Source organism: Labeo rohita, chromosome 3, assembly GCF_022985175.1.
Source record: "Labeo rohita strain BAU-BD-2019 chromosome 3, IGBB_LRoh.1.0, whole genome shotgun sequence".
NCBI lineage: Eukaryota > Metazoa > Chordata > Actinopteri > Cypriniformes > Cyprinidae > Labeo > Labeo rohita.
In genome coordinates, this window is record NC_066871.1 from 25199978 (window position 1) to 25488335 (window position 288358).

General features: G+C 36.3%; 21 protein-coding genes across 31 annotated transcripts in view; 14 read left to right on the plus strand and 7 right to left on the minus strand.

The window, feature by feature from the left end:
• The window catches only part of LOC127163232 (proline-rich transmembrane protein 2), an 11567-nt gene extending 11449 nt beyond the window's left edge, over positions 1 to 118 (plus strand). The window contains exon 5 of the mRNA XM_051106377.1: positions 1 to 118. This exon is cut by the window's left edge and continues 3703 nt beyond it. The gene's annotated coding sequence lies outside the window, so the exon portion shown is untranslated.
• A 7325-nt stretch (positions 119 to 7443) lies between these two features.
• zgc:66443 (uncharacterized protein LOC406856 homolog) lies at positions 7444 to 11428 on the plus strand. The gene is made up of 2 exons (XM_051106676.1): positions 7444 to 7715; positions 9921 to 11428. Exons 1-2 carry the CDS (start codon positions 7526 to 7528, stop codon positions 10748 to 10750), a joined length of 1020 nt encoding a protein of 339 aa, XP_050962633.1. The 5' UTR covers positions 7444 to 7525; the 3' UTR covers positions 10751 to 11428.
• Positions 11429 to 16522: 5094 nt separating this feature from the next.
• Positions 16523 to 33622, plus strand: LOC127162905 (uncharacterized). Of its 4 annotated transcripts, none has more exons than XM_051105824.1 (15): positions 16523 to 16830; positions 17321 to 17835; positions 19491 to 19850; positions 23935 to 24102; positions 24184 to 24375; positions 24491 to 25186; positions 27050 to 27277; positions 27409 to 28713; positions 28874 to 30604; positions 31015 to 31941; positions 32529 to 32658; positions 32791 to 32874; positions 32973 to 33070; positions 33159 to 33237; positions 33355 to 33622. In XM_051105824.1, exons 1-15 carry the CDS (start codon positions 16641 to 16643, stop codon positions 33426 to 33428), a joined length of 6777 nt encoding a protein of 2258 aa, XP_050961781.1. In that variant the 5' UTR covers positions 16523 to 16640; the 3' UTR covers positions 33429 to 33622. The 4 variants fall into 4 exon arrangements, with proteins under 4 accessions (XP_050961781.1, XP_050961779.1, XP_050961780.1 ...); XM_051105822.1 differs by having other exon boundaries at positions 16524 to 16830; positions 23932 to 24102; XM_051105823.1 differs by having other exon boundaries at positions 16524 to 16830; positions 23932 to 24102; positions 27053 to 27277.
• Positions 33623 to 34535: 913 nt separating this feature from the next.
• On the plus strand, positions 34536 to 38793 carry si:dkey-93n13.2 (uncharacterized). The gene is made up of 3 exons (XM_051098140.1): positions 34536 to 34859; positions 37175 to 37906; positions 38052 to 38793. Exons 1-3 carry the CDS (start codon positions 34670 to 34672, stop codon positions 38117 to 38119), a joined length of 990 nt encoding a protein of 329 aa, XP_050954097.1. The 5' UTR covers positions 34536 to 34669; the 3' UTR covers positions 38120 to 38793.
• A 1022-nt stretch (positions 38794 to 39815) lies between these two features.
• LOC127156399 (zinc finger and SCAN domain-containing protein 21) lies at positions 39816 to 44281 on the plus strand. The gene is made up of 2 exons (XM_051099238.1): positions 39816 to 40144; positions 42946 to 44281. The coding sequence occupies exons 1-2, from the start codon at positions 39961 to 39963 to the stop codon at positions 43902 to 43904; spliced, it is 1143 nt and encodes a 380-aa protein (XP_050955195.1). The 5' UTR covers positions 39816 to 39960; the 3' UTR covers positions 43905 to 44281.
• Positions 44282 to 48373: 4092 nt separating this feature from the next.
• On the minus strand, positions 48374 to 94712 carry doc2a (double C2-like domains, alpha). Of its 2 annotated transcripts, XM_051106538.1 has the most exons (12): positions 94371 to 94712; positions 89067 to 89181; positions 84121 to 84440; positions 81109 to 81188; positions 80848 to 80922; positions 78324 to 78433; positions 77341 to 77467; positions 72508 to 72567; positions 54605 to 54789; positions 53776 to 53857; positions 52564 to 52660; positions 48374 to 49196 (listed from the first exon to the last, which is right to left on the minus strand). In XM_051106538.1, exons 3-12 carry the CDS (start codon positions 84434 to 84436, stop codon positions 49060 to 49062), a joined length of 1269 nt encoding a protein of 422 aa, XP_050962495.1. In that variant the 5' UTR covers positions 84437 to 84440; positions 89067 to 89181; positions 94371 to 94712; the 3' UTR covers positions 48374 to 49059. The 2 variants fall into 2 exon arrangements, with proteins under 2 accessions (XP_050962495.1, XP_050962494.1); XM_051106537.1 differs by lacking the exon at positions 89067 to 89181 and having other exon boundaries at positions 94371 to 94711.
• A 15856-nt stretch (positions 94713 to 110568) lies between these two features.
• On the minus strand, positions 110569 to 111553 carry nupr1b (nuclear protein 1b). Its single transcript, XM_051097511.1, has 3 exons — positions 111317 to 111553; positions 110967 to 111104; positions 110569 to 110889 (listed from the first exon to the last, which is right to left on the minus strand). Exons 1-2 carry the CDS (start codon positions 111414 to 111416, stop codon positions 110977 to 110979), a joined length of 228 nt encoding a protein of 75 aa, XP_050953468.1. The 5' UTR covers positions 111417 to 111553; the 3' UTR covers positions 110569 to 110889; positions 110967 to 110976.
• Positions 111554 to 116377: 4824 nt separating this feature from the next.
• Positions 116378 to 121014, plus strand: sgf29 (SAGA complex associated factor 29). Its single transcript, XM_051097719.1, has 10 exons — positions 116378 to 116570; positions 116845 to 116924; positions 117018 to 117093; positions 117223 to 117295; positions 118360 to 118424; positions 118513 to 118642; positions 118744 to 118890; positions 119004 to 119039; positions 120282 to 120444; positions 120683 to 121014. The coding sequence occupies exons 2-10, from the start codon at positions 116850 to 116852 to the stop codon at positions 120797 to 120799; spliced, it is 882 nt and encodes a 293-aa protein (XP_050953676.1). The 5' UTR covers positions 116378 to 116570; positions 116845 to 116849; the 3' UTR covers positions 120800 to 121014.
• A 1252-nt stretch (positions 121015 to 122266) lies between these two features.
• Positions 122267 to 126238, plus strand: nfatc2ip (nuclear factor of activated T cells 2 interacting protein). The gene is made up of 9 exons (XM_051106108.1): positions 122267 to 122330; positions 122970 to 123083; positions 123222 to 123276; positions 123796 to 123907; positions 124121 to 124204; positions 124428 to 124683; positions 125227 to 125371; positions 125534 to 125643; positions 125739 to 126238. The coding sequence occupies exons 1-9, from the start codon at positions 122298 to 122300 to the stop codon at positions 125898 to 125900; spliced, it is 1071 nt and encodes a 356-aa protein (XP_050962065.1). The 5' UTR covers positions 122267 to 122297; the 3' UTR covers positions 125901 to 126238.
• A 1953-nt stretch (positions 126239 to 128191) lies between these two features.
• Positions 128192 to 144051, plus strand: spns1 (SPNS lysolipid transporter 1, lysophospholipid). The gene is given in 14 exon segments (XM_051106107.1): positions 128192 to 128419; positions 129998 to 130210; positions 131431 to 131496; positions 131593 to 131729; positions 132152 to 132303; positions 134141 to 134207; positions 134395 to 134537; positions 136048 to 136200; positions 136323 to 136410; positions 136412 to 136513; positions 136668 to 136733; positions 140493 to 140591; positions 140688 to 140856; positions 143685 to 144051. Coding segments are annotated over 13 exon segments (1521 nt in total). The 5' UTR covers positions 128192 to 128419; positions 129998 to 130002; the 3' UTR covers positions 143756 to 144051.
• A 3646-nt stretch (positions 144052 to 147697) lies between these two features.
• On the plus strand, positions 147698 to 160591 carry lat (linker for activation of T cells). 2 transcript variants are annotated; one of them, XM_051106109.1, is made up of 13 exons: positions 147698 to 148125; positions 151282 to 151386; positions 152493 to 152535; positions 154202 to 154236; positions 154337 to 154385; positions 154468 to 154520; positions 154882 to 154950; positions 155106 to 155148; positions 155257 to 155330; positions 156879 to 156971; positions 157058 to 157114; positions 159910 to 159991; positions 160117 to 160591. In XM_051106109.1, exons 2-12 carry the CDS (start codon positions 151284 to 151286, stop codon positions 159984 to 159986), a joined length of 696 nt encoding a protein of 231 aa, XP_050962066.1. In that variant the 5' UTR covers positions 147698 to 148125; positions 151282 to 151283; the 3' UTR covers positions 159987 to 159991; positions 160117 to 160591. The 2 variants fall into 2 exon arrangements, with proteins under 2 accessions (XP_050962066.1, XP_050962067.1); XM_051106110.1 differs by having other exon boundaries at positions 154882 to 154914.
• atxn2l (ataxin 2-like) lies at positions 160587 to 175159 on the minus strand. Of its 2 annotated transcripts, XM_051106101.1 has the most exons (24): positions 174841 to 175159; positions 174509 to 174606; positions 173431 to 173470; positions 173236 to 173292; positions 172744 to 172815; positions 170622 to 170799; positions 170416 to 170534; positions 170201 to 170292; positions 168674 to 168907; positions 168239 to 168594; positions 168061 to 168147; positions 167699 to 167830; positions 167544 to 167612; positions 167379 to 167443; positions 166164 to 166501; positions 166006 to 166075; positions 165739 to 165888; positions 165510 to 165573; positions 164221 to 164381; positions 163964 to 164093; positions 163767 to 163876; positions 163421 to 163603; positions 161315 to 161480; positions 160587 to 161043 (listed from the first exon to the last, which is right to left on the minus strand). In XM_051106101.1, exons 1-24 carry the CDS (start codon positions 174859 to 174861, stop codon positions 160994 to 160996), a joined length of 3042 nt encoding a protein of 1013 aa, XP_050962058.1. In that variant the 5' UTR covers positions 174862 to 175159; the 3' UTR covers positions 160587 to 160993. The 2 variants fall into 2 exon arrangements, with proteins under 2 accessions (XP_050962058.1, XP_050962059.1); XM_051106102.1 differs by lacking the exons at positions 174509 to 174606; positions 174841 to 175159 and adding an exon at positions 174058 to 174194.
• A 1891-nt stretch (positions 175160 to 177050) lies between these two features.
• sh2b1 (SH2B adaptor protein 1) lies at positions 177051 to 196056 on the minus strand. Of its 2 annotated transcripts, XM_051106104.1 has the most exons (11): positions 195690 to 196056; positions 195383 to 195423; positions 192134 to 194183; positions 190437 to 190538; positions 189871 to 189962; positions 189644 to 189729; positions 189241 to 189393; positions 185608 to 185819; positions 184112 to 184286; positions 181686 to 181776; positions 178383 to 178597 (listed from the first exon to the last, which is right to left on the minus strand). In XM_051106104.1, exons 3-11 carry the CDS (start codon positions 193805 to 193807, stop codon positions 178576 to 178578), a joined length of 2607 nt encoding a protein of 868 aa, XP_050962061.1. In that variant the 5' UTR covers positions 193808 to 194183; positions 195383 to 195423; positions 195690 to 196056; the 3' UTR covers positions 178383 to 178575. The 2 variants fall into 2 exon arrangements, with proteins under 2 accessions (XP_050962060.1, XP_050962061.1); XM_051106103.1 differs by lacking the exon at positions 181686 to 181776 and having other exon boundaries at positions 177051 to 178597.
• A 2654-nt stretch (positions 196057 to 198710) lies between these two features.
• LOC127163081 (heat shock 70 kDa protein-like) lies at positions 198711 to 201679 on the plus strand. The gene is made up of 2 exons (XM_051106105.1): positions 198711 to 198867; positions 199232 to 201679. Exon 2 carries the CDS (start codon positions 199258 to 199260, stop codon positions 201187 to 201189), a length of 1932 nt encoding a protein of 643 aa, XP_050962062.1. The 5' UTR covers positions 198711 to 198867; positions 199232 to 199257; the 3' UTR covers positions 201190 to 201679.
• Positions 201680 to 202984: 1305 nt separating this feature from the next.
• pitpnbl (phosphatidylinositol transfer protein, beta, like) lies at positions 202985 to 211502 on the plus strand. Its single transcript, XM_051106113.1, has 11 exons — positions 202985 to 203150; positions 203580 to 203610; positions 203831 to 203976; positions 205583 to 205674; positions 205878 to 205885; positions 206048 to 206122; positions 206593 to 206676; positions 206906 to 206983; positions 207680 to 207787; positions 209935 to 210057; positions 210423 to 211502. The coding sequence occupies exons 1-11, from the start codon at positions 203062 to 203064 to the stop codon at positions 210468 to 210470; spliced, it is 882 nt and encodes a 293-aa protein (XP_050962070.1). The 5' UTR covers positions 202985 to 203061; the 3' UTR covers positions 210471 to 211502.
• Positions 211503 to 217339: 5837 nt separating this feature from the next.
• On the minus strand, positions 217340 to 225134 carry cabp5b (calcium binding protein 5b). Of its 2 annotated transcripts, none has more exons than XM_051106111.1 (8): positions 225056 to 225134; positions 223252 to 223410; positions 221472 to 221544; positions 220973 to 221003; positions 220088 to 220231; positions 219837 to 219946; positions 219613 to 219760; positions 217340 to 217641 (listed from the first exon to the last, which is right to left on the minus strand). In XM_051106111.1, the coding sequence occupies exons 3-8, from the start codon at positions 221517 to 221519 to the stop codon at positions 217613 to 217615; spliced, it is 510 nt and encodes a 169-aa protein (XP_050962068.1). In that variant the 5' UTR covers positions 221520 to 221544; positions 223252 to 223410; positions 225056 to 225134; the 3' UTR covers positions 217340 to 217612. The 2 variants fall into 2 exon arrangements, with proteins under 2 accessions (XP_050962068.1, XP_050962069.1); XM_051106112.1 differs by lacking the exon at positions 225056 to 225134 and adding an exon at positions 223739 to 223767.
• A 2424-nt stretch (positions 225135 to 227558) lies between these two features.
• asphd1 (aspartate beta-hydroxylase domain containing 1) lies at positions 227559 to 234957 on the minus strand. 2 transcript variants are annotated; one of them, XM_051098833.1, is made up of 7 exons: positions 234748 to 234957; positions 234575 to 234650; positions 233679 to 234121; positions 233361 to 233567; positions 231013 to 231220; positions 230680 to 230793; positions 227559 to 228319 (listed from the first exon to the last, which is right to left on the minus strand). In XM_051098833.1, the coding sequence occupies exons 3-7, from the start codon at positions 234102 to 234104 to the stop codon at positions 228210 to 228212; spliced, it is 1065 nt and encodes a 354-aa protein (XP_050954790.1). In that variant the 5' UTR covers positions 234105 to 234121; positions 234575 to 234650; positions 234748 to 234957; the 3' UTR covers positions 227559 to 228209. The 2 variants fall into 2 exon arrangements, with proteins under 2 accessions (XP_050954790.1, XP_050954782.1); XM_051098825.1 differs by lacking the exons at positions 234575 to 234650; positions 234748 to 234957 and adding an exon at positions 234428 to 234557.
• Positions 234958 to 236838: 1881 nt separating this feature from the next.
• Positions 236839 to 256290, plus strand: sez6l2 (seizure related 6 homolog (mouse)-like 2). Of its 2 annotated transcripts, none has more exons than XM_051106099.1 (19): positions 236839 to 237260; positions 239786 to 239859; positions 239996 to 240088; positions 240224 to 240445; positions 242044 to 242180; positions 242397 to 242589; positions 244343 to 244528; positions 244646 to 244829; positions 245819 to 245982; positions 246291 to 246485; positions 248516 to 248654; positions 248737 to 248933; positions 249016 to 249210; positions 249355 to 249549; positions 251149 to 251340; positions 251428 to 251466; positions 251567 to 251684; positions 252089 to 252200; positions 255040 to 256290. In XM_051106099.1, the coding sequence occupies exons 2-19, from the start codon at positions 239802 to 239804 to the stop codon at positions 255067 to 255069; spliced, it is 2649 nt and encodes an 882-aa protein (XP_050962056.1). In that variant the 5' UTR covers positions 236839 to 237260; positions 239786 to 239801; the 3' UTR covers positions 255070 to 256290. The 2 variants fall into 2 exon arrangements, with proteins under 2 accessions (XP_050962056.1, XP_050962055.1); XM_051106098.1 differs by having other exon boundaries at positions 236840 to 237260; positions 239996 to 240124.
• Positions 256291 to 262632: 6342 nt separating this feature from the next.
• On the plus strand, positions 262633 to 270282 carry kctd13 (potassium channel tetramerization domain containing 13). Its single transcript, XM_051106541.1, is given in 8 exon segments — positions 262633 to 262815; positions 264440 to 264613; positions 264615 to 264717; positions 266189 to 266358; positions 266479 to 266565; positions 268364 to 268416; positions 268784 to 268979; positions 269060 to 270282. Coding segments are annotated over 7 exon segments (999 nt in total). The 5' UTR covers positions 262633 to 262815; positions 264440 to 264475; the 3' UTR covers positions 269312 to 270282.
• Positions 270283 to 271821: 1539 nt separating this feature from the next.
• hirip3 (HIRA interacting protein 3) lies at positions 271822 to 280696 on the plus strand. Its single transcript, XM_051106703.1, has 8 exons — positions 271822 to 271975; positions 272537 to 272657; positions 273308 to 273470; positions 273544 to 274170; positions 275000 to 275163; positions 278983 to 279133; positions 280012 to 280110; positions 280214 to 280696. Exons 1-8 carry the CDS (start codon positions 271908 to 271910, stop codon positions 280405 to 280407), a joined length of 1587 nt encoding a protein of 528 aa, XP_050962660.1. The 5' UTR covers positions 271822 to 271907; the 3' UTR covers positions 280408 to 280696.
• Positions 280697 to 281731: 1035 nt separating this feature from the next.
• Positions 281732 to 286548, minus strand: LOC127163259 (serine protease 27-like). Its single transcript, XM_051106413.1, has 6 exons — positions 286494 to 286548; positions 283130 to 283150; positions 282868 to 283015; positions 282483 to 282799; positions 282239 to 282381; positions 281732 to 282059 (listed from the first exon to the last, which is right to left on the minus strand). The coding sequence occupies exons 1-6, from the start codon at positions 286546 to 286548 to the stop codon at positions 281769 to 281771; spliced, it is 975 nt and encodes a 324-aa protein (XP_050962370.1). The 3' UTR covers positions 281732 to 281768.
• Between the last annotated feature and the right edge of the window lie 1810 nt (positions 286549 to 288358).

A 288358-nucleotide genomic window follows, 5' to 3' on the forward strand; every position in this document is an offset into this window, starting at 1 on the left:
CACTGTATCTGAACCGAAGCGTTTAATAGATCTTGCAGTATTGATCCTTCTTCTGCTCTGTACCGACACTGATTATGCATCATTGAGTCCAGTGAATAAACTGTCGCTCATTATGCCACTCCTTTGTGTGTGTTTTCTGTCATTATAAACACATCTGTGGCTTTGTGTGCTAGTCGTTGTGTTTCAGATAAGGGCTTTTCACATTGTAACCCTGGGTTATCGTCGTTCTAAATCCTGCTTTTAACCCAGGTAAAGGTACAGTTTACACTTGTAATTTATTTTTTTTTTAACTTTAAAAGTTACATTTTTGGCTGGTTTGCCACAGCGGTCTAACAGAGCTTGTCATTGTCAAAATGATTGTCAAAGTAGGCGGGGTTTATTGTTCACAGAAGTGCAATTCCAGTCTCAAACTTACGTTTTAAAGGGATAGTTCACTCAAAAATTAAAATTACTCCATGATTCACTCACCCTCAAGCCTTCCTAGGTGTGTATGACTTTCTTCTTTTAGATGAATACAATTTAAGTTATATTAAAAAAATGTCCTGGCTCTTTCAAGCTTTATAATGGCAGTGAATGGGTGTTGAGATTTTTATAGTCCAATAAAGTGCATCCATCCATCATAAAAAGGCCTTAAAGGCCTTCTGAAGTGAATCGATGTGTTTGTGTAAGAAAAATCTCCATATTTAAAACTTTAGAAACAGTGATCTCTAGCTTTCTGCCAACTGTCTTGGCTTACAGTTTTATGTGAAAGTTTGGGAACCCCTTGCTGAATGTGTGAAAATGTGAACAACATAAGCGAGATCATACAAAATGCATGTTAGTGTTTATTTAGTACTGTCCTGAGTAAGATATTTTACGTAAAAGATGTTTACATATAGTCCACAAGACCAAAAATAGGTAGAATTATTAAAATAACCCCACATTCACTGATGCTCCAGAAGGAAACACGTTGCATTAAGAGCCGGGGGTGAAAACTTTTGAAGATGTCCACATTTTTCTTATCTTGTTGAAATACCTTTTTTTTTTTTCCATTTAGTAATGCCGTTTGGAACCAACAGAAGATATTTGCATGTTTCCTGGAACAGTACAATTTACCTTGACCCCTCCAGCTATTAATGCTTCGTATTTCCTTCTGGAGCATCAGTGAATGTTTGAAACTTTTTTAAAAGTTGTGTTTGAGTCCCTCAATTGTCCTCAGTGTGAAAAGATGGATCTCAAAACCATAGAGTCACTGCTAGAAAGGGTTCAAATATGCAAAAGATGCTGGAAAACTGAAGAATTTGCAGGACCTGGAGGATTTTTCTAAAGAACAGTGCTCAGTTTAACTGTTCAGAACAAACAAGGGACTCATGAACAATCATCACAAAACAAAACAAAACAAAACAAAACAAAAAAAAAAAAACAACAGCCGTAGATCATCCAGGTAACCAGTATTAAGAAACAAGGGTTCCCAAACTTTTGAAGAGGGTTATTTGAATAATTTCAGCTATTTTTTTGTCTTGTGGACTATATGTAAACATATTCTATGTAAAATATCTTACTCAGGACAGTACTAAATAAAATATAACATGCATTTTGTATGATCTCTCTTATTTTGTTAAAATTATTCACATTTTCACACATTCTGCAAGGGGTTTTCAAATTTTAGCATTACACTGTATATCGAAATCCTCCAACATTTTTCTTTACAAATTCTCGTTTTGTACTTCTAATTCGTGACCGGTGTTTTGTTTTGCACTCTCCACTGCTCTTCTGTATTCGTCACTTCTAACCAGAGTTTACACTACGCCAACATCCTACGTCATCCGCTGGAAATCCACTCTCTCGTGAATGCGAGTATAACAGTGGAAGCTAGAGATTTATGGTTTATAAAATTTTCGTTCTTACAAAACTTTCTTACAAAAACAGAAGGCCTTTATTAACCTCCTGGAGCCATTTTGAGCACTTTTTATGATTGATGGACGCACTTTTTTGGGCTTCAAAATCTTAACAGCCATTCTCTACCATTATTAAACTTGGAAGAGCCAGGATTTTTTTTAATATAACTCAGATTGTATTCGTCTGAAAGAAGCAAGTCATATACACCTAGGATGGCTTACATCATAAAGTAATTTTCATTTTTCAACTATCCCTTTAAAGCTGAAAGAGAGTGAGGTCAGATGAAAGTAGCAAAACATTTAATATTTGCCAGCTGTTTTACAATAGAAATGTTAAACAACCGACAAAATATCAAATGGTACAAACTACTCAACTTTTTACTCAAATTTTGGCTGTTTTTAATGTAAACTATGGTATCATTTATGTGATTCATGTAATTCCTAACAGAATGTGATGAAACATAAGAAGGTTTTTTTTTTTGTTTTCAACTAGGGCTGTCAAATGATTAATCGTGATTAATCACATACAAAATAAAAGTTTAAGTTTGCCTAATATGTGTGTGTGTATTGTGTATAATTATTAAATACACAAATTAAAGTATATATTTAAGAGAAATAAGTTATTTATATACAAAATATTTTTATTTATATACAATATAAATTATATAAAAATTATAATAAATACATATACTTGCAAATATTCTTAAATATATACATGAATGTGTTCATATTTATATATACATGAAAATTACACAAAGTACACACATACATTAGGCAAACTTAAACTTTTATTTTGTATGCGATTAATTGTTTGACAGCCCTATTTTCAACACATTAGGCATACAAATAAAAGTGAATGTGTGCACATTTTAAAATATAATTAACTAGTAATTCTAAACTGTTACTTTCCAACTAGAATGAGACCGAGAATTTCCTTCACTATTCTATTTTTTTTAAACCGCCTATAGGGCAAAAGTGTCACTTGCTTACAGAAAATGAATTAATTGCATTTATTCACCATTTACTCAATTTAATCACCTTTATAGTCCGAAAAGCCCAATCAGGAAAAACTTGATAGTACAGCTGAGTTTTAATACAAGGATTCACAAAGCTAGAGTCATTATGTAAACAGGTCACGCACTGCATGAGTCCAGTCGATGACACTGATGCTGCAAATATACGATATTAACCCGGGTTTTGGGAATTTACTGTGTAAAATGTCAGTTTGTGAGTATACAGGATTAATTGTTAACCCTGTGTATATTATCAAGCAAGATAACCAAGGGTTAGCTATTTCAAAAACCCTTATATATTGTTAATTTGTTGCTTACAGGACACACTCTTTCCCTCTCCACTGCTTCCCCGCTCCCTCAATACTGCACATGTCTCCAGGACGTTACTGTTTCCAGGGCAACGGTTGGTAGGCGAGGAGGACAGTGAGGGACCGGGGTGCAGCAGGATAGGGAAAACGAGACCGTGCGCTCAGACTTCACTGGTGTGTTTAAAAAATCTATCTCATTTGAATTTTATAGCAGCATGCATTATTAAAAGACTCTGGAGGAGTGGAGACGGCGAGAGAAAGTGTGAGCGAGTCAGGTTAATGGGAGCCGCAGAGACAGACTGGTTTAAAGTTGAGGCTTGGAAATGGAGACAGTGAAAATGGGATATTTTTGTGCAACAGACGGGAAGAGGAGGGGCCGATCGAAAAGAGAAAAAAGAAACGGCACAGACACTAAAAATGTACAAGGACATGTTGTTTTAGCACGTTTGGCATATGATTACATAATGATGTTTTGTATAATATAGTGAGCGTAATCAGGTAATATATTGAAAAGTGAATGATAATGCCACCAGACAGGAAGGGAGGGTGGGCCAAGGTGGCAAAAAGGAAGCTATCACATCAGACATGACAGAGAGAAAGATTTCTGACTGCAGAATTTTTTTTTTTTAAAGATGGATCCTTCAGATTTTATTTTGGGGACAAAGAAGGGTTTATTAGGTATCCTAAATGCATCATAAATGGATGAAGTAGCAGTAATAGGGTAACTTTATTCAATCTACTACCTGTTTTTATGTGTGGGTCTGATTCACATATTACAGACAGGCTTGTACAACAGCTATGTATTAAACAGAATATGTCTAATATGTATTAAATTGCATAAACTACACTACCATAAAAATGTTTGGGGTTCAAAAGATTTTTGGGGGGTGAAAAATAATACTTTTATTTAGCAAGGATACAATAAATTGATCAAAAGTGGCATTAAAGACATTTACTAAAGACATTTGTTTCAAAAATATTAAACTGTTTTCAACATACAGTAATTTTCGCCTACACAAAAACATATTTGCTAAATGGATCCCTGCTGCTAATGAACAAGCAATTAGGCTTAAATGATCACTTCTTTTGAATTTAGCCAGTGCACAGTTCCTAACTTTCAAATGTGTTCTCACAGATGCTCTGAACAGTCTGAGAGAAACCGGTAAAGGTTAAATGTCACTAAGAAGACAGACCAGAAGTAGTGGAGACGACAAGACGGAGTGCACACTTAACCTTGTGGGATTTAATTACACAATCTAATCAAATAACATGATTGCTAAAGCTGATCTAAGTGGAAGAGGTTGTATCTCTGTCTGCTTGGCAAGCTTTAGGCTCTTGTTAGACTGTGATGGTAATGGCAGTTGAGAACTCGGTAAAGGTTGGGAGTAATACACAGACATCGAGCTCACATTAAACCTTCTGATGCATGTTCATTATAGTAGACAGCTCTTTAAAAGCTATTTTTAACTGTGGTTGCATGCAAACAACCTCTTTGACGTTTATTGGTGTATTATTTAACATTAAACTGAACTTGGATGACAAACCAAGAATCTTTTGCTATGGTTAGAAATAGAAATTTTATGAAAATTATATACTGCATATATACAATGAAATTATTTGCCTCTAAACCACTAGATGGCAGAAAAACATTTCCAAAACATCTGCTTTTCAAGATACACATGCAAATTTGTCTGATTCTTGACACGACTGTGGGCAGCAGCGCAAAGTCGATTCTGTGCTTACTTGATCTAATATTCGATTTTTTTTTTAAATGCTGTAGATTTAAGTAGCAAACGATTGCTAAAATTTTTGAATATATCTTGAGCAAAGGTCTTCTTAAAGATTTTCTGTTTTAAGATAATTAAAACAGCAGTTTTTAAATAACAAAAGAATATGTAAAAGTATGGTATTTGGGGTAAAAAGTGCCCCTGCTGTTGGGAATAAAAAGGCACAATAATTACCATGGTAATTAATAGATGTCTGACTTTTCCATTTGTTGACATGACATTGTTAAAATCAGATGGTAAATATCATATTATGTTGGGTGTCCATCTTAGAGATAATAACCATGTTTAGTATGAAACCATCATATTTAAAAACATGCTATTGATTATATCATATAATAAAATAGAATTAGTTGTTACTACTGTAAATCTATTTTAAATTACTATGGGATCTCCTCCAATGATTTCAGAATCTTTACATTTTAAAATTATTTTGCTTCTGTATTTTAAAACAGATGTTTTATATTAACATTTTTTTTTTTTTTTTTATGATACGACAGTGGAGAGCAGACAGGAAAAGAAGTGGGAAAGAGAGAGGGGGGCGGGATCGGGAAAGGTCCTTGAGCTGGGATTCGAACTCGGGACGCCGTAATGCAACGTCACTCTTGCCCACTAGGCTATCGGCACCGACATATTAAAATATTTTAATGACAGCATATTTATAGAACAAAAATTAATTCTTTTATTTATCAAACTAAGCATAAAATACAAACTTTCTTAAAGTGATTGTTTTGAACAACTATTAACACATTATTTAAAAAACGTTATTTTAGCTAAAGCATTAGTATCAATACTGCGTGCCTTTTATCCCATGTTTTGAGCTTTTTCCCCCGTGTGTGGGGTAAAAGGCCCCCCTTGCCACCTCATACATTTCTAAGATTTTTTTAACAAAATAAATATTATTATTATAATAAAATTATAAAATTATTATTTTCACACAAAATCTTCTGCTCTATAAATGTTCAATACAGACATATATATTTTTCTGCAATCATACATTTTGGGCACAGTAAAAAGCATATTTTTTCTTAGGGTGTGCCTTTACAACCTGTGATTTAATGTTCATTATTTGCCACCCTTTTTGTTTTTCTTAAACTGTTTCTATTACTGAGTGTGGTTCCATGAGGCCCGACGCCTGTTTTGGGCCTCTAGAATTAATACAAAAAGGACAATGACTTCTCTCTGCCGTTTTGTGCCAGTCTGCATAACTCTTTCACTGGCTGACAGTGGTAGACATGTTTTAGATAAGGGCAACTGTGCTCAGAACTTAATTAATACCTGAGATGGAACGATATGCAGTACAATCAGCCATCTTACGATTAAAGACTAAGCCATTTAATAGACAGAAAGCTCAGTTCCTCGGAGACAGATGAAGGCTGCCTGTAATAGGACTTAAGCTAATGCATTTATTAAAGGTTTAACTAAGTAAGAAATATTGCAGGCTCATGAAAGTTTAGAGTGTAAACTGCCCAGACATAATTGTATCTAAATTCTTAATTAAGTTTTGTAACCTTGAAAGTATATATTTTTTTATTTTCCCCCAGTCAAACATTTAACACAAAATTAAATATGCATAGTTAAGAGCAATTTCATAAGATTGAATAGGACTGCATTGGGTGATATCACAAAACAGCGCCTTCCTATGGTTGTCTTCAAAACATTAAAGTTACTTGAGACTCAATTTGTTTGCACTAATTCGACAAAAAGCAATATTTACACTTTTCTCTGAGCAATGTGTAATGGAAATACAAACATTTACATAATTACGAACATTTAAGTTTTATTATTTAAACGGCTATTGTTAAAAATTGTTGTTATTCCGGTTTCTGACTATAAAATTGCGGACTAGTGTCACAGAAATGATTAACGAATTAGACTTGATTTGAGTCTCAAACGTACAACGTAAAAAGCTACTAAAATAATTTCTCCGAATATTGCTACTTGTTCATAGGTATTGTCTAGTTGTAAACATCAATGAAAAAAAGCAGAAATAAGCGATTAGAACCCCTTGGTAGTGCAAAAATGTAACGTTACATAGCTCTGATTAATACAGAATCAGAACTAGCATTAAATATATTGGCTAATCTAATTTACAAACACAAACTCACCCAGAAATGTTAGTCAGCCGTGGAAATAGTACATGGTTAGCTAAGAATATGGTTAATGTTGTTGCTAGGTAACGGTATATGGATAGACATGACCTAATGATATCCAGTCATCTGAATGAAATCGACGTCACTGCCAGTCACTGAACCTACAAATATGCTAAAAATAACCAAGTTAATAAGTACATTGATAATATTCACTCATAAATTTTCAATAAAAATCATTAAAATATAAAAAATATAATAATAGATTAGCCTGGTGGAAACTGTTTTGTATATTTGATATCATACGTCTGCGCGTACAGTACAGTAGATGGCAGTAATGTGCATCTAGAGTCTGTGAACAGCCATTCAAACAAGAGGAGAAGTAGCAAGTGTAGTGAGTTGCTTTTATTCGCGTGTTTCATCGGATTTGTTTTCGTTTTATACTTCGGTAAAATGTCAAGACTAGATAAGTTACATTCTAACCTGATGAAGCGAATGTCAATTGTCATTCGTGATATCTGGGTGGAGGTGGAAGCGACGGTGAAGGACTATCAAAAGGAAGCAGCCCAAACACGATCAGAAAACGCGAGGCTGAAACAACAGCTCAGGGATGTGCTAAGCAGGAATCAGGCACAATTAAACGGTAAATTCACACTTAAACGCACACAGAGATTGTTTGGTATATTTGGGTGAGTTGAAAGTTGATTGGAGTCTCGGTAAACTCCAATTTAGTAGTAGAACTAACGTTAAATGTCACAGAAGCGTAGATGGCATTTTTCCCACATTAAGTTTCTGTCTCACATCACTGATCTGGTCCTTTTCCGTCGTATGGAGCGAGTACAGTCAAACAGTAATATCGTCATTTTAAAATAGCTTGTTGAATGGATATTTGAGTTGTTGTAAAAGTATAATAACACTCTTACATTCAGAAAGAGAGAAGGACGGAGTAGAGAGGACCGCTGTAGGGCCACAAGAGAAGGAGAGGTGTTATGAAAACTTGACCAATTCACCATAGTTGTTAACTGGTCGTTTATTTATACATGTTTGTAACGTTAGTTTATAAAGTTAAGTAATGTCCCTTTCGACGGAGTTTTGTTAACGCAAGTAAAAATTCAAAACAAAAGACTTTTGCAATCCTGTTTGTGACCCTGGACCACAAAACCAGTCTTATATATTTGTAGTAATAGGCAAAAACACATTGTATGGGTCAAAATGATTCATTTTTCTTTTATGCCAAAAATCATTAGGATATTAAGTAAATATCATGATCCATTAAGATATTTTGTAAATTTCCTACTGTAAATATATCAAAACTTAATTTTTGATTAGTAATATGCATTGATAAGAACTTCATTTGGACAACCTTATAGGTGAATTTCTCAGTATTTCAATTTTTTACACCCTCAGTTTCCATATTTTCAAAAAGTAGGACATATTGTCCTATCCTAACAAACAATGCATTAATAGAAATCTTATTTATTCAGCTTTTTGAAGCTCAATTTCAAAACACTGAGCCTTCTGACTGGTTTTGTGGTCCAGGGTCACATTTAGGATTTCAGCAATATGTAATAAAGATATTGTTGAAATTTAACTGTGATTAGTTTTTTTTTTTTTTTTTTTTAAATCATACATTAAGGAAGGTTGCATTAATTGAACAAAAGTGACAGCAGACATTTATAATGTTCCAAAAAATTTCTATTTAAAAAAAAATTCTGTTCTTTTCAACTTTATGCATCAAATAATCTCGAAAAAACTGCAGCATGGTTTCTACAAAAATATTAAGCAAGTCTACCATTGATGATAATAAGGAATATTATCTGAGCACCAAGTCATTTTATTAGAATTTGTGAAAGATCATGTTACACTAAAGAGCGGAGTCATACTATTTGTAAATAGTAATAATACTTCGCAGCATTACTTTTTTTTACTGTATTTTGATCAAATAATGGTAGCCTTAGTGAACCTAAAAAATGTTTAAAAATCCTAACGATCTGAAACATTAGGCCACACTTCTTTTCTTATCTTTGACCTCCACACTATCTGACCTAATCAAGGGAATTTGTAACTATAATCAAATGCAATTGGAGTCTACTAAACTAAATTTTGTTCAATTAAAAGAAAAAAACAGTAATAATTTGGATAAGTGTTCATAAAAATTGGAAACAATGGAGAAAAGTTTTGCTCTTAAATGGTTAAATTGATCATTTTTTCATGCAAATAATGAAAATATGATGACACAAAAGTGATTGTTGTCTTGATGAAAGGAACAATGTATTGTTTAAATGGCTGCTGTGAGTAATGCATGTAATGTGAAATGTAATTCCTCAATAGCGCACTTAACAATGACATCAGACAGTCTGTGTCAAACAGGTTTCAGTGAGAAACATTCAGCCATTACAAATGCTTTGTCGCACGCCCAAAAAAGGTCATACTGTATTACCCTGTTACTTAAAGGGATAGTTCACCCAAAAATGAAAATTCTGTCATTAATTACTCACCCTCATCCAAAAGATTTCTGACACGTTAAAGGCCCAGAAAGGTAGTAAGGACGTTGTTAAAATAGCCCATGTGACATCATCTGGGCCTTGAACGTGTCAGTTGTGTTGCTGTCTATGAGGGTCAGAAAGCTCTTGAATTTCATCAAAATATCTTAATTTGTGTTCTGAAGATGAACAAAGGTCTTACAGTTTTGGAACCACAGGAGTAATCAATGACATAATTTTTATTTTTGGGTGAACTATCCCTTTAAAATTGTCATACTTACATTTGTATGCACTTGATGAATAAAATAATCAATACTGCTACTAACGATGATAATAAGTAAATAAATGCCCTTTTCAAAATACAGGAGTCCACTATGTCCCCCCTGATGAAGTCTCACCCACAGAATTACCAGCATGTGGATATGGCTCCCCAGTTGAACCAGAAGACCCAGATGATCAGCAAACAGAGGACAATGCCCAGAGTCAAGATTCACCTATTGAACCGAAGCCACGCATACTAGATGTTGTTTCAATCTGTAAGACAGAGGTAGAGGATAGAGAGCTAGCGCATCTAAAAGATGCCTCATCTGGAGGCGAACAACGGCTCTTCTCTCAGTTCGACAGCTCGAGTACGGATGAGGTGTGGAACAGGAACGTGCCTACTGTGGCAACACCAAGAATCAAGACTGAGCCCGAGGACACCATCATCACTATAAGATCTTCAGTTACTACCACCCCTGCCCGTGCCGGTCCGTGTCAAGACTCCGAGCCCGCTCACCAGATGAGAACAGCCAGTGATGCTTCATCCATGTTGAGGAGACCGCAGCGTAAGGAACTCCGTCGCACACGATACACCAAACCTAGAAGAGCATCGGTGAAAGATCACGAAGATGAAGGGCCGTATAAGTGTAACAAATGTGGAAGGCAGTTAAAGGACTTGGCAAAGCTGCAGTTGCACAAGAAATTGCATGAAAGATCCTTCATCTGTCACTGGTGCGGCAGAGACTTCTCTAAGTTCGACTATCTTCGGATGCATATGCGCACACACACCGGAGAACGGCCTTACCGCTGCAACTGGTGCTCAAAGACCTTCAGCCAGAGTGGGAACATGAGGAGACATGAGCGCACGTGCCGAAGTTTCAATGAAGAACCGGCATCGCACGCACTGGAAGATCAACACCTGCCCGCCGAGTGACCGGTCATCACTGTTGCCAGATCGCGTCTGCAACCGGCAACCTGTTGTTGTGATATAGAGATGAAATTCGATTGTCATTACGTATAATAGGATATTTGTTGTTTTATCAAGTATATTAGAAGCTTCCATGTTACAGAAGACAGAAGGCCGGTATGCTGTTTGACCAACATTTCAATGACCTTTTTCAGGCAGTGTGTGTGCACAAATGTTGTCAGGAAGCCGAGAAACATTATGGGAATGAACGTTTGCCCCTTTGAGGAAGATGACTTTGTGTTCCATACTAAGTACCATGACTTGCTATACTTCCAGACTGATGTTTTAATATTATAAATACTCCACAGAAAGCAGTTTCTAGCCAATGAAATATTTTTAGGCAGTGTGTAACTATAAATTCGTTATAGGAAGGAATGACTTTCATTACTTATTTTATTCATTTTGCTTATATTTTCAGCCCTACACATTACAATTTAAAAATTACAGGTTTTTGGTGGAATTACAGAGAGGACAACTTAAATCTTAACCAGTACATTAGGATATGAATCGGTGTTGGTAGACTGGAAGGCAAAATTGACTTAAACTGCAAAATCATGTAATTTGAAAAGATTTATCTTATGACTGTAAAATGAGGAACTTTGTCGTATGTAATAACAAGCATTTGAATAAACTAGATTCAGTTTATTGTCTGCATCTGAGGAAAATGTCTATATGGACATTGTGAACTTACTGTATGCGTGTGTGGGGGTCATTCTGTAATTGTGGGTACATCTTATGTCTGTAAAGTATATTTTCAATATATTTTCATCAACATAAAGCCCAGATGCTTAATTTTCTAGTACACAAATATATTTTTCCCCATGTTGAAAAAGCCATATCTTTTGTTCCAAAATAACGTTCATATCACATACAACCCTGGTATTGATCTGTTTTTGTAAAGTTGCTCATTCTACTCTGCATTTAAGCATGAAAATGGCCTCAAATATAAATTAATTTTTATGCTTCAAATATAATAAGGTGTTATTTTGATATAACTTGTTTTATTTGTGTCTGAAAAACCACTGTCAACTAAGTTACCCACTAGAAAACCCCCCTCAGAAAGGAATGGTTTGTCCCATTCTCACATAATTTGCACAGTATGACGATATTTCCTCTAAAGCACATGGATGAAACGCTAGCAGTTATGTTCTCTCTCTTTCCCCAAACCTGTCGAGTGGATTAATTGTGTCAACAGTGTTACACAAGTATTATTGCTGCAAATTTGAACAAGACAATTTAACTAAAACTTATGTTTTGTTTATGAAAATATATTTCTAAACATACCAAATGTTCAGTAGTTCTAGTCTTCCATGTTGAGTATAGGCCCAAAACACTACAAATGTCAACTGTGTTACCCAGTAGCAAACATAGATGGTATTTTATGCAAATATGCACATATTCCTACAGATCTTTACATCTTTATTTATACAACACTGTATACAATGTATAGACTGTTTCAAAGCAGCTATGTAAGGTCATGTTTGGGTTTTTGGGAAAAAGGAAAACTTTTTCTTCACATTGTCAAATTCTAAATGTACCCCTAATTATAGAATGACCCAAGTAATATATCCATAGGTATACTCAATTTTGCCTTATCTTGGAAATATTTTACAACCTAGCTATTTCTTGAACTTTAGTTCAACCACTGAAACTCCAGTTACTACCACTGTTAATGCATTTATATTGATTCTGTTACTAACACTGATAATTATGCCATAGTTATCATGTAATCATGTTATAAATGTTCTATAATCTACTAGCTATTTATTTGTCACCTATACAGCATTTAACATTCTTTCTTTGTATGTGATGTTTTTATATTGTTATTCTGTTAGTGGTTTATTCAATTCAACATTTCCATTTTAATTTTCTTGTCTGTCTGTTCCTGTGTAGTAAACACTAGATTTTTTTCCAGGTTCAGTGGAGCCACAGGTGAAAAGTGCACTTCTATAATGTACTTAAAGTGCTCTATTTTCATGCACTAATTTTGTACTTAATATACTAAAGATTATTCTTTAGTACTTCTTAAGATAATCTTAGTAACATCCAAGTATACTCAGATGAGCTATTTTGGGACACCATGAACATGAATTAAATGTGCTTTTAACATACTATCTCTGTATTAAAAATGTATTTAGTTACCATTTGCAGTACACTTGAACCCACTAGTGTATGAAAGAGTTAATGCATACTACAAGTGGTAACTAAATACATTTTAAAAAATCTTTTTTCTTAGAAGTTCTTAAGATTATCTCAAGTAGTATTAAAGATTAAGTTTTAGTATATTAAGTACAAAATTAGTGTGTGAAAATAGAGTACTTTTTTCCCACCTGGGGTTCTATCATATCTTTCATAATTTTTCACAACTAATTTATGCAAATGGTCCAATGATGTACATTTCATGCAAAACAATTAACCATAATCTAGAGTAACTGTTACTAGTGTAAACCTGTATTAAATTCATGTTTTTCAAACAGCATAAGAAGCTTTCAGAATTTTTTTTAATGGCTCTGATAAATAATACCAAGTTACCACAGTTTAAATTAGTAAAGACAGCTCCAGTTACTACATTCTTTTGGTGGATAGTATAGTTATCATAATGGAACATTTACACCAATCAGGCCAGTTACACACCCAGGTAAGCAGCGCACACGCACCCGAAAACGTGATTCATCAGACCAGGTCACCTTCTTCCATTGCTCCGTGGTCCGGTTCTGATGCTCACATGCCCACTGTTGACGCTTTCGGCAGTGGACGATGGTCAGCATTGGCACCTTGACTTGTCTGCATCTGTGCAGCCCCATAGGCAACAAACTGCGACGCACTGTGTATTCTGACACCTTTCCATCAGCATTAACTTCTTGAGCAATTTGAGCTACAGTAGCTTGTCTGCTGCATCAGACTAAACCGGCCAGCCTTTGCTCCCCACATGCAATAGTGAGCCTTGGCTGCACATGATCCTGCCGCTGGTTCACCACTGCTTTCTTGGACCACTTATAATAAATACTGACCACTGCAGACCGGGAACACCCCACAAGAGCTGCAGTTTTGGAGATGCTCTGACCTAGTCGTCTAGCCATCACAGTTTGGCCCTTGTCAAATTCACTCAAATCCTTGAGCTTGCCTATTTTCCTTGCTTCTAACACATCCACTTTAAGGACAAAATGTTCACTTGCTGCCTAATATGTCCCACCCACTAACAGGTGCTGTGATGAAGAGATAATCAGTGTTATTCACTTCACCTGTCAGTGCTCATAATGTTACACCTGATCAATGTATAGTTTCTGTCAAAAGTTTACGTACACCTTGCAGAATCTGCAAAATGTTAACTGTTTTATCAAAATAGGAAGAATCATGCAAAATGCATGTTATTTTTTATTTAGTACTTAGATATTTCACATAAAAGATGTATAGTCTACAAGAGAAAATAATAGTTGAATTTATAAAAATGACCCAGTTCAAAAGTTTACATACGCTTGATTCTTAAAGGAGAAATTCACTTCCAGAACCAAAATTTACAGATAATGTACTCACCCCCATGTCATCCAAGATGTTCATGTCTTTCTTTCTTCAGTTGTAAAGAAATTATGTTTTTTGAGGAAAACATTCCAGGATTTTTGTCCATATAATGGGCTGATATGGTGCCCCAAGTTTGAACTTCCAAAATCCAGTTTAAATGTGGCAAAATCCATCCCAAATGTCATCGTAATTATAAATAATACAATTTATATACTTTTTAATGTCAAAAGCTTGTCTGGTCTTTCTCTGCCTGAACTCTCTGTATTCTGATTCAAGACAGTTAGGGTATGTCGTATTTTCTCCCTCAACTTCAAAAATCATTTCAAAGTCATCCTACAAGTTGAGGGAGAACATGGGATGGGAGTTTTTCCGACATTCCGACATTCAACTGTCATGAACTGGAAAAAAAAAGTTCAGACAGACTAAGCAAGACGAGCGTTTGACATTAAAAAGTATATAAATTGTATTATTTTTATGAAAATAGCCAATAGTTTCGCTAGATAAGACCCTTCTTCCTCAGCTGGGATCGTTTGAAGCCGCATTTAAACTGCAATTTGGAAGTTCAAACTCCGACCACCATAGAGGTCCATTATATGGAGAGAAATCCTAAAATGTTTTCCTCAAAAAACATAATTTCTTTATGACCGAAGAAAGAAAGACATGAACATCTTAGATGACAAGGGGTGAGTACATTATCTGTAAATTCTTGTTCTGGAAGTGGACTTCTCCTTTAATACTGTGTTGTAACTTGAATGATCTATACCTGTGTTTTTTTTTATTTTTTATTTAGTGATAGTTGCTCATGAGTCCCTTGTTTGTCCTGAACAGTTAAACTGCCCCACTGTTCTTCAGAAAACCCTTTTCAACAATGACTATGATTTTGAGATGCACCTTTTCACACTGAGGACAACTGAGGGACTCATATGCAACTATTACAGAAGGTTCAAATGCTCACTGATGCTTCAGAAGGAAAAACAATGCATTAAGAGCTGGGGGGTGAAAACTTTTTGAATTTGAAGATCAGGGTAAATTTAACGTGTTTTGTCTTCTGGGAAACATGTAAATATCTTCTGTAGCTTCTGAAAGGCAGTGCTAAATGAAAAAAAAAAAAGATATTTAGGCAAAATAAGAAAAATGTACACATCTTCATTCTGTTCAAAAGTTTTTACCCCTGGCTCTTAATGCATCGTTTTTTTCTTCTGGAGCATCAGTGCGCGTTTGAACCTTCTGTAATAGTTGCACATGAGTCCCTCAGTTGTCCTCAGTGTGAAAAGATGGATCTCAAAATCACAGTCATTGTTGAAAAGGGTTCAAATTCACAAAAATGCTAAAAAAAAAAAAAAAAAAAAAAAAAAATATGTGGGACGTGAAGGCTTTTTCTGAAGAACAGCAGACAGTTTAACTGTTCAGGACAAACAAGGGACTCATGAACAACTATCACTAAACAAAAAAACGCTGTGGATCATTCAGGTAACAACACAGTATTAAGAATCAAGCGCATGTAAACTTTTGAACGGTCATTTATATAAATTCAACTATTATTTTCTCTTATGGACTATATGTAAATGTCTTTTATGTGGAATATCTTATACAGGTCAGTACTACACAATAAATAACATGCATTTTGTATGATTTCTACTATTTTGGTAAAATAATTTACATTTTGCAGATTCTGTAAAGTGTATGTAAACATTTGACCTCAACCGGTCCTGTAAAGAGTCCCCACAAGACTTTCAACTGTATTCCTTACTTAATTTAGCAGGAGTTTTGCATATTTGTAAGGAATATTCTCAAAAGAATATGAATTTTGTCTTTTAGAAGGGTTTTAAATGTTTGCTAAATTATCAATTGTAAAGGTAATCTGCAGAGTTCCACACAGCTACAGCTAGCTAAAATACTTCAAAACAAAACTGAAGTGTTTTTGTGACATGTAAATGTATCTAAACAACAGAGAGAGGAAAAGAAAAAAGAAAAATACGTGATGATAGTACTTGTTCCCAACCGAAAAGCATACTGTTGTTGTGATTATCTGACCTCCCAAAGTCACTTGTTCTAATCTAATTTTTCTCAATACGTAAACACGTTGAGAACCGTGTTTATTTTGCGTATAAAGGAACACTTTTACTACCATTTTGTTTTGACTTCCATCGTTTCCATCATGGCTTTCGCGCTGCAGCAGAACGGTGGTGTTTCTCCAGGGCGGTAGGTGGCAGTGAGCAGTTTCCAGCTGCCTTCGAAATTTGAAGGAGAAAAACAAACTGTTAATGCAAAGGGGAAAGCTAGCTCTTTGAGTTGTTTGTCTTTGCTGTTGTATTGCAGCGATAAAAAAAAATACAAAATGACCAAACTGCAGCTTCTGCACCGCGCTCTGAACGAGCGTCTGATGGCGGCGGTGGAGCAGATCATGGAGATGGTCGGCGGTACGGTGCTGGAGTATGAAGAAGAGACGATCCGGGCACGGAAAGAAAACGAGGTTCTGAGACGGAGGCTACGGTGGATGGAGGGGGCAAATCGAGCGGACTGGCCAGGTAACACGACAGACCGAGAATAGTGTAGTTTTTAATGCAAAATACAGCGCAGGACAGGTAGTACGACTAGATGATAGCCTTAACGGGAGTTTTTGCTTGGTTGTTACATAGGTTTGTTTTCTACATCTTATGCACGGCCGTGGACTTTGTTTTGGTGAGATCATCCGCGTGCATTCAGCCTTTGCTCTTTCTTATACAGGAACTTATACATATTTGCTATCAGAACTATACTTACAACTGCATTAGGCCGATGAAAACATTGATCTATGGATTGTCTGCCCGATGATTTCTCTCCAAAACGTTCAGGGGGGCCGCAAACAGAGCTGCCCCCTCTAGAGTCCACAGGAAGAAATTTTCAGTCGCATAAACACACTTCCTTCTGGTTTAAATCAGCCCATTTTACCTACAGATAGCCAGTTTCGTCGTTTGAAAACAGAATTCGCACTTTGTTTAATCAAATTGATGCTCTTTGCTTTCTTTAAAATCTTAGGCCCATCAGAACCCGTTACGCTTTCCACCACAGACGAGACCAATTCATCTCGGCAAGATGAGTGTGCTGTCAACTTTGGAATCGGGCAGGAATCAGAAGGTTTTGTAATCAAAACAGAGTCGACCGAACTCCCCCTGTGCGTTAGACCCGAAAGCAGCATCACCACGTTACCTCAAAGCATTGATCAGGGATCTGACAATGCCGGCACAGCCGTTGGTATTGCCTATGGCCTGGCAGATAGTATGCCTTGGGACTCTCCCCAAAGTTACATGGCCCCTCTGGACTTTGATCCGACGGGATCGGGTCCCAATAGGGTCCGGCACTGGAGAGGACGGAACAGGAGGCAGAGGATGTCCTTTGCCTGTCCGGACTGTGGTAAAGTGTTTGGAACGGAGCAGAGGCTGATGGTTCATATGCGGATTCATTCCACCGAGAGGCCTTATGCGTACCGTCGGCGCAAGGCTTGCTTCTACGGTGACAGTAAGAAAAAGAGGAAACTGCACAGGCTCTCTCAGGTAAACATTATTAAAGTCAACATGACAATTAATATTTTTTAACTATTTGAAGGGTTAGTTCACCCAAAAATTTAAATTAGCCCATGATTTACTCACCCTCAAAATGTCCTAGGTGTATATGATTTTCTTATCTAAGTCGAATCCAGTTGAAGTTATATTAAAAATTGTCCTAACTCTTCCAAGCTTTATAATGGCGGTGGGTGGTTCTGTTCAAAAGTCCTATAAAGTGCATCCATCCATAATAAAAAGTGCTCCACATGGCTCCAGAGGTTGAATAAAAGCCTCCGTATTTATATAGTATCAATATTTAAAACAATCACTTTTCTCTAGCTTGCGCCAACTGTCATACGTGTTAGCCGTTCCGGGTGGATGTCGTAGGATGCATGCATTGCACATGTGCTGCTGTTCTCGTGAAAACCAACGTTTGTTTACAGGAGCAAAGGAAGCAAAGTTTCCAAAGGAAAACCAGTCTCGTCTTGGCTTATATCGAAATCCTCCAACATTTTTCTTTTCAAATTCTCCATTTGTACCTTTTGTGACTGGTGTTTGGTTTTGCTCTCTCCTCTCCGCTTCCGCGTTCATCACTTCTCTGCAGCGCATACGTCCTACGTCATCCACCTGGAACGGCTTCTGTGTACGACAGTTAGCGCAAGCTAGAAAAAAGTGATTATTATGTTTTAAATATGGGTATTTAAATTCAAATTCACTAGGGCACATTATAATGGTACCACATCGGTTATTGTCTGATATTAGACATTTTTTAATTCATTCATATTGGCCGATATTGGATATGTAATAAAGATGCATTTATTTCCCCTATTTTTACCATTTTACCACTTTTAAAAATGATAATTAATTGACGACGTTAAATGTAATTTTAGCTAATAAGTAATGTTGAGATGCCTAAATTTAGTTCCTTCTAGTGTTTTATTTTAAATTTGCTTAGACAAAATAGTATAGAATTTGATTATCATATTTTACTTAATGTGTAATTGTAATATATCTTAAAGGGATAGCTCGCCCAAAAAATTACAATTCTGTCATTAATTACTTCAACATTAGTTACGTTTCAAACCCTTAAGATTTTCGTTCATCTGTGAAACACAAATTAAGATATTTTTGATGAAATCCAGGAGATTTCTGACCCTACATGGCAACGCAGCTGACATGTTCAAGACCTAAAAATGTAGTAAGGACGTCATTAAAATAGTCCATGTGACATCAGTGGTTCTGCCGTAATTTTACGAAACTACGATAATACTTTATGTGCAAACAAAACAAAAATAAATACTTTATTCAACTAATAAAGAGCATTCAGGTTCTATCTCAGAACGCTGGCTCCTGCATCTTGAACACGTGCCAAAGACTGGCATGGAAAAAAAATTAATTGTTTCTTTTTCTTTGCACACAAAGTATTCTCGTAGCTTCATAACATTGCGGTTGAACCACTGATGTCACATGGGCTATTTTAACAATGTCCTTACTACCTTTCTGGGCCTTGAACGTGTCAGTTACATTGCTGTCTGTGCAATATACAGGAACTAATAATGAACTTTTATAAATGTAAAATGAGGAAGTATTAATATGTTAGATAGTCATAGATCATACTTTTTAACAAACAATATTATAATAGCATGTTTTTCTCTCACACGCAGCTATCAAGAGAAATTGTGGATGATCTGTCAGATGGCTCTGAACAGACAAACAGGAGTAGTGCGTCACCTGAACAGCTAGAAACTACTGCACCAGGCCGAGAAGAGCCTGAGAGTGACGACAATAGCAGTGATAAAGAACCAGAAAAGAGAATTACCAGCCCTGTGCGGAATCAGCGTGACAAAAAGAGAGTAGTGAACCAGATGTGTTATTGCCCTCAATGCCCTAAACGGGCGTTCGCTCGGCCCTGTCAGTTAGCCATGCACATGAAGACCCACACGGTCACAGATCTTGTCAACCTGCCCACCCAAGCACAGTCAGGAACTGAGGCGATAGTGGATGTGAAGAGGAAGTTACCCAAGGTACTGCACGTTCTCTAATGTCATAAATAGTGTGTGTAGATATGCATACATAACGACTTTCTTTCCTTCACACTTAAAATTTCTTAAAGATGTAAAAAGATAGTAAGGGGAGAAAATGAACCAGTCATAAAAGCTATATAAATCAACCTATTCTGAATATTTGGTGTGATGTGCATCAACACACAATGTAAATCTCACAAGCAAAGAAAGATATTGCACAGTGCACATTCTGAAGAAGGGGTTGACCATTATGGGGTTTTTCAACGGCTGGTGCTGATATATAGAAAGCAGGGTGGCTGATATTCAATTATAGCCAATGTATACAAACGTTCTGAAATGAAAAGAAATACACACAAAAAAAGAAAACTGAAGCTACTATTTACTGACAAAGTGGCGAGTAGAATTTGTGGGGAGATCAACACATGTAATCAAAATATGCAAATGCTGGCTGATTCATTGGTCTTGCCACCAAAGTGTATGAATAATGAACTCTTCATAGTAGTTCAGTGAATCCTAAGATAGTAAGCATGTATCTTAGGATGAACTACATGCACTCATACATCTACAGCCAATCTACGAAGAGAACAAGAAAGCAACTACTGAAGCGGATGCAGTTTCAACGGTGAGTCTGAGGCCAAAAATGACAGTTATGAAAACGAGAGCTGATATGTGGCTTGAAACACATGTTGTTCATTCAGACAAACTTCTGCATCTTCTATGTTACCCGAGATGTTATTTGATGTGGGGTTGCACCACCAGTTAAAAAAAAAATATAGGTAAAAGCAGCCTTTAAGTTTTTTTTTTTTTTGGTCAGATAATGTGTTTTATGTAACTAGCTAGATGAATAGGAAATAGATTTGTCTAAAGCTGAATTGAAGAACAAAGATAATGTACTGCAACCGCAGCATTTTATCAACTGCTGCTACTTCATTGCTAGTAGTCCACTGCATGAACGCAAAAGCCTCGTTCAGACTGTCAGCCCAAATCCGATTTTTGTGCAGATCCGTTCACATTTCGATAGTCTGAACAGCAACAAACTACATCTGATTTTTGCAAACCTGTTTCAAACTGCATTCACATGTGGTTTGGAATCCTTTTCAAATCACATTCCTGGAACTGTTTCAAGTCTGACTGGTCAGTCATTGCCGATAACCGTGTTGACATATACAGTGCTACTGCACTCACAGCGACCCGAGTTCGATTTCCATCTCCAGGTCCGATCCCGCTCCCTTCTTTCTACCTAATACTTTCCTGTCATCTCTCCACTGTCTCTGAATAATAAAGTAACAAAAGCCCAAAATAAATAAATAAATAAATAAAGTCTGACTTGTCATATCACATTTAGTGTCGCTTTTTCATTTTCTCACGCCACCTAATACGTAAACGCGTCAGGAGTTTTTGTGGAAAGCGTGCTGAACGTCTTTGCAGAAATAAGCTTGTGTTGCTGCAAAGTGCTAGTCCAGAGGAAATATACTGCTAGTTTATGCACTATTCTTTGAGTTTTGAAACCAGCGGAGATGGCAGCAAGGAATAAAGTCGCAAATACCAGCTTCCTGCGTTTTTTCTTGTGCCTCGTAAGATAAAATACAACAGCAACATTTCATCATGTCGTAAGACAACATGTTTATTGCAAATTCTATTGCTGTTATTGTTGTTTTAAGTGTAGGCATAACAACGCAACGGCATTGCTATAGAAATCAATGCAGATATGCAGTAAAACGCTACGGGACACACAAAATCGAATTTGAACAGGTGCGATATACAGTTTGGACAGTCAATCCTTGCTTAGACTGTCAGCACAAATCCGATTTTTGTGCAAATCTGTTTGAAATCCAGTCATATTTAAATAGTCTGAATGGCAACAAACTACATGGAATCCATTTTTTCTTTTCTCCCCCAAATCCATTTCGAGCTACATTCATTTGTGGTTTTGAATCCTATTCAAATCACATTCCTGGAAATCTGTTTCAGTCTGAACAGACAGATCGGATTTAGCGTAGCTTTTTCACATTCTCACGCCATGTAAAACGTAAACGCATCTTATGTTTTTGTAGAAAATCATGAGGAATGTCGCTTTTTATACTGTTAGTATACACACATCTTTGAGTTTTGAAACCAGCGGAGATGGCAGCATGGAATAAAGTTGTACATTCCAGCTTCCTGAGTTTCTGCCGATGCCTCATAAAACAAAATACAATGGCAACATTCTGTCATGTTGTAAGAACATCTGTATTGCAAATTGTATTGCTGTTGTTGATTTTTAACGTAGGCATAAGGCAATGGTATTGCCATAGAAATCAATGCAGATATTCAGTAAAACAAAAGAGTGCTACGGGACACAAATTAGATTTGAATAGTTGCGATACACAGTGTGGACAGTCAGTCATCTAGATCGGATTACAAAAGGATGTGCACAAAATTCAGATTTGGGCTGACCGTATGAACAAGGCTAAAGAAACCTGAGGGATTTAAAAAATATATATATTTAACTGAAATTGAAATTATCAGTACATGCTATCATGTGTTTTCAGTCTAGTAACTAACAGGTAGAAAAAGTAGATCAATTATTAAATTCATCTGAACACTCTGACTAAATTTAGAGTCTTCTAAATTTATCTGAAGACTCTTGATCCATCTCCATCTGATCTGGAGATGGATCAAGCACTATTTATTATAGTTGCAATATATCAGTTTATTCAACTGGTGATTGTTTTTCATTGACCAATTTATAGATTATTTTTTCATACCTTTATGGACCCAAAGATCCCCAGCCAGACTCTCAGCCAACCCAAACCTCTAGTATATAAAAAAAGCAAGATTTGTGTGATACAGTAACTTTTATTTATTATATCACATGACATTATTACATTATGCAATTTGTTAGTAAATAGTTAAGAAATGTCAAAGAATATTGAATGTTTTTCAATGGAGTATCCTCTGGAATGAGCGATAGAAAGCCCTGCATTTAAAATACTAAAAGACCAGTATCACCAGTGAGCTAAAGAAAATATTGTTGCATTTGACTATTAAAATTTTTGTTTGTATTAAGTCAGTTATTTGCATAGTTGAAGTTCATTTTCTAGGTCTGCTTTCACTACTGCATTTAAGTCAAAGCTATGCTTTCAATGCATCCATAATCTGAATACATTCAGTGTTTTATAATATTTTATAATATCTTTAATGCAAATAAGTATCACTAAAGTGTAACACGAATCTTATGCATGTGTTTTTCTTATTGCTTTACAGGTGGAATATCTTTCAAAACGCTGTTTTAGCAAAGTTTGGGACTACTTTTCAAAAGATGCATATGGAGAAGTCTTCTGCCTTGCATGTTCAGCCAGAGTTAGCCAGGGGTCCAACAAGGCTGCTCAGAAGAACACCTCTAATTTATGGTCTCATCTTAGAATAAAGCATCGACGTGCCTTTTTGGAGGCAAAAGGTTTCAGCCGACCAGTCAATATGCTGATCAACACTTTGGACTCAACTCCGATTAAATTAGAGCAGTTTGAGCCAGAAGAACGCGTTGTAGAGGGAGAAGGTGAAATAAAGAACGTTTTGATACCAGAAGAACCATCCAATGGAACTTTGTAAATATGTAAACTATTTGGACACAGTGTTTCTATAGTGTATGTATATACAAAATAGAAAATCATAACGTTTTGGATTTGTTTTTGTTTTCATAAATAAACCATTTGTGTGTATATACAGTGCAACTGCAGTTGTTTTAATAAAATTAGTTTGAAATGAATTCATGAATTTCAGTCTTTCCTGTGGGTAATTTGGTGGTTTACATCCATATAGTAATACATTTTTAATTTTTGTAATGGGAAATCTTGGGGGGGAAAAATGTACTGTAGATTTGAAATGCCACTCATTGTCCTAAAGTATCAGTGCATTGAATTTGCCGCTTTCAGGTTCAATGTTGGAGTCTGTGTTTAAATATGCTGTTTACCTGGAATGACTTCTATTCAAAAATACAGACATTATTCACTTTCATATCCAGGTTGTAATACATTTGGAGCTCATTGCTTATGTCTTTCCATGCTCCTCTCATTGTCAAATGGGCTTGCATTTCTTTCAGAAGCAAAGAAAAAAAGATGTGAAGAAGAAGGCCAAAGTTGGTGGCATAGGTGAATACCGTTGTCCAGAGTGTGACAGAGTCTTCTCTCTGGCAAGCCGGTTGCATTTCCACATGAAGACCCATACGTCCAAAAGGGCTTTATTGTGCAAAGCTCAACAAATCAAGACGGAGGTACCTGCTCACACAAAGCATACATTTGATCTGGATGTATGAATGTGTTGTTTTAAGTTTGGATATTTGTATTCCTCGTAGCTGGAGGCAGTGGCTAAAACTACAGACATACATAGACCATATGCCTGCCCGCATTGCGATAAATTGTTTGCTCGTGAAGGATGGCTGGCGCCGCACATTCGCACTCAACATGGGGAAATAAAGAGCAGGAGCAATTACTTTAAGATCATGTACGGCAGTGGCCGTACAAGGTCACAACAGACTTTCACCAAGGTTAGTTTTTAGATTTGTCATTGAATATGCAGATGTTAATATATACTTGCAGAGACACTGATCTTGTATTTCTGTATAATAACCCACATTCCTTTTTTTTTTATTGATCGATAAGCGAATTATTAAGCGCACTGAGAGACAGAATGTCACTGAGAAGCCGAGACCGAGGAAACGGAAAAGTAAAAAATCAAGAAGGGTCGAGGCTAAACAACCTCAAACAAGTGAGGTGTCCATCCAGGTTGTTCGTTTAGCCACAGTCGCAAAAGATGAGGATGAACAAAGTGAAGATATTCCTATAACAGACACAGATGAGGATGAACAAAGTGAAGACCTTCCTATAATGGGTACAGATGAGGCTGAACTAAGTGTGGATCTTTCTAAAATGGGCACAGATGAGGCACAACAAAGTGAAGATCTTCCTGAAACGGGCACAGATGAGGCACAGCAAAGTGCAGATCTTCCTGAAACGGGCACAGATGAGACACAACAAAGTGCGGATCTTCCTATAACGGGCACAGATGAACCAGAGAGCATTTCTGAGCAATCAAAGGACACCTCAGGCCAGAAGGAGGAAGAGAGGAGGAAGAAGGGGTTTCCATGCAAAACATGTGGCAAAAGTTTTGTTCTGGAGAAGAAGCTGAAGAAGCACTCAAGGAAACATGTAGGAAAAAAGATTCATGATGTGAGGAAACGGAAAAGAGAGCAAGCTTTAATGGAAACGAAGCTTAGGGAACAAGAACAAAGGAGACGGGAGGAAAGTGAGAGGCTTGAGGCTAAGATGTCCACAAGTAATCGCAACTCAAATACTACGGTATGTGTTCTTTTCAAAAACCTGAAGAATGATGACTTCACATTTCATAGTTTTAAATCATGAAAGCAAATCAGATAAGCATGATTTGCTTAATGAGGAGAATTTAAAGCAATCTGTGGAACCAGGGACATAGAAAACAAGGAAAAATCAACTTATATGGAATAAAAGCAAAAATGACCATGTGACGTGGGTTAGTCTAATGAGTGCCCTTTGTTTTGCACATTAAAATGTAAATTATAACCTTAACAATGAATAACTAATACCAAATTACTAGATATAACAGCCAATTGTTTTATCTTGTAACTTTATTGTATGTTTTGTTTGAATAATGTGTATTTGTTAGGGATGTAACGATATCAAAATCTTACAATATGATAATATCTCAATGTGAAGTCCACGATACAATATTTATTGCGATATTTAAAAAAAAAAAAGACAAATGAAGACTTGAAGAAAAAAGAGAACAATTAAAGAAATTAAATTCTTCTAAATCTAATGCTCTTTGAGAGTTCAAAATGAAAAGCTCCAGCCCATGTTTTTAGCTAAGAAAGGTTAGAGAAAAAGTGAGTGAACTGACTTGTACCTGAACTTTAAAGTAGGGCTGCACGATTAATCGAATGCGTTTATGAGGCGTGCTTAGTCAGTAAAGCCGGTACTTTGATTAGTAGTAAAGCTCCATCAGGTGCGTTCAGCTGGAGCGGCAATTAATACACAGAGCCGTAAATCACTGACAAGCTACGCCAAATCGCGCTCATAATCGCATTCGATTCGATTAATTGTGCAGCCCTACTTTAAAGGGGACACAACCCTCTTTTTAGTTGTGGTATAATGTCTGTCTAAATTACATTCACACTGGTGTTTTAGAAGCCAAACAAATTAGAAATATAATAATAATAATAACAATTTTATATTATTGTTATTCCTATGACAGTAATAGCCATATATTGTAAAACAATTGCACTGTAAAATAAATGGAAATGAATATTTTAATGATCGTAAGTATATTATTTTTCCTTTACAACACAGTAGGGAAATTACAATACTTAGTTCCTAATTTCTACACTTGAAAAAAAGAGATATTTTGAATTTGGACTGCAGTAACGTGACCTATTTAAACCACTTGCTACCAGCAATTTTATTTTGATGGAAATGTCAGTAGAAGTTTTATTTTGACAGAAAACTACTGCTTCAGTGAAAACAGGCTTACAAAAATGCGAAAAACACTACAAATCTAGTGAAATGCTGTATCATCTGCTGCAAAAATAAAGCCTAATTGGTGGTTGTGGTTGTCCATTGCATTTACTGTGAACAGAGCCTCTCTGGGGCGTGGAAAAAGACCAGATCACAAGCTGATTGCCTGATAGAGGTTTGCAGCGAAAACAGATTTGATGAAGGGATTAAGCCATATTGTGCTTTCAGATTTAGTTAATTTGACAGATACTGTGCCAAAGCATAATGGCCCACAACACAACTTTAAAGACCTTTTATATTAAAATAAGAAGTTTAAATATATTTTTAAAAAACTCCACTTTTTGCCTAGAAGACCTATTGTTTCATATCGTCATGTGACCACGATAATATCAAGACAGTTTTGCTATTGCGATACCATGATACTGATAATATCGTTACATCCCTAGTATTTGTACATTGGTATTGTAAATTCTAATACAGGAACCTGCAAGTCTAGTAATGCCTTTCATTATGTTCCAACTTGTATTATATAACTTTAGCTTAAGATAATACATTGCAAGTCATTGAATTTAACACCTAAAATGTTAAATGACCATTTTTGTTGAAGGCCCTCATTTTATAGATTATCTCATGCACAAATATGTATTCAAATTATTTTTCGTACCCCTTCAGCAGACACCTCAAGGATCCACAAACAAAGATTCATTACAGAAAAGCAGAACCAGAGGTCAAGGACCACTACCCTGCCCGTTTTGCGGCAAAGTTTTTGCTTGGGAAATGCGGCTGTTGATGCATATGCAGATTCACTGTGGCGAGAAACCCTACGCCTATCGGCAGCGTAAGAAACATTTTTATGGTGACCTGAAAAGGGGCCAACTCCCGGAAACCCATAATGAGGAGGTAGGAAAGACTGTGTGATTAATCATTTTGACTGCTAGTTTCATCCAGTTTCATTTCTTCAAGACTAAATGCTAAAGACTGTTGTTTAAGTCATTATAAGAATGGTTGATTGTTGCTTTCCCCCAATGCAGCCTTCGGGGGACAAAAGTGATGAGTCTGAAGAATCTGTGAGTGAAGAGATGGCGAATAAGGACGGATCTGCACATCTGAGCAGCAGTGCAACTCATACAGTGTCTGGATCTCCTGCAAGCAGTACTGAGACCATTGCAGCAGCAAACCATACTGGCAGCCCCGGGCTTTTACCTCAGACAGCTATCGAGCAGCCTACCACCTCTTACAAGAGAAATGAAAGAACCAAACCCGAGATGGTCAGCAACATCATGAGCCACTTCAATATGCAGCCCAGGATAGTTCTACAACCAATTAGGACTGAACGCAAGTACTGGGGATCAATGCCTGGGGTAGCTGATTTAAAATCAAGTTGCTCTGAAAAAAGTAGTGGCTTATACTCAGTAGTGGTTGATGATGAAATGGCAGATGCTGTGCAAGATAAAATTGTGGATTCCAATCTTTGCACATTGCCAGTGGAATTCTCTGGTCATGGCAGCCAGAACACTGTTGATCCAGAGACAGAAATAGTTTCTGTGGAGGTTGGATCTTCACAGCGTGATTCGGATGTAGAGCTTGAAAACACTGGGGGTCCGCTGCCCATTGAATCCTCTGAGGGAAATAAAGCAGAGGGTCAACAAAAAGACAACCACAACCTTAATCTTCCTGGTGTTTCTGAAAAAACAGCCAGAAACCAGGTATCACTTATAGTCATAGATGACAAACTAGAGCAGTCATATGCAAGAACTGCTAAGGAAAATGCTCTGTCTGAATGTGGAAGATCGAAGTGTGATTGGAAGTGTGATTGTAAAAACATTTCTGGTATGAAATTGACGGTCATGCCGCAGAGTAGCGTTCTAGAATCTTTGTTCAAGGAAACTAGTTCTGACACCATGCAGAAGAACATTGACTCAAAAGTAGTTTGTGTTGTCCTCTCAGATATTGAAGACAATGTTGATGAAGACGTGTTGGGTCCCTCCAAAGGTTTAGATAAAAAGAAAAGAGCCTCTGTTACTAGCATTCAAAATGAACAATTAGATGTGGGGAGCAAACCTGGCAACAATCCCTCCAGCAACTCAAACTTTCCAGCTCCAGGTGCAGCTGAATCCACCAAATCTATTGATGGTGCCTCGCAACATGCCGACGATCAGAGTATATCAAATGACCCACCCAGAGACCAAATGACTGCCATCAGACAAACAGAGGACAGGCCCATGATTTCAAAGGAGAGAACATCATGTGAAACATCTGATATGGAAGTTAACGCTGACATGGAGATTGTCAGTGGCGGTGAAAGACAAAATAAGAAACTGGGTCAGAACAACCAGGTATGCAACACTAGCAGATTAAAAAGCACAATACGGACTCCAAAGTAAATCTGTTCTTAATCAATCTGTGGAAATGTACAGAGATATGTAAATACACGAAGAGAGAATTCTCAGTTTATATTTAATTACACTGTTTTCTTTTGAATTTTCTTAATGTCAGATGTCAGAATCTGTTCTGGATGATTCATCTGACAACTCTGAAATCTCAGGGATGAATGAACCTACTGTACAAAATGTGAAAACCAATGAGTTATTTGTGAAAAGTTCTGAAGAATTCAAAATGCCCTCACACTTTTTCACAACCAGTCAAACCTCTGATGGTAGATGCTGCAGTGGAGAACAAAAAACAGTAAAGCAAACACCAAATTGTCGGTTGTGTGGGAAGGCATGTAGAAAGATAGAGCTGCACCTAAGGTGTGATCACACAGGAGAACCTGAAGTGGTAAAAGCTTTAAGTCTTGACAAAGACTGTAAAGAAAGAAAACTGTCGTTGAGCAGTTTTGCTATTAAAAAGAACGTCAAGCAACCTAGCGATTCTAGAATGGATTGTGATGAAGATATTGTTCACTGCATTTTTTGCCGGGTGTCTTATCGATGGAACGCATTTCGGGAGCATGCTCTTATATGTACGCACAACAAGAACCCAGCTGCATCCAGCAAAACTCAGGAAACTTTTGATGCAGAATTGGGAAATCTTGCTCCAGACACTATCAGCCCTATCAATGAAGCTTTAGAGCCAACTAATGCTCCTTCATCAGATCTTCCAGATTTAGGTGATCGTCCTGTTCTAGAAAGTAGGATATGTGAGGCGAAGAAGAACCACACTTTAGTGTCAGATGGTCCCCAAATTCTATACACTAATGACAGCACAGAACAGAAGATCTGTGATCTGAAACCCTCAAGTCCTCCTAATCTTGACTCTTGCCAGAGTGTTGCTCCAAAAACCTCTTATCCAGAAGTGGAGGAGGAGCCTACTGTTTCTCACATTGTCAGCAGCATAGCTCAAATTGAGCTTAATGCACAATTATTAAAGCCATCTGTTCTAGATTCTCACAAGTGTTCTGCAATAAATCCTTCTGATTTGGAATTTTCATTTAGTGGATCACGGAACACTGATGTGGAGATGCTGCAACCACCAATTCTAGATTCCCGCCAAACAACCCTAGTTGTAGAATCTAGAGTTCCAGCCCTTTATATTTCAAACACTGGTTGTAATGTTCTTCAGCAGTCCACTATAAAACAAACAGATCATCTCCGACTTGTGAACCAACTATTTTCTTCAGATCCAGAAGTGTCTTGTGATCCAGAACCTGATGGTTATTCTCGTGATGCTGAAAACCTTCAGATCTCTTCAGAACCAAAGGTTCCTTCAAGTTCTGCATCCTTAAACTCTTCTTCAGAATGCAGTTCAGAATCAAACAGTACTCCCAATCTAGCTGTGTTTGGTGAGGCATATTTGGGTACTAATGAGACAGAGCAAACCCAAGATTCAGATGTAGAAAGAAACATCTTTATGATCTCAGGCAGCTCTGATGTGCATCTAGAACCTGAGAGTCATCATTCTCCAGATCCTAATAGCTATAACATTGAACAAACGCAGTGTCAGCAGCCTGAAACTATTGAAAATCCAGATGCTAGCAGAAGTGGTAATCAGCCAACAGCTGATCTACAATCTAGAACCGTAGGACACATGTCTTACGTGAAATTGCAAGAGTGTGATCTTCAAGAGGACCCTGAGGAGATCACTGATGAGAATGACAATGCTTGTGCTGTTGAAGTTCAACATGAGTCGAGCATATCAGTGACAAGTGAGCAAAAGAGAAAAAGAGTCCACCAGAGCAGCTGTCTGAAAAAGGAGTCAAAGAAAAGTTGTCCAAGTTCTTATTCTCAGGTTATTTTTTGGTTATTTGGTTTGTTTTTTGCAATGCAAGGTTTTAGTGCAGGGGTGGGGAACCTTGATCTTGGAGGGCCGGTGTCCATGCAGAGTTTAGCTCCTACCTGAAAAAAAAAAAAAAAAAAAAAAAATACCAACCTGTGTCCTGAAGACCTTGTTCAGGTGTGTTTGATTAGAGTTGGAGCTAAACTCTGCAGGGGACACTGGCCCTAGAGGATCAATGTTCCCCACCCCGCTTCAGTGCTTTGTTTTTTGATAGAATTCTGCTGTAGCATTGTACATATAATGAAAAGCACCGATCTGAGTGCTAATATGCAAAAACTGACCATACAAAGAATTTTGAATTGTGTTTTTTTAAAATGTGGATGAATTTACTATTTATTTTTATTGCTTCGTTGCAAAAACAGGGTTCTGAATGCCAAACCAGTTCCACTGATGACAACTCCAGTGTGTTACATCACTGCCTTTACTGCAAGCAACAACACTACAGAATGATGGATCATCTTCAGTCAGTTCATCATAATGAACCAGAGGTGGCAAAAGCTCTTACCTTTGACAAGAGCTCACAAGAAAGGAAACAAATTTTGAACCTTCTACAAACCAGGGGAAATGTTGTACGCAACACAAACGTGGTTCAAAGTAGTAAACAAGATTTAAAACCACTTAGGAAGTTTGCATCATATTGCTCGTTTGAGGATAGTGTTTATTGCATCTACTGTTTAGGGTTATTCAACAAGAAGTCTTTTGCTTCGCATTTAGTGCAGTGCAAGGGCAAATCTACTCAAAGTGCTGAGGCTAGCTGTGGTGAAATGCTCCCTAATGCTGGGCCCGTTCCTCCAACTCCTGCACTTATTTCCCCCACTTGTCCAGAAGAGACTAACGCCAATATGGAACCATCAGGTCTTCATACCATCTATGAAAATGAAAAAGGACGTTCTTCCCTTCCAGAGCTCAACTGCAATGTAGAGCAACCAGACATCTCAAGTTCAAATGAGGAGGTTGGAAGTAATAGACAGGTAGAGGGTGCTATTTTACAATTCACACATTGTGAATTGAAGTCAGGTAATTCTCCAAATCCAAGCACTGGTCAAGAATCAACAGACTGGAAGAATGAAGGAGTAAGTCTCTTAAAGTGCAATGTTGATCAAGAAAGGGCAGTGACACCAACTTCAGGCACCAGCTCCATCGGTGCTCATCCAGAATATAATGTACTCAGAAATCCATCTGATGATTTCAGTCCACCTCAAAATGCCCAAACTCTGTCTAATGACACATACAAGAGTGGTGTGAAACCCCAAACTTATGAAACAGGGAAGAGGAGGAGGAAGAGTCGGGTAAATATCATTGTTAAATGACACATTCTGAACTTTGTTCTTCAGGACTCTCTATTAGTAGATTCTTCACATTCAAGGATTAGTTCACTGTTTTCAGTCGAAATGACATTTTTTGAGGAAAACATTCCAGGATTTTTCCCCATATGGACTCCAGGACTTCAGTGGGGATCAACAAGTTGAATGTCCAAATGGCAGTTTCAGTGCAGCTTCAAAGGGCTCTATATGATCCCAGCCAAGGAATAATAGTCTTATCTAGCGAAACGGTCAGTCATTTCATATATATATATTTTATAAACCACAAATCTACAACTCGGCTGGGATCGTGTAAAGCCCTTTGAAGCCACACTGAAACTGCAATTTGGACCTTCAACCTGTTGATCCCCATTGAAGTCCACTATATGGAGAAAAATGCTGGAATGTTTTCCTCAAAAACTTAATTTCATTGCGACTAAAGAAAGAAAGACATGAGCATCTTGGATAACATGGAGTAAATTATACGCAGAACTGTAAAGTTCCAGTACATAGACAGCATTTTTAATGAACAAAAGAATAAGCAGTGGTGTTGTTTTCTCCTTTCATTTATATAGTCAGTGATCATGGGTGATGACTTGCTGCGTGCAGGAGAGATGTCCAACTCCAGACTACATGTCTGCCAGCACTGCAAGGCAGCTTTCGGCAGTTCATACACTCTGCGCAGACATGAATACACTCACACGGGTCAGTGTGTGCAAAACCCATTTTTAATACACACATGAACACATATTGCAACTCAAAGCAAAGTAATCACAATGGAAAGAGCCAGGATCCTTATTTACGCTAATTCATGTTTTTTTTTTCATATCCACACAGGTGAGAGGCCATTCTGGTGCAATCAGTGCAATATGGGCTTCATCCAGAAGTATCGACTTTTAAAGCACACATTTGCATGCCATGGTGAGTTAATTCCACTTCAGTTTTTCAGATTACTTTTATGTAATTTATCAAAATCAGAGCTTTGTATGAATTGTTAAAGTGTTTTTGTTGTCTTCAAGGGGACACAACATCTAATGCAGACCAGGAAAAACTGAAAAGGGCAACGAGAACAATTCAAGATGGCGAGACGTCATTGAATAATGAAGCTTGTATACAGGTAAAACGTTTTTTTTTTGTTTTTTTTTTTTACTTCAGAAATGCTTTGTTCTTATAAGAGAATGGAATGAACATTGTTTTATTGACAGCCATCAACAAAGACTCCTGAGGATTTACCAAATACTGTTACAGATGACACAGGGGAAAAAGTTGCAGATACAAAGCAAGGTAAAGCTACTGCTTGTCATGCAACCCTAAAAAGCATCAAAAGACACTAAGTATTTCTTGTATGTCTTTTAAAGCTTGTCACTTTCTTTTTTCTGACTGGAGATGCTTTTGTTTCAGACACTGAGGCGAGAGGGTTCAACTGGGAGGAAGCAGGACAAAGTCATGTCAAAGACTATGACACAAGTTGCTAGAAGTTATTGTTTACATCTTAGTGTTATGTTTTTTTAAAGTCGAAACATTTTGTAAATATGTCTCATAATGTTTTACAATGTTGTCTCATTCTGATGGGCTCAATACTTTTACGGAATGATTAATTTCAGCCTGCTGTACTGTGCAGATAATAGCATATGTTTATTAAATAATTAAAGATTGAGAATAAAAAAACTTGAGGGTCGTTTTTTTGGTATTTTTTGGCATTACTTCAGTCTTCATTGTCACATGATCCTTTAGAAATCATTCTAAGTTGCTGAGTCTGTGTTCAAGAAACATTTTATCTGTGTTGAAAACAGCTGTGCTGATTAATATTTTGGTGTAAATCATGATACGGTTCTTTAAAGATTCTTTAATGAATGGAAAGTTTCAAAAAAGCAGTGTTTAAAATTAAAATATTTTATAAATATTTTAGATTTTAAAAATCTACAAACATTACAAATGTCTTCGCTGTCACTTTTGATCATTTAGTATAAACAACTATAAAATCGGCAACTAAATGTGATATTTTAATTGCTGGCAACAAGTTTCAGGATACTGGTTTAAAAAAAACAGGTTTAATGGGCTTCGTGAGTTAAAAAACTCTGTCATGATTTCATTTATTTTATTTATTTTATTTTTTTACTTTTAAATATTAAAGCACATTTAAATGTAACATTTTTACTACACAAATATGCTTTAGGCTATATTTTGCTCAGTATCCATAGTTTAGCTTTAAAAGCTAAATTATTTAACTACCATTTTTACACTGCTGATGGTGTTTCGTTCAACTAGTTGCAGTTCGACTAGACGTAGAACTGGTTTTCTTGTTTCCAGGTTTTGTTTTTGTTTTTATTCCAGGTACCAAGAGATAAGAGTGTTCTTGAAAAATGAAATGTCTGGCTCCAGTTGCATTGTGAGCAGCTACGAAAACTCGTAAAAGTATGTTTATTAGATTCTCTGTTTATCATTACAAATGCTGAGAGTGCTATGAGAGTGAAGCAATGACTGAATATAGCTCTCATGAATACATTTATTTGGTCAAAGTCTTTATTGTAAAAGCTGTCCTGTCTCCTCCTGACCTGTGAAGGGTGCTAGAGTCACTTCAGTTAGCACAGCAACCCAATGTGCTGGAGGTTTGATTTTAAAGGGGGAACTTTCACGCGCTCGTCTCTGGTGTTATCGGTACCTGTATCGTCTGTATTTATCGTTTGAAAACAGCGACCTGAAATAAAGCAGTACAATGACTAAACTGGATCGTCTGAACACTTTCATGACCGAGCGCTTGATGGCTGCTGTGAAGGAGATCATCATCACAGTCGGCAGAACGGTTCGGGAGTATGAGGAGGAAACAGAGCGAATCCGGAGCGAAAACAAGCGACTCAAAGAAATGTTGAGAGACTCCGGCTGCTTCAATGAACAAACAAATGCTGGTAAGACGATTCAATGATTAAACTCTATAAAATATCATGTTTAGAATAGGGAATAACATTTTGACTAGATCTAGAATTATGTATTTTTTTCATCAGTTTTGTTTTCATTTGTCCGCGTGTTTTGGTTGTAATCATGATTCCTTGTTTGATTCATGACCACGAGGTAATAAATGTATCTATTCTTGATTAGTTGGTGTACTGGAGGATGTGTGACTCAACACTGACCTTTTGAAGTATATTACACGAGTTAAGCAATGCAGGAAATAAAAACGATGTTTTGAGTTTTGTGACTTTTAATCCAGTGTAATATCTAGTTTGCTATTAAAGCTTGTCAAAACTGTATTAAATATACACATTTTATATTAGTCTCTTTGCGGAAAACGGACCAGAAATATTAATGACTCATCATGCACTCGTTGGCGTGTCCAATTTTTGTAGAATCAAATGCTTTCCAGAACATACATTTCACAAGAATACTAGTAGCAAATGATTCACTGCTGTGACACGAGTTAAAATTTACATTAAATGAAAATCCTTATAATTTGTTTGTATGTAAATGATCATCTTATGAGCTATTCATCCATGCATTTTTACTTTTTTTTTAACCCTATTTATTAAAAATATCAGGTTTTCTGGAGACTTGTGTCTTATTAATAATTTAGTCCACTTAAACTACACCACCGCAAGCTAGCACTCACTTGCTTGCAATCAAAATTCAATCAACAACTAATAGAATTTAGTCCCCACCTTAGAATTTTTCTTTTTTATTAATTCGTTTCACTCAAATGTATGTCACAATATGGAAGAAAAGATCTGTCACTACCTTTCTATATTTAAAAAAAGTGATTAGGAGTCCTTATATGTGACCCTGGACCACAAAACCAGTCATAAGTAGCATGGGTATGTTTGTAGCAATGGCCAACAATACATTATATGGGTTAAAATTTTTATTTTATGCCAAAATCATTATGATATTAAGTAAAGATCATGTTCCATAAAGATATTTTGTAAATTTCCTACTGTAAATATATCAACACTTAATTTTTGATTAGTGATATGCATTGCTAAGGACTTCATTTGGACAACTTTAAAGGTGATTTTTCTCAATATTTAGATTTTTTTTTTTTTTTTTTTGCATCCTCAGACTCCAGATTATTCAATAGTTTTATTGCCAACTATTGTCCTGTCCTAATAAACCATACATCAAAGGAAAGCTTATTTATTCAGCTTTCAGGTGATGTATGAATTTAAATTTCACAAAATTGACCCTTATGACTGGTTCTGTGGTCCATTCTATTTCAGCTTTCAGCTTTATTAATAAGCAAATCAACAGAGGAACAAAATCTGTTCCATCTTTAAAGGAATAGTTCACAAAAAATTAAAATTCTCTTATTAATCACTCACCCTCATGTTGTTCCAAACCTGTAAGACCTTCGTTCATCTTCAGAACACTTAAGATGTTTTTGATGAAATCTGAGAGCTTTCTGACGCTGCGTAGACAGCAACACAACTGACACGTTCAAGGCCCAGAAAGGTAGTAAGGACATTGTTAAAATAGTCCATGTAGAAACATGTGACTTGTTGCTAAGAGACACTTGACAAATGAAAACAATATGCATTCTAAAATCAGCTGAAAATATCAAAAATGTTTGATATCCCCTGACTGGATGGAATCAAAGTCCGAAGGTAAAAAATCAAGTCTGTGACCAACATACACTACATGATTTTCTATGGAATCTGTCAGTTCATATCTGCAGACTGGCTCTGACTTTCGGCAACTAGCATCAACTTATTCAGACTGTAAATCAGCTAAAAATTGGGGCAAAAACCAATCTGTGTATGAACGCTGCCTCCTGCATCAGCAACACCACACGCATGTGTCGCATTTCACTCGTGAACGTGCATCGAAGACCAACATAGAAGAGAAAAATTGTTGACTAAAGTTGTTATTTTTGTTTTCTTTGTGCACAGAAATTATTCTCATAGCTTCAAAATGTTACGTCTGAACCACTGATGTCACATGGAGTATTTTAACAAAGTCCTTACGACCTTTCTGGGTCTTAAACGTGTCAGTTGCATTGCTGTCTATGCAGGGTCAGAAAACTCTCAGATTTCATCAAAAATCTCCTAATTTGTGTTACGGGTTTGGAACGACATAGAGGTGCATAATTAATGACAGAATTTTCATTTTTGGAATGGAATGTTCAATAAAATATCCATAGCTGTAGGGCACATAACAGATTCACGTGGATCTTTTTATCTGTATAGAGTAAATGTTATGATGTTGTTTTTTTTTTTGTTTTTTTTTTTTTCAGCTCCGGTGCAGTCTTATCAGCCTGCCTCCCCTGGGCAGCCCGGATGGATCTGCATCCAGAATGAGGAGCCAGAACCCTTTGAAGAGATCCAGCAGGACCAAAGCCAGAGGCTTGGCGAACAACATCCCTTCATAAAACCGGAAAAGCCTGAGTACTCTGTCGATGCTTACAGGGAATCTGTAGCTTTGCCATCAAAAGCCAACAACAATGACGGCTCACACGTGTGCACCGATCACTCAGACACAAATCCTATTGAGGATGAAATGACAAACTGTCATTTCCCATCTAAAATCAAAGTCGAATTCATGAACTCCAGTTTGTGTTCAGGCGATGCGATTGGAAGCACTGAAGATGCGTACCAGAGCTGGTCGCCACACAGTCCAGATTTGCCTTTAGGGACATCAGACATCTACAGAGCACAACACCCAAACCAGCCAACATACACTAACAGTGAAGCACCCGCCACAGTATCTCAGCATAGCAGTTCATCTCATGACGCCAGTCATGTTTCATATCACAACATATTATGTACAAATAGGGCCTACTGTAGCAGTAAATGCTGTGAAATGCAAAAGAGGACTATAGCCAAATCAAGCCCCGTATGGAAGTATTTCTCTCTAAAAGAGGGAGACTGTAGCAAAGCAGTGTGCCTTATGTGTAGGGCCGTCATATCGCGGGGTCGCAAAGAATACACAACGTCGGCCCTTCTAAAGCACCTTCGGATGAAACATGGTAAATGTTGACGTTATCATTTGCTCTCTGATTTTATATATACGTATGTGATGTACAGTATTTTCTGTTCAACTGCTTTTACGGTGCTTGAATAATAGGATACATATGAGGAAAGCCAGACATTATCTTTGTGTTATTCCTGCAGGAAATGCGCTAATCTTTGGCTGCGCTCAGAAGAGACGAATGAAAGAAATTACGAGAAAGACTGTGTGAAAACCACTCTCAGCCAGTATGGACACTGGCTATTGTGCATCATGGCCAACCTCTGAGTGTTTTCAAACCAATCGTTTCAGCAAAATCTACATCAGCTTGAGATAGGGCACTCAGAAATTTAGGCATACAATAAGTCATCCAAGCCTTCTGGTTATGGTTACACACAAAGAGTAAAATCCTTCAAAAAACCGTCAAAATCTTTAGTCCATCTACCTTTTTCTGAATGCAGAAATCTCGCCCGACTGGAGCGGTGCTTTACATTTCCGGTCTCTAGTGTTTCTAGTCAAAATAACATATTTTTCAAGCTGATAATATAACGTTAAACCTGCATACATTTTCATATTTAGTTATACTGAAAAAGTTTCCGGAGACCGGAACACGGAAGCACTCAAACGGAAGTTAGAATCCTTCATGGCGCCGCTCATAGGTTACTCAGGAAAAAGGTGGATAAGTTACTGATAAATTAATTTCATCGTGTTGTCTAAAAAAAATAACCGGATGTACATACTAGCTAGGGCATGATTAATATGAAAGAAAACTGTAATAAAACAAAAGAGATTTAATAATTTTACAGACATTTACAGAATATTTTACCACCCACTGAAATGTAAGATGGTTGAGGCTTTGATCCTGATTTGTCTTTTATACTCATTTTTGCAATAAATGAATCCTGGTTTAACAGTGTGTTGAGATTTTTGTTTGTTTCAGTGTGAGCCACCTATATATATATATATTTATAAAGTTTAATTTACAAATGTTGTATTTATAGACATAGGAACATTAATAAAGGAAGTTTGTGTATGTGTAAACAAAGCTCAAGTATTTTTGCCTTTCTGTTCAGGAGTTGAGTTAAAAATTTCTGTAAGTCATCATGAGAAACATTTTCGTCATAATGACGTAGTTTCTTACGAGATGTAAAGTCATTATGAGAAATGATCTCATTATGAGATTATACTAAGCCATGATTATTAGTTTTTCTAAATCTTACAGCATTAACTCAATTATGAGAAAGGCATCATAATTCATAATTATACTAAGCCATTATTATGATATGCTAAATCATTATAATGAGAATTTCTGTCAATATGAAATGCTAAGTCATAATTATAAGAAAGTCTCTCATTATAGTGACTAACAAAATGGCATTGTTTTCACACAACAGCAGAAACAGGCAAAAATAATAGTTTCTCATAATAATGACTCATAGTAATGAGAAGCCACCTCATATTTCTCCTTATGACTTTCAGAAGAAAACTTTTTAATCGTGTGTAAGGGAGTTTTTGTACGTTTTCTGTAGGTTCGAACACATGTTGGGTACAAGGAACTGAAAAAGCAGACAAAATGGCTAAGGAAGCAGTTAATTTGGATAATGTAAACTTAACAGTCAATTTAAAAGTGTAGAAGGAAATTGATTTAACAAGCAAGCTGTAATAAATGGCAGGCCGGTAGAACATTAATGACACGTGCCAAATATGAGCAGGAAGACAAGAATTACAAGCTTCTGGAATTATAGAATTCACTTTGTGCAGTATTTTAAATATTGCACTAGAAAATCGATCAATAATGGCGATAATGACTGTGGGTGGTGTTATGCACCTGACTAGTTGGTTTGCAACCCGCCTGAAGAAGGAGGAGGTGGAGCAGAAGAAGAAGAAGAAGAAGCGTGAACAGTTCTTTCTGTAGCTTCTACTCCTTTCCATTGGTAGGCGCTGAATCGGTTTATTTCTGTGGTTAAAGAGGAACATATACATGGTCATATGACCACAGGGATGAGTGTTTACATTCTGTCTTACTGTACGCTGAAAACAATATAACTGCCTATACTACGAGCTGACAGCAAAATGACAAAGCTGCAGGTCATCAACACGTTTCTGACGGAGCGCTTAATGGCGACGCTCAATGAAATCATGGACATGATCGGCGGGACTGTCCTGCAGTATGAAAAAGAGCTGGACAGCGTGCAGAAGGACAACGAGTATTTGAGACGAAGACTGAAGGAGATTGAGAAACTCGTCGAGTCAAACGGTACATTGACCCTTCTTAGAAAATAACGTCTTCTGCCGAAATCAGCCGTTGTTTACTTTCTTTACGCAAATTACCATAGAAACAGTGCTTTCCGCCAAAATACCTTAGTTAAAACAGTAATTAATTAATAATAATAATAATAATAATAAAACTAAAATAAATAAAGACATCAACACAGCCGCCCTTGTCATCCAAAAAAAAAAAAAAAAAAAAAAAAAAAAAAAGAAAAGTTAAACACAATTGCAGCCGAAACTATGGTTACAATGTTGTGGTTAGTCAGGGCAGTTAGTGATGTTGCTAAACAATAACTCAAAAACATCAAATTTATCGCGTACATCAGTTTAATACACTGTTTAAATGATCAGTTTAGGCACCTTAACATCCTTTTTACTATTTTCTTTATAAAAAAAAACCCCTCCTCAAATCTATGAAGTGACACAAAGGAAAGTATGATAATTATTATTTGGTTATTAAAATGAGACAAACCAAAACATACCTTCCAAAACAATTTTAGTTGAACAGTATTGAGCTCCCGTGCATGTCGTTCACTTGTTGACTGTTTTCTGGACTATATGTGACCCTGGACCACAAAACCAGTCATAAGGGTCAATTTGTCCAAATTGAGATTTATAAATGTCAAATGAAGTTCTTAGCAATGTATATTACTAATCAAAAATGAAGTTTTTATATATTTACAGTAGGAATTTTTTTGGCTATTTCTACAAATATACCCGAGCGACTTAAGACTGGTTTTGTGGTCCAGGGTCACATATGGTCCAACTTACCCTTTAAAAATGCTAGTGTTTGTAATATTTAAAATATTCTTTACATATAGACCTATGTCCAAAGCACCTTTCAGTATTATCCTGGGTAGCCAGTATTGTCAAAGGAGAGACAAATATTGAATAATTACTAAAGTATCGTCCTTTAAAACAAAAATATTGCACTATAGCCCCCCCCAAAAAAAGTAATTTTTAGGCCATTATCTACTGTTTGAGCTACAGAAATAAGAATTTTATCGGAATGAACTGTAGAACTGGACACTTAATACGTCTAACAAATTGTGAACCTGGACCACAAAACCAGTCGTAAGGGTCAATTTTAAAATTATACAGTACTGTGCAAAAGTCTTAGGCCGCTAGTATTTTCATCAGCTAAAAAATGGTTTAAAGTCAGTTAAAGTCAGTCTTTTGCTGTAGTGTGTCAGTAGGAAATATCAGTTTACATTTCTAAACATTCATTTTGCCATTAATTATAGTAATCCAGTGAGATTTTTGAATGGAGCACAGGCTGTTGTCAGACTCCTTGTGCAAACAGAGATGTGATCTCTCCATCATTCAATCCAGTCTGTCTTAAGAAACAGAAAAAAACGGAGACAGACTAAATCCAGAAGAACTGTGGCAACATCTCCAAGATGCTTTAAGAGACCTACACCTACAAAGCTACAGTACTGTTAATATTTTTAGGCAGTTAGGCACATAAAATGAGGATGCTGTCAAAAACAATGTCATAAATAGATTTTCTTTATCAATGAACTTCTATTAACTAAAATAAATCAGCATTTGATGTGACCATCCTTTGCGTTTAAAGCAGCTTTTGCCCAATGTGCACTTGTGCAGAGTTTTTCAGGTAGCTTTGCAGGTAGGTTACTTGAAACATCTTGGAGATGTTGCCACAGTTCTTCTGGATTTAGTCTGTTTCAGTTATTCTGTTTCTTCATGTCATTCCAGAGACAGACTGGATGATGATGAGATCAGATGTCTGTGTGGAGCACTGGCTGTTGTCAGACTGCCTGTGCAAACAAAAATCTCACTAGATTATTACAATTAATGGCAAACAGAATGTTTGGAAATGTAAACTGATGTTTCCTACTGACACACTACAGCAAAAGATAGAAATAACTTACTTTAAACCATTTTTTAGCTCATGAAAATACTAGTGGCCTAAAACTTTTGACATATGGTCTGGATAGGATAGGACAATATTTGGCCGAGATACAACTATTTTAGAAAATAGAATCTGAGGGTGCATATTACTAATCAAAAATGTTTTGATATATATTTATGGTAGGAAATTTACAAAATATCTTCATGGAACATGATCTTTACTTAATAACCTAATGATTTTTGACATATAAAAAAATCTGTAATTTTGACACATACAATGTATTGTTGGCTATTGCTATAAATTTATCTGTGCTACTTACGAATGGTTTGTGGTCCAGGGTCACAATTAAAATCCTTATTTTTTTTAGGTATATTTGAGGCCACAAAACCATGCTTGTCTAGAAACATTTTACTCAAATTATGAAAATATTTGAATGCAAAACCACTGGCACTCGAATTATTATTAATGTGAAAATGTTAAAATCTGTAAAACTTATTAAGGTTTTTAAATCAAAGATCTTTATAAAAACATACATGTAAATTTCTGACTGAAACTGTATATTTAATTGCAACTTGCAGCTGCCATGAAAAGCTATGTTTGAATCTGGAATTGTATTAGTTAAGTATAAACTATTGCTTTTAATTAATTAGATACTTACTTAGAAACTTGTGCCTTGTTGATAAGAGACTCGTGACAAATGACAACAATGTGCTCTAAAACAAGCCAAAAATACTTGTTTGATATTGTCTGTCTAGATAGTCAGAGTCTGTCAACATCATACACTACACAATATTCTATAAAATCTGACTTTCAGCAACAAAAAAGTCATGGGAAAACTTGTGTAATATATTCTAGTTTTAAGTATGCGTAAAGTAAGTGTCTTCGATCTCGTCACACCTTTTTGTCTTTTACAGGTCCAGCTATCTCAAACCCTGCATCATCATCTTCGCCATCACATCTAAAATGGACTTCTAGCATTGAAACGGAAACAATAGCTACAGAGATCTATCAGAATCAGAACCAGGTACAAAATGAACAGCTCGCCAGCACAAAAGTAGAAGAGTTCTCCGACCATGCTCTTCTGGTGGACGAATCAGACATTATACATGGTCCCCAGTTACCAAACACACTGCCTCACACAGATGACTTTGAAACATCCCCTTTAAACGAATTTCCTTGTGGTGTAAAAACAGAGCCTTTTGAAAGTCCTGATTCACAGTCCACCAATGCCAACACATCCGTCTACAGCCCAATACCTCAGTGCACTGCTCAGTTACAAGCTACTAACAATATTAACCACAAGTCGGATCCTAAAGCGTTCAGTGTATCGAATTCCACTGATCTAGAATTAGCTAAACGTATAAAGCTAAAGCCTAAAACCATGCATGTATCCCTTAGTAAAATAAGCCAAAATGGGTTAAAAAACAGTTGTCCTGAATCAAGCATAGCTCATGTTAACTACAATATGGCTCATCAAAACACAGATTCAAGATCAGTCAGGAACGACGCCATTAGCAGTATAACTAACGTTGTGGTCAACCCCCTACGTCACGTGACGTTCAGCAGAGATGTCAGACAGGGTAGGGGAAGAGGACGGGGACGAGGAAGAGTCAAAGGTCCTGGGACGCACATATGTCCACAATGTGGAAAACTATTCCCCCATCATTCCCGGCTAAAGGTGCACATGCTCATTCATACAGGGGAGAAGCCGTACGTTTGCACCCAGTGCGGGAAGCGTTTCAACAACGACGGGACTCTGAGGAACCACAGCCGCGTACATCTGCAGCTCCGTCTGTTTGACTGTCCAGTGTGTGCACGTAGCTTTAAGGATGCCTACACCTGTCGAAATCACATGCGCGTGCATAATAGGTGAGGCAATGGTGTTTCTGCCTCAGCAGCCAAATTAAACAGAACTCAAGCTACAGGAAATTCTCATGGAAAGGTTTCCCTGGTGGTCGTGACATGTGCAGTCACAGTTTTACTGCTCCTGATCGCTTCTGAAATGTGCCATGCTGGGGGACCCCTGTGGGCAGAATTGAGAGGCGCTGAACAACATAAGTCGTCACATGATTGTCTTCATGTCCTCAGAAAACCTTTGGAGTATAATGTTTGATGGTGTTGTTGAAATTCATTTTCCTGTCATGTAGCCTGCTATCACGCCAGTAGGATGCAACAAACAAGTGCCAGTATTGCCAGCTGTTTTCTGCTGCTTTTAATATGCTAAATTAAATTGTTTGGTTAGAGATTTATTTAGAGTGTTTACTCTTTTGGGTTTCTCTATTATCAGCAGATGAAGATCTGAAGGACCTTCAAATATTGTTAAAAGTCCAACCTTCAAAAAAAAAAAAAAAAGTTTTTCAAAAACTGTTTTTTTCCCCGACTCTAGTCCACCATAGAATGAAAATGTGACCCTGGACCACAAAACCAGTCTTAAGTAGCACAGGTATATTTGTAGAAATAGCCAAAAATACATTGCACGAGTCAAAATGATCCATTTTTCTTTTATGCCAAAAATCATTAGGATATTAAGTAAAGATCATGTTCCATATAGATGTTTTGTAAGTTTCCTATTGTAAATAAATCAAATCTTAATTTTTGATTAGTAATATGCATTGCTAAGAACTTCATTTGGACAACTTTAAAGGCGATTTCCTCAAAATTTAGATTTTTTTTTGCATCCTCAGATTCCAGATTTTCAAATATTGCTGCCTTCAGATGATGTATCAAATTCAATAAAAAAAAAAGACTTATGACGGTTTTTGTGGTCCAGGGTCACAAATTTTATTTGTCGGTGGGCTGACAGTTTAAAATCTGAATGAGTGGATCAAGATCTTCAGGTTCACATGACATTTCAGGCAGTGTTTAACTGAACTTTATAGGAAGATGCTCAGTATATATGCTTAAGGCTTATATAACGTCTTAAATTTTAAGTTCAAAGTTGTTTGGGGAAAAAAAGGAATGTTTCCATTTGTTCCCACTAGGTGGCGATGTTGAGTATTTTTTTGAAGAAGACAAACCATTTCAAGTTACTTCCTAACTATGTTTTTGTGCCATCTGATTCATTGAACGAAGCTGGGGACATATGTTCACCCTTGCAGGATTTTTTATTTTTTGCCGAAACTTTCTTCATGGCATGTAGGAGATGAGAAACGGTTCTTTATCAGCCATAGCAGAGTTGATGAACATGGATGCCTGTCAAGTAAGATTTCAAGTTAATAATTTTAGTGAAAGTGCAGACTGTTCTTCACTTAAAGCTATCATATGACACCAAAGGGCTTACAATATAGTTAATGAGATCTATAGAATACATTTATGTTGCTCGTTTGTCTGTTTTGGAGTCCCTGATTCCCATCCACTTTTATTGTATGGATCAAAGCAACTTGGATATTTTGCTGAATATCTGAACATAAGAAAGAACATCAAACAGGGTTGGAATGACATGTGGGTGAGTAAATGATTAAAGGGGTAGTTCACCCAAAAATAAAATTACCCCATGATTTACTCACCCTCAAGCCATCTTAGATGACTTTCTTCTTTCAGACGAATACAATCAGAGTTATATTAAAAAAATGTTCCGGCTCTTCCAAGCTTTATAATGGCAGTGAATGGCTGTTGAGATTCAATAGAAGTCCAATACAGTGCATCCATTCATCATAAAAAAGTGCTCCGCGTGGCCCGAGGGATCTTCAGGCCTCCTGAAGTAAATTGATGCATTTGTTTAAGAAAAAAATATCTATATAAAATTTATAAACCCTAATCTCTAGCTTCCACTAACTAACATGCACGCATACATGAGAGAGTGGTGTTTCCACAGAAGATGTAGGACGTAGGTGTAGTGTAAAATCCAGAGAGAATATGCTCAGGTTTTGTTTGCAGGAGCAAAGGAAGCAAAGTTTCCTTGTTTAGCAGTGATGACATTTTTTTTTGTGGGCAGAGCTTATCTGGTTGCAGAAAATGACAGTTTTTAAGTAGCAGTCTATGGAGCCACGGAATAAAAGGATTTAAAAAAGGTAAATTTCGAGTTTATGTTTAAAAAATTATGACTTTATTCTCGCAATTCCGAGATTAAATCTCACAATTCTGTTAAGAAGAAACAACTCATCATTCTCTCTTTTCCCCTCGGCTTTGGCTTTTTCCCCTAAGACTTGACAAACTCACTATTGTTAAGTTAAATCAAGTTATAAAGTCCAAACTAGGAGCTATGAATGTGAATTTGCGAGAAAAAATCATAATTGTGAGATAAAATAAATGCTATGTAAAATGTTAATAGTAATAGGTTTAAATATTATGTCATGTTGTAACTGTAGGGCTAATACAATGCGCCCCCTATGAACAGCATATGTAAATATTATGTAGACATATTGTTTAAATCAAATTTAAGCTTTAAAAGTAATCATAGCAGTTTTCATCCATAGTCTGTCCATTTAAGCATCTGCGTTTAACTTCAAATGGCGTCTTTGACAACAGTATTCTATAAAAATTATTTGCATTCCGATTCTGGCATCAAAAGGCACAATTTTTCTTTTTCTCTTATTCTATGGATTTTTACCCATTTCCCTCCACTTATTACCAGTTATCTTCTGCCACCAATATATTATATTATATTCCAGCTGTGTGGAATACTTTTTATGATGAATTGGATGCACTTTATTAAACGTCTGTTGGACTACTGAATATTAACACCCATTCCGTGCCATTATAAAGCTTGGAAGAGCCAGGACATTTTTTTAATATAACTCTGAATGTATTCATCTGAAAGAAGAAATTCATATACACCTAGGATGTCTCGAGGCTGAGTAAATCATGGGGTAATTTTCGTTTTTGGATGAACTATCCCTTTAAGGAATGCCTTTTATGTAAACTAACCATTTGCATGTAAAAAAAGTCATCTATTATCTTTTTACAATGAATGTGACTTAAATGATAATCTTAATTTATTAAGTAAAGTACCAATAACAATAGCTTTAAGGCTCAGTGTTCAGGTATCAACAAAGGAACACTAGGGGACCGGAGGAAACTTTCAAGGAGGTCTCAGCAACATGAAAGGATTTAAAACGAGACAAAACAAGCATTAAAATAAGACAAATTAACTAAAAATCAAGCTATTTCTTATTTTAATTCACCACCTCAACACCTAAATATGAGGTATCCTAATTTTAAAACTAATTCTCAGACATGAAAGAGAAAAAAACCTTAGAACTCAATGTTTTTTTTTTTTTTTTAATAAATAACTAAGCTAATACTTTATCATGTGACCCTGGACCAGTCATAAATAGCACAGATATATTTGTAGCAATAGCCAACAATACATTGTATGGGTCAAATTTTATGCCAAAAATCATTAGGATATTAAGTGAAGATCGTGATCCATTAAGATATTTAGTAAATTTCCTACCATAAATATATCAAAACTTAATTTTTGATTAGTAATATGCATTGCTAAGAACTTCATTTGACCAACTTTAAAGGTGATTTTCTTAATATTTGGATTTTTTTGCACCCTCAGATTCCAGATTTTCAAATAGCTGTATCTTGACCAAATATTGTTGTATCCTAACAAACCATACATCAATGGAAAGCTTATCAAAAATTTGACTTATGACTGGTTTTGTGGTCCAGGGTCACACATAGAAATTTTGCGTAAAAAACACCTGATTCAACTCATCTCCAAGATCTGAAATGGTTATGTCAGATAACCATCCAAACATCCAAAATCTTTTACCTCACTGTGGTGTGCTGTTAAGTGTCTGTCTAATTACCATTTACTCATTGAACACATAATCAACCAGATGCATCTTGAAGATCCACAGTGGTTTTTCACAGTAGGAAAGGCTGGTATTATCTTGGTTTGGAATCCCATTTAGAGAGTATCTTGCTTATTGGTTATCGGTGTAAAGATACCCAAATCCACAGTAGCTAGAACAACGCCACAATCGCTCCCAGAATGAAGCCTTTGTGAATGAGATCATTCAGATGAAGTGTGCTTACATGTTGGTGGTGTGCCCTGATAGATGTTCTCTGCTTGCCGGAGCGATTACGAATTGTAATTCTTAAGAGGTTTCTAAGCTCGCTTCAAGAGGATGCAGGGAAATGACGCACATCTTAAAGAGCAATGCATTTCAAATGTATTTTGTACGCAAGCACTTCATATAAATGTAAACCACAAACCCTCAAGAATACAGCACTTTTTTTGGTACAAAACAACCAGACGACACACACGCATACGCATGCAGACGCACTCCAGATAGTCCTAGTATATGGCACATACAAACATCGGATTCCAAAAATATATCAAGTAATTAACGTATGCAATATCAAATTGTAGCATGTCCATAAAATCCCTTTTTAAAGAAAAAGTAACACCTGGAAATTGAAAACCGCCAAATTTGAGACCTTGGAAAACACAGTCGGTGCAAAGTAAAAAAATGTAAACATTGCATCATGCTACAAAAAGGATAGTCTATTGGTTAGCAGTACACATAAACCTGCTCCTGATGAAGTTGTATTTGTTTCAAACATGATTGACAACATTGAGAGGACAAGCCCTTAAGGACCACCCCATGCTGTCAAGAGTATATCATTTTGATGCATTTATGGCAGGCAGTTTACATGCACCCCCTTGTTTTGTTAAAGATGCGCCGTCCGCAAGCATTACGAAAGCACTGAACATTGAAATACATTGTAATCGGTTAATCAAAAAAGAGAATTGTGCTACACAAGATTTCATAAGAGTAAAATACACTTCAACGTTACAAAATGTGTAGAAAACGTGCAGCAATGAGCGCGAGAGAAAGAGAGAGAGAGAGAAGTGGGTGAAAGGGGCGGGGACTCGCTTTGAGTGACACCAAGCCAGACGACGACTGGTGGCCCATCCTCCACTCTCCTTTTTAAACAGCACAGAGTGTGTAATTTACTTCCAACATCTTGGCCCCTAGTTAGCTCAGATAATTATCTCCATGTCCACCTCATATCAATCAAATCCATTAACCTATCATGACTGATTTTCTCATTCCTGGCAGGGTCCTTCCTCAATCGTGGCAGGTGGTCTGAGGCAGCTCGTTGGTCAGAATGTGCCAGCGCTCCAGCTTTTGACCCTTGTTCCTCAAGCAGTCCATCCAGTGGCGAAGAGCATCTCCTTGGACGTGACAGCTCAGGCACACGCCACCTGCCATTTAAGAGTATATTTTGAGTTAAGTCTTAATATCAAGGAAAAACTATTGCTTACTGACTACTGCATAGTATATACACTGAATACTTCCTCCAGTGTGAAACAGAACATTATGCAGTCATTAACATTTATTCATTTGGCAGATGCTTTTATCCAAAGCGACATACAGTTGAGGAAAACAACAAGAAGTGATTCATCATAAGATGGCAATAAACACAAGAAGTGCCGTATACAAGTTTTCAGTCATCGTTCAAAACAATAAAAGCTAGGAAAGTAAGATACTAGGGGAAAATAAGAGAATAGAAGTCAAAGAAATAGATTTTTTTAGGTAGCTGAATGCTCACAGAAGAGATGACATTAACATTTCAAACAGTTGTGCATGTTTAAATCAGCTAATGCATGCAGTGATTGTCTTAAAAATACTGCACATTATGGGATGAAATGATCGGATTTTTTAATTTATTAAATATAATATTAAATATAAATCAGCCTTTCATTTTCATACTGTAGATTATAATGTGCAATTTAAGTAATTTATTACACTATAATAGTATAAACTGTATTGATTTCCATTTAGCATAAAATTCTTAAGCCATAATGGAGATGAAAATAAATGTAATTTGAATTAGTATTGGCCAACATTTTAGCATTGTTGCATCCCTGCTGATTTTTTGTAAAAAGGTCTTTAATACTGGCAATGTGAATCAAGAACAAGATGTTAAAAATGACAGAAAATTTTAGGTCTGCTCTATTCATTACATCTAGTGTATAGCACTGTGGGATATAGTGTTTCACACAGAGTGCTCCCTTTTATAATGCATATTTTAGCAACTGCAGTAGGTCAGCTTGGTATTCTCTCTATACAGAAAATCAGCATGCTGTGCACAGTATATAGACTATATAGAGACTTCAGAAATAGCGTGATATGATATGTATGTTTTATTCTTCAAAAGCTCATAAAATAAAGATAATACATTTAATTTAGCAGGGTAATTAATTAGATTCTAGAAATACGCCAATGAAGAACTCTTATCAGGCCTGATTTTTAAGCAAGTTTAATTTATTATCAACAATAGGACATTTATATTATTAGAAAACTCTCTGGAATACTTGATTCTAATTAGTCAAACCCACCAAATACTTTCTAATATCCATTGTTCTCCATGGTAGTGCTGTGTCCCAGACTGCTACTTAAAGATTAGTTCACTCCACAATTAAAATTTCCTGATAATTTACTCACCCCTATGTCACCCAAGATGTTCATGTCTTTCTTTCTTCGGTCCAAAAGAAATTAAGGTTTCTGAGGAAAACATTCCAGGATTTTTCTCCATATAGTGGACTTCAATGGGGATCAACATGTTTGAGGTCCAAATTGCAGTTTCAAAGAGCTCTACATGATCCTACCCGAGGAATAAGGGTCTTATCTAGCGAAATGTTATTTTCAAAAAAAAAAATGTATATACTTTTTTTTTTTTTTTAACCAAAGATAACTTGTCTTAGTCTGCATCCACAACTTCATGCATTATGTAATCAAGTTGGAAAGGTCACGCGTGATGTAGGTGGAAGTACCGACCCAGTGTTTACAAAGCAAATGTGCAAAAAAAGTGTAAAAAATGTAAAACCACAATGTTGGACGATTTTGAAGTTGGAGGGGAAAGTTTTTTTGCCCTAACCTACCTTGTTGAACTGGAGTAGTCATAGATGCGCATTGCAGAGTTAGTGCAAGATGAGCATTTGTGGTTAAAAAATCGATTTATTTCTTTCTTTAGAAAATGACAGATCGTTTTGCTAGGTAAGACCCTTATTCCTCGGCTGGGATGGTGTAGAGCCCTTCGAAGCTGCACTGAAGCTGCAATTTAGACCCTCAACCTGTTGATCCTGAAACATGTTGATCCCCATTAAAGTCCACTATATGGAGAAAAGTCCTGGAATGTTTTCCTCAAAAAACTTAAATTTCTTTTGACTGATGAAAGAAAGACATGAAAATCTTGGATGACATGGTGGTGAGTAAATGATCAGGAAATCTTAATTAAGGAGTGAGCTAATCCTTTAAAATTGGCGTTCATGTTTTCTTACTTTCATGTCGCTTATATCACTCAGTCATTCAGTTTCAGTATTACTTTAATATTGTTGAAGTGTTTCATTTGGTTGCTAGACTGATCAATTTGTAGATTGTATTGGATTGCTTTGTTCCATTCAGAAGGTTTAAGATAAGACACGGGTGAAATAATTTCAGTTTGTATCAGTAATGTATGTCCACATACTTTTTTAACATAATTATTTGGTAAATATCTCACGTCTGTTTCGTCATCTGTTGGAGTGCTGTAATATGCTGAAAAAGACCTGAGTGCGGCGCTCACAGGTGCCTCATTTTTAAAGGGGTGATGAACTAAAAAAAACAAAATTGGCTTTATCTTTTGACATATAAGAGGTCATTGTACTATAAAAACATCCTGTAAGTTTCGTAACTCAAAACGTTGTTGTTAGTCTAAAAACAGCTTATATTAAAGGCAGTCTGTCAAAACGACAGGTTTTGGAATGTTCTACTCTATGATGTAATAGTGTAGATAAGCACCGCCTCCGCAGAAGAAGATCAACAAGGCTGTCTGTTTAGCCCCGCCCACAGATTCGCTCATGTTTACCAGTGAGGCGAACGTGCAGGTCTAAGCAGAAACTAAATGATAAAGATGGCTCTGAAAACAACAGGATGCTGTGCAGTGCCAAAACAGTCTTTGCATTGCCTTCCTTTTGATCCCAACATTAGGAAACAGTGGATGAACTTCCAGACCACACCAGTAAGAGCTCGTCCCTTTGTTAACTTCATTTTATCGCTGATTAGTTTACAATTACCCATAGCGTCAGGAACGCAATGCTCATTCCCTTATCTCAGGGAATCGAGGTTACAACAGGAGTGACACAATTTGATGTGGGATTTTCAAAATTGAAACTAAAAGACGATGATGTGCCGCCTATATTGGGTCCGACAATCATGTTGCTCAAAAGTGTGAGTAACTGTTTTCATTACGTAGTCACTATTGCTTTGTCTCTTCTTACAGATTGTTTGATATGTACTGAGTTGTGTTTTAAACCTAAATCACAGCGGCATCCATCTATGAGAAATGATAGCATCATAGAATCATAGTAGTGGGCATTTACTTCGAGTCTACATTATGTTAAATTATGTTTTTTGATGTAAAAATCTTCATAACATCATAAGTGGGCCTCAAAAAACAATACAAAATAAAAAAACAAAGGCAGTTCAAGACCACTTTAAAGATGAATAATGGAAACGCAGTGCAGTGGAACACAAAAACATGTTCATTACATTAACTCATTACAACACGTAATAACAGCATACTCTCACCTATGAAATCGTTGGATCTTCCCAGATCATAGTCCCATACTGTGACCTCCAGTGTCTTATGGACCAGTTCAGATAGAGAGATCTCATAGAAAAACTCCTGTGGGTGGTAAAATATGACGCATATTATCACAGCAGTTCAATAGTTTCAGTACCTTATCAGAAGAATAGTTTGTTCTCATTTGATCAACCCTTTGGCCAAAGCCCAAAATGTTTTTTTTTATTCATTGTCACTTTTGATTTCCCCTAATTCATTTCAAAGGACATTTTTAAACACAGAAAGATCTCATATGCATCATCCTGACAGCTCCGAAGCCACCTGGGGAATGATCAAAATATTAAACCCCATGAAAAGTTGCTTCAAAAACAAATGACATTCGGTAGTTCAGCCAAACAGATGTTCTCGTCTGCGGCTTTCACACCCACTGACTGAAACCTGGCATGTGGCTGAATGAAGGGGAAAAAGAACATTTATGCAATAGAAAGCAATACATTTTAAATGGAGGCTGCTTTCTGGGGTATTCGAATTAAATCATGCTGGGATCACAGGGATCAAACCACAAGACCTTCCTCTTCTGACCTCTACCCATCCCTCCCCCCTGAGCCAAAGGCATGTTCAAACAGTTCATAAAAAAGAAACTGGAGCATTTTCTAAATATAATATGCGCTGTTGTTCCCGCCTCTTATTCCTCCCAGGAATTTTCAGCACCCTCATGAACAGTTTTGATGTGATATGATATCATGGTTTTGCTGAGTGGGGGTCCTGTGGAGCAGGGGGCAGACCTGCTTTTAAGCAGATAGTGGCGTGTGAGATTGGAGTGAGCAGCCTTCAGTCTGAGCCAGCGAGTAATTATGCGGCCAATCTGGGTGTGTGTTACTTCTGAGTGAATGGAAACAAAACACTTAGCCTTACTGGTGATCGCCCGCCGCCCACATGATAGAGCGCGCGTGAGACAGACGGGAAGGAGGAGAGGGAGAAACAGAGAAACGGAGGACATGACTGAAATGAGAAACGTACGACATGGTCATGAAAGACAAGAGTGCGTTTAGGTGGAGGTCTTCTGGGAATGTGAGCAAGAACGCAGCGCAAAGAAATATTAGACCAGACATTTCATTAACACTCAAAACGCTTGTGAGGCGCACGACACACACGCGCGCACGTGTAATGAAATGAGCGTGCCGTGCTCCCCGGCAGTTCGTCAAACACATCCATACCTCATTGAATTCGGGGTTAAGGGTCTTTTTAATCACTGCCGTTTTGTGTTTGGATTTCTTCTTAACATCTGGCTTCAGGTATCTGGAAAGAGAAAGGCAGATGGAAGAACAAAGTGAGGGCCGTAGGAAGAGCAGGACAGTGGGAGAGCGGGAGATTAAAACAAGCGGCACCGCTGGCGCAAGCATACGAAACGGACTCCGGACACATTCGTACCAAGCTGTTTGCTTTTCAGCTTTTGCCGTGACGTCCCACAGGCTTCCATAAAAATTTGATTTGCTTTATGTACTGCTGGTAACTCTCACCCACCATCCCCCAAGACACACAGTTAGAATATAGCTTTGATCCTGAGGAAAAGAGAGAATGTGTATGTGTGTGTTTGTGAAAGGAATGGGAGAGAGAGAGAGAGAGAGTGACTGGAAGGGACGTGAGCGTGGGTGGGGGTCCTGTCTGTTCTTATGCCATTTTGCCTAGGGAGGAAGAACTGTTTGGGAGCGTTTATTTTAATACATGATGTGAGAAAAATAATGAGAGATTAGAGAGGAGCACAAATGAGAGAGTGAGAAGCAGAGACACATCAGAGGAAAGACGTAGGACGTACAGAGATTTTTTTTTTAGCCTTATTATACTGTCTCCTTTTCTCTCTCTGTCGTTTTACGGTTTCTCCTACTCGCTCTCCACCTCTGAGAGCTGTTTGTGGCACCTCCCTTCACAACCGGAGTTCTTTATCCTTTGCCCTTTTTATTTTTGCACTTTTTTTCGTGTTTCTCATGAAGCTTTCGGGATCCAAAGCAAGTGTCTTTTCGCTCAGTGTTGTTGCATAAATCTCACGTTTTCACATAGGGATCTGAGAAGCCGTTGACATCCATGGCTGCCAGATGGGCACAGCGTAGCACTCCGACGTACAAGCCTCCACGTCGGCCCTCTGCTTCGCCCTCTGCAGGTGGGGGTAGGAACTGCAGTGAGAGCAACAGACGGCCCCTCTCTTCCAAACTGGTCATTTGTTCATTCTCCCACTGCAAGAAAGAACAAGTGAACGTTAGGTCCAAAAATGTATCTAGATTAGGCAATTCCTAAAGGAAATATCAGTGGTTGCATGGAATCATGTTGAGGTTTTAGGTAGGCTTAGGTTTAAGGCTTAAATGATGCGCATATCAAATGTCGAATCGTGCCTTGTTCACAGTCGGTTACGTGGGAATCAACACAGTCACTGTGTGGAGGAAAAGCAGCTATATATGGATACATATACAAATAGAGATGCAAAATGTTCTAAAATCCATCTCGGTTAAAAATGAGATAATGATACTGAGTGAATGCTCTCGACACAGTATACGTCCATCAAATACTTTTACTTCAAACTCGCTAAAACCCAGCCTCAGCCCAATCAGAAGTACTTATGTATAGGGTACCTATACATAGGAGCCTGATAAAAATGCTTATTTTAAAGACAAACGTCAGATGGACTGAACTCTTCAAATGGAAGTCAAGGTTTTGTATGCAAATAGTTGTAAGAAAGAAGATTAATCACATCTCAGTATGCAAATATTTTGATGACACCATCACTGTTGGTTTCATTCTATCAGTGTAAGTCGACGGAAGATTTTTTCTTGAGCTGTGTCTTGAGCTCATTATGAATCAAAATATCAAAAACACAAATTTGGACACTAGCAAGAGCCTTGATCTATTAAACATTAAAGGGATAGTTCACCCAAAAATGAAAATTCTGTCATTAATTACTCAACCTCATGTCATTGCAAACCTGTAAGACCTTTGTTTATTTTCAGAACACTTATTAAGATATATTTAATGAAATCTGAGAGTTTTCTGACCCTGCATAGACAGAAACACAACTACCACGTTCAAGGCCCAGAGAGGTAGTAAGGATATTGATAAAATAGTCCATGTGACATCAGTGGTTTGTGTACAAAAAAAACTGTAGGGGAATGTACAGTTAAAACCCAAGGACTAGATGAACAAAGACCAGGAGTCAGAGATGCAACCAATTGAAGAATAATTTACTGAAGAAAATAGTTTGCAGTTTTATCAGCAGAATTCAGCTTCAACACTCTCGATGAAGTTCGTAGGCTGCTTTGCATACACTCTCATTACAACAGTAGTTATACTCTAACAGAGGTCACTAACTACGTCATTACTTAGGTAAAATTATTCTGGTTGGTCAAAGCATAGATAAACAGACAATCTCCACACATGGACGTAAGCATATCTTCAGTGATTATTTAGGTGTCAAGCAATCAGAGGTCAGACGCAATAGGTCTCTCCAGAGATGTATATCTATCACTCTGGACATCAGGGTGATGGCACATGACGTTTCCTCTTAGGGCTTTCTCTGCATCTAGCTGCAAAGACAGACATTCACACATATTCGCAGAGAACACTTATCTGTACTTCAAGGTTGCTTGGCTCTGCCCTGGATCTTATCAAATATGGTTAACTACACACACAATGAGAGCCGTTTCTTAGCGAGTGAAAAGACAGACCAAATCCATATTCAACTTCTTTTATAACATGCATAAATGTTCTAATCACGTGTTGGTTGCATAGATGGCATGTCCTGATGACCCCTTGTGTCATGGCACTATGACCATTCTTACCATAGTCTATCACTACTAATATTTGTTTTACCTGCTAACTTTATTAAATCATCAAACAGTCTAGGAGGTTAATAATAACACAAGAAATAATAATTCATATTATTATGAAGTCCAAGTTTGATCCAGAATTCCACTCCATCAAAAGAAAATAAGAACTTTATTCAAAGAAGTCTTCTTTTCTGTGTCAGTCTTCGACGCAAGTTCATGAGAGCGTCATGACTCATGTAGAACGTCCATCTCTGTAAGTTCATTGTCTGTATATTCTGGTTCAAATAAGTAAGGCTTGGCAAAAAATTGCAGGTCATCCTCTCTGTCAAAATCTTCAGTGTTTATGAACACTGTTTTATGTACAGTGTGTGTCATCTTCTGCTTGTAAACAAGGCACAGTGCATCCAGGTTCTATGTCAGAACGCCGGCTCCTGTGTTGTTGTACTCTTGTGATCACATGTTGAAGACTGACACAGAAAGAAAAAATTGTTGAATAAAGTCATTACTTTTGTTGTTGTTTTTTGTGCAAAAAAATATTCTTGTAGCTTCATAACATTATGGATGAACCACTGATATCACATGGACTATTTTAACAATGTCCTTACTGCCTTTCTGTGTCTTGAACGTTTCAGTTGTGTTGCTGTCTATGCAGAGTCAAAAAACTCTGGGATTTAATCAAAAATATCTTAATTTGTGTTCTGAAGATGAACGAAGGTCTTACAGGTTTTGGTACAACATGAGGGTCAGTATTTAATGACAGAATTTTCACTTCTGGCTGAACTTTCCCTTTAAGGACAGCAAAACTGTATTCATTCTTCTATATCCTTCTGGTATGATTTGTTTTGCGACATCCATTTTGTAGAAATTTTTGTGTGTTTTGGTGACTTGGAGCTATTTTAACAGTGGGACAGCCATAAAAATGTCAGACTCCCTGGGGTAGTGCACTTACTACTGGACTAGGGAGCAGATTGAGACACACTCTTAATTTCCTAAAATATGTGTTTTATAGAAGGAAATAACAGTTGTTTGAAGGTATCCAAAGAATAATGTTGAGGTTTTAGGTAGGCTTAGGTTTAAGGCTCAAATGATGCACGTATAATATGCCGTATCACGCCTTGTTTATGATCGGTTACACAAGAATCAGCACAGTCACTGTGTGGTGGAAGTGCAGCTATATATGGCTGGAAGTCAAGACCAGTCAGAATTTCGTAGGCATTTTAAACATTCCATAAATGAAAGAATTTAAATAATTAATCTTGAGCTGTGTCAATATGTTCACTTTTGAATCAGAATAGCATGAACAAATTTGGGCACTAGAAAGTGCCTTGATCTACTAAATATTCAGGCATGTTTACAGGCAAGGGATAGTTCACCCAAAAATGAAAATTCTGTCATTAATAACTCACCCTCATGTCATTCCAAACCCGTAAGACCTTCGTTCATCTTCAAAACACTAATTAAGATATTTTTGATGAAATCTGACAACTTTCTGACCCTGCATAGACAGCAACACAACTGACACGTCCTTACTACCTTTATGGGCCTGGAAGCATTTCAGTTACACTGCTGTCTATGCAGCATCAGAAAGCTCTCAGATTTCATCAAATATATTTTATTTTTTTGTGTTTCAAAGATGAACGAAGGTCTTACGGGTTCAGAATCACATGAGGGTGAGTACTTAATGACAGAATTTTCATTTTTGGATTAACTACCCCTTTAATGTTTAATAGATCAAGGCCCATGCTAGTGGCCAAATTTGTGTCTTCGATATTCTGATTCATAATGAGCATAATGAGACACAGCTCAAGAATAAAGTTTAAAAATCTTCCATCGACTTAAATTGATGAAATGTTGAAATGTAATCAACAGTGATGGTGTCATCAAAATATTTGCATCCTGAGATGTGATTTCAGTACAAATTTGGGCACTAGAAAGGGCCCTGATCTACTATACATTGGGGCATGTTTACATGGTTTCAAATGGTAAAGATATTTATGGACAACAACTGTGTACATTAAGACATGACTGATATACTTTTGGTATGCATGTTTGGTAAACAATTTATTTTGGTGGAATTTTGGTGCTTTGGAACTATTTTGACTGCCATATGGGACAAAACGGACAGCCCTAATCTCCTTGGGGTAGCGCACTTACTACTGGACTAGGGAGCTGATTGAGACACACCCTTAATTTTTTTAAGTGAAAGCAGAACTAAAATAATAAATAGCTCACCTAAGATTGTAGTAGATCTACAAAGCAATGTTTGAAGGGATTCTGGACTAAGCGTTCATGCTAAATTACGTTTAAAACATAAAGTTAGAGGTTTAAAACAAACCCTAACCAGGAATATCATTTCCATGCTGTCTTGCAAGCATTGTAATAAATCATCCATATTAAAAGTGACTGTGTAGGAGACTCAGTACACAGCATACAACTAAACCAATGACAAGGACTCCCTCTGGGTAAAATCTGATAATCTTCACATGTAGAATAATTATAAGCAGCTGGTTATGTATGTAATGTTGTTAGTGTAATGTGACATCTATGCACTAGGCTCATTTTTCAATTATGGCAGTCTGTTGTTTTTTTTAATCACATCCTGTGCAAAATTTCCTTAAATGAAAAACTAATATTGATTCTAATATAAGAGAAGGATAAATCTGTCTTAAAATGGAAAATCTCTATTTAAGCTCTTGTAGTCCTCTGCAAATGCTCTATGATGACTTGCTTGATTCAGACTCATCTTCTACCACACACAGACAGTCATTTATCATTTTCTCTTCCCGGTCTGTTTAGGCTTACAGCTCAGCTTCAGTGGCTTTTAAAGCGGAGAGCGGAAAGATCTAAGCACAGCCTCTTCAGGATTTTGTGAGATATGGAGACTTAATGAGACATAATTGTCTGATTTGGTGCTATGCTTACACACACACACACCACACATTAGTAAGGCTTGAGAGTCTCTTATTTGAATGCACATTAATAATGCATGCAGAGAATGCTCAAGTGTGACTCTGAATATTCAGTGCTTACACCGCAAGAGCAACAATATTTACATGAAATATTCGATAATCCATCTGTATGGATTATAAACGTTCATTTTATTAGTGATCTCGGTCAGGAGGGATAAAAGAGTGTAATGGGGAAGATTAGAAGTTTAGACTGATGCAGAGAGGAAGCACAATAAAGAGCACAGCTACGTGTGTCATTTCTGTTATAAAGTAGTTTCATGCCTGCAAGTCTAAATGTATTAGATAAAATATTAAACTCAAAATTTTTTTTTTAGATGTAAATCATATTAGTTCCATTTTTATCTTCTCATAATATCAAAATTAATTGAACACACAGGTACATTTTAAACAATTTCACTTTGATTTGAACGATGCTGCTATTTTTGCCAGGTCCCAGTGCGGTCTGCACTAATAAAAGAAAAACTGGCAGTTTATTAAGAAAGATTTCAAGTGTTCCTTAATTTTTCTCTCTCTAATTAAAATCATTTTAAGAAACACATTGGATTTTTTTGTATCCGAAGTTTAACTTGCTTCCCTATTAATTTTATCTCTTATCCCTTACAGATAAACACCACATCTTTAATGACATTTAATGAAAACAAATGCACAAATGTAAGTCAATACTAACAATGATTATGATTTGATGATTTCTGTATTGTTTTGTGGTAAGGTTTGTCTCACCTGAAAACAATCCATATTGTCCAATAAAATGGCAGTAACCAGCAAGATATACAGTCATGTTAAAAAGTTAGGACACCCTATTGAATTCCATGGTTTCCGTATCAGGACATCATTAAAAAAATTGGTCCTTGGCAGGTCTTAAAATTTCAAAAATAAAACCTCAGATGAACAACAACACATGACAAATTGCACCGTGTCGTTATTTGCTGAACAAAAACAAAGCCAGAATGGAAAAGCCATGTGTGACAAAGTTAGGACGCCCTTACTGTTAACATTGGAATTAAGAGGGTAAATAACAGTCAAGCACTGCTAAACAAATACCTTTGATTAACTGATCATCAGCAAGTCTGAGCGCCTCTATAAAAGCATAAGCTTTGGCAGTTTGCTGGTCTTGAGCCTTCAGGTGTGTGTTAACACAATGCCAAGGAGGTAAGACATCAGCAATCATCTTAGAGAAGCAATTGTTGCTGCCATCAATCTGAGAAGAGTAATACGGCCAATTCCAAACTATTTGATGTTATTCACAAGTGGAAGACATTTAAAACAGACATCTCTCCTTCACTGTAAACCCTAATGCTGTCTTTACTTATACAATCAAGTAATGTTGACTAAACATTACTTAAAATTTTGCATTTTGGACCTATTACTTAAAAATATGAGTTCATTTAACTTATTTACTATCAAAATGCATAAACTTAAGATTTCAAGTGTTGTGAGCTCAAAATCATGATTAATCATTTGAAAAAAAAATCATTTTAAAAAGTCATCTTGAATGTTGAATTTTCAATACAACTGAAATATTTGAGAGAACATCACATAAGCTGACTTCATAAATTAATGTTGATTTTCCTGAAAAGGTTTTTTTTTTTTTTTTTTTTTTTAAATACTCACCATTATAGTGAATAGTGTTACTTTTGGTTGGGCACTTGGAACTTTGTTTATATTACTATAGTTTTCTTTCTGTTGTTGCAACAATGCGGCATGAAATCAGAGTTCTTTGATTTCAAAGAAAGAAAAGTAATAAATAGATTGCTTTTAGAAGGTGATCTATATTCTAATTAAATCATTAGGTTTTTTAAGATAATTAGGTAATTAAATCATGAGTGTTTTTCATGCTGATTAATGATTTTACAATTTTACTGATTTTCTTTTTTTTTATAAACACTATAAGAAGCTTTTAACTGCATTTATATAATCTTTTAATATTTGGGGTAATGTGCGTGAGTCACACACAGACTTCAACATTCAGCATGTGAATCACAACAATGGTAACAACTCAATTTTATTTATTTTTATTAACTATCAATAACCATTTTATGAGCTTTTTTTGTTGTGCTACTACTGACATGACTTGCAGTCAACTATAAGAACATTGTTTAACAGTTTTAAGTTACATTTTCATGTTGAGTTAACTTAAATATATAAGTACACTTAAAAAAATGAATACCAAGTGAACACAATCGTTTAAGTACATTAAATAAGTGCTAAGTTTGTTGAACTGAATGATTTAAGTACAGTCTACAAAACCGCCAAGTTAAATAAACTTAAATATGCAAGTTTTGGAAGATTCCATTACTCAATTAAATTGAGGCAACGAGTTTACTCAATCAATTTAGTCCAATTAACTTATTAGGGTTTTCAGTGTTCCAGTAGTGGTCGTCCCAGAAAATTCACCCCAAGATCAGACGGTGTAAAGCTCAGAGAAATGGCAGACAACCCAAGAACTACACCTCAGACTCTACAGGCCTCAGTTAACATGTTAAATGATAAAGTTCATGACAATACCATTAAAATATGGGACAAAAATGGCATGTTTGGAAGGCTTGGCAGAAGAAAGCCTCTTCTATCTAAAAAAAACATTGCAGCACAGTTTAGGTCTGCAAAGTTGCATCTGAACAAAACACATGTCTTCTAGAATAATGTCCTTTGAACAGACGAGACCGAAGTGGAGATGTTTGGCCATAATGTACAGCGCCAAGTTTGGTGAAAACCTAAAGAGCATATCAGCACAAACACCTCATACCAAAAGACAAGTATGCTGGAGGAGGGCTGATCATTTTGGGCTTGTTTTGTAGCCACAGGACCTGGGCACCTCACAGTCATTGAGTTGACCATGAACTCCTCTGTATATCAAAGTATTCTAGAGTCAAATGCAAGAGCATCTGTCTGACATCTAAAGTTGGGACAAAACTGGGTCATGCAACAGGACGATGTTCCCAAGCACACCAGCAAATCTACAACAGAATCGCTGAAAAGAATCAAGGTGTTGCAACAGCCCAGTCAAAGTCCAGAGCTCAAATGCTTAAGCAAATGCCCACAAACCTCAATAAACTGGAGCAACGTTGAAAAGAAGAGTGGTCCAAATTCCTCCAGAATGATGTGAGAGACTGATAAAGTCACACAGAAAATGAATGCTTCAAGTTACTGCTGCTAAAAGTGGATCTACAGGCAGTTGACTCACAGGATGTCCTAACTTTGTCACACATGGCCTTTCCCTCTTGGCTGTATTTTTCTTAAATAAATAATGACACAGTGTGATATGTCATGTGATGAAGTTTATCTGAGGATTTATTTTCCAAATTTTAAGACCTGCCAAGGAACAGATATTTTTTTTATTATGTCCTGATACAGAAAACCATGGAATTCAATAGGGTGTCCTAACTTTTTCACATGACTGTATCTTCAAAATGGTGAAATTCCCAACACTGTAACTCTCAATCCCTTGCTAATAAAGAAATAGCACCTTATCTATTTCTGCATGTCCATCCTGTTAGCAGTACAGGGAAAATTCTTTAAAAATGTAACAGGTTACAAATTACAAATGACCCTATTTAAAATAGTGTAACTATGTCAATTCCTTTATTCAAGCAATGTAACTGATTACATTTAATTACTTTTAAAATTTAAATTTATTTTAGTTCTTCCTTTCTATTTTTTTCTAAACTGTTACTCATTTTCAAACATTTAAAGCAGGCAGGGTTAATCTTACAGTAGTACTCTCCACTGATTACTGTCAGACTTTCAAAACCCTTCATCACTTGAATTAAGATATAATAATTTAATTTTGAAGCACAGCCTTCACAAAATTAAAATTTAGCACCTTCGAGATTGTTCTAAGGTGAAATACAGGTTTAAAAGCACGATATATCAGGATATGGAATGAACAGGATATAGTTTAATAGATATGATACTGTTTTTGATATTAAATTTTTCGCATAGCTATGACCGAAAACACTGGCATCTAACAAAAAACAGTTAATTTAAAAAATAAAGCATACAGACAAACCCAAATAGGAAATTAAACAGTTATCAAATAAGCATGTGTCCTATTCTGTGTCCTAAACTCCTGAAACTTTCTTGTATTTTAGAGCAGTCAATGTTGGAACAAAATCAATCAAATCTGTATGTGTGTGAAAATATTTAGATGTAACCCCCCTTTAATTACACATTTTTCTCAGTAACTATAACAGATTACAGTTACATTTATTTTGTAATTAAATTACGTAACTATGTTACATAACTAGTAACTCCCCAAAACTGCCTGTCAGGTTCCATCGTATTGTTTTTCATGCTGCTGTGCAGGTAATCAACGTATAATTATAAAATTTAAGGGAGTTTCTGTCAGTCTGTTATACCCTTTCACAGAAATACTATAATCTATCAGAATTTAAACATTTTCAGTGACATAATAACATTGGAAATTATTTCTCTGGCTTTTATGAGGGAAGTGTAATATCTTTGCATATGAAAATTCACAAAGAAAGCAGTAAGCTGTATATCTGTCTTTCATACTATATTCCTGCCTTCCTTTGTTTTATGCCATCGCTCTCTCTCCATCTCTCTCCCAGCTGCACCCTCGGTAACCAGCAAAAGGACAGGATCAATAGGGTAATCATCACAGTGTCTCACTCCCTCTGTTTGTTTTTCTAAAATGAGCCTTGTTATTTCTAGTTCTTTACCTTGCACTTTGAAATTCCCCTTACCTGCCACATTGTGTGTGTGTGTGTGTGTGTGTGTGTGTGATTGTGCTGGGGTTGCGGGTGTGTTTGCCCATTAGTGAGAAGCATGCCAAGCCAAACCTGATGCTGGCAAGTGTGATGTTTCATTAATATAATTGTGTGGGGACAGATACAGATAGTGTGTGTGTGTATATGAGCGAGACAGAGCTGGAGTGAGTAAAAGTTGCATTGCCAGACCTTCATTAATTTAACAGTGAAGAGACACACACAGATAGTGGGCAGACAGAGGGGCGACCCCTGCGTTATAAACAGACAACTCATAATGCAAACAGCGAGGAGAGCAGCCCAGCTGTCTAATGCTCAGGAGACAGACAAAATAGCCGCACATATAATTCCCTGCCGCATGAGGTCAACTACACTAAGAACCGCCACTTACGGTCTGCTGCAATTGTTGCCGTTTCCCACTCGTGGATTTGTACGCTTGCACGAGGGCATATAAATATGCGATGTTGAGATAAAAATGCATACCTCAGGGGGAAGAATAGATTTTGTTTCCAGTATTTGCATAAATATGAAATGTTAGGTATGATAAAAATGTTTCAGTATAATCGAGGGCACAGGTTTGATTTTGACATCGTTGGGGACATAAAAGCAGCCCTCTGCCTGTTTGTGCTTTTATGGTTGACTTTTGACCACAATTTCATGTCATGTAAAGCATTTATTTATGGTAGCCGACACACTCGTAACTCATAAAGACAGCTTTTATGTCAGTATGTTCAATAGACATTACATTTTGATTAATAGAAAACGTTTACAAATTATCCTGGCAGTTTAACAGAGACCGCATAATAACACTTAATAACAGGGGGATTTTTAATTATGCTGTACCTCATTATTGTAATATCATAAATAAATTAGACCAATGATTATTTTGAAAGAAAACAAGCCCTGGGACACTCTTATTTCAATGTTGTCTTCAGCAACAGATTGCTTTGGACATTCAGGTTAACAACGTTAAAGGAATAGTTCACTCCAAATTTAAAACTTCCTGATAATTTACAAGAAATTAGGGTTTTTGAGGAAAACCTTCCAGGATTTTTCTCCATATGGTGGAATTCAATAGGGATCAATGGGTTGAAGGTCCAAGTTGCAGTTTCATTGCAGCTTCAAAGGGCTCTACACGATACCAGCCAAGGAATAAGGGTCTTATCTTATCAAACAATCAGTCATTTTATAACAAAAAAATTAAAATGAATATACTTTTTAAGCACAAATGCTTGTCTTAAACTAGCTCGGCTTCACGCATTACGTAGTCACAATGAAAAGGTCAAGCTTGACGTAGGCAGAAGTACTGACACAGTGTTTTCAAAGCAAACGTGCAAAAAAAAGTCAAACACCCTTTACATATAAAGGTAAAACAATGATGGCAAATGAGATTAAGTTTTTCACCCTACCCTACCTTTTTCTGAACCGAAGTACACAGATGAATAACTAACAGCGTGTGACCTTTCTAACGTGATTACGTAATGCGTGAAGTCATAGACGTGCATGGCAGAGCTAGTGCAAGATGAGCATTTGCGGTTAAAAAGTGTATCAATTTAAAATTTTTATTATTGTTTTTTTTATTTAAATGACAGATGGTTTTGCTAGATTCCTCGCCTGGGATTGTGCAGAGCCCTTTAAAGCTGCATTGAAACTGCAATTTGGACCTTCAACCCGTTGATCCCCATTGAAGTCCACTATATGGAGAAAAGTTCTGCAATGTTTTCCTCAAAAACTTAATCCAAATTATCAGAAAATGTTTATTCTGGAAGTGAACTAATGTTGTATGTTAAAGAAGGAAACTGAACTGCATGTATGTTTTAAACAATTAAGTTCTCAAGTAATGTCAATGGTTTGACCCACTTCAGCTGTTGCCAAAATTACAACTGTGCTTACATATAACTATATTTTAATTATTTGATCAAACTAATTTCTAGGAACAATCATAGATGTTGGTATGGAGAGGTCTCTAGCATCTTTACTGAATTCTATGCACTACACTCAGTACAATCAGATCTGTTGTAGCTCAATAACTCCAAATAAAATGCAAACATCATATAATAAGATCAGAAGTTTTTGCTAGAAAATCTTTGTGGAACAAGAAGCAGATGGTGGCATAGCAGTGGCTTTCCTCTGACAGTGCAAGTTTCAGCGACTAATTAAAATGCCAATGGCATTTCTGAATAGGATAAATTAATTTAGCGCGTTTTGAATGTTGTAGCTCGAAATGCTCAGGCTTTTGGCTGCTGTGCTCCGTGAGGTTTCAGTCTAATGACCCCCATCATGCAGATTCACTAATGATAATGAGAGGGTGTATCCAGCAGGTAAACAGGTGCGCAGAGAGGCTGGGTACACGCACACACATACCCGCACTAGCACAGCTTTCATATTCAGATTTGCGTGATTAGCAGGCAGATGGCATGGCACCAGTCATCAGCCTCCACCAGAATCTGTATGTATGCCAGTCATGACACCAAATCAGGAGCTTTAAATAAACATAGTGACTGTTGCGCCATAAACTCCGTCTGTGACTTTATAATCCTTCCTTTGCCTCTGGGGCATGTTCTCCGTTTTCTTCCTCCACCATTTACTTTTATTACATTTGCAATGCTCAGTTGTATTCAGCACTTCTTCTTCTTCTTCTTCTTCTTTTTTTTTTTTTTAAATAGTTTTCTAAAAATGAAAAGACTACTTTTCTTCATGACTTTCCAAACCTGTATGATGTCTTTTTTTTTTTTTTTAGAGAACAAGAGGAAACTATTTAGCTGAATGTCCAAGCTGCTCTTTTTAATAATATTGTATTGAATCTTTTAAAAAGTGCGCTTTGTAATAGTGTCAAATTACAAGTTTTACTTTAAAGTAGGGCTGTCACGTTTCTTCATTTCAATTAAAATATTTGGTTTTAAAAAATCCACGATTGCATTTTATCTGCGTTGAGTGACCAACAAAGCACCGGAAGTGGCACATTCCAAGGACAAGAATCCATAAAACGCATTACTAGACTGTTTTCCAAAGCTGCATGATATATTAAACTTATTTAAAAATCATAATAAAGCATAACGCTATTGTGAATTCATAAATGTTGTAATGTCCACTTATTCAAGAAATTACAGTGGCTGTAGCATTTCTTTCATAAAGAAATGGCCAAATATTAAAGATTATGTGGACATTTGAATTAAATGTTGTTTAGTCAATTTTAAACAAGTATCAGAACGCGCTGTAAAGTGTAAAAACAATTGTCAGGCCTTTGGCGCCTTCTGCAGGCATTTGTTATAATGCAAAATGTACATTAGTTCTATTGTTTATATTATATTATGTGTTTGTGACCCTGGACCACAAAACTAGTCACAAGTGTCAATTTTTCACAAGTGAAAATCTGGAATCTGAGGGTGCAAAAAAATCTAAATACTGAGAAAATCACCTTTAAAGTTGTCCAAATTAAGCTCTTAGCAATGCATATTACTAATCAAAAATTAAGTTTTGATATATTTATGGTAGGAAATTTACAAAAATATCTTTATGGAACATAATCTTTACTTCTAATATTCTAATGATTTTTGGCGTAAAATTAAAAAAAAAAAAAAAAAAAAAAAAAAAAAAAAAAAGATAATTTTTACCCATACAATGTCTTTTTGGCTACAAATACACCCATGCTACTTAAGACTGGTTTTATGGTCCAGGGTCACATTTTAAGTTTTGTTTAATAAAACCATATGATTACTTGTTTTTGATACTTTATTTTAACTAACTTATTGCTATATATATTTAAGTCATTGTAAAGGCTAATATTGGATAATAGGTCAAATTCATATTATCATTGTTAAATTTTAACTAAATATGGGTTTTTAAGTTGGGAAATATGATTTAAATTTGCAAATATTTTACTTGTGTACAAAATTTTGCATGATATGGCTCCATCTCCACTTAATGAATTTATTAGGCAAAATTATAATTTATCTACTAGAGCCACTACTAGAGGGGACTGTATAATACCACACAAAAGAAGTGCTTTTGGGCAGTTATTTTCTTATAGAGCAGTACATACCTGGAATACTATACGTATAGAACTAAGAAATATAACATCTTTTGCTTCCTTCTCTGAATCGATAAAAGGGTGGTTACTGGATAATCAAACATGTCTTCATAATTTGAAGTAGTGGTTTCTTGATTGCTTCTGGCTCTGTATGTGCAATTTTTTTTTTCTCCCTTTCTCCTCTTTGGTCTGTGACTATGTTTGCCAGAATATATGTTTTCTGTGTACTTGTGGACCATCAACCTGCCAGGGACTACAGATGAAAATTAGCCTGAATGGCTAAATCTGGCACATTTACATAGTAGACTTGTTTACTTATGTTAATTACTGTGCATTGTCCCTTTTGAAATAAAAATAAATAATAAAGGATAAAGAATGCTCCCTTAAATCTATTTTACCACCCAAAAAATTTAATTACTCAATTATTCGATTAATCGTCAGAATAATCGTTGATTACTTGATTACCAAAATAATCCTTAATGACAGCTAAATAAATAATTATGTTTTAATAATACTTTCACACTTTTAAGAAATACATTGTTAATTAACATACTAAATCAAATGTAAAGTACTTGATTATAATTTTAGCTGTTGTGTTGTTGTGATAACTGTTAAAAGTTACAATTACAGTAAATAAATTTAAAATGTTCTAAAAAGCAACTTACATATTTGGGATTACAAATATATTTAAAATCATGACACACAAGTTTCAATAGAAGTTGCATTAAAGTATATTTTACACACCATACATTGTCAGTAGATTCAGCAGTGCACTTTAACCATATTCAAAGACAATAGTAGTTATTAGGTTTATAGAAGTAGTTATGAGATTTAATATACTTAAGGACCTACTCACATAAGCACTCTAAAGCTCATCTAATTGCTTTAATATACATTCAAACTATAGGGGAGAGTGGGGTAAGTTGAGCCAGTGGGTAAGTTGTATCTTGGCAACTGTACACTTTTTCTATCATGTGACCATCTATTTTGGAATCACACATAATTTCTGTCAGACTGTGAAAAAGAAAAAACACATGGGAGGGAGTGGAAAGCACCCATTTACTAAAAAGTAAAGTAAAGTTTTTGGCTTGTCAAAATAAAATGTTAGCATAATAGATGTAATGGCTGTAGGTGATTTAGCAACACATAAAACCATGTAAATCATTTAGCTAAATATTAGCCTGAATTGGTAAGCTAGCTATTTTTTTCCAAAATGCCAGCTATGGGGCAAAGTGAGCCAAATGCTGTGGGTTAATGTGATATTACACAACTGGTTTAGTTGATCATATATGTGACCCTGGACCACAAAAACAGTCAAAAGGGTCCATTTTTTATTTATATAATCTGAAAGCTGAATAAATAAGTTTTACATTGTTGTATGGTTTAGGACAGGACAATATTTGGTCGAGATACAACCATTTGAAAATCTGGAATCTGAGGGTGCAAAAAAATCTAAATATTGAGAAAATCACATTTAAAGTTGTCCAAATGAAGTTCTTAGCAATGCATATTACTAATCAAAACGTTTTGATATATTTACTGTAGGAAACTTACAAAATATCTTCATAGAACATGATCTTTATGGTATAAAAGAAAAATTGATGATTTTGACCCATACAATGTATTGTTGATTATTGCTACAAATACACTGTAAAAAATAAAAAACACAATTTGTTGAGTCAGCTTAAAATTATTTGTTACCCTACAATTTTTTTTATGTTGACTCAACAAATTGTTTTTTACAGTGTACACCTGTGCTACTTATGGCTGGTTTTGTGGTCCAGGGTCACATACACTGTAAAAAATAAAAAACACAATTTGTTGAGTCAGCTTAAAATAATTTGTTACCCTGCTGCCTTAAAATTTTAAGTTCAGTCAACTAAAATAAGTTTAGTCAACTTGAAATGTTAAGTTGTACTAAGTAACAACTTAGATATTTGTGTTTGCTAAACTTAACCGATGGGTAAGTAACCCAGCTGCCTTAAAATTTTAAGTTGATTCAACTCAAATATCTAAGTTGTCCCTTAGTATAATTTAACATTTCAAGTTGAATAAACTTTTTTGAGTTGACTGAACTTAAAATTTTAAGGCAGCCAGGTTACAAATTATTTTAAGTTGACTCAACAAATTGTTTTTTACAGTGTAGGGACAAGTGCACCAAATCCTTCTCTGAGAACCAGAAGATGCTTTTTGCCACATCATAATCAAATATATCTTTCCACCTGTAGTCCCTAATAGTCTGTTTGGCATTGCATTCGACAAACCTGTCATGCCAAGAATCTTTTATATTTTTATGTAACTTAAATGTTTATTAGTTTCAGTGACAGTTATTCCTTTATTCTAATTCAGTTTTTATTTAATTGTACTTAAACTCTCTGTTTAGTCTGTTTTTGGGGGGGTTAAAACTTTGGTGTTCAACATATTGTTTCAGAAATGCAAACACTTAAAGATTAAAAATTAAACTTTATTTGGTTTTATTTTAAGTTAGCTTTAAAAAACATGTCTGTTTGGAAAATGAAATTTGATGATTAAGTTAGTTTTTAAAAGAAGTAAATTATCTTTAAACATGGGTTTGAGTCAGATTCAGTCAGATGGTCAGTTTTTAGTCAGATGGTTCATCTTACCCACTGACTCGGGTCAACTTACCCCTAACCTGGGGCAAATTGAGCCACAGAAACACTTTTTTTATAAGAAGCCATAATTTTAGAACCATTTGTCATTGATACATTCTGATCAAATTACTTCAGATACTTTCAGTGGACTTCTACCTCATTTTCCCTCTATCTTGAGGACCACATAAGTAAGAAATGGCTCATCTCACCCCACCTAATACATTTTCATTTAATTGCAATTAACATGCAATTAAGTTCATATAAACATTACATTCAGTTCACCTTCAAGCATATTATTAATTCCACACTAAGGTCTCTTGATACAGTTATACTAAAGTGTATTACTTTTCACAAAAATCACACTGAAGATCTTCAAAAATAATGCTTTGTGTTTCAGTCTGTTCCTCAAAGCTCTTGGGTGGTTTCAGATGACCTTACCTACATTAAAATTTTGCCTTACATCCCCTTTTGTTCTCTACGAAAGACAGTAAGGCCGGTTTCTAATGGCATGAGACTAAGTAAATGATTTTATTTGCTATAAATTGATTTAATTTTGGGGTGAACTGTCCCTTTAACATAATTTCATTTCAAACCACCCCCTGAACCATCACTGTCTCTGTGATCCCTCTAAGCAGTTCAGCCGTTTTCCCCTGTCAGTTCTAGTTCTCTTCCTCCAGAGACCCGTGAGTGTGTTGTCTGTCACTCATCTGGCACCCTCTGTCCATTCATAACCCCGTAACCTCTCGCTCCTTTTTTCTTCATCTTCCCTATCTATGCTGTCTGAGGCTTTCTCCTGTCTTTTTTTCACCCACATAATCTCTTCACTTCCTTTGAAAATGTTATTATTCTGGTCTCCGGAAATCTCTGTTGCTTTCAGGTGGGCGGCAAAGTGTTCTGCCGCCTCTGTCCTTTCAAATTTACCATTTATCTGTTTATTAATGAAAGAAATGAGAAACAGACTGAGAGACGAATACGAAATGCGTGTTTTAAGCAATAATCAAACGAATGAACGCGCAATCACAGTCGGTAAGTGGAAATCCTAATGTGGCTAGTGTCCATTTACGCGCTTTTCAGTACTGTTATGTCAGCTAATTAATATTCATGAGCCATGCTGATAAGCTCTATAATGTGTCCCCCCTGTTTCCAGATTGTTTCTACGTCTCTGGTTAAATCAAAAGAAATGGATCTGAATTCTCTCTCTCTCTCTGGCTCGCTGTTCAGCAGCTTCTGTCATGAAATTATCAACACTGGGCATTGGCAACGTAAGTGCTGTACAACACCAAGTTAAATAGAACAAATTGTATCTCATTTCTCTGGAGGCCACAGTGCCGTTCAGCTAATCTTATCCGTCATTTATGGATGCCACATTCGTTCTTGTTGACAGACAAGAGCAGGGATTTGCTTTAAATGCGGAAATGCGCAAATAGTACATCCACGCGCCTGCCCTTTCCTTAGCCGACCCCATCCTCCGCTTGTAATCCTTCTTGTGTCCTTTTTACTTTCTGGTATTTCTCATCACGGGGCGCCTAGCATGTTGAGAACAATTTTGGATGGTAATGAAAATGCTAATCGATTTCTTCCGTCCCACTTATCATAATGTGCTCAATGTTCTTATTGAAATGCAAATGAGTTTAGATCTCAATGTGAAAACATTTGAGTGAGAGAGCATTAATCAGCAGGCAATTATCAGTTTGTAATATTTAAAGCGTCGTTGCTAACTTCCATCCGGAAATGTCAGTGCTTTGTTAATTGTCCTTTTTGCTGGGAGAGAGACAGAGAAAAAACAGGTGGTAGAGTACCTCTCGTAAGTAACAGGAAATCCCTCGCAGTGCTGCTCCCATGGCTGTAGGAGAGGGAAGCTGGCAGATACGAAGAGAAAGGAGACAGAGATGAAGTTAGTAGAGTCTCTATGTATTCGTCACTGGCTACATTCATACAATCAGTGTTCTGCGCTGATAACAGATGTGACTCTCAAATTACTAAGATCAATTACTTGATCTTAGTGCTGCGTTTGACACTATAGATCATGACATACTAATAGATCGACTACAAAATTATGCAGGTATCCAAGGGCAGGCTTTAAAATGGTTTAGATCCTACCTGTCTGATCGCTACCACTTTGTTTATTTAAATGGGGAGTCATCTCAGTTATCACCAGTAAAGTATGGAGTGCCACAAGGATCTGTTCTAGGTCCTCTACTATTTTCAATATACATGCTGCCCCTTGGTAATATTATTAGAAAACACGGGATTAGTTTCCATTGTTATGCTGATGATACTCAACTATATATCTCAACAAGACCAGATGAAACTTCTGAATTATCAAAGTTAACAGAGTGCGTTAAAAATGTAAAAGATTGGATGACCAACAATTTTCTGCTATTAAATTCAGATAAGACAGAGATATTACTTATTGGACCTAAAAACAATACACAGAATCTTTTGACTTACAATTTACAACTAGACGGATGTACTGTTACTTCCACTACAGTCAAAAGCCTGGGTGTTATATTAGACAGCAACTTGTCTTTTGAAAATCATATTTCTCATGTTACAAAAACAGCATTCTTCCATCTTAGAAACATTGCCAAGCTGCGAAACATGTTACCTGTTTCTGATGCAGAAAAGCTAGTTCACGCATTCATGACCTCTAGACTGGACTATTGTAATGCACTATTAGGTGGTTGTCCTGCATCTTCAATAAACAAGCTACAGATAGTCCAAAATGCAGCTGCTAGAGTCCTTACCAGGTCAAGAAAATATGTTCATATTACCCCAATTTTAAAGTCTCTGCACTGGCTACCTATTAGGTTCCGCATCAGCTACAAAATAGCACTTCTTACCTATAAGGCACTTAACGGTTTAGCTCCTGCGTACCTAACTAGTCTTCTACCACGCTACAATCCATCACGCTCCCTAAGGTCACAAAACTCTGGACTGTTGGTAGTACCTAGGATAGCAAAGTCCACTAAAGGAGGTAGAGCTTTTTCACATTTGGCACCCAAACTCTGGAACAGCCTTCCTGATAACGTTCGGGGTTCAGACACACTCTCTCTATTTAAATCTAGATTAAAGACACATCTTTTTAGCCAAGCATTCAAATAATGCATCTCATAAACTTTTTCTGCAGCTATATCTGATCAAATGTTCATTTTAATCTTTTAGCTCTGGTTTAACAAACCTTCCTTTTCTTAGTTTGAACAGCAGCTACGCTAATTATGTTCCTATTTGTTCTCTGTTTTTGCCATGGGATTGACATCCCATGGTAACTAGGAATTCACAAGCTCCAGTGTGGATCCAGAACACTTAAGAAAAGATGATGCCAACCCTTCAGAGGACTTCAGATGATGCCAACCCTGAAAACATACAGCACTACCAAATTCTGCTACAAATTTATAGTGTTCTTTGTCTGTTTGATTACGTCATTAATTGATCTTTACCAGACATCTCTACCATATGTACATCAAGCTACTACTACATATATAGTAAAAATGTCAATTTGGTGTAAAGCTGCTTTGCAACGATATGTATCGTGAAAAGTGCTATACAAATAAATTTAAAAAAAAAACAAAAAAAAAAAAAAAATTGCCTTGTTCATACAACAGTAGATAAGAGCTGATTGAATGTCTGTAAGATCCCTGCTGCTCTGAAATGAGGAGGCAAGTCCTCACTGTTTTTAAATTTAAATTCATGTTACATTACACTTAATATTGACACACTTTTTGTTCAGTTAAAATAAATATACATTACACTATCAAGAAAGCAACAACAAAAATCAGTACAATTCAATTTGGTATTTATACACTAGAAAAGTTATTAAAGTTTTATTTATTTGAAAAAAACATAGCCTATATTTGTGACCTTGGACCAAAACCAGTCATAAGGATCAGTTTTTTGAAATTTAGATTTAGAACAATATTTGGCTGAGATACAACTATTTGAAAATCTGGAATCTGAGGGTGCAAAAAAATCAAAATATTGAGAAAATCGCCTTGTCCAGATGAAGTTCTTAGCAATGCATATTACTAATCAAAAATTAAGTTAAGTTTTGATATATTTACAGTAGGAAATTTACAAAATATCTTCATGGAACACGATCTTTACTTAATATCCTAATGATTTTTGGCATAAATAAATTTTGACCTATACAATGTATTTTTGGCTATTGCTACAAATATTCCCGTGCTACCTAAAGCCGGGCTCACACTGTGAGATTTTTAATAGTCCTTTACAAATGTTGCTTTTCAGACTGTATGAACATGAGGATCACGTCACACAGTGGGATCACATTGTCATTAATATCAGACTGTATGACAGTCAAGACGCATTAAAAACAGGTCAAGAAAACCTGTCCAGAGTTTTACATTATCAACCCATGCACGTTCAGTCACTGTGAGCTGCATTACACATGGCACTGAAATGTTGGCTATCATTAAGTTTATGAATGGCAGCATATTTAAGAAGAATAGTGTACGAAGCACTACACATCCAAATGGAAACAGCAGCGCAACTGGTGTTTATCATAGCAAAGGCAGCATATCATATGATTTCCGTGCGTGGCGGACGGGAATGCCAGAGTTTATGCACTTAGAAGAAATCTCTAGCATTAATTCTGATCATGGCTTGTCTTGAAAAACGTAGACAGTTTGATGTTCGTCGTAGGAGAAGTCACTCTGCAGAAGTGTGCGCCAAATCTTCTGACACTGCCAGAATTTCGTCGGAGGTAAAATTTGATCGCAACAGCCTTTAATCGGCTTTTTTAAGATTTTAGCCTAGGATTATAGGAATCTTTCAGGATTTTCAAAATTTCTCTCAGATGGCCAAATTGTGGTCAAAATTGCAGTGTGAGCCCAGGTTGGTTTTGTGGTCCAGGGTCACATTTATCAACAAGTTGCTTTTTAAGCATTTTTACATTTATTTCAAAGTAACTATAAGAATAGTAACACATTTCATACTTTATGTACATTTTTTTAACTAATGTTCAGCTGTTCTTTTTTAAGTCAACTTATTTTTGGATCATCAGTCATCAATGCTTTAATGGCCACAGACACAAGAAGGTGTACCTTTAAAGAGGTCATGAACTGAGAAATCAAAATTCCCTTGATCTTTTGACATGTAAGAGGTCATTGTACTATAAAAACATCCTGTAAGTTTCAGAACTCAAAACTTTCTTGTTAGTGTAAAAACAGCTTATATTGAAGCCAATCTGCCAAAATGACAGGTTGTGGAATGTGCCACTTTACAATGTAATAGTGTGATTAAACACTGCCTCCGCAGAAGAAGATCAACGCCTGCTCCTACATCACTGCCTGTTTACCCCACCTACCAATTCATGCATGTAGTGTAAATAACGAGAGAGGCGAACGTAGGTCTACACAGAAACCAAACAATAAAGATGGCTCTGAATACAATAAGATGCTGTACAGTGCCATGTTGTGGAAAAACAGTCCACAGGTGCATTGCCTTCCTTCTGATTCTAACGTTAGGAAAAAAAAGGATGAACTTCATTTTATTATTATTTTTTTTAAGTTCCAGACCACATCAGTAAAAACTTGGTCCTTTGTTCACTTCATTTTACCACGGATTCGTTTACAAACTAGTCACAATTTGACGCACAATTTTCAGAAATACCGAAACTAAAAGATGATGCTGTGCGACTGTATTGGATCCAACAGTGATGTCGCTACACACAAGTGTGGGTAACTTTTTATAACATGGTCACTGTTGCTTTGTCTGTTTTTGATATGTATTGAGTATTTATGCTTTTTTTTAAACTCAGATACAGCAGCGTACATCTATGAGGGACAAACAAACACAACTGTTAGCTAATCATAGCACTTCTGAATCTACAATCCGCCACACCTATTCAAGAAAGTGTCAAAACAGGAAAAAAAAAATGCCTATTACTTTTAAATTAACAATTAAATTAATAAAAAAGGCAGCTCATGACCCCTTTAATTTCCCCAAGCTGATTGCTCTCAAAAAACCCTTACAGGTTGTGTCTTCAATATTTGCATTGTTTTACTTTTGTACTGTGGATTATTTTCTCATCCAATTTTTTTTAGAGGAGGCACTGCCTCCCTTGCTTCATCAGAGAAAATGTCCATAGTATGAGTGAATAGTCAAACTCAAGCTCCTTGTTTAATCTTACGATAGCTGTGACTTCCTATAACTGATTAAAGTAAACAATAAAGATGGCGGTGTTCATAACACAGGAAGGTCTTATCACAATTGACATGTTACTTAATAAACATGTCGAGTCGAAGTGCAAGTTCATCCATCAGTTCTAAATTAACCAACAGCAACAGGAATACATTTTATTTTTAGCTAAGTACAGCACAGCATTTAGGTCATGCCCATGCAAAATTTATAAAAGCAGCTCTGATGAAAGACACGTCTTGATGTATAAGGTAATTGTGCAATACATGCAACTTATGCTATCATATTTTGTCCATGCAACTTAGCTAGTTTTATCTGAAAAGAAAAAAATAATAATATCAGCAGCACTAACTGGTGAAGATTAGCTAGAATAAGCTTATATTAATGACAGTCGTTTATCACAATGATGTTGCATTAACGTCAGGCACTGTTCTCACAGACTCAAACAGATGATGTGTGTATGTTTGTCTTACAGGTGGTGGATGTTCTAAACAGGTGTAGAAACGTTTCGTCTGGTCTGGTTTCACACGTCGGAGGGCCACACGAGACTCTCCAATAAACTCATTGTGAGTCAATTTATCCTCATCGCACACCGATAACCTGAGAAAAACAACAACAACAACAGGATAAAAAAGAGTGTGAGAGAGTTATTCAATTATACTGCAAGGAGAGCACAGATAAACATGAAAGCTGTAAATACAGTATGGGCGAACGTGATAAAAAAGGCAATGAAAATACCTTCCGCAGAGCAGCGAGAGCTGGAAATGGCTCAGACAGAAATGTATATTTATGAATGGGATTAGGATGATATTTCTGGCTCTGACAGTTTGGTCAGAAGTAAGCGCCTGCTCTTTTTTTTTCCCAAAGGTTTGCTTGCGTGTTTGCGGAACCGACACCCTCCTCTGCTCCTGTACTCTCCCTTGGAGATAAACGGCTAAATGACTTTTCTCTGACTACTGTCACCCCGCCATTGAAAAAAAGGGCAAGTTTGAAAACACCAGCAGTCCCAGTCCCAGGTTGCCAGGGGATACTGTTCATTTATAACAGGAGCACACAGGTAATTTTCTGAGGATAATCGCAGGATAAACCCGAGTGCTACAGCAGTCACTCCAGCTCTTGCAAAGATCCTTGGAGATGATGGGGCAGAACAGCACCTTTCAGCATTGTAAAAATATTCAGCCTAAATATATGCCGACTTTCCAAGACGTGCACAACAGTGAATGTACCCAGAAACCTGATTGTTCCTGAAGGTTCATAAGCGACAGGAATGTCTGCTAAGCAGACGTACTCTCTGTCACACACCTACACACCTACTGTCGAAGCAAGATATGCAGGCTACTGTCAAATCTCTGCTCTCTGAGAGGAGAATTTTGAAGAGATATCCAGAATAGATTCACAGCCCACTTGGAGTCACCCATGAAGAGAGATTCAAGAATGCACAGATGTCTTCACTAACCTCAGAGTCTTCCTGTGCATGTCCTCCTCTGTGATGCCAATGTAAGTAAGAGTCTCATTCCAAACAGGATTTAGAGAATTACGTACAGTTTTGGTTTTCAGTTTGTTAGCCTGTGGGTATAAAACATTTTGAATAAATAAAGAGTGAAGATTGTATCTTAATACCTTAATCCACTAATACTACACACACACACACACTACCATTAAAATATGGGGCTAGCAGGATTTGGAATTTTTTATTCAGCAAGGATGGATTAAACTGACCAAAAGTAAAGAAATTAATAATGTTAGAAAAGATTTCAAATAAATGCTGTTCTTTCTTCTGGAAGCCTGTTTCCGCCGCTGAATTTTTTTTTTTTTTAAAAAGATGATTGCGACTTTTTATCTCACAAATCAGACTTTTTTCTCGCAATTGAGTTTGCATCTCGCAACTGTGACGTTTTTCACACAAATGCGAGTTTGTATCAATTCTGAATTTTTTCAAGCAATTCTGTCAGAATTGTGAGTTTATATCTCGCAATTCTGACTTTAGAACTCGCAATTGTGAGTTTATCTCACAATTCTGAGAAAAAAAGTCAGAATTATATAATTATATAGTTCATATCTTTACAGTTTTTCTCTCTATAATTATATAAATATATTTTTTTTTTTTCTCAGAATTGTGAGAGGTAAACTCACAATTGAAAAAAAGTCACAGTTGCGAGATACAAACTCAACTGTGAGAAAAAAGTCAGAATTTAATTAATTTAATTGAGATTTAAACCCACAATTCTGAGAACATATCAGTTTTTTTTCCCCACAAATTTGGACTTTATAACTCGCAATTTGCGAGTTTATATCTTATACACTCTTAAAAATAAAGGTGCTTCACAATGCCATAGAAGAACCTTTTTTGTCTAAATGGTTCCATAAAGAACCTTTAACATCTGAAGAAAGTTTCTGTTTCACAAAAGGTTCTTTGTGGCAAAAGAAGGTTCTTCAGATTATAAAAAGGTAAGAAAGAGACTGTTCTTTAAAGAACTTTTCACAGAATGGTTTTTCTATGGCATCGCTGTGAAGAACTTTTTAAAAGTGCAATTCTGAGCAAAAAAAGTCAGAATTTGTGAGATACAAACTCACATTTGTGAGACAAAAAGTCAGATTTGTGAGTTTTTCTTGCAATTCTGAGTTTATTTCTCGCAAAGCAAGTTTATATCATGCAATTCTGAGAAAAAAGTCAATTTAACTTAATTTCTTTGAATTGCTAGTTTATATATTGCAATTCTGACTATAACTTGCAATTGTGAGTTTATCTCACAATTCAGAGAAAAATGTCAGAATTGCAAGTTTGTATCATGCAATTCTGAGAAAAAAATAGCAATAACCTTTATTAATTTTTTATTCAGTGGTGGAAAGGGGCTTCTATATTTTCTATTAATCAAATCCTGAAAAAAATGTAGCAAAGTTCCACAAAAATATGAAGATGTTGCAACATTCATAATGAGAAATGTTTCCTGAGCAACAAATTATAATATTAGACTAATTTCTGAAGGGTAATGTGACACTAAAGACTGGAGTAATGATGCTGAAAATTCAGCTTTGCCATCACAAGAATGAATTAAATTTTAATTTATGTTAAAAAAAAAAAACAGTTATTTTAAATTGTAATAATAACGTTTACTGTTTTTACTGTATTTTAAATCAAATAAATGCAACTTTGTACAGCATAACAGACAACTTCAAAATAGTTAAAAATCTTACAGCCCCAAAGTTTTGAATAGTAGAATATATACAGTATAAATCCTATAAATCATTTTGAGTAGGAATTGTTTCTGAAGTAGATATTACAGAGGTACTTAGTGTCATCACTTTGACATATCTCATAATTTTGATTATATTTTCATAAATAAAAAAATAAACACAATAGCCAATATGTAAAACTCCCCTTCTAATTTATGTTTCATTATTTTAAATATATTATAAATAAAAAACACATAGCATGGCCAAAAATAAGTGAAAATCCCCTTCTAATTTATGTTTTTGGCTAGACTCCTTAATGCCACTGACGGCAATTTTTGGGACAGTTTGGGGAGCGTGCTTTTCTGTTCCAGCATGATAATACTGTGCACAATGCAAGATCTATAATGAAATGATGTAGAAAAACGTGACAGGCACAAAGCCCAGACCAGACTCTCAATGAACACTACCGGGATGAATTCAAACGCAGACTATCAGTCAGGCCCCATCACCCAACATCAATGCTTCTTTGATGCTCTTGTGTCTGAATGAAAGCAGATCCCAGCATCCCATCCTAAGATCATCAGCCTATTAATTCCCATAGTTCTGAGAGTAAATGTTCAACAAGCACATATGGGTTTAGTGTTCATGTGTTTGTGTGTATTTTTGGCCATATAGTGTATTAAAAAGGACACTCATGGTCATGGTTTGTTTGTTTTTTTCCTTATGGCTTCTAAAAATCTGTGCACGATAGTGCGCTTCATGCATCAAAGATTTAATTGCTCCAAACAGGATCTAAACTCACCCACCTTACATGCTCCTGGGAGAAGATGAAGTTTGACATAAGGGTCTGCCAGGCCATTAAAATCCATAGGTTTTAGACCCTAAACCAATAACAAACAGCTCATTAGACAAAATCTGCTGAATAAGAAATATAAAGAAACAACGGCATTGAGCCATGTTGAAGTAGAACAAACTGCTAAAGGGTAAATCACCTGCGGGCTTTGGAGTGTGAGTCATGAATAAGTGTGAGTGTGTAGTGAACTGCAGAGGTGTGAGACAGACGTTACCTTGGCTCTGATGATGGTACAGTGGAGTGAACTGGTTGCTCTCTCATACCTCAGTTCAAATTCTAATGTCCCCAGAGCAGCTACACAATAATAGGAATGATAGTATAAATGTTAATAACATCTATACCATAAAACCTGACAGAAAGCAGATGAAGCATTTCATTATGGAGTACAATTATGAGGCATGCATATCTGACAGATGGTAAGATGGATAGCAACATTGCAAATTGCAATATTAAGCCTGTGCAATTTATACTGCCAATGCAAAGTACAGGCTTAATATTGCACAATTATTAACATGATAATTCACATTTAATTTTAGCCAGGCACTCTAAGGAAAAGCCAACAACAGTTTAAATCAGGTAATATGACAAACATACTACCTTGCTATGTTTAATACCTTAGACTATGTATTCCTGCAAGGCATATACCAAGTATGTTGTTCAATTGTGGACTGACATTACCGTATGTATAATATATTTAAAACAACAAAATACCTAATTATATTCTATTCTATACATATAACTTCCAAATGTTAATGTGACCTGCTTCACCGCTGTTTTGTCCTAGAAGCACATTTTGAGTTAAGTAGCCTACTAAAAAAGGAAAGACTGCACTTTCTTTTCCAAACCAAACTTGGTTTTTGAGAAAATGGTCTGTTAAGATTCCTTTACCAGGCGTTTTTTGACAGGAGATTAATTTTTGACATTTTCTGACATTTGAAGTTGGAGATTTATTTAAACATAGGCTACACTATCCACCTTATTCTTCAAAGTGCATGTAAGCCTATGGGCGAGACTTCCGGTTCATTAGCCGCTATCCACAAGTTTCCTACGCCCCATGAGGCCTTGCGTCAAAAGTGGGAGCGTCTTCCTGTTCAAAGTAAACAAGCGGGACGTGACACTCATTTATTCAGCAGTTGACAGGAGTGACGGGCAAACGAAGCCTCGTGAAGCATCGAGACTTTCCTCTGTTTCAGGAAAAGAATCAAAGCTTCGAAAGTGTCGAAAACAGTGCGATCTGGTGGTTAGTAAAAAATTAAGCAGCCAAAAGACTAAAGCTCCGTCGGAAGAAGCGTTCGCCACAATTTCCATTAGAAGCCTGTGTGTTTGTTTGTTGAATTTCTGACTCTGATAAATTAATTTACCCATTGAACAGTGCCAGTAAATGCCAGTACGAATATCAATATAATGGAATAATGAACAGAAGAATAATGTACACATTATACATATTAATTGCATATGGCACATATTTAATTTTCCTAAAATAATTTGTATTCTTCATATTACTTGTTTGACTGGGTATTTAAAATGTAATTATTAAATAGGTCCCAAGAAAATGAGGCTTCTACGAAAGGGATTTATACGTTAACAAGCCACGAATCGAGGCTTCATCTGGCATGCCCTTTAACACAAGCTCATCAGCACATCAGTCTCGGTTTAAATGCCATTTCACTAGTTGACAGTCATTCAAGATTTAGCGGTCCAAACTTGCTAATGATGTGGGAACACAAATTCGAAAAGCATTTGTTGTCCATAAGAACGTAATGACATCTCTCATAACGGTGTGCATCTTTACAAAGTACACAATGGTGTAAATAACACTTAGCCTCTTCGCTAATTAGCACACAAAATACCATTGGTATACTACATCCTCCGCCTCACCGGAAGTTGTACCCACGTTCTTTTTTACAGTAGCGCCCCCGGAAACTTGTGGATAGAGAAATAAGGAGAAGATTAACAACGTACAGTACATCGTAAAGCTGTTTGAACTACAAACCAGTGTGTTCCACATAAAAATATTATCATAAAACATACCAATTTGCAATATCAAGCAGCAAAACCAGCTGTTTTGTACTGCTAAAATTAGCTACGTCTGTTCTTACGGGGACAATTAACATAAAATTATAATTTAACATATAGTTATATAGTTAATATAGTTATAAGGTATATTTACGTTTTGACTTTATCTAAATGTTTAACTAACAAGCAGCTACAGATATTTAATTTCGTTCCTGGGGTAAGTTACATGTACCGTCAGGTAACATTACTTAACTGGATTGTTTTGTTTGTCCTCTCCACGGTTGAAATTTGAAACAATGACTGGGCGATTAATTGAAAAAACATACACTAAAGAATATTTAATCGTATCTTTCAGCATACCTTCGGATGTTCAGTCATGGTTTTTATTGTGCTATTTAAATAATGGTGAAGACGACGAAAGGGCTGCCGTTTGTACTGAGACGAATATTTCAATATTGTGTATTCAGTACTGTATATTTGACTTTTTTATTAATAATTATTTGTTATATGTGACCATGGACCACAAAATAATAAGGCTCAGTTTTTTGAAATTGAGATTTATACATAATCATCTGACCGCTGAATAAATAAGCTTTCCATTGGTGTATGATTTGTTAGGACAGGACAATATTTGGCCAAAACAGAACAAAAATTTAAAATCTGGAATCTGAGGGTGCAAAAAAATCACATCACATAAATAAATAAATAAATAATAATAAAAATACTGAGAAAATATGTCCAAATGAAGTTCTTAGCAATGCATGATTAGCAGTACTAATCAAAAATTAAGTTTTGATATATGTATGGTAGGAAATGTACAAAAATATCTTCAAGGAACATGATCTTTATTTAATATCCTAATGATTTTTGGCATAAAAAAAAAATGTATCATTTTGACCCATACAATGTATTTTTGACTATTGCTACAAATATACCCATGATACTTAAGACTGGTTTTGTGATCCAGGGTTTTTCAGTGTGACTGCCAGTTCACTCGTCAGGCATTGCTAAAATGCATGGTCTCTCAAAACAACTGTTAGGCACTCACATGTGACTCACTAGCTAAGAGGGCACTGTACAACTTATGTAACCTGATTATACTTTCATGTACCTTACAGTTACAGTTTTGTATTGATGTGTGACTAAAGAGTTTCCCTTTGATGGTGTGTGTGATCCTGTAGGTAGTCAAGCACACATTGTCATAACTTACTACTGTCATCGCTGTCTGAACTGCAGATGTCAACCGACGTCTCAATGCTGCTTGCTGCTGACAGGGTCCCGCCCCCTCCTCTGGCCCCTGCCTGCAGAGGGGACAAGAGACCTCCGCTCGTTCCTCCAGAGGCCCCAACCCCCGGGCTGAGAGCCAATGGAGACGCAGGGTTAGGAGAGATAGGCTCAGCGGTCGGGGAGAGTCGAGGGAAATAGGCAGAGATCTGTCTAATTGGTCGTATGGGGCCGGGACAGACGTCTATGGCCATGTGTTCCTGGATGGAGATGGTGAGCTTTTTTCCCTTACGCACCGTCATAGAGCTAAAGCAGAGAAAAACAGTGTTATTTTGACACTTAAAAGCCAGCAGATAATCCAAAACGACTTCAAGTGCGCAGACAATTATACCAGAGCCATAATTTTTTCCATATTAACCAAGTAACCAAAGAACTACCGGTATGTAAAATATTTGAAGTGACTTCAATAAGTACACAATTTGTTGTTTTTAAACTGTTTACCAGCTGGTTGAGCTAGAAGACTTAAAGGGACAGTTCACCCAAAAATGCACATTCTGTCATTAATTACTCACCCTCATGTCATTCCAAACCTGTAAGACCTTCGTTCATCTTCAGAACACAAATTAAGATATTTTTGATGAAATCCATGAGTTTTCTGACCCTGCATAGACAACAACACAACTGACACATTCAAGGCCCAGAAAGGTAGTAAGGACATTGTTAAAGTAGTCCATGTGACATCAGTGGTTCAACCATAATTTCATGAAGCTACAAAAATCATTTTTGTGTGCAAAGAAAACAACAACAAAAAAAACTTTATTCAACGGTTTTTCTTTTCGATGAGTCTTTGCCATGCATTCACGAGATTAACACAATGCATGAGTGTGGTGCTGCTGATGCTGATTCATTGTGCCTTGTTTGCAATCAGAGGAATGCACACACATATGTTGTGGTGTACTCTCCTGAACGCACTCAGAAGAGAAGAAATTGTTAAATGAAATTGTTATTTATGTTTTTTTTGCACGCAAAAAGTATTCTCTTAGCTTCATAAAACTAAGGTTGAACCACTGATGTCACATGGACTATTTTAACAATGTCCTTACTACCTTTCTGGGCCTTGAACGTGGTTGCTGTCTATGCAGGGTCAGAAAGCTTTCAGATTTCATCAAAAATATCTTATTTTGTGTTCTGATGATAAACAGGTTTGGAACGACATTAGGGTGATAAATTAATGACAGAATTTTCATTTTTGGTTGAACTATCCCTTTAACATGTTAAACAAAAAAAAGCTAAACCTTGACAAAAAGTAGTCTTTGACCATGTAAATATATATCCAGATGCAAAACCTAATAAAAGTATAAAATTGTACATAGGGCTAAACAGGCATTTATTGGTGAAACTGTTTTATTGCATTTGATTTAATATATTTATTTCCACCAGATAGCGCTAATCTGCCTCAGTTTTTTAGATTTTAAATACCTTTGCTGAGTTTGCTCTATTTTTATCTTATACTCTGCATTAAAGGGGTCATATGATGCGATTTCATGTTTTCCTTTGTTTTTGGAGTGTTACAAGCTGTTTGTGCATATATAAGATCTGTAATGTTGCAAAGATTTCAAGTTCTCAAACCCAAAGAGATATTCTTTATAAAAGTTAAAGGGGTCCTATTATGCTATATTTCCTATATTTACATTATTACAATACCTTTCTCCCCAGCCTGGCACAAATAGCTCGATTAGTTCCGGGTTTAATGAAGGCCAGCCTTCTGAAAAAAGAAAATGTGTTATGATTGGTTAACTATCCCAGTGCGTTGCGAATGGCGAACAGCTTAGATGGTGTTTTAGTACTGCCACACCCCTTGTCAAAGCAGTTAGCGCAAGTTAGATTAATAATTAATCTTATGTTTTAAATATGGATATTTTTCGTACAAAAATGCATTGATTCGCTACAGGAGACCCCTGGGAGCTGTGTGAGGCACATTTTATTATGGATGGATGCGCTTTATTAGACTCCGATTGCATTCGTCTGAAAGAAGGAAGTCATATACACCTAGGATGCATGGAGGGTGAGTAAATAATACGCTACAGTAGTGTTGAGTCCCATCCTCTGCCTGTGAGATCGCCGATACATGATATTATCATGCTAATTTATTTATTTTACATACCTAGTTTCATTGCCCGAAACCAGCTCCAGCATAAGGCTAAAAGCAGCCTAACATTATCAAAGAACATCATCACTGATCAGCCTAGCCTATTCTAGTGCAAGTTTATGCATTTTAAAAAACACTCGTGTTATAAGTGAAGCTATCTACACTGTATGATTAAAACAGTACAACACAATGATCCAGAACAGCACAACACAAATATTCGAGTATGTGCAGCGCATTTTACGGAGGACTGTTTCCTGAACCTGGGAGAGTAGCCTACAATTCCAACTTTGCAAGGAGCGTCTGGTGCTTCTGACTCACAGCCTGTAAGTACATTTTCATATTTGAAGAATTTGCTACTGGCTATTCAAACGCGAGTTTTGAGAAGGGCAGAGTGGTGCTTGTTTGTCGTTTCTATGATCAACGCAACACTTAAAAGACAAAAGAAAGTATGAGTCATTATGATCAGTAATTATATCCTCACTGGATGCAACAAATGGCTCATTTATAATGGGTTTTATTGTTTTTGTCTTGTCGCCCCCGGAACACAGCATCACAACATGGTAAGGGACGTAACATTTCCATCACACACTTGAGATATTGGCCAGTCACAATGTTTTGTAAAAATCAGAAAGGCAGCTATGAATAAAAATAATGTGTTTTTTTTTTTTTTTTATCAAACCGCGTAAACACAATGCATTACACCAAATACACAATATAATATTGTTTTTAGCAACATCATATGACCCCTTTAATTAAAAAATGACGTAAATATGTTATATTTTCATTATTTTTACATAGAAATAAATGGTGCATAATTGAGGTTAATACTGAGGTTAAAAGAGGTTAATACTGTTTACAAAAGTTATGAAAACATGTGCACATTAGTTGCTGGTAGCAAATATTTTAATCACCATTAAAGCTTGCTAATTCATCATGAGTAATTGGCAGAGTTTAAAAAGAAATATGTAAAAATGATTTATCACTGTGTAACACAATTTGGATTACCACATGCCAATGCAACTTACACTACTTGACTTAATTTAATACAAAAGGAGTGAAGTGTTCTTAAATGCTTCTTTGAGCTCATTGTGACGTTTGTGACCAACTGTCATGGAAACGTCAGGCCAAGTACTGCATAAATTATCATTTCTCTTTGAATTTTAAATCTGAATTTACACATACACATTGCACCATGAAAAACTCTGTGAACACACTTACTTTTCATTTAAAGTGTGCATTCTATGCCTATAGTCTAAACACAGCTGAAGTGCCTTGCTCAAGTAAGCCTATGGACGAGACTTCCGGTTCATTAGCCGCTATAGGGAAATAACAAAAAGAATAACAACGTGCAGTAAACAGTAAAACTGTTTGCACTACAAACCAGTGTGTTCATAATTAAGATAATGCATTAAAATAATATGGTAAGACACACCAATTTGCAGTATCAAGCAGCAAAACAAGCTATTTTGTACAGCTAAAAATAGCTGGATGCGGAGGCCGGAAGCCACACCCATTCTAACAGGAAGAAAAAGGTGGATACCTTTTGTTTAATAGCGAAAATTCACAACCATCAAACTTCCCACACTTAAAATATACAGTTCAAAAGCAAATGCAAAGCAGCATGCAGAAACTCTTTAGGGCACTTGCATTCACAGAAATCTTACATTCTGCATTGTATGTTAAGCCCATTGAGTTTAAACTAAATAACTTTTCTAGGAAACGTAACAAAGGCGCTGGATTTTACCGGATCTAGAGACCTGTGCTAGAAACAAGAACCAAAGGTCTCTTTGTTGAGCTCTGCTTGAAAAGCTTTATACCTTAAACAGACACAAATAAACACGAGAATTACAACCTAGATGCAGAGTGGAACTGCAAAGTACAGCAGAAGAGCAATAGGCTAGAGGCTGTGAGCATGAGTAGGTACAAAGCAGTGAGGAAAGAGTGCGGCTGGAGGTTCAGGGTTGGAGGAGAGTGGGCGTTTAGATGCTGCGGCTTAAGAAGTTTGTGCTGAGCTCTAGCTTTAAGAACTCGCCATCTAAGCCCCGCTCTGATTTATTTAGAAGTCGTGAGCAAAAATCTATGCTTGAAGCCAGAAGCGGTCCTTGGCCGATTTCCTCTTCCCTGCAGGCTTTCTCCATCTTATTCAATGTAAATTGGAACTGCTGTTAAGCCTTTGTGTTTTCCTTTCTAAATTAAAGACCTTGTTCCAGAGACTTGTCCTCTGAACAGCCTTGTTTGTTACTGTTTGTTTTGACAGACTGTCAGCTATGCATTTGATCTGTAATACCTCCAGAGACAGAGATGAATTGACCTGGCTTGTCAAAACTGTTTCTGAGATGCCGGACCCACGTGCCACAGCACACTTTCTATTCCGACCTGCTCGTCTCGCCCCTCGACGTGAGCCAGGCTGCAAAACAGTGCGGCAGTTAAGGTTTGTCAACTTCGCTAAGCGCTTAGCTTAAAGCACCGCTGAGAACCGCAAATGGAGCAGCTTCACAGAGGAGACCACAAAATATGATTTTTAAGAGTTACTGAGTTAGAACGAGGAGAGGATGGGAAAAGAAAATGAGTGTGTAATTTGATAAGATACAGAGAGAATGCACTTTTGACTTATTCGTGGTTCTAGCCAAGACGTCTTGTTTCTGAGGGCACATTTCATATGCAAATAAAGCTCCCCTGAGAATGTTTCAGGGTGTTTGCAGCTAATCCTAGCAGAAATAATGAAGAATTTCAATCAGGGAGGATAATTTTGGACTGTGGTGGTACTGTGGAACAGTCTGTACCATTAACTATGAACCTCATCCCGGTCCCTGTGACAGGTCCCCAACTGAACGGGATTTCAAACATTTTGATGCCACGGTCCCCTATGTTTGATGGTCCCCTTGAGAGGAAACCCTTCTAAAGAAAAACAAGAGCAGATATACAGTTGAGGTCAAAAGTTTACATACACCTTGCAGAATCTGCAAAATGTCAATTATTTTACCGAAATAAGAGGGATCATGAAAAATGCATGTTATTTTTTATTTAGTACTGACCTGAATAAGATATTTCACATAAAAGATGTTTACATATAGTCCATAAGAGAAAATGACAGTTGAATTTATAAAAATGACCCTGTTCAAAAGTTTACAAACACTTGATTCTTAATACTGTGTTGTTACCTGAATGAACTGTTGAGTTTTTTTGTTTAGTGATAGTTGTTCATGAGTCCTTTGTTTGTCTTGAGCAGATAAACTGTCCGCTGTTCTTCAACCCATTTTATGTATTTCAACCCTTTCCAACAATGACTGTATGATTTTGAGATCCATCTTTTCACACTGAGGACAACTGAGGGACTCATATGCAACTATTACAGAAGATTCAAACACTCACTGATGCTTCAGAAGGAAACACTATGCATTAAGAGCTGAGGGGTGAAAACTTTTTGAATTTGATAATCAAGGTAAATTTAACTTATTTTGTCTTTTGTAAGTATCTTGTGTAGCTTCTGAAGGGTAGTACTAAAAGAAAAAAATATTTAAAAATATGAGATAAGAAAATAAGAAAAAATAAGAAAAATGTACACATCTTCATACTGTTCAAAAGTTTACACCCCCAGCTCTTAATGCATCGTTTTTCCTTCTGGAGCATCAGTGAGCGTTTAAACCTTCTGTAATAGTTGCATATGAGTCCCTCAGTTGTCCTCAGTGTGAAAAGATGGATCTCAAAATCATACAGTCATTGTTGGAAAGGGTTCAAATTCACAAAAATGCTGAAAAACCAAAGAATTTGTGGTACCTGAAAGATTTTTTCTGAAGAACAGCAGACAGTTTAACTGTTCAGGACAAACAAGGGACTCATGAACAACTATCACACACACAGCTGTGGATCTTTCAGGATCATTCATGTAACTTTTTAGGTAATTGTTATAACAAACTGTATGTAGTTAAGTGAACTAAGTTTACTTAATGCTCTAGATTGCTTAAATAAATTGACATAATATTTAATCCAAAGTTACGACAACAAAACAACATTAAGTAAAAAAAATATTCTTTAATTCTTAGACAAAAATATTAGTTGAAATAACAAAATCACTGTCGTTATAACAACTTAAATTCTTAGTTTCAATGAACTTAAAATGTTAAGGCAACCAGGTTACTTACTTTTTTAAGTTAAGCCAACAAAACATTTTTACAGTGCACAAAAATATGAATCAGCACAACTGTTTTCAACATTGATAATAATAAGAAATATTTCCTATATTAAAGTGTTTTCTAAAGAATCATGTGACACTGAAGACTGGAGTAATGGGTCCTAATGGGAGTAATTTCTAATTGTAATAATACTTCCCAATACTGCTGACTTGCTCGCCTCATTGAGCACAAGAGACTTTAAAAACATAGGAAAATATTATAGATCTCAAAGATTTGAATGGTTGTGTAAATAAAACGGGAATCTCTTATTAATATTTACAATTTTTACTTTCATTATTTATTGTCCAAAAAACATGGCACATTTAGACAGAGAGTGAGAGAGGATCAGAGAGACGTTCATAGCTGTAGTTTCAAGAGAGGAAAGAATGCAGGAATAGGACACATACTCATACATAGCTGACCTTTAAGGTAATTCTGGCCCATTTGGCCAAAAGCGCATCATTACATGCCATTGCAGTGATTTCTACTTGTCAATCCATCAGGGCGTCCGCTGTTTTGACAGGCATCATGGCTGTCGCCACGGTGGTGGCAGGTAAGTTGTCATAATGGCATTGGTGCAGCGCGGCTAATGAGATCATGACACATGGACGCTAACAAGATTAGCGATTAGCACAGTACCTCACGCCAAGCTGAATTTTTTTTCAGCCTTCAAATCAAATCTCTTCCCACCACCTGCTGTACATAATAATATGTGTCCATGATGGTTTATGAAGCTGCTTTGTTTCATTATTTATTTAAACATTTTCAATGATTTGCAATTCTCTGGTGAGGACTGAAATCTAAGAATTGTTTTTCAGCCCTCAGACTGAGGGAAATGTCAATTTGCATCTAAAATTGTTATATGGCGAAATAAGATTTTGGAAGAAATGATATGTGCGCACTAGAACAAATCTGAATAATAATGTAATTCTTATCAACTAAATGTGATTGTATCTTATATTATTTCATCTACAGAGAGTATTCCTTCAGAGGTAACTGTGTGGGCTCATTTCAATTCAAGAGGGATTTTATGTCTTTAGAAACTACCAAGCCAGCGGCGAATTAGAATGTGATCTAATTTACATAGACTTTATGTGGTGGGCATCTATAGACCTCATTCCTAGCACAATCTTTTGAGAAATCTATTCTTTAAGCAGTGGTTTAGTTAGTTAGTTAGTAAGCTATTATTTTTGCACTGTTGTTTTTATGCCATCAATAAAAAAAAAAAACACAAACTTGCAGCAAGTTGCATGCACAGCGCTATGTCGTGGCAGCACGCAGGCTCTCTTGCCTACTGCTTGCGTTATGAACTGTGCGCATTGCGCACTAGCCCGCTAACTCTGAGTGCAGTCACAAAATGAATGAATGTCAGCGCTTGAGATTGGATCACAGCAAGACATGAAGAGGCTGTTGAGAAGACGCCTCGGAGTTGGGGGGGGGGTGGGATGTGGGAGTGAGAGGAAGTAATGAAGAGAGATATTCCAGTACTGTAAATTACTGACATGTTTGGCAGTGTGTTGTCACAGTACATTATAACACTGTTGGCACTTAAAGCCAAACTCACATTATGAAACAATGGCTAGATTGGATTTGGACTGCTGTCAACATTCTCGCTAGCTGATTAAATTAACTAGCTGACTAAGCTGCACAATACTTTAATTGTGGAACTGACACATGTATCTGGTTACAGACCTGTTTTGCTCTCATTTACTATCTCTGTCTTTTGTCTCATTCAGCCTTTAAAATTCTTGTTCGATTCTCTGCTGCTTCTGCCTCGAGGCTAAATCTACGCATGCTGATCTCCCACCCCCCCTCTCTCTCTATCTGTCAGTCTGTCCGTCTGTATATATATATATATATATGTATATATACACTCTTAAAAATAAAGGTGCTTTAAAAGGAAAGCATTGAAGAACTATTTTTGGTTCCACAAAGAACCATTCAGTCAGAGGTTCTTTAAAAAAACATCTTGTTTTTACCTTTTTATAATCTGAAGAACCTTCTTTCACCACAAAGAACCTTTAGTGAAACAGAAAGATTCTTCAGATGTTAAAGGTTCTTTAAGGAACCAATTAGACAAAAAAGGTTCTTCTATGGCATCGTGAAGCACCTTTATTTTTAAGAATGTATATATATATATGAGGAGGCAGTGTCTCCTCAAAATATTAGATGAGAAACAACACCAATATTACAAAATATACCATTAAAAAGTATATAAATCATTTGTTTTTCTAAAGAAACCTTGTCCAACTGTGACACCTGCAGGTAAAGTTACAGCGGGAGTCTGCGTCTTTCACCTCTGGGTTGCTGGGTTATTTTTTTAATCCAAATGCTGGGTTCAACTCGTTGGGTCATTTTATTGAGTTATTTTTAATATTTTTTACCCAGGTGCTGGGTAGTTTTTTTGGAAATAAGTTGCTGGGTCATTTTTAATGCTGGGTTATTTTTTTCTACCCAACCATTGGGTTGAGCCTGTCTCTGAAGGTTCGTTTAAAGGTTTAAAGGTATAAAGGTTTGTATACATTTCATTTCATTTATAACGTCTTTACTGTGCTGTAAATTATATTATTTTATAAGGATGTCAGTCAGCTGTGTCAGCAGCGGTCATTATGCATGATGGAAACGCCTTTTGCCTTGCATAACATAAACTGATTTGATTTGTTATAATATTGAATTGTTTTTAATTTGATGTTAGAGGTTATTGAGTCCGTCACGGCATCTTTTAGATACGAGTGAAACGCGATGCAGTCCATCACCAGCTCAGATTTCACTGACACACCGGCACAAGAATTAGCACTAATTCAGTGAAATAATTATGAAAAAAAATATATATATATATATATTACATTTTTAATATTTTTTAAAGTCATTTTTCCAGTAAAAATATCTGTAAAACTAGATAAAAATTATAATAAGGATAATGATTTTAAATAATTTTAAAAAATGTATAGATACATCACAAGAATAAATCCTTTGGTGGATTATTTTTTTATTACGAAAGAAAATCTAAACAATATCTACCTTAAAATGATAATTCACTTGATCTTATAAATCAGAAAAAATGTCAAAAATCCTTTAAATCCTTAAAACAGAATAAATTTACTTTAGAGTTTATTTTATATTTCATCTCTATCTATCTATCTATCTATCTATCTATCTGTCTGTCTGTCTGTCTGTCTGTCTGTCTGTCTGTCTGTCTCTAAACTCTCACTTGTGTCTCATCAGAGGTATCATGTTCTCTTTTATTCACATGAGATCAGTGGTCCTGATGAGAAGCACATCACCGTTTCACAGTCAGTCACTGTGTCATTCAGACACTGATAGATTACCAGAGTGTGCGTGAGAGAGAGAACGGTTCGCATCACACGCTTTCCACAAGAGCTTCAAAAAAAGCAATGCATGCACAGTATCTCATATCACAGTGTCACCAAGTGTCAGATTATTCACATCTCTTCCTGCTCTGTGCCAGAACGAAGTATATTCTCCCTATCCAAAGTTAAGATTATGCAAAAACAAAACAGCAAATGAGAGTTGAGGGGTGGAGGAGAGGTGAGAGAGAAACAGGAAGAGAGTGAAAAGGTTAACGTGCATGCATACATGAGTATATTAATACTTAACGCACAATGAGTGCAGGTTGTGGAGACTCACGCACGCGGAGAAAAGAAGAGGTGAAGGGGACTGGCGATAGAGGGAACTTTATGCTAATTTCATTTCGAAATACTAGGACACATTAACACAGCAAGAAGGGGTTAACAATGAATTGACTAATTGCCGGAGAGACAGAAAGGGAGGGAGGGGTTTGCAAAGAGAGGGACAAACAAATAAGAGCAATAAACAAGGAAACGCCGGGAGATTAAATTACATAATAGGTACTAGGAAGTTACAGGCACAGATAAATAAGCAGAATTTTCTTACCTTTGATTGTGTGAGTGTGAAAGACTCCCTCATAAACAAGTGAATTCCAAAGCACAGGGGTCTGCACTAACAGGTGGTGCAAGAGAAAGAGATAGAGAAAGGGAAAGAGAGAGAGAGAGAAAGAGGAGGGGGAGGGAGAGACAGAGAGGAAGAGAGAGAGAGAGGAGGAGGAGGAGGAGAAGAGAGCCAGAGAGGAGTGTGTGTAGTGTGTAGCATAACATCAGAGAATCTATAGGATTACACATGCAGAAATGTTGAAGAAGAGGAGGAGGATGAAGGGTTTGGGAGAGGGGGGAGAAGGATGGATGGGAGGAGGAGAAATTTGTTAGAATGCGCCATGCAGGAGAAACCGTGGGATGGATGGAATGGGAAAGATGAAGTGTGTTTGGACTGAGCCACATGTGCTACAATTTCACTTGCACGATGGCTAATTCTGTTTCCTTTGGGCATGTTTTTTGTTTGTTGTTGTAGTCTCTCTCTCTCTCTCTCTCTTTCTCTCTCTCTCTTTCTCCCTCTGTCATACTGTGCTGTGTGTTTGCAATATTATTTTAGTCTACATGAATTAATCTCAGCTGTCAACATTAATAAGCAGGGCTTTTTATTAGTGGCTGTATGAGGGATTAGACTTATCTTAAAGGGATAGTTCACCTAAAAAATAAAAATGTCATCATTTCATCACCCTCATGATCTTTAAAACTTGGATGGCTTTGTGGAATAGATGTTTGTTGACCATATAATGAAAGCCAATTGAGTGAAAAACAACACTGCACTGGAAAAAAAGAACAAAAAAAAAAAAAGAAAAGATTTTTAGACTCATTACTTTTGTCTTGTATTCTTAAAGATACATTTACTTGAGAAGCAAAATAACATTTCTAAGATTTATAAGTCTTGTTTTTAAAGAAAGAAGAATTTCCAACAATTCATGGAATCAGAAAAATAAACCTTAGATTGGCCGTTTTTTTTCCTTGTTTTAAAGAAAACTTAATTTTGGTATGTTTACTTACGAATTTAAGTAATTTCTAAAATGTTAAATAAATTAGGCTTTCAGACTTAATTTCTTAAGTAAAGGCACTCTAAAAACGTTTTTACAGAAAAAAAGCACATCTGAGGTTACTGTAATTCTGTTTAAAATACGGTAATTTTACTGTATTTATAGATTAACCTTTAAAGTTTACCCTTTAAAGCTGTAACTCACAAAATAGACCACATATAAAAAAGCCACACTGATACTGTCAGTTTTGTACTTTTAACATATACAGAAAATGAAAACACTGACAATGATTATAATAACCACTATAATACGATAAAGTTCTTTTTTACTTACAAAAATCGGTACATTTAACAGTATTTTATTGTTATATATATCCACCTTTTTCCTGAGTAACCAATGAGCACCATCATAATGGATTCTCGTGTTCAGGTCTCCAAAGAAATCCATGTTAAAATTGGGTAAAAAAAGACTGACTAAATGAATTCAACTAAAACGTTTTCGATATAACTAAATATAAAAATGTGCCTGTAGTGCTTTAGTTAAAATACTGTGTATAAATGATAATGTTTTAAAATAATATATTCTTACTTCTTATCATTTTATGGGTCTGGCTTCCGCTTTCATCTGCGTCCAGTTATTTTTAGCTGGACAAAATAGCTTGTTTTGCTGCTTGATATTGCAAACTGGTTAGCACATTATTTTAATGTGTCATCTTAATTATGAACACACTGTCTTGTAGTGCAAACAGTTTTACCATTTACTGCACATTGCTATTCTTCTCGTTGTTTCCCTATAGTGGATAATGAACCGGAAGTCTCACCCATAGGCTTACTTCACGTTAAAGAAAAAGGTGGATATATGTGCCCTCATCTGTTTTCAGTGCAGTTAACCTTGTGTCGCTTCATGTCATCTACCCATTCATTAAACTATGACAGATGAGTTACTGCAAACAGACGTACATTGTGACACTGTAAAGTGATGAAACGATTGCTCCATGTGCTAAAACCATTTTCATAGGTTTAATGTTTCATAGGTTTTATGCTACCCAGTAGCCAGAGCTGTATCCCTTCTAGCCTTTACCGGGCAAGACTTCGGCGTTCAGGAAAAAGGTGGATAGTAAGGGAACTTAGCCTAAGCTAAATTGTTAACAGGTTTTTAGACAATTAGTTGTCCAGTCTGTTCCGTTCACACAGCGTCTGTTCCAACAATGCGGTTGTGAGTCCTGAAAATGTAGGGGTGTGACTTCAGTTATTGAATACGGTTGTCACACCCGCATATAACTGTACTGTGTGTGAACGCTACCGTATTAAGCACTCAAATACGGTATTGACAACCTTATTCTGCTGCTGTGTGAACGTGGCCTATGTAAATAATGATAAAATTTTCATTTTTAGGTGAACTATCACTAAATTCCCTATGAGGACTCTTAACTCCTTTATACAGTCTCTGAAAAAGAAGCCCTGCTTATTAATGTTGACTGAAATAATACTGCAAACACACTGCACAGTATGACAGAAAGAAAGCAAGCAAGAACTATCTCTTAATCCCTATTTATAAGCACAGTTTCTATACAGTATGAGTGATGTATTTTCTGCATGCGTGCTGGTCTTAGCTGCTGTCCGTGCAGCGTGCCGCAGTGGTGCAAGGGTTCTCACTACAGTTACATGTGCCAAGGGCAGCATCTGTCTCTCTCCTTCCATATAATTTGCTCTAATGATGCCTAATGATACATGCGTGAGAACACACACTCCTACACACACAATACAATATCAGAACACACACGCAGCACATTATCAGAACACGCATTGTAAAATCAGAACGCACACTTCCTCAAAAGATTCCATTTTTTGGACTTGCCGATCTTATTCCGTCTTAACTCTCTGTGTAAATCTCTCGCTCTAGTCTGGGGGGATTAAAGATGGTCTGTAGCATGAGCAGTCCATCATTTCTTTATTTTTTACTCATTAAAAATCTCTCCTGGCTTGATCCCCTTCTATTTTCTATGCATTCCATCCTTTTCTCTTCCCACTCACTCCCACTCCTCTGTCTCCCCCCTATTCTTTCCATCTCCTCCCAAAGGATTTTTCTTGTCTTTCTCTGGCATGCTTAAATATATGCATGTGTGCGACTGCGAATGAGAATATTTTTGTGTTGTGTTCAGTCTCTTTCTTTTATATCACCTTGGCTCATCCACCTCTTTGGCAGGTGTGTGGCATATTATATTGGCTGCTTGTGAAATCGCTCGTGTTGTGCCCCTCTCTTAATACAACTCTTTTTAGGATGCTATCACGCTGATCAGAGCGGCTCTGCGGCCCAGATGTAATGAAAGCCGAGCGGAGCGCCTGGCAGATAATACACAGTGAAGAAAGCCTCCTGCTTCTGCGCAGGCCCGCCGTCCCAATTAACCAGTCTCACGCTACCGTTCAGCCCTGCAGCCTCAGTACGTGATCTTTTTGTCAGAGAATGCACTGCCGTTAACATACTCAGATCAATGTCTAATTGAACCGCTCTAATTAGGTTCTATTCATTTATTGTAAGCTGTTAGAGGTCAAGTGGTAGTGTTGCGGCAGCACTCGATCTGAAAAGGCGTGGGGTAGATTCTCATTGTGAGCAACTGGAGTTGCTATTAAGAAGAATTAAACTAGTGGAGTTCAAAAGCCAGGGACGATGACTGCAAAGGTTTTGTTGCGGTGGTCATGATTCATATTTCATAACTTGCAGCAGGCGGATATTACATGATCGCTATCACTGGATAGACTTTATCTGTCAATGTCATCATTAAAAATGGCACAAAACATTAGGTAATATGTTGTTTCTTCTTCAAGAGCTGTTGTGGTTGAGTTTTGGTGGTGTTTCACATTTTGGATTTAAAATAAGGATGTGGTGTGTATTTTTGTAAATTGGCTCTGCACATTGAATCAAAAGAGGCATAGTCTTTTATAGGGCAGCCATCTTCCTTTGACACATCCATTGATTTTTGTTTTGCTTTTATTGGATTTTCCTTCTGGTTTTAAGACCTGGCACATATTAAAAAGGATATGTGCTTTTCAGAAATGCCAAATGTTTGTGGGTTTGAGTGTGACTTAAGAATTTTTTTTATTTTAAATTGAATGCAACAATGGAAACTTTTCTTGCACAGACCTTTGTTCATCTTCGGAACACAAATACAGATATTTCTGGTGAAATCTGAGAGGTTTCTGATCCTGCATAGACAGCAGCTGACACCATCAAAGCCCATAAAGGTAGTAAGGACATTGTTAAAATAGTCCATGTGACGTCAGTGGTTCAATTGTAATTTCATGAAGCTATGAGAATACTTTTTGTGCAAAAAGAAAACAAAAATAATGACTTTATTCAGCAACTTATTCTCTAATTTATTCAAACATATCTTTATTTGTGTACCAAATATGAAAGAAGGTCTTACAGGTTTTGAAACGACACAAGGGTGAGTAATTCATTACAGAATTTTTATTTTTGGGTGAACTAAACCTTTAATCCACATTTTCACCTTGTTGTTACGATTGATTAGTGTAAAAAAAAAAAAAACGTTCTATAAAATATCAATCTTTGCAAAGTTATTTTGTATTCCAAGTTGCCCCAAAGATGTCAAAATAGAAATTAGTTTTTAAAATATATAGATAAACTTTATATGAGGCTGGAAACATCCATTTATAGAATAACTAGTTTGACTGCCTCATGTTATGTAAAACTTGTGCCATTGTATAAGTAAGGAATAATTGATGACGGCCTGTTGAATTCTTAAAAAATAATGCACACCCGAGGTGGTGATGAGGCCACGATGCGAAGCACATTATTTTTAAAGAGTTCATGGACTGCAAGGCAAGACGAGCATTTGAGAATAAAAAGTATTTAAATTGTATTTATTTTTTATGTAAATACCCGGTCGTTTCGCTAGACAAGACCCTTCTTCCTCAGCTGGGATTGTTTACAACCGCATTTGGGATCGTTTGAAGGCTCATTTAAACTGCATTTTGGAAGTTCAAAATCGGGGCACCATATCAGTCCATTATATGGAGAAAAATGCTGGAATGTTTTTCTCAAAAAACATAACTTCTTTATGACTGAAGAAAGAAAGACATAAACATCGTGGAGACAAGGGGATGAGTAAATTATTTGTAAATTGTTGTTCTGGAAATGGACTTCTCCTTTGAAACGCTATTGTGAATAGGATTAATTTCTTACGCATCTCATCCAAGGCCTCTGGTGCTAATTCCAAAACGTCATTTTAACCTAGTAACGTAGGCTTGAGTGGTTGATTACAGACTAATAATGCAGTTAATAATGAAGTTATTAGACAGACGGACGGAGAGATACAGAGAGAGAGAGAGCTAAGTGTGTGTGAATTACCATTCTCTCTCAGAAGTGTTCCGCAGCAACGTCTCTACTAAGAGTATAACTGTAAGTTAAGTTAATTTTCTTCCGTAACAGCACCGTTGTTATCTTGCTTTTTGAGAAATGTCTAGTAGTTTTTAAGTTGTTAAACTATGTTACTGATAAAATTGTCAGAGCAGCGTTAACAACATTAGCACGTATGCTAACGTGTGTGTAAACTGTATCTCCTCCGCATCACCGTAGCGTCATTTTGGAAAGTATCCACTGGACGGAAACTGCGTATGCCATTCTGTGCCAGCTGTGTTATGCGGATACACTGTTTTCATTCAAATCAAAGCATAAAGAAACGTAGAGAACGTATCCGTGTGGTGCAGCTGACACAGAACGGCGTATGCAGTTTGCGCCCAGCGGATACTCTACAAAATATAAAGTCGTTATTTTTGTTTTCTTTCTGTTCATGTTTATGTATGTTTATAATAATTACGCATAACAATGATTTGCGAGAAATGTTGGCACACATAGCTAAAAGCAGAAAAAATTATTTATAGCACCTTGCCAACAAAAGTAATGATTCAAGCTATGTGTCTCTCAGACAAAATAATAATTTACAGTCACTGTTTATGGATGGTAAATTACTTATCTGGTATCAGCTGAATCAGCAGGTTCTCTGGTTTAATTTGATATATAACACATCAAGCATTTCATGTTTCAGTTTCGGTGTTTCAGTGTCACACTATCAGAAAAACAATTCTATTTTATATTTTTACATAAACAATGTAATCAATATTCTATTTATTAAAGCCAAGTATAAACCTCATACATTTTTAAACATTTTACAGTTGTACCAAAATAATAACTCTAGGCAGTAACAATTTAAACAATATATTTTATTTGTGAACTTACATTCCGCTATTCTTCTTAATAGTTAACTTTTAACTGTTTTTGATTTTTTTGGATCATCAGTCATCAAACCTCAGTAAAAACTGGTCACAGACAGAGAGATTTACTTTAAAATTCACCAAGCTGATTACTCACTAACTTTCACAGATCATGTTTTCATGCCATTTCAGGTCTTATTTTGATGTAACAAAGTGCTTATATCTAATTGTGTGAGTTGTTTACTTTTACTTTTATTAGCATTCCCAATTAACACCATTATATTGTTAATTCAGACTGACTGGTGAACGCAGAACGCGCACGAACACAAGAGGTGGGATTTATCGCATGAACCGATCACAGCCAAACATAACCAGTCATATCCAATCATATCGCGATGGAGGCATTGTCTCCTCTCACGTGACTTTCCCCCATTCATTCTCAATTACCCCCCACCAAACTCACTACATGCTTTAGGGTGTCTGTTAAAACTCAACGAGCTCAGGAGAGGCGAGAGAGACGTGGACACTGGTGTCACTGATGGACAGTTTTGCTTTAGGAAAACAAGTGATTTATACGTTATATTTTGTAACATTGGCGTTGTTTTATTTTTCTACTACAAATTTTTTTTCTCATCCAATTTTTTGAGCAGACCCTGCCTCGGAGGAAACACCCCTGCTAAGAAGACGGAGACAACGGAGCACTCTTTATACTTGATTTTATATTAGGTATAACTTTAGTTGACTTTAAGCAATATGGGAAAACATCAAAGCTTGAGATGTGTAGCACAAAAACACAGAGGGGGGGAGAGTTACAGACATTTAAACAGAATACACTGTTAAGATACTGTCTAGTCTCCCTGACTCTTGCAAAACCATGTTTCAGTTTGCGGAGACAAATGAACTGGAAATAAATTTACTGCACAAAGAATTTCTGTGATAATTTAGCACCTCATCCCTTTCGAATTCAAATGAGTTTTCTGTATGAGTTCTCAAGTGCAACTGATTCCATAACACATTATTTGTGTCTTTGTTTCAAAACAAAACAGGAGACTCACAGACACGCAACACATTAGGGTTGATTTTCTTTTGAATGAGAATGTGGCTGAATGAAATTAAAAGTGTGTTGTACAGAAGAAAACAAAGAAAGGGACAGAAGAGAGATATAGAGGAGAGCCGCTGTTTCTTTTGAGTGACAGTGACATTGACACTAACAGACATCAAAGCGATGATGTCATGTCCCCTAAACTCGACCTGGCTGTCACCATGGTAATGAGTTGCAGCACAACATTACCAATTGTTACTGAAGTGCACCAGAACACATGCCATCCACTTCACATGTTTCTCTTTTAGTCAAACGAAACTCAATTTGAGATTTAATTGGACTCTGTATCTGAATTCCTGTCTTGTCAGATAGCAAAGGAGAGAAAAGCAGCTTCAAACGGGGATGCGTTAGTACGCGAGAGGGTGGGAGTTGGTATTGATAGAGCGGGGAGAAGGAGAAGAAGAAGTCAGAAGGGTCTAAGAGCATTACACATTAATGTGTATGAAATTAAAACTGGATTGTTATCCTCTCAATTAATTAAAAGCCATTAGAGACTAATAGGGCTGAGTCTCATTATTTCAGCCTAGCACTGTTAACCAGCTGCTTACTGAGCAGGAAAAAAACAAGTTACAGGTGATGATGGAGAGAGAGAGCAATTGATGGATAATTGGTTTGGTGCACATAACGTGTGAGAAACAACACCAGGAGGAGAGAAGCAAGGTATGGGAAGACCAGAGCCAGAAGGTGAACAGAAAACAGCAAGCAGATTGGAATGACTAAGTGGCATTAAAGCACTAAAAAATAAACACATATTACTTGTGCGTGGTCTTTTTTCCAATATCAGGGTTGACTGTGAATACATTAGCATGAGCTACAGTCTATAACAGCATGTGCTGTTCAGTACATGTAAAGTTTATGTCTAAAAGCATTATAAAATCACTGTGGAATCAAAAGTTGGCATTGCATGTTTGTATAAGAATAAAATTGTGTGTGTGTGTGTATAAATATGAAAAAAAAAAAAAAAAAAAAAAAAAAAAACTTATACTACATACATATGAAATATTTAATATTAATATTAGGGCTGTCAGTTTAACACGCTAACTTAATTAGTTAATGCAGTTAACGCACAGGCCCCGCCCCCAGACCTGTACATCATCTTATATTTCATACAGTTGACTGTTGACAAATATGATGCAGGGCAACAACCCCATAAATGCAGTTATGTCCTAAAATTCAAGATATTGGTGCAAAAAAAAAAAAGCCCCTATATGTGTTTTGTCTCATATTTATATATATTGTATCACATACAACAGTTCAGTAAATAATAAGTTCATATTGTGTTATATTTTAAACACTAAATTATGTGTTTTTGCTCTATTTTGCAGAGAACATATTACCTTTGAAGCCACAGCAGAATTGTTCTGCATCTCCCAGCAACACAGCAGTGTTTTGTTTTTGAATGAATCCGCATTTTAAACAAATCATGTGAATCAATGATTTAAAGGCCCATTTACTACATTCCTGAATGAATCAGCCGTTTGAACAAATTGAATGACTCAAATACATTTACCGTCACCTGCTGGCAGATTTAGTTTCTTATTTCGAGTATCATTTCATTTAAAGGGGTCATCGGATGCCCATTTTCCACAAGTTGATATGATTCTTTTGGGTCTTAATGAAAAGTCTATAATATACTTTGGTTAAAGATTCTCAATGGTTGTGTAACAACACCGTTTTTACCTTGTCAAAATGAGCTCTGCAAAAATCATCCTGTTCTGAGGGGGTTGTACCTTTAAATGCAAATGAGCTCTGCTCGTCCCGGCCCTCTCTTCTCTCTGTGGAATGACCAGCTGCTCAGAGAGATTGTTTACTTTAGCTGCGAAACTTGCTAACTAGCAAGTTATTAGGAAAGGTGATTGCAGAGATTCATTTTAAAAAAACCTTATACTCACTTCTGCTGTAGGTGAACGACGAATGATTTGCGCGAACATAGATGCATTTATGTAGATCGGGAGGCGCATTCCCTTCACAAACAAATGTAATCCACTGCATCTTCAGCGCCTCAGATTAAAAAATTCATAATTTACTTACCCTCATATCATTTCAAACGTTTCTTTTGTGGAACATGAAAGTATTTCAAAAACTTTTGGTAACAAAGCTGTTTTGGTTACCAACGACTTTCATTATATGAACAAAAAATACTAAGATGTTTCTCAAATTATCTTCTTTTATGTTCCATAGTATACGGTCGTTGCAGCCTAAATGTTTATGTGTAATAAATTTTATGTTGACTTAAATAAAATATGTCTTTCTAAAGTTACAATTTGTAATGTTTACTTAATACTTTCTTAATTAAATCAAAAATAGCTTTTGTATTTTCACAGTCAAATTTGTTTTGCGATTAATTAGATTAATTAATCGACACATCCTGTAATTAATTAGATTAGAAATTGTAATCGACTGACAGCCCTAATAAATATACAGTGTATATATGTCTATAAATTAACTGTCAGGGGATTATTTTTTTTTAATCTAATTAATTACATGATGTGCCAATTAATTAATTGCAAATTCATCACACATCAATTTGGGATGAGAAATGACCCCCAAAAAGATCATTTAAAGTCATTGTTGTGTTAAATGAGAATAAAAAAAAAAGAAAAAGTAGCTTTAAATGGAAATATGTTGTTTCACTATTGAAATATTATTATAATTAATAATAATAATAATATTTGACACTCTATAGAGTTTGTATTTGTTTATAAGGAATCTTTATGAATCGGTCACTGAATCATTGGCTTCATTCAGAAAGGTGGTTTCATTCAGTAACCAAACACCGCTGTGCATTTGGAGACGCAAAAACAGACAACATTGTACCTAAAATGTAACCCAATATTTAAAGGTTACATAATTTAATAAAAACATTGTAAGTTGTTCCTATAACCATTTCCACGATTATTCAAATAGCAAATAAATTATACACAGAAAGCTGAAGTAGGCTAAAGAACATTATCACTAACTTCACAAGTTAGGCACTCTCAAAAAAAATCAATGAAGCTGTCTACACTGTGACATGAATCTCTTACCTACATTGTAGGAACATTACTGTTTATGATGAAAGTATTCAGTCATCAGCACGTCCTCTGAAAACAGTGTTTCAGCGATGACTTATCTGAACGCTTCTGACTGGCCATTGCATTCATAAACTCAACAGAATAATGTGTGGTTTGGTTATAGTGCGCAACGCTGTAAAAATGCGTAAAAAGAAATATGGAGCAAAATGAGCTGATCTTAATGTAATGTAATGCAATTTGTTTTCAATTTATTTTATTTGTGCAAGGGCATTTTTGTCCAGTTTGGTGGCATTTTTGCCCTAAGTCCCATTGGCCATGCTGACACACGCTCCCCGTAATGTAGAGGCTAATACAAAAACAGGGTGCTGAGACCCCTTGAGGAACGGACACACTCTTTCATATGTGAGACACACACACATAAAGGAAAACTACCAGGCATGACCATATAATGAGAAACATGGTGACAGGCACATTAGCACACTGACCGTGTGTGCAGTTAGGGAGAGATCATGTCAAAGTGTGCTACGAATGTCTAAACACGTACTCTCATACACACAAGTGCTGACCCGAGTGGTCTCATGCATGATTACATACACATACACAATCACACCAGTTGACACTTGCATGGTCTCCACCGCACATTCTTACTGCAACAGCAGGGGCCCGCCAGATGTTCAACCCGAAGACACATTCATACAAATGCACAAACAAGCACACGAACACACACTTGCGCACCTGCACGTCTGACATACGGAGCAGAGTTTGTGACACTACGCGCACTCTTTGCACCCATCCGTCTTCACTTACGCACACACACAGACACACAAACACACACATGCACCATGAGGAGAGGTAGACTATGGTCTCTGTGGTCTCTTTTGGAATTTCCAAAGGCTTGTTGCTAGGCAACAAGAGGAGCTTCTCTACCCGTAGCGATATGATGGAGGGAAATGGATTGAGAGATGAAGGGGGTGAACAACACAATACTTTAAACGTAATTTTAAAACTACTCCGCAAAGTTACTGATACTCTGTTACGTTTGCATCTATTTTTAATACGGTTCATCTATTTTTAATTCATTCATTTGCCATTTGGAAATGAAGTCCTGTGGCAAATGTATTAAAGTAATTGTTGATCCAAAAGTGAACATTTACTCACTTATTTATGCATTCATGATGTAGATGAGTTTAATTCTTCCTTAGAGCAGATTTGGAGAAATGCAGCATTACATCACTTGCTCTACCAATGGATCCTCTGCAGTGAATGGGTGCCGTCAGAATGAGAGTCCAAACAGCTGATAAAAAAAACATAACAAAAATCCACAAGTAATCCATACAACTCCAGTCCATCAATAAACATCTTGTGAAGTAAAAAGCTGCGTGTTTGTAAGAAATAAATCTAACATTACGGATGTTTTATCTTTAAACTCTTACTTTAAAGAAAAAAAAATCCATAATAAAACTTCCTCTAGCGAAAAAGTCCATCCCCTTCCAAATTTACCAACATATTTGTCTGATTTAGAAGAGATGACTTTTTCACTGGAGAAAGCAATATTATGGATAGAGGACTTATATTTTAGCTGTAAGCAATGGTTTAAATATTTTTTTTAATTTCTTAAAGGGGACATATCATGAAAATCTCACTTTTTCAGTGTTTAAGTGCTATAAACGCATCCCCGGTGCATCTACCAACCCAGAAAACATGAAAAAAAGGACAACCCAGTAATGTTGTTTTGGTAAGCCTTGCTCTGCAAGCATGTGAAAAAAGATGCCGCTCAGATTACGGTACCCGTGTGACCTAGTAAGGGGATCTTATTATAATATTACAGGCCTTTAATCGGCAGGTTTTCACCCCTGGTGCCGCCATTTTGTTTTCACAAATGACAACGGTGTATCAGTTCTAACGCCATGGCAAAAGTTCGAGCAAAGCATGCTGAATGGTCTGTCTTTGGCTGCATAGATGAGCATAGAACACTAATTTGAGTCCCAGCCTTAGAGGAGACAAGAAAGCAGTGGATTTATTGATTAATTTACTGTATATTACGCTGCTGCCACACAGATACAATATAAACATGCGATTTCTTTCCCAGCACTTTACCTTCACAGACATAACTGACTGTTCTTGTAACTGTGTTTTTAACATAAACTTGTGTGGATATAACAGTTTAAGCACAATAAGACATGAAAGAGAACCTAGTTCTTAGTACTCACATGATGTGTAACAGATGCTTTCTGTGCGTGTACTTCAGATGTGTGTGCTCAAAAAACTGCATATCAGAAGTTTAAACTGATATGGCTTTAAAAAGCATGATTTCAGTGCGATAGACATGATAATCAAAACCAAACAGATATTTTTTTTGGCAGAGTATCTGAGGAACAAGCAAAAAGGCACAGCCCTGTTCTGGAAAAGGGGGCGGGGAGCAGCAGCTCATTTGCATTTAAAGAGACATGCATGTAAACAGTGTGTTTCTGCTTCCAAATGATATAATAAATGATTTGTGGGGTATTTTGAGCTGAAACATCACAGACATATTCTGGGGACACCTGAGACTTATATTACATCTTGTAAAAAGGAGCATATATTAGGTCTCCTTTAATTATAAAGTTGTTAATTACAAACATGATTTTCGCTTAACATTACATTAGTTGATGGACTGGAGTCGTGTGGATTACTTGTGGATTATTGTCATGTTTTATTAGCTGTTTGGACTCTCATTCTGACGGCACCCATTCACTGCAGAGATCCGCTGGTGAACAAGTGATGTAATGCTAAATTTCTCCAAATCTGTTCTGATGAAGAAACAAACTCGTTTACATCTTGGATAGACTGAGAGTGAGTACATTTTTAGCAAATCTTGTTTTTTGGGTGAACTATTCCTTAAGGTAAAACTATAGATATGAGTACCTCACATGGTTTAATTCAACAATGGATCTTCTGTGAAACTTTCAAATATATGTGCATTCAAAGGGCAAGACATTTGTTGCATTAAAATGTCTAACCACACGTACTTGTTTGTTCTGGTGATTATGGAAAAGGAAGGAAAAGCGGATTGCGCTGCTGTGGTGTGTATGTGGGAGAACGACATAAATGGATTATCTTGTGTTTTGGTACAAGCAAAGTGCAAGGGGGAGGTGTAGAGGAAACAATTTCTGTCCTTCCAGTGTATACAGCACGATGAATATGAAGTTGTATAACTGCTCTTTAATGTGAGAATAATTTCCATCCCTCTCAAACTTTAATGGTTTTTATTTCTTGAGTGCTGCCATTTCAAATAGCTCATTTTGGCACATTTGACATGAGACATTCCAACATTTTGATATTCCTTATTTTGTTCAGTGTTTTTGTGTTTTTTTTTAGCAGGTTGTTTATATCCTACAGTAAACCTCTCTGGGCCTTTAGGCGGCAGATGACAGCTCCTTACTGTTGACCTTCACATGCTGATATCATTCAAAGCACGTTTGGAAAGAGAAAACGAGTTCAAATCTGATCAATCTACAGATTCCGTGGCCTACTGACTGATTAAATTTTAATCTAATGCTTTGGTTCTGTGTGCATATCTCTACGTGTTAAATTAGCCTAATATAGATCTTTCAACATTTATGGACTCCATTTAAAGGCGCCTACAAAACTCAGCAAAACTTTTCATTTTCATTTCACATTCCTTTGGATTCTTATTCAGTTCATGTTTATTGAACAGTTTCTTTGCTTAAGAAACTGACTGTGATTTAATGTTACGCAGCAACAATTGTGCATCCCATGAGTATGAGTTAATTTAATTAATCTTTTCATTGTCCAGATACTGAATACTTGACTTGATATGAAGAATATTGTTTATGAAATATGTTACAAAGTATGTTATATATACTCTGCATAAGGAGTTGTGTCGGTGTAGTGGTTGCATTTATTTATTCCACTTCTCACTCCTGTTGAAAAGGCTACTAATAAAGACAGTCAAATTTGCTTTGAACTGCTCCCTATAGTGAACATGCTTTTCAAAATCTCCTAAATGAGATACATGGTGCTTCTGGATAATCCTCTGTGGAAAATTCATTTCCACGTCTCATATTCAGCTCCACATCTCTTTACTGCTTCACTACTGCCCTCTTTCTGTCTCAAAATGAGATATTGCTCTGCCAGGATTTTATGTTGCTGTGACAGATCATTTTCACCTACACTGTGGCTTTAATGTCAAACACATGACAGACTAAACAGATTTAGCAGTATACTGGGTCATTTGGAGCACTTCATATAGCTTTGAAATGCACTTTGATGCGCTAAATTCTTTCAAAGGTATGAGGAATTAAAACACAAACATTTCATAAATCTTTCACTTAAATGTATTAGGTAGACATGTGAGGTTGTTGCACTTAAGTTATTGTGCATCAATCAGGAATTAGTTAAATGTGTAAATAGGTTTAATAGACCCATTAATTCCCACAGCATGGCACATATTAAAACTTTATGGTAATGTAAGAATGATTAAATTTTTTAAAGAAAACTTTTTAATCATTTGACAAATGTGGTTCATGTAATGTTTATAGATTGAAAATTGCTAAAAAAAAAAAAAAAAAAAAAAACAGATTTGTAATGTTTTTTTTTTTTAAGAAGTCTCTTCTGCTCACCAAGATTGCATTTATTTGATCCAAAATACAGCAAAAACAGTAATATTGTGAAATATGTTTTATTATTTGAAATAACTGCTTTCCATTTGATTATTTTTTAAAATTGTAATTTATTAGCTAACTTTTCAGCATCATTACTCCAGTCTTCAGTGTCACACGATCCTTCAGAAATTTAATATGCTGATTTGCTGTTCAAGAAACATTTATTATTAGTATTATTATCAGTATTTAAAACAGCTGAGTAATTTTTTTCAGGATTCTTTGATGAATAGAAAGATCCAAAGATCAGAATTGATCTGAAATAAAAGCTTCTGTAACAAACACTACACCATTCAAAAGCTTGGAGTCAGTATAATCTTTTTTCTATTTCAGATATGCTTCTTCATCTGTAAACTTTCTATCCATCAAAGAAACCTGAAAAAATTCTAATCAGCTGTTTTCAACATAATAATAAATGTTTTTTGACTAGATCAGAATATTAGAATGACTTCTGAAGGATCATGTGACTGGAGTAATGATGCTAAAAATTCAGCTTTGAAATCACAGGAATAAATTCTATTTTAAAACTGTTATTTTAAATAGTCAAAATATTTCAAAATTTCACTGTTTTTGCTGTACTTTGGATCAAATAAATGCAGACTTTGTGAGCAGAAGAGACTTCTTAATGAGAAAAAAAAAAAAAACCTCTTGCTGTTCAAAAACTTTTGACTGGTAGTGTACTGTTAAAGCATTACATCATTGTAATGTGATATGTCTTAGTCCCATTTAAAATTATATATGTGACCCTGGACCACAAAAATCATGGGTATATTTGTAACAATAGCCAAAAATACAATGTATGGGTCAAAATTATTGATTTTTTTTTTTTTATATATTAAGTAACAATCATGTTCCATGAAGATATTTTGTAAATATCCTACCATAAATATATCAAAACTAAATTTTTGATTAGTAATATGCATTGCTAAGAACTTCATTTGTGCAACTTTAGAGGCGATTTTCTCAATATTTAGATTTTTTTGCACCCTCAGATTCCACATTTTCAAATAGTTGTATCTCAGCTCAGTTGTATCCTATCCTAACAAACCATACATCAGTGGAAAGCATACTTATTCAGTTTTCAGATATAATAAATAGTATAAAAAGTATAAATCTTAAATTCAAAAAATGTACCCTTATGACTGGTTTTGTGTTCCAGGGTCACATATGTTGTACAAAGGGCATCCAGGAAATCGCAATTCAAATTTTAATGAAAAAAGTGGTCTTTATTAAAACTCTTAAAGTCATACCAAAACACCAAACATGGTCAAAGCTACCGTTTAAAACGTACATTCAACATCACACGCATATCGGTTCCTCTAAACAGGTGCTGGTTCTGCAGGGCCCACCACATACACGAGAGCGGTGTGCCTGACAAAACTCTCCACTCCACGAGTCACTGGAGCCCGCTCATCTCATCCCGAGGCGGAGGTTCATGAAGTCACTCCTGAAGCAGCTCAGCGCCCGTTTCCCGCAGAGACACCTGTGGTCGGTTGCCAGAAATAGCCGTCCGAATGAATCTAGAAGACATAATTGTTCACTTATTATGTTTTTGTCCTCTCAATGTTATTCTGTAAAGATAAGATGTTTCACACACCTCTTCTGCGTCACTCTTTGGATTTCTTCTCAGCATTCTGGAGCTTCTCCACGATTTTCCGCTCGTGTCCCGCAGGGTTGTGTCTGTTCGTGTTACAGCACGCCTCCTTCTTCGTCCTGCCCTTGCGACTAGCGCACTCTGTAGTCAACAAAGAAAACAAGTCAGCTAAAAGTACGAGTTCAAACTAATAACAGACATTACGAAGAACGTCGGTAATGAACGACAGCTCTTGTTATCAAATACGCAAAAAAAAAGTCATGCAAGTTACACAACTCTGAAAAGTACTTTAGTTTTTCTAAAGACTTCATAGAGTTGCATGATAATAATAATGAAGAGTTTTACATACTTACCGGTATAACGGTCTGTTAAGTTATAATATTCATATTCATCGTAGTAGCGGTCTTCAAAAGTGGTCGGTTCAATGTTTTTCACGTCAACGTGGCTGCTCATTTTGTCACCGAAACTTAGCGAAACTTCTACGGATAAACGAGCTATATTTTCGATGTTCAGTTATAGACGTGTGTCTAAATGTCTTCTTTCTTGTCTTCGTTTCAGGGTTGTTTACAAGCCTCTAAGCTGCCTTCTTTTAAAGGCGTCGCTCCGCCTTAAGTTCCTTCATCTCTCCGCCTCTGGCTGGGTCAACACGACCAGAAAGAAAGTTGCATCAGATGTGAGTTAATGTTTTATCAGCAGACCTCAAATACTGCCAGACAGGATGTCCTTCAGATCAGATGACACTGTTTTTGTTTTGACTTTACACTTTTGTTTTATATTTTCACTTATTTCAAAACTTATAGGCCTGTGCTCATGCTGTTCTTTTTTCAGGAAGACCAAATAACACATTTGAGCTTTTTTAATTAGTTTAGCATTTCTGTTTTCATTACCTCTTTTTCTCTTTCAGTCTGAGTGCGTTTGCTTATATCTGATAAAGATTAGAAAGATTAGATTTAGTTAATGTTTGTCTCTCTCTGTTATTTACACCTGACTTTGTGTTGAGACTTCTCACGTCCCTCTTTGGACTGTGACCCACTAACCTCCTCTATTGTAAAGAAAATATTATTGTACACATTAGTCTTTAAGGAGTGCGAGACTCATCTCGATAGCCTTTTGTGTGAATGTCTATTTTCAGACTAAAATGTTTGTTTATTCACTGTTGGAGATCTACTCTAAATGATTTGTTTGTCAAAACAAGGTACTGTGTAATATCATTTGACTATTATAGGAAATTGTTTTTGAATTGCACTTGCTGGGAGACAAAAAAGTGACTTTTAGAATATTCACAATGCCTTATTCTTTCTATTTCAGTTTATTCTGTGTCAGTCGTCGAATGTGTGTAACCAAGCATGGTAAAATGCACGATTCTGTCATCAGCATCGAGGATCGTTGGATGCAATCTGCCACAACTGGCAAGACCACTTCCTCCACTGGCAAAACGAAGCCCAATCCATCTTTCAAGATTCACTGCAGTCCTGTCACAAGCTGTTTTGTTTCTTGCTGTCGGGCAGTCGTTAGGCTATCGGCGTCGACAATAGATTACATTTTGACATATGTTCAAATTGGAGAAGAGTTACTTTAGACCGTAATAATATTTGACAATGACTGTAAAAAAAAATTCTTATTCGTTTTTTTTTTTTTTTTTTTTTTTTGCTGTTTCTTTGTAATTACAAAATACCAGCAAATTCTGAGTGAAAATTGTTTTAAATCCTACACCATTGTATTATACTTTTATTTAGTCAAAAGTTTTTGAACTGTAAGATTTAAAATGTTTTTTAAAGAAATCTCTTCTGCTTACCAAGCCTGCATTTATTTGATCCGAAGTACAGCAAAAACAGTAAAATTTTGAAATATTTTTACTATTTAAATGTAATTTATTTCTGTGATTTCAAAGCTGAATTTTCAGCATCATTACTCCAGTCACATGATCCTTCAGAAATCATTCTAATATGCTGATTTGCTGCTCAAAAAACATTATTATTATAATTATGTTGAAAACAGCTGAGTAGATTTTTTTTCAGATTTCTTTGATGAATAGAAAGTTCAGAAGAACAGCATTTATATGAAATAGAAATCTTTTGTAACATTATTAATGTCTTTATCATCAATTTAAAGCATCATTGCTAAATAAAAGTATTAATTTTTATATTTTACAAAAGAAAAAATCCTTTCAAATGGTATTGTATAATGTTACAAAGGCTTTTTATTTTAGATAAATGCTGATCTTTGGATCTTACTATTCATCAAAGAATCCTGAAAAAATGTACTCAACTGCTTTAAATATCAATAATAATAACAAAACGTTTCTTGAACAGCAAATCATTATATTAGAATGATTTCTGAAGGATCATGTGACATTGACGACTGGAGTAATGATGCTGAAAATGTAGCTTTGATCACAGGAATAAATTACATTTTAAAATATATTCAAATAGAAAGCAGTTAATTTTTAGAAGTACGAATATGGCAAAATATTACTGCTTTTGCTGTATTTTGGATCAAAAAAAAGAAGAGACTTTAAAAAAAAACATTACAAATCTTACTGTTCAAAAACTTTTGACTGGGAGTGTATATTTTTAGAATCACTATTAGTAAGCAGTTCTGATTTACTTTTTCCCCAGCATGGTCCCATTTTGCACTCCATTGTGTAAGCACATATGGCCTTAAAGTTCTCTACTCATTACAATGGAATTTGGCAGAGGTCTTTATGATGACTGCTGTGGATATTTTGGGGTGATGCAGTTTACAGTAAGAGTCCTGTGGTTCTGTGCTGCTGTAATGACAGAGTAAGAGCACAAGAGATTCAGTTTTTCTACTGAACTCAAATATTCCACAACACAGCGTTGTATATGTGAGCGCATGAGTTACGTGAGAAACGAGGAAGGCTAGAAATCTTCTTTCAGAGCCATAAACAATACTAAAGCAGCACACAGTACTACAGTGTGTTTTTCCAACCATAGCGCTCTATTTCTTAATCTGAGTTGATTCTTTTATCTCATAAAATAAAACCTTTCTTCTCCCTAATCGCTTTCATTTTATGCTCTGTTTTAGTACAAATTCTTCTCTCTTTTCCCCTCCCCTCGCTTGTCTTGACTGTTTGCCTTTGGCTCTCAAACTGACATCATGTGAGAGTGAGGTGTTCTGTACAGTAAATATTTACAAAGTTATTGGCTCAGCTAATATGCATTCAGCTATGAAAACATAACAAATCTCTCTGCTTCTTGCCCAGACCTGGAGTTCTTTGCTAGATAAACCACATCTTATCGCCGTCTGTCTGTTTTGTTTTTCACCATGCCAGTGTCTCTGTTGAAAATTAACTCCATATTTTATCTCATCATTCACTGCCTTTGGACACAGTAAAGGTCAGATATATGAGAGCGTATTGTGATCTACTGTTTCTTTCATTTCATCTTTGACTGCTGTTTTTTCCCCATATGGTCCTTGTATGTGCCATGCACTTAAATTTGGGCCCTTTTTCTTGTCAGTATTATACTTTGATTTACGTAATATAAACAACATCTCTCTCTCTCTCTCTCTCTCTCTCTCTATGAAGTTTATTTGAAAAACAGGTAACTCCATTTTTTTTAATTTTCAAAAATCGTGTTTTTTATTATGTTAAAAAACACTAACATAACATATTATGTTATGTTATATTATGTTAAATTATGTTTTTATTGTGTTTTAGCTGTATTTTTAGTTATTATTACTTTATATCAAAATAACCCAACTGCAGTTTGATTGAGATTAATTGGGAGTTATCTTTTTGCAAATAAACTCTTAAGATATATACAATTGCCTAGTTTTAATAGCCTCCTAGTCAGTGTTGGGGAGTAACTAGTTAAATGTAACGGAATTATAAAAATAAATGTAATTAGGTACAGTTACTAAGAAAAAATGTGTAATTAAATTACAGTTACTTTTGAAAATGTTAATGATTACAAAGGGGAATTGACTTTTTTTCATAAATTGCATTGACTGCTCTAAAATGAGACACCAATGTTTCAGGAGTTTAGGACACAGAATAGGACAAATGCTTATTTGATAACTGTTTTATTTCCTATTTGGGTTTATGCATATACTTAATTTTTTAAGACTAATTGTTAGATGCCAGTGTTTTGAGTCATAACTATGCAAACTTCTTAGTAAAAAAGAGGTGTTAAGTCTGAATTTGTGGTGTCTGTGCTTTCAATTAAATTATTACACGGCTCTATGGAATGCTTGATTCTGACCGGTCAGTCGTGACATTCCAAGGTATGTTATTCCCCGATAACAACTGGTAAAAGATAATAACACAGACTCATCCGGGCAACTTAAGTCGGCACTATACTCCTGATAGTTTTGCGTTTGGTTAGCTAATAAAATAATAATACTCAACATTATGTGTACAATTTCTTAATTCTGTCAACATGCCACTTGCTAGAAACTGGTTTCCTCACGGAAACTTCACGCGTTCAAATATTTCAAATCAGTGTTTCGTGTCTAATTATTTACTTTTGTGGCAAGCAGCTGTGTAGTAAGTGGGATAATGTTTTTTCCCTTACCTATTATAATCCTTCAAGTGATAAAGGATTTTAAAAGTCTGACAGTAATCAGTGTTGAGTGTACTGCCTGGTTTAAATGTTTCAAAATGATTAACAGTTGAAAAATATTTAGAAAAGTAATCAAAAAGTAATCAAATGTAACAAGTTACATTACTTTAATAAAGTAATTGAAAGGTTACACTACTTATTACATTTTAAATAGAGTAACTCGTAATCTGTAACCTATTACATTTCCAAAGTAACCTTCCCAACACTGCTCCTAGTGCTGGCCAATGATTAATAGTGATTAATCACATCCAAAATAAAAGATATGTATACATAACATGTGTGTACTGTGTACATTTATTATGTATATAATGCAATTATTACGTAAATGCACACACATGCATGTATATGTTATAAAAAATTAAATTATATGAAGATAAATATATACTTGTACATGTAAATATTTTCAAAATATATACTGTATGTGTGTTTTTATATATACATCATAAATATGCACAGCACAAACACATAGTATGTACACAAAAACTTTTATTTTGGATGAGATTAATCACTGCCCAGCACTAAAAGCAGCATTTGAAAATCAGAAACAACTTCAAAAACCACCCAATCAAAAACACAAAAATTCTGCACCTAACATTATGTAAACCTAACTAGCCAAATATGTAGGTTAATCTTGGTGATAAAGACAATTATGCTGAAGATAACTTAAGCTGATCCTATCTTATGTGGCACACATCGTTGTCTTTTGATTATATAAGGTGCCCTAAATGTCATTTCAAGTCTAATATAAAATGTGTTAGTGATTTATCTCTAAAAGACTGATGACAAAGTCCACAACAGTTCTTCCTCAATAAGGCGTTTTAAAAACAAGCCTTGAAGTTTGTCCCTTCAACGTGTCCGTACAAGGCCTAGCTAGAAAGCTACCCAATCAATGCAAAGGCAAAACAAATCCTAAAATTCGGCAAGGAAAGCGAAACCGTAATAACTAAATATTTTCGATCATAACTCGTGTACTGATGCATGAGGTGAATCGGGAGAGCATCGCTGAACTGTGTGTTTAAAGGTGAGATTCGCGCTTTTCTTGCTTATCTGTGCACGCGCGGAGGGTGTGATCTGAGCTCCATCTAGTTAGTTGCGCTTTATTATGAATGTGGATTTAAATTATATAAATAACAAACACATAAACCTAAATGCATTATTATTAGGATTTTTGCATTATGACAATATGACTTTATATATGTATAAAGTACACATATACGTGTTTTACATTTACATTTTAATTCGAGCCTTAATTCCGGTTAAAGCTAACCAAAATAACTGTTTTATATTTCTTGCAGGTACAATGGCTTTAGTGTCAACAGACACCAAAATCGCAGAGTTGCTGAATGAGTTGCATCAGCTCATAAAGCAAACTCAGGTGAGCACTGCTCTGATGTTTGACAATGACCTTTTTTGTATACTTTACCACCACCCAGTGTTTATATACTTTTTATATCTCTTAAATACCCAGGAAGAGCGATCAAGAAGTGAACACAACCTTCTTAACATCCAGAAAACCCATGAAAGGATGCAGACAGAAAATAAGAGTAAGACATGAATTCCTTTTGCATTGTTTGCAATGAGAATAAGTCACTTTAATAGTGAATAATGTAATCACATTAGGAGAATAAGTAATTAAATCTTATTCAAATTAAATCTGCTTGTATCTTCCTTAGCTTCTCCATATTATCGGACAAAACTGAGGGGTCTTTACACTACAGCTAAAGCTGATGCTGAGGCTGAATGTGGGTGAGTTAATGTAAAACCTGCTGCATTTGGCTTCTTACATCAATGCAAAAGATGCAGCGTCATGTTACGAAATACTTATTACACAAGATGTTTAACAATAAGATCTGTTCTTGACATATCCTTTTCAGTGTTGACTTTTTTGTTTTCATTTTAACTAGAAACATCTGGAAGATGTTGGTTGTATAGCCCCATCTTGTGGAACTTTTGCCCAAGGCTTTCAGATGTGTACTGACTGGAAAGACAGACTTGTTGAATATTATTAATCCTATAAAGCCTGCTGTATCATATTTGATACACACATTTCTAAACTTCTAATTTATTGAAAGGATCAAAACCTTCAGCAAGTAAAAGGTCTGTTATTATAATTCCAAAAATGTCTGCCTTCATGTCATAGTACATGTGTATTTTTGCTGTGAAGTGTTTCTAAAATTCTAAAATAAACGTAAGAATAACTTTTATATTGTTACTATATTTCAAAATGAACACTTATGGGACTAAAGCAGCTTAGGTTTACTTGATTACCCATACATCACATTATGAGAAAATCATGTTAAAATGAGTATCAAATATAATCAGGCTTTTGAAGGATTATTTGTACATATTCTAATCATTATTGTATGGCAATACCTTTTTGTCCTCCGCTTTAAAAACCGCAGATCTTGATAATAAAACTAAGCATTTAAATATCATCTTACAAAGACATATTATTGGGAGATATAGAGTTACAACTGATATTTATAGGTGTTTAGTCTGCTGCACGGTTATAAAAATCTCATTGATTTACATTACAACCTATCAGAATTTCATCTTTGGTTTTTTGGCATGAACGCTGTGCCTCTGAATAAAAAACAAAACAAAAAAAAAAACGTTTACTTGAGTATAAACTCCATATTCACCAATATTATACTAAATGAGCCATAAGCGCCTGATGTATCAAACATGATACTCAAAATGTGTTTTCCCCCAACAGTTCCATTTTAAGAAATTATATTTTTCTGACCATTATTTCATATGTCAGCCTTTACAGCATTAACTGATCAGATTTATATGCATTCCTCCCACAGTATACTTCGCCGGGCGCTTGACAAGATTGCAGAAATTAAATCCCTTTTGGAGGAGAGACGGATTGGTAAGTCTTGGATATTAGTTTGTAAATATGTGCTTCTGCATGTATTTGTACAAGTGTGGAATCTAATCCAATCCTTCCCTTTCTGCAGCTGCCAGGATGGCAGGAGTGTACAGTGACACTGACCCACCCAGAAAGACCATGCGCAGAGGTGTCCTGATGACCCTGTTACAACAGTCAGCCATGACACTTCCTCTCTGGATCGGCAAACCTGGCGAGAGGTAACGTCTGCTTTCTTCGTTTTAGAAATGCTCATTTAGTCAGTAAATAGGGAGTCAAAATGGCTGCATTTCACTAATTCATACCCGTCTTACTCCATCAGTCCACCACCACTGTGTGGCGCTATACCAGCAAGCAGTGACTATGTGGCTAAACAGGGTGACAAAGTGGCGGCACGTGTGAAGGCCGTGGATGGGGATGAGCAGTGGATTCTTGCGGAAGTTGTCAGCTACAATCACTCCACTAACAAGTAATCATCTGCCAGCTGAGCTCAGCAAATGGGCTATTTATTTTTTTCATTTTAGCTTTTAAACTCGATTGTGTGAAATGATCATGTAACATTACAGTATTATGTTTTATCAGGTATGAAGTGGATGACATTGATGAAGAGGGTAAAGAGTAAGTACAATTCCATTATTCAAGATTTACACCCACATATAAATTGATACGCTACTGTTCAAAAGAGTTTGGGGGTCTGTAATATTAAAAAATTAATAATTTAGCAAGGAAATTATGGAAGCCAATTTCTGCCACTGAATAAAAAAAGGAAAAAAGGAAAAAACTACTTTTAATCTCACAATTCTGAGTTTTTTTTCCTCCGAATTGCATGATATAAACTTGCAAATGCAAGTTACAAAGTCCAATTTTGAGGAAAAAAGGCTGATATGTGCTCAGAATTCTGAGTATATATCTCACAATTCTGACTTAATAACTTGCATTATAAAGGAAAAACAAAAACAAACAAAAGTGTCAAAACTGTGAGAGATTTGTGAGAAAAAAGTCAGATATGCGAATTTCAGATCTTACAATTCTGACTTGACTTTTTCACACAATTCTGGCTTAGTTATAAAGTCAGAATTGCAAGATATAAAGTCAGAATTGTGAATCTCAATTACCTTTTTCTATAAAAATACTAAGCAGCACAACTGTTTTCAGCATTGATAATAAAAAATAATGTTTTTGGATCACAAAATCAATATATTAGAATGATTTCTGAAAGATCACTTGACACTGAAGACTGGAGTAATGATGCTGAAAATTCAGCTTTTCCATTAAATGAATAAATTACATTTTAAGAATATATTAAAAGAGAAAACAGTTATTTTAAATTGTAGCAATATTTCACAATGATACTATTTGTGACCATGGATCATAAAACCAGTCATAAGGGTCAATTTATTGATTTATTATTTATACATACCATGAAAGCTGGATAAATATGCATTCCATTGATTTATGGTTTGATAGGATAGGATAGGATAGGATAGACAATATTTGAGATACAACTATTTGAAAATCTGGAATCTGAGGGTGCAAAAAAAAAATCAAAATACTGAGAAAATCACCTTTTAAACGTTGTCCAAATAAAGTTCTTAGCAAAAAAATATTATTTACAGTAGGATGTTTACAAAATATCTTAATGGAACATGATCTTTACTTAATATCCTAATGATTTTTGGCATAAAAGAAAAATGTATAATTTTGCCCCACACAATGTATTGTTGGCTATTGCTACAAATATACCTGTGCTACTTTTGACTGGTTTTGTGGTTCAGGGTCACATTTTACTTGATGACTCTGAACAGTAGTGTAATTCCTGGACTGCTGTACTCAATGAATCTTATTTTCTCTTTTATTCAGGAGACACACATTGAGTCGGAGAAGAATAATTCCACTTCCGCAGTGGAAAGCAAACCCAGAGACTGACCCAGAGGCCCTGTTCAGTAAGGATCAGCTGGTGCTGGCCCTCTATCCACAGACCACGTGCTTTTACAGAGCTCTGATCCACACGCCGCCACATCGGGTGAGCAAACAATAATGACTTAAAAGACTGATTTAGGTGTAGGATAAGAGACTTGAAGTGCTGAAGTTATCACTCTTCATGATGTTACAGGGAGATTTGTAGCAGTGCTTTTTAAAACCCTTGTTAGTATGTTACAATATTTCATTATTATGGGTTTTGTGATCACTAGATGAGGTATACAGTATATGAACAGAAGAATAATTTCCCTATAATTTGACACATCTTACTTCTTTTCCAGCCCCAGGATGACTACTCCGTTTTGTTTGAGGATACATCTTATGCTGATGGCTATTCTCCGCCTCTCAACGTCGCTCAGCGATATGTAGTGGCCTGCAAGGAGAACAAAAAGAAGTGACAGAAATATACAATATGGGACATTATTTGGAAAAACACCCTGCATGATTATTGTGAATGATTCTGTTTTTAGGTGCTTTTTTTCCCATTTCTGTTACCATGTACATAGTATTGGTATATTTTATACTGCATCTTTTGTATGATGTTTTTGTGGCCCTGGATGCAAGGACAACTGTAAGTGAATTGGGCTAATATAATAAACCCTTTACATGTGAATGAATGGTACATGGATCTATTGTCTGTACTTTATAAAGGCAAAATAGTGCATGTATTAAATGTTAAAAATGGATTTTGAAAAGGGCTTGTAACCACTACAGATATTCAGAAACATGTTCACCTAATACACCTTTTTTTTTAATGCCAGATTCTTTCAGGGTTTTTTTTTAATATGTGACCCTGGACCACAAAACCAGTCATAAGGGTCAGTTGTTTTAAATTTAGATTTATACATCATCAGGGAGCTGAATAAATAAGCTTTCCTTTAATGTATGGTCTGTTAGAATATGACAATATTTGGCCAAGATACAACTACACTCTTAAAAATAAAGGTAGTAAAAGGGTGTTTTTGCACTGATGCCATAGAAGAACCATTTTTGGTTCCCCAAAGAACCTTTCAGTGAAAAGTTCCAAAAAGAACTATAAAGAACCTTTTAAGCATTTAAAAGATTCCATGGATGTTTTAAGGTTCTTAAAAAACCATTGATGCCAATGAAGAACCTTTATTTTTAAGAGTGTATTTGAAAATCTGTAATCTGAGGGTGCAAAAAAAATCTAAATATTGAGAAATCGCCTTGTCCAAATGTTCTTAGCAATACATATTACTAACCACAAAATAAGTTTTGATATATTTACAGTAGGAAATTTACAAAATGTCTTCATGGAACATGATCTTAATATCCTAATGATATTTGGAATAAAAGAAAATCAATAATTTTGACCCATACAATGTATTTTTGGGTATTTCTACAAATATACCCATGCTATTATTTCATTACATCCTTGAGACTGAGATATATTACATTTCTAAAGATGAACATTACACCACTCCTTCAAGACCTTTGTCTAGTATTGTACTATAGAATAAAGCTGTTGTTACTTAGTACTTTATCTAATGTTTTCTGCTTAAAATAGTTATATGAATCATCTTGCCCTACTAAATGTTTACTCTTCCCTAAAACATTAGCCTCATGAAAATAAGAATTAATAGAATAAAGTTTTTTTTCATGTCACAAGAAAGAACATAGGAATAAAACAATGGCAGGGGTGAATACAACTGGAAATACAATGACAGGTTACAGTGAGACCGTTCTGAGGCCTGTAAAATTGCTGCATGTAAAGAAAGCGTCCAGGTAGGCTTTAAGTTTCTTACAGAAAACAGAAAAGTATGGCTTAGCACGTTGAAACGGATATTTGTGCAAAAAAACTGGGATTTGAAATGTTTCAGTGAGCGAGCCTTTGTTACGTGACGTCACGCTGACTCACCGAGAGCGCGCACGGGAATGAACGTGCGGAAACGAACCATGGCTGAAATGGTGAGATCTCGTTTGTAACAGTTATTCAGTGTTAAGTTTAAACAGTTATTGCTACTCAAATTCTGTGCGTTTTACATGGACACAATGTTTGAGTAGTTATCGTCAGAAAACAATCCTTAATATCTAACATCTATAACTGCACTGTTGTGTAATAGCACGCTGGCTAATCAGTTGTCATATTGATTAATGAACAACAACAACAACAACAACATAGTAAAAGTAAAGTACGTTAAGTGGTTTTGATCGAGTAAATGTGCAAGTAGTACCCTCAAGTTTGCTGTAACGTTAACGTTACTCACAGATCACCAGTTTAAATATGTAACGTTTTACGCGGTTTTGCACGCGTTTACATTGGTTAATACGCTTGTTAAAACACTTAAATTCATTTTACGCCTTCTCATTTTTAGTGTAGTGATTTAAACATTGTATTAGCCGTTTACCGAACAGATTCGGTTTTTGTTGTGATCTATTTGCGTTAGTGCAGCGACAGTCTGTAAACAAATCTATAACGTTATTTCTGCTGACGTTAGGATTGACAGGCTATTAGCTAAATTAATTGTGTTTTACAATTATAACTTATATATATCACGCAAAAATGAGATAATGAAAAACATGTGGCTTTTTTCCCCCTTATTCCAGGTATCGGACAGTGACGTGGGTGTTCCTGTATCAGATCCTCCAAAACAACCTCCGAAACGCCGACGCATCCTCGACGCTTCTTCCATCACAACAGTACCTGTTTACTCCAACAAGGTGGCTAGATCTTGCCTACTTCTTCTAAAGACTGGAAATAACATACTTGATTACCTTTGCCACAGGTTTGAAAATATGTGTCACAAGGTGCAAACACAGGCTAAAAGATGATTCAAATGTTACATTATTGTGTTTTAGGTTAACAGCTCCCTAAATCTGAAGCCAATAACCTTCAAACACACCAGTCTCACAGGTATTAAAATGGTTTGTTATATACTAACGTTTTATTTTAATGTTTTTATTTATCTGAGAAAATGTGTAACGGTTTCCACAAAAATGATTAAGCAGCACACTGATTTTTCTTTAACATTGATAATAATCAGAAATGTTTTTAGAGCAGCATATTAGAATGATTTTTAAAGGATCATGCGACACTGAAGGCTGGAGTATTGATGCCGAAAACGCAGCTGTGACATCAAGAAATATACCACATTTTAAAATGTTCAAATAGAAAAGAGTTTAAAATTGTAGTAATATTTTGCAGTGTTGTGTTTAACTGTATTTTGTGATCAAATAAATGCGTAATCTTTCATTTACATTTAAAAATGTTATGACTCCAAACTTTTAAACAATAACAGTGTATATCTGGCCTTTATGTTATACTTGTTTTCCAGTGAGCGAGGGTTTTGTATCACTCCTCATTATGGATATTTACCATTTTGTAAATGAGATCAATCTACGCCATTCTCTCTGTTTTTCTTTACTTTATCAGATGAGGAAAAGGGTGCTCCTCTGTGGTCTCCTTCCCCACCTCGTCCAGAGAAACGGCCGATCAGCATTGATCTGAGTGGCTCCGAGGAGGAGCCAGAACAGACTGAAGCTCAGTAAGTACACAGACTGACTTTGCTTCGCCATGGCATATAAAAAAGTACGTCATTATGCGCCCAAGATCAATGTTATTTGTTTTTGTGACGTCTGCCTTAAAAATAGCTCCTTGACGTTAAAATGAATCATAGTCTGGCCAATTAATCATCTGATGATTAATTAGCCTACCCTACGCTTCTTTTATCTAAACCATCATTTTGTCACGTCCTTAGGGAAATCCTTCGTTCCCCTTCTCCACCCCCTCCACCATGTAGCCCACCAGTGAAACGGAGCAGACGGGCAAACCAAAAAATACGGTGAGTGACATCACCAGCAAAGAAATAAGACATTTCATGATCTCTCTTTTAGATTGAACTTATTTCTCATGCAGTTTTTAGTGTTTCAATGCTCACGTGGCAATCAATATTAGCTTATTTCAAAGAGGATACAGTAAGTAATAAAGTAGTGAAATGAACTGTTATCAAAGCAGAAATAAATCTGACATTCTCTCATTCTCTCATTCTCTCATCCACGTCTTAGAGAAATCAACAAGAAATTGAATGAGATTGGTTCTCTGGTGTGTTTCTCGCCTGAGCCTCAGGAGCCTGTGGTTGAATACAGAAACTCTCCATCTCCTGTGAATGATGATGATGATGATGATGATGACATCATCATAATTTCTTCTGACAGCAAAAAGAAAACACGCTCCCGAAATGCTGAAGGCAGAGACTCTGGGCGAGAAATTTCACTCAAGTTTCGCTGTCGAACGGAGTTGCACAAAATCCCAATACTGTCTGTAAGTGGAATAAACACATTTGTTTGACGTATTGCTCGATATGTGGCATATTTGTGACCCTGGATGACAAAACCAGTCATAAGGGTCAATTTTTAAAGATTTTTTGAGAAAGCTGAATAAAAAGGCTTTCCATTGATGTATGGTTTGTTAGGATATGACAATATTATTTGAAAATCTGAAATCTGGGTGCAAAAAAATCTAAATATTGAGAAAATCACCTTTAAAGTTGTCCAAATTAAGTTCCTAGCAATACATATTACTAATCAAAAATTGAGTTTTGATATATTTACGGTAGGAAATTTCAAAAATATCTTCATGGAACATGATCTTTACTTTGGCATAAAAGAAATACTCATTATTTTGAGCCATACAATGTATTGTTGGCTATTGCTACAAATACACCCATGCTACTTACGACTGGTTTTGTGGTCCAGGGTCACATTTGTTTGGTAGAAAAAAGTATATGAATAGAGCGAACTTTTTATTTAAACTGGAAAATGAATGTTTGAATTTATTTCATATGTATGTGCCTTATAATTGCAGACGGCTCCTTTGAGTAAAGCTGTGGAAGAGCTGGCCATCAAACTCAATGTCCAACCCAGCCAAATTCTGTTATTAAACAAAGATATTGATCTCCCCATTCACTCGTCCATCAGCGAGCTGGGTCTCGGCATAGCTGACATTATAGGTAATAGAAAGCAGCAGCAGTTTCATATTCTCCACAGGGAAATTGATTTTTAATGCTAAAATTCTGACATTGTTAAATAATAAAATATGGAAATGTTCTATAAATGACACATACAAAATTCTACAGCCTTCATGCAACTCCTTTTTCTGCTGTCTTTTCCAGATTGTGTAGTGACAGAGAATAAACAAGAAGAGAGCGACAAAAGTAACGTCATCACTGTGCGACTGCAAGGCAAAGAGAAAGAATCTGTGCAGGAGTATTCCCTACAAAAGGTGTGTACTGTATGTCGTTTTGGGTGTTGTTCTTGTGTTTGTGAAATTGGTTTTATACTAAACTGTCATTGTTCATTTTTTTTTTTTTTTAAAAGAATGCTCCTTTAGGCTCCATCCTTTCTCAGTATGTCTCTGGTTTGAGTGCCACTGCTAGATGGAAAGCCAAATTTCTTTTTGATGGGTCAAGGGTCTCATACAGTCAGACTCCAGCTGAACTAGACATGGAGGATGGTGACGTCATTGAAGTCTGGGCCTAAACGCCTCCAACTATTGAAAGTTCTGTACTTTTTGTATGCAGTATTCTGTATGCAGTGTAACATGTAAATGGTATGGTTTCTGTGGTTTGCAAGGACGGAGAAAAAGATTTGTAGAGGAGGTCAGACTTCTGTTAATACTTCCTATCATTTAAAACAGATTTTTTTAAGGCTTTATGAACAATACACATTTGACTTGTGTTTGAGGTCATGCGAAAACAATATAAAATCAGTTTTACATTGTGTATATACACCTGATTTATTTAAGAGTTGTTGATTTTTTTTAATATAAAGAATTTGCTTAATTGTAAAGAATATAATAAAATGACAAATTTGTAAGATGTTTTTTTTTTTTTGTGTGTAGTACTTTTGTCAGTTTTCTAAGGAGTAATATTTGCTCCCTTATGTTGGTTTTCAAGGGAGTTTTTATCCTTCTGATTTATCCTTCTTTTTTTTTATTTTAGAAAACACAATATAACACCCATTTACACTACCACTCAAAATTTTTTTAATGTTTTTTAAAGACGTCTCTTCTGCACACCAAGCCTGCATTTATTTAATCCAAATTACAGCAAAAGCAGTAATATTGTAAAATATTTTTACTATAACTGCTTTCTGTTTGATTTTAATTTTTAAAAATGTGAAAAATTTTCACAAAAGAGCTAAATTTTCAGTATCATTATTTTACTCCAGTCTTCAGTCATATGATCCCTCAGAAATCACTGTAATATGCTAAATTGCTATTCAAGAAACATTTTTTATTATTATCAACATTTAAAACAGATGAGTACGTTTTTTGTTTTTTTTTTCAGGATTCTTTGATAAATAGAAAGACCTAATATCAGCATTTATCTGAAATATAAAAAAAAGCTTTTGTAACATTATACCACTATACCATTTAAAAGCTTGAAGTCAGTATTTTTATTTTAATTTGTAATATTTCAAAGTATTAGAAATTAATACTTTGATTTAGGATGCTTTAAATTGATCAAAAGTGATGACGAAGACATTTATAATATTAAAAACATAAATACTGTTCATCTGAACTTTATATTCATCAAGGAAACCTGAAAAAAAATCTAAGAAATGTTTTTGAGCAGCAAATTAGAATATTAGAATGATTTCTGAAGGATCATGTGACTGGAGTAATGATGCTAAAAATTCAGCTTTGAAATCACAGGAATAAATTAGATTTTAAAATATATTCAAATAGAAAAGAGTTACTTTAAATAGTAAAACTACTTCAGAACTGTAGTTTTTTACTGTACTTTGGATCAAATAAATGCAGGCTTGGTGAGCAAAAGAGGCTTCTTTAAAAAACATGTTACTGTTCAAAAACTTTTGACTGGTAGTGTAAATACGACTAAAATAACACTACATCAAACAACAATACATGAAAAACTAAATCAACTGGTATTTTTAGAATTCATGATGGGATTTAAAAGCCCTCTGATTCCAAAAGAACAATTCAGGCTAGCACAATCTGATATCTTGAACATAAATCACATTATCATGCTGTGTGTGGGTGTTCTTACTGTTTAAAAATTTTTGATTGGTAGTGCATATCAAGTAAATCAACTTAACCAAAATAAATTACCAACTGGAACAATTATAGCTGTTACCTATAAAAACATATCAACACCAGTTGCTAAAGTACCTGTAAATAGGCAACATTTGCCTCTCAGGATGTAAATACTGTGATGTCTACTTTGGCACCAAACCTGAGATAGGCCTAATATTTGATAAGGAAAATGAGAAGTGTGGTGCTTTGTCACTTTCAGAGGCCCAAGATGACTTCTGACCCAGCTGCAAGCTAAATTAAATGCAGCAAATGTTAACTTCACACTCATGTGAACTCATGTTATCTCAGGTTATTGATCGGATCAGCTCAGACTATTAATCACAGCTTTACAATTACTTTGTTATAAAGCACCAGCATTCATCACCACAAAACGTGAAGACAAATGAAGAGAGATTCACTAGTGATTCTGTTGGCATCTTTTGCCAGTAATTTGCATAGGGTCCTGAAGAATAAGTTAGACTATCCAAAGGAATTTCATAGAACTACCATACCATCGATTCACACAGTCACTCAATCAAAAGTATATAAAAAATGAATACAAATCAAAGTAAAAATACATGAATGCAATGCTAGTTAGATCCACAAATCAGAAAATCAATTTTACTCGTGGTTTTAAATAATGTTTATCTTTCAAAACAACGCAGTGAGGTGAAAATCACGTGTTGACTGCTGTTTGAGGAGGGGGGGGGCGTTCACATGACTGGGGAACGGAAGTACTGCGTCATTCCAATATGGCGTCGTGCTGAGCTTGTAGATCAGCAACAAAACTAAGTCGGTCGGCTGCACAGTTCGCTTTGAGACCCTCCACCGCAATTCAAAAATGTCCACACAGGAGGTAAGGTAAACATAGCACCCTGACACGTCTTGACAACTCAGGAGCCCAACAGCGTCCAGAAGAAGAGCTTTGAGGACGCGTCTGACGTCGCTTTGCGTTTTCCAGGTAAACAACAGTATTAGATACGAGGACTGTTATGAAGCGGTAAACAAAGTAGGTCGGACGGGAAACACTTCATATCGCTCCTTTCAATTGGTTTGGTGATTTACATGTCTCCGTAAACAATGTTAAATGAAGGCTGTATTATAGTGTTGTGATTTAATGTTTTGCTTTTCCAAGTGTTGAAGAAACAGACTGGGTGTGTTTTAAACAAATAAGTTACACCGCCTCGAGAGTTTTCCATGCCTTTTCCATAATAATCACATCTAAAAAAGGGAAATACCGTTTTGGTTTGTGTTTTTGTGGTTGCTAGCACTACTGTCAGTGGAATATGTTGCTTAACCAGCTACATGTCTCTACATAGACTAGTATTGGTCAACATCAAGCATCACATGTCATCAGTCAGCAAAAACCGGTTCTTTAGTTGGATTCAACTGACAGTCTGAGTTGGATATAGATTAAAGTAGATAAAGATAATTCTGACATTGTCCCACATAGTTGTTTAGGTTTGGCTGTTTAAATGCATTTACTTCTATGCATGAAATTCGTAATGACTGTTTGAATTAAACCTAAAAATTACATTAATATATTATTTATTAAAACTGTGTATGCATGCACAGTTTTCTGAGCCCATAGTGTCCTTTCTCTTTCAAATTTTCATCTGTATTCACATGACATTGTGGCAAGATTAATTTTTATCACGAGCATGTGCTGACTTCCCTCTCCATGTGTCTTCTTCAGCGTCTAAATTCTTGACAAACTAGGTTATAAATGTAATTCATTCATTCTGTCTCCGTAGAGTCTACTCCAGGAAAAATGGTCTCAATGTTTTAGAACAAAACCCCTTTTTTTACTTTCTATATTTTAAATGGATTATCTCACACAAAAATAAATCAAAGCTTTGATTCCATATTTAAAATCTGTGTTTTAAATGTAGTTTAAACCTAGAAATAAAAAGAAATCAATTAAATTTAAAATAAATAAATAATAAAAGAAAAACAAAGATTGATTTAAGACAATAAAAAATTCATGTGCTGCAAATTGTGGTTTTTAATGCCAGCAGCTTCTTATTAAAAACATAAAATAATATAATAATAATAATATAGTTTATGGAAAAGCTTTCTCATTTAAAAAAATTCAAATTAGAAGCATTTTGGCAGGTTTCTGAAGACTTTTGAACCACTGTGGATCCTCATGTAAGGATGAGATTGGTATTTGATCAATAGCCTGTGTGTAATCAGTGATAGACTTTGGTCTTTTTTTTTTTTTTTTATGATGCCTGAAACTGTGCGTCACTCTTTGGTTTTGCTTCCCATAAGGGATCTTTGAGTGTGGCAGACCAAATAATCCACGCTCTAGAGAAGTTTCATATCTGTATATTTGCAATATTCCATTCCCGAAGCAAAAAAAAACAAAAAAAAGTTTAGCGCTAGAAATACCAAGGTTTGAGTCTTCGAGAATGTGTGAACTGATAAAATTCAGTGTAAATGTAAATTGTAAGACTTTTTACTACTGTTGATTTGAACCTTTACACTGGCATTTTTTGTTATTTATCAACTTTTTTCACATTTTTTTTTATTGCAGCAGTGATGTCACGGACGGATGTTTCTGCGGATACTACACCCTTCTTCTCAGATGATACTGAGGGGGAGGGGCCTACTGACAACGGGGTGGGATCTCCTCAGTCTGAGGAGGAGGAGCCTGTCAGTGGAGTGTCTGATAGAAGAGCTAAAGTGACTGTGGCTGTGCTCTGCTACATCAACCTACTCAACTATATGGACCGATTCACTGTGGCAGGTAAAGGGCGCTATTAGATTTTAGCGCATCAGTGCTGCTATACAATGCTGGGTCCCAGTTGATCCAGATCCAATGCACAAGACAAAGATACACAGCAGTAACATCCACACACAGCATGATAATGTGATTTATGTTCAAGATATCAGATTATGCTAGCCTGAATTGTTCTTTTGGCATCAGAGGGCTTTTAAATCCCATCATGAATTCTAAAAATACCACTTGATATACTTTTTCATGTTTTGTTGTTTGATGCTGTGTTATTTTAGTATTATTTACACTACCAGTTAAAAGTTTTTGAACAGTAACATGTTTTATGTTTTTTTTTTTTTTTTTGAAGAATTCTCTTCTGCTCACCAAGCCTACATTTATTACAGCAAAACAGTAAACTTCTAAAATATTTTTACTATTTAAAATAACAATTTTCTATTTGAATATATTTTAAAATGTAATTTATTCCTGTGATTTCAAAGCTGAATTTTTAGCATCACAAAAGCTTTACATTTCAGATATATGCTGATCTTTGGATTTTTCTGTGTATCAAAGAATCCTGAAAAATGTACTCAACTGTTTTAAATATTGATAATAAATAATAATAATAATAATTAATGTTTCTTGAACAGCAAATCAGCATGTTAGAATGATTTCTGAAGGATCAAGTGACGCTGAAGACGGGAGTAATGATGCTGAAAATTCAGCTTTGAAATCACAGGAATAAATGACATTTGAAAATATATTCAAATAGAAAGCAGGTATTTTAAATAGTAAAAATATTTTAAAATATTTCTGCTGTACTTTGGATCAAATAAATGCAGGCTTGGTGAGCAGAAAAGAATTGTTTAATAAACATTAAAAATCTTACTGTTTTTGTTGTACTCTTTTTTTTTTTTTTTTTTTTTTTAGGTATAGTGTTTTGTTGTAATATTTCTATTTGGGTTCAATTTCAGTTTTGGTTTTAGTAATTTATTACTTAAGCTTTTTTAATTTAGTTCAGCTAACATTTGTAATTTATTATGTGCTTAATTTTTTATTTGTATTTATTTAATTAACTTGATTTCAATTAGAGAATTTTTTTAACAGTTCTAGTTAACAACACCAGTTTGATGTGATTATACTTCATACTTTTACTATTAGTAGTAAAAAACTTTTTTTTTATTTATTTTTAAGTTGGTCAGTAATAAAGTTGATAAAGTTGAGATAACTGTAAACTTCCTGTCTTGTAGGTGTACTTCCAGACATTGAGCATTTCTTCAACATTAGTGATGGAACATCAGGGCTACTTCAGACAGGTGAGTGCATTCATACCATCTGAAATCCATTTTTATTATTATTTTTTTTAATTATTTATTCATTTAAATTCACTTTTTCTTTTTGTTTCACTTCAGTCTTCATCTGCAGTTACATGTTCTTGGCTCCTCTGTTCGGATACCTGGGTGACAGGTATAACAGGAAGTTGATCATGTGTGTGGGAATTTTTTTCTGGTCCCTAGTGACATTAGCCAGCTCCTTCATTGAAAAAGACGTAAGTCCTACAATAAATCTTTTAGACTTTAAAAATGCATATAGGTTAAACCTTCCCTTTATATTTATACTTTCTTTATATTTCAAAGCAGCAGCTTTCAGTCTTTGACTCTGTGTCTTCTATACTGAAGTGTGTGTTTTGATGGTAACACACCACTTAATTCACAAAAAAAAAAAACGTAAGGGGGATGGGGTGAGCAGTAGCTCATTATCATTTAAAGAGACATGCACTGAAATGGGTCTGTTTTTGAAAAGGTAAAAAGGGCGTTGTTTTACACAACCATTGAGGAATTTAGGCAAAGTATGCTGCAGACATTTCATGAAGACCCTAAAGAATCATGCCAGCTTGTGGAAAATGTACATCCGATGTCCCATTTAAAGTATGATTTGGAGACTAAACTAATAGGATAAATCTTTTCTCAGCATTTCTGGGCGTTGTTGTTGACTCGAGGGCTGGTGGGTGTTGGGGAGGCCAGTTACTCCACAATTGCTCCCACCATCATCGCTGACTTGTTCATCAAGGAGACGAGGACCAACATGCTGTCCATTTTCTACTTTGCAATCCCAGTGGGCAGGTGAGACAACGCACACACAAACACACTCCAACACTGGGTGGAAATGCTGGTGTTTAGGTTATTCACACTTTAGCAGTATGCACATTCACACCATGGTGACATTCACACACTCTGCCACATGCAGTTACATTATCGGTTTGTTTTTCTTCACACCAAAAAAAGTTGAGCACTTCCGAAAAAGAACTAGTCACTGGATATTTAACATTTAACGAGAATAATTAGATTGATATATTGATTTTAATTAATTCATTTATTTTTTAGCCAGACATTTCCAGAATCTAGTCAGCCTTGTTAATAGATAGAGCATGTTTTAATTATTTTATTAATGTAAATGTTGTGTAAAAAATATGCTCAAATTCAGCAATTATTTGCAACATTCTATTTGCCTTTATTACATTATAGTTATGTTACTGTTCAGCTGTTTTGGGTTCGGTAATATTTTTGAATGTTTTTTTTATTTTTTATAAAGAAGTCTCTTAAGCTCATTAACATTGCTTTTATTTGATAAAAAAACAGTAACATGGTGAAATATTATTCCACTCTTTTCTGTTTTAATGTATTTTAATTTATTCCTGTCATTTGTGCAACAAAACAGTTGTGCTGCTTAAAGGATTGGTTCACTTTCAGAATAAAAAATTCCTGATTATTGACTCACCCCTGTGTCAGCCAAGATGTTCATGTCTTTCTTTCCTCAGTCAAAAGGAAATTAAGGTTTTTGAGGAAAACATTTCAGGATTTTTCTCTGTATAGTGGACTTCAATGGGGATAATGGGTTGAAAGGTCCAAATTGCAGTTTCAATGCAGCTTCAAAGGGCTCTACACGATCCCAGCTGAGGAACAAGGGTCTTACCTAGCAAAACAACTAGTCATTTGTCTTAAAAAAAATACAAATGTATATACTTTTTAACCACAAATGCACATCTTGCACTAGCTCAACTTCACACATTATGTAGTCAAGTTGGAAAGTTCATGCGTGATGTAGGCGTACCATTCCAGTGTTTGCAAAGCAAATGTGGAAATGATCAAACGCTATTTACAAAAAAAAGTAAATCGATGTTGGATGATTTTGAAGTTGGAGGAGAAAATGAGATGGAGTTTTTCGCCCTACCCTACCTTTTTGAACTGGCGTAAACAGACAAAGACCTAACTATGCGTGACCTTTCCAGTGTGATTACATAATGCATGAAGTTGCAGATGTGCATCACAGAGGAAGTGCAAGACAAGCATTTATGGTTAAAAATGAACTTTTTTTTTTTTTAAGAAAATGACTGATCATTTCACTAGATAAGATTCTTATTCCTTGACTGCGATTGTGCAGAGCCCTTTGAAGCTGCACTAAAACCTCGACCTTCAACCCATTGATCATCATTGAAGTCCACTATATGGAAAAAAATCTTGGAATGTTTTACTCAAAAACTTAATTTCTTTTTGACTAAAGAAAGAAAGACATGAGCATCTTGGATGACATGGCAGTGAGTAAACTGTCAAGACATTTTTATTTAGAAAATGAACTAATCCTTTAATATTTTTATACAAACCATCATATATATGTTTATTTAAACAGAATTTAATTAAAATAGAACGTTTTGTTCAGTTTTTTTTTATTAGTTTAATACATCCTTGCTAAATAAAGATAAAAAAAAAATAATAATAATAAAAAATAAATTTTGAACATGAGTTTGTGCCCCTGAAACCTCATGTTGAAGAGGTAAATGTATTTGATCACTTTATATGTCGATCAGATGGCCCTCTCTGTTTAAATGGACAGCATAAGCTGCAACATGGACCAGACATGATCCTGTTTCTCATTCAGATCTGCTGGCCTTTCTTTTCTCAGTGGTCTGGGTTATATCGTGGGCTCAAAGGTGGATGATGTGGCTGGTGATTGGCACTGGGCTCTTCGGGTACGTCTGCAGCACTAAACCTCACTGTTTATCTGTTTCTGGGTGGATTACATAATACGTGTTTATTGCTTTCCCCACAAAATGACACTGGGAGATGAAATATAATGAGAACACTTCTGTCATTTTCTCACTTTCATTCTCTCTCTGCCTTTTTTGTTTGCTCTTTTCATTTCTTTCTCTTTTATAGGTGACCCCTGGTCTGGGGCTGCTGGCTGTCATCCTTTTGTTTGTTGTAGTTCAGGAACCGAAGCGCGGTGCGATCGAAGCTCGTCCAGAGCACCCGCTGCAAAGAACCAGCTGGTTGGCGGACATAAAAGCACTCTGCAGGAAGTGAGTCGCTGAGAGCTTGTGTTGCCTTAAAAACATCATTTAGAAGTCAAGGTCTTTGTTTTAGATGTCACGCAGGGAATTTTTGAAATATCTCATAATGCTGCTTGATTAGCCTGGGGATTTTTCCTCAGTTATCAGGTAATTATTTCTGACTCCACTGCAGCCTCTAACTGAGATGATCAAGGAAATTATCAAATACATAATCACTTGCAATCAAGTGGTTTTCCTTTTATATAAGGGTAATAACTATTGCTCCTTATGGCTTCTGTTGTAATACATAAATTTTTGAAGAATGTTTTAGCCCATGCAAAAGTTTTGCCCATGCATTAGAAGTCAATAGAGTTAAAAACAACACTGAACCCCCACTGATGCATTTAGCACAGTCAAATTTAGCACCAGTCAGAAGTTTGAAATAATTAAAGTGTTTTAAATATTTTTAAAAGAGGTCGCTTATGCTCACCGAGGCTGTATTTAATTGATAAAAATACAGTAAAACAGTAATATTGTGAAATATCCTTACAATTTTGAGTGCCATTTTTCTACATTATTATATTTAAAAAAATGTAATTTATTCCTATAAAGCAAAGCTGAATTGTCAACATCATTACTCCAGTTTTCAATGTCACATGATCCTTTAGAAATCATTCTGATATGCTGTTTTGGTGCTCACTTATTATCAGTTATTATTGGTGGTCAATTATTAATAATGATTCTCATTGTCATTGTTAACAAAAATTAGGGATGCGCTGAAATAAAAACTCAAATAAAAACTGAATTCTGAATGCAAATCAAAAACCGACGGCAAAAGTGCTTTGTAATATATATATATATTTTTTTTTAAAATAATATAAAGTAATTTTGTAAGACTTTTAACTCAATAATTTTAATGATACTGAATTTTAAAAACCCAAGCAAATAAAATAACTTTTTTTTTTTTTTTTTTTGAAAGTAACAATAAAATTGGACAAAAAATGTACTAATATTAATTATTATTCAGTTCTAGGCAACAGAATCAGATATAACTGTTGCCATATATTTTCGGCTGTTTTTCCTCTTTAGTCGATAACCGAATTATCGGCTGATAGTTTTCGGTGGCTGAAATTTCAGTGCATCCTTAAAAAAATTAAACTGTCAGTTTTCACAAAATATTAAGCAGCATAGCTGTTTTCAACATAATAATAAGAAATGTTTTTTTGAGCAGCAAATCAGCATATTAGAATGATTTTTGAAGGATCATGTGACACTGAAGACTGGAGTAATGATGCTGAAAATTCAGGAATAAAAACATTTTAAAATATATTCAAATAGATCAGTTTTTTTAATTGTAATAACATTTTACAGTATTACTTTTTTATTGTATATTTGATCACGTAAATACAGACTATCATATAATATATGATATTTGGTATATGTTTCTTGAGCGATTTATTATGTGGTTATTTACAATGGCTGAGTGTTTCTTTTCTGAGCTAAATGTCTCTCTCTGTCTCTCTCTTCATTTCTGTTTCAGTCCAAGTTTTGTTCTGTCCACGTTTGGCTTCACGACTGTGGCCTTTGTGACAGGATCACTGGCCCTGTGGGCCCCTGCCTTTTTATTCAGAGCGGGCGTCTTCACTGGAGAGAAGCAGCCGTGTTTAAAAGCACCCTGTGACAACTCTGACAGGTATCAGCCCCTCATACACACCACCTCACTCTCTCAACATACACATCATGAATTGGGCCCACACTGTTCTTATGTTAAGAACATGCACTGATAATGTTCTTCTAATCTCCTCGGCCCTGCAGTCTGATTTTTGGCATCATCACAGTTGTGACGGGCATCTTGGGCGTAGCGAGTGGAGTGCAGGTCAGCAAGAAGCTGAGGATCAGAACTCCCCCGAGCTGATCCGCTAGTCTGTTCTGCAGGACTCCTCCTTGCTGCTCCCTTTCTCTATCTGTCCATCATGTTTGCTGAGGCTAGCACTGTGGCCACATATGTAAGTCACTCATTTGACTTCTCCTTTGACCTGGTTTTATCTAAAAGCTTTCTTTTTTTCAGTAAGTGTTTTCGGTGTTATATTGACCAGTGTTGACTGTAGGGCAGTTTTATGCTGACCATAATGATGGTTAACTATTTTGTGTTTCCATCAGGTCTTTATCTTCCTAGGTGAGACATTCCTGTCTATGAATTGGGCCATTGTTGCTGATATCCTACTGGTGAGTTTGCCTTCCTCCTAGTGTTGTCACGGTACCAAAATTTCAGTATTCGGTACCAATACCAGTGAAAATCCACGGTTCTCGGTACCAATTTCGGTACCAAATCAAAACACAAAAACATGAATTGAACAACACACTATTTTTATTTATAACAAACAAAAATAAAACAAAGTTTTGACTTGGAAGCTGGTATTTTGAGCTGAGGTGATGAAGCATTTGCTGGAATCCCCATTTTTCACTGTATAAACTGGCACTTAATCCATACATATGAATTCAGCAACAGCTCGGTTCAGTTTTCTGCCTTTTTGTCGTACTTCTGCTGCTCAAAAGCATCTGGAACCATTGTCTGCTTAGGAGTTTGGTTTGTGGTCTTCTTCAGCCTGCAGCTGTAAAAGGAAAATATAATGTACTTCAGTAAAACAATGGGCTGAGTCTGACTAAATGCAATATTAGATTGACACCAGCTAAACAGAACTTTATATATAACTTTTCAGTAAATAACAAACCTCAGCTTTTTATAACAAAGTTAGATAAGATTACTTATACTGAGTGTAAGATATCAATGTTACACAGACGGAAACTGTAGTATTAAAAACACTTTACAAAAAGATAACATTTAACATGACTTAATAAACAAGTGTTACATAGCAATTATTCTTCTTAATTTCAAAATGTATTCATAATTTATTTTAAATTAAAAGTTGTATCTGTTGACATTATTTCACGCACAATGAACAAACATGAACCATCAAATGTTTGTATAAAACAACATTCACACACATTAATTAATGTTCACTCACTGTAAATTTATGTTAGATAATATATTAAGTCATGTTAATGAATAGTATCTTTTACCAAACTATACAGGACTGTATTTGACTGTACTTTTATTTAATCAAACTGCGCAAACTATATTTCATAGCCTAGAACTGCTTTTCTGATGGACCGATTTTAAGGCATTAACCATACATTTGTACATTTGTTCTCTAACACACATATTTTAGCTACACGGGTCATTTAAAAGCCTCAGGTGTGTAAAAATAGTACACTATCATGTCCTGTTTTTTTTTTTTTTTTTTTTTTTTTTAATAAACGCTATAGGAGCATTAAACACTTAATAAAGAAGTTTATTCTAATTCTCGCGTTAGCATTAGCCGCGCTTATGCTAACGATTAACTAAGCAAATGGCGATGTTTATTTAACGTATAATTTTTATAACAGAAGCTCTAAATATAAAATTAAATTAAAACTTACCTGCTTGAACTTTCATTAAATCTGGGTGTCGGTCTTTGAGGTGTTTTATTAAGTTCGATGTATTTCCTCCTTTTGAGAGAGAACTTCGATAACACCGTTTGCAGATGGGTTTCTGATGATCTATGATGTTGCCCTTGTCATCAGTCGCAAATACAAAATATTTCCACACGAGGCTCCTTTCTCCTTTCTTTTCAACAAGCGGATTCAGAGCAGCCGCATCGGCAGCACCACCGGTCGCTGTGTCTTTGTGCTTTTATGAAGAAGACGCAACTGCGCACTTTTCGCATAGCGCAGCAAGAACCGGGTTGACCGGGTGCTCGGTACCACCGGTACTTAAGAAAACCTGGTACCGTAACATTTAATTTTTTTTAGTACCGACTTGGTACCGAAGTACCGGGTCTTTTGACAACACTACTTCCTCCTATTTTATCCACTACCAAGTCATAAGAATCATTACAAAAAAGATGATTTTATTTTCTTGCCAACTTGTAAGCTGCTGTTGTTGTTTTTTTTTTCCATCAAACACAAAAGTAGACTTGTTTGAAGACTTGTTTGTTCCATAGTTATTAACCAGGTTTCCATCCAAAGTTGCGAATTTACTTTGTGCGCAAAACTGGAATATTGCTTAAAACATTTGCCAATAAGCACTGTTTTCATCCAACAAATCAAATAGAACAAAATCGTCACTTCCTGATAAACTGACACTAAATATCACTAAGAAAAGTAGCCACTGAATATAATAATTGTGATTAAGAGAGAGCTGACAAAACAATACATGCGGTCATTGCTTTTGGATGTGGGTACCAGCTGTTTGGGAACGCAGTCTTGTAAGACAGTTCTTTGAGGCAATTATACGAACCCATAACGCAGTCACATGACTTTTGGTGCGTGTGAAGGAATTAATTTGCATTAATTTTCCGTCTCCTATTATTCACATCAGCCCTTTTGCACACAATTCAAAAACCACCTAAAGCGAGCATAAAAACTTTTTTGCGAATTTTAGGGATGTTTTCCCCCGAATTTTGGTGTTTCCATCACTCGTTTCTGATGCGATACTTCAAAATGCATAAAAAAGCAGGATGATGGAAACAGCTATTGTCATTTCTTTGACATTGTATTCAGTGTCCACAGATTGTCAAACTCTACAAAGGACAAGAAAGCACCAAAAAAAAGTAGGCATGTGTGATGTACATAGCCTTTGATAATATCGTAATTGTTGTTTAAAAGATATAGCATATATTACGTGATATAGGTTAGACTACTGCGCAAGCATATTTAAAGTTCACGCTTTTACTGCGTTATTTTGTCTATTAAAATACATTTAGAATTACCCCAAAATTCAAGATAATGGGGCAAAAATGCCCCCGTATGACTTTTACATATTTATATATTTATATCATGTGATATAGTCACCATCACATGAAGAATGACGTTTTTCTCCAAACATCAGCATGATTGCAAATGTATTGATTTGATGAACAGCTCAGTAAACAAGAAATTAATATTAACTGACTTACATTTTAGACACAACAGTTCTAGTTTTTGCTGTATTTCTTCAACAAAAATAGTTTCAAACAAAGTCGCAGCACAATTGTTTTGTGTCTCTGAGCAACACACGATGGTGTTTCTTTACTGAATCAATTAGCCATTTGAACGAATCAGTTGAATGAATGACTCATTGACTCACTCATGCAGTGATTTGCTGGCACCTACTGGCAATTTTAGGCAAATCATTTCAAATATCATTATCCAAAGTTTCAAAATGTAACAGAATCACAAAATGAATCATGTTTAAAGGAGAAGTCCACTTCCAAAACAAAAATTTACAGATAATGTAGTCACCCTCTTGTCATGCAAGATGTTCATGTCTTTCTTTCTTCAGTCGATAAGAAATTATGTTTCTTGAGGAAAACATTCCTGAATTTTTCTCCATATAGTGGACTTCAGTGGTGCCACTTTAAACTTCCAATATGCAGTTTAAATGCAGCTTCAAATGGCTCTAAACGATCCCAGCTGGGATCACCATTCACTCTCAGATGGGAGCACCACTGAAGTTCATTATATGGAGAAAAATTCGGGAGTGTTTTCCTCAAGAAACATAATTTCTTATCGACTGAAGAAAGAAAGACATTAACATCTTGAATGACAAGAGGATGAGTACATTATCTGTAAATTTTTGTTCTGGAAGTGAACTTTTTTCTTTAATAAACTGAATTTCAACATTCCCAATTTCTGTTAATAAAAAAGTTTAAAAACAAGTAGCTTTGTTGTAATTACAACAGAAATATCAGAGGAAATATCTTGGCTAATATTGTCTTCGAATATTGTGTTGGACAGTGGGGGCCCTAAAGGTCAAAAAGGTTAAGAAACCCAGCCATTTGATTTCTTTACAATGCTTTGAAATGTCGTCTTTTGTGTTCCAGTAAAATAACAACAGCATATGTGTTTGGAGCAACATGAGGTCTCTTTCCTAATGTTCTCATTTGTCTCTCTCTCTTCTCTCAGTATGTTGTGATCCCCACACGGCGCTCCACAGCGGAAGCTTTTCAGATTGTGCTCTCGCACTTGCTGGGCGACGCTATTAGCCCTTACCTCATAGGAGTGGTACGTCAGTCTCAACAATTGCATAGAAAATGTCTTTCACAGTTTTTTTTAAAAGACTCTTTAGGTTGCATGTTGTTTTTTTATTCCCCTTTTAAGGTGTCAGACTCTATAAAGAAGTCAGACTCATACATGTGGGAGTTTCGCTCGCTTCAGATGTCACTGCTGCTGTGCTCCTTTGTGGCCGTGGGGGGTGGAGCATTTTTTCTGGCCACAGCCATCTTCATCGAGAAAGACAGGGAGCTGGCTGAGAACTACGTGCCCTCTGGTGAGTGAAATCACTGATGACATCACAGTCTTGTCTTTTTAGATGCCATTCTAAAGAATTTGGTACTTTCAAGACATTCTTGGAAGTCTTATTTGTTTGTTTATTTTAGTATTTATATACTATTAGTGTTCATCCATTTGAATTGAATAAACTTATTTTGTATATTTTTATATTTAGTTTAGTTTTTAGTAGGGATGTAAAGGTATTATCAGTATTGTGATATCGCAATAACAAAACTGTCTCAATATTATCATGACATGATGATATGAAACGATAGGTCTTCCCAGGCAAAAAGATTTTAAAATATATTAAAAATCTTTAAAGTTGTATTTTATGTCCATTATACTTTGGCACAGCATCTGTCAAACAAACTAAAACCGAAAGCACAATATGGCTTAATCACTTCATCAAGTCAGCTCGTGATCTGGTGTTTTCACACCTCAGAACGTCTCAGTTCACAGTAAATGAATGCAGCGAACTTGTTTGTTGCATGTAACGTTACTGTGAGTTTAGCACACATTTGGGAACCCAATGGCCACCAGTTATTTTTTTTTTTGTGGTAGATTATTACAGCATTTCACTAGATTTGTAGTGAGACACTTTTTTTTTAAGCCTGTTTTCCCTGAAGCTGGAGTTTCCATCAAAATAAAAGCTTAAAAGTGCAGTATGAATTGCTGACAGCTAGCAGTTTAAATGGGTAACGTTACTGCAGTCCAAATTCAAAATATCTCTTTCAAGTGTAGAAATTAGGAGAGAAGTATTGTAATTTCCCTTCTGTAGTCTAGAGCAAAAGTAATATACCTATGAAATACTCATTTTCATTTATTTTACAGTGCAACTGTTTAACAATTTATGGCCATTACTGTTATTGTTGTTGTTACTGTTATTATTGTTATCATTATATTCTAAGTTGTTTGGCTTCTAAAACACCAGTGTGAATATAATTTAGAAAGACAGTATATTACAAATAAAAAGAGGGTTGAGTCTATAATATACTTTGGTTAAAAATTCTCAATGGTTGTGTAAAACAATACCTTTCTACCTTGTCAAAATCAGCTCTGCAAAAATCATCCTGTTCTGGACGAGGCTGCTTTAAATGCAAATGAGCTCTGTTCGCCCCGCCCCTCTCTTCTCTCTGTGGAGTGACGAGCCTGTTTACTTTAGCCGCATTTAGCCGCTAAACTTGCTAACTAGCACATTATTAGGAAAGGCGATCGCAAAGATTCATTAAAAAAACCCTTATACTCACTTCTGCTGTAAGTGAAGCTGGATCACGAATGATTCGCGCGAACGTAGACGGATATATGTAGATTGGGAGGTGCATTCCCTTCACAAACAAATGTAAACTACTGCATCTTCAGCGGCTCAGATGTCGGGAGTAAATGACGACCACTATATTATTACATCCAGCAACACAACACCTCAATCCCCCAATTCTTGTCTAACTTACATCCCTGCTCCGGCATCAAGACATGGAGGTTGGACTGTTACAAATTATCTTAGGTAAAACGCTCACGTCAATCAACTATTGTGGGAGCGGCCTCTGTGGGTGTGAGACAACAACGACAGGCATCTGAGAATGGCTCAATTTAAAAAAAGGGATATTATTTTTACAGGTTAATTAAAAACCACTGCATGGATTTTTATCATTATAGGGCAGATTTGTACATATACTGACAACACACATTTATGTTCAAACAACATGTAAAAGTGAACTCAGCATCCAATGACCCCTTTAAAGTTCAGGTACAACTCAGTTCACTCACTTTTTTTTGACTTAAGTGTTCTTATGGGAACATGGCTTGGAGCTCTTAATTTTGAACTCTCAAAGTGCATTAGATAGAAGAATTTAACTTTAAAATGTACAAAATGTTCAATTTTTTCTAATTCTTCGTTTGTCTTTTTTTTTTTTTTTTTTTTTTTTTTTTTTTAAAATAAATATTATATCATGGACTTCATATTGTGATATTATCATACCATGAAATTTTAATATTGTTACATCCCTAGTATTATTAATTATTAATTAAAATATTAATTTCTATTTAGCTTTAATTTTATTTTTTTTATATATTTTTTTATTTAACGTGCAATTTAATCCACTGTACTGTATTGTTATTATCTATATCTTAATTGTGTTTTAGTAATTGTACAGCACTTTGGTACACACTGTGTTTTATAAATACATTTTGATTTGATTTGATTTGATTTGAGTAATTTTTGTACTTCAACATATTTCATTTAGTTGTCCGTGCAACTTTTCTAAAACAGGGATTTTTTTTTTTTTAAAGTTTATCATGCAATGTTTATATTATATCGTCATTTTATTTTAATGTTCTTGTCTTCTTCAATCGATAAGAAATTAAGGTTTTTGAGGAAAACATTTCAGGATTTTTCTCAATATAGTGGACTTCAATAGAGATCAGTGGGTTGAAGGTCCAAGCTGCAGTTTCTTTGCAGCTTCAAAGGGCTCTAAACCAGGGGTGCTCAACCCTGTTCCTGGAGACCTACCTTCCTGCAGAGTTCAGCTCCAACCATGATCAAACACATGAACCAACTAATTAGGATCTGAAGAAGCACTTGATAATTACAAATAGGTGTGTTTGATCAAACACCCTTTACATAAAAAGTAAAACAACGATGTCAGACAATTTTGTAGTTGAAGGAGAAAATGGGACGGTGTAGAGCCCTTTGAAACTGCATTGAAACTGCAATTTGGACCTTCAACCTTCAAATTATGTATATGTAATTAACATATGTCATTTAATTTTTTAGGGTCATTACAGGTACTTCAGAAATCAAATTTACTGACATGTGTCTTTATTTTTCAGATGACGCACCAATTGTTGTTCCCAAGAGAGGGAGATCCACTAAAGTCTCAGTGTCAAGTGTTTTAATTTGAGATGACGCAAGGATTTGGATGGTTCTCAACACAGGGAACCTCACTCTGATTGGCCCTAGGCAGAGCCAGTGTCGTCAACAGCCAATCCTGGAGCAGGACTACCCCCATAATAGGGAGTTTTATAGTAATTTATTATGCTTATGTTTTTGTTTATATCCTTAACACTGATACTGATTTGGGAACATTCTGAACTAACAAAACTATCAGGAACATCTTACCAGGAAGTCCTGTGTGCCGTTGACAGTTCTGCCTTCCACCCGGATGAGTCCTGTGGGAGGAGGCCGAGGCGCACAGGGAACGCTTGAAAAATTAAAAGAGGTTACATGTTGAGGACATTTCTGTACCTTTAATTGAGCTTTTAGAAATTATGTAAATTATACTTTAGAAGTTTTTATTATAGGGGATTTTTTTTTTTTTTTTTTTTTTTTTTTTGGATTGCTAAAACCAAGGTACTTTCCAAACTGCTGTTGCATTTGTTTTCATCAAACATGGACTATGACTGCAAACTAGCAGAATCAGACTGAGCAGCACAACTTCAGTTTTTCCTCCCGTTTTAATGTTAAGGTTTTAAACATTTAAACTGACTTTTACACCAAGTAGTACACCAAAACAAACACTAATGCTACCATGAAATGATAAAATTCAGATATTAATTAGAATTTTTTTAATAACATTGTTACATATATTTGTTGCAAAGACCTAGTTTGTGGCATTTCTATGCCATTTTACCTATCTGAAACTGTATTTTTTTTTTTCTTTTTGTCTTAAATTAAGGCAGTTTCTTGTGCATTCCCTCGGCTGTAGTTGTTTTTCAAGCAATTCATTTGGGATAATTTGCTTGCTAATCTTTTGTAATTTTTTTTTAACATTAAATAAGAAATTTTAATCAAACTTGTGTCTTTTTGATCATTTTACTTGCTTTAAATCTGTCACCTTATTTGTTTACAGCATACACTATTAATTTAGTTGACAAACAATTTTCGTCAACGACATTTTTTCACAGACGATAACGAAACAAGAACTCGTTTTGAATGACAAAAACTATGATGAAAATCTATTGATATTAACGAATAAAAACGAGGCGAAAATTGTTAGGGAGGGATGATTTGGGAAGTGATTCATTCAGAACGAATCTGCTGCGTGGTTAATAGATTAGATGCCTACATTTGAACTGTATCATAGCTTATTGATCTATCCGGCAGGACATACACTAGCATATTTCCTGCACGTATTACAAAACGTTCGAAAATGTCAACATCTGGGAGTAAGAGAAGAGCAGACATATGGATAAACTTGACGACGCAAAAGAGAACTCAATTTGGTCCAGTTTTCGAATCGCGCACACCAAAGCACCGCCTCTCACACAACACATCAGTATTCTTTCACATCTCATGAACAGAGAAATATACATTCAAAATAATGTCGAAATGTCCATTTTGATGGGTAACTACATAAACACAGTGGATTACGTCTTAGCTGAAAGTAAACATTTGGGAGATTAACGGACATGAATTAGTAGCTACACTGCATCCATGCATTCGGATTTAAAGGGACAGCAGCCTTATTTAGTTGCTGTTGTCTGTGGCATTGATGTTAATCAAGCAAGACGGAAAATCACTGCTCTTGACCGAATCACTTTAGTAGCCCTAATAATGATTCATCTAAATTTATTTATATAATTAAATATATCTGTTTACAAGAATGCAGACTATGGTAAACAAGTTGTTATAAAGAATGCATAATTAGCCTATATAACCATTGGCATTTAATTGAAAAGAAGACAATGTACTTTTTTCTTTATGAGAAGTGGTTTCATTAAAGGAGAAGTCCACTTCCAGAACAAAATTTTACAGACAATGTACTCACCCCCTTGTCTTTCAAGATGTTCATGTCTTTTTTCTTCAGTCGTAAAGAAATTATGGTTTTTGAGGAAAACATTTCAGGATTTTTCTCCATATAATGGACTGATATGGTGCCCCGATTTTGAACTTCCAAAATGCAGTTTAAGTGCGGCTTCAAACGATCCCAGCCGAGAAGGAAGGGTCTTATCTAGCGAAACGATCAGATATTTTTATTAAAAAAATACAATTTAAATACTTTTTAATCTCAAACGCTCATGTTGTCTTGTTCTCTCTAAACGCTTCTACCTTAAGACAGTTAGGATATGTCGAAAAACTCAAATTGTATTTTCTCCCTCAACTTCAAAAATAATTTAAAAATTTAATTTCATCCTACATCACTGCAGAAGTACCGACTATTTTTGCAAAGTGAACATGGAAAGAAGATCAAACACCTTCAACATAAAAGGTAAAACTGCGATATAGGACGATTTTGAAGTTGAGGGAAAACATGAGATGGGAGTTTTTTGACATACCCTAACTGTCATGAACTGGAAAAAAGGCAGAGTAAGACAAGACGAGCATTTGACATTAAAAAGTATATAAAATGTATTATTTTTATGAAAATAACCAAACCGAGACCCTTCTTCCTCGGCTGGGATCGTTTGAACCGCATCTGGGATCGTTTGAAGCCGCATTTAAACTGCATTTTGGAAGTTCAAACTCGGGGCACCATATCAGTCCAGTATTTGGAGAAATTAAATGTTTTACTCAAAAAACATAATTTCTTTACGACTGAAGAAAGAAAGAAAGGCATGAACATCTTGGATGACAAGGGAGTGACTACATTATCTGTAAATTTTTGTTCTGGAAGTGAACTTCTCCTTTAAATTTTAATATAAAGGCATGGTGCATGTTACGGCAGTTAAATGGGCGTCTATCATGACAAAACCTTAATATCAAACCTATACAAACCTATGGTTATTTTAGAGAAATGCTTAATAAATGTATTACAGTGTAACTAAATCCATTAGATTTTACCTGACTAAATCTCTAGATTTAGTCGACTAAAACTAGACTAAAACTACAAGAAGTCAGATGACTAAAACTAAATGAAGTTTTAGTCAAAAGACTATGACTAAGACTAAATCAAAATTTGCTGTCAAAATGAACACTGACAGCATATTATAATGATGATGAGTATTTTTATTTCTGCTTTATATCCGTCTCTTGCGTGTTTGCATTCTCTCTCTCTGCAGTGGCAAGAACGATGATCATAAGGTTTTTCAGTTGCTGTGGTTTCCTGTTTGTAGGTGGGATATAGAGATGCAAGCCTGTTTGGTAAATTTGCTGTGAAAAATTAGTCTCGTGAATGAATTATGAAAACTGAAGCACCTGAACTGAAACATGCATCGCTTTAGCAGTGGAACATTCGGTGGACGATGTTGTGCTTGTGAGAATACAATGAACCAATATGTCATTCCTGTAATTTGTGTTTGTGTAGGTTACAAGAACACCACAAAATGCCACAAGAGTGGGAGGCAAGATTGAGAAATTATGACTCATTGTTCGCTTTAACAAACGCTTACACTTCGAATCAGGCGATGGTTTTAACATGTATATATTTTTTTAACCCCTTCTCATTAATTTCTCTGGAAAACACCGGTGTTCTGTGCCACTTTAGTGAGGAACATTATAAAGCATGAATTATAACTAATTGTTGGGTGTTGTTTTTTAAAAAAAGACCAATTATTATTATTTGACAGTTAATCTTGTAATGGAACACCACAAAAGTATGCTTTAGTTCTAATGTGGCCTAATTCTCACCCTAATGTAACTCAATGTCAAGTTAACATACAGTTTTACGGAAAATCCTGCCTTAATGACTTTATCTTCTGAGTCTAATGCCCGACAATGATAAAAAATGAGAAAAAAGAAAAATACGTGCTATCAAATCTGCATGGCGACAGAAAACCAAGCAAGAAACCCAACCTTCAGACACAACCTTCAGATGAGACAAGGAGGGAGGTGAAATGAGCAAGAGAGCAGCCAGTTACAGAGATGAAGAGAGGAAAAAAAGATGCTGACTGGTGCAAGTGACAGAACGATGCTTTCTACGAGCCTATGAGGAGCCAGAGAGCAAGTGCAGCGAGGAAAGAAACCTAAAAGTGAAGTTCTTTGCGGCAAAGGCCCTGTAGATCAGGACACACCTTAGCGGCTCATATGAAATAATACAACTTAAGGACTTAATTTTAGCAGATATGAGCGTATTAGGCAACTGACTACTGGGATTGCTTAAGTTTGGGTTGAGAAGTGCACTTAAGAGGATAAATTGAGGAACAAGGATTGAGCAGTGAGAGGGAAAGACTAAAAAATGGTGGCACCTTCAGTGTGAGCTGTAAGTTAGGTGTGATTTGTACAGTCTGCAGCGTGTGTGTGTGTGTGTCTGAACTGGTCGACAGTTTGGTTGCAGGCTTCTGCTGAGCAGAACGTGTGGTGTCTTGATTGACCTGATTGCTGCTACTGATACTGGTAAGCTTTTTACTTCATTTTCTCATCAAGTAAAACTTTACTTTTTTTCGTGGAGTATGTTTTCTGTGTTTTTTGCAAATCACCCTTTTAAATTCTACAAACGATAAAGAAATACAACAGTATGTGATATGTCGTTTTCAATCAGTGAAGATGACCTTGCAAATAAATGTCAACTTGGTTGACAAAACGTTTCAAGTTGCCATGAAAATTAATCTTAGTTGTTCATCTTCCTTAATTTTGGGTACTGACATCACATTGAGATGATAAATGTTTCGAAACACAAAATATGGTAGTAGTTTGATAAAGATCAGAGGGTCAAGAGGTCTTTAACCACATATGAAACCTCATTATCTCATTTACTGTCCTTCATCTAGCCATTCACATTAACATTCATGCTTTGATTTTTTCTTCTCAAGCTTTTAATTCTGACCAAAGTATCTTGTTGTAAAGCATGCAATGATTGTAATTACATACGTGAGTCATTTTATGCATATAAATGATTCTTGTTTTGTTAAATGTGACCCTGGACCACAAATCCAGTCTTAAGGTATATTTGTAGCAATAGCCAAAAATACATTGTATAGGTTAAAATGATCAATTTTTCTTTTATGCCATAAATCATTAGAATATTAAGTACAGATCATGTTCTATGAAGATATTTTGTAAATTACCGTAAATATATCAAAACTATGCATTGCTAAAAACTTCAATTGGACAACTTTAAAGGTGATTTTCTCAATATTTTGATTTTTTTTATCACCCTATCCTTTGTCCTATCCTAGCAAACCATACATCAACAGAAAGCTTTTTTAGCTTTCAGATGATGTACAAAATTGACCTTTATGACTGGTTTTGTGGTCCAGGGTCACAAATGATTAATAATAAAAGTACACGTTAAAGTGCACTATAATATTGAAGAGATTTTTCGAAGTAATGTTGGTTGCTCAAGGCATTTTTACTTGTACTTTGATTTAGAAAATGTAAGTAAGGCTGCCATTTACCCTGCTTTTTTTTTTTTTTAGGTTTCTGGGTAGTAGTTCTCTATAACTTGACAGCTAGGATTAAGAGAGGCCCAAATCTCTCATAATGTGTCGTTTTTTTCTCTCATCTAACTGCAAAATACAGGAAATCCGTTTCCTGGCACTGAATGCAACCACAGACAGCCACACGCTAACATATATAGTGGTGCGTAAAAATTTGCAAGGCAGGTGATGCCGAGTGAAATTTCGCAGATTGAGAATTGGTCTAGTTAGAACTGGCAATGTGTCATCTGAAAAGCGCTGACCCCTTGTATCCGTTAAAATGCACACAGCGATCCATGCTGAGGTACTCAGGAGTTTGTTTTATCTTGTAGTGTTACATAATACATAACAGTGTTAATTTAGCAGACGGCGTTTATCTAAAGCAAGTGAATAATGCATTGCAAAAATGACTATTACGATCTATCTATCTATCTATAGATATAGATAGATATAGTTTGTGATGTTTATACTAAAGTGAAAAAGCTGATAAAAAACTCTTAAGGGTGTTTCTTCAACTTTTTTTGTGCCAGAATTATAATAAAACTATAGAGAACTTTTTTCGCTTTATGTTAATTTTTTGTCGCATTAAATTTGTCATTATCTATGTTTTGTTTTGTCATATAAAAATCATTTAGTAATCATACTCTCAAAATTTATATTTGCTGCTTTTTAAATTCTTTTGCGTATCGATTTATTTTTTAACCATGTCCAAATCCAAACGTTAAGTATTAAAACATGAAATACAACGAAATTTGAGGATTACATATTTAAAACTATGATTCTATAAACAAAGTGTGTTTTTATTAGACGTGTGAATGTGTGGATGTGAAATCAAAGAGAAATCAGTCAATTTAAATATTTAAATTATGTGTCATTTCCAGTTAAGCGTTACATTTTTTTTTTATTTTGCAAGGTGTGAACATATTTTATCGTGCACACTTAGTATGCACAAAATGGAAGCTAAGAACCTTTTAGCATGGGGGTCCATCATTTTATTGCAAAAACTTTTAAAATTCCACTACAAAAAGCTATCAAACACAATATCGCATCATTTGGGATGTGATATAAATGACACTGAGACAATTTAACTATTTGACACTGTTAATTAAAATAGTGAGAGAGTTAATTTTCTGAAACAGAGACTGTATATATATTAGAAGTGCATTTATTTTGAAATTTACATTTTGAATTATAGCTGAAGAAACACCTTTATGTTTAAAATATGTAAAAAGTCCTCGCGTAAATGCGCCACTTCTCTGGCTTTTCGCTTAAATGCATCCTGTTTTATAGATGTTAGATGTTTTTACTGGAAAACAGGATGATACTGGTTAAGAATATGATTTTAAATGATGATTAGACACTAGTTATCAACATCAAGTTCTGCAAGACAACGATACAAAGTAACCGGAAAGATGCAAGCTAGTTTAGAGATCTAAATGTCCTATCTGCATTCTGAGCACTTTTGAGATATTGAGCTTCAAAGTTTTTGCGTTCCATAGACAAAATGTACACAGCTTACAAAAGAAAAATACATAATGTAAATAAGTTGTCACCAGATAAGTATATTTTAATAACTAGTTTTGACAAAAATGTCAGATAGAACCTTATAATTCCAAGGTGACGAAATAAAGGCTCCAAAGTTTGTTTTTGTGATTTTTTGTTTCCCCAAGAACCTTTTAGTAAAATAACAATTTTGAAGTAGATTTTAAAAATCTTAAAACCCTTTTTCCGCTATAAAGAACCTTTTCTGCATTTGAAAAGTTCCATGGATGTTCAAGGTTCTTCACGGAACCATTGATGCCAGTAAAGAACCTTTATTTTTAAGAGTGTGGATGGACGATCTGTGCTTTCATCCTTTTGTTAAAGAGTGTGAGAGTATTGGTACTTATTGCCAACATCAAGAAGCAAAAAAAGAGCATTTCAGTAACGCTCTTACTGTGGTTCCTTTGTATAGTTAAAACAGGTCAACTTCATAAAAAACAAACGAAATAAGTTCACTTGACTTTTCAGTGTATAAGAAACATTTCCCTGGTTTAGCCACACTAACCTAAAACCGCAGATTCAGAAGAATGATGTTGCTCTCCGCTATGGCCTAAATCTGTCATAAATCGATGTTCTCGTATTGTCTTCTCAGTTATGGACTCCACTGCACTGTTGTCTGTGGTAGGCGGGGCTTTCCTCCTGTCAATCATCCTTGTAGCCAGTCTTTGTACATACTGCTGGGGGCATAAACAACCAAGTAAGACCTGTTAACTCTTATCTGTGATAAAAATAGTTTTTGTCTCATCAAAGCTTTATGTTAAAAAGGAACTTTGTGGTATATTTTAATTCAATTAAACGTAAAAACTCAGTGTACAACATGGCTTTGCACAAATATAACAATAACCCTGAGAAAGAGTTGCATGATAGTGTTCAGGGTGAGTTCGTGTCATATCGTAATTACCTTAATTATGAGATACCAACTTATGAGATACGTAATTACAACTTGTGAAGCTTTCTGAGAGCTACGACTTGTAACCACCTGACCACCTCAGATTCATTAGGGCTGTTTGGGCAGTGGCAGTCAGTGTCCGAGTCCAACGGTGTGAACATCACGTGTTGTCATCTCAAAATTACGGTAATTACGATATGGCGTGAATGCAGCAACAGTCGCCATCTTTTTGTACAAGAATTCATGACACACTGTATAATACTTCATGGCTTAAATGCGCGTCTTGCATCGCCTGTGTATTAGGGAGCATGCGCAGAACGTCAAAGCCAGTAAATCAGATCGGCGTTCTGCGCATGTCTGGAAACTGCTAGTTTTGCTGCTTTATATTGTTAATTCGTGTGTCTTACCGTGTTATTTTAATGTTATCTTAATTATGAGCACACTGGCTTGTAGTGCAAACAGTGTACTGCGCGTTGGGAAGTCTCACCAATAGGCTTACTTCTGCGTTGAAGAAAAAGGTGGATAACGTTAGGCTAAATATATTTTTGCCCTTTTTTTGTATACTTTCGAAAATATATTTTTAAATAAATAAAAATGCACATTTTAAAAGTATTTAATTATTAATTAAGCATTAATCAATTTATTTTGGCCATATTTCAGTCCAAAAAAAAAAAAAATCATTCACACGTTATTATATGTAATTATTCAACATTAAATCATTAACAATCTAGTTTTGATCGCCAGACTGTAATGATTTAAATGTATTTCTTGCATTTTGAAATATATTTTGGTGTATGAAGGTTGAAACTAAATAAACTTGAAACTTCTGTTTACAGCATATATTTTGGCCAGAAAAATAATTTGTTTTATGGGATAATTTACTTTGTTTATTGGCAATATTTTATCTTTTATAGCATCCATCCATCAGAGGCCCAGCGACTCAGAATACCACCCAGCGTAAGAAATCAACTTCTGTCTTTGCCTACAGGATCTTATCAGTTACAATAATACAATCATAATTTTTATGCGCATTTACATTATATAAGGTAGACCGGATACAGTTGGTACACTTTTTGCTATTTCCATTACCACACCAAAACTAGGTACTGAAAAGGAGTGATTTTTCATATGACATTTCCTTTACTTGTCTACTAAAATATTACAAATTAATAACATCCATAAGTAGATCATATTTAACACAACTAGCTCATAAACACACAAGAAGCTTTTTTTGTTCTAACTGTACCCATGTTGGGTACAGTTGGAACGGTACCCGAGTACAGCTGAGACACCCATCCGTAATGCTGTAAAGTATGGAAGCATATGGATGGCAAAAATCATTTTGAAAGGTAATATGTAAAATGGCAATGTATTTCTGTATTTTTTAATTTTTACGTTTGCCCATACACATGTGCAACATTTAGTGCAAAATGAAAATTCAATTATGTAGTTTAGACTTACCATTTCCTACACTAGATTTGATATGTCAATTAAAAACATATTTTAACGCTTTATAAGTTGCAAAATTAAAATGAAAATGTATTACCAAAATTGCAGTCCCAAGTGTCCTACCCATAAGTCTAAATTTTAGGAAAATGTTAGGGAAAATAACATTTAATGGATAATTTTGCTACTAAAACGTCTCTAAACAATTTTGGTAATACATTTTCATATTAATTTTGCAACCCATAAAGCATTAAAATATGTTTTTAATTGACATATTAAATCTAGTGTAGGAAATGGCAAGTGTGAATTATACAATTGAAGTTTCATTTTGCACTAAATGTTGCATATATGTATAGGAAAATGTACATTTAAATACAGAAATACATTGCCATTTTACATATTGCATTGCCATTTTGCACATTACATTTCAAAAGGATTTTAGCTACCCATATGCTTCCATAGTAAAGCTGCCTAACCAATTCACTGCAAATGTAAAATACCTTTAAAATGAGAATTCAACAGTTTTTATTTACATTAAGTATTTTATTGATTATTACAGTTGAAAGTAGTTAATTTGTAAAACATTGTACAGTAATGGCAAACAGCAATAGAATATTTCATTTCAGTTCATCATTTTGATAGTAACAGCTGAAAAGTTGACTACAGTAAACAGTAAAAAACACTGAACAATTGCAAACAGCAATAAAAAAACATATCAAATGCAAACAACAACCTAATGAGTATTTTTTAACAATAAACACAATAAACTAATCATACATTGTGTCTCAACTGTACCCTGCTGACCATGAACATTTCTCTAGATTTTACAGTGACCTTGCATGACACAAAGTGTCAGTTTTTAGAGCACAGATTGTGAATGTAATTCAACTTTAACAGTCATGTAAGGATGAGAAGCTATTCATTGTGTAAGGGACGTGGTGAAATGAAAAACGTACCTTAGAATTTTTTTTTTTTTGCCTATATCTTCGGATATCTTCCATGATCGAAGAGGGAACTAATATGCATATGCGAAGCAAACTTCACAGATCAGTCTTGTTGCGCATGCAAGTTATTTAAGGTGCTTTAAATGCACCCCTGTAGCAACTGTACCTGGTCTACCCTAGTTGGTGTTTGTTTTTACACGTGTGTTGGATCAACATTGTTTCTCTTCATACAGATCCAGTTTTGGGCTTCGGCATCCCGTATCGACATGTAAATATATTGTGCTAACACACAACAAAACTCACAAATTGTCATGTCTGCATAGTAAATATCTACATAAACAGTGCTTGTCTTGTCTCTTATTATTCAGATGCGCCCCATACGGACCATGCCAGAATTGGACCTTACCCGCATCCCAAGTGAGTTCACACACAAACACAGATTTACTGTACACACAGACTGTGTTGTGCTTCAGTGTGTTAATAATCACTCTTTTCTCAGTTCACCCAATACAACAATTATCCAGAAGGTGCCCTCCTGTCCTCCCTCAGAAAGTGAGTAACATACAGTCGTTGTGGAATCTGAGACAATATCAAATCTAAAATCTCACAAAATAAAAAAACGCACCACTGTGCTGACAACTTATGAAATGCTGTCAGTGTTTATTGCTCCATTACTACAATTCAAACCTGTACAACACAAAAGATGTTTAGCTTTTGAATACATTTTAAAGGTAACTGCTTTTAGTTAAATCTATTTCTTGTTCTATTGCATTTATTTTTCATTTTGTGCTTATTTTTTATATTGTGACCTGTGAAGCACTTTGAGCTACAGTTTAGGAATAAAAGGTGCTACTTAAGTAAAGTATGAGGAGAGTTATTATTAAAGCGCGCATTTCTGTTTTCGTCTCTGTAGCTGGAAGTCAAGCCAGTTATGTGAATCAAAAGGGTGAGGAGGGAATCACCATTCATGTCAATCATCATGGTCAGAAATCAAATGATTTATTTATGTATCTTAGTTCTAAATAGCTTGCAAATTCTTAACTGAATATGGGTTAAATGCAAACTCTTTGTGAGTGAACACGTATGTGCATGAGAGAGTGATTGGTAAATAATCCTGAATATGTGACTCTTCTCTAGAGAGTGAAGATGAGCCATGTGATCCACCTCTAAGTGAATACATGTAAGAGCACACCTGCCTGATCGTCAATCTCCACAAAATAGACTATTTGTCAGGCTAAAGCTGAATCATTATCCGCAAAAAGATAACAAATATCTTTCTTTCCTCCAGAGTTGTTCTTCCAGATCTCCCAATGCCACATTCTCAGAGTCGGGCACCCAGCAGAGCTTCATCTCTGAGCTCAGGTAGAAGAGCTGAGATAAAACGAGAATGTACATTATAAATGTATTATTAAGTTGGCTTGAGAAAGCCAAATTACTGATAGGCTATTTCAACTTACAGCTATTCTTCTTCTTCTGAGACTAAAATTTCTGACTGTATCTCCTCCTAGAGCTTTAACTCTGCAAACTCCAAACTCAGCCCAGATCTTCAGACTGGTCTGACTCGAGTCGCTATATCTTTTCTAACTGATCGGACTTACGGTTTTCCTAAAACTGACGATTAAAACTGGGAAAAATCCCATTTACTTTGACTTACATTGACGGAATGTTCAAATGAGCCCAAACTATTCAAACTCCAACTGTCAAAACTCCCAGAATCCTTTGAGACTCAATCAAACTTCCCTTCTATGTACTGTATTTATAATCCATTTAAAACTATATGCTAACAACATGCTAATAACCTGCTAATCATGCTAGAAACATAATAGCAACCTGCTAATCATGCTAACAACTTGCTAATTATGCTAATGCATGCTAACAACTTGCTAATCATGCTAGAAACATAATAGCAACCTGCTAATCATGCTAACAACTTGCTAATTATGCTAATAAATGATAACAACTTGCTAATCATGCTAGAAACATACTAGCAACCTGCTAATCATGCTAACAACTTGCTAATTATGCTAATCATATGCTAATAAATGATAACAACTTGCTAATCATGCTAGAAACATACTAGCAACCTGCTAATCATGCTAACAACTTGCTAATTATGCTAATAAATGATAACAACTTGCTAATCATGCTAGAAACATACTAGCAACCTGCTAATCATGCTAACAACTTGCTAATTATGCTAATAAATGATAACAACTTGCTAATCATGCTAGAAACATACTAACAACTGATAACAACCTGCTAATCATGCTAACAACTTGCTAATTATGCTAATAAATGATAACAACTTGGTAATCATTCTAGAAACATAATAGCAACCTGCTAATCATGCTAACAACTTTCTAATCATTGCTAATTATGCTAATAAATGATAACAACTTTCTAATCATGCTAGAAACATACTAGCAACCTGTTAATCATGTTAACAACTTTGCTAATTATGCTAATAAATGATAACAACTTGCTAACCATGCTAGCAACATGCTAACAACTTGTTAATCATACTAGACACATACTAGCAACATGCTAACTACTAGCTAATCCTGTTAAAAACGTGCTAACAACATGCTAGTAACTTGCCGATGTTAATGTTGCTAATGTTAGAATCATACTAACATGTTAATTATCTATCTGTCAATCTATCTGACAGACTGCATTCAAACTTTAACCTTTTAAAACTACTTTAAACTTCAAACTACTTCAGACTGAAAACTATCCAAACTTAAAACTTTTGAAAACTTCTTATACTTTTTCAACTTTTCAAAGTTTTTAAAACTTTCTGGTCCGGCTTTCTCAAGACAACTTAAAGTTTGTCTTGACAAACTTTTTTTTTAATCCAGTTTAATAATAAATTCTTAACACCCTCTGACAATTTTGATGCTAACTTTGTAGGAGACCAATACATTAATGTAAAAGATGAAAAAGATGATAATGTACCTGAAGTTATATTCGACTATGTGATGCATACGGATGAATCAGACTCAGGTACGTCACGCTGAAATTAAATAATGACCACAAAGCACTGCTGCAATGCATTTCCTAACCTAACCTATGCTCTGGTGTTTTTACAGACATTCCTGATTATGAAAATTACCAAAATTCTCCAGGCCACAGAAAAGAATCTTATAGTAAGTGTTTTTCTGTTAAATTAATAGCATATATTTATTTCACAAACATCCATTCAAAAAGATCTCAGTTCATGTGAACTTAAATGATATGGATTTATATACTTGAAGGGTTAGTTCTTCCAAAAAATGAAAATTCTGTCATTAATTACTCACCCTCATGTTGTTCCAAACCTGTAAGACCTTAGTTCATCTTCTAATTTAGGATATTTTTGATACAATCCGAGAGGTCTCTGACCCTTCTATAGACAGCAAGGGTACTACCACATTTAAGGCTCAGAAAAGTGCCAAAATGATCGACAAAGTAGTCCATATGGCATCAATGGTTCAACAGTAATTTTACGAAGCTATGGGAATATGTTTTTGCGCAAAGAAATCAAAACTTTTTGCGGGCGCTGCCTCTGATTCGGGACGTTGAACACATGCACGCAGAGAACGAAGTGCTTTGGAGTGGGTAAAGGCTAGCCCTGCGTCCCAATGTGCACACTATGACTATGAGTATCACTTAGAATTTAGGAACGGATAGTATGCACATTGGGATGCAGGCTTGAAGGAGTGTTGTCAAGACCGCGGAATTGGGCTACTTTTACACTGTTGCCGTGGGTAGATTTTGATGTCTGCGGGATGAAGCGACCCCAATAATGTCATATTTAGCCTGTGAAATGCCAATTTACCAGGGGAATCCAGACAGAAAAAAATGTGTATTTATCCCCCGAAACGCTATTTTACAGGGGATCCCCCTCGAAATGCGATTGGGCTAGTTTTGAGTATTGCTAGTATTGTCTAGCAATTGAGCGGTTTTATTGTGAAAACCTGGCAACCCTGGCTTGAAAGGAGACAGATCTGGCTACTGGGCATGCGCACATCAATCTAACGTTATTTTTGTCACACTCTACAACAATAATGCTGTTTTTGTATTACAGTAATAGCTAAGTTTAGGGTTGGGGTATGTGTAGACGTTAATAAAACAAAATTTGATAGGTAGAACAATTAATTTTATTGTTAGTTTCCGGTCTGAGTTGTACCTTCTAGCCACAAACATGCGTCCACAAGTCTGCCCTACAAAGGCAAAAGACCCTAACTCACTAGAGTGTGAGAGTTTTTTATTTGTCCAGCCAAATTAATTATAGGTAGGACACTGGAAATTTGGCAATTAGGTGTTTTAGTACTGAAAATTATCTACATTAAAAAATTGTAAGCTCAAACTTGATTTTTACCCCTATTTCGAAGTTACTGTACTCTGCCTTTGCATTGTCTGCAAAAAGTGAAAAGTCACACCAAGGCAAAAGGCAGTAACGTCCTCTGCATACCACTAGAGGGAGCCTGAGTACCACTACTGGTTCTCGTACCACAGTTTGCTATGCTCAGTAGCGTAAGAGAATGCTAGACATAGCATAATTGCTTTTATATTTACTTGAATGAAATAGCCGAACCTAAAAGAAATGACTTGTTGATTTATGTGAATGCCAGCAAGCAGGAATGGCCAGAATGCTTGTGGACTGATTTTATCCGGTTACAAGGAAAGATAGGATATGAATTTAATTGCGAACTGTTAGTAGCCTACTGATTTTATAACTGATCATGCTATATGCTACGCATTCGATTCCACACGAGTCCAACTAGAAGTGACAGCCTGCTGAATAATCTGCATTATAAAAGGAAAAAAAAATAATCTTTAAAGATTATTCACAATTACATATTGTTGCCAAAATATCTCTACAGTGCGTTATTATATGGAGCTGTTTGGCTGATCGCTATCTAATAGTTTGTTTGTCCAATGCTTCAGTGACAGATCAGATGTATGAAAGTATACAAGTTACACTGTAATTAAAATGCATATAAATAAAGGACAGTAAAACAAAGGCAAAACACCGTATAACTCCAAGTCAGCACTGTAGCTTCATACTGACGCGCAGCTAAGCAAAGGCAGAAAGCCGTAACTCAGTTTGAGCGTTTCAAACAAAGTGAAAAAGCAGTAACTGGTGTTATACGGGGTTAAGACAATCCATTATTATCTTGGAAAAACAACTAAATTGACTCAAGATACTCATATACATGATTATGGATGTCTTGAATGTCCCAAAAATATCAATAACTCATTTTTGACCAAATCCGAAGTTCTGGCTTTGCACGGTAGAAGTGATGCAGTGGAGATGAAAATGTGGAATAAAATCAATATTTTTTAAGTCTTTGCACAAAAAAATAATTCTCGTAGCTTCGTAAAATTACAGTTGAACCATTGATGTCATATGGACTACTTTGTTGATCATTTTGGTACTTTTCTGAGCCTTGAATGTGGTACCCTTGCTGTCTATGGGAGGGGTCAAACACCTCTCAGGGTTCAGAAAAATACCTTAAATTGTGTTCTGAAGATTAACAAAGGTCTTACGGGTTTGGAACAACATGATGGGTAATTAATGACAGATTTTTTGGGAGGGGGTGAACTAACCTTTTCTATATATAAATTTCCAAAAGCAGGCTGTTTTTTTGATAAATGAAAAAAAAAAGGCTGGGCTTTACAAACACAATAACAAAACATCTTACAAAAATAAAGTCAAATCAAAAAATGTACTATGATTTATAATTTATCAAAAAAAAAAAAAAAAAAATATATATATATATATATACACACACACACACACATATATATATATATATATATATATATATCACTTTTTTATATGATCAAATTCCTAGTTAATTTCATTTTCATAAAAAAAAAAAAAAAATAAGGTGCTAAAATTGATATATCAATGAAAGAGAATAGCGTTTATACTTTTTATGTTCCTCTTCGACAGGTTTGTCCCGTGGAAGTCAAAGCAGTGATGAACGGGACAGCTCTGATTATGTCAACACAGACCCTAATTTACAATAATCAAGGTGTTATGTAGTTCTCTAATTGTACTGTATACGAGTACCTTGATACATTTTGGACTGTCCATTAAATGGAAGAGAGAGAGAGAAAAAAAAAAAAAAAACGCTAATTCAATTTTCCTTTTCTCTAGACTTGCAAAATCATCCCAAATGCCAGAGGAGTTTCCAGATTTACCAATGCTTTGAATTTTTTAGTTCAGCATCACCAAGAAAGCACTGAACCAGCGTCACCATGGAAAATGTCCTCCTTCGTTCCTTATGACAGATTTACTGACGATACCTGAGAATGTTTTTATTAGTTTTTTAATAATTAACTTTTGCTGTTTACAGTGTACTGCATCAAGGCTTTTACTTCCAAATATGAGCACAAATTTCTTTGAATCTGCCATGTAATATATAGCTTTTTGTTAATTTTTTTTTAATTCATTCAACATGTTAGCTATTGGTTTGTTAAATGTGGAAATAAAGGTTTTACTAATTCACATGGTGTATGGAGCAACAATATGAATAGAATCTGTAATTATGGCCAAGAAATGTAGTGAATGCCAGCAGGAAAGATCAACTCAGCATGTAAGAATAAGATTCAAAACAAAACACAAAGGAGAGTTTAAAAATTTATTTTTATACACTTTTTTTGGATTTTTTTGTTCTTTTTTTAAATGTTTATTATTATTTAATAAGGGGGGGTGAGGACAAAGGGAGAGGTCATTGTATTTTTATAAAAATGTCCCTCATTCTTTCCATTTTTGTTTTGTCTTACACGCCCACTGGTTCCCTCTTTCTGCTTTAGACACTATGTGTCCCTGTCCACTCAAATTAAAAATAAAAGGGAAATCAAAAACAAAAAAATAAAACAACCACATTCAGTCTTGCCAGAGGTATCTAAAACAAAATCTGTTCAGGTGGATATTATGTACAAACGAATATGCGATCACACAGGAGATCCAGAATGAGGGCGCTCTCTGTCACGCTGTGGTGATCAACACAGTTTCAGTCTCAGTCGCTCTGTCAGTTTCCAGGAGTGTGGAATGTAATTGACTGGGAAGGATGGGCCTGCACTGTTGGGGGCAGAGGAAAAAAACTCAAATTAATCATTTGTAATAATACAAACGAAAGTAATACAAATCAAAACCTTGGTAAATGCATTTGTACACAGCTGTATAGTAAACGTCAGTTAGATCTAATATACAGTTTAACAGGATTCTCCAAGCTTGTAGCTTTCATGACAGAAAATTATGTGACTGCAATATAAAAAAAACAAACAAAAACACACACACACACACACACAAAAAATAAAAAAACCTTTGTTTTTATTTGCAATAAACTCACCATGAGGTTGCCATGCGTAGTGCGGGTGGGGTGGCTGCTGGGGTGGAGGAGCACCGTGCTGGGGGCCAGAACCCTGCTGAGGGGGTGCGGCATGAAGCAACATCACCTGTGGTGGACCGTGACCTCCTGAGTGGTGAGGACCCGAGAGAGCACCTGGAACATGGGGCTGAAAGAATAAGCAATAAAATGAAGTTAGTCAGCAAAAAAGGTAAAGGCAAAAAATATAAACTTAGTATAAACACACAAAGGGTGTAAAGAAAAAAAAAAGAAAAAGAAAGCAAGCATAAATGTAAAAGATATTGGGCCTCATTCATGAAACACGAGCAGAATGAAGTTGTGTGTAAATCGTTCATAAAGCCGCTCTGACGTAAACTCTTGAATTTATAAAAATGTACGAAAGAAATGTACACCTGCTCCCTACCATGTGTAAACGGTGCGTAAAACATTCTGTATTCTTGTCGGCAAACTGATGACACTGAGTTTTGATGCATTGCCATAATAATGACAAGTTAATTTGCCGTTGTTGTCTTTTGGAACTTTTTTATGTCTGTAGCTGAGGTGACATTTATGAATCCGAAGGCGATTTTTCAGAAATGTCTGTTTTACATGCAAATTAATGGGAATTTACTCATATTTATGCAAGTGTTATAAATGAGGCCCATTGTGTAGAAAATGTAGTGTAGATAACTTGAGATAAAAAAAGTAGATTTTAAAAAAAAAAAAAAAAAAAAAAAAAAAAAAAAAATTTAAGTACAAATAATAGAACTGTTACTAAACAGAAGAGAATTGCGCAACTAAAACGGTTGACAAAACACTTGCTAATGATTCAGATGTTTAACCTGCATGCTAAACCTGACTTTATTAAGTTCTCTGGGACACCAAACGTAAAAACAGTAATGTACATGTAAAAATATTTTATGACATTTCAGATGTGCTCTGAACTGCTGCTTTTTTCGTTTGAATGTATGGAAGCCCATTTCTGCCACTGAATAAAAAAAACAAAAGAAAAAACAAAAACAAACAAAAAAAATATAATGGTACAATTCTGACTTTTCTCAGAATTGCATGATGAAAACTTAATTCTGTGATTTTTGTAAATAAACTCGCAACTGTAAGTTATAAAGTCAGAATTGCGAGATAAAAACTACCAATTTTGGACTTTGTTCCTTAAATGTATTTTTTGGTAAAATTGATATCACTTGCAATTTGACTTTCTCGCAAATGCGAGTTTCTCATTATTGTGACTATAACTCACAAATTCTAACTTTTTTTCTAGAATTCTAAGATTAAAACTCACAGTTCCAATTTTATTTTTAAGAATTATAAGAAAAACCTCGCAATTCTGACTTTTTTCTTAGAATTGTAAGATAAAAACTCACAATTATTTATTTAGTTTTATTTTGAATTCTAAGATTAAAAAAATAACTCTCGCAACTGCAAGTTTATATCTCAGAATTCTGACTTTTTTTACTTGCAATTCTGACTTTTTTCCCCCCTCAGAACTGATTTGATTTTTTTTGTTATTGTGACTTACTTGCAATTCTGATTTGATTTAAAATTGTAAGATAAAAACTCGCATTTCTGATTTTATTTTTAAGAATAGTAAGATAAAAAAAAACCCTCGAAAATTCTTTTAACAGAATGTAAGACAAAAACTCGCAATTCAGATTGTGTTTCTTAGAATTCCAAGACAAAAACTTGCAATTCTGATTTTATTTTTAACAACTATAAGAAACTCGCAATTTCTTTCTTTTTTTTTTTTTTTTTTGAACTTAGAATTGTAAGATAAAAACTCACAATTCTGACTCTCGCAACTGCAAGTTTTTAAATATCGTAATCCTAACTTTTTTTCCTCAGAATTGGCATCACTAATAATTTGACTTTTTTCCCCTCACAAATGTAAGTTTCTTGTTATTGTGACTTACTCACAATTCTTTTTTTCTAAGGATTTTTTTCCTTAGACTTCCAAGATACAAACTCGCAATCCTAACTCTCGCAACTGCAAGTTTATATCTCGTAATTGACTTTTTTTTACTCACAATTCTGACTCTTTTCTCAGAAATGTGAGGAAAAATGTGCAATTTTTACTGTGTTTACGGTCATCACCTGTGTCAGCTGTCCTATAGAGGAGTAGGGGTGATGCAGGGGCTGGTGTCCTGGCAAGCTGTAGCCCTGAAGGGAGTATGATGCTTGTGGTGAGCTGTGTCCTGGGGGCAGGTTAGGGGGCGTCGGGGCTGACAGTGGCCCAGAGTGATACAAAGACTGAGGCTGAGGACCAGACTGACCAGACTATAAAAAGAAGTCAATACAGTACATTTTTAGCATAATTACATACAGGACGAGCAATTTATGGGATCTAGTATTTCAAGTTCATTTGAGTGGGAGTTTAGAAAATAGATATGTAGCTGATATGCCAGTTTTGGGTGGATTGGTGATTGTCAGTTGGATGTACCTGTCCTGGACTGGGGGCAGGGTGTTGAGGGGGTGGCTGGCTGCCTGTGGGGGTGCTGGAGGGCTGAGGAGGATGGATGGAACCAGAGTGATGAGAGAATGACTGCGGAGCTGAAGAAAGAAAAAAAAGTTGTAGTTGATAACATTGTTAAGGAATTATATACACAATGAAGTATGAAAAAAAAATAACAACCTTACCATACATCCCCTGCTGAGGGGCTGGCGGTCCTTCAGTCTGACCAGGGTACTGGGGACCCGGGGGACCAAGGGTCTGTGGATGTCCTCCCGATCCGAGCATTCGTGGTCCACCCTGGAGCATAGAGTACACCTGAGACAGAAATAAGAGTTTTGTTTTTTGTAAAGAGGAGTATGCAATGAACTTATTTTAAAACAAATCTGCTTGTTTGATCATATACTAGAAGCATTTGTTCTGCTGAAAATGTATAGGCTGGTACCGGTCCAGAGTAGTGGGGCATTGCTGGTATGACCTGGTTGTACGGCAGATACGAGGGAGGGTAAGGAGACGCCACAAGAGGAGGTCCTGCTGCTGACGCCGCAGCCTGGATCATAGGGGGCGCTGAAGAGCTGTGGTCTGAACGAGGAGTCACCACAGAACCTGAGACGGGTAAAGAAAGACATGAGTACAACTGGGTTTCCATTCCAAAGTTGTAAATTTAACTTATGCACAAAACTGGAACGTCGCAGAAAACATTTGCGAATAAACACCATTCAATGAGTCACAGAGAACAAAATCATCACAATCTGATAAACTAGCAATAAATAATCACTAAGAAAAGGAGAAGGCAATTACACAGAAATAATCTGATGGCAGACTTTGCTTGGGCATTTAAAAATGACCATAACAACAATTTAGATGCCGTGTAACAAGATCGGTCACTGGTTAGTCAGGTTATGCTGTTCTATAGCGCAAAGCCACATGACTTTTCTGATGTGCTAGGAGGAATTTAAATGGCAAGTGCATTTCCATCTCCCATTACTCGCATTAACCCTATTTCGCACAAGTCAAAAACCACCTCAAGCAAGTGTCCAAACTTTTTTGCAAATAAAGGGATTTTATTTCGAAATTTGACAATTCCGTCGCTCATTTCTTTTACGATACTTCAAAATGTGCATAAAAATAGTGTGTATGAGACACTGTCCATGAGTAGAACACAAAATAGGGCCTAACGCTCTTATTTTTAACATTTTGTATTAGTAACAACAGTACAATATGTACAGTATATGATTAAAATAAGTATTTAAACGTTTCACGTCTTTTTGCTGTTCAATTAAAATAACTATTTAAATAAAATTAAAAATAGTTTAAAAAAATAGAAACAAAACATCAAGTTTTAATAATTAATAACAACTTAGTATTTAAAATAAAGAGTTTTGTGCCCTATTGTTATTAAAATAATAATAATAATAATAATAATAATAATAATAATGAAAAAGCAGCATTTAATAAGTTTTAGCCCCTATTATTATTGTTAATAATAATGATGATGATGATAATAATAATAATAATAATAATAATACAACAACATTTACAATAAGAATTTCAGACCCTAATATTTGAAGAGTTTTGCAAGTCTTCATTTATACAACAACAAATTAACTCAAAAATGGTAAAAAAAAAAAAAAAATAAAAAAAATAAAAATAACCTTGTGTTTACGCAAATCTCAATTAATAGCAATACAACATTGGCACAACTAATAACGAAGCATGAAATGTGAGCATCACCTTTCGTTCTTGGGTACTTCCCTTGGCTGACAGCTGCCATTTGATATTGGAACATTGGAGGTGCCTACAAAAAGAGACAAAATAATAATAATAATAATAAAAAAAATAATAATAATAATAATAAAAAAAATAAATAAAAAAAACAGTAAACATAACGTCCATTGTACAGATCACTCTATAAAAGTCTGCAATTTGGCCAAAATTATCCATGTGCAGCAGGGATACAGACCTGTACAGAGTGGCCCTGTATCTGGATGTGTGAGCCGTAGATCTGGGGGTACGGGGTGTTGTAAATGGCCTGGCCTGGCGGGGCCGGCAACACCACTGTAGGGCTAGGTGGAGTTGGCCGTGGCGGGGTGGGAGTGGCTGAGGGCTTCACCTGCAGAAGGTGAACAGAAGAAGAAAACATGACACATTGGCTTTGCACATTTTAACAGCTATATACAGGAAACTTCACAGTGGAAACAAAAAAAAAAAAAAAATTCTGTGCTCTCACCATGCTGAGAGGGGCCTTGGTGGGGTTAAACTCTTTGGCGTTGGGGTTGAGTGTAGATTTCTTCACTTGACTGTCAGAAAACATGAAATGTGTTAATTACCAACAAAACATGATATGGTATATACCTGTAGCTGTCAGATGTGACAGATGTGACTCACTCAGCCATGCCCTCTGATCTCTCTGAGGCCTCCGGTTTGCCTTCCTCACTGCCTGGGGTCCTTGGAGGCTGGGGTGTCCCTGATGTTTGCCCTTCTGCAGTTGGATTTTGCATGGCAGGGCCAGACAGGGCAGAGGGTGCAGAGATGTTTGTGGCTGGTGGAGGGGTGGTGGTCGCCACCCCCTCTGCATTTGTCTCTCTACTTCTCTCCTCTGCTGGAAGCTCTGTGCCCGGATTTGTGGGCGGGGCTGTTTTAGCTTCTGTTAGAGGGGCGGGGTTTGCTTGAGCAGAGTCAGTGGTTGAAGTTTTGGAACTGGAAGGGGTGGAGCTGGAGAGAAGCTAAAATCAGAAGAGAAAAACATTTAAACTATAGTCTCACATTCTGATTTTAATTCGAGTAATGCTCGCTCGTGTTTGTGTTAAACATATACCAGCTCCTGTGACTATTTTCACAGTGAGAAAAAAATGTATGGCGAAATTACTTCAGGTTTTTACAATTACAACTGTATTTGACTTAACCTTGTGAAAAAAAATCTGCTCATGTGTAGAAAGAAAGAAAAAAAAAAAAAAGTAAGAAGGAAAAAAAGAAAAAAGGAAAGAAGAAAGAAATAGAAGGAAAAAAGAAAAAGAAAGGAAGGAAGGAAGGAAGGAAGGAAGGAAGGAAGGAAAGAAAGAAAGAAAAAGAAAGAAAAAAGAAAGAAAAAAAGAAGGAAAAAAGAAAGAAAGAAAGAAAGAAAGAAAAAGAAAAAAGGAAAGAAAAAAAGAGAAGGAAAGAAGGAAAAAAAAGAAAGAAAGAAAGAAAGAAAGAAAGAAAAATAAGGAAAAAAGAAAAAGAGAAAGAAGGAAAGTAAGGAAAAGAGAAAAAAGAAAAGGAAAGAGAAAAAAAAAGGAGGAAAGAAAAAAAAAGAAAGAAAGAAAGAAAGAAAGAAAGAAAGAAAGAAAGAAAGAAAGAAAGACAAAGGAGAAAAAGAAAAAGAAATTAAATATCCCGACTGTTGCTGTGCATGATGTTCTGGGTTGTTCCCAGTGCGTCGCTAGGTGCTTGGCAGGCCGTCGCTAGGGTGTTCTGAGTAATTGTTCAAACATTACTAATGGTTGCTTACTGGCTGAAACTTCCAAAAATCTATTAAAAAACAAAAAAACAAACCAAAAAAAAAAAAAAAAAAAAAAAAAAAAACAACACACACACAAAAAAACTTAAGACTATAAAACTCACCCTAAAATTATTACGAAACTTGCGAAGATCCTCGATGTCTTGTGTTCTCTGTGGGACTGAAGAGACTATGAAAAAAAAAAAAAAAAAAAGAGAGAAGAACTTTTTAGCTAAATGACATGCGCATGTAGTGAAATTACTGAAAGAATAATACAACTTCAGGATTACCTTTGGCGCTCTTGCCCTCCTGAGGACTAACCGGACTCTCCGTCCTTTCCTTCGACAGGATTTCGTTCACTAAAGTGACAGGAAGAGAATCAGATTGTTGGACGCATGTACAACTAAACAACGTGTGACCACTCATATTTGTAACAACATCTCACCATCTACAGGGAACAGAGGGGTGGGGCCAGTGGGTTCAGGGGTCACCATAGTAACCGAAGAGGTATCCAAGTATGTAGGATTAGCCAAAGGAGGGTCCTGGGAAGGAGCATCTGGTTTGGGGGAACGAGAGACTGGAGAGAGAGAGAGAGAGAAAGGTGATCATGTTAATTTAAGAAAAAAGGGAACAGAGGTTGGAAATGCATACCATCCATAAAAAAAAAAATAAATAAATAAAGGAGGATGCATTTAATTGATCAAACAATGAAACATTTATAAAGTTACAAAAGATTTCCATTTCATATTCAAAGCAGCATGAAAAAAGTATCAAGTTGAACGCATGTGCACATGTATGTATGTTAACCTGTAGGGGAGGAGTGAGAGTTTGAGGTACGCAGGTTTCTGTTGGTCTGTCCAGGCCTTTGAGACTTGGGTGACATTCTGGATGACACTGTAAGAGATTGATTCAATGTTCATTAACACAGGGTGACAATCATCAAAAACACTGAAAGTGACAAGTCTCTCACACACACAAAACTTACCTCCATTGACAGGCCGGGCCGAGTCTGAGAGGGATTGTGGGTGTGAGAGCGAATGTGGGAGTGTGTGCGGGGAAGGAGGGCTAGAGTGACCCGGCTCTGAGGGGCGGGGCTGTGTAGGCGGGCTGCTCTGTGATTGGTGTGTAGAATACCCTCCTCTGACAGACAGAGGGCTGCTCCTATCAGTGGGAGGAATGGACTGGCCACTACCAGAGGGGAGGGGTCTAGGTGACGAGCTTGAGGGGCCAGGTCTATTTGTTCGATTAGGCAGAGTGGATACTGCTCCTCTTTCACCCCTTCCTGAAACTCCCATTTCTCGCTCCCTTGCCCTTTGGGGTAGAGGAATGTACTTGCCTTCCCTAAAACATCAGATCATCAGTGTCTTAAGGAGAATGACTAGATGAGAGTTATGAAAAGAAGAGTAAGACTGTTTCAAACCTGCTCCCAGCACTGGAGAACCCAGGACTATCTCTGCCCCTTTCTCTTTCTCCTCCATCACGGTCTCTGTCCCGAACCACAGCGCTGAATTTGTCTTCGTCGGTTCGACCCTCATCATTCTCCAGCGCCACCCTGTGGCGATACTGCGAACTGGCCTCAATCTCACTGGCCAATCGGGCAGCTCGAGCTTCTCGCTGTCTGAAGCCCTCAGAGCTGCCCCGCTCCAGAGGAACCCTAAAAGACATGAGTGAATGAATGCCTGAGACAGTCTTGTATGACCTATGTGAGATCTGGTAAATACCACTTGATCAAAACTAGTTTTAAATAAGATTAAGAATCTGTTTGAAATTTTCAGATGGATTTCATGTAATTTATTATTTGTACATGTATCTCACTCTCCTTGCCATTTATTTAATATATAATGATTAAGGTCTGATCTCTGAGGGAGGAATTTGTTGTTTACTTCCTGATTAAAAGCCTCCTTTGTAGCTGCACATAGTGACTTAAGTAAACAAGGCTTTGTTACATCACAATTTTGAAATGTCAAAGGTTCACCACTAAGGGGCAATCTCTGTGACTCATAAACCAGGGTCTAAGTGTTTTTTTTTGTTAAAAGAAAAGAAAAAGGAAGGTGTTACACAATTTTTTTGGTTATACTACGCAAAATTTTTAAGGCATTTTACTCAAATTTAATTGAACTTAATTGAAGATATTAAGACTCAAAGTATTAGTTCAGTATAAAATAAAATAGGGAATAAAAATTTGCTGATAATTTACTCGCCTCCATGTGATCCAACATGTTCACGTCTTTCTTCTGTTGTAAATAAATTAAGGTTTTTTCACCATATAGTGGACTTCAATGGGGGTCCAGTTTCAAGTGCAGCTTCAAAGGGCTCTACACGACCCCAGCTGAGGAATAAATGTCTTGTCTAGCAAACGATCTCATTTTCTTAAAAAAAAAAAAAAAAAAAAAAAAAAAAAGGATATACTTTTTAACCACAAATGCTTATCTTGCACTAGCTCTGCGGTGCATTACGTAATCACATTAGAAAGGTCACGCTTGGTTAGTTCTTTTCTTGTAAAGGTTGTTTGACTTTAAAAAAAAAATTTTCACTTTCGCTTTGTAAACACTGGGTTGGTACTTTTGCCTATGTTTTGCATGACCTTTCAAAGTGAAAGCGTGAAGTCGAGCTAGTGCAAGATCAGCGTTCGTGGTTAAAAAGTATAAAAATGTTTCTTTTTTTTCTTTTTTTTAAAGAGAATGATCGTTTTGCTAGATGAGATTCTCATTCCTTTCCAGGGATTGTGTAGATCCCTTTGAAGCTGCATTGAAACTGCAGTTTGCACCTTCAACCCATTGATCCCCATTGAAGTCTACTAAATAGAGAAAAATCCTGGAATGTTTTCCTCAAAAATCTTAATTTCTTTTTGGCTGAAGAAAGAATGACACGAACATCTTGGGTAACATGAGGGTGAGTAAATCAAAGCAAATTTTTGAAGTCTAAAACTGACAGAACATCAACTTACGTGTACATGGAGAGACTGGCGTCATAGGTGGACTTCACCCCATAGGTCTCCTCATTGAAGCGGAACATCTCACTGGCATCCCAGCCATTAGACTGCAAGACAGAAAAAGCCATGTAAAAAGCTTCAAGCATGTGCAACCCAATAAAATTACTCCAAGAATTCACTAATTTGTCATCGCATCTGGTTGGATATACAAGCATGTTGCTGGAACTCACTGTATCTGTATCAAGGTCAAAATTTTCTCCATTGCTATCGCCTCCATCCCACCTTTGAAGGACCTTTTCTCTGTGGTCGCCATTTATTCTTGACCCGATTGCAGAGTCTGTGAAAGTGTCTGAAACACACACATACAAAAAGCCTTATATTTCTATATTCCACAACGCCACACATTTATACTACTTCTACAGAGTCATGTACACACCTCGGGTAGCGTAGTTGAGATCCACATCTTTGCAGATCATAGTGACGAGATCATTAGGGCCAAAGATCATGGTGTCTGTGATCTCTTCTCTCCTGGGATGGACTGGTGTGCCTCCGCCACCGCCTCCATCACCTTCTTCATTTTTTACTTTGTGCACTGCGTCCACTGCCAGCTCACACTAAACACACAAAGACACTGAGTGAGACTTGATCATACGTTAAAGGGCTAGTTCACCCAAAAAATTAAATTCTGTCATTAATTACCCTCATGTCGTTTCAAATCCGTAACACATTCATTTGTCACATGTGTGTGCTTTGCTCTGAACTTAAACAAGGTGAAGTGCATGCGTGTCCTACATCAGCAGCACCTTGTGCATAGTGCTGGGCGATATGGAAAAATCATACATCACGATATGGATTATTTTATATCACGATAACGATAACGATATATATCACGATATACCACAATAAAGTATGTTTTCAGTTATTCTCTGAAAAGTTTGACAAAAATATCATTGCATACTTTTTTTGCAACTTTATTTTGAAGTGACATTTAACTGAACTGTCACAAATAAGAAAAATACATTTTAGTGCACACATTGGGGAGTCGCTCTCTAAACGTGGGGTATTAAAATTGCTTTTGAATGCGCGTGCGCGTTTGACTTTTGGTTTCGTTTTAACGACCGTGCAAAACTCTCAGCAGCGCTGAGCGTGCAGTGTACATTACAAGAGATTACTTTGACAAAACCATTTGAAAGTGGGAGGACACAAACGGGATTTTTAAAAGTGTGTCACGAGTGGAAAATACGCCCCTGCGTGAGTGGAACTCTGCCGCTGAGTTATCATTTGATGTGAATGTATGCCGCGTTGTACAGTATATTGAGACGGAGGCGGCAGAATTGTATCTGACAGAATGTACGCTGTTGCACGAAATATAGATTTCTTCAAAAGCAGATTGTGGAGACCTTTTAATTGTCCACAATCAAAAGAGAGAACGGCAAACATGTCACTGTATCAGCTCACAACAGTCTGTGCAGTAGTTAGGCTAGCGAACGTTTTGTAAAGAAATGAAAGTAAGTTGCACCACAACAATTTCTCGCACTCGCACAAATGCTCCCAAATTAAGATTAGATTAAAATTAAGATTAAATTTTGGGAGCATATGCGACCAAAACGGTCGCGATTTCGAGCCCTGCCAAACTAATCTCAATTCACTAATATTTTTGCTTTTAATATAGTATTCCCATTGCAATATTACACTAGGCAATTTTTAGATTGTTTTACACTTACCAATGGCTAGCTGTAGACGATGACCAAAGCATTGTAGCCGTTCCCACTCAACGTAAAGTGTCACGTCGCAAAACCACAAGACAGAGTTTCTTTGCGAAAAAGTTCATTTTTATTCTTGATTATCACTTATATAAAGGGTACAGTATGCACTGCATAGCGACAAGACATTATCATACATTTGTCGTAGCCTATTTAATGCAATATTTTCTTTAGTAATTGATGAAATTAGGTTAGAAACGATAGAAGAGAAATAGGACGATAGACACTTTTCTATCGTCCCCACGATATATATCGTCATATCGCCCAGCACTACTTGTGCATGTGTTGTTTACGTGCAGACCAAAGCACTTTTTGTGCACAAGTATTCTCGTAGCGTCATAAAATTACAGTTGAACCACTGATGTCACATGGAGCATTTTGTCGATGTCCTTACTACCTTTCAGTACCTTGAACGTGGTAGGACCTTTGCCGTCAATGCAGGGTCAGAAAGCTCTCAGATTTCATCAAATATATCTTAATTTGTATCCTGAAGATGAACGAAAGGACTTACGGGTTTGGAACAACATGAGTGTGAGTAATTAATGACAGAATCAGAATTTTCATTTTTGGGTCAACTATCCCTTTAAAAACCATGAGGCTTTGTTCAAATAGGCTAAATAAATAAATAAATACCAAAGATCAAATTTGGATAAATCTGAACAAGGCTCAGTGTGAACGAAGCCTGTGATTTTGGGTATTCAAATATTGTTAAGATCAGCAATTTTAAGTGTAAGATTCAGAAAGCAAATCCAATGCAGATGTGTCTTGTCAGTAAATTTGGAAAGAAAGACTTACACGTGAGCTTAATGTCTTGAAGATTCCCTCATATACACTGCCATTCTTCACCATAACATCGCATCTGGAGCCCTGAAGAAAAACATTACATGTGTCAAGTATTTGGTTTAATTTATTGTAAAATCACATCAAATTTAAAACAATCCAAAACGAGCATCACAATAAGTTAAAAGTGCTGTTTCCAGACCTGTAAAAATCATGTAAATTAATATAATATTAATAAAAATTCATAGGCTTCTTATGTTGGTTTTTTTTTTTTAGTTAGGGAAATCTCTGAAATACTTTATCAGTTAAAAATTGAGATAGTAAAAAGTTCTTATGCAGTAAATCACAAACAAATTGAGAAGTCACGGGCCCCTCGAATATTGTCGTGGCCCCTGGAGTCAAAAAGTCTGAGAACCACTAAACTAAAGGCATCAAAGAAAGGTGTTTTCAACAGCAATCAACAAAAAACAAATAAAGGTGAACAAATTATTTTACACCAAAACTCACCACCACAGCTGTGAGAAAATGGAGCATCCTAGAATTGTTGTACACACCCTCAAAGACCTAAAAAAAAATAAAATACAATTTTTTTTGAGCATTTGGAAGTCCACAAATGCAGTAAAATATTTAAAGGATACTAAGACATTTAATAATCTTAAAATCGGAAATCATGGTTATAAAAACTTATAAGCTTTTACGTACAGGTGGTGACTGTGAGGGAGTCTTCACAGAGTTTCTGTTTCTTCATGGAAAAAATTGAAAAAAGACAACAATTAGTTAAAAAATAATAATAATGCATATACATATGTGTGTGTTTATTGCATCATGCAAATGAACACATACGCAAACAACGAACAAACATAATAACATTTTCTGTATATTAAGCGTTCATCGTATTCATGAGCTTTATTAAATATTCGGGAACGCGGACAAATCTGCTGTCTATGCAGCTAACTATAAAGTGAAACACAGCCCCGGTGTTGCAGGCATTGCTCCACTGTTACATGTGCGGACAACAATTCCAACACCGCGAAGCGCATGGCAAAACAAAAGGACAATCACACACGAGGAACAAAACAACGATCGGACTGAATCCGATTGCGCATCATAACAAAATATTATTTAGCAATGCCAATGTGTAAACAAAGGCAACGAAGCGCGTGTTTTAATTACGTCAGAGCGCAAAGCGGGTTATCGGAGCTGGCTAACACAAGCAAATGCCGTATCGAAGACAAGACAAACAGCTTGACATTAACGAGCGCAAACATACACATCTCGTGCCCTTCGCTACAATCAACCAAATCGATTATAAAATACGAATGTTTGTACTTTGTCACATGCATCCCGGCTCTTCTTTGACGGCGTCTGTCTAAAATGGCTCAAGTTGAAAGTCGAGCACAATACTGAATCATATGGGATCGGAAAACAACAACAAAACACGGCTGATCCCTTCCCCATGACCCGCCCCCGAGAGCAGTCGTAAGCTGAAAAAGATGCCAATCAATTAATCTCCAAATTCTACTGGTTGAAAATATCATTTCTGGGCGGATGTGTACCGTTTACGCGAATATTTTCCATCATTGGCCCAAAATTGTGTCGCTCAAACACTCTTCGCAACGATTGGCTTGTGCTCCTGCCAATTCAACAAGGCTGGAAACAATTGGTGCTCCACGAAGTAGATTAAGATGCGCTATGGACACGCCCACTTTGACCGGTAGGCCTCGTGTTAAAATGACAATCCGCGGACTTTCTGAGCGGGGCAGCCCAACTTGTGCCTTACCTTCCCGCGGTGGGTCTGTTAGAGTTACTCCCCGGAACTGAAGAAGCCATTGACCCTGAAGTTCCATTGGATGTTTTGCGGCCACCGGGTCCCGGTTGCTGTCAGAAAGCATAACAATTTTTAAACGTTGCCACAAATTAAGTATTGAACAGATTTACGTGTATTTAAGCGTCTAGCCGAGTGATGATGGCTAGCAGGTTTACTAGCACGTTACGTTAAATAAAAAGTGAAAGCTTTACGGAGAACGACAATCTTTGGACCACAAAATCTGTTATGAGTTTTAATATTCTCGATTGTAAAAACCAAGTGCGTTTTTTAGATGTGATACTCACGTTCTGTCGGCGAAAAGACATAACTAGCCGCTAAGTGAGTTGCCCGCTAAATTCCCCTTGTTGCCTATGACAAGCTAGGAGGTGGACTAGCCTGCCCGCGGTGTTATTTTTCTTGATTTCCGCAGCGTTCTCAGATCCACACGAACGCGATCTCCGTTATAGCTCGAAGTCCAGTTCAGTCCGATATTCTGTCACGAACAGAACACGAAGAGATAATGAGCCTTATTTTTCTATTAAATATTACCGGTACCACGTCTCGCGAATTAGCCAGCGATAAACGCGAAGGCTGTTTTTTCAAAAACCTTTGCTTGCCATTGGACGACGCGTAAAACGTAGTGATGACGCAATGGCGTACAGGACCCGTATCACGTCCACACTCCACAGATTAAGCATGCCTTGCAGAAGAATCGTCCATACTCACACAAAAATTCAAATCTATCTGTCTATCTATCTAGTTGGGGAAAGCTGCTTTAAAAAATAATGCATTACAATAGTACGTTACTCCATGAAAAATTAACTAATTGCGTTACTTTTATCAGCTGGTATTGGTTTGTTTTTTTTTTATAACAAACGAAAAGTTGTATTTTTTGGCGACTGTAAAGGCTTTCACACTAAAACTGAAATTACTCTCTACTCAAAATACCTCTGCACCTCACTCCCAGTCTCTCTCAACATGGGAGATGGGGAGAGGAGATGTGTCAGTGAATAAAAGGGAACTTGCATTACTTCTTTTAAAAAATTAACTCAGATATTTCATTGTAAATTCAAAAGCAATGCATTACTTTACTAGTTACTTAAAAAAGTAATCTGATTACATAACTCACATTACTTGTAATGCGATACTCCCAAAACTGTCTGTCCGTCCATCTGTCTATCTATCCATTTGTCTGTCTATCCGGCTATTTATCAATCTATCTCTCTGCCTATCTTTCTATCATCCATCCATCTATCTATCTATCTGTCTGTCTATCTATCCGTTTGTCTATCGATCTATCCATCTATCCGTTTATCTGTCTGTCTGTCTATCCATCTATCTATCCGTCTATTATCCATCTATCTATCATCCATCTATCATCCATCTATCCATCTGTCTATCTATCCGTCTATCCATGTATCTGTCTGTCTATCTATCCATCCAGCTATATATCATTCCATCTGTCTATCTATCTATCTGTTTGTCTGCCTATCTTTCTATCATCCATCCATCTGTCTATCTATCCATCCGGCTATATATCTGTCCATCTGTCTATCTGTCTGCCTATCTATCCATCCAGCTATATATCAATCCATCTGTCTATCTGTCTATCTATCTATCTATCTGTTTGTCTGCCTATCTTTCTATCATCCATCCATCTATCTATCCGTTTGTCTGTCTATCGATCTGTCCATCAGTCTGTCGATCTATCCATCTATCAATCCGTCTGTCTATCTATCTGTTTGTCTGCCTATCATCCATCTATCCGTCTATGTATCCATCTGTTTGTCTGTCTATCAATCTGTCCGCCTATCTGTCTATCTATCAATCTATCCGTCTATGTATCCATCCGTCTGTCTGTCTATGCATCTATTTATTATCCGCCCATCAGTCAGTCAGTCTATCTATCTATCTGTCTGTCTGTCTATCGATCTATCAATCAATCTATCTATTTGCTTACCATCTATCCATCTGTCTATCTGTCTATCAATCGTTCGTCCGTCTATCTCTGTCTGTCTATCTGTCCATTCATCCATTTGTCTATCCATCTATCCATCTATTTATCTATATTACACAAACACAACTCAGACATATTGTTTCAGTATAATTATATTATATCATATCATCATCATCATCATTTAATTCAATGTAGTACCTGAAACTCTAATTACACAGAGTGGGCAACAATGTCCACCTTAACACACGGTCCCAGCACAGACAGACAGAGAGAGAAGAGAAAAGAGAGAGAAGGCACAATAAGAGGTTTAAATAAAGGGTAAAAGGGAGGAGCACAGGGCAAATAGAGAGAGAACAAATCATACCAAATGATCTGTAGGATCAAGAAGAGAACAACCGAAAAAGCCGAGACAGAACGAGAGAAACAGAACAGGAAAATACAGATGCAGGCACTGAACTGGATGGCAGACTGACTGAGGCACAAAATCAAGAATAACTGGCACAAAACAAGAGGGAATGACAATTAACAACACGAAAAGGCACAAGAAGAAAGGGGCTCTTTATCTCTTTTTTTCCTTTTCAAAAGTTTTCCTGAAATCTGTGGAAACCGAAGCATAGTTTTGAAGGAGACAGCGGTGGGACAGAGTGAGATTAGAAGAGATATAAAAAGGCACAAAAAATTAGAAACAGAAAACAGATTTTAGAGAACAAATATTGTGTTTTCATATAGTAAACAACAAAAATAAAGGCATTTTAAAACAAACAAACAAAAAAAATAATACTATTATTTGGACAATTATTAAATTCATTATTATTATTATCATCAGTTATCATTTTCATATTCAATAACAATTTATTTTTTTAAACGAAGGACATTCTCTCTCCCTCCTCTGGACTCTAGCTTAGAAATAAACGCACCAATAAGAACCAAAGACTGTAAAGCTAAAAGGAAGGATGTAAAGACAGAGAGGGAGAAAGAGAGGGAGAGCAGAGGAGCTGGGCGACAGATCAGGACTCTGAGGTAATAATGGAGTCTATGGAGATGTTTAATATAGTAATTAACCTTAAGAAGTAATACTACCAGACTTCAGAGAACTAGGCTTGCTTGCGTTTGGCAAAACTGGACGACGTGAAGCCCGAGGCAATGCCTGCTACCGAACGAGCAAAATCAGCACAATTGAAATGAACAGGATAAAAAGTTATTACTTTGTGACATTCGTAGTTTGTCAGTGGCTGAACAAAAAGACAACAACTTAAAAAGCTCCAGTAATAATAATAATAATAATAGTAATAATAATAAGAGTGCTGGTGGGTAACAATCTCCGCTCACCTGAGGGGAAAAAGAAACTCCTTTTGTATAAGTGCGAAGGGTTAAAGAATACTAGACATCTGAATCATTATGCGAGTCCGACACTGTAATGACTTGACATTGCAATGACATGAAGGACTCAAGAAATAAGTTGCTAAAAACACGACACCAGCTCAGTGGCGGCGCTGACACTGTCGTACCTTCCTATGCAGCAGCAGCAGCAGCACCAGAGGAGGAACGAATTAGTAAAAGCTGACCAACATTTTCACAATGCACCTCCCAATTTAGTGTAGTACCGTTACTTAGTGTTTAAAAAAAAAAAAAAAAAAGTACCGTCAGTATCATATATGCTTATGTGTTTGGGTGTCTCTCTCTCTTTCTCTCCATCTCTCTCTCGCACCACGAAAGCACATGTTTAATAGTGTTAACAACTCGGTCAAGTCGTGTGACCCACGGGTCAGTTCTTCTGCTGGACAATACTGAAAATACTGATTGTGAAGGGCTCTTCCTCCTCTATCCCACCTCGTCGCCTTCGCCGTTTCAGAAGAAGGAGTACTGGTTGTCGATGGCTCTCGCTCTCCCTCCTTCCCGCTCCTCGCCCTCCACCCCTTCCAGCTGGAGGAGAGGCGGCTCCCGCTCCCGTTCCTCGCACTCTTCGGCCCCGCTGCTTGCTCCGCCTCCTCCGGCGGCCTCCGTTTCGCTCCCTCGCTCCTGCGGCGGGGTCGGGGGCGGAGGGCGTCCGGGAGGCAGAGGGGGAGGAGGTGGCTGAGGAGGACTACGGGGTCTGCTGGTCAAGTCTGAGAACAGCGACAGAGAGGAGAAGCAGTATAGTGATGGGAATTACAATAACAAAAACAATAAGATGCACAAAGTTACACAAAGTTTTGAGGAGAAAATCTCAGCTATGACACATGCTAGTAATGGAATCGGTCAACACATTGCACACAGACTGTTTACACCCTGCCTCCACTAAACAGCCGTAAGGAGTCATCGATTGATTGCAGTCGTTACGTACGGACACATCCTGAATCACGTTTATATGGAGACAGAGCTCGCCGTCTACAAATGTGTGACATTTAATAAAGATTACAATTAACGCAAGCTATAGCGAGCACGTTCAATGAATGTGTTACCCCGCGACACACATTTCAGGATGGATGTGTGCAACTGAAACCCAGCTGTGAATGAGGAAGTTAAGCAGACAGATGTGCACTGAAGTGAACGGATGACCTGTCGCTACTCTTTTTCTGGCTTATGCTAACAAGCTTCCTCTTCCTCACATCCTGTATTCCTTAAAATGTTCTCTTTCATCTGCTATCGCAGTTGCTGTGAAATTAAAATAGAGCCTATTTACATTCCTAATACAGTTTCCTCACCTTATTATGCAAAGGTAAAAACACCCAAAAAAACATAAATGTTTTTAAATTTGCATAATTTGGGGAAGTGTAGCAGTGCTATACATTGGAAATGACTGATTTGCGTGATGACACCCAGTTTGATGATTCAGTCTAGTCCCACCCCACATATTTGACATGAAATATATTATTTCACTAGGAAATACACTATTACTCTGTGGACAGAAATTTTAAATAAATGTATAGTTTTAAAAAACATAAAAACTGTTCTGTTAAACAAATACTGTTCTTTCTATGTATCAAAGAAATATACGAAATCTGCATATTAAAGTGATTTTCGAATGATCGTGTGACACTGAAGACTAGAGTAATGATTCCGAAAATTCAGCTTTTCCATCAGAGGATTAAATTACATTTTAAAATTTATTAAAATTCTGAACAGTTTCTACATGCTTCGTTAATTATAATGGGACTTCGTCATATCACGATAAACTAAGATGAGTGACAGCTTTTAATGATTATCAAGGGAGTTTGTAAATTTAATACTGATTTAATACAACATATCAATAAACAAGAAGTTAATATTAAGTGACTTACATTAGACGCGTTTCTATTACAGATTTGCGCAAAACTTTGGCGATATTTAATAAATGTCTATTAAAAAGTATTGCGAAATGACGGCATGTTCATTAACCATGTTATGAGACTAAACATATTTTTTTCTCTCGCAATAAGTCATGGCAACGGATTTTTGGTGGAATTTTGACGGATTTTGGCTATATTAAATTGAAAGAGGCGTACGCGTGTATCTACAGAAGCAGCACGGAGAGTCGCTTCAGAAATGTGCATTGATTAGAGTGGCTGCGATCAGCTCCGGTGGCAGTGTCGAAGCCGTAACATGCCGCAGACACGTGCAGTGTAAATAGTTTAAGCATTAATGGCAGGGAAAGCCCCTTATATTTGAGAGTGGCTACGTATGAAGTGTTTATTGGAGGTTATAGTATATTGAAGAATGATCGAATGACTTTTTATATACGCCATGTGACCTGTAAATGCGAAAAAAGTGTTTCCATTTCAGTTTTGCAAAATATTCTGTTTTCAAATTTTGGGAGCATAAGACTTTTTTGCGATATATGGGAGTTTTTCCGAAATTGACTCCATTAGGCGTATTTTCAATTTGCACAATTTGAAAGGTAATGGAAACGTAGCTGTTGTCTGACTAAAACAGTGTTGCCTGACTTTGGTCTATTACGTCGACGAAAATAGTATTTATAGTAATACTAATAGTAAACAAAGTCACAGCTAAGCCGCTGATCATCTCCATTCAAACACAGCATTGTTTCGTTTATGAACAGGGTTGCCATGTTTTCACGACAAATCCTGCCCAATTGCTACTCAAAACTAGCCCAAAGTAGCCCAATCGCATTTCGAGGGGGGTCCCCTGGTAAAAATCACATACTGGGGGTAAAATACACATTTTGTTAGTAGGGTTCCTCTGATCAAGTTAGCATTCCAGAGGCTAAACATTACGTTATTGGAGTCGCTTCAACCTACAGACATGAAAAACAACCCACGGCAACAGTATGGACAGTAGGGAAAACCGTGGATTTGGCAACGCTGTTTATGAATGATTGTGCGTTTTTAAACGAAACGAGTCAATGAATAAATTACCCATTCATAAAGAGTCACTTGCTTTATTCCTGAATGAAGCAGCTATTTGAAAGAATCAAATGAATGAATGATTCAGTAATAAAATCAGGGACTTGCCGCCACCTACTGACAGTTTTAGTTTCTTAGTATCTTTAGTTAGTATTTTTTCAGTTATTTAATATTTCTATATTCAACATTTTATATTTAAAACATTAATCTCAAAATGAATCTATGAATATAATTACACTCATGCCCTTTCTGACCCTCATTAAGCGTCTGAAAATACACCTACAATCCACTTTTGAGTTTTTCTGTTCCACCTCTGTAGTACAAATTAAATTTGTTAATACTGATTTCATTTGATTGGTAACTTATTCTTCTTATTCTACTTGTTCTCATTCTATTGTTTTAATTAGACATTTTAAAAAGCTTATTAATATATATTAATATATATATATTTAAAAAAATGACAAAAAATGAAATGAAAATAAAAGTCAGAAAAATGCCATTACAAAGGCAAAAACAAAAATTCCCTGTAAATCACTTTAAGGAGTCAAATATCATGGAAAGGCTAATTTTTTACGAGAGATTTTCTTATCATTGATTTGAAAAGAAAAGTAAGCATAGAGCCCTGTTAACCCCAACATTTTAAACAGTAGTGTCATTTTATGAAAGTTAAATGAGCTGTAACTGCTTAAGGTACAATAATTTAGTTTTCACATGTCCATTTGCGTCCTTTATCCCTTTATCTGTTTTTGGTGCTGTACCTTAAATAATTTAATGTGTTTAATTTGCTAACCCCCATGTACCAGCATGATTTTATTTCCTTCTTTCAGACCTTCTCTGTCTATCTCTCTCTGTTGAATCTGGTCTCACTTACACACAGTCAGAGATGGGGGTTGATGGAGAGTCGGGGTGGCGCGTGGTGATGACATCACAGACTGTGGGGCGGCTGCCTGCCCTTTCCCGGCCTGCGAAGATGACCCAACGACAAACAACAACAGAAACAGCCAATCAGAGCTCTGATATGCACTATGGAAAAAGCCAGAGGCTGAAGCGGGACGAGAGGAGGGACAGGAGCTGAGGTACTCTGTGAATTAGTGTGTGACCAGAGTTCAAAATGAAGAATGGAAAGAACATAGATTCATGTTAGAATGGAAAATAGCAGAAGAATAAGAGATTAGATGCAGTGACAAAGAAGTCTAGATGTAGAGTTTATATGAAAAAGAGATACAGGATGGAGAACGTGATGAGAAATAGTAGGTAAGGTGAGCTGAGGAATGTTTCAGAGTTTAGTGGGGTAATATGTCAGGTCAAGCACACGAAAATCTAATTATGAGACAATCATTGTTAAAAAGGGAAAGCAAGGCCATGCATAGCCAGCCAACGGCAGACTCTGGCAGCAGCGATGAATCCATGTGTGCGCGAGTAGTCGTAGCAGATGCTTGCACAAAGTGTCCTTTCAAAAGCATGCCGTGACAGGAAGTGATCTCAAACACGGGGTGATCCCACATTTAGTCATATCTCTGTGACAGGTGCGAACAACTCATGCAGTGGCTATGTTGTTTATGAATACACACACATACACAAATACAGATATGATCACTCTCCAGATTCATCCCACTCACATGACACACACAAGCTCGGTGCCAAAGACCGTGTGCGTCGCTACAATCTTCCCAGGCTTCAAGACAATCAAACTGACAGAAGACGAACGCCTTCTAAGAAATCTTGTCATTTTTTTTCCTTTCATGGGCCCACTAGGATCTCCCCCAAAACAGCTGTTTAACTTAACATTTAGGTCTTTATTAGGGCTGTCAAATGATTAAAATAATGTGATTAATTACATTATTTGTCACAGTGCTCATCAAAATGCACATGAAATGCAAACATGATAATATATGAGATAATTCAATGGTAAAACAACTTGAGTTACAGTTTATGGATGTTATGTCACACATGGTGTTAAGGTGCAGACTTGTGTACACATTAACATTTTTATGCATGGGAGTGATTCACTTGTGTGTGATATTTCACTCCTTGAGTATCAATAATAATTGAATTTTACCATACTTTCACATAATGTATCTTCTGAGTTTCATTCCTAAACAAATAACTTACAAAAAAGGTCTTTCTCTATAATTTAAATGGCTGCTAGATACTTGTATTTCAAATCAGTTTCAATTAGCTTTGAAATTTCTGAGCAGTTTTTAAAAATCACTCAGAACAGAATTATTAAATTGTCACGTTATATAAATACTAACAACTATTACTTTAGAAAATTAACACTGTTATACATTTAATCACATATTATATTTAAAAACCCCTTGTATAATTCTGTGCATAAAATATCAATTGTTCAAATAACCTAATAAACATTTTATTTTTCCTGTATTTGTTTGAAATGAGGCAGTCACTAAAACATGTTAACATTAGAATGACAACCTTTCCATTATGGTTTTATTCCAATAACATTATTTTTTTAAAGTATGAAGGAAAATGAAAATTGGGTTTGCTCCCACTGCTGCTGTAATATAACTATGATTAAGTATTTTTAACATTTTAAAAAGATAGGTCACCCAAAAATTCTGTCATTAATTACTCTGACCCTCATGTCATTCCAAACCCGTAAGACCTTTGCTCATTTCGGAACACAAATAAGGTATTTTTGATGAAATCCGAGAGCTTTCTGACTCTAATTTTAACTGTCACCCGTAATTTTATAAAGCTACGAGAATACGTTTTGTGCACAAAGAGAACAAAAATAACGAAGACTGACACAGAAGATAAGAAACTGTTTAAAAAAGTTTTTATTTTGGTTTTCTTTGTGCACAAAAAGTATTTTCATAGCTTCCTAACATTATGGTTCAACCACTGATGTCACATGACTATTTTAACAATGTCCTCACTACCTTTCTGAGCCATAAAACAGTTGCGTTTCATTTTCAGTTGCATTGATGTCTATGCAGGGTCAGAAAGCTCTCGGATTTCATCAAAAATATCTTAATTTGTGTTCTGATGATGATGAAGGTCTTACGGGTTTGGAATGACATGAGGATGATTAATCAAATACAGAATTTAAATTTTTGGTTGAACTATCCCTTTAAGTCTTGGATATATAGTAAGTACATTTATACTTGTTTTTTACCCATTCAGCTGTTCTGAGGGAGATGCGAGTGGCACCTGTGATCACTTACCTGCCTGTGCACTCACAAATTATCTGTCATCTAATGATGCAGCGTTTCCCTGTAATCTATGCTCTGCTGTAAACCCTCACGCTTTAAAGTTGAGCCCAGCCTTCCATACCTGGTTGCCGGACATTCGTAGCCCCCACAAAGCTGATGAGGGTGACATCAGAGGCACCCCCAGACTCCAGGGGAATGGGGTGCACACGGAAATGCTCCAGCATGTCAAAAATGGACTGGAACCAGAGATGCTGCACACGACACTGTCCATCCTCATTCAGGGAGAGTCGCAAGTGCTAGATGAAAGATGAAATATGGCAAAGAGTAAATACCTCTCATTTACTCTCTAAAGTAGTTCTGAGACAAACATACCAATACTCCTCATCAGATGTACACTACCACTTACAAGTTTGAAATTAACAACTTCATTCAGAAAGGATGCATTCAATTGTAAAGATGGGCCGGTGGATTTTAACGACAATGATAACTGACTTCAATAACATCAATTGATAAAAGTGTCAGTGTGTCAGTAAAGACTTTTGTTACTTCTGAACTGTCTATTTATCAAATCCTGAAAAAGGGTATGACCATCTAAAAAAAACTAAAGGGGTCATCGGATGCTAAGTTCACTTTTTCATGTTGTTTGAACATTAATGTGTGTTGGCAGTGTATGTACAAATCTACCCTATAATGATAAAAATTCATGCAGTGGTTTTTAATTAATCTGTAAAAATAGTATTCCCTTTTTCAAATCGAGCCGTCCTCAGATGCCTGTCGGCGTGGCATCATATCCACAGAGGCCGCTCCCACGATAGCTGATTGACATGAGTGTCTTACCTAAGATCAGTTGTAACAGTCCTCCATGTTTCGATGCCGGCGCAGTGATGTAAATTAGACAAGAATATCTCCGATTGAACGATTGAGGTGTTGTGGTGCTGGATGTAATAATGAACGTAGTTGTCGTCATTTACTCCCGACATCTGAGCTGCTAAAGATGCAGTGGATTACGTTTGTTTGTGAAGGGAATGCACCTCCCGATCTACATATATCTGTCTATAATCATTCGTGATCCAGCTTTACTTACAGCAGAAGTGAGTATAAGTGTTTTTTTTAAGAATCTTTGCGATCGCCTTTCCTAATAATGTGCTAGTTAGCAAGTTTAGCGGCTAAATGCGGCTAAAGTAAACAGGCTCGTCACTCCACAGAGAGAAGAGAGGGGCGGGGCGAGCAGAGCTCATTTGCATTTAAAGCAGCCTCGACCAGAATGAGATGATTTTTGCAGAGCTGATTTTGGCAAGGTAAAAGGGTGCTGTTTTACACTACCATTGAGAGTTGAAAGTGTATTATAGACTTTTCATTAAGACCCTAAAGAATCATATCAACTTGTGCAAAATGGGCATCCGATGACCCCTTTAAGCAGTTTAAATGATCAAGCAAGTGTTTTTTAACTCATAACAAGAAATGTTTCTTGAGCACCAAAAATGGACATTAGAATGATTTCTGAAGGATCATGTATCTGGAGTAATGGAGTATTGCTGAAAATTCAATTTTGCCACCACAGAAGTTAAAAAGACTTCAGACTTCAAACTTTGGAACAGTACTCCCATTCGCATGTACCTTTGCTTTGCCCTGGAAGTTGAAGGTGAGGACATACTCCCCACGCCGTGTCTCACTTTGCCGCACAAGGAACACTCCGTGGCTGGCCATGCCGCCTGCCAGCACCAACTGGGCCGCCTTAAGACGGGAGAGTGTGCCGTGGAACCACTGACACTCGCTCAGTGGATGCTCCACCGTCTCTGACACAGAGCCTTCAGAGAACAGGAACGACCCTGTGGAATACAAAGAAACAAACGTACCTCAGAAAAGTATCTCAGATCTTGGTCTATGATAAGGGTAAGAGTTAATGTCAGTAGCTGGGACAGCATCCATGTGCACTATATAGACAAAAGTATTGGGGCACCTGACCATTACACCAACAGGACTTTAATGATATCACATTTTAAATACATAGACATTAATATATGGAGTTCGTCCCCCCTTTGCAGCTATAATGGCTGTTTGTCTGTTCATCCAGTAGTGCTGATGTTGGACAAGAAGGCCTGGCTCTCAAACTCTGTACCTGTTCATCTCAAATGTACCCCTTAAAAATAGCCCCATACCATTATCCCTGCTCCAATCTTTACAGTTGGCACAATGCAGTCAGGCATTTAGCGTTCTCCTGGTGTCTGCCAAACCCAGACTTGTCCATTAGACAGCCAAACAGAGAAGTGTGAATTGTCGCATCCTGATTTTGTCTAAAGAACATGTTTTCACTGCTCCAGAGCCCAGTGACAGCATGTTTTACACCACTCCATCCAACGCTTGGAATTGTACTAGGTGTACTGGCTTTCATGCAACTGCTCAGCCATTGAAACTCATTCAATGAAGCTCCCGCTGCACAGTTTTTGTGCTGATATTAATGCCAGTGGAAGTTTGGAACTCTTCAGCTATGGAATCAACAGAATGTTGGCGACTTTGACGCACCATGTGCCTCAGCACTCAGTGACCAGTCTGTGACTGTATGTGGTCTTCAGCTTTGTGGCTGCTGCTCTTTCTAAATGCTTCAACTTTCCAATTATACCATGTACAGCTGGGAAAATTAACATCTAGTAAGAACGGAATTTTACGAACCTATGTATTGCAAAGGTGGCATCCTATCACAGCACCACAATTAAATTCACAGAGCTCTTCAGAATGACCCTTTTTTTTCCACAAATGTTGTGTAAACGGCAGACTGCATGGCTAGATGCTTGATGTTATACACCTGTGGTAATGGGTCTGATTTAAACACTTAAATACAATGATTAAGAGGTATGTCCCAATATTTTTGTCCGTATAGTGAATTTTTGATATTTTGCAAAATTTGACGATACTAGATAAAAAAAGATAAGCAATGTTACTAAATAATTGCTCAGAGACGACAATGTTAGCCCAATATCATTGCATAACACCTGTATTTACTTAGAGGGATAGGTCATCTCAAAATGAAAACACTGTCATTATTTACTCACCCTCATGTAGTTCCAAACCAATAAGACATTCATTCATCTTCAGAACACAAATTAAGATATTTTTTGATGAAATCCAACCAGTGGTGGACAAAGTACTCAAATCAAGTACTTGAGTAAAAGTACATATGCGAATAATAAAAATATAAAAAAAAATTTACTTGAGTGGAAGTACAAAAGTACTTGATTTTTTTATGTACTTAAGTAAAAAGTACTGATAAATAGATTTATTTAGCAATTTTATATAGGCTACTTAATTTAATTTAAGTAATTAAGTAATTAATTTACTTCTCAAAATACCTGGGATTTTTTCAAAATTCAATGGGCTTAAATAGATCACGTTCACAGCAGATTTAGTTTACAAACAACTGACAGTTTTGACCTGAATATGATTTTCAGTTACAATAATTAATCCTAATATTCAACATTAGTAACTTACTTTTCACAAGATCTCCCGGTTCTTACTTGTGAATTCAGTTTACTGGAGACTCGCTCTAAATGGATCATTTGAATCAATGAGTTGTTGACTTGAGAACAGCTGCAATCCGATCATTCCAATTCATGAATTAATCATTTGGTGCGATTTGCAAACCAATTTAACAGGTTCAAAGAAACAGTTTGTTCATGAATTAGACATCGCTTCTGCGTCTCGGACCATGTGATAAGGATAAAGAGTAATGATATGTTTTATGAAATGTAGTGAAGTAAAAAGTACAGTCTTATGCTTTGAAATGTAGAGATTTTATAAGTACAGATAAAAAAGTACTTAAGTAAAACTACTTCATTACTGTCCACCACTGAATCCAACACAGTTGACATGTTCTAGACCCAGAAAGGGAGTAAGGACATTAATATAACACTCCATGTGATATCTGTGTTTCAACCCTAATTTTATGAAGCTATGAGAATACTTTTTGTGCGCCAAGAAACAAAAATAATGACTTTATTTAACAATTTCTTCTCTTCCGCATCAGTCATAAAGGGTCAGAAAGCTGTCAGATTTCATCACAAATATCTTTTTTGTGTTCTGAAGATAAACGGTCTTATGGGTTTGGAACAACATGATGACAATTTTCTTTTTTGAGCTTTTCTTTTGTGAACTATCCCTTCAAAATTGCAACTAAATAAAAGTTACAACAGATTGCAACGAATTATTGAAAAAAAAAAAAAAAAAAAAAAAAAAAAAAAAAAAAAAAAATCACCAGGGAAAAGTGTGTTATTTCTCCTGATGATCTAGTTATTTTAATTAAGTGAATTACAAAGTCAAAAACCTATTACAAAACAGAAAACATATGCATGGATGTCATTCACAGTAAGATCAAAAAGAAAAAAAAAAAAATTGAAAATAAGGTGAACTTTTATTTTATTTCTTTAGTGAAATAGTAACAATGTCTTTCCCTATGGCTAAAACTTGCATATCTTTTTAAAATTTTGAGCCTACCATGTAAGTGATGATTTTGTTTAACATGTGGGATGGGAATTCCGCTTTATTTGCAAATCATTTTCTCAGTATTCTATATTTTCTATTCTATATTCTATTTCTTTCTATATATATACATATTGTCCAACTCCCCTAGAGTTAAACAGTTGAGTTTTACCGTTTTCAAATCGATTCAGCCGATCTCTGGGTCTGGCGGTAGCACTTTTAGCATAGCTTAGCATAGATCATTGAATCTGATTAGACTAATCGCATCTGGCTCAAAAATGACTATATATAATGACGATATTTTTCCTATTTAAAATTTGACTCTTCTGTGGTTACATCATGTACTACGACTGACGGAAAATGAAAAGTTGAAAAGTTGGCTGATATGGCTAGGAACTATACTCTCATTCCGGCAAGGAACTTTTAACCTAGAAAATCGCAATTTTTGTTTTTTTTTGTGTCCGTCTTTGTACACGATGTAACTACAGAAGAGTCAAGTTTTAAATAGGAAAAATATAGAAACTCTTTGGTCATTTTTGAGCGAGATGCTAACGGTCTAATCAGATTTAATGATCTATGCTAAGCTATGCTAAAAGTGCTACCGCCAGACCCGGAGATCAGCTGAATGGATTCGAAAACTGTAAAACTCAATTGTTTAACTCTAGGGGAGTTGGAAAATGAGCCTATTTTCAAAAAAAGTGGAGTGTTCCTTTAAGGTAACATAGATGTCATCGTGGTCTCTACCAAAATGTGTGAGTGTTTTGCGTAGCACATCACCTGTGGCATCAGGAGTTTCAGCAAAAGGTGTGCCAAGACCGGCTCCACCGCCACCAAGCAGTCGACTGTCCGATTCATCAAGAGGCGCACGGGGTGGCAACTCAGGAGGTAGAGGCTCCAGCTGAGGAGAACCACCAACTCCACCATAGCACACTATAGTGAAAACACATCACCATCTGTTGCTACCGATAAATACTTGTATTCAATTTTCACTGCTAAAATGTTTTGTTGGTATTTTTAATGCTTAGTAATCACAAAATTGCTTCCCTCTCTTTAAGCATTTTGAGTTTTGTGAGCTGATTTTAGCACTGGCAAACATGACGTATGCACACGCTGTCCCATTACACACGCTGTCCTGAATGCAGCTGACCACATCGTGGTGACATCATTTCCAAACCCTTACCTTGAGACAGGCGGTCGTTGAATTCTGGCGTACTGCTGAGCTCGGTGAGAGCACTGCCACACACTCCCTCAACATCCTCTTGCTCACTGATGAGAAGGGTCAAAGAGTACATTTCAGATATGAGTTTTGATTGTCGTACATGCAAGCAAACTACTAATAATGATCTCAATATAACCTTTCAATACTCATTGTGGTTGCTCTTTTAATGATTTAAAACAAAAACATACCTCAAACAAATAGCGTTTCTGATGTCACTAAGCCAAGCTCTCATCTGAACCGCATCTCTGGTCTCGATCACATACTGCATCTGACCTTCCAACTGAGAAAAACACAGAGATCAAATGTGCAGATATGTTAATTTTTTTAATGATATGGATCTTTGAGTAGGATGTTGCAACACAGGATGCAAAAGTGACATACAATCACAATTTTAAATAAAATATATCATATTCACTAAAGATTTTAATTAAGAAAGTTTCTTCATTTATTAATTAAAAGTTTCATTTGTAAAGCAAGAGTTTTGAAATATATTTTAGTACATTTCACTAAAGTGATATTTAACAAAAGCAATTTGCCCACTTTGTATCTTGTGAGAAATGCAACTGTCAGCGAAGCTCATCCAACATGTTGTATTTGTGTACAACCATTAATGAGACATCAGATGACAACGTCAACAACATATGTACATTTTTACATATGTAAAAGCTTTAAGCAAAGTTAGGGTAAAGTTCTCACATCATCACTGCATATTTGACTAACTACTAAAGACAAAAATAGAGGTGTGTTGACGTACCTGTAGAAGGAAGGTGTTCTCTTTGTCTGGCACTTCTATAGCTGTAGTGCTCCTCACATCAACAATAGAGCAGCATGGGACAGTCAGCCTGGGCTTGGACGACTAGAAGTGTTGAAAAACATCAAGTGATGAAATAAATATGTAAGAGTTAAATAAATATAATACCTACACTTATTTTTAAAGGTTTGTGGTCAGAAATGAATACTTTTTGCAAGATATTATTGCTTTTACTCAGCACGGATACACTGAAATTATCAAAAGTGACAGTAAAGTTATTTATAATATTACAAAATGATCTCACAGCTTGTCTGAACTGCTTGTCTTTCTATTCAATAAAGAATCCTGAAAAAAAGTATCACTGTTTCAATAAAAATATTGCACAACTGACAAAAAATATTGCAAATAACAGCACAAATGTTTTCAACTTTGATAAAATGAATAGGTTTCTTTAGCATAGATTTCTTTTCTTTAGAATGATTTTTGAAGGATCATGTGACACTGAAAAGTGGGGTAATGGCTGCCCTAAAAAAAAAAAAAAAAAAAAAAAAAATCAGCTTTCCCGTTGGATGAATATATCTGATTTTAAAATATATTCAAATAGAAAAGGTCCTTTTAAAATATAATAGGGTCATTCTGTGTCAAATCATCCAAATTGTTAGTATTTTTTCTGAAGAAAAATAAACATGTATGGTGATGAAAAGAAGTATCACCTGTATGCAAAGTGACACATGTGGTTTTTGACCACTGAAAATGTGAACAATTTACTAATTGAGCCGCATTAGGATCTCCATATCTCTGGAACTGAACCAAAGAGGGCTTTTAAAATTAAGCTACCAAAAGGAAAGTTAACTAAAGGAAACTTGAGGCAAAAAAAAACAAAAAAAAACAAATGTGCTTTTTGCCATTTCTGAACTCTCACTGTTGGCATATAATGAAACAAAGTCTGCTAAAGTTGACAGATTTTACTAATAGACCTACCAATCTCTGTGTAAAAATAAAATAATGAGGCTGCCAGCTTTCTCAAGTCATTTTTACAAACTTCAAACTGGCTCCAAACTTCAGGTGAAACTTGTCATTTTGACCCCCCTATACAAAATAGTGCATTACTCAGTAAAAACACATCTGTGACATTTAAAATGTTGGCTTTCAACACTATATATGTGACCCTGGACCACAAAACCAGCCTTAAGCAGCACTGGTATAATTGTAACAATAGCTAAAAATACATTGTATGTGTCAAAATCATTGATTTTTCTTTTATGGGAAAACTTAATTTCTTATTAGTAATATGCATTGCTAACAACTTTATTTGGACAACTTTAATTTCTTAATATTTTGCACCTTCAGATTCAAAATTTTCCAATAGTTGCATCTCGGTCAAATATTGTCCTATCCTAACAAATCATACATCAATGGAAAGCTTATTTATTCAAATTTATAAACAAAAATGGTTGAGTTGACATGGAATGACCCAAATAATATTTCACAATATTAATGTTTTACTGTATTTTTGATCAAATAAATGCAGCCTTGCTGAGCGTAAGAGACTTCTTTCAAAAACATTAAAACATCACACCAACCTCAAACTGAACGGTGGTGGTGCATGTATAAAATGTGTAAGTATATTTTAATAAGGTACTGTATGTAAATACAAATTTCCACACAATTTACATAAGAGCAGAAATCATCTCACTCACCTTCGGCGGGATGTAAAACTCCAGGAAATACTCCAGCCCTCCATCCCCTCCATCCTTATCTCGTTCTTTCAGAACCAGACGGCACTTGTGCCAACGCATACCCCTTCCGCCCGCAGCTCCTCCCATGGCCGCAGGATGTCCTGACGCAGTGCTGTCCGTGCCGTGATGCAGCAGTCCAAAGGAAAATCCAGGGAAACCATGAGTGCTGGCAAACTCATCCGAAGACGAGCACACGGTCACACCTCCCTCCCGTACCAGCCTGCCCATCTTCCTTGGGGCACCGATGCTGCTTGGTGGTAGCGCCGAGGGCGACACGGCCGAGGAAGGTGGAGCTCCGGCGGACAGAGACGGTGGCGGTGAGCGGGATAGTCGCAGTTTCTCCAACCGGTGACTCCATTTCTCCTTCTCCCCATCGCCGTTGCTTCTTCGCCAGTCACGGGCTTCGGAGAGTGAGAGGGAGGTGGCGCTGCTGGACGATGATGGGGGCAATGAAGAGGACGACGAGTGAGGGAGAGACAGGGGAAGGGAAAGGGAGACAGGGAGAGAAGCGGGAACACCCTGCGAGCCGGAGTTCCTCTTGCCATCTTGCAGGCCTGTAGTGTAGCTGTAACTCGAAGGAAGCGGGGTGGAATTACCCGAGCAGTTCTGAGGGGAGTCACTGGAGGAGCTGCGCCAGTGCAAGATACCCCGCACGCTCCCTCTGACGCTGCGACCCACGCTGCGCAAAGAGAACCGCTTTTTTAGTTTATTCTTGGAGTGACCCCCAATGGGTGTCCCATTGCCTTTTGACCCAGAGTTTGCTGGTGTGCCAGAGGGATTGGGGCACATCGGAGTTTGGCTGATATCGGCTTGTTCCGAGGTCGTATCACCTTCGCCCTCATTGTCCCGTCCTACTACGTCCGTGTCCACCTCCTCTCCGGTGGCAGGCCCAACCCAGCTGTCTTCCTCTTCTTCCAGGTCTTTGTATCCAGGTTGGTTATGTTTGACCGCTATTCCCCTCTCCTCTCTCCGCCCGTTATTCCCGCCCATGGAGGAAGAGCATGACGAAGAGGAGGACGGTGGGAGAATCTGAGTATGAGCATACGAGTCCTGAAATGTTCCTGCGCTCTGGAATCGCTCCGTACCGCGGCCTTCCTGGGTCAAGACCGGTTTAGGCGCAGCTCGCGTGTGAGTAGGCGGGCATGGGGTGGAGGCCTCCGGAGGCAGAAGGGACGGAGATGCTGCATCCTCTTCTAGCGACGTAGCGTCGGATTGGGCGACCCAGCTCACTGTTCCTTCCCTACCGATGCCAGTCCCCTCGAGCTCGCTTTCGAAATGTCTCACGAATCTGTCTGTGAAGCGTCGGCAGAAAGCGGCTGCCGAATCAGGGGAGTAATGCGGGTTCTCCTGCAAGAAGGCCCGGAAATGCCGGGCAAAGTCACCGGCGGCTACTCGGGCGTGGAGCTCACAGAACTCGGTCCAGCTAAGGCAGGGAGACGGAGATGGTGTGGGTGTGTCAGATAACGATGACAAGGGCTGACTGGCAGGAGTTGGAGGAGGCAAGGGTGGGGGTCTTGTGGAGAGGGGCAACAGTGATGGAGATGGAGGAGAAGGTGATGGAGACGGGGAGGGTGGAAGGGGAGATGAATTAGCCGCAGCCCGTGGGCTGGGAGGGGTTAAGAGGGAGCCGTTCATGACTGACTAATAAGTGATCAATTTAAGACCAATTGATCATCAAAGATGCCAGGATCGTTGCAATGTATGTGCGCATGAGGGGTGCGCAATCTGCTCATCAGGCTATGGTTTTACAATAGACATGAATCTGGAAAACCCGACCGAAAAATGTGGCCTGAAAATGACTGATATTTCTTTTCCCCCATTTAAAGAAAATGATCTGACTCTCTTGACGTCTGGTGCTCTAAAATAGTTCACATTCTACACAAAATGTGTTAATGTTTGTATGGGGAGTAACACTAAAACATGTCATGAGCAGCAGGTTGAGCTGATGGTAGTTCTCAGGTGATCTTCGGTTTTAAGGCTCTGAGAGGATCCTGTGGTAGGGATTTGTGACCTAAATGTCAAAAAAAGAGAAAAAAATAGATAAATTAATAGTGTGTTTTCATGACGCGTCATCAGTCGTTCATACTGGCAGCCCTGAATGTAAACAACGCCACTGAACTGAACAAAACTTGCATATCTTCCTGATTTCTGCTGCTGAAAATGATTGTTTATTGTCATGTTTTGGCCTGTACTAATCGTTCAGACTGGGAAAAACATTTGGAGTACTATAGACTGCTAAAAGTTATAACAAATCAAACTCTGCGTTTGTGGTTGGCCAAACTGAACCAGGATTTCCAGGGCAAGAATCTTAACAACATTCATATTTGTTCTTACCATTTCTGGTCAGGTAGGTGAAATATTAGGCTAATATCTTAATTAATATTGCTTGTACATATCTTTACCACCTATTAACTTCAGTTTGTCAAAGTATTGCGTCCTTCTCTATATGATTTAGCAACTTCCACATGTGGTTTAGACAGCACAAATTAGCAGAACAATATATTCAGTAGTACATTAACCTTGCAATCAATGCTGTTGTTTACATCCGAGTATCACCAGTATGGCAACACACTGGAGTTAACTGACCAAATTGTGACGTAAGTGCAAACCCTCTATACTCTTATATTCGAAAAACATAAATTAATAAAGAACAACAAGGTGTTTATCTGAATAAATTATCTATAATAACTTCGCAGTAAATCTCTCCTGACACAATGTGACTCTTGTCATGTAAACAAATGAAATGTTCTCATTTATATTCTGCAGAAATGTACATTACAATGCGGTTTATAATCTAATAAGACGTTTACGTCTAGATTTAGCATTTTAAGTTTCACATAAGGAAACTTGGCTTTAACAATTCCCAATACGTATTTCACGAATATTAGCGATGCAAGTACAAGATTTGCAGCACTTCCAATAGTGTAAATGTGAAACATACACGTTTTAAGTGTCATGCATGCAGGATGTTAATAAAAGCGTTGTTTTGCTTTGAGTTACGAGACTCAATACACCTGATATCTCAAGAACTTGCAGAGCGCTAATTCCTCATTTATATTATAAAGAGCCACATACATCCAACAGCTGCAGCTTCTTGAGCATTTGAAGCAAAACTAATCGAAACCGAGACATTGATATGAAACTAGTTAAGACGATTTACATAAGCGGAAGATGCTGAAATGATGCTCATAAGCTCCGGTGATAACTCACCATCTTCAGGCCAGTGTGTAACGCGAGGCCGGTGCAGTTAGCTGTAAAGAAAAACACATCAAGTTTAAATGCCTACCAGTTGTAGTTACAATAAATTTAAACGATATGGGAAACCATACGAAGCCTAACAACACGCTTCGTCTAACTAGCTGACTGAAATAAGTTAAATTGTCATAATACCCTCTCACGCTGATAATGTCAACACACCAAGCTAACTCGGGCTAGCCTGTTAACTTGAGCTCATGAAAACGCTGGCTAGTTTGCTAACGATCTCATGCAGTAGAAACAAAATGTCAAATTAACTCACCTTTTTGCACAATAGACGCAGTTTGTTCGCTGGCGTGAGTGAAATCCGAAAAAGTTGAAGTGCAAATGTATATTGAACTAGCCTGGTGCTAACCAGCTAACCCAGCACTGCTAATAAATTATCAAGTTTGAGCTGCTGGTCAGCTAGCTGGCTGTATTGCTAAGCAGGCAGTGTGTCTGCCAGTATTCAGATTAATATTCATTCCTCTCCGTCTAGCTGTCCCCCGCTGATGCTAAACTTATTGATGAATCATATGGTATCCATTTATTCATAAGGGCTTTGCAACTGCTCTTGTTGCAGGTATATGAATATTTCTCTGCCTGCTGTCCCAATCAGTCTCTCGCGATATAGTGGGAGAGGGTGTAGGTTGGGGGACAGGGAGTGTTGGAGAAGGGGGATTTTCAATGGGAGAAAAAAAAAATCTGAAGAAGAGGGATGTGCACTTTTTGGAGGAGCCACATTGGACAGTTGTGTAAAAAAAGTAAAACAAGGATGGATGTTGCTCAGCCTAATGGCTGAGTCATAATATAGAGGCTGTAATACACTAAACTTGAGATTGCTTTTTGATTATTCCAGTAAGAGAAGCTGTGCTCACTGAAAGCGGGCAGGACTGCAAATATGAGAAATACTATATGAAATATGTAGAAAATAATAAGGTATAACCTGTAATATTTTAAGGTTATACCTTTAATACCTTTAATAAAATACCATTTAATAATCCTCTTCGTATCTGAGTACATAATTTTAAAAAAATTGATCTAATTTGACTACAAAATCTCACAATTGTAACTGTCCTGCAACAGACATTTTGGGACTTTTTTGTACCCCCATGGTGCTCCCACTCCCTCCTTTACATTCTGTATATTCAGAGTGTGTGTTTTTGTGTACCCACGGAAAATTTGCAGGGGAACGTCAATAGAATATTCTGTTTATTTTTGTTTACATCAAAGAGGTAAGGAATTTGAGCTTTAAAGGGCAATAAAGCACAAATAAACATTCATTAGACTTAAGTACGCCGACTCAGCTTAAAGAGCACTTTCTTATCCTCACACAGTAAACATTGCAGTCTCCCAGCAGAGTACAAGAAAAAAAAGCCGCTATTTTCCCACAGAAGACAATATTCTTTAGGCATAGCTTATGATGATGAGCTTGTATTGTCATCAGAGATCAGCAGGACTCTGTGTATTTAATGTGAAGTGCATTCAGTGTTAAATCTAAAGGTAAAAGAATGTTTCTACTATAGCAAAATGACTTATTTTGATCATGATTCAAGCCATAGCATCTTTTTTTTTATATATAAGACCATCTGTAACATTTTCTTGAAATATGTAAATTTATTATTGTTTTATTGTAAATGCATTCTTACTATACTATATTGCATTGGAGTTGAATTAATTACATTGGTAATAAAACCTGATTATTACTATTAATTAATTACAAACCACTTTTGATCATTTTGGAAAATGTGTAGCTGGCTGCCTACAATCACTGTTCATACATATGCTGTCTGTAAGCAGTAAATGTGCCTTTCACTCATAATAACCATATCCAGAAAGATCCAGAATGGTCGGGAAAAAAAAGAAAAAAGCATTAATATGCAACAAATGAGGACATTAGAAATCATCTTGGGCAGAACATTTGTCTACTTGAATCTTAAGAGGATTATTTGCAGTTAAACATCAATAGATTTGTTTTAACTCGGGTATAGTGCCGCATACCTGAGTATATCTTAAATTACAAACACTGTAAAAAACATCAGATGTCTTTAACAAACTGAATTGAAAGGTTGTTTTCTGTGACCAGACATTTTTGATAAATATAATAGGATGGCATTAACTGGCTACTTGACGATTATATATATAGATTTTTATATATATATATATATATATATATATCACACCATTTGAAAAGGCACTAATATAAAGTTGGCTATGCATGCAATTAGAAGGTGAACCTCATACATATGTGACCCTGGGCCACAAAACAGTAGCACAGGTATATTTGTAGCAATGGCCAACAATGCATTGTATGGGTCAAAATGATGGATTTTTCTTTTTTGCCAAAAATCATTAGGATATTAAGTACAGATAATGTTTCATCAATATATTTTGTAATTTCAACCATAAATATATCCAAACTTATTTTTTGATTAGTAATGCATGGCTAAGAACGTCATTTGTCCAATTTTAAAGGCAATGGCAACAATTTTTTTTTTTTTGATTTTCAAATAGTTGTACCTCGGCCAAATATTGACATCAATGGAATTTTTTTTTTGGCTTTCAGATGACGCATAAATCTCAAGTCACATATGTTCTAATGTATAAATAATCGCTTGGGGTTTCATGTGAGATTGTTTTTCTCTCAGACAGGTGTATGTGACAAAAGAAACCATTGTCTCTCGTTCCCGTGCATTTAGTGCCCTCTACTGACAGCGTCTTAACAAAACAAGCTATTTAAGATTTGAGAATAAAATGAATATGTAAACAATTGCTTTTGATCTTAGATTATATTTCTTGTAATCACGATTGACAAACGTAGAGAATGTGATTTATGGATGTCAGTCATTCCTGGCATCTTTGATCGTATGATCTGGATGATAAGGATATGTAAATTAATTATACCTGAGAATTAATTTTGCTGGAAAATCCAAACAAATACAGCAGGGTAACAGCAATCACAATCATCAGATATTATACAATGTTTTATTTAAGTATAAATTTGAAAGATTTTTTAAATAGCGTCGTACGATTGACTGTCAGAAATAGCCTAAATCTAATATGGGTTTTGGTTACAGATTAAGTCAAATGCTGATGATTATGATATATACATGCAGCCTTATACGAGTGTTTAAACAAGTTTTTCTTATAATGACTAAAATCTTAGCGAACACTCCAGAAAATGCATGAAGGTTCCTATAGGCTCCCATAGCAACCATGGGCGGGACTTTCTCTGTTTTCATGCTTTCATTGGTCAATTCATCATGAGCTTTCGAGAAACGTTTAGAACGTGTAAGAATGAGACCGACTTTTGTATATAAACAGCAGCGCGTGTTGGAAGCGTCAGTGTTAACGTAACATTACGGCGAGCAAAACGAAAGCGACAACGACTTTCTCTGAGGAAACAAAATCAAATCTCTTGAAGAAGCTACGTTCTTCTACTACTACCACAGCATTTTAAGGTAAGCATATTTTTATTATTAGTCTATTCTTGTTTAGTTTTTCTATTATTTTGCTTAGCTTACTATTAAGTGTGTATTTTTGTGTTTCAAATATTACATAAATCTTTATTCAACACCAATACTGGTTCTCTAACTCTTTGTGAACACTATTAACATCAGTTAGCACTTTATACAAATAATTAACGGGTTTTTTTTATATATGCAGGTATTTAATTAGTCAGCTTCTGTCTAGAACCTTCCTTACACCTTCGTGTTTCATGTTTTTAATGACTTATTTTTGCTCACTGCTTTTTTGTACAATGTAAAAATGTTTTATTTAATAATAAATATTTACCTGGTGTCTATTTTCTTTATTTTCTTGTAGTTAGGTGTTAACTCTCTGTGAAAAAGATGTCTGCTGCAAAAGGAGTTGCTGTTGGGATTGACCTGGGCACCACCTACTCCTGCGTAGGTGTGTTTCAGCATGGAAAAGTGGAGATCATCGCCAATGACCAGGGAAACAGAACAACACCAAGTTATGTTGCCTTCACAGACACTGAGAGGCTCATTGGCGATGCAGCTAAAAACCAGGTGGCCATGAATCCCAACAACACCGTGTTTGATGCCAAGAGGCTGATCGGCAGGAAGTTTGATGACCCGGTTGTGCAGTCTGACATGAAGCACTGGTCTTTCCGAGTCATCAGTGATGGAGGAAAGCCTAAGGTACAGGTTGAGTACAAAGGTGAAACCAAATCATTTTACCCTGAGGAAATCTCTTCCATGGTCCTTGTGAAGATGAAGGAGATTGCTGAAGCTTATCTGGGGCAGAAGGTGACGAATGCAGTTATCACAGTTCCTGCCTATTTCAATGACTCCCAAAGACAAGCGACTAAAGACGCTGGAGTAATCGCTGGACTGAATGTCCTCAGAATCATCAACGAGCCCACAGCTGCAGCCATTGCCTACGGCCTTGACAAAGGCAAAGCTTCAGAGCGCAACGTCCTGATCTTTGACCTGGGCGGAGGCACTTTTGACGTGTCCATCCTGACCATTGAAGATGGCATCTTTGAGGTGAAGGCCACAGCTGGAGACACTCATCTGGGTGGTGAAGACTTTGATAATCGCATGGTGAATCACTTTGTTGAAGAATTCAAGAGGAAGCACAAGAAGGACATCAGTCAGAACAAGAGGGCCCTGAGGAGGCTGCGTACAGCATGTGAGCGAGCCAAGAGAACCCTCTCGTCCAGCTCTCAGGCCAGCATTGAGATCGACTCACTGTACGAGGGCATCGACTTCTACACGTCCATCACCAGAGCTCGCTTTGAAGAGATGTGCTCAGACCTCTTCAGAGGAACACTTGATCCTGTGGAAAAAGCCCTGAGAGATGCCAAGATGGACAAGTCTCAGATCAATGACATTGTGTTGGTTGGTGGATCAACAAGAATTCCAAAGATCCAGAAGCTTCTGCAGGATTTCTTCAACGGCAGAGACTTGAACAAGAGCATCAATCCAGATGAGGCAGTGGCTTATGGTGCTGCGGTCCAAGCTGCGATCCTAATGGGAGACACATCTGGAAATGTCCAGGACCTGCTGCTCCTGGATGTTGCGCCACTATCCTTGGGCATCGAGACGGCAGGTGGAGTCATGACGGCCCTCATCAAACGCAACACCACCATCCCCACCAAACAGACCCAGACCTTCACCACCTACGCAGACAACCAGCCCGGTGTCCTGATCCAGGTCTATGAGGGCGAGAGGGCCATGACAAAAGACAACAACCTGCTGGGTAAATTTGACCTGACAGGAATTCCACCTGCACCACGTGGAGTCCCGCAGATTGAAGTGACCTTTGACATCGATGCCAACGGAATCCTAAACGTGTCAGCGGTGGACAAAAGCACTGGAAAAGAGAACAAGATCACCATCACCAATGACAAGGGCAGACTGAGTAAAGAGGAGATTGAGAGGATGGTGCAAGAAGCAGATAAGTACAAAGCAGAAGATGATTTGCAAAGAGAGAAGATTGCTGCCAAAAACGCCCTGGAGTCTTACGCCTTCAACATGAAGAGCAGTGTGGAAGATGAGAACCTGAAAGGCAAGATCAGCGAGGATGACAAGAAGAAAGTTATTGAGAAATGTAACGAGGCCATCAGCTGGCTAGAAAACAACCAGCTGGCTGAAAAAGAAGAGTATGATCATAAGCTGAAGGAGCTGGAGAAGATCTGCAACCCAATCATCACCAAGCTATACCAGGGAGGGATGCCAGCTGGAGGCTCTGGAGCTCAGACACATGGAAGCTCAGGGGCCAGTGCTCAGGGGCCAACTATTGAAGAGGTGGATTAAGTATGCGATAGACAGTGTAATTGATTTTGGTTAGGTTTTGTCGTAATTCCAGTTACATAATTTATTGTTTGAGAATTTTTGGACCACTTATTTCGACGTTGTTGTTGACCACTACTGCTGATTTTCTGTTGCACTGTATGTTGCATTAGATTACTTGATTTTTTTTCCGAGATTGCAGTTGAACATTTACATTTATATTTGAAAGATTGCATATAAAATGTATTTTTGTTAGATACATTTTCTGTTACATGTAATAAGAAATGCTAATATATACATATATAAGACTGCTAATGGTATGTCATGTATTATCTGCATGTTAAGAATTAAACCAAAAAGAAAGTTAAGAAATGTTCAGCATGCTGACTGTTAAAATGTGGAATTTTCTGTGTGTATATACCAGTTGTAGGCATTATTGTGCCATATTCCATATGAAAGTGTTTGTTTTTTTTGTTCAAGTCTCTGAACATTCCCAATAAACTATTAAAAATGTAAACAAATGTTACAAGAGCCTTTTTTTAAGATGTTTTGTACTGATATGTATATGCATGAAAATTGATTGACTTTAAACAACTTTTTTTTTTTTAATTATATCAATTATTATTATAGGCTTACATACTTGATTATTACTTTATGGTGAAATGCTGGGTTTAAGTAGAAAGCTAAACAGCTTATGTTTTTGTTTATCTTAAAGGGACAGTTTACCCAAAAAAGTCTGTGATGATTCACTCATCCTAATGTCATACCAAATCTGTATGAGTTTATTTTTTTGTGGAACATAACCAGATATTTATTGTTTTTGGAAATCACCTATAATGTTTGGTTACTAACATTCTTCAAAATGTAGATTTGGAATGAAATTCGGGTTGCATAACTGAACTTTCTGAACTGACTTTTTTGGTCAAACTATCGCTTTAAGAGTTGAACGTGAGATTATATACAATAGTTAGATAAATTACAAAAGCAGTAATTTTCATTAAAAAAATACAATTAAATGTATTCTATTATGTTTATATAAGGAAAGTTTTATATAGGGAAAGACACTTAAAAGTGATGCATGACAATATTGTGTTACTCCCTAAAAAAAGTAACAAGTTGCGTTACATGGTTACTTTCTATGGAAAGACATCTGTTATATTTTGCATTAACTATTTCTCATCTAGGCTGGGCTTGCTTGTTTGGTTTTAATATAAAAAAGTTCTATTTTTGGCAGATGTAAAAATCCTTTGACACCAAAAGTGAAATGAATAAGCCCCAGACTGAAGGAAAAGTAAATTAGAGTAGAGAAGTGTGCACAGCAGCTCAAACACACATTCATTCTGGATTGCATGAACAATAGGACGCAGGAGAAGAAAATTCTACGTTTTTCAGCAGTAAAAACAAATGAAACACGTTTTATCTAAAGTCGTTTTTGCTTATTCGTATGGTTGAATTGGATCATCGAAGGTCAGCAGCGAAGACACTGGTCAGTAAATGGCAAAACAAAGTACTGGCGTTACTTATTTGAAAAAGTAACTAATTTTTCTTGTAAATTAAAAAGTAATGTGTTACTTTACTCGTTACTTGAAAACGTAATCTGATTACGTAACTCACGTTACTTAATGCGTTACTCCAATAATCAATCTATCTATCTACACACACATCTGTTTACAACTTATAACTTGGCTTAACCAGCCAAGACCATAAAAACTGTAAACTGTTATCTTTTCATCATGGTAGAAAATGAAGAATGATCGAGCAGGGCGAGAATACTTTCTACTGTTTAATTTACGACAGAATAAACTGATAATCCCACGACCATACCACGAAATTCCCTTCCCATCATGGTCTCTCTTCTCAAACCCCTGCGCGTCCTCTTCACGCCCCTCTCCACTGATGACGCGAGTGGCTCATTTCCGGCGACCGCAATCTGTTGTTGAATGTACCGTTCTGTCCAGATTCGGGATGGTACTCGTCAAGCAATAGTGAGTGCTTTTTACTGTATACATTAAATGGATTCAGTTACACTATATTATACAGTCTGTGACTGGCGTATTTTAAACAATTTCCCATATGGCATAGTAAACAGATCATTTAAGCCTGTTATTTGGATGTGCTGGACGGGCGCTAGCCGCTTAACGTTAGCCTGCCTGATACAGCATTATAGTGTTTTTTTACAGACCGCGTCCCCACCAACGCCGCTATTCATCAACGCATGATAGGATGAGTATTTAATAAGAGTAATATATTGAGTTTAGACTCCGCCGTGTGTTAAAATGCCGGTTTATCGCACAATAAAGCGGGGCCAGCTAACGACACGCCCGTTATACAGGCGCGGCGTGATGCAGTGTCCATGATATGAGAGAATAAATGATTCAGAGCTGTTTTTAACCTCTGCTCACTTCTCATTTCAGCCAGGTGCTGTTGCCATGTTCAGTAGAAGAGGTAAGAGCCACTGCTTTTACAGTAACCGGCTGCTGCTGTGCCTTCTGTGATCAATGGGGATCTGTGTTTCTGCTTAAGCAAATATTTATACAGCTCCCTTCTCTTTAATGGAGTCAGAGCAGCACCTCTTGTGCATTACATTGTTTGTCTCTATTGTGCTGTGAACTGGTGGACAGTTGACACTAGTTATTTATGTAACACCCCCTTGCGTCCCTCTCAGTACCAGGTTGGCCAACTGTACTCGGTTGCAGAGGCCAGTAAGAACAACACAGGGGGAGGAGAAGGGATCGAGGTCCTTCGAAATGAACCTTATGAGAAGGATGGAGAGAAGGGCCAGTACACCCACAAGATCTACCACATACACAGGTGAGAGCATGTGTACAGACTTTGATCATGTTGACAGCCATGCTGGTTTCACCTAATCAGTAAGACTGTGATCACAGAGTTTCTGTAGGAACCTCCGGCAGTGGTTTAGCAGCTACACTTATTGTTCTAGTTATACGTAGTGAATTCACTATTGTTAAATTGAATTGTACAAAAGTAACAATAAAGACTTCTACACTGTTATAAAATAATCAATTTCAATAAATGTTGTTTTGTTTTGCTTTTTTACTTTTTGTTCATCAATGAAGTCTGAAAGTATGTATCTTAGTTTCCACAGAACAGATGTTTCAACATTGATAATAATAACAAATATTGATATTTTATGAATCATTCTGAATATTAGAATGATTTTATTAAAACTGTCATGTGACAATTCAGCTTTGGCACCACAGGAATAAATCATGTTTTAAAATATATTCTGATAGAAAACAGTTATTGTAAATATTAGATCAACATATTTAAGTTTTTGTGTTTTTGATCAAATAAATGCAGCCTTGGTGAGCATAAGAGACTTCTTTTATATATTTTTTTAAAAAATATTAAAAGAACAATAGTGAATAGGAAAGACTGGGGCAAATTCCACACTTTTTTGTTTGTCTTGGCAAAAACATTTGGACATTGCCTAGTTAAAAAAATTGTTTAATTGACTGAATTGTAGGACATTGTTACATTGCATGGGTTAAGTCACAGTCATCGTCATTGCAGCAATGTAAGCAATTATAAAACACAAAATTGTTCAAGAAACAGCAAAGATATAAATGACAACGCACAACATTTTTAGACCATAAATTGTAGAACATAAATTGTAATAACACACATGTGACCCAGGACCACAAAACCAGTCATAAGGGTTGATTTTTTTTTTTTTTTTTTTTTTTTAAATTGAGGTTTATACATCATCTGAAATCTGAATAAATAAGCTTTCTATTAATGTAATGTATAATATTTGGCCGAGATGCAACTATTTGAAAATCTGGAATCTGAGGGTGCAAAAAAATCTAAATATTGAGAAATTCACCTTTAAAGTTGTTCAAATGAAGTTCTTAGCAATGCATATTAATAATCAGAAATTAAGTTTTGATATATTTACGGTAGTAAAGTATTTTCCTGGAACATGATCTTTACTTAATAACTTAATGATTTTTGGCATAAAAGAAAAACTGATAATTTTGACCCATACAATGTATTTTTGGCTATTGCTACAACTATACCCATGCTACTTAAGGCTGGTTTTGTGGTCCAGTGTCAAACATAAGAATCGTAACATAAAACAAATGTTATTTTTGTTTTATGTTATAACGTCTACAAAATACTCTCAATACCCTAAAAACCATTTTTTGGTTACAATTTATTTTAATTATATAGTTGACCCTTGCATAAATGTGTTATTGTGTTTGCTTGTTTAATCAAACAGATATTTTGTTACTTTATTATTCTAATTTATGGCATTGTTTAAACTAACATACAAAACCACTACTAGAGAAGATAAGCATTTGTGTAATTGGTCTTCTTACTCTTCTTATGATGACTTCTCTGTATTACAGCTATTCACCAGTCATCATATGAATATTGATTTTGTCTTTTTCAGCAAGGTTCCTGGTTTTATTCAGATGTTTGCCCCAGAAGGAGCCCTGGTTTTTCATGAGAAAGCATGGAACGCCTACCCATACTGTCGCACTAGTTAGTAAACGCTAATTATTTTGGCATGTGTGAATAAGTGATTATTTATAAATGACAGTGTATGATTCTACCCACTTCTTTTGCTTTTGCATTTAATGCATTGATAAGTTACTGCTCTGTACAAAAAAAAAAATCAATTTTCTCATTGTCAATGTCATTGTTCTTTTCATTCCCACAACTGAATCGATTATGGTACACCGCAGTCGTTACAGTAAGTGTATTTTTGAAATCATCACGCTCTGAGATCATTGACTGCTCACAGGTTGTTTTTGCTGAATCAGAGTTTAGTCAGGATGTCTCACTGTTTTGATCTAAACTCTGTATTAAAAATGGATTTAGTTTGTGAAGCCTCTTTGTGCTTTTTGCATTTCAGAATGAATACATGAAGGATGATTTTTTCATTAAGATTGAAACCTGGCATAAACCAGACATGGGAACAACTGAGAATGTGAGTGTTAATACACAGTTCATCAGCACCTTTACGTCATGCCAAATAACTCAGAGTCTCTCAACCAGAGCTTATTTCATAATTTGTTTTTTTTGGTCTGCATGCAGTGCAAATGCAGTCATTACTGAAATGAGTAAAAAGCATTAGAAGCTGCTATTGGTTAATTTAGAAGGATGATGAATGAACTTGTGCCTCAATTACATTTGTTTATTAAATAACTTGTTAATTTTGACTTTTCTGTAAATAAGACTTTCCTGTTTTATGGACTTCACTATTTTTAATTACCAAATGTAGCCATTGTCACTATGGTTACAGGCTTTATTCATGGTTGCTGCAAGAATAGAAGAGGTCTGACTGAAGTTGTTTGTTCATGCAAACACTATTTAATCCTGTTGTACGAATAGGGCATCTGTAAGTAAGTCCTTATCAGTAAAGTCTTCATTTCAATGTTTTATTTTCCTCTCATGCAGCCTCATGGTCTTCCTCCTGAGGAGTGGGAGGACATTGAGATTGTGCCGATCGATATAGCTGATCGCTCTCAGGTGGATGATGTGGTGAGTTGATACGGAGAGTGCATTTCTGTCTTTCTGTGAAATTGTGGATCCAGAATTTGTATTAGTGCTCTATTATTAGACGCATTAAAATCCTACAGATTTAAATCAAATCCATACATAAGCACACAATCCTCTGTCGACCTGCAATTTTGCTTTTATGAATCTCCTCTTCTTTCCATATCCACTCCCATTCGCTCATCCCTCCATCTCTGTTTCATTTGTTTCTCAGGACTATAAGCCAGAAGAGGACCCTGCCGTTTACCACTCGGAGAAAACTGGGAGAGGACCTCTGGGACCAGAATGGAAGGTACACAAACATGCCATATTCACATATATGGAAACTTTTACAGGTGTGAGTTTTGCAAGGAAACAACTCCATTGCTTGTTGTCAGTAGTGTAGTGAAAGCACACACAAAATTCACTTTCAAACCAAGTCCATGTTTGTCCTTCTGCAAAATTTCCCATTGTGTGGATTTCTGTTGAAATAACTGGAATTTGCCCATGAAAAATTTGATGAACAACAGTAAAATGTGACAGAGTCCTTCAGTTCATTATCTCTAAAGCATATTTGTGATGTCTTGAACTTCTCTAGGAGTCTACTTTTATATATAAGTTATTTAGTATTTATATTTTTAACTTGATTCTCGGTATAAATGTATCTGTGGTGGCTGGCATGATGCTAATTATAAACAATCAGTCAGTCACCTCAAAGTTGACTTATTTGCATGTGAAGCGCACAAAACTGATTGATTGTAACAGTTTTCCGTTTTAATGATATTAAGCCACTTTTTTATTGATACTGTTAATTACTGAAAAAAGTTTATTTGAAATCAGTATTTCTCTTGGGTTAATTTCTTGCTCTTCGAGAACAGGGCTAATGTTGTTGTCATTGATATTCTCATTCTTGGTCATGTGTGCACAGTTTCAGTTCACACTGATAGTATTGAAGTATCCAAGTGAGTAATAATCTACAATATCTGTTCCTCATCTCTGTCTATTGCAGAAAGAGCTTCATAATGGTAACTGTCCCTACATGACAGCATACAAGCTGGTGACGGTTCATTTTCGCTGGTGGGGTCTGCAGGGACGTGTGGAGAGCTTCATTCATAAGGTGATCCATCAGCACTGAAGAGTTCAATATTTCACCAGCACAAAAAAGGCTCAACTTACACTTTTATACTGTACTTGTTAACTTTCATGTACATCAGAGAAATGTTTCCATTACATATCCCATTATATACGAGGACCACGTATTAGGGTTGCGACAATAAATCCATACATCGCGATTCATGAATAGATTCTGAGATTTTCTGAATGCATTGCGATTCTCTCTGGACAAGCCTTTAACAGCCAATTCGCTTCAACCTTTTCGAACTTTATGAATGTTTATTTTTGGTTTAAGTGTGTGTGTAAGGAATTGGATGCAAGTAGAGTATAGCTGTTTCTAAAGCATTAAGTGCTGTTCAAAACTAAGCTTAGAATCAATTCCAGAGAGAATAACTTGTAGATTTCCTATGCATGGTTTATTTTCCCAGCCCTACCATGTATCATTTGCATAAACCACCAAAAAAGAAGAATATCCATCCTTAAACAGCTACATTTTTTACAGCAGAAACAAATGCTATAATCTTGGCAGTGGATTCTTGGCATTGCACCGGAGGTACATTTTCATAGTTCCTAGAACTATTGGCAGAAGTACTTTTTGGCGTGTTCGCACCACAGAAACTAGGATTGTGTTTAGTTCTAGGAACTCCATTTGAGGGAACTAAATTGGCTCCTACTTCAGAATAGGGTCTAAAACAGTTCTATAGGAACTTCCAGTGACGCAGATTGGCCAAACGCATACGAAACATTGGCTACTCCATGTAAACATATTTACTCCACAAACATGTGAACCGCGATAACGGCATTTAGCTACCTGTTGTCTGCAACGTTGTGTTTTCCCAGCCTCAGTGACATGTATTACTGCAAGTTGTCATAAGAGATTTAGTCAGATCTTCATGCTCTTTCAATCACGCACATTGTGCGTTTACATTCTCTCTGTTATCTCCGTTATCATGAAACCCACGACAGGCAACAAAAACAGCTCTGATCACGGTGTCCTCCATTCACCGGTTGTTGACATTTGTAAATACCGTGAAGAAAGACGTCGCTGTCGGCATCTTCAGAGTTCCTGCTGCCAGTGTGAATGCAACCAGGAAAATGGCCTGGGGGATATTTGTTTTCTAGGAACCACCATTTTGGCTAGTTCCTACAACAGAGTTCCTAGAGCTACGCGGTGCGAGAGCCCCTAAAGACTATGCAGCAGAGAAATTTTCTTATAATTAGATTCAAAGTCCTGTCTTAAAGCAATGTCATTCCTTAAAAATGATCACCCAGCACTTTTAACAAACTGCTGGAACTAGAGGGTAATACATTTAATATCTAGTTTTAATGGGTACCTGGGCACTGTGCAATCAGGAAGCTGCCGCAAAAGTGGCATTATCAGCAGGCCTCCTATAGAACTAAAGCCAATAATTCAGTCCTATATTAATAACAAAACGCAAACAGTGTGGAATTTGTAAATTATGAAGAATGAGCAAGCTACGTGAAAATAGCCCTAATGTTGGGAGAAGAAGTTTCAATAAGACATAAGCTTTATAAGTACTAATAAACAGCCAATATGCTAGTAATATGCATGCTCATAAACAACTAGTTAATAGTGAGAATTGATCCCTAAACTAAGATTTTCTCCCAATAAAAAAAAAAAAAAAAAAAAAAAAAAAAACCCGGAAGGCATGGTGTTAAAAAACAACAAACAATGCTAGTAGTAGTTTGATATATGTGACCCTGGACCACAAAACCAGTCATATCAGTAGGATATTAAGTAAAGATCATGTTTCATCAAGATATTGTGTAAATTTCCTATTGTAAATATATCAAAACTTCAATTGGACAACTATAAACTATTTTCTCATTATTTTGATTTTTTTATTTTTATTTATTTATTTTTTTTTGCACCCTCAGATTCCAGATTTCAAATAGTTTTATCTCAGCCAAATATTATCCTGTCCTAACAGACATCATCAATGGAAAGTTTATTTATTTAGCTTTCAGATGATGTATAAATCTCAGTTTCACAAAACTGATGCTTAAGACTGGTTTTGTGGTCCAGGGTCACATATTTTTTGTGATTAGACAGCTCTTCTTAGGTTTTAATAAATCTTTGTTCATGCTGTTGTACTAATATCAACCCCATCTCCCTCTGTGTTTGAGTAGCAGGAGAAAAGGCTTTTCACTAATTTCCATCGGCAACTCTTCTGTTGGCTGGACCGCTGGGTGGACCTCACTATGGATGACATTCGTAGGATGGAGGAAGAGACACAGAGGGAGCTGGACCAGGTATGTGTTTCTGTAGAAACCATGCAACGCAGTTCTGCCCACATCAAAAAAATGACTGCAGGACATTATATATTATTGAGAAGATTAATGGAGATGATTGATTTTAAACCTGCAATTGATTAATAGTTTTGTGGAAAATCATGAATTTTTTTTTTTTTATTGATGAACAGGAATATAAAATATATAATATTATATAAAATATATAATAAATAAATAAATAAATAAATAAATAAATAAGTATATATATATTTACTGTCACTTTTTCATTTCTTTCTTTAAAACAAAAAGTCTTACCACAAATTTAGGAATGGTAGTGTACTTGCATGTGACAGATTATTATTAAATCTGTTTATTTTCATTTTCAGATGCGCAGCCAAGGCTCTGTGCGAGGGATGAAAGCAGGCGAGGACTAGGGAGCGCCGAAAGAATGGAAGAAACAAAATAGGGGCTACTTTTTATTTTACCTCCTCCAGTCCTCATGGCCAATCACAACGTGCCACATCATCAAGCCCTTCCAAGCAGGAAACTGTCATCCCTTCCCCAGGACATGTCCATTACCATGAGTGTGAATGCGTTTATGCGAATGTGCACAGTATGCATGTGTATCCGTGGTTTGTGCAGTCAGACTTTAAACCTCATCATTTGCTGCCAAATTCTTTTGGATTCACTTAAGATATGTTAAGTGATGCCGGCATTTCTTTTTATAATTAAGTATTATAACTGTTTAATGGTTTTTGGTTCATTTTGCAACCATCAGCTTTTTACTGAGTGCGCCAGTGGAGTAACGAATCCCAAGCCCGTTCCGCAGAGAGTCTGAGGAATCATTCACTACATGTATTTTGACCATAAATAAATGACTAAGTAATTTACTTCTTAATTCTGTTAAATAAATTTGTCATGTTGTTCAGGAAATATCGGTGGAACTTGTATATGCCTCAAGAGGTAGGATCATTGATGTCAGATGAACGAGTAATTGAGATTAAAGGGAAACAGAAGGCTTGTTAAACTCATGTGGCTTAAAGCATAACGGTTTTCTGGTTTACTTACGGTGGTCTTTCGGTTTGGTTCTGCACTGATTGCAGTGTGGATGTCATTGAGAGCAGTGGATGGATATGGTTTCATTTTTAAACTGAGTGTAAGAGCCTTGAAACCCCTCCCACCTTTGACTGACATGCCACAGGCCACGCCCCTCCGTTCGGGTGGGGATGGTCTGAATTTTTGGAGAGTGAAGTACAATTTACAATACTGTAACAACAAATAAAAGAAAACATCATTGACTACCAAGAGCTGTGTGCATCCTTTTGATTCTTCTGCACTGGTTTTAGTTTACATCAAGACTTTGGACTTTTTTAAATCGAAAGCTTTGTCTTGTCTGTTTTTCTGTAGACAGAAACAACATGCATGTAACAATTATCCTGACTTAATTAAAACAATCTTTGTTTTTATTATGCATCTTGTTTTTGCAGAAACTATAACTAAAATAAAAATAAAGCATCTTGCCATTTATGTGATTTTATTTTAGATTAAATCCTCAGTTTGGGTTCATAATCTGTAGCTTCGTATGCACCTGTATGGCACCGTAAACGGCCTCGTTTTCTCCTCAGTGATCGACAACGTCCTCTGGTGGTATAATTTTTAAACTGGCGTCCTTTAGGTCTTCCTTCAGGTTGTGTACTGTTTCAGAATTTTTAGTCCCATACAAAAAACGTGTGGAAGCTGCTAAATCATACAGAGAAGTTAAGGGCGCAATATTTTGACAAACTTTTATACGTTTATAAAAATGACATATATTTTCTAATTGAACTATGGCCTAATCCTAGTTTAGTTTAAACCCTGTCTGAAACCAGGCCCAAATGGTTTTTCTTGGTCCAACCGATTAATACAGCCCAAAACATGACAATAATTGGCCATTTCAGGCAGCAAAAATCAGCAAAATATGCAAGTTTTGTTAGGTTCAGTGGCATTGTTTATGTTCAGTGCCGCCAATATGGCCGAATGGCAACACGTCGTTAAAGCACTCTATCAGTCTTAATCCTTTCAACCCGGCCTCTGTGAAAGTTCTGTGGATTGAAATATAAAACAAAAGTAAGTTTTAAATGTTATATTGCAACTTTTAAAATTATCTTTGGCTGATTTGTTTGTCCATAAACCCATCATTAAACAAATGTAAATATTACTTACTCAGATATTTTTGACGCAATAAACACGCCTAAGGAAGGATGTGAAGGTAAGACAGCTGAATTATAAGCATGTTTGTTAATGTAAAGAACGGAAAAAGAGGACTAGGGTGAGAAAGGGCGGGGGAGACAAAACAAGGGCAAGTCACAGATTTAGCATTGTTTGTTAGTGTTATTAATGGGTGTAATGTTTATACAGTGTTATCAAGGAAATCAAGAATTTAATACTAAGGAGTTTCCTGGGTGGCAAAAAGCACTGGTGGGGATCTGGGATTGATTTTAGATGGCAATTACAGTCTTTTGTGCTGGGAAAGGTTCACATCTGTCACCACTGTGAAAACTGTTAATCAGTAGTAAAAAAAATTGTCATTTGGTGCATTTCATATGCAGTAAGAATGGTAAGATGGAAATGTTTTTATTATTTATTTTTATTTTTATTAACGGGCTATGGAAGCCCGTTTCAGCCTAATTAATAAAAAAAAAAGGTAATTGTGATTTTTTATCTCACAATTTTGACTTTTTTTTCTTGCAATTTACAGTTTATATTTCAAAATTCTGAGAAAAAAAGTTACAATTACCTTTTTTATCCAGTGGCAGAAACGGATTTTCATACCGAGAAGAACACAAAACCTGTTATATCATAAATATTTTAAACATGAAAAAACAGAACAGAAAACATCCTGATTTAAATACATAAATACTGGATTAAATGCACACAATGAGTGGAAGACAGAAGGAGAGTGTGATGGATAAATGAGGGATTATGTAGCATCAGAAGAAAAAATGCCTATGTAGTGGGATTAAATAATGAAAATAAATACTTAAGAAAACAGGTCAGCATTATGTAATCTTTACACATTCCCCCAAGACATGCTCTGACTCCATGTCTGTCGACCAGCCAGGGCGACCCCATAATATCTATTGTAGGACCTAGAGGACCTAGTTATTCATTTTAGTCTTAGTTATTCATATATATATATGGCCACAAAAGCAGTCATAAGGGTCAGTTTTTTTCATCTGAAATCTAAATAAATACCATTGATGTATTGTTTGTTAGGATAGGACAGTACTTGGCTGAGATACGACAATTTGAGTATCTGGAATCTGAGGGTGCAAAAAAATAATAATAAAACAAAATTGAGAAAATTGCCTTTAAAGTTGTCCAAATGAAGTTCTTAGCATTGCATATTACTAATCAAAAATTAAGTTTTTATATATGTATAGTAAGAAATTAACAAAATATATTCATGGAATGTGATGTTTACTTAATATCCTACTGATTTTTGGCATAAAAGAAAAATTTATAATTTTGACCCATACAATGTATTTTGGCTATTGCTACAAATATACCTGTGCTGTGCTACTTAAGACTGGTTTTGTGGTCTAGGGTCACATATTTATTTTAATTCCCCTTTTTGGTCACACTTTATTTTAAGGTCCAATTGTCACTATTAACTATTAACTATGACTTTTGCCTAATGGTTAGAGAGTTGGGCTTGTAAGCCAAAGGTCACTGGTTCGATTCCCGCACCAGCAGGAATTGAAGGTGGGGATTGTGAATGAGCAGCGCTCTTTCCACCTTCAATACCATGGCTGAAGTGCCCTTGAGCAAGGCACCGAACCCCCAGTTGCTCCCCGGGTGCTGGAGCAATGGCTGCCCACTGCAGTGAGCAGTGTGTGTTCACTTCTTAAAGCTGTGTGTGCACTCGTGATGGGTTAAATGCAGAGGACCAATTTCGAGTATGGGTCACCATACTTGATAATACGTCATCACTTTTAATTTGCTGTATAGTAGTTGGCAGTTGTATAGTTTTGGTAGTTGTTAAGTTTAGGTATGGAGTAGGGTTAAAGTATCTAAAATATGGTCATGCAGGATAAGGGATTAATATGTGCTACTAATAAGTACTAATAAGTACTAATAAACAGCCAATGTGCTAGTCAATAAATTGGTCCTTAAAATAAAGTGTTACCTTTTACCTGAGACACAATGTTCTCTGCAGACCACATGCAAAAAGACATTATTAAAATATGAAAAACACATAAAAGTTCCAAAAGACTGAGGCTACTAGTGAAAATGCTTTTATTTGCATTTTTTTTTTTGCAGTTTTATGCATTATTTTGCTTTTTTTTCTTTATGCATTACACTTTATGTTACATTAAATGTGCATTAAATATGCTCATGCTTATTTAATTAGTGACCTATAGTGCTGAATATTTTTAATTTATTTTATGTCAGATGACAACTTTAAGGCTATAATCTTTACCTACTATCGGTATCTGACTCTATCATCCATACATAATCCTAAATACCCTGTTCATAAACATTTAAATAATCACATCAGTGCAAATAAGCCTACTAAGCTATACGATTTACTAGGAACCCTGGAACAAACGCACTGGTTGTGATGTAATATTGTGTAAGTCTGTGCATGTGTATGCATTTCTCCCAGTTGCATTTCAAGAGAAACAGATCAGTGACAGACTGGATGTTATTAATGGCTTAGCGAGGTCGTTCAGCACATCTGGCACAGAGGTTTATCTGGGCTGCTGCCTGTTCAGGTCAGGAACAATTGTTTAATTATGAACAATAGTGATTATTTAAAGGTCAGAAGGTATTTGTGATTCACTTTATTAAAAGAGTGCAAGGTTTTGATATATAAAGTTCAGATATATAAAGTATATAGACTGGACAGAGGTTGATCATGGAGCAGATGTTACTTAGTAGCAGCACAGGCTTAGCAGATCAGCTAGAAAAGCGTGAGCTGAGCAGATTTGCCGTTGAGTTCGTGGAAACGCGTGATCAGCTGAGGAGGTTAAAGGGATTAGTGCGCTGCAGGATTTGATTATATTTATTATTATATATTGTTTCCCAGCGGTCTCTACCTTTAATGCCATTTTCAGGCCATAGTGCAATGTGCAAGCGCCAATAATCTGTGTCAATGTTGAGATTATTGGTCTAATGCAGAATGTCCTTTTGTGTAGAAGTCCACTTAAACAGATGTTTTACTTTTTGTTTTATCCGTTACACTTTGTATCAAACTGAAAAGTCATGGATAACATCATTTTATTTTGTTGGCGCCTTATGTTAAACTGCTTTAAATTCCCTTTTCCCCTCAATCTGTGCTTAATATATCATAATGACAAATTAAAAAGGTGAAACTGAAATTTCTGAATAACTCAGTGCTTGCTTGAAGCACCTTCCAGCCTCAAGTGTTTTAAAAATACAGTGAAGCTTTGCACATCTGCATGTGACAATTATTTGCTATTCTTCTCTTGGGGGCAACATTTATTTTTTAGGTTTCTCCAGAGGAGTTTGATCAGGTTCAAGCCCAGGCTGTGGCTGGGCCACTCAAGGGCATTCACAGAGTTGTCTATAAGCCACTCTTGTTGTGTGCTTAGGATCTTTGTCCTGTTAGAAAGTGAACCTTCTGCCAAGTTTGAGGATTGTGAATGCTCTAATCTACTGGGTTTTCATTAAGGCTATCTCAAAATTTTGCTGTGTTGAGCTTTTCTTCTAACACTTCTAACTCTGACGAGTCATTCAGTCCCTGCTGCTGGAGAAACAGCCCCACAGCATGGGTCTGATACCACCACACTTTACTGTTGGGATGCTGCTGTGCAGATGATGAGCAGTGCCTGGTTTCCTTCGAACATGATGCTTGGAATTGAGGTTCATCAGACCAGAAAATCATGTTTCTTACAGTCTAAGAGTCCTTTAGGTGTTTTTTTGCAAATTGCAAGTGGGTTTTCATATTTCTTTACTGAGGAGAGGATTGAGTTTGGCCACACTGCCATAAAGACCGGATCGGTGGAGTGTTGCGCTGATGTTTGTCCTTCTGTAAGTTTCTTCCATACGCATACATCATAGAGCTCAACTAGAGTGACCATCTGCTTCTTGGTCACCAGTCTAAACAAGCCCCTTCTCCATCAATTACTCAGTTTGGCCAGCTTTAGGAAAAGTCTTGGTTGTTTTTAAACTTCTTCCATTATGGATAATGGAGACTACATGCTTCTGTGAACCTTCAATGCAGCGGATTTTTTTCTGAACTCTTCCCCAGATGTGTGCCTTGTCGCAATCCTGTTTCTGAGCTCTACAAGCAGTTCTTATGACCTCAGTGCTTGGTTTTTGCTCTGATATGCATTTTCAGACCTTTTATTAACAGGTGTGTCTTTCTAAATCATATTCACTCAACTGAATTTGCTATGGAATAACTCCACTTGAAGTATAGTAACATCTACAAATGATATGAATGCTGCTGAGCCAAATTTCAAGTGTCCCAGAAAAGGGTATGAATACTTATGCAATGAAATCATTTCCGTTTTTTATTTTTGATAAATTTGCAAAGTTGTAACAAATCTGTTTTTTGTTTTGTCATTATGGTATATGGAGTGTAGGTTGAGGTGAAAAAAATAATTTAAAGCAGTTTAACATAAGGCAGCAACATAAAACGTAGAAAAAGAGGGTATGAATACTTTTGCATGGCACTGTACATATATTTATATACATACATGCATTTTCTTTTAATAACAAAAATGATACTAAAATAAATAATATATTATAAAATATATTAAAAATTCTTGACAGTTATCCTATAAAATGTTTATAGTAGAATTATTGATAAATACATATATTTTTAAATTAAACACATCTGTTTGTATTACTCTTATTTGTAAGTAGATTTGGTAGAAGTTTTCTTTAATTAAATTTATGTATATGTAGATTGAACTTGCATGGGGAAATGACAGGCGGATTATGGCCGACTATGTCTTTCATAATATTTGCTCATGTAATGCGTCTTCTATTTAAAATGTCTACTGTATATGTAAGTATGTACAAACACACACTGATGCACTAAAGCAATTAGAGAGAGGATAGACTGTGGTCCCGTCCTCTGATGATTTGTCATTTTTACTGATGAGCTTAACTAAAGCCTAGATGATCAAATTACGGCAATATCAGGTCACACACACACACACACACTAATGCAAAATTAATAACAGTCTGAGAGAGTTTTTAAACTTGGTTTTATGCCAAAAGTTCAAGTATGCATGTCCACACACAATCCAGTTGGACACAATCCAATTCTGAACATATATATCAGACATGCACTGAAATATTGTCACATAATACTGCTATATAACAGCATCATCATTTACAGAGTGTATGGAGGATTCAGTATTTAAGATCATGTAACAATAAAGTAAAACAAAGTGGCACTCAGAGTAAGATAAAAATACACAAACAAAGTGGTATAAAATAATGTTCCCAAATGCATAGTACTGTCGCCGGTGACCTTATTGATTGTCCGAGTCTCTGATGCAGATGTTTTCTTCTTTGGAGTGTTTTTCAGGCCTTCTTCAATGTCTCAGGTGTATTCTCAGTTTTTAGACATCATTCTGACAAACTCTAAAGGAAAAAGATAAAAGAGACATTTAAAAAAGTTTTAACTAGAGAGCCTAAGTTGATACTTGCAGATCTCAGTAAGTCTCAGTATCCAGTCCATAAATTTCAGATGTTACTTAGCAACAGTGACTGCCTAAAATGCATTATCATATTAATCTACTATTTCTAGATTAAAGGAGAACTCTACTTCCAGAACAACAATTCACAAATAATGTACTCACCCCGTGAAGAAATTATGTTTTTTGAGGAAAGCATTTCAGGATTTTTCTCCATATAATGGACTTCACTGGTGCCCCGATTTTGAACTTCCAAAATGCAGTTTGAATGCAGCTTCAAATGGCTCTAAATGATCCCAGCCGAGGAAGAAGAGTCTTATCTAGCGAAACGATCAGTTATTTTTTTCAGCAACAAAAAAAAGTTGTGGACGCGCATCCCAGAGCTTGTGCTACACAAGCTTTTGTGCTTAAAAAGTATACAAATGATTATTTTTCGAAAAAAAAAAAAACAATGACCGATCGTTTTGCTAGATAAGACCCTTCTTCCTCATCTGGGATCGTTTATAGTCCTTTGAAGCTGCATTTAAACTACATTTTGGAAATTCAAAATCAGGGCACCAATGAAGTCCATTATATGATGCAAAATCCTGAAATGTTTTCCTCAAAAACCATAATTTCTTTACGACTGAAGACAGAAAGACATGAACATCTTGGATGACGGGGGGTGAGTAAATTACTTTTAAATTGTTGCTCTGGAAGTGGAGTTCTCCTTTAATATTAATCAATATTTCTAGATATCTAGAATATATCTAGAAAACAGTTTATAATATGTGGAAACTCACATTTTTGTAGAACACTTCATGTGAAGAAAAAAAAATCACTTGTTTTAAATATATATATATTGAATTGAGTCAAAAAATAAACAACACTCTAAAGAACAAAATCTGTACATTGCATTGTGTTGTGTTTTAAAATGGAAATGTCTATAAAATTAATGGATAATGTCCCGTAGGTTTTTTTTTTTTTTTTGATTCAGAGAATACTAATATGGTACGAAATAAACATCATTAAAAATGCTTAATATGTTATGTAATTTTATATTTATTTAAATTAAATGTGTTTAAATTATAAAAAATATTTTCTTTAAAACAAAAATACTGAGGGGCAAGTTTAAAACACATTTTCTTTTTCTACTTTTTCTATTATCAGGGTCACAATGAGCACATTCTCGACCTCTCAGTTAATCTGTGTCATTGGAGGTTCCTGTGAGACATGTGAGAGCGTGTGCTCATGGCACGTTTGAGCTAAAATGGTCACTTTACACAGCCATGACCCACTATGTCCTCTGAGCCAACTGTGAATGAAACAGCGCAGGTGTATAGGTTGTTGGATCCCTTACAGTCTTGATTAATTACGGAAACACCTCCGCTGCTCCGACATTAATATATTAAAGAACGTTCAGCCACAGTAATTACTGAATAAGGTCAGTCAAGCAGGATGGTGTCTAAAGATCCCTTTTCGTGCATTTCCGTATGTGGAAAGGTCTGTAGATCTGTTTGTGTTACAGATGTGTGGCAGTGCTAAACTAGAACGGTGTGAAGATCATCCTGTGTCACTACTAATTTCTAAATCAGGCTTAAAGAGACAGTTCAACCAGAAATGAAAATTAATTTACTCACCCTCATGTCATTCCAAACCTGTAAGAGTTTATTTCTTTTGCTGAACACAAACAAATATATTTTTAAGGATGTTGGTAACCAAACAGTTGCTGGAAGTCACTGACTTCCATAGTAGTGAAAAAAATATGATGAAAGTCAATGGCTACCATCAACTATTTGGTAAACAACATTTGTCAAAATATCTACAGTAAAAGAAACAAACTCATACAGGTTTAAAACATGAGGCTTAGTAAATTATGACAATAGGTCAACAAAAGTATGCCGTCTACATTATTTGATTAAATATTAATCTATTTTACCCTCAAAATCAACAGTCCCGTCTCCATTGTTGTCTGCTTCTCGGACCACAGCTTCTATTTCTTTCCTGTTTGTGTTTTCACCAAGCAGTTTCAGCATCGCATGCCTCAGTTCTTCGATGGTGATAGAACCGTCACCGTCCATATCAAACTACACCAAAACATAAAGACATTACATTCAAAAATTAAGTCTTTGAAATTGAAAGAAAAAAGGCAAATTTTCTCACCTCTTTAAATGCATCTCTTAACTCTTTTAGTCCGATCATTCCAGCTGTTTCTGCCAGCAGCTTTGGGGCCATGAGGTCAACAAAATCCTGGAAATCTACACTTCCTCCAACTGAAAAACAAGCAGATCCATGTGATCAACAGATGATAAATAAATAACTGAAACTTCTATGGATTAAGAGAATAATCTACAGTATTTCCGCTAGAGTGACACAAAACAACATGAATGTGAGAGAGATATAAGATGTCTTACGGTTCATGTTGATGTTCTGGCTAAGTTCAAGCAGTTCCATCTCAGTGGGCATGTAGCCCATCGTCCTCATCAGGTTGCCCAGATCTTTACAGCTGATCAGACCATCCTTATCCTTATCAAACTCGGCAAACGCCTCGCGCAGCTCTGCAACACACACAAGAACACTGAATTACCATTATATATATACAGTTGATCAATAGCTTACATACACCTAAAAAAGTAACATGCATTTGGTACAGTCTCTCTTATTTTGATAAAATAATTAATATTTTGCAGATTCTGCAAGGTGTATGTAAACTTTGGGTCTCAAATGTATATAAAATTTCAAGCTAGGAAAGGTAATGACACATTAAAAAAGGAATTTTAGATTCTTCGCTATATCTGGGTCACTAATCTAATAAGTAAGTCTGTGACTTTGATCATGTGACTATTTGTACAGATGGTACAAGATTTGGAAAATTCGAACATCATTCTCAAATCAGGCTTGTGGAGTTTATGCAGCTTGTTTTTGATTTTTCAATTCAGCTTTTCACTTTAATGGATAGTAATATAATGTATCAGCATTTGTTATAGTAATTTAAAAAGACTATAAAATAAAAAAAAGAGTTTCAGTGGTGCTCTCAGATTCTGATGGTTGATTTCAGCGAATTGCATTGGCATCTGGCATTTCACATCTGGTTTGCTTCTCATTCCGTAAGGTTAATCTGGTTATATAAATGAACCAGAAATATGGATATGAACATTTACAAAATAAAAAAACAGTTCATTTACAATAAACAATCAGTTACTCTGTTAAAAGTAAATATTAAATCTGTGTTTAATTGTTGGTTTTAAATACAGTTTTTATTTTGTTTCAGGGTAAACACAGTAAAACAAATGACTTACCATCTATCTCCTCATCAGCAAGCGGACGCTCCTGTAAAACAGCTACAGTTAGGGCTCCTTTTTATGTATGCATCAGTTTAACACATTTACCCACATATTTGTATTCAGTAGAACTGAACATGACCTTAATATAAAGTTTATGTAAGCAACAATTTGTTGTTATCTGTTAAGACCATTCTCTCAGATGTAAAATATCATGTTTTCTGCAGGCACTCATCAATCTCTAATATCCACTAGCATAAAGAGAAATCATTTTTCTACTAGACAGACCAGATCGGATATTTATAGAGGGGTATTAACTGATTGGTTTTGGATGAGTTCAGCAAAAGTTTAGTATGTAAAAAACAGATTCTTAGATCAGTGAGGAATTTCAGGTAACATTAGCTACCAGAGCTTTGTGGGATTTTGCAATGTAGCGGTGTAATCAGTACCACCCAGTACTAGAGTACAGGACAAAAAATAAAAAAATAAAAGAATAGATAAAAGCCAATAGACTTACAATGTTTTTAGCTCCTCTCAGGAAAATGCACGCCGGCCCCAGACTCATATCTGACAGCTTCTTCTGTGTGTCTCTAAAAATGTTCAAATATTTAACATACTGTAATGTGTTTTGTGACAAAATTAACATTACTTAAACTAAGTCTGCAACTAATGAATATAAAACCAGATTGTCTCAACATGCCATCAGATACTTATTAGTTGTTTAGTTGTTATTTATTATGATAAACAACATATTTTATATATATATATATATATATATATATATATATATATATTTTATAGATAACAATAACAATACTAAATATTTTAATATAAAAAGTTATGTAACACTTTACAATAAGGTTCCATTTGTTAACATTAACTAATTACATGTCATTTAATATTAATTTGAACATTTACTAATACATTATTAAATTCAAATTTGTATCTGTTAATATTAATTAATAGACCTGAGCTAATATGAACTAACAATGAACAGTTGCACTTTTATTAATTAACATAAACAAAGATGAATAAATACTGTAACAAATGCATTGCTCATTTGTTAGTTAAAATTAGTTAATGCAAAATTAGTTAATGCATTGATTAATGTTGACTAATGGACATTGTTGTAAATTGTTACCAAAGCTTCTTAATAGAATGGTAAAATTTTAAAGGTCATGTTTGTTAACATTAATTAATATATTTATTATAAACCGTAAGCAATAAATGTTTTAATCTTTTTTTTTTTTTTTTTACCTTTCCCCCTTCATTTTTTTCAGTCCAAAAGTTGTTTTATGGTAGGGGTAGTCTTTAATGATAAAAGGTTCTTTTCTAGCTTTATAGTTATTTTTATATTAAATTATAAATATAGAAAAATTACAGTAAATGATGAAAATGCAAAATATGTTTTTTTTTTAAATTATAATTTAAATATAACAGGACTGTTCACTGTTCAAGTTTAAAGACAGTAAGAGCTTCTGCTCATCACCGCTGCATTTATTTGACCAAAATACAGTCAAAAAAGTAATACTGTATAATATTTTAAACAAATAATTTCTATAATATACTTTAAAATGTAATTTATTCTTGTAATGGCAAAGCTGATTTATTTTTTTTAACGACTTTTAGTCATCTTTGTCCGTGGTAGTTAATAAAATTACATTTGTTCATTGTTTGAATTAACTAATGTTAACAAAAACAACTATTATTTTTAAAAATGCTTTGGTAAATGATGAAATGAAGTTAACTTATTTAACTTAACTAAGATATTAACATAATAAATGTAAAATTATTGTTCATTTTTAGTTCATGTTAACTGATATATATTAAAAAAAGCTGCGTTAAATAAATTGAATCATTTAATTATTATTTATTCAACTTATTAATTAGTGTTCATTTATTGAACCTATTAATAAATGTTAATTTACAACCTATTTTGGGTTTATTTTAAGCAAGAAATATAGTAATTTTTAAGCAATAGTTACTACCCAGAAGGTTGGGCTAAACTTTTAAACCAACCACCTAGTCAAACATTTGTCTATATTCCACCCAGTGCTGGGTTGCTTTTAGCTCAGCGTTGTATTAGTGTAGAGTGTAGTTAACTAATGTTAACAAATTAAAACTTTTTGTAAAGTGTCACAAACAGAATTAAGTGATAAAAATATGTAGTAAGACAATTCTGCAGTGAACCTGTGCCTACATATTTATACTATAAATTTTGTGTAAGTAGAAACCTAACTCTTATACTGCAATTCAAAGCACTGTAACTGAAGTTTCTAACAAAAATATTTCCTCACCTATTTTGTCTGTTTTTCTGTCCACAGGAACGAGTGGAGGAAGTTTTGTGCTTTCCAGTTTTGTTCTGCTTCGAGGTGCTTCAGTCAGCCAACTCTTCTTTCCTCCTGTTCTTCAATTCAGAGCAAGAACAAACCTTCCTCACTGTCAGTCACCAGCTCCTGAATGATTAAACGATACAGAGGGAGGGAGCAAGTCAGAGAATAAACGCACGAGTGAGTAAGTGACAGTGGGAGAGCAAGAGTGAGAGAGAAATAGGATCAAATCCAGCTTCTTAAACAGAACCAGACAAAACAAGTTACTGTGACTGCAAATGGCTGACCGGCTTTTACTATTTATTATTACTCTTTTTATTCTTTGTACATTTTAATCTTTAAAACATCAGCATTAATTTATAATTCCTTATAATGAACAAATATTCAATATGTAATGCATTGAAATTCTTCATAAATAAATAAGCTATATATCATTAAAATTATTTTAGGTTACCTTAAATGCTCTTCAGTGCAGCCGTTTCCTTTAACTGCAGATGTAAATGTACCATAATCCACATGAGTGTGTGTTTTATGTAAGGACTGAATATGATGACGTATTACACCGTCATCATGTTTATCAGTGTGTTATGTCTGCATGCATACATGACTTGTTACGTAAACTGCTAATGCACAGCATTTTCTTGAATCCTAAAATGTGTTTGCGTAAGAGTAGCCCAGTAATCCCAGCGCCCTCTGCGCTCACCACCATTACTGGTACTGTATGCTAAGATTACTTCTCAACAGACAGAGAGAGATAGTGGGGGTCAAACTGGTCTGATCAGAAAAGAGGATTAGAATAGTGCAATAAAAAAAAGTCAAAATTATCATATGACAGAATGAGGTATATTGACAAAAAAAGAGCAGGCAGAATGATATTTGGAGAGGATGTGGAAAAATGATGTCATTATAGCAGCTTCTGAAACAGCTTGAAAACAGAGATGTGAAATGGATAAACAGAAATATCTACAGAGAGAAAAACCTCATGGTTACTATGGAGACTGATGGTGAAATGTTGGTGAAATCACAATGTTTTGACATCATCTAAATTGTTTGTTACTGTCTGTTTTTTGTTGAATAAGAATGAGAGAGGACACCAGACACACGTCTCTGTAAATCAAAACGTTTGGTGCCAAGAGAGTGTGAAAAATAAGACAACGTAGACAAAGAAAAGTAAGCGTGGCATCTAGAAACATCCTTAATTGACCGTTTGCAAACAACTTGATTGACAGACCATCTGACCAATCATAATGCCAAAAACAAATCAGAGAGGAGAGTAGATTAAAGGTGCATTTATGCCATATGGTAATTACTGTAATTATGAGAAACCAACTTGTCAAAAGCATTCCCATCATCGTAGAACTTGTAATTACAACTTGTGAATTGGGAGCTTTCTGAAAGCTACGACTTGTAACCAAATGACCACCACAGATTTATTAAGGGCTATGTTTAGGCATTGATAGTCCAAGGGTGTGAACAGCTCCCAGCAGAACATCACGTGTTGTCATCACAAAATTATGGTAATTACGATATAAATCCAGAATACTTCAGTGGACTTAAACTTGAAACATTGTGTGTACTGACATCTTTCTGCAGTTTAAATATAAATTGGTTCTGATGTTCATTCATGTTTTTTTTTCTCCATGTTTTAAAGGGGGTCATCAGATGCCCATTTTCCACAAGTTGATATGATTCTTTAGGGTCTTAATGAAAAGTCTATAATATACTTTGGTTAAAAATTCTCAATGGTAGTGCAAAACAACAACCTTTTTACCTTGTCAAAATCAGCTCTGGAAAAATCATCCCATTCTGGTCGAGGCTGCTTTAAATGCAAATGAGCTCTGCTTGCCCCGCCCCTCTCTTCTTTCTGTGGAGTGACGAGCCTGTTTACTTTAGCCGAGTTTACCAGCTAAACTTGCTAACTAGCACATTATTAGGAAAGGCGATAGCAAAGATTCATAAAAAAAACCCTTATACTCACTTCTGCTGTAGGTGAAGCTGGATCATGAATGATTTGCGCAGGAGTAAATGACGACCACTACGTTCATTATTACATCCAGCAGCACAACACCTCAATCGTTCAATGCTCCGGCATCAAAACATGGAGGTCGGACTGTTACAACTGATCTGAGGTAAGACGCTCATGTCAATCAGCTATCGTGGGAGGGGCCTCTGTTGGTGTGACGCAACAACGACAGGCATCTGAGAACGGCTCGATCTGAAAAAGGGGATATTATTTTTACAGATTAATTAAAAACCACTGCATGGATTTTTATCATTATAGGGTAGATTTGTACATACACTACCAACACACATTAATGTTCAAACAACATGTAAAAGTGAACTTAGCATCCGATGACTGATGAAGATGATAGGTTCACGTGTCATTGATCTAATAAGGCAATATACTGATCTGTCATGACACATTAAAGAGCCACAAAACGGTATTTATTGTTTGAATTTCTTAAAATCTTCTTTTTCTTCTTTACTTAAAGCATGAAAAAAACAATGAATGAACATCAGAACGTATTTTATTTAAAGGGTTTATCGGATGCAAAACTTATTTTCACATAAATAAATGTGTGTTGGCAGTGTGTGTACACAACCACCCTATAATGATAAAAATCCACCCAGTGGCAACATGCAATAGACATTTTTCCTGAACGTTTTTCCTGAAGGATGCTTTGCATTTCCGGTCTCCAGTGTTTCTAGTCAAATTAGCGTATATTCTGAGCTTTCCAATGTCGCAATGACCATCATTTGTCAGTGCCTCACTCCTCAAAGTTTAATGAGTGTGTAGATGACATGAAGCTGCCGACGTTACATTAAAAACAGATGGGTGCTATATGAATGGGTTCCTATGGAGACCGGAAAACAGAAGAGCATTCAGTTGGAAGTTCGAATTTGTAATAGCGGCGCTCATCGTTTACTCAGGCAAAAAGGTCTATCCACCTTATTTTTCCTATAAGAGTAGGTGCAGCCATTTGTACATTTTTTCTGTCTGGCTTCCGGCCTCATCCACTTTCAGCTATTTTTAGCTGCACAAAAAACTCGTTTTGCTGCTTAATATTGCAAACTGGTGTGTCTTACCATATTATTTTAATGTATTATTTTTAAATATAAACACACTGGTTTGTAGTGCAAACTCTTTTACCATTTACTGCAATTTACTGTATTAAAAAATACATCGTTTTTAATTTTTTTAATCTAAAAATTGTGTTCAAAGTCAAAAAAGTAATATTGTATAATGTTTAAAATAACTGATTTCTATGACAAAACTGAATTTTCATTAATTAGCAGCCATTGCAGTCGTCAGTGTCATATGATTCTTCAGAAATCATTTTAATATATTGACTTGATGCTTAAGAAACATTTCTTCTTATTATCAATGTTGAAAACAGTTTTGCTGCTTAATATTTTTGTGGAAATCATGATTCATGTTTTTGTCAGGATTTTATCAGCATCTCCAACCGTTTCACCGTTTGTATCACTCTACTGTCATTTTATAAATAATACTGTTTTTGTGTTACAGAAAGTTTTTTAGGCGAGAATGTACTTGTTGCAACTAAAAATATGCGGTTTGTTAATAATGATAAAGTCCATTTTTTTTTAGTAATGTTCAGTAGTTTCAGCGGCCATTCAGCGCTCATGACTTGACTTACCTCGGCCATATCTTCTGGAATTTGCCGCTGGCTCTGATGTCTCTGTAATGGTTAAAAGAGATATAATTTGTTTGTGTTTGTGCTTGGCAGCTATAATGGCTGTTTAATCTTGTTTTGTGTGTGTCCAGTGTGTTGAAGCACATTGCCATATAACCTGGTAGGATTATAACATCTGTCGAAACATATCTACCACTTTTTGCTATGAAAAAAAGCTTTATCTAACACAGTATAAAAAAAGCATTGCTCCACATTCCGAATTATGCCAGCATTATGTAATTCAACTGTATTAAGCTAGTACTAAACTGTGACACACATTACATCACACACATTTCTAAACACATGTCTCCTTCTATCTGTCTCTTCATCTTGCGCTGTCTCATGCATTTTTGATTGTATACAGGCCCCTGAACCCCTCTGTGATATTCTATCCTTTTTATTTTCTATTCTGCTCTCACAGGGTTCAGTGAAGGAAAATAAAATCGCTGACAGTGGAGCCCTCCATCCCCAGGTGTGTGTTTGGTTGCTGATTGAATGTATCCGTCCTCCTGTGAGTGTGTGAGGGTGAGTAGAATCTGATAGTTCCTCCCCCTTCCATGCCATCAGCGACTAGATAGATTAAATTTAACAAAACCTTTTATTGTTGAATTGAACTCAGCTTGAATACATACTTGATTTGCAGGACAGTCATCAAGTGCATTGCTGGCAACACAATCAAAATTCACAACGCATGCAAGTAATCTGGTCATATACAGTATGTTGTCTTCAGTGTGTGCTTCACAGATCTGAAAATAAATCGCCATCTGATGAAATACAACAAAATATATAGCATAACCGTGAGTCACGTGTACAGTATTTACGGAGAACCATGTATCACAGTATACATCAGAGAGGTAAGGAGGAGAAATCAGGCACAAAAACGATAGAACAGGAGCGCGGGATTATCAAGACAGGCACAAGTCAAATATAGATATGAAGTTCGAAAATTGTTCGCGTGTCATCACAGTATCTGTGTGCTCAGGGCTCAACATAGTTGACATATCTGATCTGTATGATAAATTTGCGGAACTGCAGTTCTGACTGAAGTCATTATTTTGAAACATTTCAAAAGGTTTCAGTTGTACAGAGTCAGACATAAAAGTATGTAGTTGTTAAATGATAAATATCCTCAGTATAAACTAAAACAAAACATGTTTTGCATACTTTAAAACAACATTTTCTGCATTTTGATATGACATAAAGTGGGTTTGACTAGTGCATCCTTGGGAATTACTGCTCAGGGGCAAAGATGTAGTCTAGAGCCTGTCTCTCTGCTGCAGCCACATTTGGATGCCACAGGTCCACACTAAAGATAACTCTGGGACCATCTTCAGCTCCCCCTAGAGGACAAACGTAACAATGTTGGTTACAGAGAAGACTGCTAGAGAAAACTCTAGGACAGGGGTCTCCAAACTCAATCCTGGAGGGCCGGTGTCCTGCAGAGTTTAACTCCAACTTGCCTTAACACACCTGCCTGGAAGTTTCTAGTACGCCTAGTAAGAGCTTGATTAGCTGGTTCAGACGTGTTTAAGTAGGGTTGGAGCTAAACTCTGCAGGACACCGTCTCTCCAGGACCGAGTTTGGAGAAAGACATCTCTAGATTTCTAGATTTCTTTCTCAATTTCCACTGGGATAATCTCACATGTGTGTCAGAAGAGTCTACACTCTTAAAAATAAAGATTGTAAGTAGAGGTTTTTGCAGTGATTTCATCAAAGAACCATTTGGGTTCCCCAACGAACCTTTCAGTTTCATAAAAGTTTTATTTTTAACTTTTGTTGAAGAAACTTTTGTGGAATGGAAAGTTCCATGGATGATAAAGGTCCTACATAAAACCACATGTCAATACTGAACCTTTATTTTTAAGATTATATTATCACAGTCTCAACAATATCTCAAATTAAAGTAGACATACAGTATAAAGACCTTGATATGAACGCAGACATTTCTCATGTAATTCTAAAATATCTATATTTATTTTTAATGCTACACTAATGTTAAAATGTTCAGTGTGTCATGAATCTGGCTGGTGACCTTCAGTCCGCTCACCACCAGATGTCGTCCTCGGACGTTCACGTTGCACCACACCCCGGACTACGTTTCCCATCACCCATTGCGGTGATTGTGCGGACACCTGTATCCAATCAGGCGCTCAATATAAACCCCGGACTTCCCCCTGTTACTCACCAAGTATTGTGGAGTTTTGTATTTGTTGCGTTTAGCGCTCTCCTAGTGCTAGCAGCCTTTACTTAGTTGTTCCCTAGTTCCCTAGTTTCCTGGTTTCCTGTGTTTAGTTTTCTTGCCTGGTCATCTCGTTTAGTATGTCTAGCCACCTGCCTTGTGGATATCTCACTCGTTTCTCGGAATACCCCTTTTCCTCGCCCTTTGGATTACATTCGCCGCTGATCGACCCTCGCCTGCTTCAAAGCAGTGCACAATGCAGTCGTCATTTACTCCCAAAATCTGAGCCGCTGAAGACGCAGTGGATAAACATTACTTTCGTTTTTGAAGGAAATGCCCCCGGCGATCTACATAAATGCACCTATGTTCGTGCAAATCAATCGTGATCCAGCTTCACCTACAACAGAAGTGAGTATAAGGGTTTTTATGCATCTTTGCAGATTGACTTTCTTAAAATATACATTTTAGAGAGGATCGGGGTGAACAGAGCTCATTAGCATTTAAAAGCAAATGTGACAAAACAGCTCGCTCTGAAGAAAGCTGATTTTTGAGAAATTTTAACCAAAGTATGTTATAAACTTCTCATTAAGATCCTAACGAATCATATCAACTTTAAATTTGTTAAACAGACATCTGATGACCCCTTTAATAAGTAATTGAAATAGTTACACTCCTTATTAAATTTTAAATAGGGTAACTTGTAATCTGTAACCTATTACATTTCCAAAGTAGCTTTCCCAACACTGCACTAAAAAGTTAGGGGTCAATCATTTTTTAGTACTTTTATTTAGCAAGGATGCGTTAAATTGATCAAAAGTAAAAGTTAATGCATTTATAATGTTACAAAAGCAGCACAGCACTGTTTTTGAGCACCAAATCAGCATATTTGCATGAATTCTGAAGGATCATGTGACACTGAAGAGTAAAGTAATGATGCTAAAAACTTTGCCATTACAGGAATAACTTTTAAAATGTATATTTTAAAATATGTACTCAAATAGAAAGCAGTTGCCATTATATTTCATAATACTACAGTTTTTACTATATTTTTTTATTAAAAAATGCTGCCTTGGTGAGCATTAGAGACTTCTTGCAAAAACATTAGAAAATCTTTTTTTTTTTTTTTTTTTTTTTTTTTTTTTTTAACATTTCTGACCCACAACCATCATATTCATTCAAAATGATCCACATGCTCTGTCATGTAACACTCAACTAATCCTACATATGTAAGGTATTTGAAAAGTGTGTTTTTTCCCCTCATGTCTTATCTCATCTAGGATACAAAGTGGATCAGGACTGCCATTGGTGCCCCCTCAGAAACATAAATGTGTGTCACACTTGCATAACTGAGAACTCCATTTAGTAAGGACAGATGTCCTCTATTTTTCATCTTCAGATTGCCTGTTATCTTTATTGTTATAGTTTGGTAAAGTGATTATCAATCGTAACAGCCCTTCTTAGTAAACTTTAGTTATTCAGCATGTTATGATTAATGATGTTTGTACAATGAAGTTCTCTGACCATTGTGTGAGATGGTATGCAGGAAGGAGTCATCCACAAGGAGGCAGTGTCCCTCTGACCAACACTGTGGCTCCCCACCCACCACCAGCTCACACTGAGCAGGCGTCTGAAGACCTGACACACAGAAACAGAGTCATTTCACACTCACGTAAAAAACATCTTATTTTTGGTTCCCCAGATGTTTATGATCACAACATTGTACCATTTTTAACATTTTACTGATTGTCTGGCCTTATTTTTTTTCATATTTCTTCATATTTTCACAGTATTTTCCCTTAGTTTAAAAAAAAACCTGTGTAGAACAGTATCTGTGTTTTCAGTGTTGTGACTTACCCAGATGGCAGCGCAGACGTGTGTTTGTAGGGCCATAGGCCCCTCCCAATGTGGCCCCAGGACCCAGGAGCCAGAAGCCAGCAGATCCTAGAGAGTTACTGCTGATGAAGGTTCTGAGAGAGAGGAGGGTTCGGTATGTATACGGACACGCACGGCAGTTGCTGGCCACACACACTCCAGCGTTATAGAGTGGGAACACTGTCTGGCCCTGAGAGATGAATGCATGAGCTTGTCAACATTTGCCATATGCACATAGCACATTTACTCTCTTTTCTCGGGATCGACTGTGAGGTTGTGTGTGTGTGTGTCCTGCAGTTTTATAGCCTGATTATTATGAGAGAATGATGAATTGAATCCAAACAGATCCCTAACAGCAGCGCAGTACAGCTATTGATTGAAAGATATTAAGAGAGGCTGAGAAGGACAGCCAGAGAATGAACGAGTCTTGGTGAATGTGTATGCTGGATAAAGTAAAGTGATGCAGAACACAAGTTAATTAGTACAGTTCAACTAAAAATAAAAATGTCATTATTTACCTCAGGTTGTTAGCCCAAATGCTGTCATTTTTCTGTGAAACATCAAGTGAGACATTTTGATGCATATTTTCAAGATCTATCTGTCTGTCTATCTATCTGTCCGTCTGTCCGTCATCTATCTATCTATCTATCTATCTATCTATCTATCTATCTATCTATCTATCTGTCTGTCTGTCTGTCTGTCTCTATCTATCTGTATATCTATCTATTTGTCTGTCTGTCTGTCCGTCCATCCGTCTGTCCGTCTGTCTGTCTGTCTCAATACATCTGTCTGTCTGTGTGTCTGTCCGTCCGTCAGTCCTTATATCTATCTGTCTGTCCGTCCGTCTGTCCGTCCATCGGTCTGTCTGTTTGTCTGTCTATCTGTCCGTCCGTCCGTCCGTCCGTCCGTCCATCTATCTATCTATCTATCTATCTGTCTGTCTGTCTGTCTGTCTGTCTGTCTGTCTGTCTGTCTGTCTGTCTGTCCGTCCGTCCGTCCCTCATCTATCTATTTATCTATCTATCTATCTATCTATCTATCTATCTATCTATCTGTCTGTCTGTCTGTCCGCCCGTCCGTCCTTATATCATCTATCTATCTATCTATCTATCTATCTATCTATCTATCTATCTATCTATCTATCTATCAGTCTGTCTGTCTGTCTGTTTGTCTGTCCGTCTGCCAGTCCTTCTATCTATCTATCTATCTATCTATCTATCTATCTATCTATCTATCTGTCTGTCTGTCCGCCCGTCCGTCCTTATATCATCTATCTATCTATCTATCTATCTATCTATCTATCTATCTATCTGTCTGTCTGTCTGTCTGTCTCTATCTATCTGTATATCTATCTATTTGTCTGTCTGTCTGTCTGTCCGTCCATCCGTCTGTCCGTCTGTCTGTCTGTCTGTCTGTCTGTCCGTCTGTCTGTCTGTCTCAATACATCTGTCTGTCTGTGTGTCTGTCCGTCCGTCAGTCCTTATATCTATCTGTCTGTCCGTCCGTCTGTCCGTCCATCGGTCTGTCTGTTTGTCTGTCTGTCTGTCTGTCTGTCTGTCCGTCTGTCTGTCTGTCTCAATACATCTGTCTGTCTGTGTGTCTGTCCGTCCGTCAGTCCTTATATCTATCTGTCTGTCCGTCCGTCTGTCCGTCCATCGGTCTGTCTGTCTGTCTGTCTGTCTGTCCGTCCGTCCGTCCCTCATCTGTCTATCTATCTATCTATCTATCTATCTATCTATCTGTCTGTCTGTCTGTCCGCCTGTCCGTCCTTATATCATCTATCTATCTATCTATCTATCTATCTATCTATCTATCTATCTATCTACCTATCTATCTATCTATCAGTCTGTCTGTCTGTCTGTCTGTCTGTCTGTCTGTCCGTCAGTCCGTCTGCCAGTCCTTCTATCTATCTATCTATCTATCTATCTATCTATCTATCTATCTATCTATCTATCTGTCTGTCTGTCTGTCTGTCTCTGTCCATCTATCTATCTATCTATCTATCTATCTATCTATCTATCTATCTATCTATCTATCTATCTGTCTGTCTGTCTGTCTGTCTGTCCGCCTGTCCGTCCATCCTTATATCATCTATCTATCTATCTATCTATCTATCTATCTATCTATCTATCTATCTATCTATCTGTCTATCTATCTATCTATCTATCTGTCTGTCTGTCTGTCTGTCTATCTCTTCTGGTGAACTGTGATTGTATAGTTTGTGAAGATATATAAAAAAAATTACAAATCTGATTTTACTGTGATTTTTACAGTTGTCCCTTTGACTCATTAAAATCCCTGAAACAGCTGAGCCTACTATGTTTAGTCACCTTTGGTCCTTGGTAGCTCCACCCTAGCTTTGTATCAATCCCCCTCTGGTACACTGCTTGGAACTCAGCAAGGATTATGGGATAACTGGCCTCCAGAACCTCAATGTCATGACGATGAGCATCCCTGGGAAAGAAAGGTATGCTGGGAACATCCGGGAGGTAGAAGAGATGAGGCTTCTGGATGGATGGCCGATCATTGATCCTGGCCTAGACAGCAGCGAGGAAGAAGTCGAAGGACAAACAGTCACATAAATGCTGACACACAACACAAATATTTAGGAAAGTGCCTCAAGTTATCCTACTTTTCCCATCTCTGACCTGATTGCGCAGGCCCTTGTGAATTCGCCCCATGCCAGCCCAACTGTAGCGCTTAGCATACTCCTGTAGTGCTCTATACAACTTCCTGCTTTCCGCCGCAGCCTCGGTGGGGAACGGTGCATGGCTCAACACCGGTGTCAGATAGCTCTCTGTGCCCTCCTCTTCCTCCACAGTCTCCATGGTGATAGCCGCGGATGCTTTTGACACAGAGTGTCTAGGGTCAACCGGGGAACGGCTGGATGACCGAGAGAATGAGGATCGGCCAGAGCCACTTTTCAGCATGCCAGAATGGGATGGTGGGTCAGAACCCACGCGGTAGCAGTACCAGAGGAAGAGGAGGAGGACGGTCCAGAGGAGCCCGCTGAGGGGGGGACCACCCAGCAACGCACATGGGGGAAGCGGCACCAAGTCCAGAGACCAGGGCATGTTGCTGAGAGAGTGAGCTTACAGAGACAGAAAGAAAGAAATGATTCAATAATCATGACCTTCATGAACTTAATAATTGCTTGTTACATGAGACTTTCTTCAGTGTGTAAAATCAATACGCTTTGGCTATACACTTTAACTTATTTCCCTTCCTCCATATTTAAAAGCTGAATAATTAATATGCAGCAGACCACAGATAATGAATATTAATCAATCTGAAGATACCAAGGGCTTCACTCGGTGAAATATCTCTCACTCTATTGCATAATGATTCCTGCTGCAGTCAGTTTGTGTGGTCGCTTTCATTTTCAGACAGTACTCACGTTGCTGAAACATTGCACACGGATGTTCGGAGAGAGCGTGACGACGGAAAGAACCGATTTCTACCGAACATTACAAGTTATCATTCGGACACTTGCAGCGCGATTTTCTTCCATTTGAAGATGTTCTGCATATGTGTTTTCTCTTACCACTTCTCCACGTCTTACTCAGTCTCTCTTTCCCCCGTCGTTCTCACCACGTCCCTTCCTCTGTTTATCTGCAGCCCTAAAAAATACAGTAGATTCCGCATTCAGCGCTTCCGTGAGGCTGGAAGAACGACTCCTCCTTCTTTACGGAACAGAGGGAAGATGTTTTTTATTACCTTTGTCCATGTACCACGCATCTGAATCAACCAAGCATCCGTTGCTGGGTTGTTAAGCCTTATTTTAAAATTGTATCACCGCCTCTTGCTGTTAGCCGAGAGCCGACTGGGCAAGTTTCAGCACCGAGACGCTGGACAGCTCCTATGCAGAGCGCCGTCTACGTCTTGCACTATTGCAGTTCAACCGCTGTGTGGCGCAAGTGAGATGGACACAAAAATACAATCAAACCAAACAAACACCAGCATGTAGTGAAGAGGAGTCCGAACCATTTGGTGAATCATTTCTTTCGAACAGTTGTCTTGCGTCCCCATGTGCATACTATCCACCCTATCTGCCCTAAATAGTATTGAAAATTACTACTATCACATAGAATTTAGGATGGATAGTATGCACATTGGGACGCAGGCTTGGTTTTGATGAACTAGTTCTAAGAACGATTCAGTGATTCATTCATGTCATCACGTGGTCACTGACAACGTCGTGAAATATTTGCGTGCTGTAAAACGTAACAGTAAAGTCATATGCACATATTGTCGTTTAAATTTCAGCCATGTGTTATCTCATAAAAAATAGAACCTAAATGTAATTTACAAGTACAGTACCAGTCAAAAGTTTTTGAACAGTAAGATTTTCTATCTGAATATTTTTTTTTTTAATGTAATTTATTTATATTCCTGTGATTTCAAAGCCGCATTTTTAGCATCAGTACTCCAGTTACATGATCATTCGGAAATCATTCTAATATTTTGATTTTTTTCAGGTTTCTTTGATGAATAGAATAAATCTTTAACATCACTTTTGATCAATTTAAAGCATCCTTGATAAATAAAAGTATTAATGTCTATAATTTCTTCAAAAAATAAAATAAATAAATACAAATAATAATAATAATAATTAAATTAAAATAAATTGTACTGACACCAAGCATTTGAATAGTATAGTGTATAATGTTACAACAGCTTTTATTTCAGATAAATGCTCATTTTTGGATCTTTCTATTCATCCTGAAAAAAACGTACTCAACTATTTTAATATTTATATAATAATAATAAATGTTTCTTGAACAGCAATCAGCATCTTAGAATGATTTCTGAAGGATCATGTGATGCTGAAAATTTTGCTTGATCACAGGAATATATTATATTTTCAAAAATATTCTAATAGAAAGTAGTTATTTTAAATAGTAAAAGTATTCACAATTTTACCGCTTTTGTTGTATTCTGGATCAAATAAATGCTGGCTTGGTGAGCAGAAGAGACTTCTTTAAAACATTAAAAATCTTAGTGTTCAAAAACTTTTGACTGGTAGTGCACATAACACACAAAAATGATGTAACCTCAAAAGACTTTATTCAAATTGAGATAAAATGTGTTTCATATGTTTGTTGGTGAAATTTATTTCAGATTCGTAAAATAATTGTTCAGTCCGATTCCGTCCTGCAACATACCTGTTTTGTGAATCGATTCATTAAAAAGATCCGGTCTCCTTATTGAACTCTGCCCCCCACTGACACCTTTGCCCCCCCTCACACACCCCTATATTCTCTCCATTACCATTGCACTACTTAATATTTATTGCACTACACTGTACATAACTATTTGAAAGCAAATATCCTTTGCACAATACATTTGTAAATTTCTGATTACATATCTGTACGTCTATTTGTAAATTCCTGTTTATAGAATATAGCAACCTGTACATTGTTCATATCTGCAAATTCCTGATTACAGTTAATAGCAACTTGTATATATGGTTCATCTATTTGTAAATCTAATTATAGTTACTAGCAATCTGTATATTATGCTCACAGTATATCAATCTGTAAATATTACCCATAGTTCTCCTTGCACATATCCCTTTTAAGTGCACTTATAACTTATACCTTTATCCTGCACTTACTGCTTATTGCACTCCTGGTTAGACCTAAACTGCATTTCGTTGTCTTGTACTTGTACATGTGTAATGACAATAAAGTTGAATCTAATCTAATCTAATCTATTTGTCAGTGAGTCTGTTGTTGACTCGAGAGGCTCATGAGTCGGTTCACCAAAAAGATTCGACTCACAAAAACGATTCGGACTTTGCTAATTGACAGTCAACGCGCCAACCATACGGTAGGAACTGCCATATAAGCCTGTTCCACTCTCACCTGCTATCCTGCCATAGGCCTAAACGGACAAAAATAAACGAATGAAAAAACACAACGAAGAACGGACGCAAGCTGATTTCCCCCCTTGGATCGAAAGCGTTATCGTCTTCTCCGTGGGTTCGAATGGAACACCGGAGCGTTCCAATGATTATTTAAAATCCGCTTGACGCGCAGCGCCAGTTGTGGTATTTTGGAGGGGGGTGGAGGAGCGAGACGCGGAGGATCGCGCTAGAAACGCAGCGGCGCGAGCGGTGCTAGAGAACAGCACACACACACACGAAATATTCAAAGAACCACCAGGACAAGGGAAGAAACCTAGAGGATTCATTTTGACGAGTAAAAGAGAGAAACTGCGTATTGCGGGTGCGTATTATCCTCTGTTTCCCTCTGACAGACAGTGGTGTTTTCGCCAGCGACCTCCACCTGCATGAAGATGCAATGGATGCGTTCATGAAATCACTGTAAACCATTCATATTAAACCGATGTTGCTTTGCTTTAGAAGGAAATGCAGGTTTATTTAGTCTAGACGGCTCGCTAATGCGTTTTGGGGGGGAAATGGGCGTCTTGCGTCATAGGCAAGGATAAGAGGAGATGTTTTTGAAGCAGATGAGGAGAAGAGCGTCTGAATAAATTATCTGAACGCTCTGCCCGCAGTGTCAGCAACATCATCTACCCGCATATTCTGTCGTGCTTATCATTAGTGTGGATACTAAACATCAGTGACGGGCCTCAGTATGTTTTCATTTTCATCCTCTTCATTTGTATTGTGAAGCCTGTTTTTTTTTTTTTTTTTTTTTTTTTTTTTATCAGCATCGGCGTGTGCGGTAAATACGAAATGAGGCTTGTGGTGGTGACTGGGCCACTAGCAGCCCAGACCTGCTCTGGGGCTACCTGTCTCTCGTTTTAACGGTGACATCATTGATCACTGAACGTGGGCACGTCAGGGGCCATATGTCTCGTGCACTGTCAGGCCTCGAGGGCCACGGCGGGGCCATAAGATTTGATATACGACAAAAGACCTAATGACATATAGAGAATATTTTACGAGATGACGCATTTCTGCAGTTTATTTTTCTTCTAAATTAGGAAACTGCAATGTTTAGCTGCGTTTCGTCAGTAATTGTTTTAAACTGCAATGATGAATACACAATTTACCAAACTAACTCTTTACACTTTAGCTTTAAAGAAGCGATCTTTTTTTTTTTTTTTTGAGTGTACCTGTATTTGTTGAAATAGGAAGTTTTGGCGATCATATCGAAGAACTCATTGCTTTAAAATAATAGCTAATAAGTTGCATAAATCATTATTTATTTTTTACTTACTTTTAAGTATGGAAGAGGGACATTTCCATTCTATAGCTCTCTAGAGAGCTTTTGATTGGACAGAATTCGCTAGTATGTATATGATGACTTACACTGAGTTTGAAAAATTTGGGTTTGGCAAGATTTTTAAAATGTTTTTGAAAGTCACTTATGCTTACCAAAGTGGCATTCTTATTGTAAAAACCATTACAATTTATAATAAAAAGTAATGTTGCGTAGATGAATATATTTTAAAATGCAGCTTATTGCTATGATGGCAAAGCTGAATTTTCAGCATCATTACTCCAGTATTCAGCATCCTTCAGAAATCATTTTAATATCCTGATTTGGTGACTTTTTTTTTTTTTTTTTTTTTGATGAACTGAAAGTTAAAAAACCATAGAATTTACTTGAAATGGAAATATTTTGTAAAATGATGTAATCAGTGCTTTTGATACATTTTGACAAAGTCAAAGACTGTAATTTTAAATGTACATTGTGTATGTCAACTTTGAGGCTCAAACATTTGACTTCGAATCTAACGTGAAAAAAACGTCACAAAACTCTTGGACGGATTTTATAAGTTTAGGTGGTCATATCGAAGTACTCCATGCTTTAAAACAATAGCTAATAAGCTGCCTAAGGTTTTTTTTTTTACTTTTACTTAATAGTGGCTTTTAGGTATGGGACAGTGGCATTGCAATTCTAGAGAGCTTTTGATTGAACAGAATTAGCGTGAATGACTTTGAAATTTTATTTTTTTTAATTTTTTTATGTTTAATAATGTTGACTACAAATGCAATTTATTCCTATGATAACAAAAGCTGAATTTTCAGCATCATTACTCACATGATCCTTTAGAAATCATTCTGGTATGCTGATTTGGTGACATTTTTTGATGACTAGAATGTTCAAAAACACAGAATTTACTTGAGATAGAAATCTTTTTTTAAAAGTATGTAATCCATATTTTTGATACATTTTGACAAAGTCAGTACTGTAATTTTAAATGTATATTGTGTATATGTGACCCTGGACCACAAAACCTGTTATAATGGTCGTTTGAAGTTCTGAAAGCTGAAGAAATAAGATTTCCATTAATGTATGGTTTGTTAGGATAGACAATATTTGGACGAGATCCAACTATTCGAATATCTGGAATCTGAGGGTGCAAAAAAAAATCTAAATATTGAGAAAATCACCTTTAAAGTTGTCCAAATGAAGTTCTTAGCAATGCATATTACTAATCAAAATAAGGTTTTGATATATTTACGACTAATGATTTTTGGCATAAACGAAAAAATTGATCATTTTGACCCATACAAATGTATTTTTGGCTATTTCTACAAATATACCCGTGCTACTTAAGACTGGTTTTGTGGGCCAGGGTCACATATGTCAACTTTGAGGAGCATACATTTGACTTCAAATCTAACATATGAAATAAAAGTCACAAAACTCTCTTTTTTTAATTGCATGGGCTCTTTAAGATCACAACTTTGACTTGCTATCTCCCTTAAATTTAATCTTTCCCTTTCTGTCCCTCTTTCCCTCTTGTCTTTTTTCTCTTGTTTGCTTGCACCCAGGCTGTCATACTAAAAAATGGTGTCCACAGTTTTTGCTGTGACACTGTCTGTCACACTGCTGCACCTGGCTTCAGGTAATGTGCACATATTTGTGTGACTGTGCTTTTGTATGTTAACTATTCACACGAGATGAATGCACTCAATATATGTAGATCACTTTACAATGAACCTATTTAACTAAAAGAAACATACGTTCTGTGGCCTTTTTAGGTGCATCTTTAGGGACGTCAGATCCTGAGGCTCCTCCCACCGTGACCTCCAGTCCCCGGCCCTTGGGAGAACTCATCCATGCTGCACTTCTGAGTAAGGAGTACCTGGGCCACACCCCTGGTAGCAGAGGTTGGTCCTTCCTAATGAGAACACTGCAAATTGCATACTTTTAAAAATAAACCAGTTCTCACCACTATTTACCATCTAAATCTGCGATTTAACTCTCAGGTACAACTACTAACCCGACCCAGGCCATCCCGTCCATCAGAGAATCAGATCCCGCCTCCACAGTGATGTCACCAGGAATTCTCACCACCGCAGTGACCTCATCGGCTGCACCTCAGGCAGGCCAATCAGGTTTTGGGAGTGCCGTGACATCACCGCCAGCTGAAGAAGAGACCACAACCACTCTCATCACTACGACAACAATAACAACAGTGCACACACCAGGTATCATAACCAACAAAAACAATTGGAGAAATCATATGTGACCCTGGACCACAAAACCAGTCATAAGGGTCAGTTTTTTAAACTGAGATTTATACATCATCTGAAAGCTGAATAAATAAGTTTTCCATTGATGTATGGTTTGTTAGAGCAATATTTGGCCGAGATACAACTATTTGAAAATCTGGAATCTGAGGGTGCAAAAAAAGTCACAGTTGTCCAAATGAAGCTCTTAGCAATGCGTATTACTAATCAATAATTTTGATTTATTTACAGTAGGAAATTAACTAAATATCTTCATGGAACATGATCTTTACTTAAAATCATAATGATTTTTGGCATTAAAAAAATCTATATTTTTGAACCATACAGTGTATTTTTGGCTATTGCTACAAATATACCCATGCTACCTATGACTGTTTTTATGGTCCAGGGTCACAAATAATTTCTAACATGAAACTGTAATCACTATAGATTATTTCCCTCAATGGGTCTCAGAACATTAAGATGATTTATAAATAATATTTTACAGTTACATATATATATATACATATGCTCGTATGCATCTTTACCACCTATTAACTTAGGGCGCAATATTTTGACAAACTTTTCTCGTCCTTCTCTAAATGATTTCGCAGCTTCCACACATTTTGGGTTTTGTAAGGACTTTTTAATGTTTCTGAAAGAGGTATCTTATATTCAATGCTGCCAACCCAGAAACAATATACAGCACTACTGAATTTTGCTATAAGATTGATTGCAACATATAATTCATTAGCGTTAATAGTAGGGGTGTAATGATACATGTATTCGTATTGAACCGTCACGGTACGGACATCTCAGTTCGGTGCATGAGGCCTTACAACGAATACAGGCAATTTACCCTCAATCCAGAAGGGGGTAATGAAACGCTGTTTGATAACCGCCCACAGAAGAACAGCGAATGCCATGAGTTGCGCACTTGAAAACAAAGACCATTGGCAGTGATCATGTGCTGATTTCTGAATGTGCCTCTCACTGACAAAATGAGTATACTTAAGGCATGTGCACTCAACTGTTTGCAAAATGGAGTTTTGTGCTTGTGTGTCCTACCTCTCTCATTCGGCAGAAGTCCAAATATTCCATAATATTTCCATATTTGCAATGTACTTTAGTCACGTAGCAATGGTGACACAGAGCTGGGCGTGCTTATGTTTGGTTCACTGTATTTTATTTTGATAAAGTACCAACTACACTGCCAAGTTAGCGTGCTGGAACTCATATGTTTTGTGTGTGTGTGTGCCGGCGTGATCACTTCAGCTGTTTCCTTATACCAGCAGAATCAGATTAAAACACTCCATTTATTGTCTTATTAATAATGCAAAAACTGTAAAAGGTCTACTTTTATTTGTGTACACTCACAACGAAAACAAAACATTGTGATTTTGTAAAATTAAGAAAATAACATAGGATGTCACTTTCTGCCATTTGATTTTCCTTTCAGTGAATAAATTAAGCGTGTCACAAAAATGAACTGAACCTCAGCTTATATAGGTTATGTTACGTATCGCACTATTTTTTCCCTTTCTAACTTTCTATATGTATTTAAACTGTCTCTCCAGTTCAGTGCAATGCCAGTCTGTCAGGAATGGAGGGAATAGTCGAGTCCCCTGATCCACTCTCCTCCTCATCTCCCTTTTCCCCGCTGGAATGCACCTACAGCATCACCGTTTATCTTGGATATGGTGTTGAAATACAGGTGTGATGCCTTCACCGTTATCACGCCTTCTATTATAACCTCAGATAACTTCTCTCTACGTCACCATGGTTACTGCCTGTTAACATAGCTGATGCATCTTGTTGGCATTTGCATAGGCGATGTCACTCTAATGAGTTCTGAAATCTTTGCCCTTGATACAATCTTGGATGATGGCATCATTAACCGTTGTTATGGTAACACCTGTCTGTTTTAAAGGTGAAGAAAGTAAACTTGTCCAAAGAGGAGTCTCTCACCATTCTGGAGCTGGGTGGGACGGTGCCTGAGCTTTTGGCCAATGAGACGCTAATGAGTGAAGGTCAGGTGATGCGTAGCTCAACCAACCAAGTGCAGATCCACTATAAGAGCCTGAAGCAAGCCAATCATGGTGTTTTCAGCTTTCACTATCAAGGTATTTGTCTAGACTATCATTCAAAAGTTTTTTATTTAAAGGGGTCATCGGATGCAAAGTTCACTTTTACATGTTGTTTGCACATTAATGTGTGTTGGCAGTGTGTGTACACAACCACCCTATGGACCCTTTCACAAGCCTGTGATGATGCGTTTTAATGGTTATCATCATCATAAATCCTTTAAACTTTTTTAGATTTTGATTTTTAAAAATATGTATGTGCATTTATAACACTATACTTTGTATTATACCACCTTTTCATCAAGTTACAAAAAAACTAGTTAACGCTAATGCGAGGGTGTTTCTAATGCTGCGTCTATTGGAAGGATGGTAAATTTGACATTGTTCTCTCTTCTGACTGCCGATATCAGTCTCTCTCAATTTTTTTCCTTTGATTAAAAGTTGTGAAAACACTATTGTGTAGTTTTTCTTTTGCTATATGAGCAAATGTAAATGCATAAAATATATTTGTGGTACTGTCTCGGATTTTACCCAACTATGACGACTTCCGTTATGAGAAACCTGAAAATGTGAGAAAGTTTACATTATGCTAAAAATCCACCCAGTGTTTTTATTTAATCTGTAAAAATAATTTCCCCTTTTTCAAATCAAGCCATTCTTAGCATCGTGTCTGTGTGACGTCACACCGACAAAGGCAGCTCTTACGATAAATTGACTGACACGGCCGTCTTACCTTAGACCCACCTTGATGAGATGTAACAGTCCGATCGCCACTGTTTCAATGCCAGAGCAGGGATGACAAGAATGGCTCCTAAGTGATTGAGGTGTTGTGTTGTTGGATGTAATAAAGAACATAGTGGTCGTCGTTTACATACAATTTTTTTTATCTAATTAATTACATGTTTCGAATAATCAAACTAACCGCAAAATAAATTTAACTGTGAAAATACCCACAAAAGATTTAAAGCTATTTTTGTGTTAAATGAGAAAGTATTAAGTAGACAATTGTAGCTTTAGAAAGAAATATTTCATTGGATTTAACATAGAATTTATTCCACATAAACATTTAGGCTGCAACATCGTAACGTAAACTATGGAACATAAAAGAAAATAATTTGAGAAACATCTCAGTATTTTTTGTTTATACGATGAAAGTGACTGGTGTTCCTGTAGGAAAAATGTAGGAACATTGCACCTGTAGGAAAAATGCACACTCTCTCTCTCTCTCTCTCTCTCTCTCTCTCTCACACACACACATCTTAAGATATATGTATATATAGAATAATGTGGGATTTTTTTTTTTTTTTTGTAGTTGTGCCTTGTGCGATTACATAATTGTGGCATCTGTAATTGTAATCACGTTTATAAATTCGATTAATTGTGCAGTCCTGCTATATTATGTATTTTTGCTCAGTTTTGCAGAGAACATATTACCTTTGTAGCCACAGCAGAATTGTTGCATGTCTCTGAGCAATACTTTCTCATTTAACACAAATCTTTAAATCTTTTGTGGGTATTTTCACAGTCAAATTTATTTTGCGGTTAATTTGATTATTTGAAACATCATGTAAATAATTCTATAAAAAAGTTTAATTGACTGACAGCCCTAATCTTAATATAATTTAAATGCAATTTATTCCTGTGATGGCAAAGCTGAACATTCAGTAGTCCTCAGTGTCACATGATCTGAAGACAAAGTCTAATTTGCTGATTTGGTTTCAGTTTGTAATTTTTTTGTTTTGATGTGATGGGAATGACAGAATTGTCTTGTTCTTTTAAAAACCCATTCCAGCATTCCTCCTGTCCTGCTCGTTTCCTCTTTCCCCTGAGGGCGGTGGAGTGACTGTCACTGATATTCATCCTGGTGGTCAGGCTCACTTCCATTGTGATCCTGGATTTGAGGTCAGAGGTCATGAGGTTGCAACCTGTTTGAATTCCACCCGACCCAAATGGAGCACACCAGAACCTCAGTGTGTGGGTGGGTTGCATTTTTCGTTTAGTTATTTTATTAATCTTCAATATCTACAGTAGCTTGAAGATGTTTCTGTCCATTGCCATGTGTATAAGCATTCACATGTGTTTTTGTATATTAAAGCTGTATCTTGTGGAGGATGGATTAGAAATGCTACTGTTGGACGCATCCTGTCTCCAACCCTCCCCTCTGCAAGTAACCATAGCAGCGGTAGCAATCTGAGCTGCCATTGGCTGCTGGAAGCCAAGGAGGGCCACAGGCTCCACCTTCATTTTGAGAGGGTGGCTCTCGATGAAGACAATGACAAGTAAGAATTTTCCCTCATTCATGTATTAAAGAGATAATTCACACAAAAATGAATATTACCCCATGATTTACTCACTCTCAAGCCATCCAAGGTGTATATGACTTCCTTCTGTCAGATGAATACAGTCAGAGTTATATAAAAAAATGTCCTGGCTCTTCCAAGCATTATAATGGCAGTGAATGGGTGTTGAGTGTTGAGTCCAATAACCTGCATCCATCCATCATAAAAAAGTGCTCCACACAGGGGTTGATAAAGGCCTTCTGAAGTGAATTCATGCATTTGTGTAGGAAAAATATCCATATGTAAAACGTTATAAACCATAATCACTAGCTTCCGCTAACTGTCATACGTGCGTTCTAGCGGATGACATACACTGTAAAAAACAATTGGTTGATTCAACTTAAAATAATTGATTACCTGGCTGCCTTTAAAATTTTTGGTTTGGTCAACTTGAAATGTCAAGTTGTACTAAGTGACAACTTATATATTTGAGTTGATTTAACTTAAAATTTGAAGGCAGCTGGGTAACAAGCTCAGCTTTTAAGTTTAACAAACTAAATTTTTAGTTTAATCAACTCAAATGTCTAAGTTGTGACATAGTACAACTGAAAATTTCAAGTTGATAAACTTATTTGAGTTGACTGAACTTAACATTTTAAGGCAGCAGGGTAACAAATTATTTTAACAAATTGTCACGTGAGAACCAAGTTTTTATATACATATTTTGTATGTTATTTTTGATTATTTATTTTTGTGTTTGTTTTTTATTTTTGCCTTGGCTCATTAGTTGTAATACTGTATATATTTTGAAAATTTACAAGTTACACAGAGGTTTACTGTTGATAAAAAAAAAAAAAAACACCAAATGAGATCTAATTCTTCCCGTACAACCTGCCATGATTTCAATCCTTCCTGGATCACTCCTTTCTTTTAATGTCACACTTAATATTATTTTGATCCTTTTCCATACCCTCTCATTCTTTTCCTAGGCTGATTGTGCGTAGTGGGAATAGCACTACAGCTCCGCTCCTCTTCGACTCGGATCTGGATGACATTCCAGAACGAGGCTTTGTGAGTGAGGGAATGTCTCTCTATGTGGAGCTCACAGCAGATTCCTCCTCCATTCCACTGCTGCTGGCACTCCGCTATGAGGGTACGACAACATGTTACACATTCAGCAAAATAAATTTCATTACTATAAACCAGTGGTTTTCAAACCGGTCCTGTGAACACCCGCAATACTGCACATTAGCTCATTAGTAGAGACAGCAAGACCTGAAAAGGGTGTCAGATATGAGAGATTTACAAAATGTGCAGTGTTGGGGTGCTCGCAGGACTGGTTTGAAAACCACTGCTATAAACCATATACCACTATAAACATTGCAGTTATGTTTATATTTAATTAACACAAACATATATGAATGCAAAATGCTTATAAACATAACATCCTTTCTGTTTTAGCCTTTGATGGGGAACACTGTTATGAACCGTACCTGCCTCATGGGAATTTCAGCAGCAGCGATATCACCTTCCCACTGGGTACTGTAGTTACCTTCTCATGCTCTCCTGGTTTTGTCATGGAGCAAGGTTCAGGAGTTATGGAGTGCGTTGACCCCAATGACCCTCACTGGAATGAAAGTGAACCTGTCTGCAGAGGTATGACATCACATATTTATAACATTTGTACACTGTCATTCAAAATTTGGGGTCAGTAAGATTTAATATATTTCTTATTAAAGAAATTAATCGTTCTAGACACACAGATTTGATCAAAAGTGACAGTATAAACTTGTACATTGCAACAAGAATATTTTATTTCAAATTAATGCTGTATCAAAGAATGCTGACACATTGTATCACAGTTTCCATAAAATATTAAGCAGCACACGTGTTTTCAACATTAGAAATAATAAGTGTTTATTGAGCAGCAAATAAGCGTATTAAAATGATTTCTGAAGGATCATGTGACACTGAAGACTGGAGTAATGATGCTAAAAATCCAGTTTTAACATCACAGCAATAAATTACATTTTAAAAATATATTAAATTAGAAAACAATTATTACAATTGTAATATTATTTAACTGTTTCACAATATGTACTGTATTTGTAATCAGACAAATCCATGTTATCTAATAAATGCAACCTTGGTGGACAAAACATTGAAAAATCTTACCTAAATGGTGATTTTATGTCATTAATTCAGAAACTGCACACTTATCTATTGATGCTTATCATAACTGTCAATTTGCATTAACTTAGTGCAAATTATAAAGAAAATAATCCTTGTAATGTTAAAGTGGTTCAATGTTTATTTTAAAAATCCTTCATGAAGCAACTTTCACAACAATCTTAAATTATACCTACTACGGCTGTGCAAACATCTCCGATACATCTCCAATAATGAACGCGATATTGCATAGCTTTTCAGTAAACTACGGCTCTGTGTAGTAAATGCCGCTCCATCTGACAGCATATGATGGAGATTTTCATCGAACTGACTTTTCTGACAAGAAGCTCACACTCTGTGTAATGTATCTGTGACGTGGCAAAACAATAGAGTTGGTGAATCCAAGTGCAGGCTTTATTTAAAGGAGAAGTCCACTTCCAGAACAACAATTTACAAATAATTTACTCAATTTTTACAATAATTTACAATAATTTACCCCCTTATCATCCAAGATGTTCATGTCTTTCTTTCTTCAGGCGTAACATGGTATGGTGCCCCGATTTTGAACTTCCAAAATGTAGTTTAAATGTGGCTTCAAACGATCCCAAATGTGGTTGTAAACGATCCCAGCCGAGGAAGAAGGGTCTTATCTAGCGAAACGATCGGTTATTTTCATTAAAAAAATACAATTTAAATACTTTTTAATGCCAATCGCTTGTCTTGTCTTACTCTGCTTGGACTGTTTTTGTTCCGGTTTATGACAGTTAGCGTATGTTGAAAAAGTCCATCTCATGTTCTCCCTCAACTTCAAAATCGTCCTGTATCGCTGTTCTATCTTTTTTGTTAAGAGTGTTTGATCTTCTTTGCATGTTCACCTTGCAAAGACTGGGTCGGTACTTCTGCCGATTTTTGAAGTTGAGGGAGAAAATACGATTGGAGTTTTTCGACATACCCTAACTGTCTTGAGTCAGAACACACAGAGTTCATGGAGAGAAAGGCAAGACGAGCGTTTGAGATCAAAAAGTATTTAAATTGTATTTTTTTTAATGAAAATAACCAATCGTTTCGCTAGATAAAGCACTTCTTCCTTGGCTGGGATTGTTTACAACTGCATTTGAGATCGTTTGAAGCCGCATTTAAACTGCTTTTTGGAAGTTCAGAATCGGGGCAGAATGTTCAAAATCCCTTACCATGTTGTGATGCTGTTTCCTGGCTTGACGAGACAAAAACAATAAAACCCATTATAAACAAGGCATTTGTTGTATCCAGTGGGGACATAACTACTGGTGATAATGACTCTAGTGTCTACGCCATGGCAACGTAACAAAATGTCCGCATTTGTGATCGTAGAAATGACAAACAACAAGCAATACTCTACACGGCTTAAAACTCACTCCCATGATTCCTCACTCAATCACGACATCATCAAACTACGCCTTTGTTTCTTAGTTTGTTTTAGTGGAGAAAATTACATACAGTGCCTTTAATATGATTCCTCCTTTTTCTCCTTTTCTCAGCTTTGTGTGGTGGGGAGCTCACGGACCCAGTGGGAACTGTGTTGTCACCTGACTGGCCTCAGAGCTACTCTAAGGGGCAGGACTGTGTGTGGCAAATACATGTCAGCGAGGACAAGCGCGTCGAACTGGATGTGCAAATGCAAGTATATATATTTGATTACAACAGTTTGTGTTTAATTCTGTTTTTGGTTTGATTGTATTTTTATGTCTTTTGTTTGCAGTTTGAACATCCGCCATAATGACATTCTCACTCTATTTGATGGCCATGATCTGACGTCACATGTGATTGGACAGTACCTGGGATCAAGAGAAAGGTTCAGGGTTGTATCAGGAGGTTCAGAGGTCACCATTCAGTTTCAGAGCGATCCCGATGACTCTACGTTTATACTGAGCCAAGGCTTCCTCATTCACTACAGAGGTAAACGTCAAAGGGCTTGTCCTTTTTCTGTGTCTTTTGTGCTGCAGCTTACAGTGATGTCACTTCCTTTTGTTTCTTGCAGAGGTGGAGCCAAATGACACATGTCCTGCCCTTCCACAAATTGAGTTTGGCTGGAGCAGCTCTTCCCATCCATCTCTGGTGAGAGGCAGTGTGTTAACCTATCAGTGTCAGCCTGGTTATGACATTGTTGGGTCTGACATCATCACCTGCCAGTGGGATCTCTCCTGGAGCAACAACCCACCCACATGTGTGAAAAGTGAGCTGAGTTATGTTTATCACTGGAGCACACTAATGTATTTAATGGGTCACTTTGATTAGTAGACTCGTCATTTACCGGTTTGATTATTTGATTAATACTGTACACACTCTCTTTTTCCTTCTGGTTTTGATGTCCCTCTAGTCCAGCAGTGTCCTGATCCAGGAGAAGTGGTCAATGGAGCGCGCTCAGTACATCCGGAGTCCGGTTTCACTGTGGGAACAGTGGTACGCTTCACATGTAACCAAGGTTATCAGCTGGAAGGCCCAAACCAGATCTCCTGCCATGGCAGAGACACCGGCATGCCCAAATGGAGTGACCGCAGTCCAAAATGTGTCTGTGAGTACATGTTATTTTTGTGCACATAATGAGCTACACTGGCATTCAAAAGTGTGGGATCAGTAAGATTTTTAATGTATTTTAAAGAACTCTGTTTTGCTCATCAAGGCTGCATTTATTTGGTCAAAAATACAGAAAAAATGTAATATGGTGAAAAATTACTACGATGTAAAATAATGTTTTTCTATTAAAACTAATTTATTCCTGTGATCAAAGGTGAATTTTCAGCATAATTACTCCAGGATTCAGTGTCACATGATTCTGTGATTAACTAAAAAGTTCAAATACAAATCTTTTCTAACAATATACACTACTGTTCAAAAGTTTGGTGTCAGTAAATTTTAATCTTTCTTTTTTTTTTTTAAAAATAAATTAATACTTTTATTAGGCAAGGATGTGTTAAATTGCTAAAAAGTGATAGTAACAACTTATATTGTTAGAAAAGGCTTATATTTTTGAATAAATGCTGTTCTTTTTAACTTTTTATTCATCAAAGAATCCTGAAAAAAGCATCACAGGTTTCAAAAAAGTGTTTGGCAGCACAACTTTTTCCAACATTGATCATTCTAATAATAAATCAGTATATTATAATGATTTCTGAAGGATCATGTGACACTTAAGACTGGAGTAACGATGCTGAAAATTCAGCTTTGATCACAGGAATAAATTATATTTTAAAGTATAGTAAAATAGAAACCATTATTTTATATTGTAATAACATGTCGCAATATTACTGTTGTTTTGTGTATTTTTGATTAAATAAATGCAGCCTTGATGAGCATAAGAGACTTATTAAAAACATTACTAGTTTGACTGATCCCAGATTTTTGAAGCAGTGTATGTGAGGGATTGTGTATGTGGGAGAAAAGTTTATTTTGTGTAGATTTAATTCAAGTTTTTGAAACTGATTAATATTAATAATTAGGCCTATCAAAATTAATGCATTCATGCATTTGATTAAATACACAGAATAAAAAACAAACAACAACTGAAATAAAAAAATATATATATATTAAAGATTTTAATCAATTGGCAATCTTAACGAGGTCTTAAATAATGCTAAATTACTAATACACTGCTTTCAAAAGTTTGTGGTCAGTAAGATTTTTAAATTAATGCTTTTATTATGCAGGGTTGCATTAAATTAATCAAAAGTGATAGTAGAGACATTTACAAAGTAACAACATTTTAGATTTCAGATAAATGCTGTAAAAAAAACACAAAAATATTATTGAGAACAACTGTTTTCACCACTGATAATTTTAAGAAATGATTCTAGAGCAGCAAATCAGCATATTAGAATGATTTCTGAAGGATCATGTGACACTGAAGACTGAAGTAATGATGCTGAAAATTCAGCTTTGATCACAGGAATAAATTATAATAATATTTCATAAAATAACTGTGTTGTTGATCAAAAAATGCAGGCTTGGTAAGCTAGAGAGACTTCAAGAACTTGAACAAACTTTTATTGACCCCAAAGTTGTGAATGCTAGTATCTGCAAGATAAAATATTACAGATACAGCTAAATATTTTTGTCCCAAGTACCAGGTAAACCATCAATTAACCATATTGCTCTCTATTTTTCTCCTAAACAGTAAAATATGATCCATGCCCAAACCCTGGCGTGCCTGACAATGGCTACCAGACTCTGTACAAGCACAGTTACCAGGCAGGTGAGACGCTGAGGTTCTTCTGCTATGAGGGCTATGAGCTCATTGGGGAAGTCATCATCAACTGCGTCCCAGGACACCCCTCTCAGTGGAACAGCCCACCACCCTTCTGTAAAGGTATGTGGATGTGAACTAGTCTAACACACAGAGAGTTGGCATTTCTGTCTGAAGAGTTTGAATACATCATGTTTTATTTATTTACAGTGGCCTATGAAGGGCTACTGGACGATCATAAATTGGAGGGTAATGTTGATTATCATCAAGTACTATTCATATTGGTTTCATAATTTGGCCCGCTGTGTCTCATAATGATGTCTGTGTTATTAACTTCCACTCTTTGCAGTCTCTCAGTCATTAGAGGCCTCTCATCAAATGCTAAGTGAGAACATTGCATTGGCTATCATCCTGCCAATCATTCTGGTCATCCTTCTGATTGGTGGAATCTACATGTACTATACCAAGTAAGTTTGGCATACTTGTGTTTCATAAATCAAAACTGGCCCTATTACCTTTTACAAATGTTCTTGGTCTTATTTCATATAATTTATTATTGTACATCATTTCAGAGAAAAGGAAAAATGCAAGGTTTATAAAAACAGGTGTTGCTCTTAGAATTTCTGGCATGGAACGGCCACTTTCTAGTTTCCAAATCCATTTCCCTATGGATAAATTCAATCCTACCTTTGCATTTGACACTGAAATTTATCACATTACTAAAAGCAGAAGGGCTTGTGAGTGCTATTTCTTGTTGACTTTAACATTCAGTTGTTTTCTCTGATTATCGTCAAAACCTTCTTCACAGCTGTTCCTTATTTAGCTCTACTGCACTAACACCTCTCTCATCATTTCTTCCTGTCTCTCTCAGTGTGTGTAGGTGGCAGTGGAAACCTTTGTTCTGGAAGTCTCTCTCTCACACCCACTCCTACAGTCCCATAACGGTGGAGTCTGACTTTAACAACCCTCTCTATGAGGCAGGGGTAAGATGCTCATCACCTAGTGGAATTTGTACTTGTAAACTGTTAAGATGTGTAACTAAACAGTAAGAAATCAAAGGCATGTTTACACATTGATTTTCTCTCTAGGGAATCATAGTCTGTTCGCTATCTTGGATCTTGCAGATCTTCCAGCACAGCATTCCCTGTCTTATTTTATGTATAGAAAAATATACTCACTAAGGCTGCAGTTATTGGTTCAAAAATACAGTAAAATCAGAAATATTATTACAATTTAAATGATTAATTTTTGTTTTAATATCTTTTACAAAGCTGCATCATTTACAAATTTTCATCAGTCATTACTGCAGTCTTCAGTGTCACATGATCCTTCAGAAATCATTCTAATATACTGGTTTGCTGCTTAAGAAACATTTATTATTATTGTCAACGTTGAAAACAGTTGTAAAGTTCAGTTGTAAATGTCTTTACTGTCACTTTTAGTCAATTTTAATACATCTTTGCTAAATAAAAGTATTAAAGGAGTAGTTCACTTCCAAAACAAAAGTTTACAGATAATGTACTCACCCCCTTGTCATCCAAGATGTTAATGTCTTTCTTTCTTCAGTCATAAAGGATTTTAGGATTTCTCTCCATATAATGGACTTCTATGGTGCCCGTGAGTTTGAACTTCCAAAATGCAGTTTGAATGCAGCTTTTACAAATCTCTAAACAATCCCTGCTGAGGAAGAAGTGTCTTATCTAGCTAAACGATCGGTTATTTTCTAAAAAAAAATAAATAAATACAATTTACATACTTTTTAACCTCAAACGCTTGTCTTGTCTTACTCTGTGTGAACTTCCGGTATGTCCGGTATATACCTTCTGGGTATGTCGAAAAACTACCATCTCAATTTCTCCTCCAACTTCAAAATAGTCCTACATCGCTGTTTTACCTTTTTGGGTAAAATATGTTTGATCTTCTTTGCATGTTCGCTTGGGTCAGTACTTCTGCTGCGATTTAGGACGAGTTTGAAGTTGGAGGAGAAAATGAGATGGGAGTTTTTCGACATACCCTAACCATCTTGAACAAAACTGGAAAAAAAATTTTTTTTAATTTAGACAAGACGAACGTTCGAGGTTAAAAATTATATACATTTTTTTTTTTAGAAAATAACTGATTGTTTTACTAGATAAGACCCTTCTTCCTTGGCTGGGATCATTTAGAGCCCTTAGAAGTTGCATTTAAACTGCATTTTGGAAGTTCAAACTCGTGGGCACCATAGAAGTCCATTATAGAGAAATCCTGAAATGTTTTCCTCAAAAAACATAATTTCTTTACGACTGAAGAAAGAAAGATATGAACATGTGGATGGGGGTGAGTAAATTATCTGTAATTCTGGAAGTGAACTACTCCTTTAATTTCGGTTTTCTTTTTTTAAAGCAATAAAATCATACTGACTCCAGACTTTTAAATGGGAGTGTAGATGCTGCTCATATCAATTTTATAAAAAAGGTGTGTTTTTTTTGTTGATTTTTCTGGTCGACTAGTGGTCATTGATTTTAAGCAATTAGTCGACTAATTGCATGTTTATTAATAAACCATGTAAATCCTAATAATGAGTATAATAAGCGCTCAAATGCATTCAAAACCTTGCCAAAGCACACCGGCAGAAGTAATGATTATGAATGTGTCAACAGTACTAAGGCTGCATTAACATTTTAATAATTTATTGATTTTATTTAACTAGTGCTTTCTTTGTTTTCGGCTTAGATGAAGAGATCAAGTCAGCGACACTGGATGCGCCTTTATGCTTGTTTCATACGGATTACATAATCTGAGAATATTTGTTTTCCATTTGAATTGGTTCATTTGAAAGTAAACATTTCACTCTCTACAGATGTATTTTTTATGTATGTAAGACAAGTATACACAGTTTTGGTTATTTTAATTTTTTCAACACGCTTAAGTTCAAAGACCGAGACGGCAGAAAGCACATCCTGTTTACGTTCATTATTTTACAAAAGCACAATGTTTTGTTGTTATTGTGAGTGCATATGTAACGGAGGCCAGCAAGTGCATGCTGTGCAGGTAAACCTCACTCCCCTGACCTCAAGAGATGCACTAGCGACTGATGCTAGAGGTTGCAGCCTTTAGCCTCCTTGTTAGTGCGTCCGCCTCCCATGACGGAGACCCGGGTACGGGACCCGCTCGGAGGGGTGGAGGGGTTACACATATATAACAGGGGTGGCGAATTCCGGTCCAGGAGAGCCGCAACCCTGCAGAGTACAGCTCCAACCCTAATTAAAACTCACCTGCCTGTTGCTTTTTTAGTAACCCTTCAGACCTTGATTAGCTTGTTCAGATGTGTTTAATTAGGGTTGGAGCAAAACTATGCAGGGCTGTGGCTCTCCAGAACCGACGTTCGCCACCCCTGATATATAACATATAGTAAATAAACATAGAGTGTTTACAGATTCGAAAGATGTATTACTCTTATATGTATGACCAAAAATGACGGAGTATTTTAAGTGCAAGTGACCACACCGGCGCCTCTGTCTGTCGCCCGATATATTATGACATTGACCAGCTGTTAACAATCTGTCCGTCACAGACTGTGTGAATTTGCCACTTTCTGTGTATTTTTTTCTGCGACTAAGCGACTAATATAATTGTAATTGGTTAAACCAAGCCTCGTTTTGTTGACTAATGGTTAGTTGAATATTAGGGGGCAGCCCTAGTATTTAGTGTCTGTTTATCTATATTATATTATATTAATTATAGCTTTTCAAATTAGTAGACAGTATTGCTAGACTTCAGATGATGATTTTGTTTTATTGTATTTGCTAGTGAATTGTGTTTTGTTTCCCTCTCTCACTGTAGGACACACGAGAGTATGAGGTGTCCATCTGAGACAGGAGTCTTCAGTGAATCCAAATTTTGGGTGACTGAAAAGGAGAAGAAAGGAAGGATACTGTTATTTTTCTCTCTCTGCAAGACATTCATTTGTATTATTCAATTAATTACAACACACAAATCCCACTCTACACAGTCTCTCTCTTCTCCCTCTCGGTCGATTCACTGACGTATGTATGTATCAAGTGCGTTTGCTTGCGAGTTTATGCAGGTGCTGTGTAGTATGTCAGCGTGTGTTTACATGTGTGTGTATGTTACTGGCTGTATATGTACATCAGAGTAATGAAACACTGAAAGTAACAACAAAAAAGTTGTAAGTACATATTGTGAGTGTGATTTCCACAGTCTGGCATGTTTTATAACAGAAGGTTTGGTGCCTTAAGGACTGGAAAAATGATGGAGTGAAAGACAGAAAGAGAAACTGAATGGGGAGAGAGAGAAAGAGAGAGACTTTGACACAAGTGAGACAAAGATAGATACACATACGTATATAATCTGAAATATGAAAACTATACTCTCATGTTCCCATATTTGTATACAGACACATGGCCACACATTCACACATGCATATACATGATGACAAGAACATATTGAATGTAAATATTTTGATTGAATATTGAGTATACAAGCAGATTTCAGTGCCAAAATACATCCCATAATGTGACGTCACTTCACGTTTCACTGGTTGCCATAGTATTTCTCACATGATTATGTAATAATGAGGACAATGCCAGCATTTCATATTGTTCTTTGCTGTTTCTTAAGAATCTATTTCTGCTTGATGTTGAATGACCATGTTTCAGAGGAGCGGAATGTCCTCTCGCTTACGGCACGCAACGATTGTATATTTTACCGCTTCAGCTTAGGATTCATGATCAATTATACTTACCGTCTTTGTTATCAGAGTTGATGTTGTTGCATATGCACTATGTTGAGGAAAATATATACAGAAAAAAACTGCTTGCTGTGATGCAGTAACTGAATTGAAATGCTTTTTATAAATTGCATTTTTTTTTTAATTCATCTCATGGTTTCTTGTTAATATGCAGTGAGTTTCGTCTTTTCCACTGTGCCATAACCAAAGCCCATGTTGTGGAGGGCTTTGTTGCATTATAGTATTACTTGATTGTTATTTATTTATCAACATAATATACTTGTCATGAAGACATTTATTTGCTGAGATTTAAGATTAAATAAAAGTCTCTGTTGGATGGTGAATGTGTCTTTTAATAAATAAAATCTGGGAATGGTATTTTTTTGCTATTTGAAAAAAATAATGTGTATATGTGAATGTGTGTACATAATGTATATGTATTTATGTCAAACGTTTTTGAACAGTAAGATTTTTAATATTTTTTAAAGAAGTCTCTTCTGCTCTCCAAGCCTGCATGTATTTGATCCAAAGTACAGGAAAAACAGTCAAATTCTAAAATATTTTTGCTATTTAAAGTAACTGTTTTCTATTTGAATATATTTTAACAAGTGATTTATTCCTGTGATTTCAAAGCTGAATTTTTAGCATATTACTCCTGTCTTCAGTGTCACATGATCCTTCAGAAATCACTCTTATATTCTGATTTGCTGCTCAGAAACATTTAGATGATGATGATTATTATTATTATTATTATTATTATTATGTTGAAAACAGCTGAGTAGAATTCTATTCAGGTTTCTTTAATGAATAGAAAGTTCAGAAAAACAGCATTTATCTGAAATAGAAATCTTTTGTAACATTATAAATGTCCCTATCATCACTTTTTATCAGTTTAAAGCATCTTTGCTGAATAAAAATATTAATTTCTTTCCCAAAAGAAAAAAAAAATACTGACTACAGGTATGTGTATAATGTTACAAAAGCTTTTTATTTCAGATAAATGCTGATCTTTGGATTTTTCTGTTCATCAAAGAACCCTGGAATAAGTGTACTTTTTAAAACATTGATAATGATAATAATAAATGTTTTTTTGAGCAGCAAATCAGAATCTTAAAATGATTTCTGAAGGATCATGCCACACTGAAGACTGGAGTAATGATGCTGAAAATTTAGCTTTGATCACAGGAATAAATTACATTTTAAAATATATTTGAATAGAAAGCAGTTATTTTAAATAGTAAAAATATTTTATTTGGGTCAAATGCAGGCTTGATAAACAGAAGAGACTCTTTAAAAATGTGTGTGTATTAGAGGGTGACACGGGAGTGAATTTTCAAACCTCTCCCGTCCCACTCCCAAAAAAAAAAAAAAAAAAAAAAAAAAAATCCCATCCCATCCCAATCCCACAAAAAAAACTGGGAGAAAATCCCGTCCTGTCCCAATCCCGGAAGAATGACTTCCATTCCCTCCCACTCCCGTATTATGTTTTTTTTTGGCTGGCATCTGCCAGTTACAGTAAAGAATACAGTACAGATCACAGTATGCCCGTAACTTTTTTTTACATTAGTTGAATAAAAATGCAAAATGTAGGGGTTTTGTAGGGGTGTGCATTGCACACACATTAAATTTCATGTAAATCATTCATGCAAACACACATTTCCTATTTGAATTGGTCCATTTGAAAGTAGACATTTCACTCTATAGATATATTTTTCATGTCTCTAAAGGCATCCACACTCGCACTGACACTTCAATAGTGCATATTTTTCTAGGTTAACATTAGATTGAGCGGCCATGTAAACTTGCTACTACATACATTAGTGTTGGGTTCGAGTCCACCTAAGTCGAGTCCGAGTCTTTAACCAATCGAGTCCGAGACGAGTCCGAGTCCAAAATGGACCGAGTCAGACTCAAGTCCGAGTCCCAAAGGGCCGAGTCCGAGTCGAGTCCAAGGAAACACTACTGTTTGTTAGTATCTTAACATTGTTTTAACCCAGGGGGTGTCCTACAGATTTTAGCTCCAGCCCCAATTAAACACACCTGAACCAGCTAATCAAGCTTATACTAGGCATACTAGAAACCCGCTGGCAGGTGTGTTGAGGCAAGCTGAAGCTAAACCAAGGACCAGGACCGAGTTTGGGCACCCCTGTTTTTAACCTTTACAAATAGAAAAACGCAACGTCAGTTGAAATGTAAAAAAAAGCAAACCTCTAGTGGATCTTGCCATTTTGATTTTTGATTTCACAACATCTCATAATTAGTGTCCATACTCTGCTTAGCAAACTTAAAGTCATGCAACAGATGGCTGATCTATGTAATGTGATATATTTCAGAGTGAAACAGGTTTTAGAATGTGAAAAATTATAGTGCGGGACTTGACTTTATTCACTGACATAGTAAATGTATAAATTCAAAGGTGGGGGTAAAGGAGTAGGTATCTTGGTAAATGGGACCTTAAGAGCAGAAAATGCACCTCTTTTATTTCGGATTGTTGCTGTGTGTGTTTTGGGTTGTATATGATTTTTTTCTTGAATGAAAATGAGGTTGTGAGGGATAAACCTATCTTTACAATGGCCCTACCTATACTTTCCATAAGTCACAGCAAACTCACACCTGTTTTATTTTTGAATGCATTTATAGTTACATTAATTACAATAAATTACATTATATAAGAAAAAATTGATGATGGGCCATTTAATTATTAGAAAATCATGCACACCCAAGATGGTTTTGGACCCATAAAAACTGTTGCTGCAAAGATGTTAGATAATTTATTTTTCTTTCAAGCTAGAAACTGCCACCATGTTTAAATAATAATAATTTCAATACAGAAAAAACTAATCAACTAATGTAAGAAAAACATTCTCAATCTCAAGGCAAGTAAACACTCTTGAACACTCTTAAAGTATTACTTACAAGCAAAAGTATTAATACATATATTAATAAAAAATACAAATGAAATAATATTTTTTAAAATAGAATCTTTTTTTTAAATAGAATTGTAGGTTTTTTTTAAGTTTTTTTTATGTAGGTCTATATAAAGGCTATTACAGAAATAGACTACAGACATTTCATGAAGTAATAAATGTTAAAATAAAACACTGTAAAATCTTCACTGTATACATTAAAGATAATTCTTATTACAATTAATAAGTGATTCAGTCAAGAACAGTGAGTGATTTTCTCTTTTTCTTTTGTTGTTTGATTATTGTTTGACGTGGTCGGCTGCTGCAGGTTTACGCTGCTGTCGCTTTAAGATCTGACGCACATTTCAAATATTTTGGCGCATCACTATTTCTCCCAGCTGTTCAGGTTTACTTCAGACAAAACCGACTTCATTTACATGGATAGTCTCCAATACGAGCATGTGTGTAGCAATAACAGAACCTATTAGAAGCGAAACAGAACTCTGTATTCGCACACTGACTGAGAGGCGCGTTCCGTGAGCGCGCTTTGAGTGTGTGCGCACATAAACCCCTTTCATGTAGCTACTGGACAACACTTTCGTGATAATGCATTGAGTGACATTTCCGTCAACTGTCTTTGGACTCGGACGGACTCGGGATATTTTCAGAGTCCGAAAGGCTCGAATCCGAGTCAAGTCCGAGTAAAAATGCATCTGTGACAAGTCCGAGTCGCCTAAAAATTGTACTCGAGACCGGACTCGAGTCCGAGTACGCCAACTCTAACATTACCAGTCGTTAACGATCTGTCCATGCTTAACCAGCCACACCAAAGAATACAGAAGGAGAGCATAAAGAGACAGGTCGACTAGAATTAAGTTCAAAATTACAATATATCGTTTATAGTTTATTTGTATAAAAGGTATATTTGTGTATAAAGTTGGGTTTCATAGCGTTACGATTCCCGGTCCCGCCCACTCCCGCTGATATTTTTTCCTGTCCCGTCCCAATCCCGTAAGTGACTTTGTTTCCCATCCCGCGGGATTCCCGAGAAAATGTCATCCTCAAGTGTGTTTACGCATAAATACACACAATCATGTAGATAGATTTACATGTGAGTAATCACTAGAGATTGCTTTGATGTCCAACTAAAGAAAAAAGTTTCCTTTTAAAGGAATAGTTCAGACAGAAACTAATATTGTAATGTCTAAAAATGTATGACTTTATCTCTAAAGGAGAACAAAAAAGACAAGCTTTTTCAAATACTTTGGACAGTCTTTTTCATATGAGGACTGGGGCTGTCATGCATCCAAAATGATAAAGAGCGTTGTTAAAAGTATCATAAAAGTGTTCATGTGACTTGCGTGCTGTATTCCAAGTCTTTGGAAACCATATGTGACCCTGGACCACAGAACCAGTCAATTTTGATCATCTGAATAAAAAAGGAATAAATAAGCTTTCCACTGATGTATGATTTTTTATAATATGACAATATTTGTTCAAGATACAACTATTTGAAAATCTGGAATCTGAGGAATATGATCATTTTAAAATCATATAATAAGATGCTTCTCACTGGAAGCTATTTTAGTTGAACTTAAGAACTGGACAGTGTTGGGAAGGTTACTTTGGAAATGTAATAGGTTACAGATTACAAGTTACTTGATTTAAAATGTAATAAGTAGTGTAACTTTTCAATTACTTTATTAAAGTAATGTAACATTACTTTTAATTACTGTTTGATTACTTTTCTAAATTCCTAATATATTCAACTGTTCATCATTTTGAAACATTTAAACCAGGCAGAGTGAACCTTACAGTAGTGTTTAACACTGATTACTGTCAGACTTTCAAAATCCTTTATCACTTGGATTAAGATTATAAGTAAGGGATAACATACATCTTTATTTTGCCATAACTACTGGCTGAATGTACATTATCTCACTTATTACACAGCTGCTTGATAGATTATTTAGATGTTGATCTGAGTTGACATATTTGAACGCAAAGCTTCCATGAAGAAATCAGTTGCTAGCAAACAGCAAGTTCAAACTAGTCATTTTAGGGATACAGTGCAGTCATACCTCTTTTCTTACACATTTCACCACATAAACAATTAAGTAGTAGTACTAGTTTGTTAGTTATGTAATAATCCATTACAGTGTACAAAAAAAAAAAAAAAAAAAAAAAAAATGGCAGCAGCTGTATTTGTATGAAACAATAGAGCAAGTCCACGATACCAGGATGACAGAATTAAGAAATTGTCCACATAATATTGAATTAAGCTTTTTAATTCAAAAAATGCTTTTTTTTAAAAACATTTTATTAGCTAACCAAACGCAAAGCCTTCGTCAAGAAAAATTATGACTTAAGTTGCCCCAAATGAGCCTGAGCTATGTAATAATTAAATTTAAAGCACAGCCACCACAAATTCAGACTTTTTTTTTTTTTTACTTTTTTTGTTGGGGGTTATGCCTTTTATTGTGATAGGACAGTAGAGAGATGAGCTGGGAGGAGAGAGGGGAGCGGGATCGGCAAAGGACCTCGAGACGGGAATCGAACTCGGGTCACTGTGAGCGCAGTTGCGCTATGTGTCATAACAAGATCATAACGTAAATACCATCATAACAAGAACTAGTTTAATAGCTATGATACTGGGTTTGAAATCAAATATTTGCATAGTTATGACAGAAAACACTCGTATCCAACAATGCCTTGGAAAAAACAATCTTTAAAAATAAAATTTATGCATAAACCCAAATAGGAAATAAAACAGTTATGGAATAAGCACGTGTCCTATTCTGTCTCCTAAACTCCTGAAACATTGGTGTCTCATTTTAGAGCAGTCAATGCAATTTATGAAAGAAGTAAATTAAATCTGTAAGTGGGGGTGGGTGTGTGAAAATATTTAGATGTAATCCCCATTGTAATCACTGGCATTTTTCAAAAGTAACTGTAATTTAATTACACATTTTTTTTTCTCAGTAACTGTAACTAATTACAATTACATTTATTTTGTAATTAAATTACGTAATTCAGTTACATGTAACTAGCTACTCCCCAACACTGGAACTGCAGCAGTTCAATATGCAAATGAAGCATTCAGACCAAATTTATTCACTGGATCAACTGATTTACTCAAAGATTTGACTCAAAACTTAAAAGAACAATTTTGTTCACAAATTGGACATTGTTACTTCTTTCGTGAATTCTTGTAAACACACCAAAGAGAGCTAGGCCTAATTTTTAGTCAATAACCAAATGAAATCTTGATCTTACACAACGCTTCTTTATGACTTTAGAATATATATAAGCAGCTTTAATGCTGCTTTTTGTAATTTGGGTGCTTGACGACTCCAGCCCTCACATGAATGAAAACAAGTATATTTTTAGAAACTCTCCTTCCAGTAAAAAAATGATACAGGCTCGGAATGAAGAGTCAGTGAAGTCAGTAAAATATTCGAGTAAAATAAACAATTCCTTAAAAATGTCAGCCTCAAAATGCGCATAAATACACACACACATAGATAGATTTACATGTGAGCGTATACACAATCAAACGGCACACTAATTTATCTATTTCACGTTCCCAAGAGCGGAAAATGTTTTATTTTTTTTATTGAAATTTTGTGTGACAGAAGACGACGCTAACCCAATAAAACCGCCCTTTACGCTGAATTTAGACACAGCTCGTCTACTCCTCACGTATTCTGTTACGGGGGCGGGACTAACTCTCTAGACTGACATTGATGTGGACCAATCAATCAACGAGAGCCACTCCTCGCGAGGGGAAGCAGCCATTGTCAACCCACAACAAGCAAGAAAGAGGAAGAAGACAGCCGTGCTGTAAGACAACAGAGGAAATTATGATTTGGTGATAAATCATGGCAGGCTTAGTGTTATAGATGTAACAGTCCTTCGCGAATACTTTATATTTTGTGCGCCTTATCTCGGGGACCCAGCTCGGTGAGTGTTTGCTCGTTGACAGCCGCACTAATGTTATCAAGAGCTAGCTCAGGCGCTAATAAGCTTATCAATATAAAACACAGACATCATATTCACTAGACACGCTATGTAGATGTGTTTCCCTTTAAGCGTCAGTTGTCAAGTTATTAAATGACCAGTGAATTGTGGGAAATACATTTGGTGTGGTCTAGACGAGGATTAACGAGATCTCTCAGCTGGAGTTAAGATCTTACGGAATGTGTTGACCTAATTCTGTCCATTTCCTGTGATATCAGTACAGAAAAACATCTGTGGCCTCCCCAGTGGAGTGGACAGATATTCACAAGCCTCAGCGTACTACTAAAGAGGAGTTATATTTCCCATGTGTTGTAGTTTTTGGGATGCCCCAGTGCGATCATGACAGATGCTGAAAGCATTGCTTTTTATTTTATATATATTACGTTTCTGGATGTTGGATGTTGTCTTTGTATTTTTAGAAATAGTTACAGTGGCTGTCACACAAGCTGTGCACAGTTTATTACATTATATAATGGTGTGATATCACCTTGGCCGCACATATCTCGGAAGGTGTCACAACATTTATTGGTTTATTTTGCTCTTGTAAAATGTTATGTACTTTGTACTTTTGTGAGTAATCACTAGAGATTGCTTTGTCCTACTGGCTAAGTTTCTTTTTAAAGGAATAGTTTAGACAGAAAGTAATATTGTAATGTCTAAAATGTATGACTTTATCTCTAAAGGAGAACAAAAAAGACAAGCTTTTTCAAATACTTTGGACAGTCTTTTTCATATGAGGACTGGGGCTGTCATGCATCCAAAATGATAAAGAGCGTTGTTAAAAGTATCATAAAAGTGTTCATGTGACTTGCGTGCTGTATTCCAAGTCTTTGGAAACCATATGTGACCCTGGACCACAAAACCAGTCAATTTTGATCATCTGAATAAAAAAGGAATAAATAAGCTTTCCACTGATGTATGATTTTTTTTATAATATGACGATATTTGGTCGAGATACAACTATTTGAAAATCTGGAATCTAAGGAATATGAACATTTTAAAATCATATAATGAGATGCTTCTCACTGGAAGCTATTTTAGTTGAACTTAAGAACTGGAGCAGTTCAATTTGCAAAGGAAGCATTCAGACCAAATTTATTAACTGGATCAACTGATTTACTCAAAGATTTGACTCAAAACTTGAAAGAACAATTTTGTTCACATATTGGACATTGTTACTTCTTTCGTGAATTCTTGTGAACGCACCAAAGAGAGCTAAGCCTGATTTTAAGTCAATAACCAAATTAAATCTTGATCTTACACAACGCTTCTTTATGACTTTAGAATATATATAAGCAGCTTTAATGCTGCTTTTTGTAATTTGGGTGCTTGACGACTCCAGTCCTCACATGAATGAAAACAAGTATATTTTTAGAAACTCTGCTTCCGGTAAAAAAAAAAAAAATGATACAGGAATGGAGAGTCAGTGAACTCAGTAAAATATTCAAGTAAAATAAACAATTCCTTAACCACTTCATTTCAGAATGACTGAATACTTCCCTTAAGATTTCACAACAACCAGACCGTAATCCTGTGTGCTCTGTATTTGTGTGCTTTATATCTTTAGGCAGCAAATAAGCAGTATTTCATTTCTACTCCCCTGATGTCTGCCGAGGCATCTGGTTCATCTGGTGGGAATGTGGTGACTGTGTCTGGTTCTGCCGCATCATCCTCCAGCCATGTTGGGGAAGAAAAGGTCGGCAGGAGCCTGGCGGGGAGCAAGTATGTGAAGCTCAACGTGGGGGGGTACGCTCCACTACACAACAGTCCAGACGCTCACCAAGGAAGATAGTCTGCTCAGGAGTATTTGTGACGGGAGCACAGAGGTCACCATAGACTCTGAGGGTAAGAACAAGCATGGTAATGTGTTGGTATTAGTGGTGTAACGATACATGTATTCGTACCGAACCGTCACGGTACAGGCATCTTGGTTTGGTGCATGAGGCCATACAGTGAATACAGGCAATTCACCCTCAATCCAGAAGGGGGCGCCCGCAGTAATGCAGCTTTGTTTTATAACCGCCAGCAGAAGAACAGCGAATGCTGTGAGTTATGCACTTGAAAACAAAGACCACTAGACAGTGACCATGTGTTGATTCTGAATGCGTCTCTTACTGACAGAGGAGTATAACGTTACTTTTAAGTCTTGTGCACTCAACTGTCTGCGAAACGGAGCTTTGTGCTCTTGTATCCTATCTCTCTCATTCGCCACAAATCCAAATATTCCATAATATTTCCATATTTGCGATGCATCCAAATGCTAAACTATTATTTATTATGTAAATTATAGACTTTGTACTTCTAACGGTGACACAGTGAGGCAGGCGCACCGATGTTTGGTTCAATGCGTTTTATTTTGATAAAGTACCAACTGCACTGTCAAGTTAGCAATGCTGGAAGCCTGGAACTGATATGTTTTGTGTTTGTGTGCGCCGGCGCGATTACTTTAATTTTCCTCATACCAGCAAAATCAACTTAAACAAAAAAACAAATAGAATGTCGCTTTGTGCCATTTGAGATTCCTTTCTGTCACAAAACTGAACTGAAACTCAGCAAATATAGGCTACGTTACATGTGCGACATGAGTTTTTTCTCCTTGTCTATTAGTTAACTCAATTAAATATATTTCAAGTACTTATTCCTTGTATGTATATATGTACTGCAGATTTTTTAGTCTATCTATGACATTAATTTGATATAATATTTAGTATTTTCACATGTAGGTGGAAAAAATTGTAATTTGTACTACTGTCTGTTTAAAATAAATGAAAAGAAACCTAGCATAGTAGATTTGTTTTTTTGTTTTTGTTTTTTTTTCTGTTGTACCGAAATCATATCGATCGGTGACCCTCGAACCGAGGTACGTACCAAACCATGACATCTGTGTATCGTTACACCCCTAGTTGGTATACACTTCCTTTCAAAAGTTCGGAGTTGGTAAGGTCTGATCTCACCATTGAAACTTAGACTAAATCCAGAAGAACTGTGGCGATGTCTCAAAGACATGTAAAGAAACCTTTTTAGAAGCTACCTGAATAACTATGCACAAGTGTATCTAGGGGAAAAGCTGTTTTAAACACAAAGGGTGGTCAAACCAAATGTTTTGATTTGCTTATTATAAGTTAATTGATTAAAAAATCTATTTATGACATTATTTTTGAAAGGATTCTCACCTTATTTACAGTGTTTTTTTTTTTGTTTTTTTTTTACACAAGTGCCTAAAAATGTTCACAGGTTTCTTCAAGCCTTATTCTAGTTAGCTGCAGAAACTAGATCAGAGATGTATATTTAAATGTGTGTTCACTTGCTCTTTAAGGCTGGGTGGTACTGGACAGATGTGGGAGACACTTTTCCTTAGTGCTGAACTTCCTGCGGGACGGGACGGTTCCTTTGCCAGAGAGCACACGGGAGCTTGAGGAGGTGTTGAAGGAGGCGCAATACTACAGGCTTCAGGGTCTTGTGCAGCACTGCTTGACCACATTACAGGTTAGAGGATCCACTGTGCTGTGTTTCTGTGTCAATAGCATGTGTCTATAGAGAAGTTGAATGTTTCTTTGCGCCAAGTTTGTCTGTCAGTTACTAATGGCTTGTTTGATGTTGATGCAGAAACGCAGGGATGTCTGCAGGGGATGTCACATTCCTATGATCACTTCAGCCAAAGAGGAACAGAGGATGATAGCCACCTGTAGGAAGGTGAGATATCAAAGGGGAATATTTGCTTCCCCCTTAGACCAAAACAACAAGAAAAAATAGATCTATTTAGGTTGCAATACACAACTTTGCCCAGATTTTTGCCCTGATGCACAGTCTGGAGGAGTCAGCGCTTGTTGCCAGAAGTCAGAGCCAGTTTGCAGATATTGGTCAGTTGTGAAAGTCGTGTAGTGTACAATAGGAACTGACTTGACTTTTTTTTTTTTTTTAATTCAAATTATGATTCCATCTAATCACATTTGATATTTTGAGCTGATTTTAGAATGTATTTTGTTGTCGTTTTTTCATGCATCTCTCAAGCAATGTGGCACAAATGTCTGTGGCTGTGTTTACACTGGCACAAAAAATAATTTGTTTTGCTCACATCTGACACAGATTGGAATTTTCTGTGTAAACACAAAAATTCGCACAAGATCTTTTTTTTTCATTCTATCTGAACCCTTTCCAAATATGGTTTTAAATCAGATACTAGGGATGTTCATTTCGGTTATTTTTCCTAACCGACACATCGTTCGTTAACCGACAAGATTATTTTAAATTAGAATTTAATTATTTTAGAAAGGATAAGTGTCTGGACCCATTAAAAATACCAAAATTAGTTTTCCAGGGATTAATTTTACATGCACAAAAAGCAGCAACAACAGAACATGAGGGTTCACAACATGAGGACAAATCACATCACGCACCTGCAGCGCTTCTGTATGTGAACGGAGAAAAACATAATAAAGCTAGGCTAGCCTATATATAATGAATGAATAGGCCTATACAATACATTTTTTACTTAATTAACAAAATGAGAGAAAAAATTGTGCAACAAGTAGCTAGTATGCAGAGTTTTGGTTTATTTTTGCGCTGCGCGAAAGGGAGACGGCTGAAAACGGTATCCTGTTTTTCTTTATTTTTACAAAAGCACAAAGATTTGTTTATATTGTGAATGTACACAAATAAAAGCAAACCGTTTACAGTTTCGATTATCTGTATGACTAGAAGGAGTCGTTTCCACAGTTAGAAGGAAAAATTTATATACTTTTTAACCTCAAATGCTCATCTTGTCTAGCTCTGCGTGAACTCTGTGTATTTTGGTTCAAGATAGTTAGGGTAGGTTGCAAAACTCCTATCTCATTTTCTCCGCCAACTTCAAAATCGTCCTAAAAATTGAAATTGTTTTGGAAAATAACCGATTGTTTCACTTCTTCATTGGCTGGGATCATTTAGAGCCCTTTGAAGCTGCACTATATGGAGAGAAATCATGAAATGTTTTCCTCAAAAAACATAATTTCTTGAAGGTTTTTTACAGAGGGATTTGCGTTTATATAATTCACCTAATTTATATACGAATTCATCCCTAAAACACGTTGAAATGTGTTTGTTTGTCTGTCAGTATGCCCTTATTTATAAAAATAGATTTGTATGCAAATGAGGACACGTTTAATTAAATAATGCACCATTTGCATATTTAAACAACATTCCAAAAAACTTTTAGTACAAAAAAATAGTCTTAATGTCCTATGATTAACCAGCTGGGAAGTATGGTGATATCTATTAGTTATTTATTTATTTATTTTTATTTTTTTTATTTTTTTCAACCTTATTCATCTGTGGTGTCTTGGTTTTAAAGTCATGTTGTGTATTCCAGCCTTTAAGGACCCAAATAGATATATATTCTGCTGCCTTATATGGGTGTATGGTATGGAACTCTGAGGAAAATGACATTGATATTAATATGACGATGAGATTCTTATGGTCTTTGTTTTATAAATAATATTTTTCCTCATTACAGCCAGTGGTGAAACTGCAGAATAACAGAGGGAACAATAAATACTCCTATACCAGGTACATTCTGAGTTTACCACCTTCCCATTTCATAAAGTATATAAGTAATAATATGACTTATTCAAATACTATTGTAAATCTAAATTAATAATTATAGTCATACACACACAAGATATGTGGCTCAATGACCTCTTGTAATTATGCCTAGTTACTATAGAAAGCAGTAAGAAAATGCTTTTGAATTTTTTTTTTTTTTTTTTTTTTTTTACATTTTCCTTTATGTCAAACAGTAGAGTATAGCACTAGCAACTCCAAAATCATGGGTTTGATTTCCAGGAAATGCATTAGTTTAAAAATGTGTGGCAAGTGTGTAAATGTCTAAGGAGAGAGGTGCTGTTTTTCAATCAAATTTACCCTGCTTCCTCAGCAACTCTGATGATAACCTTCTGAAGAACATCGAGCTCTTTGATAAGCTGGGGCTACGGTTTAATGGCAGAGTGCTGTTCATTAAAGACGTGTTGGGAGATGAGATATGCTGCTGGTCTTTTTACGGCGAGGGACGCAAGATTGCCGAAGTCTGCTGCACCTCTATTGTTTATGCCACTGAGAAAAAACAGACCAAGGTAAGGAAAAAGGAGTTGAACTCTAGTCTGTGTGTATTTAAGTTTGTTTTCTAACTTCATGTTTCCATCTGCCCACATAGGTTGAGTTCCCAGAAGCTCGTATCTTTGAGGAGACACTCAATATTTTGATCTATGAAAATGGACGAGGCTCGGGTTCGGGAGGCATGGCCCTGCTGGAGTCAGGGGGTGTTTCGTCGCCAGGTGTGGGCCAGTCGGAAGAGGAAGGGGCGGGTGTGGGGGGCGGGGATAGGCGGGTGAGGCGTATCCATGTGCGGAGGCATATTATGCATGACGAGAGGGGTCACGGACAGCAGACTGTCTACAAAGACTGAATGAGTACGGTACAAAGACACTGTACTACCAATATGCATGTGAACAATGTGAAAGATTGGTTGAGGAAAAACAACTTTGGTATATTTAATACTGCATTGAAATGGGAGGGGTGGGGGGTAATTATGGGCTAGTTTAGAAATAATACTGAAGTTGCCACAGTGTGGTACAGTTCTATTTTGTTCTGTGAAATACATTTACATAACTTTTTTTCATTTTTTGTTACATTTAATTTATTATTCAGTTAATTTATTGTCCAGAATTTTCACTTTTTCAAAATTCAATGTGAAATACGTTGTATTTTTTAAATTTGTTTGTATGGGCTGTGTGAAAGTTTATCTTTTGGTGATTAATGATAAACTGTGATGTATGCTGACTTGAGCGGTACATGGTGGAGGTGTGATGTTATCTAGGACTGGCAGATCTTCAGGAAAACTGACCAAATGTGCAAAGCTTGTTGCAGCCATAGATAGCAGGGAGTCCAGTTTTAAACATACTTTTTGTAACACAAATGGAAAAAACATAACAACTAAGTCATTTTACACATCTGTGCCTCACAATTGGTGTTCAAACATTTCATGGGAGTGTTAAACAATATTTCTAAAACTAATATTGTTTTGGTTTCTAACATGATGTAACAATACATTCTGAAACAGAAATTTAGACTTGTTAGACTTTTTGCCACATCTTCATTAAAAAAGTAAGTTTTTTTCAGGATGATTTCTAGACAAAGGTGGATCCTTTGAATCACAATAGTAGTTACCACTACGGTACAAACCCCTTCACAAAATGATGTTTTATTGACCAATGTAAGCCATAAATGTATGCACTCACTGGCCTAGACCAAAAAACACCCCTTAATTCTGCCAATTAAACTAGCGTGTGAAATGCCGTCCAGACATTGTTTTGGAATTGTAATCATCTGTATTTAATATTCCATTAACATTTTTAATAAAAATGATTTTTGGTAAAATCCTTGTTTTTTTATTTTGTCTTCAAAAATGGCAAAAATATTAAAGCCACTCAATACAAAAATCAAAAAAGGTAATTGCGACTTATCTCCCAATTCTTACTTTTTCTTAGAATTGAAATATAAACTTGCAATTGCAAATTATAAAGTCAGATTTGTAAGATTAAAAACTCGCATATAAACAAGCAATTGCGAGTATATAAAGTCAGAATTGCGATTTATAAAGTGAGAATTGGAAGATATAAACTCGCAATTGCGAGTTAGAGTGAGTTTTAAGATATAAATTTGCAGTTGCGAGTTATAAAGTCAGAATTAACATAAAAATTCTGACTTAATTTCTCAGAATTGCGAAATGTAAACTCACAATTGCCGTTTATAAAGTCGAAATATTGCGAGATATAAACTCGCAAAACGAAAAAAAGATAGAGGAAAAGTCGGTTTTAATAATCTGGCATAAGCCGCTTTCTACAGCTATGATATGATGCTCTGTCTATTAGTAGTGATGGGTCGTTCTTGAACGATTCGTTCATTTTGAACGAATCTTTAATGTGACTCGGGACGAACGAGTCGCCTCGGGGAGAGATTCGTTCAGTCGCGCATGCGCAACATCCTATTAGGTTCTGTACTGGAATTAGTTCACCTGTTTTAGAGTCGTTCGTTCACCTTATGGGGCTGTCACGTGATGAACGAACGACTCAAACCCGAAGACTCAAAAGATGAACTAATCAATTCTCTTTCCGGCTCAGGCTGCATAGGTTAACATTACGGGGATGTCACGTGATGAACGAACGACTCAAACCCGAAGACTCGAGAGATGAACTAATCAATTCTCTTTCCGGCTCAGGCTGCATAGGTTAACATTACGGGGATGTCACGTGATGAACGAACGACTCAAACCCGAGGACTCGAGAGATGAACTAATCAATTCTCTTTCCGGCTCAGGCTGCATAGGTTAACATTACGGGGATGTCACGTGATGAACGAACGACTCAAACCCGAGGACTCGAGAGATGAACTAATCAATTCTCTTTCCGGCTCAGGCTGCATAGGTTAACATTACGGGGATGTCACGTGATGAACGAACGACTCAAACCCGAGGACTCGAGAGATGAACTAATCAATTCTCTTTCCGGCTCAGGCTGCATAGGTTAGCTAATTGGGCTGTCACGTGATGAACAAACAACTCAAACCCGAAAACTTGTCAGATAAGAGGCCAGGTGAGCGAATCATAGATTAAAGACCCAGGTAAATAATGAATGAATCTTTTCTGTTTCTTATAGCATTATAGTTTTGTTTTGTTTGTAGTGTGATCAACGTTTGTGTAAGCAGTAGATGTGTTAGGGAGGTAAAACATAACATTTTAATTATATTTTGCTAAAATGAACGTAATGAACGAAATGACTTGAAAAAAGATTCGTTCATTTTGCTGAACGAGACTCAAAGGACTGAGTCGGTAAAATGATCCGAACTTCCCATCACTAGTGCACACGTCTATCGGAAATTGTGCGCGATGACGTAAAGCGACGTAGCCGTGCACAGCAAAGCGCGCCAAGGTAGGGTGGCGCGCATAGTACGCACGCACGCACAGTACGCAGTGGTGTAAAAAGTGGCGCAAATGTGTAAAAAACATGGCCAGAGAAGAGGACGCGATCCGAAAGTTCGTTGTGAAAGAACTGCACAAGTGTTCGGACCTCAGGTAAACTATAGGAACCGCAGAGTCGAAAGTGCTCTCAAAATGGATGTTATCATCCTACACATTAAAGCACGCATGTTAGTAAGTCAGGGCTGATTTTGAGAAATTTGGTACGTAACGTTACGTCGGGTCTCCTACATAGCTAGTGAGTGGCATGAAGGAAAAAAAACAGATGTACAGCGTGGTTAGTGTAGGATTGTTGCATGAAGATGTGCACATCACAATAGAAAACGCTTTAGTTTGCAGGCAGCGTAAATAATGTGGTCGTAAATGATGTGTGACGCAGCTTACGTAAAAGAGGTTGGAGAAAATACTGCATGCTGGAGCGGTTTGACAGATGGACAGCTCAGAAATGTCTCTGTGCCATCACATCACTCGTGTCCATGCACAAGAAACTGTAAAGTGGACATGTGCTTGTGTTTTGTAACGCTTTGCGGTGTACAAAATGTTTAGCCTATAGTGTTGTCATGTGACATTTTTATTGATTTATATTGGTCAATCAGAATGAGATTTGCAATTCAGTTATTTGCATGTTTAATTTACTGTTACTCTGTTACTTTTCAGTTCACTGACTTTAGGCATTCTGCGGAGGAGATACCTGGAAAAGGTAGGGAGAGAGTCGCTCAACAGCAAGGACAGACAGCTGATGAAGAAAATTGTCGAGGAGGAACTTTTGAAGATGCAGGTGAGGAAGAAACCTTAAGTTAATGTGATCTTAACATGCATGTCTAGAAATGACCTTTTCCTAAGTGCTGCCCTTTGGTTATTGATGCAAACACAGAAAGTCTCTTTAGAATAAATTGCCTGTCTTTGGGTAGCTGATAAAAGTTGGCCTAAAAGTCAATGTTTTTAAATAAATTAAAGGGATAGTTCACCCAAAAATGAAAACTCTTGTCATTAATTTCTGACCCTAATGTTCCAAACCAGTAAGACCTTCGTTCATCTTCAGAACACCAAAGATATTTTTGATGAAATCCGGGATGAAAGCAATGCAACTGACATGTTCAAGGCCCAGTAAGGTAGTAAGGACATTGTTAAAATAGTTGATGTGACATCAGTGGTTCAACCATAATTTTATGAAGCTATGAAAATAGTTTTTGTGCACAAAGAAAACAAAAATAACAACTTTATTCAATAATTTGTAAGAGAAGAAACTGTGAATACAGTCATTATTTGTATTTTCTTTGCACACAAAAAGTATTCTTGTAACTTCATAAAATTATAGTTGAACCACTGATGTCACATGGGCTGTTTTAACAATGTCCTTACTACCTTTCTGGTAGAAATGTGATTTGCCAAGGGTTAACAAAGTGTTAAACCTGTTTTAATTTCCAGGGCAGCAGTGATGATGAGCCTCTTATTAAGTGTGTGAATGCATCAAAGAGCCAGAGCAAAAGGAAAAGGGAAGATGATGATGATGATGATGATGATGAAGGGGATGAAGAGAATAAAACGGTGGGAAAGACAAAAAGGTCACGGCTGGAGGAGTCTTCTCCAGGTAAGTAGTATTTATGGAGTTTGTCCTTGTTTTATTTGCTCACGTGAGTAACTTTATAATCTCTCTTGCCCAGATTCGCCTGACTCTGGAATAGAGAAGGCTATGAATGAGGGAGAACAAAAAGAGGAAGAAGCTGAAAGTGATAAAGGCACGGGTGAAGACAGTGAGGAGGAGCAAGAGAAAAAGAACATTAAGAAAAAAACACAGAAAAAGAGACCGAGCAAACAAAGAACACAGGAAAAGGACAGTAAGAAAAAGAGACAGAAGAAGAAAGGGAAGATGATAGAACGTGATGAAGATGAGGAGTTGGAGGATTCTGATGAGGAGGAGGAGGAGGAGGAGGCAAGGCAAAAACAACCAACTAAACACAAGAAAAAGAAAACGGATTCGGACAGTGAGGAGGACATCAGTGATAAACCGGCTTCGAGTGATTCTGAGGATGAAAAAGTGAAGAGCAAAGCGAAGACGCAGAGCAAAAGAAAAGACATCAGCAAAAAGAAGCCAGTTGAGAGGGATGTTGTGAAAGAAGTAGAAAGAGAAGTTTTTGGGAGCAGCTCTGACAGTGAAGAGGAGAATAACGAGAGCGCTAAAACAAAAGACAAGAGCAACTCTGAAAATGACAGCAGTGGAGACAGTGAAGATGAAAAAGATAAACAAGAGGATGCTGCTAATTTATCCTCCAAAGAGATGGAGAAAGATGGTAAGAATCCCTCAGAGGTCAAAGTCGGTGTACTGGTAAACAGTGTTGGGGAAAGTTACTTATAAAAGTAATGCATTACAATTTTCCGCTACTCCTAGAAAAAGTAACTAATTACATTACTTAGTTACTTTTTACGGAAAGTAATGTGTTATGTTACTTTTGCGTTACTTTTTAAATCTGGGCAGGACTTGCTTCTTTGTTTTTAATATAAAACAATTCTAATGTAAAAGCCCTTTTACACCAAAAGTGAAATGAATTCACCTCAGGCTGAAAGAAAAATACATTTATGCAGGAGATCACTCTTCAGCTATGAAGATGAAGCACAAATGTTAGTCCATCTAAAGTAATTTTTGCTTTTTAGTATGGTTGAATTGCATCATCGAAGGTCAGCAGCAAAGACACTGGTTAATAAAATGGCATTAAATACATAAAAGATATTTGTTTTATTTTACATATTTAATTATTGGTTGAGTCATATTCTGAGTTTGCATTTCACTGTTTTATTCATTTTGAGGAATACTGAATCTGTTTTTGTGAGTGAGATGAATTAATGCATGTCCACATTTAGTCTATAATACAGTAAAATCATGTTTTCTCCCAATTTCCCCACAGGAGACTATGTCAGTCAATAAATGGGGGAAAAAAGTAACTGGCGATACTTGAAAAAGTAACTCAGATATTTTCTTAGAAATTTAAAAGTAATGTTACTTTACTAGTTCCTTGAAAAAAGTAATATTATTACGTAACTTGCGTTACTTGTAATGCGTTACCCCCAACACTGCTGGTAAACCTTTCTCTTTATATTGTTAATCAATCTTTTTCTTGTCAGAGGAGAAAATGCAGGACAATCAGGAGGCAGCAGAGGACTCTGATTCCTCGTCTCTTCCCTCGCTGGAGGACGAGGATGAAAAAGAGAAGGACAAGAAGGAGGGAAAGAAAAGCGGGACAAAGAAAAAGCACAGCGAGGAGAGGGAAAGCACAACCAGAGGAAAGGCAAGATGAATTTGAGAACTGCTCATATCACAAAAAATGAACACAGACAGCTATATTACTGGAAATATTACTGTTTTACTGTATCTTTGATTCAGTTCAATTCAAGTTTTTTTGTATACTGCTTTTCACAAAACAAATCTTGCAAAGCAGCTTTACAGAATATTAAAGTTTCTACAATATATTTAGTTGTAGCTTACTAGTGAAGATTATGTCAAGTTGATGTACATATGGCAGAGATGTATGGTAAAGATCAGTTAATGAACAGACAATGAACACTATTAACTAGGGGTGTAACATACACAAATGTCACGGTTTGGTACGTACTTTGGTTCGGGGGTCACGGTTCGATATGATTTCGGTACAACCAGGGAAAAGCAACAAATGTACTATGCTAAATTATTTTCATTTATTTTGAACACACAGTACTTCAAATTAAAAATGTTTTCCACCTAGATGTGAAAATACTAAACATTATATTAAATTATAATGTTATATAAATTATAATGTTATAATGTTATATTATATTATAATGTTTTATATATATGTGTGTGTGTATATATATATATATATATATATATATATATATATATATATATATATATATGCGCGTACAAGGAATAAATACTTGAAATATGCTTGATTTAGTTAACAGATAAACAAGGGAAAAAGTGCGATACGTAACGTAGCCTATATATGCTGAGGTTCAGTTAATTTTTGTGACGCGCTTAATTTGTTCACAGAAAGGAAAATCAAATGGCAGAAAGCGACATCCTATTTGTTTTCTTAATTTTACAAAATCACAATGTTTTGTTTTCATTGTGAGTGTACAAACATAAAAGTAGACCTTTTACAGTTTTTGCATTATTATTAAGACAATAAATGGAGTGTTTTAATTTAATTCTGCTGGTATAAGGAAACAGCTGAAGTGAGCGCGCCAGCACACACACACATACGCATACACATACGCATACAGATACACACAAAACATATGAGTTCCAGCACTGTTACCTTGACAGTGCAGTTGGTACTTTACTAAATAAAATAAAGTGAACCAAACATACAGTCATGTGAAAAAGTTAGGACACCCTATTGAATTCCATGGTTTTCTGTATCAGGACATCATTAAAACAAAACTAGTCCTTGGCCGCTCTTAAAATTTCGAAAATAAAACCTCAGATGAACAACAACACATGACAAATTTCACTGTGTTATTATTCACTGAACAAAAATAAAGCCAAAATGGAAAAGCCATGTGTGACAAAGTTAGGATGCCCTTACTGTTAACACTGGAATTAAGAGGGTAAATAACAGTCAAGCACTGCTAATCAAATACCTTTGATTAACTGATCATCAGCAAGTCTGAGCGCCTCTATAAAAGCATAAGCTTTGGCAGTTTGCTGGTCTGGAGCCTTCAGGTGTGTGTTAACACAATGCCAAGGAGGTAAGACATCAGCAATCATCTTAGAGAAGCAACTGTTGCTGCCATCACTCAGAGAGGAGTAATACGCCCATTTCCAAACAATTTGAAGTTTATTCACAAGTGGAAGACATTTAAAACATCTCTCCTTCCAGTAGTGGTCGTCCCAGAAAATTCACCCCAAGATCAGACGGTGTAAAGCTCAGAGAAATGGCAGACAACTCAAGAACTACACCTCAGACTCTACAGGCCTCAGTTAACATGTTAAATGATAAAGTTCATGACAATATCATTAGAAAAATATGGGACAAAAATGGCATGTTTGGAAGGCTTGGCAGAAGAAAGCATCTTCTGTCTAAAAAAACATTGCAGCACAGTTTAGGTTTGCAAAGTTGCATCTGAACAAAACACACGTCTTCTAGAATAATGTCCTTTAAACAGATGAGACCGAAGTGGAGATGTTTGGCCATAATGCACAGCGCCAAGTTTGGTGAAAACCTAAAGAGCATATCAGCACAAACACCTCATACAAAAAGACAAGTATGCTGGAGGAGGGCTGATCATTTTGGGCTTGTTTTGTAGCCACAGGACCTGGGCACCTCACAGTCACTGAGTTGACCATGAACTCCTCTGTATATCAAAGTATTCTAGAGTCAAATGCGAGGGCATCTGTCCGACATCTAATGTTGGGCCAAAATTGGGTCTTGCAACAGGACAATGATCCCAAGCACACTGGAAAATCTACAACAGAATGGCTGAAAAGAACAGTATTAAGGTGTTGCAACAGCCCAGTCAAAGTTCAGAGCTCATCCTGACTCAAATGCTGTGGTGAGAGCAGTGCATACGCAAATGCCCACAAATCTCAATAAACTGGAGCAACATTGAAAAGAAGAGTGGTCCAAATTCCCCCAGAACGATGTGAGAGACTGATAAAGTCACACAGAAAATGAATGCTTCAAGTTATTGCTGCTACAGGCAGTTGACTCATAGGGTGTGCTAACGTCACACATGGCCTTTCCCTCTTAGCTGTATTTTTTAAATAAATAATGACACTGTGTGATATGTCATGTGATGATGTTTATCTGAGGATTTATTTTCCAAATTTTAAGACCTGCCAAGGACCAGATAATTTTTTATTATGTCCTGATACAGAAAACCATAAAATTTAATAGGGTGTCCAAACTTGTTCACATGACTGTAAGCACGCCCGCCTCTTTGTCACCGTTGGAATGCAACTGAAGTACAAAGCCTATAATTACCTAATAGTTTAGCATTCAGATACATCGCAAATATGGAAATATTATGGAATATTTGGACTTGTGCCGAATGAGAGAGGTAGGATACACGAGTACAAAGGTCCATTTTGCAAACAGTTGAGTGCACAAGCCTTAAAGTATACTCATTTTGTCAGTGAGAGGCACATTCAGAAATCAGCACATGATCACCGTCTAGTGGTCTTTGTTTTCAAGTGCACAACTCACAGCATTCGCTGTTGTTCTGCGGGCGGTTATCAAACAGCGTTTCATTACTGTGGGCGCCCCTTCTGGATTGAGGGTAAATTGCCTGTATTCATTGTAAGGCCTCATGCACCGAACCGAGATGTCCGTACCATGATGGTTCAGTCCGAATACATGTATCGTTACACCCCTACTATTAACGGTAATGAATTATATGTTGCAATCAAACTTATAGCAAAATTCAGTAGTGCTGTATATTGTTTCTGGGTTGGCAGCCTTGAATATAAGATACCTCTTTCAGAAACATTAAAAAGTCCTTACAAATCCCAAAATGTGTGGAAGCTGCGAAATCATTTAGAGAAGGACAAGAAAGGGTGCAATATTTTGACAAACTGAAGTTAATAGATGGTAAAGATGCATACGAGCAGTATCAGTTAAGATATTTCACCTACCTGACTGGAAATAAGAACAAACAAACGAATGTTGTCAAGATTCTTGCCCTGGAAGTTCTGATTCAGTTTGGCCAATCACAAATGCCTTTTGTAACTCAGTTTTTATGCACTCTTCTCCTTGATTTGTTATAACTTAGCAGTCAATGGTACTCCAAATGTAAATTCTGTTGTAGGAACAAAATATATTTATTCCTGTAAATTCCTTTAAAGTTGTGTATACAAGGTGTCGTATTGGACATACTAGATGAACTCATGGACATTTATTGATTGGTAAAGAAGAACCAAAATGTCAGTACTGTGGGATTCACTTGACAGTAAAGCATGTGCTTTTGGTCTGCATTTAATGTCATGAGACAAAGGTTATTGATTCTGTTTGAAGTAAATACTGTTTATAAATGGTTAGAAAAATATGCCCCATATTTAAACTAACATTTGAATGTCACCAAGACAATTAATGATTAATTAATTAATTAGAATTATTTGTCATCATTAGGATGAGGAGAATAAGGCTGTTTCCAGGCTGAAGCGCTACATCGCCCTCTGTGGAGTGAGACGGAACTACAAGAAGCTGTTAGACGGCTGCAGATCAGTAAAGGCAAAAGTGGCTGTGCTGAAAAAAGAGCTGGAGGAGCTGGGTGTGGAAGGTTAGTGTGCATTTGTGAACACACGGAGGAGCAAGAACACAATTTGGTGAATCGCTGCAATGCCATATGAATATTTGCATTCCTTAAAGCTGCAGTCTGTAACTTTTTTTTTTTTTTTTTCATAATTTACAAAATGTAAGTAATAAGTGAGTACATCATGAAATAATTTTCCAAACTGTGTTTTTAGCTTATCCTGAATCACTTCGGTACACCTATAATACGTTTTCAGACTATTTTTCAGACTAGTTGCGCAGCATTGTCTTTTAATTTCAATCTTTCTGAAAATCCTGCGTCCAATTGTGCCTTGTTTGTAAACAAATCCAAGGTAAAATGAAGTTCTTTACTGATGCAGTCTGGAACTTAATTAAAAATAAAGTTCATCCACTTTTTCCTAATGTAGGGCTCAGAAGGAAGGTGATGCAAAGACTGTTCTTCCGCAACTTGGCGATTGCACAGCATTGTCTTGTATTTAGAGCCATCTTTATCGTTTGGTTTCTGCATAGACCGTGTTTGCCTCTTTTGTAAGGTGGGCGTGGCTTAACAGGCAGTGATGTAGAAGAAGCCGTTGATCATCTTCTGCACAGGTGGTGTTTAGTCATACAATCACGTGATAAAGTGGCACATTCCACAACCTGTCGTTTTAGCAGATTGACTTTAATATAAGCTGTTTTTAGACTAACAAGAAAGTTTTGAGTCCTTAAACTTACTGGATAACTTTATAGTACGATGTCAAGATCAAGGGAATTTTGCTTTCTCAGTTCATGACCCCTTTAAAACAGAATTCAGAAAATTTAAAACAACAAGCACAGAATTTGGAAAAGATTGAACTGATTTCATAGGGCCTTACCTAAATTCTAAAGAATTTTTGTCTGTTCCAGGTCAACCCTCAATAGAGAAGTGTAAGAAAGCTCGTCTAAAGAGAGAAGAAGCACAGGAACTGGCTGAGCTGGATGTCACCAACATCATCACCACTCAGGGTAAGATATATTTGAAGTTCCATTTGAAATGTGAGAAAACCCTGAGTTGTGATTTTTACCTTGTTCAGCGCTAAACCTCATAAAATGACACTTTGTTCTTCAGGACGTCCCAAAAGGAGAGCGGCAGCAGCAGCATGGCCCCCAGCACAGAATGTCTCCCCGCCCCCCTCTGCGTATAAACGTGTTGTGGACTCAGACTCTGATAGTGGAGAGAGCCACACAAACACAGGCCGCAGGAGATCAGCAGCCTGGGCCAACCTGCAGGGAATCATCAGCGATGATGGAGAGAGTGAGTAGGCGGCGAGTGCCTTGTTTTGTACAGTGTATTCTGTAAGTTCAGTAGCTCATTAATTCACAACAAACTCTTTAAAAAACAAACACCCTGCTCTAATAAGTCAGTCTGTACTTTGGCAAGAAGTTTATGGGTGCGCCCTCTGTTATTGTAGGATTTGTTTGGATTCCTTTCCAGTATGTTTGCTCTCTTTTCATGTGTTTTATAATTGTTCATTTGTACTGAAATATTTAAGTGTATTGAATGTTTAGAATGAGGTTTATGCAGCTTTAAAAATAAAATTACATTTATTGACTTGGGTATGTTTTGCATTCACTCTTTCTCGTCCCTTACATACAGTTGAAGTCAAAAGTTTACATAGACCTTGCAGAATCTGCAAAATGTTAACTATTTTACTAAATAAAAGTGTAAATGTGACTTTTAACCTATTATCATAACACTGTACAGCAAATTTAGTATGAAGTACCAAAATTCAAAATCAGACTCTTGACCTTTGGTGCATGGAACTTCCATTGGGAAAAAATAATGCTTTTCCTTTTTTTAGTATGTCATTTTAATGGAGACCATGGTAAGAGCTGTGCGGGTAAGGCAATTTCAATATTTTGTGTGCAATATTTTGGTCTCCTATTTTTGTTTGTTTGTGTCCCTCTCACTAAAAGAAGAGTTCGACCAATCGTAGCGCTGTGTTTGATTTGTCCTTTGTCTCTGACTTCGTTGTTTCAAGGTAGTCTGGCAATGAGAAACTGAAAAACAGCCAATGTCTTCTTCAGAAGTAAAGAATGCATCAGGAATGTGCCCTGAAGCTCATTTTTGGCTGAGTTGCTATATAGAAAAGCATATCGGGAGTTTTTTCTCTTTGTCTCTGTTTTAGGTCATATTCATGCAGAAATGTACAAAATTGTAAAGGGTTCACAAACTTTCAAGCAGCGTTTGTTATTGCGGCCAGTCCAAAATAATATACATTTAGGATATATATATGTGGACAATAAATCTGTTATACTTTTGTAAGACCTTTGGGTGTACAAAGACCACTTTAATGTTAGTTTTTCCTCACACCCTAGACCAGGGATTGTAACCATTTTTATTTTGTTTATTCAACATAGTAAATCATCAGTTCAAGGAAAATGCAGTAAAATATATATATGATCAGTTTTAACAGGTACTGATTTTGTTTTCATTTTAATTCTCACACGTTAAATGTTGTGCACTTACAATGAATCCTCTCAGTGGACTTTTTTCAAACTCTATAAACACATTAATTACCCCGGAATCAAATCAATATGAAGGTTAATATTGAAGAAAAAAAACAACACCACCTACTTCACCTACAGAAGTGTATCCATAAAAGTATCATGACACACAATCTTTAAAAAAAGTGTAAGATGAGAGGGATAATGGAGAAAGTGAGAGCAATGGAAAATGAGAGGACGTTGACTGAACCTCCATCAAGGACAGAAACAATGACAGGAACAATAGGGTACGAGACAAATCCAGGCTCGTTGCTGCTTGTGTAATTACTGATCCAGTCCTGATATTCAGACACTCTGATGTATACAGCAGGATAACCGGGTAGACCACATCCACGAGAAAAGACTGCAACTCCAAACTGAATCCATACGGAGCCCTGCCTAATGAGCAGTGGACTTCCAAAGTCTCTCTGCAAAAACAAACACTTTATATTTACACCTCTACAGTAACAGAAGAGATGTGGTAATGCAGTAGAGAGACACAGCAGATAAAACAAGACTGAGATAACAGTTCTAGTCTCTCACTTTTGTAAAGAAAAGCATGTTTTGGATAAACAGGGCCTGATGAAATGAGTGACTGATGTCTTACCCTACATGGTGCTTTCCCTCCTTCATTTAAAAATCCAGCACAGATCAACTTGTCTGTAATGATGCCTCCATAGGAATTATTGCATTCAGTGTTGTCCACAACAGGGTTCTCCACCTCCTGCAGTATGTCTGGAAGCTGTAATACTGTCACACGAAATAGTGACATAAATCAGTGGAAACATTATAAAATGCTTCATCATGTTTCTTTAAAATTTAAGAACTTTGATTGGGTGTCATTTTGAAACAATGTTTCTCACCTTCTGCACTGATCGAGCCCCATCCAGTGACCCAACTCTCTGTACCAGCAGGAAACTCACTACCGGCAGCCGCCAGACAGACTGGCCTAATGTAATCAGTGAAATTCACAGAAGAAGAGAGCTGGAACAGTGCTAGACTGTAACCAAGACTGTTATAATTAGGATGTTTGATTTGAGTCACTGTCCTGGATATCTCATGTGGGTTTGAGCCATTTTGGGTCAGACGCCCCAAGTAGATCACAATGTCAGAAACATTGATGCTGTAAATACAAGTCAGTTTTATTTTCACTATTATGAATCCACATCTCTACATATACACTATACAATATTTCGACACTTGAAATTCATAAAAGCACTTTGTACTTTTGGAGACTGGTAGCTGCAGTCTTTATTGATGAGAGTCCCGGTGAAATAAAAGCGTCCAGTGGACAGTTCGTGAATGCTGGCTTGCCACGGCCAAGAGCCTGCCGTTGCATTCTGCCCTCCAATAATTTTGGTGTTGAGGGGGGCTTGACCACATACTGATGAGAGGAAAGATGATATATGGGAATTCCCTGTTTACTCAAAAAACTACAACACATTCAAAATAAAACTCTCTGTCTGACTTAATATTATTTTAGATTATAAAAACTTACCATCTGATTGACCCAGGCAGCCTATTAGGAGGAAAAAAAAAGAAAAAGATTCAGTTCTTAAACTTCAGTAATATTGCATCAGTTGACTATAGACATTCTGTTGACTTCAAGTACTGTATCATTGCACCTATGTCAACTAACTCTTATTAGACTATCAGTAGCATATTAATTTCCACCTGGTTAATATCTGCTATCGTTTTACTGTGATGGTTTCCCAACATACATTCTATTGACTATAAGTAACTTTGCAAAATTATTCTGCTAACCCTAACCTAAAAGTAAGTCTACCAATATTCAGCTAATACTCTAAGGAGAGTTAGTTGACGTAGATGCAACGTAATAATAATAACAAATATAGCTGCAAGCAGTAAGTACCGGGGTTCAAACGCTTTAAGGCATTTAAGCAAACATGGAAAAAGACCAAGCCTGTAACCTCCTAAATTATAGATTTAAAAAAAGCATTTTTGGCAAAACCAGGTAATTTACTAAAGAAATATTTTTGTAATGTTTTTTAACATTTATGACTGTGTTCCGATCCCCTTAAAACTTTGCATGCTTGTTTAGAATCACCGGTTGCATGTGCTCAGCAGGTTTTCGTGACAACAGCCAATCATATCCAGCTTGAACCGCGACACAAACACGATTGGCCAACGTCTGCATTAGTAGATTTGCAATCTGATTGGCTGACACCTGCATAGGCGATTGAAAAGTTTTCAACCTCACCCACAATTCAGTTTGACAACTCTTGACGTGACTCCACTTTAAAGTAAACAAGAGGCATTTGCACCGACACCCTGTGACACCCTACGTTTATGACTGTTATAGCTCCAGCTGTGGTCTGATCCCCTTAAAACTTTGCATGCTTGTTTAGAGTCACCTGTTGCATGTGCTCAGCAGGTTTTGTGAAGTTTTGAGTTTTCCTTTAGGCTTTACAGGATTTTGGGTCAATTTGGATAGGCCCCTTTTCTAAACGACCCCATTATAGTTTTCCAAAGTAGTACATTGCAGTGCAATTCTCTGGACTCTCTAGGCCAATAATTATCAATAATAAAAAAAAAATGTTGCAGTGGTTTTTTCCACCTAGGACTAATGCGCTACAAGTAGGGTTTTTTTTTTTTTTTTTTTTTTTTTTTGCATGCATCTTCTCAATCATTTAAAAAAACGATTTGATTGACAGCAGTGGTTCTAGAGGCAAAGTTGTCCGGAACGAGAAGTTCTATCGTATGATGCGAATATCAAGTTTTTGCCCTCGAAAAATTTGATATTGCCCCCCAGTGGCCAATTTCTTTCAAATTTCTCTCAGACTTTTGGGGCCGTGAGTCGAAAAAGCCCCCCCTAATTTCATTCTGAACGGCCTCCGTTAACCTTGTCTAACAGGTGCTCAAAATTCATCGGCCAATGGTGGCCATGTTTTTCAAGATATGCAAATGTCCTTGTAGACACTTGTGGCACTTTGGGCCAAGACCATGCACAGCTTTTTTCATGTTGATAGGACAAATGGTTGTGCATGTGTAGCCATTTTTATGTTTTTTCCCTTTTATTGTGCCACCAAGTTATAGGCATTTTACTAAGTGGTCCTGCGTCTTTCATTTTGGTGCCCCTTTGCGATGGTGGGTCAAAAGTTAAACTTTTATTTTTTTGATAATAATTGATATTCACTCTCCAGAGAATCTTTCTGCACTGGTTTGGTTCCGATCGGGAGTTAGTTCCGATCCTAGATTGCAAAAGTAGGTTTTTCAAAAAATGCAAAATACATGAAAATTTCGCAAGGCTCACAACTGAGTTATGAGCGATTTTATACTTTTGCTCGCTGTAGCACCCCCGTCAGGCCAATTCGGGTGAGACTGGGTCACGTTGTAGGCGGTGTGTGTACTCCAAGTCCCTCCAAGTTTCAAGTCTCTATGACTTACAGTTTGGTCTGCCCGATCAGTTATACGTGGAGATTGCTGATCCATGAGCAATTTAACAATTACAAAAGGGTTTCAGCGGCATGCACTTGAAGCCTTAATAATATCAAAATAAAGTGTAACTGTAAAATTTATTAGGAATTTACTAAAGTTCCAACATGTCTTGAGGTGCAAGTGACATGAATATGAGCAAGAATGACACACTTGTGCACAGCCTATCTCTTATATCTGTACTCAATGCTTGCAGAACACCCTGAGGTCTTTCCTTTAGAAGGAGGTGCCACCTTCCTGCAGAGTTTAGCTCCAACCCACCTGCCTGGAAGTTTTCAGTGATCCTTGTGACCCTAATAAGCTGTTTCAAGTGTGTTTAATAAAGACTGGGTATGAAAAGATTGCACCTGCCACTGCGCTTCTGTTTACAAATAGAGAGTTCAGATGTAAAACCAGCTAAAAGCCATCTCAGTCAAAAATGAGATAATGATACTGAGTGAATGCTCCTGACACATATTATACGTCCATCAAATACTTTTACTTCAAACTCGCTAAATTCCAGCCCCAGCCCAATCAGATAGAAACCCATACAAAGTAGCCAGAAAGAAATGCTCATTTTAAAGAAATACTTCAGATTGATTTAGTAGCTTTTGCACCTAAACTCTTCAAATGTTAACTGAAATCATACTGATATTAAAGCACACATAGATACATTTCATTGATTTTCTGTTAAAATGTCACTGTTGTTTTAACATTAATTGCAGGTGCAGAAGTGATGTTGAACCAGTGTCACTTTGTAACATTAAATTCAGCTAGCATTGATGCATCCACATTGACTTAACATTGTTTCAGTGATTGCTTGCTATCTGGAAAGCAACTACAATAATCAAATGTAGGGGTAAATATAGGCTAATAAATGTATATTTTTAAGCATGAACATTATTATTTAAAATTATGAAAAGAAATTACTAAATTCAGCTAACAATTTACATTTATTAAAATACATTTCTAATAGAATTTGTTTTTAATGAACATTTTATTGTTTGACTTTTACAAAACAATCACATTTAACACATTTTATTAACAAAATGAATACATGATTTCATAAATGAATAAAGTGAATCAGTTGGGTGACAGAGTTTTCTTATTAAAAGATGAACTAAAACTAATATGGCAAAGAACCTTATTATTCCTCAGATAAATGAAAGATTATTTGTTCTTAGCTGATCAGCTATATTACATCTAAAGTAAATTAGAAAATCACAGACTGATAATATACAATAATGTCATGGTATCTGGTCTTAGATCTTTCCAATGATATTTTCAAGAAGGTTTAGAATAGAATTTCGCTGTAATTAATCAACAAAAATATTCTACAGGTGGCATGGTGACAGTTAAAAGGTTTTAAACATACTTTAAATATAAACATTAGTAATTTATCAAAAGCCAAGTATTTGTGGGTTTACCTGCTATGTTGAGAAGTATGGCTCCAGCCACACAAAAAATTGTGTTCAACTTCATTCTTCTCTTCTGGAGTGTGCTGTTTCTTCTACAGTCAATTCTCTAATGGTCTGTGAAGTATAAGTACTCATTCCTTAATCAGGTCCTTTTGCATCCACCCCACCTGAAGTTTTCCCCTCAGGCAGCTGTTGATGTTTACAAAGATCAGTGATGATGTAATCACTCCATTACTAATATCAGTCATTTAGGGTTTTTTTGTTTGTTTGTTTGTTTGTTTTATAGAAGAATGGAAAACAAAATTGTTACTTATTGTCACATTATACAATCTGACCATGTTTTATGAACAAATGAAAACTAAATGACCGTCAAACAGCCTTGTCACTCACTGCAGACATTTTGGCTACCTCAACCACAGAAGAATGCTGTCACTGTTTAGCAAGTAAAAAAAAGAATGCAAAGAATGGACTTGCATTCTCATGAAAACCTCCTCAGAATGACCTACCGGTGGTTCAAGCTGTCACGTTACTGTCATAAAATTGTTTTTTTCCCCTCACATTCTATGAGGTTCAAAATGGGCCATCCTTATGTACTACCACACCTGAACCAGCTAATCAAGGTCTTACTAGGCATACTAGAAACTTCCAGGCAGGTGTGTTGAGACAAGTTCATTTGCTCCTTTGTTTTAGTTAAATTCAAGTTAGGGAACAAATTAGTACAATGTGGCCACAATTTACTAAAATGAGGGAACAAATTAAGTCATGGAAATAAATTCTTAAACGCCTTTATATACTTATGACTAAGTTTTTTTTTTGTTCTTCATTTAGGGCTAAAAGAAGTTCCAAATACTTGCAGTGGTGCACTGTTAGCAAACATCCAATCCATGCTGCCGAGAGCTACGTTTAGATGAGTAAATATGTGCTGTGCAGTTTTATTTCAGTTTTAGTGACTATCTACAATATAAATGCACAACAATGTTGACAGTGGTGAAAAAACAGCAGTTAAGAAAGCATCGGGTCATAGTGACGTGGATATGTTTGCACCAGCTCTGCAATTCAGTACTCCAAGTCAAGTCACATCACATTTATAAATACAGCACTTAATACAATAGTAGCGTTACAGTATTAAACATGAAAAAAAAAAAAACATTTCAGTGGCACTTTCAATCATAATTATAATGTAGTGGAAAATTTCACTACAATGTAGGGGTGAGTTTGTCTTCTGCCATATACTAAATGACTAGGAAAATGACAGGATCTAGGTCAGGGGTGGCAAACTAAGGTCCTGGAGAGCCACTGTCCTGCAGAGTTCAGCAAAGGTACAATCACATGGGGCACACAGGGCACAGGGCTTGGTGCTGATGCAACTATCATAGTGACGACAGCCAATCACATCCAGCTTGGACACAAACACAATTGGTTAGCGTCTGCACTAGTAAATTTGCATAAGGTGATCTGATTGGCTGACCTGCATTGGCACTTGAAAAGCCACGAGCAACGGCAGTTACACGACACAACGGACCCACAATTAAGTTTAACAACAATTGACATCACTCCATTTAAAGTAAACGTGAGGCATTTATGCTGACACCCTGTGTGAATTTACCGCAACAAGAACAGCCTCCCCAATGCTATTTCCGAACCAATTTGTATGAATTTTATAAGGTGGCTAATTCGTACGACCACACTTGTAAAATAAGTATGATTTTTTTTTTTACGAAACTTACAAATAAGGCACAAATTGTGGTGAAATCGGGTTCCCCCCGAGTCCTAATGCCTCTCCAGTAAAGCATTTTATTTACTTAGAGGGCACTGTTGGGCGCTACTTTACTTAACAGCATTGAGATTTTGTTTCTGATTAAATAAAGCAGTAA

Bases quoted from the DNA above. Each gene is read 5' to 3' on its own strand.
- sez6l2 (XM_051106098.1), top strand. From the start codon at position 239,802: ATGGTGTCCACAGTTTTTGCTGTGACACTGTCTGTCACACTGCTGCAC. The intron at 244,830-245,818 runs GTAAGAATTTTC...TTCTTTTCCTAG, and splicing joins CTCGATGAAGACAATGACAA to GCTGATTGTGCGTAGTGGGA. The intron at 246,486-248,515 runs GTATGACATCAC...TCCTTTTCTCAG, and splicing joins AAGTGAACCTGTCTGCAGAG to CTTTGTGTGGTGGGGAGCTC.
- zgc:66443 (XM_051106676.1), top strand. From the start codon at position 7,526: ATGTCAAGACTAGATAAGTTACATTCTAACCTGATGAAGCGAATGTCA. The intron at 7,716-9,920 runs GTAAATTCACAC...TTCAAAATACAG, and splicing joins GAATCAGGCACAATTAAACG to GAGTCCACTATGTCCCCCCT.
- LOC127162905 (XM_051105822.1), top strand. From the start codon at position 16,641: ATGACCAAACTGCAGCTTCTGCACCGCGCTCTGAACGAGCGTCTGATG. The intron at 19,851-23,931 runs GTACTGCACGTT...CATTTCTTTCAG, and splicing joins TGAAGAGGAAGTTACCCAAG to AAGCAAAGAAAAAAAGATGT. The intron at 32,659-32,790 runs GTCAGTGTGTGC...ATATCCACACAG, and splicing joins ACATGAATACACTCACACGG to GTGAGAGGCCATTCTGGTGC.
- sgf29 (XM_051097719.1), top strand. From the start codon at position 116,850: ATGGCTTTAGTGTCAACAGACACCAAAATCGCAGAGTTGCTGAATGAG. The intron at 119,040-120,281 runs GTAAGTACAATT...TCTTTTATTCAG, and splicing joins ATTGATGAAGAGGGTAAAGA to GAGACACACATTGAGTCGGA. The intron at 120,445-120,682 runs GTGAGCAAACAA...CTTCTTTTCCAG, and splicing joins TCCACACGCCGCCACATCGG to CCCCAGGATGACTACTCCGT.
- cabp5b (XM_051106111.1), bottom strand. From the start codon at position 221,519: ATGAGTCTGGGGCCGGCGTGCATTTTCCTGAGAGGAGCTAAAAACATT. The intron at 219,761-219,836 runs GTGAGAAAATTT...GTTTTGGTGTAG, and splicing joins TAAGAGATGCATTTAAAGAG to TTTGATATGGACGGTGACGG. The intron at 217,642-219,612 runs GTAAAATAGATT...TTTTTCCTTTAG, and splicing joins CGGGACTGTTGATTTTGAGG to AGTTTGTCAGAATGATGTCT.
- LOC127163259 (XM_051106413.1), bottom strand. From the start codon at position 286,548: ATGAAGTTGAACACAATTTTTTGTGTGGCTGGAGCCATACTTCTCAAC. The intron at 282,800-282,867 runs GTCTCCAAAAGT...GTATATGTAGAG, and splicing joins AATAAAGACTGCAGCTACCA to ATGTGGATTCATAATAGTGA. The intron at 282,382-282,482 runs GTTTCAAAATGA...TTCGTGTGACAG, and splicing joins TGCAGAAGGTGAGAAACATT to TATTACAGCTTCCAGACATA.
- doc2a (XM_051106538.1), bottom strand. From the start codon at position 84,436: ATGACGGTGCGTAAGGGAAAAAAGCTCACCATCTCCATCCAGGAACAC. The intron at 54,790-72,507 runs GTACTCTACCAC...TCTTTCTTGCAG, and splicing joins TTTCCTGTTACTTACGAGAG to TGGGAGAATGAACAAATGAC. The intron at 52,661-53,775 runs GTATGGATGTGT...TACCACCCACAG, and splicing joins TTAACCCCGAATTCAATGAG to GAGTTTTTCTATGAGATCTC.
- asphd1 (XM_051098825.1), bottom strand. The intron at 230,794-231,012 runs GTAAGTCACAAC...TCTGTGTGTCAG, and splicing joins ACGTCTGCGCTGCCATCTGG to GTCTTCAGACGCCTGCTCAG. The intron at 228,320-230,679 runs GTCAGAGAACTT...TTTGTCCTCTAG, and splicing joins GCATACCATCTCACACAATG to GGGGAGCTGAAGATGGTCCC.
- LOC127163081 (XM_051106105.1), top strand. From the start codon at position 199,258: ATGTCTGCTGCAAAAGGAGTTGCTGTTGGGATTGACCTGGGCACCACC.
- sh2b1 (XM_051106103.1), bottom strand. From the start codon at position 193,807: ATGAACGGCTCCCTCTTAACCCCTCCCAGCCCACGGGCTGCGGCTAAT. The intron at 189,730-189,870 runs GTATGTTTTTGT...CCTTCTCATCAG, and splicing joins AGAAACGCTATTTGTTTGAG to TGAGCAAGAGGATGTTGAGG. The intron at 189,394-189,643 runs GTAAGGGTTTGG...TTTTCACTATAG, and splicing joins CAACGACCGCCTGTCTCAAG to TGTGCTATGGTGGAGTTGGT.
- si:dkey-93n13.2 (XM_051098140.1), top strand. From the start codon at position 34,670: ATGACTAAACTGGATCGTCTGAACACTTTCATGACCGAGCGCTTGATG. The intron at 34,860-37,174 runs GTAAGACGATTC...TTTTTTTTTCAG, and splicing joins CAATGAACAAACAAATGCTG to CTCCGGTGCAGTCTTATCAG. The intron at 37,907-38,051 runs GTAAATGTTGAC...TTATTCCTGCAG, and splicing joins GCACCTTCGGATGAAACATG to GAAATGCGCTAATCTTTGGC.
- lat (XM_051106109.1), top strand. From the start codon at position 151,284: ATGGACTCCACTGCACTGTTGTCTGTGGTAGGCGGGGCTTTCCTCCTG. The intron at 152,536-154,201 runs GTAAGAAATCAA...CTCTTCATACAG, and splicing joins GACTCAGAATACCACCCAGC to ATCCAGTTTTGGGCTTCGGC. The intron at 155,149-155,256 runs GTAAGAGCACAC...TCTTTCCTCCAG, and splicing joins CCACCTCTAAGTGAATACAT to AGTTGTTCTTCCAGATCTCC.
- LOC127156399 (XM_051099238.1), top strand. From the start codon at position 39,961: ATGACAAAGCTGCAGGTCATCAACACGTTTCTGACGGAGCGCTTAATG. The intron at 40,145-42,945 runs GTACATTGACCC...TGTCTTTTACAG, and splicing joins GAAACTCGTCGAGTCAAACG to GTCCAGCTATCTCAAACCCT.
- hirip3 (XM_051106703.1), top strand. From the start codon at position 271,908: ATGGCCAGAGAAGAGGACGCGATCCGAAAGTTCGTTGTGAAAGAACTG. The intron at 271,976-272,536 runs GTAAACTATAGG...GTTACTTTTCAG, and splicing joins CACAAGTGTTCGGACCTCAG to TTCACTGACTTTAGGCATTC. The intron at 280,111-280,213 runs GTAAGATATATT...TTTGTTCTTCAG, and splicing joins CAACATCATCACCACTCAGG to GACGTCCCAAAAGGAGAGCG.
- atxn2l (XM_051106101.1), bottom strand. From the start codon at position 174,861: ATGTCTTTTCGCCGACAGAAC. The intron at 172,816-173,235 runs GTGAGTTTTGGT...GTTTTTCTTCAG, and splicing joins ATTTTCTCACAGCTGTGGTG to GGCTCCAGATGCGATGTTAT. The intron at 167,444-167,543 runs GTAATCCTGAAG...TTTTTTTCATAG, and splicing joins GGAGGGCAAGAGCGCCAAAG to TCTCTTCAGTCCCACAGAGA.
- nupr1b (XM_051097511.1), bottom strand. From the start codon at position 111,416: ATGAGCAGCCACGTTGACGTGAAAAACATTGAACCGACCACTTTTGAA. The intron at 111,105-111,316 runs GTAAGTATGTAA...TGTTGACTACAG, and splicing joins CTTAACAGACCGTTATACCG to AGTGCGCTAGTCGCAAGGGC.
- pitpnbl (XM_051106113.1), top strand. From the start codon at position 203,062: ATGACGCGAGTGGCTCATTTCCGGCGACCGCAATCTGTTGTTGAATGT. The intron at 203,977-205,582 runs GTGAGAGCATGT...TGTCTTTTTCAG, and splicing joins AAGATCTACCACATACACAG to CAAGGTTCCTGGTTTTATTC. The intron at 206,123-206,592 runs GTGAGTGTTAAT...CCTCTCATGCAG, and splicing joins ACATGGGAACAACTGAGAAT to CCTCATGGTCTTCCTCCTGA.
- nfatc2ip (XM_051106108.1), top strand. From the start codon at position 122,298: ATGAACGTGCGGAAACGAACCATGGCTGAAATG. The intron at 124,205-124,427 runs GTGAGTGACATC...TCCACGTCTTAG, and splicing joins CGGGCAAACCAAAAAATACG to AGAAATCAACAAGAAATTGA. The intron at 125,644-125,738 runs GTGTGTACTGTA...TTTTTTTAAAAG, and splicing joins AGGAGTATTCCCTACAAAAG to AATGCTCCTTTAGGCTCCAT.